Source organism: Bacillus rossius, chromosome 1, assembly GCF_032445375.1.
Source record: "Bacillus rossius redtenbacheri isolate Brsri chromosome 1, Brsri_v3, whole genome shotgun sequence".
Lineage (NCBI taxonomy): Eukaryota > Metazoa > Arthropoda > Insecta > Phasmatodea > Bacillidae > Bacillus > Bacillus rossius.
The window spans coordinates 294,058,623-294,346,980 of record NC_086330.1 but is presented as its reverse complement, the minus strand read 5'-3'; the positions used below and the strand labels follow the sequence as shown (position 1 = coordinate 294,346,980).

Below are 288,358 nucleotides of genomic sequence, written 5' to 3'. Positions count from 1 at the left end.
TCTCACTCTTTCTCTATCTATTACTCTCTCACTCCGTCCCCACTCTGGCTTTTTTTATAAATACATGTATTTTACTAAAAAAGCATACACTTATTTATTTGCATGTTATTTCCTGAGCTTTTCAATTAATTACGTTCAATGATTTAAAAAAATTAAAAAAAAAAAATTTAACTTCCCGCTAAGAAAAATTAAAAATTTTAAACAATTCGGGAAGTTATTGGTTTTAGCCCTTTTTGCGAAAATCGAGTTTTCATCACATCTCGACGTTTTAAGGTCATAGGAAGCTTCCCTGACTACCCCCGCAATGTTGTCACTATGTCTGTATAGTCACTATGTGTGTGTGTGACTATGAGAGACTCTTATAACTTTTGAATGACTAAACCGATCGGAATCTACTAAACGGCGTTCTTAAGAGTTCCCTCAAAATTAGATTTCCTGTGAATTTGAACCTATTCGGACCGATAGATTTTGAGAAATTTTGAAAAATCTCAAAAAAAAATAAGAAATTTTTTTTTGAAAGTGGTTTTTTTGGAATAACTTTTAAACGGCTTTATCGATCAACTTAAAAAACTAATCCGCCTTTGAGCTTGAAAAACCACGTCGATCGCCACCAAGCTGGTCAAAATCGGTTGATTCGTCCGAGAGATATCGTGAACGAAAGAAACCCGAAAAAGTGTTTTTTGAGGATTACTCCGAAATTTTTGGTTTGATCAATTAAAACTAGAAAATTACTTATGAGGATGATAAAACTGTGTCGAATGCCGCCAACCGCGTGAAAATTGCTTGATCCATTCAAAAGTTATTGCGGTTTGAAAATTCCAAAAATAGTGTTCTATGAAACTTCTATCAGACTTTCGAGCTGGGAGAGCTCAAATGCATAGAAATATTATTTCTTTGAACTCAGCAAGCTCAAAATATCACATAAATTATATGTTGAGCTCAAAAATGTCATAAGTACAATTTTAACAGCCCAGGAATGGAATTAACGGGAAGTTGCAGGGATGGCCTTTAGGGTAAACCGTTTTTCTAATTTTTTTTTGTCAGATCAGGCGAATCCCTCTACATAATCGTCAGATTATGAGACAGTACGTTTAGAACATAAAGATGAACCATTTATATCTTAATCTGACGCGCTTGAGTATTTCAAAATGGCGAATTTTTTTTTGCACATTATGAAAATGGCCGCGAGTTTGCGTTCCATCGAAATCGTCAGATTAGTGAATGAGAGTTTTTTTTTTTTGGTGCACTTAACACTCCCTTAGAAAATCTGACGTGCTCGATTAAATTTTTTTTTTTTTTTTCATTTTCAACCCTTACATACAACCACCCGCATCAAGCAAACGATCAGATTAACATACGTACATTATTAAAAATACGTAGGGCATTGATGCTATCAATATCTGACGCGCTCGAGGATGTCCATGCAACAGTTTTTTTTTACATATTTAAAATTCTATAGCCGCTTCCCCCACCGATGAAAAGGTATATAAAATATAACATTTTTTTCTTCTTATCATCTAAGCTTTGCAACCCAATAGGTCTCTACGACGCTCGAGTAAATCCCCATTTAGCATCGTGGGCTCCCCTACTATAGACACAATCTTTAATAAAGCTCCTGTAGCGGTCGGGTCCGCTAGATTAAAACTGTGTGCGCCGTCGCGGGCCTCCGGCACTCCGTTCCCCTCCTCCTTCTCCCTCCCTTTCCCCTTCCTAGTGATGTTCAATTTTTACTCGTTTCCCCCTCCACTTGATCGGCGCATGCGTGCGCTGCGGCGCGAGCTTATAAATTCAGCTGCAACCATGTTGAGGGCCTTCTTCTACTGGTTTACTTAGTCAGGCTCGGTTGTCAGCAGTAGCTGATCTGTTGTAATTCTACTAGCATGTAGTCCGAGAGGTTCTAGTTGAACTTCGTGCCTGTATGACCTCAGGGGAGAAATGTAAGTTGGTTTGAGTCGTCAGTGAGGCGGTGGCCCTCACTTTAATGTAGAGTCATTTATTCTTGAATTTGTTCTGTCTAAATTCCTTTTCGGCCGCCACCTTGATTTTTGGATTTTTGCATTAAATTTAACTTCATCTTCGCTTCCGTTTTTTTGTTTGTAACTGTCTCCCCCTGAGACGTCGTCGCACGTATTTGTTTGTTAAAGTTTTTTTAAAGAATAATGAAACTTCTTTCTTTCTTGTACCTGCACTTTGCAGTAGTTTTGTAATCCTACCCAAAAATGAATATAACTTCATTCGTGGCAATGCTTGTGTTTCGAGTTAACTGCGCATTGTCTCTTTTTGACTATCGTTGTTTGGATCGCTTACAGTGTAGCCAGCTTACCCATTAAAATTATAATTGTCAACTAACTCGCTTTGTCAGAAATTGTTCTCAATTTATGTATTCAGCCTTGTAGTTTTCACTTAACATTATCAGAAATGTTAACATAATTTTTTTTGAATTAATTTTGAATTTGAATAAAATGTCTGTGTACCTGAGACCATTTACCTTGCATACCTTATCTATTCCATTCACGTATACCCCAGTCCATGCCAGGTTCTGGCCTCCCTCAACACTTAGTAAGGCCACCTATTACACTCCAAATGAAAAAATTGCATGATGTTATGCCAGGTGAAAAAGAGCTCTGTCTGGACCAATCCAATGGTTCTAAAACATTTATTTCCATATAACTATACAAAAGACAGGATTTTGTGTAAATGTTCAACAGGAAGATTGATTGCTAGTTAATTACCTCACAGGAAAAAAACTACAAAGTTGCACAAATTCATGTATTAAGGTGTATGAGCTTCCCACATGCTGAGTCAACAGCTATGTGACATGAAAATATTGTTATAGGTATTTTATTTCATTATACTATATACAAGGAGATAAACTGCTTGAAGCCTTTTTTAACAAAGTTCACAGTTAGGCCTAGTTAGCAATTTTTAAACATCAGCAGTAATCTCATGCCATTCATCTGCAACATCCATTAAAATATTTGAACTGTATGTAACAGGCTCTCCAAAAAATATTTTCAAGAGCTCCCCATGTACTACTGTTTGTCAGTCTAGTTAATATGGAGTACACAATCTGTGAATGTATCTGAAGTGATTTTTTTTCTTTTAGTCTATGGCACATAAAAAAAAGCATGTTGTTTTAAAATATACCTATGTTTATAGTTTATAAATAAAATCATTTACGTGCTGTGACATGGTGCAATGAATATGTTAACACTAATTTTTTTGAGCATTAAATCTTTCACTTTCTTGTCCAATGAACTGCCCATGCATTCTAAAGATACCTATGATATAAAAAAATCAACTCTTTTGATTTTATCATTCTATTAGGTATTAACCTTAAATGTTGTTGAAATATAAAGTTAAATACATACTTTTTTCCCTTCAGAAAATATTTTTTTATTAAATCTTTCTTCATTACAATGTAACACTTAAATTGCATTGAAATAACATTTTAAGTAAATGACAAAATAATTCTTCATTGACATGGGACATGTCCTTGGAGTTCAATGTCAGCTAATGTTCTAATTTCTTCACATGCCTGCAACAGTAGCAATTTACAAATACTAAGGATATAGTTACTAGGTCTTACAAATGGCACACTGGAGAAAAACAATGTAAAAGACAGAAACTGTATTAAAATAATTTCAATGGTCAACACTACATTTCATACTGTAATTGAACATTGTTGTGAAAATAAATAAAAATAATAAACTGGTTTTTAAGTGAAAATAGTGATTAAAGTACAAGTAAGAGTGAAGTTATAAAATTTAAATATAATTTTTACTGAAAAGAAGTGGAATGGAATATATTGATAATAAATGTGTAAATAAGTATGTATACACATTAAGTAGCCTAATTAGTACGGTTGAAAAATGTAGTGTAATGAGTAGTGGTCACATGAGAATAAAAGTTTACATTTCTTTATATCCAATTACCTAATTTAAACACTGAAGAGAATGGATGTATTGTGACTATTGGTGTAATGGTTCACATTTCACGAAATGAATGAAAATTATGGTGAAATGGCTAGTTTTTAATTTGCATGTTAGGTAAAATATTATATTTTCTTTGGTTAGATATATCATGAAAATTATCGTGTAATTTAAAATTGTATGTTTTGTTTTTAGGGTAGGTTAGTTTTTCACTCAAATTAATAACAAACCACTGGGGTAGGTCAGCTATAAAAAAAAATTTTTTTAAATGTTTACATTATAATATAGTATTGATCAAGTCATCACCATGGCAGTGTTGAATTAATTAGGTGTACCTTCTTAACGTACAGTGCTGGAATATGGCTTTTTAGAATGAAGTACATTTACATACTTGTTTGGCAAAAGTTATATTTCCTGAGGAAATTACCATAATGGTACATAATCTTTAGTATTGTATTATGTTGTATACAAGTATAGGTACAGCTGAAATATACTTTAGTAGGCCAAAAGAATACAATCCTGTACGTAATATATCTAAAGTGTTTGGTCAATTAAATATGTGTACACACACACACATACGTACATAAGCGAAATACCACTCACTGACTGACTCATCACGAGATCTCTAAAACTATACACCTAATTGACTTGAAATTTTGCACATTTACGCATTTTGTGACGTAGACACTCACTAAGGGGAGTTTCGGGGGCGTAAAATATAAAAATGGTCCGTTTTTGGTAGAAAATCACAATGGCAACAGCTGTTGTTGAACAGCTTTGTTGATGTTTCATTTGTCTCTATGGCAATCACTATTTCATTGTTAGTGCAGTCCTCATCACCGTGGAAATTTTGCGGGGAATTTAGCCATTTTCTTTTAAGTATATATATCCTACTGACTTGAAACTTGACAGTAATGTTACGCAGGATGGTGTTTTTCCGAAAACCAGCTCCCGGTGGTAAGCCCGGGCAACAGTGGGTACTACGTCTCCATGGCAACAGGATTTTGCATTGTTGATGCATTCTGCGTTTCCATGACAACGGGCATCGCTTTGATATATTTTTTCTATTTGAGGCGCGGCAGTGGCGTACTCACAAGGAGGGGCATGTATAATGAGCGGCGCAAGAGTGTTCTGCCTGTAGACTGCTGTAGCACAGTACGGGTACATCAGTTGTACGTTGCATGCTCGAGAGCCGGGAAACCATCAGTGCTATTCATTTTCTTTTTGGTACAGTACAATGCATTGAAATAAATTTTGTCGAAATTAATTGCCATTTTATTTCATTTACTATTACTGTAAATGGGAGATTTTGTTTCATTTTTTTCCCATTAGTATAGCCGTGCGAAGCCATGTCGGGCATCTAGTCTATAATAGTTTAGGGCTATAATATACAATACATTACCTAATATAAGCGATGTCATGTAGCTGATATCAATAGCATACATCACAATGCAAACAAGTCCCAAAAAATACTATGTTGCAAACAATACAACTAACGAATTTGTATTAAGTCCACTTACTTGAATAATCTAGCTATGAAGTTGAAATATGAATCTATAAAATTAACAGCGACCATACCAGGAATTCTGTAGGTTGTGGTCTCATGAATCTATGCAAAATCTTTATAGCCTGAAAAGAAAATTAAAATAAGAACTTTTATATGCAAATAAATGCAAGTACTGCTGGTACAGCACACAGAAAAGGCCCACATGTTCGAGCTAAAATACATTTAGAATTTTAAAAATTACTGAATATATTAACTATTTTGAAAATCGTCAAATCATATGATCAAACCATACATGACTCCATTGCTTATTATTCCTTGATAAACTTCCTGAAAATAATCTAGTATATTACACGTAATATGACGAAACAATATCCTAGCTTCCCTTATTTGTTTATGTCCGGCGTTTTAAACAGATGTACCTTCATGTAAACAAAAGAAATCCGAAGTCACCCGAAGTCAGGTATTCGGCAATCTTCGGGCATGTCGAATACTCAGCGTGAAACGTAGGCTTCCCCTCCTCCTCTACCCTTTGTTTACATTTTTAGCCAACTTAACAAAAACAAACTTTCCATGAATTTTATTGTCTCTAACAATAGCTTTATGTTCAGCTTCGCTTTCTAGAAATCCCTGAACAATTAAATTAGCTTCCATGCTACTCAAACTTCCCTGGTAATTTTTATAGCATGTATGTGGTTTTACATTGTCTTTATCTGCGACTCTAGCACAAATGTAGCAGTATTTGTTAGCCACTGCCATGTACAGGACTTTCTTGGTCTCATAATCAACTATTGCTACTGCTCCTGACAATGCATCATACTTGGTTTTGTACGATCTTTTGCACCAGGTTCCGTCGACGACTACAGTAATCAATGGAACACCACGGTCGTCCACATCGCCTCTCTTCCTGGCCAATTCTGCTTCCTCAACAGCACTTTTCATCTGTGCTGCTGCTGCCTGCTCCCAGCCATCACATACAATATTGTGGTGTTTAGAGTAGGTCATGGGTGCCATATATGGCACACCCATATATGCGCGAAACTCCTCCAAATGTGAAAACCCTGCTCCAATGCTCATGGCTCCGGCAACAGCCCTAGAATTAATATTCATAACTGAAGGACTTTGTGGGTTGTGGGTTGGAACTGATATAGTGGCATTGCACATATTACATTTAAAGACAATAACTGAAGAAAACCCGCTCTTCACCTCCTTCAAGATTTCTAAATTAGCAAGTGTACAGCCAAAAACTGAATTATGGGAACTCGCCTGTACAATTCTGTTGATAAAGTACATTATCTCGACAAATCTAACACCTCCTAAAATTTGTGTGGCAGTGTTACAATTTCCAGATGTTTTTGAAACTTTGGTGCTGCTAAACAGTTCTGGCATTATTTCATTTTCTGCATCATTTCATGTTTCAAGGTGAATGCAAACACTGTCTTGTTGTTGAAAAGGAGAAAACGAAAACTCTTCACGGATTGGCTAAAAAAAAATTACCTTGCACTATTTTATTTGCATCACAGAGATAACTTATAGGTGTACACACAAAGAAGATGTTTTTTTAATTTATTTATTTTTACAATACTATTCCGGAGAGCATAGCTCTGTTTTGGAACTATACACATCACTTTGGCATAATATGACACATAATTTTTCATAACACAATTCATACAGATATAATAAGTTTCACAGGTAATAGCATTACAGTTGTATATTTAACACTTAAAATATTTATCATACATTTAACTATAAGATCTGGCACAAAAAAAAGTTAATTTAACACTTATTCATTATTCATTATACTTTAAAAAAATTACTATTTAATACAAACATCAATTACACTTTCTACACTTAATATAGTTCTCATACATCATTTTGGTGATGCTTTTGGTCTATATGTAAAGGAGATCAATTAGTAACTATATAACTGCACTTTTAACATTTACAATATTCCTCCCACAGATATACTTTTAGCCATTTAACAAACAAATGTTCAGGTTTCATGTCTTTATATTTTTTGGGCAAGTTATTGTAGAGTTTGGTTATGTTGACTGTGACAGTAGCAGATCCATATTTAGCTGTGCTAAAAGCATCTAGGTGGATATTTCCGGCTAGCCTTGTATCATGACTATGGATAGCATTGTTTTTTTAAAAAGAAGTATTGCCATATGTCAGGTTATTGATAATTTTGTACATATAAAATATGCTTGCAAGTTGAATCTGCATTTCGATTGGTCGTATTTTAGTTTCTAAGAAGAGAGTGTGGGACGAGGTCAAGAATGGCAGGCCATACAAAATTTTAATAGCACGTTTTTGTAATATTTCTAGTTCTTTTATTATACAATGTGACCCATGACCCCATATTGTGCACATGTATTGAAGATGAGGATGGATTAATGCATAGTACACACTTTTACGAATGCAGAGTGGAATACTTTATTTTAGGTGGTGTAATATACCTATTACAGGAACTATTTTAGCTTTTATAAAGCTTATATGGGCATCCCAGGTTAGCTTACTTTCAATTTGTAAACCTAGATACTTAACAACATTAACTCTTTGTATTGGTTTTTTGTCTATGGTGAGGTTAAAAGGGAATGTGGTGTTAGCTGAGGCTTTGGCTATGAACATGTAGCATGTTTTTGGTAAATTCATTGACAACTTGTTTTGTATGAACCGATTATTTACAATATTTAAATCATTTTGCATATTTTCAGATAATTGTATTTGCTGTGTAGAATAGGTCTGCGTCGTCAGCAAACAGGGACAGTAGACCATGAAGGGGCAGAGCCCCAAGGTCATTAATATACACCAAAAATAATAAGGGTCCCAAGACTGAGCCCTGTGGTACTCCATAGGACATTTCCAGCTCTTCACTATCCCTTCCGTTAACTGAGACATACTGCTTTCTTTTATTTAGGTAACTCGCAAACCATTGTTTGGCAATTCCTCTTACTCCAGATGCTTCTAGTTTATGTAATAAGAGGTTGTGGTGTACAGTATCAAATGCTTTCTTAAGATCTATAAATATTGCACCTGTGAAGCCATATTGGTAAGGATAGAGGAATTTATATTTTTTGTAAAAGAACTGCAGTCTAGATTTAACACATTTTTCCATTATATTTGATAAAGGTGGAAGGATGGATATTGGTCTATAGTTTCCAGGATCTGTTTTAATTCCTTGCTTATATATTGGTATTATTCTTGCAATTTTACATTAGTTTGGAAATTCTCCAAGAGAGAAGGACTGGTTGATTAGATTGACTATAGCTGAGTTAAGTGTTCCTTGTAGCTTTTTGAGTATAATGTTGGTGATTCCATCTTTAGTCTTGTTATTTTTGTTTTTCAAATTGTTTATGTGTCCATTAACCTCACTTACTGTTACTGGATTTAAAAAAATAGAGTTCACATTATTTTTAACAGGGGTACTGTAATTTGTTGGAACTGGTTGTGGTAGCTTATCTGCTAGGTTTTTGCCTACATTAGCAAAGAACACATTAAACTCATCAGGTACTGTCTTTGCTAAGACGTTCTTACCATTACTGATCAGGTTAACTGCCTCTTGGTGGTTCTCGATTGGTTTGTTATGAATAATTTCATTTATAATTTTCCATGTTTCCTTGGGGTTTTTAGCATTAACTTTGAATTTGTTGGTATAGTAATCTATTTTTAGTGTGCGTTTTAAGTTATTGACACTTAACACAGCATCTGTTATAGTCACCTTTCAAAAGTAGGTTTTGGGGATTCCGCTTTAATTTTATCCATAAAATATTTTTCCTTTTAGTTAATTTGAGGAACCCTTCACTTATCCAAACTGCTGTAATTTTTTTTTCCAGACATTTTAGTTATTCTAGTGGATTCACTGATTCCATTATTATAGTGTTCAATAAATTTAACATAAATATCATTGATGTTATTTCCTATAACTGAATATTGGTTTTCATTAAAGAATTTTATAGCTGCCCTGAAGTTAATAGGCCTGGAAAGAGTGACAGAACCAGGTGCTCTATTTGTTACACATTTCGTTTGCTCACTTACACAAAACAGGAGGGCATTGTGATCGCTAAAATCTACTGGAAAGTTAAATACTATGTGAATTGTTATTAGTTAATATATGATCAATTAGTGTAGCAGAAGTGTCTGTTATTCTTGTTGGTAGCTCTTTATTACATTGTTGTAAGCCTAGGCTGTGAATGAGGAGATTGAAGGCTTTTGCAATTTTGGTGTTCTCTAAAGTGTTAATATTAAAATCACCTATTGCAAATGTGGGTTTCCTTAAAGAATCTACCATTATTTCTACAAAGTCATCCATAAACACTTTTGCATTTTTAAGTTCTGGGTTGTACCCTATTAATTACTACATTAAATTCACTATTACCCTTTTTAATATTAACCACCATTATACTATGGAATTTCTCACATTTATGGAGTACATTACATGACCAAGATTCATGCACATAAATACCTACTCCACCCCTCTACCAGTAGCTTTTTCCGAATGCTGAAAGGAATATTCTACCATATTATAAAACTTGGCCATGCTATTGTTGATCCAAGTTTCTGATACTACAATAATGTCAATGGGGTTGAAGCTTACGTACCATAATTTACAGATCTTGCATCTTATGTTTAATACTTCTAGCATTAACATGAATACCTCTAAATGTAAAGCATGAGTCAGAGTCATTCTTCAAATCATCCAGTGGCGAGGCGTGAGGTTTACATGAGGGAAAGCAACAACTCCGTTCACCCCAAAACACAGTGGTGGGGAGGGGGGGGGGGGTCCGGGGGCGCTCCCCCGGGAAAATATGGATTTAAAGGTACAAAAGGGTGCTATTTAAGTAGTTTTCTTAACTGAACATTGACTATTCCACAGGTAGAAAAATTGACATTTTTTTAAAATTATAAACTATTTTTGAAAAATAATAATGTTTGGCATACATTATTCTGATAATAAAATACCTGCTCTACATTATTTATATACTAAGTGGGAGTGTAGTATCATCGATATCTGGTACAAAATATATAAACAGACAACACATGGCAAAGTAAGTACTTAAAATAAAGAGAAGAAGTTCATAAAAATGTACTAGAATAGTAAAAATTAAATGTTGGTATTTTTTGTACCAACACAAAATAAACTATCTTCATACGTGATCAGAAACTCTGTTAACTGGTACGTGGTTATTCACAGTCACTCCAGCGAGATTGAAACTCTCGAGCTAGGATCCCGTATCCGCCACCCGCGGGACGCGGTCGGTAGCAATTGGCACTGCTAGGCCGCCTCCCGTACGCCTACAAATCCCCCACGCACTGCCAGCCAACAGCCCGCGAGAGAGATGCGCGCTCCCCGAGAGACGACCGCCGACTGAAACGCGACCTCGCCACCTGCCCTGCCGAACTTTAGCGGACATAGCCGAAGCAGTCGGCGGAAGAATTCCACCGTCTACTTCGGCCATGTTCGCTTGAGTTCGGCAAGAAAGCGCTACCTTCGTAGCTTCTACCACGTGTTTTTACAGCCAATCCCCTCCCTGAACCTTTGTACCATGCCACCCCCCTTCCGAAAGGAAACTACTGCGGCAGCCTTCCTGCTGAAAGCGGTCCTACCAGCGCTTCTAAACCTAGCAACGCTTCTAAAACAGCATGTTTAGTGTGTCGACGAGTTCTTTTCTTATAGCGCACAGCGCACAGTATTGGGTCCCAAGAAGATAATGTAAAAAATACGTACACCTAACTGCACGAGCCAAAGTAAAATACTATTCTGAATAAAATATTTATTTAAAAAATACATTGTCTGCAAACTGCCTGGGCAAGCACTGCTTGCCTTGCTTGCCCTGACGAGACGCCACTGAAATCATCACAGCTGTCACCTTGAATTTCACTAAATTTGTGTTCAAATAGATTTGAATATTGCATAGTTATACCTGGTTTTGATATCTAGTAACTGGTATTAATATTTTCACATGATGCTATTCATTCGTACTCTTCACCTCTTCTTTCAGTATTTTTATCACTGTTTCATCTTTTATGTGGATTGCCCTGGAGGTTTCATTTTTGCGTATAAAGATATTGCCGTCCCTGACCCAAACAAACTTGAATCCATATGGTCTTAGATCTCTGGCCTGCTTATGTAGAGCCTTGTTTCTGGCTGTCAAGTGCTGGTTTATGTAGATGTTATGTCTTGGGCCATGTAATCCTATACTTTGGCTTGTCAGTTCCTTTGACTTCTTTGCCTTCACGATCTCTTCTTTCTTCCAGTGATGCACCAGTTTCACGATTATTGGTCTGGGCATTTATTTTTTGCTTGAGGGTAACCTGTGTGCTATTACAATGTCCTGAGGTGTTAGGTTAACCTCAGTAACCTTTGCAATTTCACATATTACATTAGTAACATTTTCCCTTTGTGTTTCTGGTACCCCATGAATTTCTAGATTTTCTCTTCGTTGGTACTGTTTCAGATCCTCCAGTTCTTCCTGTAGTTGTTTCACTTCAGCCTTGCCTGTGTTGTGTATTTGTTCTTTTAATAGGACCATTTCCTCATAGATTTTGTCAAAGGATTCACTCACAAAATCCACGGATTTTCTGTATTCGTCTCTTTCAGCTTTCCCTTCCTTCAAGAATGTTGCAAGCATAGTTTCTAGTGATGTCATTCTATCTTCTAAAACTTGAAGGTTAGGTTTGCTGCAGTCTTGCCTATTACATTTCCATTTCTTATTCGGATCTGATGAAAATTCTTGATATTCAGTTTTGGATAGTTTTGCACAGTGCCTGTGAAACAATCTGCTGCATTTGTTTTCACAATTTATTGCATCTTCATTGTCTTTTACTTGTTTTCCACATACAGAACAAAAATATACATGTGCCACGTCCGCCATCTTACTCCAAGTTTGATGTTGCATACATGTTAAGAAAATGTAAGTTGCGTTCCTGTTTGTTGGGTACCAGGCTAAACGGAAGTTGCATTTTTTTTTTGTTGGGTACCAGACAGAACTTAAAATTATCTGAAAATTAGCCTAGAGGTTTCTTCAGTACGACAAATTAAAGAAACACAAACAATTAGTATTATTCTCTCGTTTTTCAGAACAGCTATGGTGGAAGTATGCACTCTAAATCTGAATTAGTGAATATTCACAGATTCATACCGATAAACCGAGCAGTATCAACAAATTGAATCAGTGAATAAAACACTGTTAAATCAGGAAATATCCACAGATTTTGTTTAAGAGTGCCAATATTCTACAAGTTAATTTGTGAATATACACATAATTTTTACTCAGTCTCAATAAGTTACAAATATTATGTAGAAACAACAAAAACAATCGGTGAATATTCACTGGCTTAATAGTGATTATTTTCACAGATTCAAATTGTTGAAACTGCTTCATCCATCTTTGTGAATTAATGAATATTCACTAATTCCGATTTAGAGTGTATGCTGTCAAAATAATATTGGCGCTAAAGTAGAACTGTCAAAAATTAGGTTTTTTATTTAAACTGATACAGAGGTAATACATATCCATTTGGATGCCTGTATTCTGGCCGTCACATCTATGTCCATGCTGACAAATTGAAACTGAGATAGACGCATGTGGATATTATGTATGTTAACTTATACTATTAGATCACAATAAGAAGAAAAAACAGATATAGAACAAATGTTACACTACTGTTACAGAATGATAGTAGTGAAATGTAGGCCTATATTTACTTAACTACCTATTGAAAGTGAAGGAGGGTAAAAATGCCATAGTGAAAGTATGGAACGTGCTCAAGAAGAAAGGCAAACAAAAAAGGAAGCAAGTTAATAATATTATTTTCTGTGACCCTACAAAATTCATTACGAGAAGTTAATTTTTACTGTGCATACTCAGTCAAGTAAGGTACATAAAATTTGATTTGTATATGTAATTTAGTAAATCAGGAACATTTTTTTAAATTTTATTAAAATAGTTTCAGATATCCTAAGTCTTTTTCCAATTAACCAAGATAAAAAAGGATTGAGTTCATGATGAATTAATATGTTCGGATTTTTGTACATTTCTGATTTTTCTGCAATTACGTATGCAGCAGAAACTAGAAAATTTATGTTTCAAGTAGGCCTATCATGATTACACGGCTTATTTTAAGCTCGTATTATTATTATTATTGCATGCCTTACTTCATTATTGTGTATATATATGCACATACTAATAATTTTTTTTGTTATGGAAGTTGTATTACTTGCGTTTAATCTGAGACTACATAGTTTTACAACCTGTCAGAAGATAGCATATTTGTTATAAGAACTGGAATTATATCGTAGGTTATGAGCATGTTATAGATAGCATCAATATTATGAAATACTTTATTTTGAATTATGTCCTGAAGTTTTTGACGAGGTACAAATTCCGCGTTTTGATAGATTTCTGGCATACTAAAAACTTTTCAGGTTTTTGGTTACATCAGATTTCTGTAGAGGTTTTAGATGTACTAACGGTTCTGAGTAATAGAGGAGGTATACTGCAAGTATTTACCAGTGATAATTCCAGTTCTTTACAAAATAAAATAGCTGTCCAAAAACATTGAATTTTTTTAGTGACTGAAATTAATTGCAGAAGGTTTTAGCAAACCACATTCTAACTCGAATTATGAAGGAAGACGGTATGCACAGAAGCTTATATTTTTGCAACTTTAGTTTTTATTTGGTTTGAGAAATACTTAATAATGTGTTTTAAAACAAAAAAGAAAAAAGTTTGGCAATTATATGTAATATGCCAAGTCCACCAGGCTATGGTGGGATTCTACCCCGCCACCACATGGGGGATAATCATTGAGAGAAAATCTTACAAAAATAATGCCAATCCAAAACAGAACTAAAATGAGACGTAATATTTTCATCCTAAAATATCACGAGAAACATTTTCATAAGGCCTTGTTGTAAAAGATTTATAGGCCTACGTATCTGGTTATTTTATTGTTGCTGATAATAAATACCTCCATCGCCACGAGCACTGTTCCATTTACTGCTCCTATGCTGATACCAATCGACCATTTCGTCTTCCATAATTACATCATCAGCAACCCGCCTGCTCCAGTAGGAAATACCGTATTCAGTCTCTGACTGCATTGCTGACTGAAGTAATGTGTACGATTTTGGCATTTTCCTTTAAATGTTACACATTCCCATACTAAATTTGCAAACCTACCCATAACGAAAGATCAGCGGATATAAACACAAATTAAAAATTGTATATATAACATGTTTTCAATGTTATTTACAAATACTTGTTTTAAAAATAAGTTGCAATTTTAAGAATGTTTTATCACTCTGCCACAGTAAAGCACTGTAAGTTAAACTAGCTTCCATTTACAGTTACGTGCAATAACGTAATGTGGAAAACAATTAATCACACCTAGCAGATTATGGGAGTTAGGGCAAGCATAATTTTATTTTCTATTTAAAACCTATTCAAATAATATATCAAGGGCAGAAATTTACCATGATAATAATTGTTAGGCAATTATTCTAATAATTTGTTCCCCGAATATTTTAATACTACTCATATTTAATGCATAATCCACTCTAGTAACAAGCAGTGTTTTTAATTAATTTTTTCAAAGGTTCATTTTCAAAGAGTTCACTTTAGTCTGAACTAAACACTCAAGAGAAGTAACCATGGCATTGTCAAATCACGTCAGTAATTTAGAACTCGTTGAGAGCAATTTCTGTCAAGAAGTAAGTGGTAACAAGCAAAAATACTGTATTTATTGGTGGGAATGTTTTTTCGAAAATGTTTCTGTATTATTTTCACAAGTCAAAACAGCTGGATTGAGAAAGAAACATGGAACAAAAAACTACGGTAATAACTTACGAAACAAAGTAGTAAAAATTAATTAAAAATATAGAAACACATGTTATGCATTCGTATATCATCCAGACGCACAAGTTATTAAAAATTAATCTTTTGAATAAGACTCAATTCTTCTTACAACATGACATTAAAAACATTGTAGTGCAAAAAAAAAAAATATGGTGGTAGGTACTGCTATCAATTTTCAGTACGCAGAAGTGGGGACGTTAGGAAAAATCTCCCATGGCTGAATAAAATAAACTATTATTACTTACACTTCTTCGGTGCTCAAGCCGTGACATGAGTTCTCTATGTCGCACGTTTCATGTACTGAACAGTGAGGTGCATCATTCACTGTACCGACTTCAGAGTGCGAAACATGAGTTGCGCTGTGCACTGTACTACTGGCTTGCAGTAGAATGTCTTGCGAATTTTCCTGAAGTCTGCTGTATTTTCTGAAAGCACGAAAAATTATTATTACTAACCCATTTTATAGAGGAGCAAAATAAAAATAAGGTAAAATATTTAGTTCCCCATTTAAGTCCATGCAAAAAAATGTGACATACTTTTGTTTCTGATATTCAATCAAGGCTGTTCCTTTTCTCTTCTTCCTTCTTGCACTCATAAACAATTTGCCCGATTTTGTTTTTCTTTTGTCTACATGCGCTTCAATCTTTATATATGAAGCTGATGACTAATAACCGGAGCCTTTACTTACTTCTAATAATATATCTGCTATAGTTCTCTAATCAATTTAATATAATCACTATTAACTCATGCGTTTATATACTTTATATTCACTTTATGTTGGATGGCAATTTAGTGGAATACTAGACAAACATTACATAATTATTTAGGAGTGTTTTCCTCTACAAACGTCCACATCCTCGTGTGCGGAATGGTTTGAGGTATCTCAAACATCAAAGTACAGGATACAACAGCAGGAAACACAAGTTGCTGCTGCGAGCAGAGAAGAATCAGCTTACAGTTATCTCTCGGGGAACTGTTCAAGGTCAGAACCACCCCTCCAGCGCCACCAGGCCCTGCAGACCACGCCATCCCCTCCCTTCTAGTCCTCGCCTCGAGCTTGACGTGTCTCTCCCGCCAGGCAGCACGAGTCACACACAAAGAACACCAAAATATCCAATTTTCGTAAACGAATATTTTGAAATTCAAAGTGGTAACCCTACACTTTTATACTATCATTTTGATCATAACAATGTCGTTTTTATTTGTATTGTTTCATATTGTACAAATTTTAGATAAGTAACCGGATGTTCGGGCATAAAATTGCTTGTTTTGAGCAATTAATTTTAGTACATTACGTCACGAAATTAGAAAATGTAAAAATATGCTTCCAGAAAGACTTAATTTTACTTGTCGGATAAAAAATTTAAGAGCTGTTGCTCTAATAGTTTTATTGGAAAGTGCATAAAACCATGTACATGTTTTTGAAACCTCAAAGGCAAATAGATAGGAACCTTAAGCCTAAACATGTCATTGCGAAAACAATCAATGTTTTTAAAACATCAATGTATGTATTTCTTAATACATCGTATTAACATCAATGCAACTGATTGATGCATTACATCGGAAAAACATTGATGTATATTTTAAATATCCATCCCTAGTATCATGCAAAGATTTATGTAAAAGCGGGAATATGATGGACAGATTCATTTACATGGTATTAACCTCAAAGAGTTAACTTGTATGCAATACATTCTAACTACAAATGCATGTAGATAAGCACTTAAAATAATGCGGGTGATAGCATTAAGAAAAGTTCTAGGCCTATTTGGTTAAAATTTGGCCAATAATTTTTGAAAACTAATTTAATTTTACATTTCAACTGAGTACCTACTTCCTTTTTACATGCAAAATGGGAATCTGGATGAGATCAATTTCAGTTTTCTGGATGGATTTGTTAGTGGTTAAATTGGTTAAACTGAGATTGGATATGTTGGCTGAACTAAAATAAACAAATTCCTTATGTTGTAAAGTAATTTTCAGCAGTGAATGAAGTGTACCTATATAAGAAAATTACTGTGCTGTCTAAGGTAAATTGTTCACACATTTTGCAGGTATCTAATACTATAATACAATTGTATTATATTCTTTATACTTTCCTACACCATGTGTTCATTACCAATAACACTACGTCTATACTCATTACACCTTCTAGCAGTATTGATAAATTACCTTCATGCTCTATTTCTAATTATATTCATTTCTACAACTAATAGTAAATGCTGCAAAATTTACTTCTAACCTAGCGGCGGGTAGCATATAATAAAATTAATGGACTGCTCCTACAGTTCTCATTCATTCCTACATCCTCATCTATTATCATTCCAAAACCTTTCTTTTTTATACTCCCATATCCATTTACTGTACATAATTTTTCCTCAAAACTCTCTTCGTTTCATAAACCCAACGTTCATTAGGCCTACACCATTTCCGCTTTAACAGCCTAACATTCCTCTACCAACACTACCAACAAAACATGCTCACGTCAAACAATGACCTCTAGTTCTATCAACTCCCACACTACATTACAATATTCTGACGTCTTATCGCTACTATATGACATCACTACATCTACCCTCAGTAATTCTCAACCAATCAGAAAGCTGGATTGAATATTAGAATTGACCCAAACATTTAAATACTGTGTAGAAGGTTTGGCCTATTAGAAATGGTGAAAGCAATGCTACGTTCTCACATGAAAGGCCAAAATTCACATAAAATAAATAGTTTGCGTTGGAATTGTTTTTACAGAACACAATTGTCATTATTCTGTCATAATGCCACAGCAGAGATGAAACCATTTAACATGTAAAAGCTGGTAATAATGTTATTTTTACAGGTGTCACCAAATATAGTCATATTACCTCACAACTCTAATCAAAAAATTCCTATATTTTATAATTAACACTTACATCAATAAATATGTATGTGTTTATGTTCATTGTAGTCTAGGCCTAAGTGGTGTCACATCAGATATTTTATGGTTTTGTCCAAAAGCATTAGGCCTGATCAAGTGATCATATCACTCGGTAAAAGTTCCGTATCACGTATCCTGTACAATTGATCCTGTGGTACATGATGCTTGCTGTTTTAATTTAGTACATTGACAGATCCTGAACATAACAAAAATATCACAATACAAACAAGGTATCTCAGATGTTGAGTAATTTTATTTTTTTATTCACTTGTGATCAAAATTCATTTTTATTACAAGTTTTTTTAACATCCAGGATCTTTTGATGACCAAAATTAAAACAGCAAGCATCATGTACCACAGGATCAAGCCATCAGGATCAAGGGTTAACTTGAATACGTGATACGGAACCTTTACTAATCACTCGTACAAGATGGTATTATAGGCCTGTATAAATGTTAAAGAGTTTTAGTTCAACTCTCCTTATCATTAATGCTGTGTAAAGAAATTGTGTTTTGTGTTTTAAATACTGCCAACAATGGCAGTACTTCTTATGTAGACAGACCCAAATAGCCAATTCTGTTAGCTAAAAAGTGCATTTAGACATTTTAACTTAGTTTTTCGAAAAAAATGGCAAGCATAAAAAGCAAATTATTTAACACCCACTATTTTCAGTGCATGTAGTTGATAAATTCTAGGTACTTATGCAGAATGATTTACTAGCTGTAGAACAATAACCATTGCCAACCTTAATTAACTTTACTGTATCTCACAGTTTACTTCCTCTTTTACACAGAACAAGTTATTCTGACAGTCAAGAAGTGTACTGTAATAATTACAGTTATACAGTTATACAGATATAATTATTATATCATGTCTTTATTTTGACTGATAAGGTTCAAAGTTTATGTTGAAGGTTTCGTGTCTAACGTAACTGTTTTGTTTGTTTCAGAATACTGAAATGGCTTTCAGCTATTTCTGAATTTGCTCCAGGAGTTCCGCCTGTCACTGATGTCGACGAAGCTCTGAAATATTACACAAAGTTTGTTTGTGCAAAACACTTTGTTACTTCAGATTTTGCTCAGCTGGAGAAGACAACACTGAATCATAATGTAATGCCATCAGTTTTTGATTCCAACGCAGTGGTGTCTCCTCTCCAGAAGAAACGAGAAAGTTGGTGCAGCCATTAGCTTTCAACCAATTGACAACATTGTCTCCATCCTCGCCACATCTTCAACCTGTGAGTCTGCTGTTGCCCATTCATTTTTGAACTCTAGTAATAAACCCAGTACATTCATACCAGTCTTCTCATCTACTCCCAGGTGTGCACCAAGAGCTCGATGTAGGCTGGAAATGACTAACCCCACCTCACCACCTGCAGATACTGGTAATATGAATTTCTTTGAGCTGACTTTATAAACAGAAATGAAGGGTTCTCTATTGAATCTAAAATAATAAAATGATTTTGTAGTAAGTTTTTATTAGACTGAAATTAAAATCAAATTATGTACATATGATACTGTAAAAAAAAAAGAGAGATTTGTGGGACTAAGTTTTACATTGCCGTCTTCACTGCTCAGCATCAGTGAAAAATTTTTTTATTAATAAATATAATCTGCAACAATGCATGTATTAACAACGAGCAAATTTCCAGGATTTGCTTTCACGTAGCCATGCACACTAAATAATCAAATAATCATCAGATTTAATTTTTTCAGTGTGAAACTGTAATACAGACTAGCGACCTGCTAGTTAGCGACCAGTTAGGTCTATGTTATGGATTGCATCATAACGTGTTTTCAGTATTTATGCTGGCGTTTGAAAATCTGCCATTTTTTAAGTTGAAGAACTTGAAAATTAAAGTGAGTATGGGAAAAAAATTTTTTGTCAACTCCAATCATTTTTCACCAAATAATTCATGTACCTACCAACACAGATATTCATTCTTATAACACAGATATTCAAGTGATTCCCCACAAAACTGATTTGTTTAAAACCAGCCTTTGCTTTGCAGCTTTTGTATTAATAAACAATTTTTCACTCGTAAAACAAAACATCTTTACATATTTCAAATCACATTTAATAAAGAGTGTTTGTTATTGTTATGATTCTTCCTAACTACTTTTTATTATGCCTTGTGTAACTATTTTATTTACCAAACATTCGTGTGTAAATGCAATAGTGGAGTATTTTTGTTTCACCTCTGGTTCAGACCTCTGTATTTGCCTGATTTTCTTAAATATTTTGTGTATTCTGAGTGTTATAAATAAATAATAACTTCAGCTCTGTGTATATCTTGCTGAAATTTTTAATATAATTTGTGCTTTTTCGTAATAGGCTGTAATTCATATGGTTCTAGTGATGTGTCATTCAACATGATAATTCTCAATTGAATCATTTTGTGTTGTGTGTGTGTACTTTATGTTCAAGAAATAAAGTTTTTATATTCAACTGTTGTTTGTAGTTTTTTATCCATAGTGTGGTCAAGTATACTTTTTTAACAAGAAGGTTCAATATTCCACTTTTATTGCTATTGCAAACAGTATATTTTAAAGTGAATTGCGGTGCATTAAAAAGTTAATATTAAGATTATAAATTGTGGAACTTAATTAAATTCATTAAAAGGTAAAGGTGTGACATCTTTATAAAACATTTACATAAAAGAATGTCATATATTGATTACATTGTAGCTCCCATAATATTGTATAAAGTGTTGAATATTTATTAGTCCACGACTATCTATTGCAATAATTTTCAGTAAAATGGGTTGAGGTGAGTATCTGTATAACATTTTTGGATACGTATTTTCCTGTACAGAGTGCTTTTTTTTTTTTATCAAAAATGTTGAACATATAAAAAAAAATTGATTTTTCACATGTTTGTAAACCTTGGATATAGAAGAACTTTTATCTTTAACCTTGAATTAGGATTATAAAATGTATAGGAAAACTTGTAAAAATCAAGCATCAATAACACAGTATATGCCTTAGTTTCATCTTTAAAATATTATCTTTCAAGTCTTACATTTTCCAAAAATTAAACGTGAGGTAAAAATGTCGAAAACCGTTTATGGGAATAATATTTGCATAAAAGCAAATAATATGAGATGATACACATTTTTACTAAATAGTTTTGAAATTGTAATTTGAACAGTTAACATTAATTTATGAAAATGGATTTTATACTATTTCATGTGAATTGTTTAAGGAATTAAAAAATTCCCAATGGATGTATTAAAAATAGCATTTCAACAATAAAAAATAGACTACTAAATTCAAATTTAAATACCCCGCCACGGTAACAGTAGAACGAAGTTCGTATATCTCCCACTAGATCACACGACCAGTATGACAGTGATTTGGAAACCGGTAGATGGCAGCACAGTCGCGCAGTTCAATCGTCGAACACGATAAACCATTAACTTACCAGTCTTACTCTAATTCGTCCTTGGTCTTGGGTGACCAGAAAATGGTGAAAATCGCAAAGCGAAATGCAACAACTTAACAATAACAAAGGTGTGTTAGTTTTGCTGCTACATTTGTAGTTCAGCATTATGGAAATACGTATTAAATTTGCAGACATGTCTGAACAACTAGAGGCACGTTCAGTCGCCATTGTAATTTTATTTCGTGCTATCGTTGCGTAGCGTCTAGCTAGCGTGGGTATTTATTTTCTTTACGTTGGTAGGGGAGGCGCACTGGCATATGGATGGAACAGCGGCAAGCAGGTGGTTGATTTGTACATGGCATTGCATTGAACAGCCATTGAACAGCCTGCAGCTCTTATAGCGTGATTCTGGTTTTGTCTATTCTCATGTAAAACCTTGAAAGGATAATATACACGAATGACACAAGTTACATTATAATTATTATTTTATTCTAAAACCGTCATAGTTTACATGTAATCGGGATGCGAAAATCAGTTTTAATAACTCGTTTCATCACAAAATAAGAGATGTGCACTACGCAACCAACGTATTTTATGTACGTTAATTGGCCGTGCATGCACACTGAAGGCCATATAAAAATATATAATATACGTTCTGTGTACGTTATGAATAAATCGGCAGATAAGTAAGTACAGTACAAATAAAAATAAGTTAAAATGAGTGCGAATACAACAAAGACACCAATTTGGAATTTTTACACCAAAGAATGCAAATTATTTGCAAAATGCAACCGATGTTCCAAAAGTCTTAAGACTCAAACTGGTTTGACAACAAACCTCATCTGACACCTGGATTTACATCCACTAGAGTTGCAAGAATATAAATAACTTAAAAGTGTTAATTTGAAACCTGCAGACAACACCAAGAAGCAAGTGCAGCTACATGAATTTATAAACAAAAAACTGAAATTTAATCATGATGAACTGCGAGAAAAAAAAATTACTGCAACGATTGCCAAGATTATGGCTATTTTCAGCCATATACCGTAGTTGAAGACAGGGTGTTTAAAGATTTGTGTCATGTGTTGGAACCAAGATACCAGGTACCTTGTGCAACCACTTTTTCACGGAATGTAATTCCATCATTGTACAAACAGGAAGTGAATGCGCTGATGATTTACAGAATTGTTTAACATCATTGTCTTTCACCACAGATATGTGGACTTCGGCAGCTACACAAAGCTACATTTCTCTAACATGTCATTACATGACAGAAGACTTCCAGTTGAAAAAACATACTTTAGATACACATCATTTCCCAGGCAGCCATACAGCAGACAGGCTTAAAAACACTCTTTCTTTTCTAATTGAAAAATGGTGTCTGCCTCAAACTACCATTCCAATTTATGTGATTACGGACAATGCAAGGAACTACACCGGTGCACTCTCACAAACATCTTTCAAGCATGTTGCGTGCTTCACGCATACTTAAAAACTAGTTGTGAATGATGCTAAGAAACAGTCTGGTGTTTCTAATGTTTCGGCAAGTGCTCATAACATTGAGACCCATTTTAGTCACAGCACTCAAGCCAGGGAAGCTTTACATCTTAAACAGAAACAACTTGGTTAACCCCCAAACAAGCTTTTACAAATGGTAGACACTCATTGGGATAGTGAGTTTACAATGTTGTCACGATTGCTGGAGCAAAAGGAACCAGTAAGTGCTGTGCTCACTCAAAATGGAAGAGATACTCTGAATGCAAATGAGTGGAAATTTGTAGAAGGTTATGATCTACGTTCTTGAACCAATACATCATGCAACTCAAGAAATGTGCGGTGACAACTACCCAACACTTTCAATGAAAGTGCCCATTCTTCATGGTATTCAGAATACTTTTGAACACCATACTACAGCTGGTCAGGAGGGAACAGCAATTATTTTTACCAGAAGCCTGAAAAATGCATTGCTGTCCAGATTTCCTGCTTATTGCGAAAACAGAATGGATCGTGTAGCTATGGTTTTGGATCCAAGATTCAAATGCACACTTCTTGACAAGCACCAAAAATGTTTAACTGAACATAACATCATTCAAGAAATGAAGCTCGAGGCAGAAAGAAGTGTCAGGGAGACACCAACATGCTGATCTAGAGAAGTGGTGCTTGCTAACGATGAACCTCCATTGCATACAAATTTGTGGTCAGTGTTTGATGCAGCATGTGGTAAGAATGCAACTACTTCACAAGGTAAGGTACAATAGTTAAGTAACTAATGTGGGCCTACCTAGGTTAGTACGACTTACTTATACACTGTAGGCCTATTTGAAAATAATTTTAAAAACTTTTAATGAAAAATATCTTAAATTTTGAAACAGTATTTGTTTACCATTATTAATTCGCATACAGTAAATATTTGTGTTTTTTTTTTGCAGAACGAAGTGGTAATGAAAAATATGAAATCCAACTGCAAGTATATTTAGCTGAACCTACGATACCGAGGACACAAAATCCTTGCATTTGGTGGAAGGAAAATCGTCAGCGATTTAACTTCTTGGCACCAGTAGCTAGGCATTACCTCTCAATACCTGCCACTCAGGTAGAAAGCGAGAGACTTTTCTCCTCAGCAGGAAATACCATCTCCCGTCGAAGAGAAAACTTGCTCTCAGAGCATGCAGAACAACTAATTTTTTTGCATGACCGACTTACCAAACAGGCCTAAAGTGTTTGTGTCTTTGCAGCCATGTAAATCAAATATAAGAACCACCATAGACCATACAATTTAATAAATATGTAGGCCTATCTATTTAGTAGTCTAACAATGATAATGGTTTCTTTTTTTATTTCCATATTTTTCTCAAAAGTTCTCACATTTTATTACTCCATCACAGTAAATTTTAGTGCAATAAACTTAAAAAAAAAAACTCAAACTCGCTCGAGCTTGACTCGAAGTGAAAATCCTCTGCTCGCAGACCCCTACAGAAAAATTTTGTTACAATGCTACACAATGTCAATGCAAGTACTGGAAAACCAAAAAGTTTTTTTGGAGATTTTTGATCTTTCAGGTGGACACTCGCTGGTGCTCTCAACGAGATGCCTGTGCTTCTCTGAAAAGCAACATTAAAGCAATGCGTAAAGTGGCAGCTAGCGATGAATTAGCCAAAATTTCACCACAAGTGAAATGTCTTTTATTTGATGAATATTTTCTTTCACAAGTAAATGATACAATTGCGCTCTTAGATCCTGTAAGCCAGCTCATTAATGCTTGTCAAAAGTCAGACAGCAGTGTTGCTGATGCAGTAGAAATGTTGATGTCACTACAGTTACCTGATGGTCATAATGACAAACATCATCATCTTGAGAAGCGGAGAAAACAATCTCTAAATATATACAGCATGTCAGCAAATGTACTTCACCCACAATATCAAGGTCAGAATCTTAATGAAGAACACCACAACCAAGTGGAAGGTTTCATATTGAAAACTTTAGATGCAGAAGGTCTCTCAACTTTTCAACAGTATCGGGAAAAGGCTGGAATATTTGGTGACCTTATCAACAAAGGCATTAAATCTCCAAAAACAGTTTGGTTTTTTGCAAAGAGGCACCTTAAGCAACTAGCATATTTGGCTAACAAATTACTAAACATTCCAGCATCATCTGCGCAATTGGAGATAGTTTTTTCCAACTGGTCGTTTGTCCATAATGTCAACAGGAATCGCCTTTCATTTGAGAAATCAAAAAAACTAGTGCAGGTTTATTACTCTCTTAAAATGAAAGATCAACGCGTGTGATGATTATTGACTACCCTTAGTCAATGTAGTGAAGTGGTCGCTTCGTTAATAATTAGTGAATGTTGGAATTTTAAACATATTGTTATTACCATAAAAGAAGCTATTTTGAATTCAAGAAACTTATTACTTATCATTATTGAGTTGTGTTTACAAAAGTTAAAATAGTTTACCATCAGATGTTATTCAGAAAACAACTGTTAATTCCTGCATAGAGTGAGGTGTAGTGAGAAATTCCATATTATATCAAGGAAAGAGATTTAGCATAGCATAACATAACACAACACTGATCAAACAAGTAAAAGTTAAAGGTGGAAAAAACACCTTTTCATAAACATATTTAAAACTTATTAACATAATTTAAACAATCATGTAGTATGTGTAGATAGTGAAATATATGTCTGAAGAGTACAGTATATGTATGACTAAGTTGTGTTTGTATATGAATGACTGAATTCAATTTGCACTAAATGTGTTGTTTAGTATGTAAAACCTTAACAGAAATAATAAATGAAGTAATGTTCTTTTTTGTCTCAACCCATTAATTATAATGTTAGTTAATTACACCATGAAGAAAATTGTTTGTTACATTACGTATTTTACATGTAAATTACATGTAAAATACTTACAGGTAATTTACTCAACTAACCCTGGCTGTACCTTTAAATTGGTGTCATTTATATGGCTAGTACTGCACATTTTGGTTGTGCCCTTTTTTTTTTATTGATAGTATGTATGCTTTGGCTCCGCCACCAATGCAGGGTGGGGGAAATGAGAGGAAGTATAATATGTCTGAAATAAAGCCAACTTCAGTGATATCTACGTCTTAATGATATTGATTTCTAATAAAAACAATGTGCTATTACACTTAATAACCTAAATAATACGTGAAATATATGTATCTGTCATGTTTTTGGCAGTACCATTAGCACAAGTAGTTAAATGCTGTTTTGCATATCTAACATGCAACTGTGAACCCCACATTCTTTATAGAATTCCTCCACCATGAATAATACCCAATTAACAACCAAGAAGATCATGCAACAGAGAGAGAGCAAACTCTGAACAGATAATAATGCAGCCTCAACATCTGCACCAGCCTTGTTGATATAATGAGCTCATGATAATATTTCTGTGCTTACAACTAACAATGGTAATAAATTTTAGGTAAAATTTAAAAAGATTAACACCCTCAAAACTTTTAATTTATAGATATAAAAAAAGGGTACTATAATTTTTAATGCAATTTATTATATAATCTGTTTTGCTAGTTTTTGTTACATTGTATTAAATAAACAATTATTATCTGCATTATCTTGCGGGGAATTTATGAATTTGACCGGAATAGTAAAAATTAATCGTAAATAGCTCACCTCCCCCCTTTTTTTTTCACTTAACATAAGATTATGTTTTATGTGGTCCAAAGTGATTTGCTTGTAGATGATTTATGTTGTAATATTTCTTTACAGGTAATGTCGCAAATCCACACACGACATAGTACGAGCCATTAGCAGCCTGTGATACGGCCATGGATTTACGCTTACTGAAATATTTGCATGGCTGATGGAACAAGGCATAAGTACTTTGCATCTATGGAGGAGAACTCTTGGAGTTATGGACGATATGGTTTCGCGAAGTTCAGTGGTCGAAGGTCAACAAATGTGCTGCAATTGGTGTATCATTTTGTCAAGTGTTCAGCGAGTCCATCCCCAAGCGCCCCAAGTGGGTGCGCTCCATGGGGGCCACGGAAGGCCTATTCCACTGGGCCCACAAGAACATTCAGTTGAGGCAGGTTTGCCTGCACCACATGCTGAGGAAGAAATTTAATTTATGTCTGGTGTTTATATTTGGCTACATTCTATTTTGATACTGTATATTAAAAGTTTTTTCTTGTTAAACATTCCTTCTTTTTCTCAAGTTTTGAAACATCGAGGTGTTTTGCACTAGCTGTGGAAAATCTAAGGAAAACAGTAATTAAAAGGTTTTGGAAAATGGATTATAATTACAAGACTTATATCATGGCTCATAAGGTTTTTAATTTACAGCGCAAAACATTCATACATATTAATAATTCTTAAGAAACTGCTTCAGCTATAGGAACCTTTTTTTTTTCTTTCCTTCCAGTTTTGGGCACGGTTGTCCACTTTACCAGTAACCATTAGCCAAAGTGTTGCATCTAATGGACGTAACCTGTGTTGTACAAATAAATAAATTTTAAGAGGACAGCTCAGCTGTTGTCTGGGCTTTTTATGTGGATAGATGTTCCTTGAACAGTCGTGTGTGGGACTATAGTTCCATGAGATAAGTATTTTTTTTATAAAATGTGTGATTATATGTATTATCATCATGTATGTTATTTTAAAAACACCTGGAAAAAAAATTCTGTCCCCAATTTTACACTGTCACAGCTTGTTTGGAGCAAAATTTGTTTTACGTACAATCTTGTGTGTGTGTGCACTAAGTGGTCATCCATTAATCACGTGATGTTTTTTAGCAAATTTTGAACACCCCCCCCTCCCCTCTACCCTCTAGTGATTTGTGGTGAGGTTTTAAACTAACCCCCCCCCCCCCCCCCTCCCAATGAATCACGTGTATTTTTTTGGTACAAAATATTTTTAAAAATTTCAGAATATTATCTATAAATATAAGTATAATCTAATTTAATTCTGGAAAATTATGCACAGTGATAAAAATGTCCAGACACACATTAAGGTTGCAGGTTTATTCTCACTGGCATAAAAATAATAAAGGAAAGGCTTATATGTGATTTACACATGTATTCGGCACAGTCTTACTGGTGACTGGCAAGCCGAGCCGGGTGGTTCATGTTGCGGCGAGTGGGGATATTGTTGTCTGGCTACGGCGAGTCAAGGTCACGCGTCACTTTTCGGTTTAGTAGAAATCGGGCGAAAAAATAAATACACGTGATATCTCTCTACACCGCCCCTCCACCCCCGCCCCCTTTCGAGCCACACGTGATTAATGGACGATCCCTAACTTACACAACTCAATATAAAAGGCACATTAAATATTGCTTTTAGTGTTCTAGCATGGTTCAACTCAATGAAAATATGAAAATATTAATTTTTATTATACATTATCTGAACTATTTGCAAAAAGCAAGTATTCCATTTTGTCACATTTTCCACTTTTTCAATAATTGATACAAATCATACCATTCATTCCTCCCTGCCACATAGTGACATCACGACCCAGAGAATAGTCTCCACTCTGCCTGTGAAATATTCCACTTAGACTAGTTGGCGTCAATGACCATGTTATTCAGCAAGAGATCTAAATACAGTGTGCACGGCAGAAGCGCCGCCTGCATGCTAGTATCAGCACTCCCATCCTCTAGTTTGATGAACACACGAAGCCAACATCGACCGAGAGACTCCCGATCCGAGCATATCTGAGAACTTCCGAAAAACCTCAGTCACTCATTAACACAGGTTGTGCAAACACGGATGGATTCCAGAACAACTATGAAACATGAGGCAGTGCACACTACTTGGAACCAGGTGCCAGTTGCAAACAGACAACGAATTATTAGTGTGGGTGGTGTTTTGAATACTGGACTAACGGCTTATGGCACATGGTCTGCTTACATCCTGATGTTCGAGAAGAGTTTGGGACGTATTTTTTCACCTGTGGTGACGCGTGTCTAGCGAAACTGATGGAGCGTTAAGACCCGACTATTAACAGAATATGATACACATGACAGAGCACCAAGTTACATCACTCTGCACACCACCCGTGAACAGCACATCATTCACCCTACCACTGCTCTAATCCTCAGTGCATCCAGACACGTCAAAGCACGAGCAGTCAGATTCTAGGCATATAATCAACTGGCCGATTATATTTCTGTCTCCTGACCATGACACATCACGATACCACTTACCCAACAACCAGGTGTGCTACTGGACACTTCACGCCACTGCAACAACACAGCCAGTCGGCAGTGCTCTGCTCCTGTCATGAAGCCACCCACTTGCAGCCTATCCCCACCAGTTAATGGTACTGACATCGTACGGCCGAAGGCCACCCTAAAGCCCGACCTGCACCCGCCAGTACTCGGCTCTGCTAACGCACCCCTAGCCATGGCCCACCTGAGTCAAGTGAGCGGACCGCGTCCCAAGGTAGAGAATAGCAAACCATTTTAATTACGCATGCAACGCACTCCCCGTGCCTACAAAATTCCACACACAATAATAAAGTAATCAGAAACAAACAAAAGCCCCTAATTAATAGAGTGCGACGTAGGAGTGCCCAGGTCACTCACGTGTAGCTTTCTACTAAAACAGCTGTGAGTGCAACCCTTGCGGCCTTCAGCATAAATTCAGTAGTGAAACGTGTGACGTAACGCAAACCGCCCCAAATTATCATTATCATTCGCCACTGGAGTAGTTATCAAGAAACAGTCAGTCTCCAGCTTGACTCTAATATTCAAACTTATTTTAGACAAACTTATTAAATGTCAATTCTAAAACATATATAGAAATTAAGTTAATCATTAAGTTTTATTGTATGAATTTAGAGCCACTTGCTTTTTATTATTAATGTAATTTTTTACGAATAACGGAACTTTAGAAACTCTGGCGCGACAGGGAGCTCACCCCTCCCCTCGCGCCAGGGCCAGACGCCAGTACAGCACGACTCGCGGACCGGGACGGAGGCACGTCCCACGGGGAGCCAGCATTTCTTTGTTTCACCGAACATCCACCTGGTAATTATAGTCACAACCAAAACCTTTTTTTAAATACTCCCCGTGTGCGCCCGGTCCTTTTCCGGTGTAGGGCCTAACCCAGCCACGTAAATTTAACACGCCCCACACAAAGCATTACGTGGGGCCGTGCAGTATACGGTACGGGCCGTCTCCCGCCACCCCAGAACTTTAGTTAATCGCCCAGTGCACAGGCACAGGCTACATCCAAGCTTAAATGTGTTTTTAATTTAGTAGCGAGCCGCGGTCCACACAGGTGGGCCCGCGCGTCGCAATTTACCGATTACGAGATTAGCCGACGCTAATCGCTCTCCCTCAACTGCGACTGGCGTGAGGGCTTAATAAGTAAACACACATAGAGGCACGCAGGTGTCCCTCTCAGATAACGTGTGGAGTGTAATCGTGTACGTAAGAGCACCACAGGGTGCCGTTTTGTCAAGTGTAATTGTAATAATAGTGTAATCAAAACTTCTACGTGTTCCGACGCCTCACTGGCAGTCATGTACCGCCGAGTAGACCTCGCGCCCAATGTAATGAACCAGTGTAAATCGTGAACAATAAAACGTCCACCCCGCACCTCCCGTGCGCGGCGTGCAACCCGTAGAACAACCAGAACAGTGTATGTAAATTAACCTAAACAACCCAACCTAATCAGGAAACAAATTCCATCACCGCCGACAGTTCTAGCAGGCCACGCTGGGGCAACGAACCCACGACCATCACACGGTTAGACACCGAGCTAGCCTGGCGCCCTCCCGGAACAGAAATCTCTAAGAAAGCCAGCCACCCCGCTAGGACCTGCGCCCGACCTCGAACACGAGACCGCGGCGGACGGCAAATGGCGCCCCCTGCGTGTGGCTAAATTTTGAACAAAATACGTGAAAACCCAACAAACTGCAAGAAAACTGCCATTTTGGACGCGCGAGGGTTAGACAGGCTGACGCGCCAGGAGCAGCGGACAAAGGATCCCTCTCCCCCTCCCCCAGCGCACGACATTCCAGCAGAACGCGCGACGCAGGCGAGCGACGTCACAGCCCAGCGGCCACCCCCAACCCCTCTTCACTTACGCACCATCCCGCTTTCTCTTTCGCGTGACAGGCCGAACACTCTTCCTCCCAACTCCCCACCCCCTAGCAACTCTCCGCTTCGCGCGGCCATCGCCTCGCACGCCCATCCGCACCCCCGCCCGCGCCGCGGCCATTCTCGGCCTCCGTTTTGTGCGGCGTTCCAGGCATTTAACCCTCCCCTCCCCCCTCACCACTTCACAAACTACACCCGCGTGGCGGGATAATCACCCGACCCGACGCCACACGTGCATGCACGGCACGGACAGCGAACTACATGTCAAAATTACCGGAGTTTAGCGGAGCACCACACGAAGACCCCCTAGCATACACACATCAATGCGAAGTGCGCCTGGCGCGCAGCGGGATAACCATCGACGAGTGGCCTGAGAGGACCCGCCCACGCATGGTGGCAACGATGGGGACGGGCCGACATGGAATGGTCAGAGTTCACCGAGGCCCTCAACCACCATTTCAACGCCGGGTCTACACTGGTACAATGCACCTCACAATTTTACAGTAGCACGCAGCGAGAAGGGGAACCTGTTGAAGATTTCATAGCCCACAAGCTACAGCTATTCCGCCGGATATCGCCACTCGTAGAACCGATCAGGGCACTCCCCACGATCACACTACTACTCAGAGACGAACTCCAGCCTTTCCTACGCATAAGCCGCGCCACCTCCATCGAAGACTACGTCCAACTGGCAGTGGCCACGGAACAAAACTTCCAGAGGGCCTGGTGGAGGAACCCTCGCAGGGCAAACCGGGAGGACCACCCCCCGCCGAATGACAGGCGCCTACTAGCCATCCAAGGGGCACCACCGCCCCAACAACGCGGGGCCCCATCCCTCGACGGCCGACACCCTCCCTATGCGCCGGAGTCACCTCAAGCGGACGCTAACGCGGCCCCCCGACCACCACACTGCCGACTGGGATGCCCAAGGGGCACCTTCCACTGGCACAGTGAGTGCCCACAGAGGGGGAACGCGCAGAAGAACACACGTCAACAACCGCCGCGCGACACACAACCAGTGGGAAACGGACCAAGGGGGAACTGAAACAGAGTCCCCCAACCCACCAAATGACCATCAACCACCCCCCAGCGACAACAACAGTCGAGGGAACCACCGCACATGCGAATGCAATGCCAACAAACCACAACAACGACCCACACGGCCCCCGGGGGGCACCCCCCACCCAGACTGGGACAACTGACCCAACCACCGGACAACCTGCTTCGCATACCAGTGGAAATCAACAACCAGCCAGCCCTTGCACTCGTGGACACGGGAGCGAGCCATGTGTTCATCCACCCCTCACTGGTACCACCCGGCGCCCTTCGCCCACACTGGGGCGAGCTGCGCCTGGCCACCACCATGCACGCTGGCCAGATGGTGGGGTACGCAGACGTCCAGATAAGCCTAAGGGAGCTGATTACTAACGCGACTGCCATCGTTGTGAGCGACTTAAGTGAGGAGCTCGTGCTAGGGCAACCTTGGTTGACCGAGCACGACGCTGTACTGGAACTAGGCCCCGCCAAAGTAAACGTCGGACGGTCCGAAAGGTTCGTAGTCTACGCCATAGGGCAGGCCCCTACACCGTGCCCTCACCGACTTACGTCATAACGTCCCACCTGAGTTCGAAGACGCGGTGAACAAAATCTTGCGTGAACAACGGGACGTGTTCACAACCACTGAGCCCCTACGGCGCACAACAGTAGCCGAGCATTCCATCCCCACCACCACCGACCAACCCATCTACGAGTCACCCCGCGGATACGGGTTTCGCGAACAGCGAATAATACGTGAACAAGTGATGGAAATGCTGCACGGCGGGGTAATAGAGCCCTCCAACAGCCTATATAACGCATGCATAGTACTGGCAGCCAAGAAGGACGGCACCTTACGTTTTTGCGCAGACTTCCACGCACTAAATGCCGTGACAGTCAGTTCGCCACCCCCACAGATCAGCGTCGAGACCGCCGTCGCCGGTCTCGGTAGGGCCCGGGTATTCAGCACACTAGACCTTAAATCGGGCTATTGGCAAGTGCCCCTACGGCAGCAGGACCAAGAGAAAACGGCATTCACGCTCCCCGACGGCCGACGTTTCCAGTTCCGAGCCATGCCCTTTGGTCTAAAGTGCGCGCCGGCTACCTTCCAAGCTATGATGACCCGTGTGCTGGAGGGGTACCTCGGCCAATTTGCTCTCGTGTACTTAGATGACGTCATCGTCTTCTCGGAGACGTGGGAGGACCACTGTCGCCACCTTGCCCTAGTCCTCGAACGGCTCGCCACCTAACGGCCAACCCGGCGAAATGTCATCTGGGCACGCGAGAAGTAGAATTCCTGGGACACCTAGTCAATGCGGAAGGGAACCACCCGCAACCATCCCACCTGCAAAAAATCGCAGCGGCGTACGCGGAAACAACTACAACGATTTATAGGCCTCGTCAACTGGTTCAGAAACTACATACCAATTTTTTCCCACATAATCTCACCCCTCACGGATCTGCTGTCCCCCCAGACACGTTACCGCTGGAACACCTGGGCCCAACAGGCGTTTGAACAGGTAAAGGGCGCGTTCACCAGGTGTCATACGCTAGCACGCATTGACCCCGAACGCCCCTTAATACTCCAGACCGACGCCAGCGCACTATGAGTAGGGGCGGTACTTTTTCAGGAGGATGATCAGGGAAACAATCAGGTCATTGAGTACGCCAGCGCGAAATTTGGGTCCGCCGAGGGAAAATATCATAGCAACGAGCAAGAATGCCTAGCCGTGATATGGGCCGTCAAAAGGTACCGTCCCCACCTCGAAGGGCGGACATTCACCCTCCGCACGGACAACCGCTGCCTCACCTGGCTCCAGGCCATGCAAGGGCGTAAGGGGAAACTGATACGTTGGGCTCTCCTACTCCAGTCATTCGATTTCGTGGTCGAACACGTACCAGGAGAGGAAAACTAACTGCCAGACATGCTATCCAAGTACCCGAGTGACCAGCACGAAGTGACAGATGCCGAGGGGTGGGAGGAGATGCTACCCCCCTCCCCAAGGGACGGCTGCCACGTGCACACGCATAATCACTGATGAGGAAGGGGCCGACACACCACCTAACACCGCCGCTGACCTGGACCACAGGGTACTGGCAGCCCAACAACAGTCTCCTGAGGCCAACCGACGTCGGTGTCGTTTAGGAGAGGAACCCCATGCCAATTGGAAAGTCGAAACGAACCGAATCCTAAATCGCGCCCCAGGGGGCGCGGGGGACTGGAAGACGTACGTGTCACCCGAAGCGCGCGAGGCGGTACTCCGCTTTTTTCATGACCATGACCTTGCAGGCCACCCAGGCACAGACCAAACACAGAGAGCGGCCTCACAGCACCATCACTGGCCCGGGATGGCAAGGGACGTCAGGGAATACGTTCGGGAATGCGAGGTGTGTCAAGTACGTAAAGCGCGCCGGCGGGACGGCGAGCAACAACAACAACCCCGCCAACCGACACAAGCATTCCAGACCATCGCACTGGACGTGACGGGGCCCTACTCCCGGTCACCCAGGGGCAAACAATTTTTGCTCGTGGTAACTGACATGTTTACGCGATGGACGGAAGCGTACGCTTGTAGCAACGCGAGGGCCACCACCATCATCCACATCATGGGTTGCGAGTTCCTGCCTCGGTGGGGCTACCAGCAATCAGCGCTGACAGATAACAGCAGCCAATTTCTGGGCAAGCAGTGGCAAGATTAGTGCAACCGGATGAGCATCCAGCACCACACCACCCCAGCCTACCACCCCAAGGCCAACCCCACTGAGCGCAGGAACCAGGACTTGAAGGTTCAACTCCGCCTCAGGCTGGGCGACGACCACACCCAGTGGGACCAGCATGTCGCCGACGCATTGTTTTGCACCCGCCGCCGCGTTAACGCTGCGACCGGACGAACTCCGGCGGAGATGGTGCAGGGGAACAACCTGCCACTGCCAGGCGAGTGGGCTACCCACGGCGTCCCACACGCGGGAGAAGGAGAGAGGGAGCGTGCACGGCGCCTGACCGCAATGCACAAGACCGCCAGGCAGCGCCAGGCGAATTATACGCAACAAATCACCCCCAAGACCGCGCGGGAGCCCCCCGCGGTACGAGCAGGTGGTCACGTATACGCCCGCGTGCACCCACTGTCCGCAACACCGCGCAATTACTGCGCTGGGCTAGCACCCCGCTGGGGGGGGGGGGGGGGGCGCCTACACCGTGCAGAGACCTCAAGGGAGGACGTCGTACCTGGTTCAACTCGGAGGCAGACGAGTGCGAAAAATCCACCGCGACGACTTACGCCTCGCCTCCAACCCCGGGGAACCTCCACCAGAAGACCAAGACCATGACGAAACCCCCAGAACACGACAACCCGGAGGAGGGTCGCAGTTCAACACCCACGAGTGATAACCACGATGACGCACCACCAACACTAGAGACAAGCGCGCAAAATTCAAGAGACCGACTACCACCCGCGCCAGAAAACCCACACGAGGCAATGACGCCTCACCAACAAGGGCGAATGACAGCGTACGAGCATGCAACAATCACAGAAATGGCGACAGGGGACTTGACACCCCAACCGGACGACGTGACGGCAATCATGGAGGAGCCAGAGGACTCAGACGCTACCCACTGGGTAAGCCCAACACGCGGAGCATGGGGACACTCGGCCTCTCTCGCGGACGCCACATTCAGTATGTTCGTAGAAGAACCCAATGAGGGAACATCTGCGCCGCGCATAGGACTGGAGCCACGCCAACTGTTCGACCCCAACGACATGGAGGCCAGCGAAGCTCCAGGTATCCCGGAGCGCAGGATACAGCCCTACGCAAGCAGACCGCAAGCGGCCGACGCCATAGACCAACGACTGAGGCACAACAAACCAAACAGGCCGGCAGTCTCACGGACCCACTCACCGCCCGGAACACCGCCCACACCACCAGAACGGACGGGGAGACCCCAGAGGGACCGACGACGCCCAGAATACCTAGCCGAATACGACCTCGGGAGGCCCTCAAGGAGAAACCTCCCCACTCACAACTCCGAGTCGCCAACCCGAGACGACCCACCCGCGAGGGACAGAATCTACCGGCTGCGGCCGCGACAGTCCCCGCCAGCTCAGACGTGCTGCCACCCCTAATGTGGCAACACTCACGTCTCCATCGCCGACGCCTCCCCCTAGCCAGCCTGCTACTGCCGTGCCAGGGAGGCGCCACGACGCCACCCCTCGGCCAGCCTGCCGAGGGACGACGTCAACAGGCCAGCACCCGGACAATCGACGTGGGATGACCTGGGCCCAGGACGCAGAGCCTACCAGCTGCGGCCATCACGGACACCGCTGAAGCGGTGCTGCTGCCGAAGCTAGGGGCGCCCTCACGTGGCGGAGCCACTCGCGGCGCAAGGTCGGGCTTCTCGAGGGGGGGGCGTTTGACATTGTACGGCCGAAGGCCACCCCAAATCCCGACCTGCACCCGCCAGTACTCGGCTCCGCTAACGGAAAGCACCCCTAGCCATGGCCCACCTGAGTCAAGTGAGCGGACCGCAGCCCAAGGTAGAGAATAGCGAACCATTTTAATTACGCATGCAACGCACTCCCCGTGCCTACAAAATTCCCCACACAATAATAAAGTAATCAGAAACAAACAAAAGCCCCTAATTAATAGAGTGCGACGTAGGAGTGCCCGGGTCACTCACGTGTAGCTTTCTACTAAAACAGCTGTGAGTGCAACCCTTGCGGCTTTCAGCCTAAATTCAGTAGTGAAACATGTGATGTCCCAAATTAGCATTATCATTCGCCACTGGAGTAGTTATCAAGAAACAGTCAGTCTCCAGCTTGACTCTAATATTCAAACTTATTTTAGACAAACTTATTAAATGTCAATTCTAAAACATATATAGATATTAAGTTAATCATTAAGTTTTATGAATTTAGAGCCACTTGCTTTTTATTATTAATGTAATTTTTTTACGAATAACGGAACTTACGGAGCTCACCCCTCCCCTCGCGCCAGGGCCAGACGCCAGTACAGCGCGACTCGCGGACCGGGACGGACGCACGTCCCACGGGGAGCCAGCATTTCTTTGTTTCACCGAACATCCTCCTGGTAATTATAGTCACAACCAGGGCTAAATTTTAAGGAATATTTTAACCTGCCCAACGGACAGGTGTAATCGAAAATTTGCCTGTCCGCTGTTTTACCCAAATAAAAAAAATTTCAAAGTCGCTGAAAAAGTGAGAAAAAAGGATTTTTGCTATATTTTGCAGCTATTTTTATCACACACTTAACATCCTTATTTAATCATCATTTTCAGACGAGTCTCTGTCTGAGTCACTTCACGAATTACTTTGCTGATTCTCTCTTGAAAATCTTCGATAAGGAGGTTGAAAGGGTCGACGTTTTCTCTGAACATTATGATACCAGAGATTTATTGCTGGTGCTGGATCAAACTCACTTTCAGAAGGTGACTATTTGAACACGCATGAGGGCAGACAGTGTATCATCATTTAAACAGTTTCGCCAGTCTGTCTTTATAGACTTCAGTCTTTACAGGCTTGAGCAGCCCGTAACAAAAACTGATCCAGATGATTTTACGCTGTGACAAGATAAACTGTAAAAGATTACCTTGTCCTCTGTAAACAAGTAATGTTTATTTTTTGATGCAACAATTGACAGGCGAATTTTCAAGCAGTCGTAGACACTGCGGCCACTGTCAGCTGTATCTGGAGTACGCCGTGAAATGTTAACCACGCGAAAACGCTTTTCTGTTAACAAACAATGTTAAAGTAGAGCAAGGAATTAGTAAAGTCGCGATTTATAAAGACAATAAATTTAAAAAATTATATTTTGATAGTATACAACGGTAAATTACGTAATTGTTGGCTGCACTGCAACGAAATTAATATTAAAACATGGCAACAAAAACAAACATCATCCGTGTGAGATGTATGCATCTCTAGCATACGAATACGAATATGTTACGTGAATCATGACGTTACGCAAGATTTTAAGAATTATAATTCAGATTATGATTCAGAAGATTTCAGCACGGTTTGTACATAACCTACTTTTTTTTCCCGCGGTATACAATAGCCAGAGTCGTCCGTCACAAAAGAGCAGCCATTATTGTTTATTTATAGATATTGTCAAAGACGTTTTATTTGCGGTCGTGGTCGCATAAATGTTATTAATCACCTCTGCTGCATTAGTGCGTGCGAATAACCTCGGCGTCACAAGTTGCACCTGTCCACCGGACAGTTGCCTTTTTTATTTTGCCTGCCCGGACGAGATTTTGCCTGTCCTGGGCAGGCGGACAGGCGCTAAAATCGAGCCCTGGTCACAACCAAAACCTTTTTTTAAATACTCCCCGTGTGCGCCCGGTCCTTTTCCGGTGTAGGGCCTAACCCAGCCGCGTCAATTTAACACGCCCCACACAAAGCATTACGTGGGGCCGTGCAGTATACGGTACGGGCCGTCTCCCGCCACCCCAGAACTTTAGTTAATCGCCCAGTGCACAGGTACAGGCTACATCCAAGCTTAAACGTGTTTTTAATTTAGTAGCGAGCCGCGGTCCACACAGGTGGGCCCGCACGTCGCAATTTACCGATTACGAGATTAGCCGACGCTAATCGCTCTCCCTCAACTGCGACTGGCGTGAGGGCTTAATAAGTAAACACACATAGAGGCACGCAGGTGTCCCTCTCAGATAACGTGTGGAGTGTAATCGTGTACGTAAGAGCACCACAGGGTGCCGTTTTGTCAAGTGTAATTGTAATAATAGTGTAATCAAAACTTCTACGTGTTCCGACGCCTCACTGGCAGTCATGTACCGCCGAGTAGACCTCGCGCCCAATGTAATGAACCAGTGTAAATCGTGAACAATAAAACGTCCACCCCGCACCTCCCGTGCGCGGCGTGCAACCCGTAGAACAACCAGAACAGTGTAAATTAACCTAAACAACCCAACCTAATCAGGAAACAAATTCCATCACCGCCGACGGTTCTAGCGGGCCACGCTGGGGCAACGAACCCACGACCATCACACGGTTAGACACCGAGCTAGCCTGGCGCCCTCCCGGAACAGAAATCTCTAAGAAAGCCAGCCACCCTGCTAGGACCTGCGCCCGGCCTCCAACACGAGACCGCGGCGGACGGCAGTACTGATAGACCATAAAGACCGGTTGGACCTGTCATGCAGACAAAAATGCTGTTTCCAACTGCCTTGCAGGTGGCTTATGCGATGTTGGGCAAAATCTGCCATGCTTCACTGCACTTCTTTCTGGAGACCCAACCAGTCATCAACGCAGCCCCCGCTTTATAAGGTAAGGTACCTCCCTACATGGTACGCAATTCTGTTTTCTTTTTACGTATACTTAAACTTGGTGTTTTTGACAGATGGGTGTTCAAAATTACTAAGTTCAGAGGACTGTATTCAAAAAGACGTTTCTTGAGGTAAGGTATCTCACTAGCTATACGGTATGCAATTCAGTCTTTCTTTTATAGCTCATTATACAATATAAAACTTTTCTATTGTAGGCCCTAATTTATTTCTAGTGTAAATCAACACATTATTACTAGATATTCAGGATATAAAATTGACTCCTGCTAAATTAAAATTAATTTTTAAATATTGGGTGCTCTGCAACAAGGACAACAAAATATTTTATAGGTTATGTTTACAAGACACCATCAATATTAATGAAACTTGTCAGTGTGCCAACATCACTTAACTAGAATAGAAAAAAGTATGGTTGAATTAATATCTTAGTTTCGCACCATAGCACAGCACGGTATTTGTGTTCTAGCTTCTACCTGATGTCAGAAAGTCTGTGGCTTTGTTAATGCTTGTACAATACAAACAAGCTATTGTTTATGGTCAGAAAGTTCAATACCACGGTCAGCTAAAACCTACACAAAGCCAAGTCATGTATTTTTGTTATTATTAAATGGAAATCATTATTCTATTTCCATGTTTTATCGCATTATTGTTGCACATTTTATACTAAAATCAAAAATCAAGTTTGAAAAGTAGAAAAACAACGTTTATGCGGAAAAAAAAAAAATTTTGTTCCCATTCATGGGAAGTACGTTTATTTAAAAAGTAGAGTATATAAAAGCACGCCAAACAATTTAAATTAATGTCATGCAATGAAAACCTTTCTTCAACTTTAAATGTGAATGCGAGCCTGAACGAACGCATAACTATCGTCGTAGTACACACCATGAAAGAATGCGGGCCAACAAATGAAGTTAACTCAGCTCTCGACGGAGAGCGCGCGTTGCATGCAATCAGCGAGATATCAGTATCAATATTCGACTACGTGTGCACGTGTGCGCGCTCTATACAGGAAGCAACATAACCAAATAGCGCTGGCTACATTTTTAAAAGCGGTACACCGCGGCGATGTAGACGAACAGACGAACAGATAAAGCATGGTGGCCACTCAAGTCACCAAAAATATTCTCTGATTTTGCCCTGATTTCCCTGATATTTACAATTACAAAAAAAAAACATACTTTTGATGAAATAATATAATATTATAGAAAGAGATTACTCACATTTTTAGCAACCTGCTGTATTTTCTTTATTATAAACATATGGAAGTTCGTTAAATAACATAATAAGTTTTAAATATGTCACTTTACATTATAGCTTCCCTTTCAACGACCCGCAGTCTGTGTTTTGTTTTATGTCTATTCACACATAACAAATAAAAATTAATTAAATACACACTTGTTACAAATTGCAGCAATTGCAAATGCACACTACAGTTTTCATTTATGATAATGAAGCTCTTTCAGCTGGTAAGTGTTTTCAGTTCCTCATCTATCAGTTCTACTTCTTTTCTTGATTCATCAATTATTCTTTGTTTCTTGGCAACAAGCTCTTTTGCAGATATTGCTGCCCTCTTCTTTGCCATTTCGCTTTCGTTCTTCAATTCATAATCCTTCTTTTGTTAAGCCATAGCTTCCTTATACCGTGCATGTGAATTACGAGCAGCGTGTATTATGTCCTTGGAAATATTGGACACGAAACTGTCTAAGCCACCAGAAGCAACAATTCCGTCATACACCTGCCGTTGAGCTACTAGGGACTCCTCTTTAAAATTCTCTACTAAACACTCACGGTTGATGGAGAAACCTCGTTCTACGTTAGCATTTCCATGAGATAAAATTAATATAAGTTTTACAAAAGACAAAAGTTCCGTGGAATCCTGCACCAAGAGTAACTGTTTCATCCAGAAGCTGTCAAGTCTATCATCTTTCATAGAAAATTTTTTTGATGCAGCCTGAACATCATATTTTTTACATAGTGACCTGAACTGACAATCAATTTTGTCTGCCTTGAGACCAGATATTAGGTTTTTGTCAACAAGTATGTTTAGTGTCTGTTTAAGACGCCTTCTTTGCATAGCTGGCCGTGCTGTAACAGCGGGATCCAAACATGAAATACCTTCAGTAATGGGGTATTTCAGTGGCGAGCGCTTGAACATTTTTTCACACAACTTTTAATAGCTGTTCTTACATTCATTTTTGAAGTGTAACATTTCTAGTTGTGAAATATTCTTAGTCTTTTGTAGGGCATTCCTTGTACCATAACCTGTCAGTATGTTTAGCACTCAAGAACACATTCTTATCCAACAGATCAACAAAAGTGGCTTTGGTAGAAGACTCGAGCACATCTTTCTTCACAAATTTCGACATAATTCCGAGAACCAATGAATTTAGTGATTCTATAGTAAAGGAGCCATGGGTGCATCTGATTGAAAGTCAATCAAAAATGGCTCTATGGTTGCAGCAAGAGAATGGATAAAGTCAATTTTGCTAGCAATAATTTGTCCTTCAATGCTTCAGACACAACTGTAAAGCTACTGCACTGAGGAGATTTCATTTTGGAAATCTCATCAACATATTTTCCAATACATACTAGGTAATATTGCTACTGCCCTTTCTGCCACTTTTGTATTTTCTACCCAGCGCACTTAAATAATGACACATTTTTTTCGGCACTGCGCAAAGAGTTGTGCGACATAACTGTTGAGGCACACCAAATAATTTCGGCCCGAGTGGTGTCGTCATTTAAAAGAAATAGATTCAAGCCACGTAACTCTTTGGTTGTTCATGCATAATGTGAACTTGTGCAGGATTACTTACAGTTTCTTCAACTGTAGATGTCGAAGGCGTGCTTATGTCAGAAACTTCACTTGTTTAAAACAATTTGTTCTGACTGAAAAAAAACCTTCAGTGAAGTACCATTTGAAAGTGCTGCTATTGCCGCTTGATGTTTTTTTCCCCTTCATGTGGCTTCTATCTGCTGTTTTTCCCATATTGCTCAAAGAAAATACACTTTTACAGACACTGCACTGTGCCGTGAACGGGTTTCCACGATCTTCTTGAAGCCATTCCTTAAATTGACCATCGAGCAGCCATTCTCGCGAAAATGAACACTTTGAATATGAGCTCATTTTAATACAAATTAACGCAAATAGTCCTAGCTTTTTCACAAAATGCCTATAGGCACCGAGGCAGGGTGGCACCCAGCAGACACTCAATTCTCGAATCAAAACAAAGCAATAACGGCATTTTTCACTTGAAATTGGCAGTGACAAACACAGAACATTTTCTGGCAAACGCCATTCTCACGTTCGTTAATGAAAGACACGAAAACTGGCTGCGATATAATAGTCAAAACTGGAAAACATCCTCAATATGGCGACGAGCGACGGCAGCTACAGCTATCTCCGTTCACTCTTAGCTGAGTTTTGAAATAAACAAACACCGTCGTATCACTGCGCCGCGTCAGCAAGTGATAGGCTGAATTCATCTTGCGCGCCAAGCACTAGTTGCAACACACACACTTCAGTAACACACTTCAGTACAGTCGGTGCTAATAAAATAACGGAGAAGTAATATAACAGGAAGCACAGTAGCACTTTTTTCAGCGTAGGTGGTTCATTTGCGAAGAAAAAACAGGGTGTCTACCAACCCTGGAAAACCTGGAAAACCTGGAAATATCAGGGAATATTGTAATCAGGGAAAAATCAGGGAATTTTTTTAAAAATCAGGGAATTTTTGTTTGGTAGGTTATAGTTGGCAATACATTTTTTGTTTATTGATCAGCTTGCATTAACGTAGCATCATGTGTATCCCCTCCCATTTTTATTTTTGAATGGCAAATAACGAACAGTTCCCATGTCCATTTTCTTTTATTTACCATCGGATTTTAAAGTGGTGTCAAATCACGTGATACAAACTGGTTCAAGCTAGTCTGTTATCCTGCTGACGTGCTGCAGCAATAGCTTACCACGTTCGGATTATACCGACAGAAGCATTTAATTTTAAGTATCTATGGATGCCCTCAACATATCAACTACACTTTTGGTGAAGATTCGCCATCATTGATAGAAATTGGTAGCTGTGGGCTTCATACGGTCCATGGTGCTTTCAAAACTGGAATTTCTGCTACACAATGGGATGTTGTTAGTTTTTTGAGGCACAGTTACTATTTGTTTAAGCACGTACCTGCAAGGAGGGAAGATTACATTAGAATAACTGGATCAGAGCTTTTTCCCAAGAAATTTTGTGCAATCAGATGGAATACTGCAGTTGCTGAGCATGCCATGAAAACGTTACCCCACCTAAAGAAATTTGTTAGTGAAGTTTCTATTTCATCTCTCTCTTTCAGTGTAGTGAAAAGTGCTCTTGAAGATAATCTTCTTGAAGTAAAATTGACATTCTTCCACTTTTTGGCATCAGAGCTGGAATTGTTTCTCACAATGTTCCAAAGTGAAACACCCATGGCTAGAGACCTGAAAATGTAGGTTTTATTTTTTTAAGAAATATGTGTTATTTTTCTTGGAAATAGGTGTTATTTTCATTGAAAATAGGTGTTATTTACCTTTTTTTTTCCGTTAAGGATGAAGAGTTGATACAATAAAAAATCATTACTACATTCGAAAAACTGTTGAATTCACAAAACTAAAAACAATAAGTATAAAACAACACACACAGAGTACAGATGAAAACCCATTTCACCAGCTAAGTAAATATTGTCATTGTTTTATCTACTTGCAAACACTCAAAATTAGCTATCAAATGAAAGCATGGTAAATGTTTCTATATTCTCTTCTTTTAAATTTTGTCTCCTGTCAGTAACCACCAAATTGTAGTGACTAAGAAGGCGTTCACTGTCAACATTGTTGGTGGGCAGCCAAATGGCCTTAAGTGCTGCCTTTGTGAATACTTCATGTTCCACTCCCAAAGCCATCAGCAATTTTGCTACATCCGGTTCATTTTCATGTTTGACAGCATCCTGTACAGCTTCTTTAAGGAATTCGTAGCCTTTGTACCTAACTGAATTGTCCACACCATTAAATGCAGGGATGTTGTCAAAAACAGACAAAACACTTTTTGTTTCATTTAGCAAAATGTTTTTGGGACTAAACAGCTTGCTAATGGCTTTGAAGATGTGTGCACTTGGATCACTGTTCATCAGACTTTGAAGTTTGGTCATTGCAAGAGCTGATGAGTTTTGACATTTATGTTTCACTTGTGCTTTGTCGCTTGTCGTAAGAGATGATTCTGACATGAAAGTTTCAAAAGGGGGATCAAATACACCTTTTGATGTGCCCTCGAAGCCTTTCAGTAAATCACTCAAATACCCGTAAAGAGAATGTGCTGTCGGGTACTGCGAACCTTCAAGCTTTGTGAGAAGGCTTACAATATCAGCTGCATGAGTTTTCACAAATATGCACTGAGCAAGAACAATTGCCACATCTTTTTCTGAAACACCAGCTACATAGTGAATACCACTATTGTTGATAGCCTTTATTTTATCTAGTTAACAATGTCAACCAAATATTCTGCCAAATAAAACACTGCTCTGAACCACGAGTTCCAGCGTGTTGTTACTGGCATTGGAAACAAATTTGCAGCTTTAGTTGTATGTTTTGATAGATACTGCAAATAATGATGTTTCCTTTTCTGTGTATTAAGAAACGCAGTTTTCACCTTTACTACAGCTTCATTTACTTCTTTCAGTCCAATGGAAAAGCAATTGCCTACCAAAGCTAGTTTGTGGGCCCAGCATTGAACATGGGCAACGTGCTCTCCAAAAAGGACCTGCAACGATGTGACACATTTCGTCATGTAACGTGCTGAGTCTGTGACAATTGCTTGAATGTCCATGAAATTGACACTGTATTTATTAATACACTCAAGAATGGCCTGGGAACATGTTGTAGCATCTGCTTTCACCAGAATGTTTACTGCAGCTACCTTTACCACTGGATCTGTTAAACTGTTTGACTGAATCTTAAAAAGCACCACAAACACACATCTCCCTTTGGAATCCGTAGTCTCATCACACAGAATATCAACACATTTATGCTGTGCTAATTGTTTTATTTCATCGAAGTGTGCTTGTGCTATCACAGGAACATATGTTTCCCTAAGAGATCTAACGCAAGGCAAGTCTCCAGCCCCTAAAACAAACATGTGAAGAAAATGCAATTAAAATTCCCTATTTTCTCAATCCTTTAAAGAACTACATGCCTAGTTGTCACAAATTTGAAATTAAACTTACCTTCAATAAACTCATTCATCCATTCTCTTAAATTAGGATCATCCAGCTTTTCCAAAGGAATGTTGGCTTTTGAGAAAGACTCAGTAGTTTTAACTGCAAGATTGTCAACTGCCAATTTCCTCCTTTTTGCACTATGTAGGTTGGCAAGTACAGATGTTTGAATCATACTTTTATTTTCAGAAGAGTTTTGTTTTTTCGAAAGGTTGATGTGTTTTTGTGTTTTTGTATGTTTTATCACGGCATCTTTCTTTTCATATGAAATTACACAGTTACAAAAACGGCACATAAGAGTTTGAGAATCAGAGGCATAAAGTCCTTCACTTTTGAACTCGGCTGCTCGTTGCTGTACATGCACCGTTGGTTTCGGCATCGTGGATGCAAAAATAACACACAATGAAAACCTAGTCCTGGTACATAATATTTTGAATCTTTATTTCTAGGTCATTTTAACAGACCATGAGCTTGTTTCTAGATAGTAGAACAATTGCTACCACTGCTGTTTATAAAGAAAAAAAAATTATTTCTGTAAGTACTATCATTTTACCGTATTTGCCAACGAGTGAAAAAAGTAAACAAAACGTTTGCCCACAGAGTAGATAACATCCGCCTACAGTACAACCGTACTAACGTCTGCATTCATGCTCCAGTCCTTATGTAACAAAATACCTCAAATGGATTTATAAAAAATTTATAAAAAATATCAACTCCACAACCATCGCCACTCTGCAGTACGCATAATACAAAACTAAAACAAACACCAAACATCCAAGGAACCAAGAGCTAGTCCAGCTAGTTGGTTTGGTGTCTGTGCAGAGTGCGCACATGTTGTCTAACTTCGATAGCTGGATCGCATACACCGTGCGTACTCTGTCTCGTGTCAAAAGAACTACATTCAATAGCTCGGCACGCACGTTGCCACGTAGTGTTTGTGGCAAATGGCGATAATTACGCTTACGTGATTTGGTTCTGCTTCACGACTTTTATTTTCATTGTAATTGATACTAAGAACGGGTTGCGTAATAATACGGTACTTTAAGTAATTGCCTAATTGGTTTAATATTAAGTAAATGGCGGTCAAAGTGTACTAATGAAATTGAAATAAAAAAAATAGAACACCAAACAAAATGCCAAAATTCGCGTTTTTAGCACAAAAGACTAAAATTCGCATTATTCAAAATAAAAGGCTGAAATTCGCGTTATTTATCGCTTTATAGCAAATGCTATTATTTCAGGTCTCTACCCATGGCACCTTTTCTCTATTATTCACTGGTAGACATTTTATTAGCTTTGGCAGGAAAGTTTTTGAAACCAGAGGTACTGAAGAGCTTTAGGGAGAAACGCAATGTATCTGGATTGTATGTTGATAACCAGGAAAATCTATTGACGGCTAACAATATCAAGTTGGGTTATGCAGAATGAGTATGCCATGCCATCAAGAAAGAGAAAGTACCAGAAAAGTCTGTCCTGTTACAGAAAAATGACAGGACTTGTCTAAAGGTTATGGTAAAAAAACTTCAAGACAAAAGTCTCCTGAAGTACAATCTTACCAAGGGAATTTCCTGCTTATGTCCGTCTGTGGCTTTAAATTCGGGTGTGAGGAAACAGCGTGTGTGAAGTACAGTTTAGAATGTTGTCTTTAAAACAGGTGGCTATCAGGACAAGAAGCTGATAATATTAAGTGATCATATCAGTTGGTATGTTCCTCGCAAGATTCTGCAGCACTGTTCTCGTCTTTTTCTCGAGAAGACGGGCGCCTTGATCACTTGTGGATACTCATTCTTAAGGCACATACAGTAGCTGCCAAAACAGGCCTTCTAAAGTTTGTGAGGATGGTGTTGGTACTTTCCCATGGAAATGCATCATTGGAAAGAGGATTTTCAGTGAATTCTAATCTGCTGACTGAAAACTTGCAGGAAGAAATACTAATCGCACAAAGACAGATGTATGACTTTGTTCAACGTTCTGGAGGTGTAGAGCATGTTGATATCACCAAGTCCATGTTACAGGATGTAAGAAATGCTAGTTGTAGGCGTAAGGAAGCCCTGCAAACAAAACAAAAAGAAAAGGAAGCTACAGACAAGAGAAGGCAGAAAAAAAGAAGAGTTAAAGAGGAGATCAAGGCATTGCAGTTGAAGAAGGTTCGAGTGTTGGATTTGGCTCGTTCTGAAGTAAGTGCAATAGACGCAAAAGTTGAGTCACTGCGAAATTGATGGGAGCTTCCTTTTACTAATGTTTTTTGCAAAAGGAAGTGTGTGAAATATTTGTAGCAGCATGTTTTATTTACCATCAATTGAGTCACTTTGGTCACGTCTGGAAGAAGGTAATTTTTTTACTAATTTAAGTAAGTTGAAATACTTAAACCTGTCAATGTAATATTATGCAGTTTTTTCAGTTTCTTGGAATGTTGTAATAGTGTTAAAGAAAACCTGGAAAAATTCAGTTTTAGACCTGGAAAACCTGGAAAAATTAAGGAATTTAATCTACTAGATCTGGTAGACACCGTGAAAAAACTATGCACTTTACGACTAATAGCCATCTTCACAAAATCATCACAAGTTTTGATAACAGGATACTCAAGTTTCCTTTTCTTCCCGGGAGATGTTAATGTCCCAGTGTCCTGTAATTCTTTCCTTGCACGAAGCACACTGCTCTTCGAAACACCCATAAATTCCGCAGTTAAACTCGCGATATCGTTCACACGACAAACCGGATATTTGTCTGAAAATGTTTTAAAATATTCAACACAATAGTTTTCTGTGCACTTTTCAAAGGCTTTCCCGTTCTGTGCTTTACAAAACTCTGTCTGGCGTCAGCCATAAAAAACCGTGCGCGCGCGAATCCGAAATACAACTGTTGCGCCGGGCATCAACTGTACACTGTGCACACTGCATCTGCTAACATAATTGTAAGTAAATACTTGCTGACACATTGGATATTAATGGTGAAATGCTATAATGCTATATAAGAACAATTGTTACAAAAAAAGGCAGTGTAAAAATACTTACAAATTGTACGTAACCAAGGGACTATTTCTTGCGCATGATCAATGTGCGCGGCGGCCGGCAGCCAATGAAAATGTTTGTTTACAAGAGGCTTTATTTATTCCAAAACTCAGGTAACAGTGAACGGAGAATATGACTGCTCGGCGCGGTGTTGGCTTGATGCTACTCGGCACGGTTCGGCGCAACTTAAGGAAAGAAATTACGGACGTTCAAAGGGCCACTGCCAAAACACGCAGCTTCATTTTAATATTTACATTTCTGAGATAAACTTGTGAGTGGTAATTGATAAGTACGGTGTTATATTCTCAATGTACTGAACTGGCACGGAAATATACCACACAAAAAATTCCCAGTTATTAAAAAAATTCCCTGACATTTCTCTGATAATTCCCAATAAACGTGATTTCCCGGTGAATGGCCACCCTGTAAAGATTATAACGTTTGAAAATTTACACATTAGACAACTACGTATTTCCATTAATTAAATAAGTAAGTGGTAATGTCTGAATAATTATTAGATTTCTACTTTAAAACACATTGTTTTATACAGAAAATATACCTACACAAAGCATTCGGAATCAAATAGTGGGACCAAAAACATCATGCAATGTTTACGCGAGAGTATTTTTTTTTTATCAAAATTTCGACACCCTAAAATATAGGTGCGATGATTAGGCGATAAAACAGGGTGTGTATGCTCCAGTGAATTCTTGACTTAAAAGAACTTGAAGAACTTTTTTTTGGTTTCAATATTGTGACGTCGCCCAAGGAATCCTTTCGTTCACGTAGGCTGTTATGCCGCCTAGGCGCCTCTCTGGGGTGCGTGTGCAACAAAATGCAGTGTCCTCGGGTGCAGCGTAGTGAACGCAGGGGTCTTGCATGTGCGTGCGGCACTCCGAATGCAATCAACTGGCCCAGTGACGTCACTAATATGCCACTATATTAGTTATCATGTTCTATACGCAGGGGCTTCAAAGAAACAATTTCTATCACGGAAACGCTATTAAATTTAAGGATTATTAAATTGTGTCTTTGTGCGACCAGGCGAAAGCATGTCATGCATTATTTTTTGCACACGGCACGTTTCAGCTTGGAAGGAGGGTCTTGGAGGCAAGCGGACACCATCTTGGACAGCAGTTCGTCACCAAGCCTCAACAGGGTAAACTGCATCGCACGCCGCGGAGTCCATTAACCTTTGTTCCATTGGCCATTAACTTCAATAGAATAAATTCTATAAATCACTTTCTCTAGACTCCGCGACACCCTCCGTTCGGTTTGAGCTCGCCACCGCTTAACTTAAAATGAGTACCCTCAAAGGTGCTTTTGTTTTCAACGTAATATTTGTAATCATTTTATTAATTCAGCCCGGGAACTTTCGGAACCTGCCTTTTTGTCCGCTGCTAGTGTAAGGCTTCGTGCCCATTTTGTGTGTGTACTACCTAATTGTTAACCCCCAAGTCTTCGCTGTATAATTTCTTTGTGTTAGGGTATTTGTGTAAACCTGTACGTCCATTGGGGGAAGGCTACAGGACAAGGGTAACTTTATGTCAAGAGTATTTATTATGCCCGGAGCCAGCAGGCCTATAAAGTAGCAAGCCGCAATAGACGTTCCATGCCGAGCCAAACCTGAAATAACACAGGTTATGCTCACGAAGCGCCATGTATGAGAATAGTGTGTTAGTAAACGTTAAAAGGAACCCGCGTGTACTGATTGGAAGCCACCCTGATCACTAGTCCCAGGACACATAATCTCACCCCGCCGCCTGCTGATGCCACAAGGCAACGTCACACCCTGGGACAGACGATTGTGCTCTGCCTGCGAACGAGCCCGCAGGCGCATAAACCCCGGCCCGTTGGCACCCTAAGCAACCAAACAGGCATTCACCTAACAGCAGGAGGCGGTAGGATAGCAATTGATAGACCTCATCACTAAATTATTAAATGTCACACATCTTGCAGGAATATGAAAACATATACCATATTCACCCAATTAGAGGCAAATGTTTTTATTCTTAAAAAATGTTCACTAAAACCCAGGTTTACCTCAGATTGCTCAGCAAAAAACAACTTGAGTAAGCTTAAATGAAATAAAAATAACCTCATTAATACGAATTCACTTAGTATGAAATTCCCGTTTATGCGAAGTACTTTCACAGTCCCAGAAAATAAAGTATGCTTTCCTATGTTATTCAGTACTTTTAATCGAAATACGGTTAATATGAACTACACCACCAAAGTCTAAAGTAAATCACGTCCTCATAACCGTCATGTAAACAAACGTTTCTCCAAAGATAGAGGTATGTATCCTACAGCGCAAAATGGTCGAAAAACAAGATGAAAAGTTCAACTCTAGTGGCGATGTTAGTAACTAAACTAGAAAAGTGGCATGTTGTAAACGGAAAACGAAAAGGAAAGTACTCTATACCTTACGTAGCGCACGTAGCCGAATATCGATATCTCGCCGAGTGCATACAAGGTGCGCTCTCTATCAGGTGCTGAGTTAACTACATTTGATAGCCCGCATTCTTTTGTGTTGTGTACTACGGTAGTTACGCGTTCGTTCGGCTTGCATTTCGATCACAGATGGTTTACGGAAGTGTACATACGTAGAAGTTTAAATAATCTATGGAAAAAAGTTCTGATATTTTCCATTGTTCACGCACGTGTCTTAACCTCAATTTTGAGTGTGAGTTGTTTTGTAATATGACTGCGAAACGTCAATGCAACGACCTTACATTGCAAGTTAAAGTTAAAATTATCGAAAAAGTAGACAATGGAGAGAGAACGAAAACTGAAATTGCGAGAGAATTTAACATCCCGCAATCGTCGTTGTCGACAATACTAAAAAATTGTGAAAAGATTGAATCGGCTTTTAAGAGTTCGTGCAGATTATTAACAAGAAAAAGGATGCGAGGGCAAAAATATCAAGAAATGGAAGCTACCTTGTTGCAGTGGTTTGAAGAAATGTGTGCAGCAAACTTGCCAGGACCTATTATTCAGAAGAAGGCAGACTACCTAGCATTGAGGTTAGGAATTTCAGACTTCAAGTTCAGCAATGGTTGGCTACAACGGTTTAAGGATCGCAACAATCTTGTTGGCAAAACTATGTGTGGGGAGTCGGTAGCAGTAGATACGACCAAAGTTAAAGATTGGATACTGACTGCTCAACCAATACTTGATCAGTACGATCAAGATGATATTTTCAACATGGATGAGACAGGTGTTTTCTATAACTTGTTACCAAGCACGACTTTGGCTGTAAAGGGTGAAAAGTGCCATGGAGGGAAAAACAGAAAAGAATGTATAACTGTATTGCTGTGCTGTAACCAAAGTAGCAAAACTAAACTTTCTCCCCTTGTTGTTGTTGAATTCCAAAAACCAAAATGTTTCAAGAATATCAGCAATCTCCCATGTGATTATGAAGCCAACTCAGATGCTTGGGTAACCATCTCAATTTTCCAGAAATGTTTAATGAAACTCGAAAGACGAATGGCTTGTAAAAACAGGAAAATTTTACTGCTGTTAGACAGGTGTGCCGCTCAGTCTTCTGCAGGACTTGAGCTGTCCCACGTGACATTGATGTACCTCCCAGCCAGCACAACAAGTTTCTTTGGATCAGGGTATTATCCAAAACATTAAGAAAAACTACAGGACTCGTCTCACTTCGTACTTGATTCGTCAGACTGAGTTAAAAAATGAGGCAAAATTGAAGTGGAATGTTTTGGATGCTATGAAAAATGTTGTAATGGCATGGAATGCAGTTACACCTGTCACCATTTCGAATTGCTTCAGAAAAGCTGGTATTGGTGCCAGTGAAGTTCAGGCTCAGGAAGAAGAGAGAGAGGATTTCAATGTGAAAGAATGGGACCTACTTGAGAATCATCTTCAATTTCAGGAGCCATTTAGTGAGTTTGTGCAAGTTGATGACAATGTGACAACAAGTGCAGCACCAGTGGATGATGAGCTGATGTGTCTCGACAAGGCTCAGTCTTGTGCTGTGCAGGCAAGTGTTGGAGAAATTGAAGGTGAGGACAATGAAGATGATGAAGTGTGTTCATCCTTACCAAGTAGAAAGGATGCCAACAGTGCTTTAGCCACATTGGAAAATGTTCTCTCAATTTTGACGATGTTGGCACTGAAACACTTCAGGCCTTTGATAAGCTTTGTAATGTGGTAAACAATGCCTATATAGTTTGGTTAATACAAACCCTCGTTATTACAAAGCGCTAAAATTATGGTCCCTTCAGGTTTGTAATAATGAGGTTTGACTGTAAATATTTTGTAAATATACCTACCCTCTTTTATCGCATAATGGTTGCACGCGCATAATTGTCGCAGCCATATTTTAGGGCGTCAAAATTTGGATAAAAAAAAACCTCTCGCGTAAACGTCGCATAATGTTTTTGTCTTTTGGTCCCGCTATTAGATTCCGAGCGCTTTGTGTGGGTATTTTTTCCGTATAAAATGATGTATTTTAAAATAGAAATCTAATATATATTCGGACATTACCATTTACTTATTTAATTAACGGAAATACGAAGTTGTCTGACGTGTAAATTTTCTTTTAAAAACTTTTAAAAACTTTTTAAACGTTATAACCTTCATCCGTTCATCAGCGTTGCCGCGGTGTATACCGTACAAAACTGTAGCCAGCGCTCGTTGCAATCATTAATGTTTGGTTATGTTGCTTTCTGTATAGAGCGCGCGCACGTAGCCGAATATCAATATCTCGCCGAGTGCATACAAGGTGCGCACTCTATCAGGTGCTGAGTTAACTACATTTGATAGCCCGCATTATTTTGTGTTGTGTACTACGGTAGTTACGTGTTCGTTCGGCTTGCATTTGGATCACAGATGGTTTTCTATTTAAAGTTGAATAAAGGTTTTTGTTGTATGGCGTGCTCTTTTATACTTCCCTTTTTAAATAAATGTACTTTCCATGAATGGGTTTTGTTTTTATAAATAACTTTATCTAACAAAAAAAATTTTTTCCGCATAATCGTCGCACCCCTACTTTTCAAACTTGAATTAAGAATAAAATGTGCGACAATTATACGAGAAAACACGGTACTTGACCTACCATAACATAGAGTTAATTTAAATTCTTACGTCGATGAACCATGTCTTGAGTCACCTTAATTTTTTTTTTTTTAAATTTGCAGTAAAATCAATATCTATACACAAATAATTGTTTTCCCTTCAACAAACAGGAACAATAAAGTGTGAACAGAATATTAGTAGCCGGATTACCAATGTACGTAGAAAAGTATAAGGTGAAATGTTCCATTATCTCTAACTGCCTTAAAGTTTGCAAGAAAGGTATGTTAAAGCTCTAATTTATATAAAAAGTGGTACCTAAACATATTAATTCATTATTGGCATGCTTGTCTATGCTTCAATATATTTTTCTTCCTAAATGTAATGTTAGCCTAAATCTATGGTAGACACATTATGCTAATCAGAAATTTATATTCTTCGGTATTTTGGATGATCTTGCCAACCTGTATTGGGTGATTGTATTAAAAAACGAAGGGACACCTGCATCTCAGGTTCCAAAACAAGAAACAAATGTGTCTTTACTAATGAAAAACTCAAAGATTTACACAACACCAAACAGACGAATAACTGTGCAGAATCATGATGATACAGGTTCTGTGAGATTAAAGTGCAACAGTGAAGTATGTAGAAAAACAAGATTCAAAGTGGGTGAAAGTGATTCTGGTATGGAGGAAGAAGACAAGTTTTTTTTCCAGTGTTGGCTTGTGACAGAAGTTGTGGCACTGCAGACCCCTGCCCTACCCAACTTGCAGAGTCCTTATGACATGATGCTTTTAAGTAATGCAGGATATTAGCTTATGTTTAGTTCAAGGTCACAGTGACCTAGTTTGGTATTGGTATTTTATTGACATGAATATAGTTGTTTCTGATATTTAATAATTTTTATAAAGCATTTTTGATTTTTTTTTATTATTTTTATTTGTTCACTAGGTTAGTACTTGTGTAAAAATCATTTTCAGTATTTATTCACTATATATTGTTTCTATGCTTGTAGTATTACGTGTGTATTCATTTGGTAAATACAATTATGTTTCTGCAACATTGTGTATTGTTTCGGGATAAGGATAAAACAGCTGTGCCACAGCAGCAGAAATTTTCTGAACATTTATTCAGCTGCCGAGACATTCTGGAATTTTATGTACATATACTTATGATGGTAAAATCAGCAGATGTTCACTCCCATGGAAAGCTGTACTTTTATCACGTTTTTGCACCAGCCAATGAGCCCTGTGATTGGTCAGTGAGGTTACACTGCACCTCCTCCCTGCGTTGTGGTAGGTAGTTGCATTATATTGCCAGTTCTCTGCTCAATGCGGACAAGAAGGTTGTGTCAGTTAGTGGCTCACGCCAAATAATTATGCATTAAGTGACAAACTTTATGGCTGTGGTCAAGGCTATTTCAGACATGTTCAGTTAGAATGTTTGCGACCTCATTGAGGCCATCAGCCCATGATGGGGCTTTAGTCACCATTCTTTGACACGTTTGTCCTTGGTTGTACCATCAATGCAAAGCAACTTATTTGCAAGATGTAGTTTGTATGTGAGTGTTCAGAACATTTTAGGCATCATCAAAATTAACAAATATTCAATTTTTGAGCAGGAAAAATTTATTTTTTGGATATAGTTTTGAAAACCATGTAAAACTGTTTACATTGCTACCGAATATTTTGGATTTTCCAGATTTATTACTGATCTATGCCTGCAACTGCGGAATTAAAAAGTAGTATTTATTTATTACGGAAACAGAGAAACTTCATGACATGTCCAAAATATCTTGTGTCTATCAGCGTTTGGTACGACAAATCCTGTGCATACAGCTGGATGTGTGTTGGCTGCCTATATGACATAGTAATTTTAGTAAAATCCAATTTGGTAACACCCAGTTCAGATTACTAAGCAAGTTATCAACATTGCTGCTAAGCATTACATATTTCCCATAGTCATTACTGATTTAGACATTGAGTTATGAAAATAACAGATTTATTTATTACGGAAAAAGATAAACTTAAAATGACGTGTCGGAAACATTATGATAGTTGACTGCATGTATTGCATAGCAACTTTTATAAAATCTAGTTTTGTTGAATTGAGTTCAGCTAATTAGCAAAACTATGCACCCTGATACTTACTTGTGTGTTATTTATTTTGCAGAGTTCAGCATTCAGCGTAAATTTTATCACGTTTCCTTTTTACTGGTGTTTTATTGCATGCATAACATATTTTGTTACTAATGATTGTACCTAGTAGTTAGCAGAACTGTATTTGTGACCTTGTGAGTATTGTGTAATGGGGACACTGTTTTTGCTTTTCTGGGAGAACTAAAAATAATCTACAAGAACGTTTTACCAATCTTTTACTTTTAATAAAGACAGAGTACCTAAATTCAAACAAACATCAAAATTTAAAACATCTGTAAACATTTTCAGTGAAAACTTTCAAGTCTTTTTAAAATTATTTTTGAGAATGATCATCTTAGCTTGGCTGCCCTGTGTTGTAACAAGGTCCGCCTCTATTAAGGATAACCAAGGTATTTTCATGTGAGAAAATTTTAAACTGAGATGCTTAGAATGCTCGAAAATTTGTTCTTTCTTGTTACATATTACAAAATAATAGTCATTGATCAATTGAGCAATTGTATTTAAGACAAAAGAAAGTTTTTGCTGTACAGCGCACGAATGCCGACTGAACTGTACTACAACGGATGCAGGTTCACAGTGAGTGTCGAGGGGTGAGGAGCTACGTCATGTCGTACACTCCCGCAGCAACCAGCTGGCGGGACAGCCAGTCCAGACCGTCGCTCAGCCCTGCACCGCTCTGCGCGTCGCACGCCTGCACGTGCCAGCTGCGGCCGCAACACAGCTTGTGCAGGGCGAACAGCGCGGTCAGCTCCTCGATGGTCGCGCACCCTGGCACGTCCTGCGACACACACGACCTCCGCAATCTCAACTCCCACTGGAAATAGTGCTTTGAAAACCACAACTTTCTTTGACATAACCAGCATTGTTTGCAGTCATCCCTCCAATAGGACGTTTGTGCCCCAGGACTGACACCGTCCCTTTCTCCCATCTGGAAGAAATTTTCTTTAAAAGTTAAAAAAAATGTCTGCTGTAAATCTTAAAAATATAGACATTGTAGGTTTACATTTCTATCCTACAAAAATTAAAAAAAAAACTTAAATAAGTATTCTTATTGTAATTATTTTAAGACACTTTTGAATTAAGTTTACGAGGTAGTAGTGCAACCCCTAAATAATAATTTTACCCTTCAAAAGAATAACTCTTTGGATCATAAATGTAAGCAAAATTATTCATGCAAACCTTCCTGCATACACAAGCACAAAACAAAATTGGAAAAATGCTTGAAGTAGTGCTGGGACGGTTGGTTACTCCGTACCAGCCGCATTGTAAACAACTCTGCAGCACAGGAAAGAAGAAGACAGTTTCATAAAGTAGGTCATAACTAGCAAAACATCAATAACCAAAAACAAATTTGGGTAGTGTTTAGTATATATTGAATATTGGTCATTTCTATGGGGGGGGGGGGGGAAGAAGGGGTTAGGATTATAACCAAGTACTCAAGTTTTTTAAATAGTGAAACTCCCAACACTATTTCTGTTGTCATTTACTTTCCACATAGTAATTCTTCAGGGAAATGTTTTTTTGTTTCATTTATAGGGGAAAAACAGTGCCAGATTGGAATTGTCCATCTTTTTCTACAATTTCAATACTGAGGTTTTTATGTAAATGTTTAGAAACAGTTTAAGATATAAAACTTCTACGAAAAAAAAAAATTTAAATTGGAGCAATAGTCCAGTCCCTTAGGATAGAAAATTGAAGTCCGTATGCTCCTTCGTGAAGAAAGCAAGAGACAAATTTTTTTGTGTTCTTATATGTCCCAGGATACCGAAATGCCTTGGTGCCACTTTCACAGTGACGTCATTATAAATTGGCGGCCATTTCAAAATGGCCGCCAATTGCATTCATAAAACAAATTGTATCTCTGCTTTCCTTCATCCGATTTTCATTTTGTTTTTTTTTATTAGACAGATATTTTAACAGTGATTACATTTGTTGTCTACTAGATTTTTCATAGGTCTAACCATTTTCCCAAAATTTTGGAAAAATTGAATATTTAAGAATTTTTATTTTAAATATCTTATTACTGTGAAAAAACAAAACTGTACACGATAATAAGTGTTTCATGAAACTTAAAGGTAATTTGTTAAGCTTTAATTTGATATATTACACAATGATACTGATCTTCAGTACAGCAACATAGTTAGTGAATTAATCTGGGAAAGTGTACTTTTGTAATTGATAAAAAATGTCACAAATATTACAGCTTGTTCTATCTTATCTCTAACCTGTGATTTTAATGTAACATATTTTAATTTTATGTTGCAGGTGAACTGTTGAGTAAGCTATGATGGAGAACATAAAATCAGTTGCTAAGTTCGACCTGCCACCTTCTGCTAAGAGAAGGCGAACTTCGGAAACAACATGGACACTGTGTTTATTGTGCCAGTTAGAGACTGCAGAAAGTGTTTCGGAACCAAAACATAAAGAAAGTTATGAGAAATTATACAACTGTATCACAGAGCGAGCAACATGGAATGACTTGAACTTTGTGGAGTTGAAAATGTGCCTAGGTGAGTTGACAGCAACAGACTTTGAAGTAAACAAAGCAAAGTGGCATCGTTCTTGCTATCAAAATGCCACACATAAAGGGCATATGGAACGTGCCCACAGAATGTTCATTGAACAGTCCCGAAGTTCAATAGAGTGTCAACAAGAATGTAGCTCTTCTCTACATTTACCATACACCAGAGCAAAAACTAGTGTTTATGTGAAATCTGTTTGCATTTTTTGTGACAATGGTCCAACCAACCACAATAAACTACATTTAGTGCAAACTGATATTGCCGGGGAAAAACTGTTGAAAGCTGTAGAACTCAGTAATGACGATAGGTTACGTGTGCGAGTAAATGAAAGTTTAAATCCTGCAGATGCTCACGCCATTGATGTAATGTATCATAAAAATTGTTGGAATACAAATGTGAACAACATGTTGCGGCAAGTAAATGTTCCATATCAAAAGCAAGATAAATTTGTTGAGGCATCAGACATTGAATTTATTAATTCGCTAAGAAACTTTTTGGAACAAGGACATGTTGTTAGTATGGCAGAATTGGAAAATGTGTACAAAAATATTTGTCTAACAAATGGTGTCCCTGAAAGTGAAGTTAAGAGTAGACGGCAGATAAAGAAGTTGATTGAAGAACAACTTTTGGAGTTTGACGTGCTGTTCAGTTCTCCAAAGCGTAAAAATGAATTGGAAAGGGTGTCATTGAAAGCAGTTAAAGATGTCGCAATGGCACAAGCAGAAGACGAAAATGTTGGAGAAAACCTGAGGAATTTGTACTCTGCAGCAAAGTGTATCAGAAAACTCGCATTGGGAGCAAAAAATTGGAACTTTGAAGGGTCTCTATTACAAGACAATGTGGATGATATTGTGCCAATGGAAATGTACTATTTCTTCAAGTGGTGCCTTGTTGGCCAAGTAGATATGTCCCATGTGAATGCTAGCAAATCGTCAGAAGTAAATAACAGAGCTGTACGACTTTCGCAAAGTTTGATGTATGAATGCATGTCATCACGCCAAGTAGCAAAGAAGGATTCCCAGTTATCTCGCCACATTCACGACGTACCAGTTCCATTAGCTGTTGGAATAGCTGTTCACAAAGAAAGCAGAAGTAAGAAACTTATTAAGATTCTAAATGGGTTTGGCTGCTGTGTTGACTACCATAGGATTTTACAACTAGAAGATCAGATAGTGGGTGAAGTTTTACATAGGATGGAAAAAAATGATGGTGTTTACATTCCTCCTGACCTGACAATAGGTAGGTTCATATTTTGTGCTGCGGATAATATTGACTTTCAAGAAGATACACGTGATGGGAAGCAAACCCTGCATGGAACTGTTATGGTAGTCTACCAAGAGATGCAAGAAGATGACACAAGTGTACCCCTGGTGTTAACTGGAAAATCACATAGTGAATCTGGGAGAAAAATTAGCTATAGCAAACAAGAAGCAGTACATCTGAGGTCAAAACAATTGAAACCATCTATGCCAGTTTTAAATGCAGAATTGAACACCAACATGTATAGTAATGTATTTGAAGGAGCAGAATTAGATAACACTGCTTGGTTGATACTACAGGCAACATCTGTATCTTCCTTGACTAAGCACCCTGATAAAGAATCAAATGATTTTTTTTTGAAGACAACTCAGTGAACATCAGCTTACCTGAAGCTAACCACACATATACTTGGTCAGCATACAACTCCCTCATAGGTTCAGTCCGTCAGAGAACTCGGGTGTGTGTACTGCCACTCATTGCTGAGTCACCTATGGACAGTCAAACTCAAATTAAGTTAATGAAGACCTAAGAGAAAATCAATACTATGGTGCAATGTAGCCAAAAGAAGGTGGTAGTCACTTTGGATATGGGACTTTATAGACCAGTTAAGCGCCTTGAATTCAACCACACCGACAACCAAAACAAATGGATCCTTCGACCTGGAGAGTTGCATATTATTATGGCTCAACTAAGAACTATAGGCAAATATATCGATGGCACAGGTATCCCAGAATTGTGGGTCGAGTCCAACAAATATGGCCCTGCAACTGTGAAACAAATCTTGGAAGGTAGGCATGTACGGAGAGCACTAGAAGCTCATAAAGTCGTTCTCATATCTCTTTTTTCACTTTACCAAGAAGCATTTTTTGAGCAGTATCCAGATGTGAAGCAGATTTTAAGTTTTAAGTTGAAAGTCCTTATTAAAGACTTTACTGATGGAGATGTTAAAATGGCTCACAAAGATCTAATGTATACTTTAACCTGTGAGGATATCATCAATAAGTTTGAATGTTTCGACTCTTCAAATGAAGTTATGAACCCTACTTTCAAAGTAATGAGGCAGTACATGAAGATGGTACAGTCCATGCTAGCATTTGTAAGCTCAGTACGCATAGGGGATTGGCATTTGCATCTTTCTTCCTTACATGACTTCACAAAATATTTCTTTGCAATGGACCTCTTCAACTACTCTGGCATGATTGCTTGGTACCTGGCTGAAATGGAAACACTTAAAACTACAGATCCAGAAATTTGGGAAGAGTTTGAAAAGGGAAACTGGGTATTTAACAAAACACAAGTACCATTTTGTAGTTTGGGTGCAGATGAAGCCTTAGAGCATGAAAACAGGGCTATGAAAGTTATGGGAGGAATTGTAGGAATTACTCTTAATGAAAATGCAAGAACCCGTTTCTTTCTCACCTCTCCTGAGCTTACGCGGCTTGTAAAAGAAGCTAAGGATGTGGCTGGATTTCAGGGATCCGATAAAACCAAACATCATGAACTGTCAAAAGTTGCTTCAGGAAGGCAAAGCAAAAATGTTTCAGCACTTTTGAAAACCCTTGAAAGAGTCGGGAACCCATTCAAATACTGCAGAGATGAATTGATAAACATTAGAACAATGTGTGTTATGCCTCAGAAGACGAAGGAAGATATGTGTAACATGTCAACCATAGGACAAAAACAGTTTATTAAATTCACAACAGAGCGCATAATTACTGGTCAAGTAAACCTATGGGATCCCATAAAAAAATTAAATCTTAGCACCTGCAATCATTCAGTGAAGACAGTACAAATAAAAATGAAAGACACTGTTTTGGAACTGAAACACGACAGGGACCTCTTTGCGAGATTGCTCATAGTGGCCAGATCCCGTCCTCGGGTGGATGTGTGCGATACCATCAGTAATTATGAACTTTCTGTTGTACCACGTTCAATGTTTGCTCCTGATGGAACAATGTTGCACTGCTCTCAGAAGAGTAAGCTAATGGAACTACTCGAGTCATTACTAGACAACTTCCAGCATGAAGATAGCCACTCAGACATGGTCGAAGCAATGCAACCCAACTTAAGTGGCAGTGTTGCTATTATTGATGCCATGGCCGAGGTACAGGCGCTAGACAAACCACCTCACATTAAGACTTGTTCAGACTTGGCAGACCACTTTATAAACCGCATTACTAATAAATATCGTTCATACAAATGCATCCACTTGATATTTGACTCATACATAGAAGATTCCTTAAAGCAGTTCACTAGGGAAAGGCGCCGTGTTAATGTTGAGCCAACTCATTACCGAATTCAATCTCAAACTACTATTTATACAATTTCAAAACAGAAGCTCCTTTCCCATGAAAAGACAAAGGACGAACTGTCCAACCTTTTAGCTGAGCAGTTTCTAAAATATGCAGCACGCACAGGTCGGGATGTGGTAGTTGCTTGGCGTCAGATTGCTAAGGGCACAAATGAATGTGCATCTTTTCTGAGCAGTTCTCATGAAGAGGCAGATGCAAAGATCATTTTGCATGCCATAGAATCAAAAAAGGCTGGAGCAACACATTTAGACATCATCTCTCCTGACACTGATGTTCTTGTTCTTGCTTTGAGCAAGTATCCATCACTCCCACAAAACACAAATTTCATCACTGGAAGTAGAGACAGGAACAGAACTATACCACTTCAGCCACTGCACAGTAAATTGGGAAATCTAAAAGCTGAAGCACTTGTGGATTTACACTCAATATCAGGAGCTGATATCACTGGCTCATTTCACAAAAAAGGGAAATTAAGTTTCTGGAAGCCCTTCATGACTGCAGACAATAATGTTCTGCATGCACTGGCAAACCTTGGTAAAACTGAAGTAGTGTCTGATGATGTAATGCTGGAAATTGAGAGGTTCCTATGCAAAGTGTATGTGCCCAATACAACTATTACTACAATTGGAGAATTGAGATGGTGGCTTTTTACACAAAAGCAAGTGGTGGGTGAAAATCTCCCTCCAACGAGGTCTTCACTTAGATTGGCTATATTGAGGGCACATTTGCAGGCAATGGAATGGCATCAGTGCGACAAACGACATCCAAGTTCAGCAAATCCCACAGAGTTTGGCTGGAAATATGAAGATGGACACTTAGTCCCTGTTACTTGCAACAATATTCCAGCCCCTCAAGCAATACTTGAGCTTGTTAAGTGCAACTGTGTCAAAACAAAATGTCAAACTGTTCGCTGTAAGTGTTCAAAAAGTAACCTCCCATGCACAGAAATGTGTAATTGTGGTGGAGATGCTGACTTGTGTGGAAACAATTTGAACAGTGAAACATTCACATTCGAAAGTGACGATGAAGATGAAAATGGTGTTCATTTCATGTGAAATCAAAATGATTAAAAATATTCATGACAGCTGTATTATAATGTCTACATAATGCAATTATTATGTACCTAATTATAACTCTATTTATGAGACAATGCGACATGAGATGCTATTTGAGCAATAATTTCAGTTTATTTAATTTTTTTTTTTGTTATGCATAAGAACGCCAAAAATGAGTACATGGTTTGTTTAAAAGTTTAATTTCGCACAAAGAAATATAAGAATAAAAAAATTTCATTGGTTTGATAAGACTATTCATATTTGTGTTTTCTTTTATTGTTAACAACATGTTCTCCTTAACACAATAATAAAATAATACAGATATATTCACTTGTAGTGTAAATATTATGCATACATTGAAAACAAACTACATGAGTATTAAACAAATCATCATATAAAATAAATAAAGTTTAATAAGGAGCATTTGTCAATTACAAATATACACTTCCCAGATTAATTCGCTTACTATGTTGCTATACTGAAGAACAGAATCTTGTGTAATATATCAAATTAAAGCTTAACAAATTATCTTTAACTTTCATAAAACACTAATTATCGTTTACTGCATTTTTGTTTCACAGTAACAAAATATTTAAAATAAAAATTCTTAAATATTTAGTTTTTCCTAATTGTTTTGAAAATGGTTAGACCTATGAAAAATGTAGTAGGCAACTAACGTAATCACCATTAAAAGATCTGTCTAATAAAAAAAACAAAATGAAAATCGGATGAAGGAAAGCAGAGATACAGCTTGTTTTATGAATGCGATTGGCGGCCATTTTGAAATGGCTGCCAATTTATAATGACGTCACTGTGAAAGTGGCACCAAGGCATTTCGGTATCCTGGGACATATACGAACACAATAAAATTTGTCTCTTGCTTTCTTCATGAAGGAGCATACAAAATACCCTAACGGCCCCTACTACAACTAGCGCTGTCATAAATTAGAGATCTGAAAATTTCTTGAATAACAAGTCTTAAAAATTTTTTAACGAAAAGTCACCAAAACTTTTGGCTGTAAATGGAGAAAGTTTTGAGAAAAAATAAATTTCTTTAGTGAAAGACATGCATGCCAAACAAAAAGCCGCTTGAATTTATATAAGGTGATTAATTAAGAACTGTTTTATCACATAATGATGTTTTTGGTACCAATGTAACAGTCTCAGCATTTTGTGTTAGTAGTAAACATGACCTTGTAAAAGATCACAGGACAGTTTTCAAGTAACAGTCAGTAAAACTCATTTAAGACTTTCCCACACAATACAATTTTCCATCTAATACAATTGAACATCCCGCCATTTTCTCCGATAGATGTACATAATTTTTTCCCACATAAGGCCTATTCTACAATGGTATGGAAATTGAGATGGGTCACGTAAACGGAGATGGATCTTCCAAAATATTACACTATCGCACCTGCTACTTCCACAATGCATCAAAACATAACAAATGACAACAAATTCTGACTGTATTTAGATAATAAACAAAAATTTCTACCACCACAGCCAAGTACTTGGTCACATGGAGAAATTTGAAGGGTGAAGCTCAGCCACGGCCAAACTGATCCATGCGGGTCCGTCTCCGTGCTGTTGTAGAAACTCTGTTCTGTGAGATCTGTTTACGTGATCCATTTCCGTTTCTGTGTCATTATAGAATGGGCTTAAGACATTGCCAAAAACTTTGTTTCCAGTATCAAAATATGTGTTATTTGAGTTGAAATTCATTGTTCATTAGAACATTACAGTTTACTTATTTAATTAACAGAAAAAAGAAGATTCCAATGTATGCATGTTCTTTTAAGGACTATTTAAACGTTATAACCTTTGTTTGTTCCATTGCCACTGCGCTAGTTAGCATCATACGTGTTTGGTTACGTTGATGCCTTTAAATTGTGCACGCACTTAAGTCTAATACTGATAGCTTGCCGATTGCATGCAACGTGCACACTCTGTCTTGTGCCAAGTAAACTACATTTGATAACCCACACTTTTTTGTGGTTTGTGTGTACTACTACGATGATAGTTTTTGGTACATAACAATAGTTCTGTCTCTCATTCGGGTCACGGTATTTGTTTTGAATTAAGTTGATACCAAATATGTTTTTGTTGAATGACTAATTTTAATTTTTTAGCGTGCTTTTGTATGCTCTGTTTGTTAATTAAATATAATTTAAATGCAACAGTTCTGCTATTATGAAAAATACAACCTCAAAAAAAAATGTTTTTCTCTCATTAAAGTTGCAGCCTACTTTTCAAACTTGATTTTAGCATAAAATGTGCAACAATTATGCGATAAAAAATTGTAAAACTAGTTTACAGTTATATTTTACTTACCGTATAATGTGGCATTGCAAGACCTACTTAAAAGATTACTCTAACGACATATTGTTTTTCAGTAATGCAGTACATCAGCTGATTATGTAGATAAAGGTTAAGTTAATAGTGTATATTTAATGTATTGATGTTTTATATGGTTTGTAGAAATACTTGGGTATATTATTCTAGAAAGCCATTTTAATCCCTTTAACATGATTTTCAATCTTGTAAAACTAATTCATTTGTGCCTAAAAATTGTTTTCAACTGATTATTTTATATAAATAATGTGTTAATTTCTAGTTTTCATTGCAGTTGGTTATGTTTCTAGAACATGGGCAGTGAAAGAAAGAACAAAAATGTGTGTTGCTGAAATGACAGACAGTATTTAATGCATCCTGTGTTAGAGAGTGTGTGACAGACAGTAGCTCAGACCTTGAGAAAAACTTCCAGGTGAGAAATCACATTTCTAATTGTAAGAAAACAGAAACATCTTGCAGCCAATAAAGAAGGAATTTTACCAGGGAAGTCTCCATCTAAGCTGTTTTAAGGTTGTGAGATAATTAAGTATTGAATTTGGTAGCGATGGTGGCTGATTTTACATAACTTCGTACTGTTTTTATGATATTCATTTTTTTTTGGACATTTCTTTGGTATTTGTTTACGTTAACCTATACTACAAACAAAAAAGTATAATTTCTATGCAAGCACTATACTAATTCTGTAGAATTCGCTGCTGTAACAACTGCTTCTTAAAATAAGCTTCATATATCCTTTTACAAATGACTTATGATATATACCATGTGTTACTAAAAATAAATAAACGTACTAAATAAACATCTGCTTTACCGTCCGCCTAGCTTAAAATAAAAATTGCTCACGTAAAAACATGCAGTGAAGACAAATGAACAATAACTGATGAAAAAACATGAAGCACCATACCGCACAAACACAATAGTTACTACCATAAAAAGAACAACAGATAATGTAGAAACACCATAGTTACCACACATGTATCATAGTTACCATAAACAACCAAAATATATTGAGCAAATTAAATGTTACAGCACTACTACTTCACCCGAGCACAATCACAATATTATCGTACATACACCCTGAATATTCTTGTACTGGGCATATATTGTATAGGACAATAAAGAACTTGAATATTTAAAATAGTGATAAAATGATAGTGTTGGTGTGAAAATTTATTTTCATTTAAATGTTCCAAATTAACATGCTAAAATTAAAGTACTTACCTGCAATTCAAATGGATAAACATAATTAAGTTCTTGTGCATCATAATATAATTTGAAAGTTTATTCTAAATAATATAAAGAACACTTAATAAAACTAAAATTTACTATATTAATCTAGCAATTACTACAAGAAATTTACACACACCCTCCTTTAAAACATAGGAATAAAAAAAATAAAATGATGGTGAATATTCAAACAATTAAAATAAGATATTGTCCATCAGACTTATTGTCTAAACCAAATTCTTGTGACAAACACCAACATCTTGACCCTTTCAGGGTCTAGTCTGTTCCTCTTCACATCGCAAATGGCACCTGCAGTGCTGAAGGTACGCTCACTAGACACAGTGGTTGAAGGAATACAAAGGTACTTAAGGGCAAGTTGTTTGAGTCTGTTATGCTCAGAGTTATGCCAGTACTGACCAATTGCCTTCGGATCAGTTTCTAGGTTCAAAGTTGGTGCATGCAAATAGAGCTTCATTTCATCTTCAGCACTAGTAGATAACCGAGGTCCTGAGCTACTAGAAGCATGCAAGTGCTTGTATCTGGCCCAAATACAGTGACTACTGCCCATTTGAACATCACTTGTAAAAGATGAAGCTACTTTCTGAGGGATTACACTAGCTTCCTTGAGCATCTTCATTTCACAAATAATTGATATTCTAATTGAATTCAAAATTTCTTCATGTTTTCCATCTTGAAAAGGGTTCATCTTGAAACGGGAATCCAACAAAGTAACCTGAAAAATAATAGCACAGCATTGTTAGTATGTTGTCAACTACAGCAGTCAATTACTGCTCAGTTAAGTATCAAAATCAGTTACAAGAACTGAAAATGTAAATCAGTGGCATTACTACCGTTTCCGACTCCACAAAGTGCACTGCTAGACTTACTTCCGAGAGTGAAGGAGTTCCTTTGATCAGCTGAAAAGTCGGAGTGTCAAATATTTCCATTATCTCGATCAACTGCTCCAGTTTCTTCCACTCATCCGCAGTTAGTTCAGCAGCTATAGTTTCATCTTTTCTACTACTAGCCATGATAAAAGCATTTTTCTGCTCAGAAAGTCTCTTTGTTTACATTTGAAGAAATGGTTTTAGAATTTAAAAAATAATAAAAAATAAAGGTAAGTTTGGTTTTTAAAAATTATTGTGTGTTTTACTGTAGCTTTTGTGTAGCTTAAGTAATGTGTTGCATGAAAACATAATTTTTTAATACTTTATCAGTATAAAACTGTCCGTGTAATTTTTTACACATTAGTAGGGACATGCAAATTTCGCATTTACGATAAAACGAATTTTTACGCAAAATTCGTAAGTTTAACACGAATAACCTCACTTTTACATAATTTCTGATACAGCGAATTTTTTTTGCGAAATACGTTTGTTTACCAAGAATAAACACACTTTCCCGCCATTTGGTAACTTAAAAAAAGTAAATAAATAGCCGTTGTCACCACTGATAACACCATCAACGTAAAGACTACACATGCCAATGTTTACGTTTCATTATTTATTTGATACGACGCGTTCTTGGCGAATTGCACTCGTGCACTAAACGCTCATGTCTCGAAAGCACGTTTACAGAGTCAAAGAGTAATGTACAGTCATTTAGTTGGATATTTTGTGCGTTACAGCGCTTGTGTCGCGAAGCAAATTATAAATTACGCACAACTGTTCATCTTGCATGTACTATGGACTGTGCAAACTGTTTTCATTTTGTTCTCTTAAAGTAAACAAACTTAACAATTACGTTTTATGTTTAAGAATGATAATTTTTGTTTAAAAATGTTGTATACAGTGCAACTATTTTATAAAAACTGTAGTTTGTGATAGAAAACGTCTTCATATTTCTCAGCATAGGTTTGAAAGTGTAAAATATGCCGAAACCTCAAGCAATCACCAAACTTCGTGAGCGCGAATTTCGTGATAGTGGATTATATGCGAGGGTAAATACGTAGTTGGGCGATATGTGTTAAAAAATTTTTTTAAATCCGAAAATACTTTAATAACGAGGCTAGAAAACAGGAGCTAGCCAAATGCTCATATTTTGCATAGTGAGCTTACCAAGGTGCAGCGCAACTTTGGAAACATGAAGGAGTGCATTTTTTTGACGAAACAAAACAAGTTTTGGACCACATGAACACCACGAAAGCAGCTGCTGTGAAAATAAGTGTAGTGCAAGTGTCTACAAAATCTCTGGTGAAGCTTACCAGCTTGATGGCTACAGATCCAAGCAGACTTGACTTTGAAACACTGACTGTCTTTAATCCAAAAAATATTTTGATTACGGACATGAGCCCTATTTTGCTTGCTAAGTTGTGTAAAGTTTCTACTCTGAAAGAAATGGACCGCCAGGAGCTGATCACCAGTTTTGGAGAATTAAAACAGATAGTTGAGAAACAAATGAAGGAAAGCAGTGTGGATGTAGTGAAGGCACTTCAAGTTTTAAAACTTTCACAACCTGAATTTTCTGACAAGTGCCTGGAAGCAGTGTGGATGTTGTGTGCATACGTTGATTCGGAACGCTTCTCGTTACAATACAATAATGTTCTCACTGACAAGAGAACTAATTTGAAACAAGAAAATTGAGCTACAATGACTATTTTTTCATTTGAAAGTTAAATGTTGTGTCAAAGTACTTTGGTTCTGAAATTATTGGGTTGACTTAATTTAGAATCTGAGTTATTAAACTTGTGTCTTTTTAACCTATATTTGTGTAATTTTAATTTATAATGTTTCAATTGATAGTGCAATTATATTACAATGTTCTCTTCATATTTCTTACACTTGAAATTGTAAAAATAAAAAAAAATAATAACCCCACTTTTAGGTAAAAATAACACCGATTTTAAGGGAAAATAACACCACTTTTCATCACAAAATAAACACACCTTTTGCATGTCTCTACACATTAGGCATCAATGGAAACAATTTATACTTGAAATATTTTTTTGCTAAATTGTAATTAAGCATGTAAAATTATTTATTATGTTCAGAATTATTGATAACACATTAAATAATAAAATATACAAGAAAAATGAAAATAAGATTACCTAGTTACAAATTGTTGAGGGTATTTGAACATTTCATAATATTTTGTTAGGTTATATTTCATTATTTATTTGTTCATACACTATGTAAGTAATTATTGTAAATACTCTTTCTTAATGTTTTCATAGTTTTTTTGTGTTCATTTTTAGATGGCTGGATCTTCTAGAAGAATTGACAAGAATGCCCCAGGTAGGCAGAAGTATACAAACATATTTCCTGATTCCAGCGATGATAGTGAAATTGATGATAGTGATAATGATCCCAACTTTGACCCAAACAGTCACACTAAAACATCTGTAAACAAACTACTAAGAATTTTAGGCAAGTAATGTTATGCTTTATTATGTACTACTCCACTCCTACTACCCCTCTGCAACTTCATCCACACTCTCTACAACCTCATTCTCCAGCTTATTCCAACATGTCTGTGTTTTTGTTCCATATGATCATAAAAACAAATGAAAATATACACATCTAAAAAATTGTGTAAACTTTGCAGATGACTCTACGACCAGTGATGAGGAAGCAGATATGACTTTCACCAATGCAGAAAATATTCTAATACCCACATCCAACCAGAATTTACCCATACATTCAAGACATGATGTAAATCCATCAACTAATGTCCAACAATCATCACATTGTAAGGGTGTATTATGGTGGTGTGCCATTACTATACAGTATCTATTTAAATTTACTATTACATAATTATTATTTATTTATATGATATATACATATATTGAGTTTTATTGCGGGTCTGTCAAATATGTAAATAGTAAAGGTGATTGGTATATATTACTGTTTTGGAATGCCCAATACACAAATCATGTACATAATATAATGAACCAAACACATGTTTTAAATTATATTTTGTAGGTATACTAGCAGGAAGTTATGTGGGGTCCAGCTTTTATCAAAAGTCCAGATCTAATCGAATATTATTGTTTATGATAATTATTAAGAAACAATTTGAACTAGAAATATTCTCGTATATCAATGTTGCCTCGACGTCAGTTCGGTAGATTCAGATACTCGTAAAGTCTACAAGACTCCTGGTTTTAACACAAGTTATGGTAAGGAAAAAATATTGAATATTGATGATTCTTTCCATAGCGTCAATTTCTGTGGCCATCCAATATATTCAGTCAAACCGATATTCGGAAATAGTGAAGATAATCAGCTCACCTCAGTTCTAGTTTTATGCACCTCAATTTACTCATAATAAGCATTATATTCTTCACAAATATCATTGCAATCATTTAATTCCATCTTGATGTCTTAATTCAGTATTACATATTCTGATTGACATGATTCCAAAACTTTTTCAACAATTCAAATCATACTGGTCAAGCAAATTTTTCTATGGCCTGAGGTCATAGTTACCATCAAGCTTAAAATAAGGAGAAACACTTATAACTAAATATATACTAAATACAATGGTAATATTAAAACAGTTAACATGTGCATTGAGAAAAGAATATGAAATTGCATAGACAACTATGTGAATTAAAGTTAAAATAATAATCTTTGCAGGCTGTTTGTATTACTGCTACTATGAAATAGTCCCAAAGCTTTATAACTATGTATCACAATGTCATTGAATTAACTTATTTCAGTCTTTAACACATGTTTACATAGTTTTATACATATAAAATTATTTGTATATTATTTTTGTTTATTCTGAGAGGTCATTACCCGCTCAACATTAAAAGGTACCTTATGGTTGAAGTGTATAATGTATATTTTTTAATCACTTTTATCCACAAAGTATATTTTATATCAGTTTCTGTCAACATCTGCCATTCCTGTTGCAGATGAAGCAGTCTTTGAACATAAAGCAACTACTTCTACATCAAGACACCATCGACTAGCGAAACCTAGATGGATCAACATTAGTTCTTCAGTAAGTGAAAATGAAACTGACTTGGGAAGCCGAAGAGCATGAGCATCAAGAAGTTGATTTACTGATAGATTATTTTTTGACAAAAGTATCTTAGACAACTTAGTGTAGCAATCAAATCTGTATAGTGTTCAAAATAATCCCAACAAACCTCTGAATATTACAAAAAAATGAGTTAGAACAATTTGTTGGCATTTGTATTATAATGTCAACATTTGGATTACCAAGATCCAGAATGTATTGGGCAAAAAACACACAAGTGGAGAAAGTCAGCCAAGTGATGTCAAGAGTTCATTGGGAGGAAATAAAACAAAATCTACACTGCAATGACAATAATAAACAGCTACCTCCTGAAGACCCAAGCAGGGACAAGCTATTCAAAATAAGACCTCTAGTTGATAGTCTTCGAGACATATTTAGAAAAATTCCAAAAACCTTTTGTGTGTAGATGAGCAAATTGTCCCATTCAAGGGCAAATCAGGCTTGAAACAATATAACCCCAAGAAGCCTAACAAGTGGGGCCCCAAAATATTTGTACTCTGTGACTCAAAAGGAATAGTTCACAATTTTGAGATATACACAGGCAATATTCAACCCTTGCCTGGAGCGCCTGATCTTGGGGCCAGTTCAAATGTTGTTTTGCGCATGACTGAAGATGTACCTCACAACAAAGGATATCTGGTTTTCTTCGACAACTGGTTTTCATCTCTTGCTTTGTTTACTACTATGGAAAGTTTTGGCATCGGTGCTCTTGGAACAATAGAGCCAAACAGATTTCCTGGACTAGACTTCCCAACTGACCAGGAAATGAAGAAGAAAGGAAGGGGAACATTTGTGGAAAAAGAAGTAACGGTAGACGGCATTGAAGTGAGAGCTATAAAATGGTACGACAACCGGGTTGTATCTCTGGCCACAACTTTTGACAGTGCTGAACGTGTCTCCTAAATCAGAAGATTTGATAGAAAATTAGCTGCCCACATAGATGTACCATGCCCAAGAGCAGTGCAAACATACAACAAATTTATGGGAGATGTGGATCTCCTTGATGGGTTGGTATCATACTACAGAATAAAAATAAGATCTAAAAAGTACTTTCACAGAATGATTTTTCATTTCATCGACATGGCAGTGGTCAACAGCTGGCTAATGTACAGAGAAAGCTACAGAAAAAATAGTATAACGAAAAAAGACACCCTGGATCTGTTGGAGTTCAAGTCTGAAATCCATGAAGCTTTATGCACGCAGGGAAAGGAATTACATGTACAGAAGATAAGAGGACGTCCGTCCACAGACAGAGTCGAAGCAGAGTTTGAGAAGAAGAAATCGCAGGGTCCTGTAAAACCAATCCCTTCCTTCACTTCAAGGCGTGATGGAATTGGCCATTGGCCAATTGCAACTGGGGAACGCCAAAGGTGCATAATGCCGAAATGTAATGGTCAGACTACAGGGTCAATCCATTTCAAATCATCCAGGGGTCTACACCCCACCCCCTCAGATTTTCTTGAAATTTTTTTTACAGCACCTATGAACAAATATAACAACGCATATTTTTTATTTTGGCCAAATTCGCTTTAGTTTTTATTTTATAAGTTTTTTACAAAATGGTGCATTTTAACTGATCTGTTATTTGAGGTGCAAGATGAAAAAGGCACTTTTCAGTAAAAATCTAATTGTGATGTTATTATTTAATACTAACTAATGAATTTTACAATTCTTACTTGAAATTTCATCAGGGTTCCAAAAATCAGGTTAAAAATAACATTTGACTGATATGAAACCCTGTTTTCACTCTTTAAAGTTGGCGCTCTGTAATTTTTTTCATCTGTACAGCGATTTCCATAAATGTTCATAACTTTTTTCTGGCTGATCCAATGAGGCTGAGAAATGTCTCATTTGAAAGAGGATGAAAAGTACTATAATAATAAAAAACAAAATTCATGGGTATTTGATGTTATCATTCGATACAAAGGGAAAAACATATTATATTGCTGTAAAGATGCATGTTAGCTGTGAATCGTTATCAAATCAATAGATAAAACAATTATATTAATTTTATTATTACACAACAAATAGCTTATACACTCTAATAGGCTAATGAAACTAATCATATAGTTTTAATTTTGTAAAGCTTACTACTTAGGATTTTTAGGTAACTTTTAAGTGTCGAGTAGGTAGTTAAAGTGTGTTAAAAAATTATAGGTATTAATAAAGTTATTTAATTTTTTGGCTTACCTTTTTTGTTGATATGAAACTTAATATTTCCTTGGCCAGGCAGCATTAATGTTTTTAACAATTTTTTTAGAAAGACTGAACATCATTTGTCCAACTTGATCACTTAATTGTGGAACATCTATGGAGCAAATTATGTTTGTAAAAGGGACCCAGCACTTATCCACTCTTCCAATATTTCGGTTTTCTGGCCAAAAAAATGTCTGTGATGGCCAGTGAGGGTGCATAAAATTGATATATGCATCTTTATTGTCATCATCAAGCTCCAAAATGAGTCCAATGAAGCACTTATCTTCATACACACAGCCTATGTAGGTACCGTATATACTCGTGTATAGCGCGCCCTTTTTTCCCCTCAAGTAAAGGAAAAAAATAAGGATGCGCGCTATACACGGAAAAAAAAATTTTGGGGGGGGGGGGGAGGCGGGGAGGAGTGGAAGTCGTTAAGTGACGGGTGACGTTTCTGGCCAGCCCCCACACATACGCACAAGCAACAAGGCCTCTGTTTCACACACACACACACACACACGCGCGCAAGCTCGCACATCATGGTCTCTTGTTTATTTTTAGACCTCCCCCCTTTTCAGATAGCCAGCTCAGAAGTAGTAAAAAAAGAGAGAGAGAAAGAGAGAATGTTGTCACCAGTTCCCTCCCTCCCCCCCCCCCCCCCCCCCCCCGGTCCAGCTTCTTCGCTTCCTCCATTCCTCACCGGTGAGTCATCAAGTTCTCCGCGCCAGCTTAGCAACGTAGCGCGGCACGCCTCCCTCCCTTCCTTCCTTCCACGTACCAGTTGTGACGATATAGCGCTTCATTATCTTCCGTTTAGACAGCAGAGTTTATGTATTTTCCTGACGCATCACCACACATCAATTTAAATAATCAGGTACCACTAAATGTTAGTAAAATTTATTTATGGGGGAAAAAAAATTTCAATTTTTTTTCTTTGGAATTAGTTGCAAAAATCGTGGTGCGCGCTATACACGAGGGCGCGCTATACACGAGTAAATACGGTATTTGGTTGGAAATTTGGAAGTTCTAGTTTTTGCGATAAACTATACCTCAATGAAAAATCTTTGTCACTGCTTATCCGTTTTGCTGCTATTACAGTATTAGATAGTGATGGAAAAAATGGAAAGATCTTGTGCCGGGTACAGTTTTATGTTCACTAAAATGCTGAGTCAACTTTGGTTCTACACTATCTATATTAATGAATTGAAATATTATTTTTGAAAAGTGTTTGCTACAAAACTTAAACATTTCTTCTGGTGTGCAAATTTGGTCTTTATATGGTCTTTGGAGGTTGGCTCTTGTAACAGATAGTTTAACTGAGCCACCTGTACCATCGCAAGCACATTTTCCATGGCTTGTGGCATGAAAAGTCCAGGAAGCTTTTAGACTAAAATCTGCTTCATGAAAACAAAGATTGACTAAACTCTTGAAATTTTTGTATTGTGCAGCACAGCCATCTGTGATGTATTCTACTGTTGTTACTTTTGGTTGTTTTTCTTTCATGTAACTGCAAATTCTGCTTTGTACTTCATAAACAAAGTTTACGTCATGTTTCATGTAATCTGATAAAAAGCAAAATGATTGCTGTGAAACAGAGGAGCTATCATTGTCTCTGTAATAAACTACTACTGGATGTAGTGTGTAAGATGCATGGGACCAATGATAACTTTGAATCTCATCTTGAAGGATAAATCTGTAATTTTCAGAAAAATCCATAAAGCAAACCACTTCGTTTTGGGATACATTTTCTTTCCTCTTTTTTTATGTATTCAGATTGTTGCTTTGAAATATAAGAATGAGGTATCAAGGTTTCAAGTTTTTCATTTAAAAGTCTAATGTACTCGGACAATGGTAGGACCATTGTTCGAAGCTGGCTTTGGTCAGTATTTGTCCATTGCTTGAATATTATTTGGTCTTTATCATCATAGTCTTCCAGTGTTGTTTTAACTAAATCATCCAATTTGTCAGAATTAGGACATTTATCACACATTCTTAACATGCATTCTCTTTTTACATCTTCACACATTAACATTTTAGTTAATTCCTTCAATTTTATTTTATCCAGATTCATTGGACTTATAAGTAGTACAGGATTTTGATGAATGCAACAAACACATACTGAATGAACTCCTCTTTGATTAACTGTTACCACTTGGCCTAAGTTCACAACACTTTGATAGTCCAATTTTGGCAGTAAGGTACATTTCTTTAAAAGCTGAGTACAGTTCCTCAAGATTACAGAGCATTAAACATTCTTGAATATGGACATTTTTGCAATACTAACTTTATCTTTTGTTCCTGGCATGATCCTACTAAATTCGCCATCCTCATAAAAAGCTTTGACATTTTCTAATACATCAATATGAACTTTGTTTCCTTCTTTTGGCTCAGGCATAGACAAAATGCATCTTGTTTGACGCGACTGGTGTGCCTTTCTAACCATGTATTAAGTTACTTTAAATTCTGATGCAGTTTTCTTCCTCGACCATGATTGGGGTGTCAGAGTTAAAATTTTAATTTTTTCTCTCTAACTTTGGGTGATTATGAGCTTCTCTTTAATAGCATTGACAAGGGTTGTCAAAATCTTGGGCATTTTGTGCTATTGTGGATACAGCTTCCGTTGATGAATTTGAATCATCAGATTCTAACTCATTTTCTGGTAGAGTCAAGACATGTGCAACCTTTGATTTTATTTTACATTTAATTTCACTGACTTTTCGTTTCGCATATTTAACCTTGGATCCTGTTGAGAGTGATTTTACTTTTATCGGTGAAACTCCTAGTGTTGCCATACTTGTGTCTAAATCGTGCTTTTCTAAGGCTTTTTTGGACAGTAGATCAATTTTTTAAATATTTACTGACATTAACATGCTACTGTCAAGGGAGTTGTCACTGCAACCGTCACTTATTTCATCACTGTCATCATCGTCTGAAACAATTTTTTTCATGCAGTTGTCACAGATCTTTTTGCCAGGAACTAACACTGCTCCTTTTTTACTTTTTACTGCTTTAGCAAATTTCAGTGAAATCGGTCTTAAGCCTGCTTTAATGACTTTTTTGTGGACATTGTTTGGGTCACAACACTTTTTTTGGTAATCTTCATAATATTCTGTATTGTACAGAAAATGATGTAAGCATACATCATAACTAGATGTCAAGGTTCTTGCTAACCTCCAACTAAGGATTTCTTGTACTTGATCTGGTAAATTTTAAACTAACAGAATTTCTTTCTTATCCGTAAAATCGATACTATGACAATTAGAATCGGTGATCAGGTCCACACTACACTGTTCTTTAGGTAATAATGGCAACTCTTCATCTGAACTCATTTTTACAGTTAGTAGCCTGCATGAATTAACATTTTGCCATTTATCTTTATATCACTAAAATATCAAAAAATATTTGTTTTTAAACACTTTATCAGTTTACTTGGTCCAAAACTCACACTGTTTTCTTTTATGTATAAATTAATTTACTATAAAAAAACCATTTTACAAAACTACTTTTCATAATTTTTATACCTGTTCACAATTAACTAATGATAAAAACTGCTAGTGCTATGCTGCTCTTGTCACAACAGGGTCACACAGCTAACTGAGGTTAGAGGGCTCAACATCCCTGCTGCTGTGAGTCACTGCTCTCTCTAAAAATGATGTCAAAAAGGTGTTTGGTCTGACCCTTCTTATCTCTCACCCCCTCAGCTGTTACATTTGTCACACTTGAAACCCAAAAAGCAAGGGGGGGGGGGGGCTTAAAGCAGCCTGGTTTGTTTCAGCCTGCCCCTGTCTGCCTGGCAAACCCCCCCCCCCTCCACCCACCAACCACTTTTTTCTATGGTCATGTGACTAACTGGCAAGGGACTGAGAAGAAATAATAACTTTCCACCAAGGAAAAAAAAATTAAATACAAAAGGAAGGAGGGAGAAGGGGGCCTCTCCAGCAGATGGAGGAATACATGTGTGCGGGGAAGGGGAGGGGCGCAGTGCTGTAAGGTTTACATTCCAATAGCTGGGAAAAAATACAAAGACTTCTCTTGTGCTCAGAATTCTACTGAAGGCAAATATATGGTGCAATCCAAATTCGAGGGTTCTTAGCATGAAAAGGATTATCCAGGGTTTTTACATTGGTGGGTTCAAATTAACATGGATAATCGAGAGTTTACTGTAAATGTAAATCTCAAGTAAAAGAAGGTTAACTAATTTTAAAGTGTACACAAACTATGTGCTATGTGTAATAATAAATAAATAAAATTAATATGATTGTTCTAACTATTGATTTGATAATGATTTAGAGTTAACCTGCCTATTTTCAGCAAAATAATAATTTTTTCCCTTTTTATCAAATGATAACATCAGATACCCATAAATTTTATTTTATATTATTATAGTATTTTTCATCCTCTTTCAAATGAGACATTTCTCAGCCTCATTGGATCAGCCAGAAAAAAGTTATGACCATTTACGGAAATCGCTGTACAGATGAAAAAAATTCCCGAGTGCCAACTATAAAGAGTGAAAACAGGGTTTAATATGAGTCAAATGTTATTTTTAACCTGTGTCTATACTATACTACGTCAATATTATACTGTTGAGTCTTGCACAGCTCCACAGTTATGATGACTCTTTGCTGTATGTAGTATTTATATGTATGTGGTGTCTATACAGTATGATGTAAATACACCTACCACTATGTATATGCCTCTCGAAGTGTTGTCAATTTCCCTATGTGTGTAGTATAGCTGAATAAATAGTATTGTAGTGAATTGGGCGTCGTTGCTATACTAAACAAAGGTCTATTATATGGGTTGCGTGGAGTTGAATACGTAACTAAAAAGATGAATTAAAATAATAATAGTTAAGTGTAATGATCAGATAGAAGGTATGTGTTTTGCAATAGAAAACACAACACAGTTTAATAACCAAAGAAAAACACACAACGATAACAAATGCACTTAACAATACTAACTCTAAACAAATAAATACGTACACAAAACAATAACACTTCAATTGCAATACTCTGTGATTAACTGTTTTATTATGAGTAGGGATATATTTTGCAGGTTGATAGTGACAAAATTCTGAATTGATATTGTTTATAGTGGCTTTCCTGGTTATGTTTATCTGGTTAAAAATTCCGGATATATGTAGGCACAGATTTATAGTCAACACAAAAGTTCGTTAAATTAAAAATATCCTTTACCAAAAGTTCATGTACGAGAGACAGTTTAGTGGTCAAATTCTTCAAATTACATAAATTACCGTAGCTCAGTTTAGTTAAAAAAAATATGTGAAATAAATAAATAGTTCTTCAATAGATAATGTTTTTACCTCGGCTATAGCTAAGGGTTTGCAGGAGTTCTGCTATAGGACCACTGAGTAGAATTACACTGTAAATAACTCTGAAATAATAATTAAAATTTGCAATAATGTTCAATCATATGTTAAAATGTCCAAAGTATGTGTGACTGACTTTGAAATAATTATAATATTCAACCGTACAATCGCGTAAAAGTCCGTACTAGGGACGCTACCAAGCTCAAAAATGGCTACTTTCAGCTTATAGCATAAGCCTCCATCTAATTTGTAGATAACTTATCTCTTTGCCGCCGGATCTCGTTGCAAAACGTTCACGGTCGTAGTTACAACAATACAAATTAGTTTCAATACACTGAATTTACAGTATTTTACGAGATTATGTAAAATATAACAGTTTATATAAGGCCGGCGTCGGGATAGGCCCTGACGAAGAGACGCCTTTTCTTACTTCCTCCCTACATGACATAGTTCACGGACGCATTTCCGCCCACGGCGGTATGCTATTATCCAAGATAGCTTGCGGCTGTAAACACTGCAGCCAAGAACAGGTAAAATAATGTAGGTGATTAACAATCACATCTAAACAAAGTGTAAAACTATTAAACATAAAATATCTGTGGTGAGAAAAATACAAGAAGTAACAGAAGTGAAGTTACAACAATTATATAAATATTAAATCAGGTTAGGTTTGATGGTATTATGGTCAGTTCAATGTTTATAGATGCTAGGCTGTAGCATGACAGTTCCGTAGTTTGATGGTCACAGTATCTTATATAGAAGTGTTAAACAACATTGTAACCTTAATAATAATAAAGAAGACATAAATAATAATAACACAATTAATACATATTTTATATGTTTTTGTACGCGGTACCATGTAACCGTACACCTGATTTTTGGAACCCTGATGAAATTTCAAGTAAGAATTGTAAAATTCATTAGTTAGTATTAAATAATAACTTCACAATTTAATTTTTACTGAAAATTGCCTTTTTCATCTTGCACCTCAAATAACAGATTGGTTAAAATGCACCATTTTCTAAAAAAATTATAAAATAATAACTAAAGCGAATTTGGCCAAAATAAAAAACACGCGTTATATTTGTTCATAGATGCTGTAAAAAAAATTTCATAAGAATCGGAGAGGGTGGGGTGCAAAATTTTGTTTTCTCTGGATGATTTGATTTGGAATGACCCTACAGTCAAGTGCGGCAAATGTTGTGTCCATCTTTGCCTAACTAAAGATTGTAACTGCTTTGTAAATTTCCATGTGTAGATGCGAAAAACTCTGATTTTTGAAAACATGTAAGTTACAAATATTGTTTCAATGAGGGTTTAGACTACATTCAAGTATGACGATTGTGGTGTATGTTTTCTAACAAAATAGTCTCAATGATTTGTACACTTCAGCACAATAAAATATATGTGAAATATAAATTGTAAATATGTATAATTTCCGTGTATGGCAAAACTACAATCTAGTTTGTCAAACCTCATAAATAGTATATTATACCAGTCGATAATAATCGTCATTGCCTATTGTGTAAAAAAATTACACATACCAAAAAAAAAAAGCTTATGTATATATTGAACAAATTGAAAACCAAGTTATCCTTAGTATATACTGGTACTAAATAACAGGAAACTGTGGGCAAATAATTTTTTCCATAAGTTTTTCATAATGTAGGCATTAAGAGGTTAACCTCGAAGTCCGAAAAAGGCTCACTGAATTTAATGGATGTGTCAGAGTACTCCTGAAATTTTTCACTATCCACAGCCTGCTCATCACAAGAATCAGGTGTTTGAACACTTTCACTTCCACTACCAGATGGTTTATTAAAGTAGTTTTCGATACTTTTGGCCCTTGATGATGTGATTGGAACATTGATGGGTACAGACTTATTTCCTGAATATTTGGCATTTCCAGTTGCCAAAGAAAGTACATTTGATAAATGTTTTTTTAAGTTGGCTGTGGTTTTCAACTCGCCTCTTGAAATCAGTTTATTACACAATAAACACCTGGCGAACAGTTTGTTTGCACAGTCAACAGTAAAATCCTGCCACACTTCTGATGCCATTTCTTACACAATTTGCACTATTTTTCCAGCATAATTATAATTTACAAGTATCAACAAGCATTTTGTTTGACAAGTCAATAGTAAAATACATCTTCACAACCATGCACCACTTTGCTAAGAAAAAAACTTTAAAAACATTATTTTTTTTATCATTTGTGTGCGGGATCTTCGTCAACACTATTAACACTAAAAAGACAGTTACTACCCATTCCTCTAGATGGCTGCAACTGCAGTGAACTTATACTATACAGCACTGCATAAAACGCATAAAATTTTATAATGCCGAAAATTATTACAAAAATATTTAGAAATCAATCATCAATCCTATTAAACTAATAAAGTATGGAATTTGCACTTTTAATTGTTCTTTATACACACCAGGCACACATACTTATGTGGCAACGACTCAATCAGCTGCCTATTTTAAAAACTAGTGAAACAAATATGGTGTCTTTCTGTTCACATCTCTCTCCTAAGGCACGTTACACAGTTGCACACATTGATGTACTACATCTATGGCACCTTCAACTGTTATGTTTTGATTAGAAAAACATACTTTGTTTACAAATGTGACGAGAATATTAAATATTTTCACGTGTAATTTGTTTTATAGTTATGATGAGTATTATTACACAGAAGTCTACAAAAATAATAATTTATATGTGGAGTTGAGCCATTTTATGCTGCAGTTAAAGACTATTTTCCTAAGGGTGGTTTTGCTAAACTGCCGGTACCGGCACCGTAATACTACGGTATTTACATGTTCACTGCAACTGTTATGATGTTCATTTTTTTTTTTGTTCAGTTTCGTTTCCCAGACTTTTGGCAGTGTTTTGTTTGGCTTGATTCCCGAGCGCCAACAGCTTCGGATGTTGCCATGATGACGCATCACATAAACAACGCTCCGTTGTTTTCGAAATTCTAATTGGCCGATTGGGACAAAGACGGCTAGCATCTTTGTTTTGGATTGGTTGGCGAGTGACGACAATGCTAAATTTGAATATATGAAAAGGGGAGAGTAGGTAATCTGACGCTGTGAAGATGGTGTAATTCTGCTATTTTCAGCAGATCAGCGTCGATTGTAGCTACGAAGCTGTAGCTAAACACAAGATTTAATTACCGTTTACGTCGGTAAATGGCCGGCTGCATTAATATTTAGTGACGTTAACGTAGTATGTCCGTAATTACGTCCCAGCGAACATTCTTAAAGTCTCTCGCGTAATTAGAGAGTAACGTGTCTTCAGTAATTTTAATTGAATTTAAACGTCAATATCAACGAACTGTCACACACAGGTCCAGTGGTCTTGGAAGTCAGGGTTTCGTGCCTGACTAGCTGTAGCAAGTTAACAAACACAATTACAGAAATTGACTTTTGATGAACTTTTGTGTGCATGTGCCCACCGTAACAGAACCGAGGTTTGAAATATTTATTTTGTTGTTTTGATCTCACGACGAGAAAGCTGTTACTCAGGTCTGTGTTACACCTGTCTATTTATTATAAAATAAATATTCATTTTTATTATGACTAACGACCCATACAGCACACAATGTTTTAGTAACATGTTTGTGATATTGCAGTAACATTACTATGTTTCGAATAGATTACATTTCAACTGTCATGTTTCTGGAATATTTCATAAACATTTCATTGAACACATAGTACTCATGTCTATAAATGAAGTTTCAGTAACATTTCAGCAAGATTCGTTTGGCAATATTACATTGTGGTTGATTCTGAAATGTATCTGAGACATTATATTGAAACTTCCCATCATGCTTGTTGTCACTGAAGTTTAGAAATCTTTGTTATCTTTGTGTATTATTTTTTTGTTTTGGCGCAGTATTTTGGTACTTGGATTTTTATATGTGGTGAATAAATTGTAAGTTTGAACATTATTTATTTCATGTTAGTTTACTATTTTTTTGTTTTTACGCACTTAAGCAAGTATAAAAACAATCTTTTATGCATCTTCTAAATGTGTAAAGCTGTAGGTTAAAAGATAATAATATTGTGGAATGTCTTTTTTTGTCTTGTGTAGGCTTATGCTCAAACATTCCCGTGCCATATTTATATGTGGGCTGTTTTCAGTCTGATTTTTAATTTATGTGATGCATTAACAGGATATTCACGATTTAATAACATTGCTAAAGCATCTAACAAGTTTTCTACTTACTGTAGCTATGCCGCTATATGGTCGTTGACTGTAGAACTAATGTATGGGTTAGTCCCTTTAATGTTATCTTTAGTTAAAAATCACACAATTATAGGCTTATAGGTTTCTAAATATTTTGGTTGTAATAGCATTTGCTTAAACCAATTTATTTTATTCAGTTATTCAGACTTTTATAATATACTTAATTAAATATATTTCATAACCTATATGTAGTTAAGGGTAATTTATGTTTATTTACTGTGCACAACACATAAATTGTGTTGTGTTTATTTTAATATAAATATTGAAGTGTTTAATTTCAAATAATTTACAATTCTGCTGGTTAAGTAATTATTTTTATTATTTTCTGCACTATGTAGTACTTATTGTATGTTGTAGGCCTACGTATTACTATTAATGGAAATTTAATAAAGCCTTCTATTATATCTGGCTTGTCATAAATGTAATTTATTGTAAGTGAATGCACTAGGCCTACACATATAATTAGACAGCGGTTTCATTAATTGCCATTTCGTTTAACAAAGTTATTTCTGCAATCTGGCCTTCATGTTATTGGTGGGCTGGGATTACAGCGCAAAATAATTGAAATAAATTTTATCCTTTCCCGCAGAGAAGGTACAAGTCTTCGAGTTGTGTTGTACTAAGCATAAGCATCATTGGTATTTCTATTTAAATTAGTTTTTCTTATGCTAAATTATAGTAGTAACAAATTATGTTTGATTTGGAGAGTTTGACAAAACCTAATTCCATCCATTATATGACAATAAAGGAAACACATTTAATGATATTTATTAGATTACATGTGTATAGTTATTTAGTGGTAGCAATTTAAATAATGAAAATAAACATAAAATGTGCACTACAAAGGATAATATTGAGAATCGGCTCAAAAAATTACTAGAAATTTTAGAGTATTCTTAAAAACATGGGCTTAATTGTAATGCAACATCACAGGCACTGTTCACACAGACATTTATTAGAAAATCATTAGGATTTTAATGATAAATATAAGTTTTCTTTTAAAACTTTGCTTAAAATGTGTTATTATACAATGTCATGGGCCTCTTTGATTTAACCAGACACCATTAAATTGATTATTAGGAATGTAAATAGCATGTTAAGAAATTCCCAGTGAAGAAGTATTCCTGCTTAATAAGTTTGAAAAAAAAATTCATAGGTTGCAATACCAATTTGTCCCTTTTAAGATGCTATCAGTTTTGAAATATATCATTGGCTTCAGAAACTTTTTAATTTTCAGTTTGCATGTTAATTTAAAAATAAATAATGTAACAACTCAGTATCTACATGTTTAAAAATCTCACATACATGTCATAATGGACCTGAAACAAGTTAAAAATCATTGTTTTGTTTTTTTTTCCAGCAAAAATCTCAAGAACACCTGCATAGAGAGTCAGTTAAAAATTTCATGTATTGTATATATATATATATAATATATATAGTTTTTTTTATTAAAGTCTACTTCTCAGACTACGTTGTTATTTGTTATTGAAAATACCCCTTTGCATTTTTGCCTCTATTGTTAAGTATTGAAATGGAAAGAACCTGGTTTGAACGGGTGTGGCTTTCTGATTATGGTTATACATGGTTCTTAACTTACTTCAGGTGCATTCTTGACTAGTTTCATAACATAGATCATAGAAGTTACAATCCAAAACCCTATTGTCTGTTTGAATAAGTTTCTCTATCTCTAATGACTTCATTGCAAGTCCGGATCTGAAGATCGCGGATACGTGGGAGGTGCGGACGTTTCCATCATTTCAAAAAAAAATTAATTAAAAGAAATAACTACTATGCTGAGTACTGAATAGACGGACTAAACTACTTAAAGAATTAATAGGGATAGTATCCTTTGTCTAATTGACTACATCGTCGGTTACGACCGGACAGAAGTCTTGTAGTACGTCTCGCCGATCCGCCGATAATCTTAAACAGTCCGTCTGGAATCGCGTCACGAAGTGTCCGTGGAAGGGCCGCGTCTCGTAATTAAAAGGTATAGCTGAAACAAAAGGTGGGTGGGGGGGGGGGGGGAAGATTTGGACGTCCGGACCGAAAGGTTCTGAAGTTCTCAGTGTGGGAATCACAAAAAACTCTAAATTCTATATCTCGAAGTTGGTAGCACTGGCCGATTATAACACTACCTGTTGAGGGGTGTCTGAAACAAATAGGGATCGACTCGCCCGAGGCGTCTGCTCCTGCCTGGGGCTAATGGCGCCTAATTTCCGGCACAGTTTTTAGATGTTGTATTAACAACTTATGTAAACATAAACAAATGGGGACAGGTGGGAAAAAGTACGTAACAACACATTTCCCCATACCATTAACGTGGTAGGAAAAATACTATGTTCGAGATATCTACATTTTTTTCTGTTTTACAAAACTATGGTGTACCGCATGATTTTTTCAGAAATGGCGTCGATCAATTCATGTAAACAGCTAATTTCGGACCATACTTTGTGTTTCCACAAAAATATTTACATTTCAAAAAAAAAATAACAGGTGAATTAAGTACAGTAGAATCTCGTTATAGCGAGCACGGTAATAGCGAAAACACGGCTATAACGAGGTATTTTTGAGGAATTTACGGCGTGATCGCTTGAAGCGCGCTTTTGTTATTTGTCTGCTTTATCTCCACCCCTCTCGCTCGCCACTAGACATCTTGCCTTTGACGCCTGTCACATTCTTCAGCCTTGCAGTCGCCACCTAAGTGTGTGGCTTTAAAAATAGAATCCCATCCTTTCTTTCTTTTATGAAACTTCCATTAGTTATCTGTGCCGTGTGTAGACAAAGTTTGAGATTGGAACAGAAACAACGTAAGAAAGTATTTTTTTACAAATTAGAAATATGTATGTTTTTGTTTTTATAATCGCGTATTTTCACGTTTTTTTTTGTTGTTATCTTAAAAGAGATAATATTATAAAGCCGCTCTAATGAGGTTTAATTGTTTCTTGGTTAACAAAAACTATTAATTATCAAATATTGTTAATTGTTTATATTCTATTTATTATTATTTACGCGATGTCATACTGTACGCGTACACAAAAGTCTGGATTCGTTGCTGCAACATAACATAGCATGTTATGCGGTACTATCAGAAGTAACGAGTAACGTAACGATAGTAACGAGTACTATTTGTTATACTAACGAATACATACGGGTACGCATTTTTTCGTTACTTTTACACCTCTAGTAGGCACTACCGTATTTATTTCCGAATCGCTAGGACAGTTTTCTTGTAATTTTTGTTTCGGTCAGTTATTGGGGTATCTGTCCGGGAAAGGGGTGGTGATGGTTTGAGTTTAAACCCAAATTTATTTTCTAAAAAAGTTGACAGGTTTCTTTAAATGAAAAAAGTATAGTTTTCCAGCGACTATTTCGTTTGAGGTGTACGTGCGTTGCCGCAGCCGCACTCCTGCTTTTTCGTAAGGAATTAAATCGTCGCGCTACACTAGCACCACCTGTTAGCAACATACCGAACCAACATGGCCGCCAGCAGACAGCCCGCGTCGACAATAGTTAGCAGGACAATGCCACAGAGGACAATGCTGCATCGGCCGCGGACTGAGATGCTATACTTACGTGGCGTGGTAGGGTATTCTGGTTATTTTGACGCAATCGGTGATCGCATCCGTACTTATGGGGTATCGTTTTAAAGAGAATTCACACATCTACTCACAGAAATTAAGATTTCGTTAATATAACCTGTTATTTTCCAATTATACAGGTTTAAACACAATTTTTATGCTATTTTCGGTTAATTTTTATTTTTTGGGGGCCAAAATTTGTCCAATTCGGTTATAGCGAGGACACGGTTATAGCGAGGATCAAACCCGGAACTGTGACACCTCGCTATAACGGGACTCTAGTGTAATTTTTTTAAAGAATTTTGGGGATCCTATCAACACATGTGCTATGCACGTAATTCTCACTGTGGAGGATCCTAACAACAGGTGTGCTATGCACGTAATTCTCACTGTGGAAAGCGGAACTTGTGAGGAGACAGTTCCGTGGTCACAAGTTACTATTTAGCAAGAGAATTTGTGGTCCTAAAATTGTGAGCTTCCTTATGTAGGCCTTCATCATGAGTCTACAGTTGTGACAGTAACAACTCACCTGTTTGTTTGCCAGAATGAGGAAGGTGGCATCCTTCAGCTCCTTCTCAGACATGAGCTTTGCGAGCTCGCTGTGAGCCTCTGGCAATCGCTCCTGATCACTCGAGTCGATCACAAACACCACCGCCTGGAACATTGAACAAGCGATGTGACGTGCATGACACATATGGTTAAGGCTGTCTTGCATGCAGAGCTGCTTATTTCTTATTTTTAGAGACAAGTTTTTATGGTTTTATTTTTTATGAACTCTATTTATTCATTTTCAACAATTATAACACTTACTTGTTTAATGATACTTTACGCAAACAGTGTTATTTTGACTGATACACGATACACTTTTACAATATAATAATTTGTAATATGCATCTCTAATTACTAGGACTAATACAAATAAATCAGCAAGTATATGTGCATTTGAAAAATGTACTAATGTGGTAAAAAAAAATTCCAATCTATTTAGTACATACATTTTGGTACAATTCCATGCTAAATAATTTACAGTCATTGAATCTAGTATATTAGAAGATGATTTTTTTTTTAAATCTGAGTTGAGTTTTGACTAAATATGCTGATTAATGTAATGAATTTTTTTTGTTGCATTTCGGTGTTATTTCAGCTTTATTGCAATCCACCATATAATCTTGTCCCTACTTATTATTTAAGAGCCATTCCCGTAAATCTCTTGCACTGTCCGTTTCGTTACAATTTTTGTCACCGGATACCATATATAATGTGACTCATAATCAAAATGCTTGGGGTAAATTTCTATTAGGATTTTATGAAAAATACATGATGGATTGTTAACTGCAATTGAAGTACATAGTACTTAGAAAAAATTTAAATTATCAATTTTATTTCATTTTCTACACCCTTTCTGGTGTCACAATTAGAACGGAAAAAAAAAGTGTTTCATGGCTAGTTTAAAAGCAGTGGCTGTTTATAAAGAAAAGAATGTATTGATACACAGTGGTCTGGTCATCTGGGAGGGTGAAAGAGGAGGATGGGGTTGCCTTCCCAAGCAGCCACAGTGAAGAGAAGCAGAAAGAATGCAACGACAATTTCCATTCACACCCTCTCCCTCCTGCATCACTCATCTGTCAAGCCTGTGCAGAGGTTCAAGAAATCTTGGACTAAAGTGGCATGGTTGATGCAGTTTACAGACAGAACGTGTAGTTCTTCAATCAAGTGAAAGTTCAGGAGACGGTAATTGTACAGCTGTCTAAGGTGGTATTAGTGATGTGACACATTTAAAAGGCAGAGCCTGTAGTTTTTCAACTAAGCTTGATGATAGCTGTCGTGTCTATCCTGGTCCCTAGACCCGCTATTGCCCATAGCCGTCTGGTCTGGGCATGAGTGTAAAAATAGTGCTTTTGAGTGGTGAGCGCACCCGAGCGCGGCGGCTGGTGTGATAAATAACAGTGTAATCGGACCCGGACCGCATATGATCTCTCACGCATCTCATGCGTCCCCCTCCCCCGCTTCCCGCTCGCCATGCGATGGTACGGCGAGGCAGTTGTAGCTCGCCTGTCATCCACGACGGACGCATCTGAGCGCCGCTCCGCGCTTTGCCACTAGCGACTCGTGATTGGTTTGCCGTTTAGAAGCCAGTGCCTTAACGACATCGACAGAACTACAGACATACATAGATCGAACTAAGTGGCGTCACGAGTGGCCGACAGCTCAAGGGGTCACTGTTGTCCTGGCCCCCTGTTGTAAGCCACAAGGTGAGATAACGTTTACTCCCTGAGTTTTAGGCTGGCCGGCGCTCTCATCACGACAGGGAATCACTCGCAACAGGGGTCAGAGAGCCAGGTGTCGTAAAGCTGTTCCCGATAGCAAAACACAAGTTTACAATTATAATTCTACCCTTACTTTCAGTTTCCACAGTTTTGGTAAAAATCACAGAATTATTCTTAGGGAAATACTGTAATTACTTAACAGTACATAGGAGCTACGCAAGTTATGATAATTATTAGAACTGGCCCAATACCTATTTCCAATTAAGTAATCGGCCAATATTGTCATCTTACCGATCGTCACGATGGGAATTATGCTCGCCGATATTTCACGCTGATCAGTTACCGTATCTACCAACAGAAGGGTCATTCCTGAGCATGGGTTGTATCTATAGTTTTGGATATAAAAATCTAAAATTTTCACTGTACACCCTTGAATATGGGTGGCAATACATATATTTGTCTTCAGTACCATGTCTCAGCTTACTGGTGCATAAAAAACACTTAATTACTCAGAGAGGGGACAAGACTGCTGTTCTGTACCCACTTCTCTTCCCCTCCATTCGCAAACACGAACACCTAACAAAAAGACAACGGAAAAGAATACTATTTTTTCTACCCATGTTTTCCTTCCCGTCTGAGTTTTTTTTCTGAATGTTATCTCTAATAATTTATTTGAATAAATTTTATTTAACTTTTAAGTTTGGTTCTGTATCTCTGATGTTCAAGTTTTGTTCATAGTCATCTTTGTAATTTTCTAAATATAATATTTTTATATTATAAATTAACTAAACAAGATCAAGGTACAGTAGAACCTTCTTTTTACGTACCCGGGATTTACGAATTCCCGTGATTAACATATTTTTTTACTTGCACCGTCACGTTTCCTATAGTATTAATGCATTATTTTCCCGTTTTATGGGAAAGCATTTCCCGCAAATTACGTTGCAAAAGCGCTGCATTTAATAGCAAACTATCAGAAAAATTTCGAAGGAACAATAAAAGTTGAAAGCTAACAGCGAGTACCTACTTCGTTTATTTATTTATGTTAATTGCAAGTTTTCTTGGTCACGGCAGCTTCGTTGGCCATTGTAAACATTTTTTTTGTGCCACTAGCCCTGTTGAACCATACGGCCAGGAATATAAACTTTGGTGACGTGAACGTGAAAATTAAGTACATATTACTCTATCCCCTTTGAACTGTAATGAATAATGCATAAAAAATAAGTTGTAGGAATGGGTCTTTACATAAAAATACAGTTGATTACTATGCTTTTATTAAAAATAACTTTAAAAGCAACGTATCGATTTCTTGTAAATATGGCGTCTTCGTGCATGTTCGGCGATGTTTGTTTTACCACAACAATTATCGTGGGAACAGTTGGCAGCATTGAATTTCTATAATGGTAACAAAAATGATACGTTTTTATATTTAATAAAAATAGTTACGGTTTTAAAGTGAGTGTGTTTGTGTTAATTAATTGTTTCGTTTAAACTCGAAATTAAATTGTATGCTGACACGGGATTATTAACAATGTCCGGAAAAAGTGTTACTAGAAAAACTCTCACAATCATAGAGAAATTGGACATTTTAAGACATTATGATGCGCACGTGGGAACTCAAGTTTCTCTTGCCAACGAACTTAATATTTCATGCTCAACATTGAACACGATTTTAAAAACCGCAAGACAGTTGAAGAAAACTCAGTTAAGTGTGGGGCAACGACAGCGAATAAGAGAAAGTATGTACGAGCATCGAATTTCGAGAAGCTTGAAGAGATCTTAAAAAAATGGTTCACTGAAACCAGATCAGCAAACATCCCCATCAATGGAGTGATACTTCGTGAGAAGGCCCGGCAAATAGCTGATAGGTTAGGTATAAAAGATTTTACTGCTTACAACGGGTGGATTTGTAGGTTTAAAGAACAAAATATATAATGTTGTGTTCAATACAATCTGTGGGGAAAGTAGAAGTGTCAACACACAAACAGTTGAAACTTGGAAAACGGAGCAGCTACAACATCATCTCTCTGACTATGCACCAAAGGATGTTTTTAATGCAGACGAAACTGGCCTTTTTTATGGTGTGATGCCAAGCAAAACGCTAAGTTTTAAAGGAGAACGCTGCCATGGAGGAAAACACAGTAAGTTACGACTAACTGTTCTTCTCGCTACAAATGCAAATGGTAGTGAAAAGCTGCCACCATTTGTTATTGGCAAAAGCAAGACCCCCAGATGTTTTAGAAATGTTAAAACACTGCCTACGAAGTACTCTTTCAACTTGAAAGCTTGGATGACTGCTAGCATTTTTGAGAGTCAGCTGTGGCAATTCTGGTTTTGGTTAAATTGTTTTAGTAATCTCTCATGGTTAGCATATTTCATTAATCATTCTTAAATTAATGACTGTAGTTTGGTTGGAGGAAATGAATTAGGGGCCTAACTGTTATTTGTCTTTTACTGTAATGAACAAATTGGTTCAAGGTAAATATGCTATCTTAGAAAATTAAACTTTTTGTTATACCGCTGCTAACACAGGATCTAATAGAGGTATTTTATTGCAGGTGCTCAAGACATCCCATGTGTTAAAGTCTTAAAAGAAAAGTACCTCCCAGCAGTGAAACAAGAAAGAGAGAATACACTGAGGGAGAAAATCAAGGGGAAACAAGTAGCAATACTCTGCGATGAAACAACTGACGCTAGAGGCAGCTGCATTTTTGTTGTTCTCTTCATGATAATAGAAGGCTCAGACAAGACTGAAATTATTGTTGGAAATGTTCATACGCTTGAAACTGCCAACGCGAAAAATTGTTCGAAGGCAATTTTGGATACATTGAAAATGTACAATGTAGACTTTGACAGTATTCTAGCTCTGGTGTCAGATTCGGCAAAGTATATGGTAAAGTGTTTTGATACTTTTAAAGAAATAATGGCTGATCATGTTGTTGTTGTCCAATGTTGGGCTCAACTTAGTCATAAATGAGCTTGGCAAACATTTGCCTGAACTTCAGCAGACTGTTGCTAAAGTGAAATCATCTTTTTTGAACACGCGCAAGAGGAAGCATTTGTTTCGACAGTTTCTAGATGAGAGGCATCCAGGCCAAGGCATCCCACTTTTTCCCATGCCAGTGCTCACTACATGGTCGTCCTGGTACGTATCTGTGTGCTACCTTGCTGACAACTTTGACGCTGTTGTTGAGTTTCTAACAAGCAGTGAAATAGTCGGTGTCAACAATGCTGGTGTAGAATTCTTTGCAACAGCATCAGCAGGAGATCTTCAAAGTGTGAAGATTCAGGCAGTTTTTGTGAAAGAGACATGTAAGGATGCAACTAAACTGATAAAAAAGCTAGAGGGTTCTAATTACCCTTGTAGTCACCTGCTGGTTGGTGAACTCCGTAAAGTGGAGCAAGTTCTGCAGCTCTCTTCTACTGGAAGCTTACCACAAGAAACAAAAGTAATTTTGAACTCTTGTGAAAAAACTGTCACCAAAGCAAAAATTACATCAGCATTAGCTAGAGCTGCTTCACATTCTCATATAAAACTTATTTCATTAAAGGCAAGTGATCCAGCTCATTATTTATATGAGCAACTAAGTGTTTTCGATCCTTCAGAAATTTTGCTGACAAATGTAACACCTGATCTAAGCAAGAAATTAAAGAAACTGGTTTTGTTTGCAAACCTTAGTGAAAGTACAGTACTTCAAGGTTATAAAGAATTACAGTTTCTTGTCAAGAAAAAATTGAGTGAAAGTGCAACTGTTGACATTGTTTCTGTTCTTATGGCTGTGTCAGTTAACAACTCTGACTTTGCTCGTGCTTCCTTGCAGTCAATTTGGTGCAAATGTAGACTGTGAGAGATTCTTCTCTAACTACAAAAATATTCTCAGCCATCAACGCCACCGCTTAAAACAAGACAACTTGGAATTGTTTAGTGAAATTTATTTTGAGACCTAGTCCTCGATAATCAAGTCTAAGTTTGGAAGAAATTGTTCCTGCTAATGATTATGCTTTTGACATTAAATTTTTGTAAATAAGATATTTCATTGCTTAGCTTCTGTTTTTGTTATTAACTTTTCACTTATTTTATAGGATTATAGCAAATAGTGCTCTGATAACTTAATGTAGTGCATATAATGTTAAAATAAAGAAAAGTTTGTTTATAATCACTGGTAAAAGTCATTAAACATCTTTTTGAAAACACCGATTTTTGTGTCGGAAAGTACCAACTTTTTGATTTGAAAGCACCACTTTTTGCCTCTTGAAAACAGTGAAAAATTCCTATCCCTAACTATAGCTAACTGTTTCAAGAAAGCTGGTTTCTTTTCCTCTGGAGTGACTGGTGTTGAAGAGTTACCTGGTAATGAAAAACTTGATGAAGATGTGGCGAATCTCAAAGCTGGTGTCTCATTCGGTGACTTTGTACAAGTAGATGATGACATAGTGACGACAGAGACTGAAAACCTGAATGACATTGTGGATAACCATCTGGCAGAAAATGCTTCTGGTGAATGTCAAGACAGCGAAGAAGAAGAAGAAGAAGAAGAAGAAGAAGAAGAAGAAGAAGATTAACCAGTTCCAACGCAGGCAGAAGCAACTCGTGCAGTTTCAACACTAAAAAGATTTGTTTCTAGTTTTAGTAACACTGAAACCCTACTCCCAGCTCTGAAAAAACTTGAAGTGGACATTGAGAACTTGTGCAGACTCCATTCAAAACAGTCACAAATTTCAGATTTTTTCAAGAAACTCTAAGTATGATAATATATTTGTAATAATAGTGCAGAACATTTGGGTTGTATATACGGCTATGTGCTTACTACTTTTATCAAACTTGATAATGTTGGTTATTTGTATTGTATATAAACCTTTTTTGTATATAAAAATTTGGTTTAGGTTAATGGTCAAAATCTCTGTTTAATCATCTGAGATACTGAAGAGCTAATTATTGTGTAAAACTTTTAAATATCTGACATTTGATTTTGTTTTATGTTTACCATCTGCTTCTAATTGTTTGCATCACATTTAAATAACAATAATTTTTATTTTTTTAGCATTTCCCTCATTTTACATATTTCCGCATTTTACATATTTTTTCCTGGTCCCTTGAAATATGTAGAAACGAGGTTCTACTGTATATTGCTCACAAATGCCCTACTTTAAAGCAAAGAAAGTTTTCCACACGAAAAAACACCTGTGAACTCTGTTTTAACATTTTTTTAGAAATATTGTAAATTTTTATAGCTACTCTAATTGGCTAGTCAATTTTTAAGGAAGAATTGGGCATCCAAGCAGTATCCTTCAGTTGATGAACTAAATTAATTTCAGAATGAATTGTGCATTGTACACCAAATTGAATTTCGGTGAATATATGACATAGATTGTATACAGTCAAAATGATTTAGATTCACTAGCCAGTGAGGAAGACAGCTAATCAAGGAAGTTCAGTTACTGCAAATCATTAAATGTATCTGCACCTATTGCAGATATGTTAGAGAAAAGTCAGGATAAGGATGATGAAATTGTAGCAGGAGTTGGTATTTTATCAGTGTCATATGCGAGTGGTTTTATTGCTAGTAAACTACTAATCGGAAACCAATGTAGCAACTGCAAAAATTCTCTGTGTACAACAGAGCCTCTTGAGTACATACATTCTGCAATTAATTTTAGGGAGTATTCAGAGCATAAACGTGGTTTGACATATTCATCAGAACAGTTGGTGGAAACTGTTGCAAAAGCTGTAAATTTAGTTGATGATTTGTTGCCCATAGTTGCTCACAGAGATGACGTAAAAGAAATAGTTGTTAATATTATCAAGTAGCACATCAATTTTGTATAGCTCCAAGAAAACTGTAAGGAACATGGTGAAAAATTGTGGGACAGAATTTGTGATGGAGTTTTAAAAAAAAAACTTCCATTGTGGTGTAAAAAGAGAAACCAAGAAATTACTAGAAGTGTTAGTGATCACAATGGAAAAGCTAGGAAATTAAAAATTTTGCTACACAAGTGAGTCTTCCTAGTCACATTTGTTAGCTATAAAAACATTGCTTGCATTGCAAATTTTATTCTTGAGGATAGGAATATTTCTGTGGCTAATGTTCTGAACATCAGCATAATTCAAATATCACCATATGTTAAATTGTGTAATGTGTTTTGGTACATCTTCTGGTAATATGTTACATTAGAAAACACGTACATAATGAGCTCAGTTTGAATTAAGCACGTGCGAGAAAGACTTTTTTGAATTCGAGACGAGATCGAGAAAGCAATTTAAAAATTCTCGAGAATCGAGTCGAGATCGAGAAATCTGTACTTTAGTAACAGGAAAATATGATCCAAAAAAGTAAAACTCAATAATCTGATAAACATACATAACTATTCAATAATTTTATCAAGTATCCACAAAAGACGATGAATGAAACATTAGTTTACAAAGAAAGAACACTCTAGTGGCTAGCCTAATTTAAGGTCTAAAGCAGCTATTTAAAAACACCAGCTGTTCAACATTTTCAGCCAACAAATTGTCACGCCTAATGCTCACAGTGTTTCCAGCAGTACTAAATAGTCGTTCGCTTTCAACTTGTGTAGCTGGTATTGCCAGATACCTTCTTGCTACTTTAGCCAGAGCTGGAAAGCGTATCTTGTTGTTTTTCCACCAGGTAAGCGGGTCACCGTTCCTTGGAATTACATCTTCACGTAAATATATTTTTAGTTCTTCCTCCAGACTTGATGATTTAGTCTTAACTGATGATTGTGATGTCTTCTTCAACACTTCAAAACTTGACCACAGTGAGCAAGTCTCTTTAGCTTCACTCACCTGCTCCAGTTCTGGTTCAGGACGATAATCATTTTCAGGTTGCTGATGTGAAGTGATGTATTTCGTGCACAACAACTTTTCATGGTCTTGCAATATCACAGTCTTGAATCTAGGGTCAAGCGCCATTGAAAGAAGATCTTCTTTCACACAAGAATATGAAGGAAATCTTGATTTTAAATCTCTTTGCAGTGATTTAGCAAATTCAGTACCAGATTTGCATTGGTCTGTTTGGACATAGTTTGTAAGCATTGCTTCAATTCCATATATCAATGGGATTTTTGATGACAGTGTTGGGAACTTTGAGTAACATAACTCGGTTGTGGCCTCATCTATTGGTTGCAAAATATGTGCAATGCTAGCAGCTAGTTTCCACTCACTAGAGGTGAAGTTCTCCACTGCCATGCTCTCTCCTAAATCAGCAGAAATGGGCACCTGCTGCTCAACAAGACGTGACAGCATGGTGTATTCACTATTCCATCTGGTTGGCACCATTGGCAGTAGCTCGTGAACAGGTTTGTTTAGCTTCACTTGAAGTGCATGCAGCCTCTCACGAGCAACATTACGTTGTCGATAATGGCCAACAATAGCTCGTCCTTTTGCCAAAAGTGCTGTAATATCATGTTCATTTTTTGCATCGTGCAGTGCCAACTGTAGTGTATGTGCAAAACACTGAACATGATGAAATAAGGTTTTCCTTATGGCACATTTACGGATTTTTGCATTGTCTGTTATGGCATAAACTGGGACTTGATCAGTTGGCAAATTCCATTCTTCCATTGCCCCTACAAACTTTGCATGTACTGCATCTGCAGTATGTGAGCCTGGAAAGTGGTAATTGCCAAGAATATGGCATTTTAATTTGAACTCTTCTGTTAGGTAATGGCATGTAAGCGAAATGTAGCTTTCATGTCTCCTAGATGACCATGTATCGGTAGTGAAAGAAAGCGACTCCAGACCATTGATGGCATCTGTACTAATTTCATCAGCCAGTTTGGTTCTTTCCTCTTGATACAACTGTGGTATAACCGTCCTTGAAAATGTTGTTCGCGAAGGAATCTCGTAGCTAGGTTTTAATTCGTTGATTAGACCTCTGAAGCCATGGTCATCCACCATGCTGTAAGGTTGAAAATCACAAGCCATCATGATAGCAATTTTTTTGTCTATTTGATTTTTCCTCACATCGCTGATGCAAAGCTTCTGTTTTTTTGCAACACACTCAAACATTGAAAGTTGTCGACTAGAAGTCTTCTTTTCTTCAGCAGTTATTTTGTTGAATTCTTTTTCAGCGGCTGGATGTTGTTTCAAGTGCCGCAAAAGTCCACTTGTCGAGCATGAAGGCGTTTTAATAATGTTTTTACACAAATTACATTCGCCACCTTCTTTCTTTTTTAAATAAAAGTTCCATATTGTGGCCATTTTCCGTTCTTTTTTATCCACTGTGGCGCGAAAGTGTGTCTCTGTCTATGACTATTACAACTGTGTTTGACACAGTTAACACGTCACAGTTACTTATATTTGAGTAATTACAGATGATATTACGGTGTAGTGTATGTTAAGGGTAATGTATGTTAAATGGCTGGCAAAGTATGGTGGTTGGCTGTACTCGTGTACGATTAATACCAAAACTGTTAACATTTAATAATTAAAGCAATATCGAATGGCATTAATTGTATTGTAATATTATAATTGATATTAAAATTTCAACACATAGATATGTACAACACTTGAACTGAAAATTATTGATCTGAATAAGTTGACTAGCAAGATTAGGTTCAGATTATACTAACGTTGTACCAGCTTATAAATAACCTACCAAATACTGATAGCCAGACATGAATGGATTCGGGTCCAGTTTCGATACTACACCATCATTACTGAATTCTCAAGGTTTGCAACTACCGGTACTAGCTCAATTTGTGGTAGGGCAGGTTCTTCGGCCATTCAGGACTTCTGGGTAGATTTGTGGATGGTTGCAGGAACTTGTAGAAAGGGACGCTGCAATAGAGTTCTAATCCACTACGACTGCCGTAGGCTACGACTCGTTGGCTGGATCGGCGACACCAAAATGGTCCTGAAAAACGTGGTACAAGGAAAGTTCTCACCACGAGATGGCAGGAATCAGATGTAGAAGTCGCGATGCTGGAAGCACTCGCGAAACGCCTCGTATGTCGTGTTAAGGCGTATACCCTGTATTCTGAGGTAGATGAACTCAGAATTCTCCTATCTGAATACTCCGTTTACACTGTAGTATCTAACTATCGTAGCGGACACGATCTTCTTGTTTCCTTTGCGGGCACCAGGTTTTTGGCGACACATCGCAAGAGAAACGTCTTCTCTCGAACATGGCGTCTTGGAATCCTCTCTATTCCTTTCTTCTTCAACCTCAACTTCCCCGGATTGTTGTAGCAACCAGCGAGCTCACAACTAGCAGGAAGAAATACTCAGCAGTTGTAGTAAAATCCAATGTACGGTAATTAAACCTGTGTTTAACTCATGTAAAGCTTGCAGAAAAAGGAATAGGCGTCCAAAGAATAATTAAATGAAGACAATAAATTATTAAACTGCTGCAATTTCCAAAGACTAAACATACTGGCTGGCCTTAGCTATCCATATTAGTGTAATTGCAGGTACAACCTATAATACAAATACATATTTAAATATAATAATTAATTTACCATAAACATAAGATAATGAAATCAACCTGTAAACGGTTGACTGTTTACACCACACCACTAACACTTTCCTCCATCGCACTCAACTTTACTTGTTTTCGGTTTGCAATTACAACTTTACCTTTACACTCACTTAACAGTTTATTTGCCTACTGTCGTATGTAAACATACGTTATTGACTCCATAGTCTATACAGTTTCCTTGAGCCATGGACGGTACTTGATCATGAAAGTCTGAACATTCACCACTATCGATATGTCACTATCGATACGGACCGCAATTTAAACATCATGTTGCTTGTTATATACTGCTGGCCGTGTGTATAACCTAAGGCCATAAAACAAAATGCAATCGCGGAAGAATTCTGCAGTCATGTTTATATTTTTATTTTTTACCGTACCGTTTTACGTTGCTACTTGATATTGATTTATTTTTAACTTTAATGTTGGTTTTATTAATGGAAAATAATCATTTTCTTCTGTAATTTAATGTGATAATCACAGCACAATTCATTGTTTGTTGGTTTTTAACTTTTTAATAATATATCGTGTATACTATCGTAACAAGTATATTTTATTTTATTCGATCTACGTTATGTTGAAGATATGTTAATTATTTCAACACGCAACGCAAAATGCTGCCTCAATATATTATATTACCTAACCTATTTCTTTTTTACAAAATTCTCGAAAATTCCAAGCCAAAAAAATTATCTCGAGACGAGATCGAGAAAATTTCTGTCTCGACTCGTTCTCGATGATGCCGAGACTCGCACATCACTAGTTTGAATGTGTTCTTACTATCAAGTGAAACTACTATGAAGTGAAAGGTTGGTTAGGTTAAGTCAGCTACATTTTAAATGCTTTGGCATTGTGATAGGAAAACAATGTTGGCCAAAAATGGCATTCTTGTTTGGGTTAAAGTCTTAATTTCAAAATGCCATTTTAAAATTTTATTTATTTTTAGAAAAGCCACATTTGTAATGTTTTAGCAATTCCAAACATATATTATGTGTTGACCAAAGTTTAGTGTTGTCTAAAACAAGTACTAAATCCTTACAATCCTTTCTGCTACCACCAGCTGACAAAAACACATGGTTTACGTTAATGATATTATTTTTATTAGTTACGGTTCTCACAAAGTAATTTAGAGTTGATGGAGGTTTTGCATTTCAAGTCTTATCTTATTTTACTTTGTTATTATTTAATATTTTGAACATTATAGTACTGTATCCAATAAACTTAAACACTGTTCACAAGGATTGATATTTAATTTTTTGTGTCTCTTATATGATTATTTAAAGATGCTGAACAGCTAATGTTCCTTAAGATATTCCGAATTAGGTGTTCTCAAATTTTTAAATAGGATACTAAAGAAAGTAATAGTGGAGAGGATTATGAAGTACGAGTAAATTGTGGTGTTAAACATGCACAAATGACCGAGGCACAGAAAACTAATTATGGTAGAAAACCGATTTGGTTCTGGCCAAAATGCACGAACATCTAAGTCCCTGTATTTTATAAACTAGTCTCTTGTACACTATATTCCTAATTATGTTTGGAGAACACAGGATCATGTTACAGCAATTGTACAGAATGGCGGCGACAACAGGATCAGGACAATGCTACTTGGAAAAAGAAGTTGGCTGTGGTGCAAGAAGACGAACCTGCACTGAACCCTGAAAAGTTTTTTCTCCCAGCAAGCCACAACCATTAACACCCATGTGAGCAAATGAACAAAGTATTGCAACTGTCACTTATATGATTCAAAATCCCAAACAGCTCCGAAGATTATTATGGCAAAACCACAAACACAATATATAAAGTACAGGCAAATTACACTCTAATCACAATCTAAATGTAGGTGACGTAACGTAGCAAAACTTTCATGGTAACACTTCACAAGTTCGGCTTCAGCATAACAAAAATCTGAAAACAGTTTGTTGTTCCTTTTCATCCACTAATGTATGTGTGTAAGACCATTGCAATAACTGCAGTAGGTAATTACCTGACCAATACAAGTGTTGTTGATTGATAAGCACCATTTTTGTTGTCAGGTGTTGTGTCAGTGAATTTATCGGTTTTGTGGTTTATGTGAATGTTAAAACTTTATTCCTCTGAAGCATTGTCAAATGGGATAAGTATAATGGTGATTTAGTAGAGAATGAACGTAATTATGAGGTTTTCTGTATACGTTGCCACCTATCGGTCCCTGCCACGATGTTGCAGTCGCTGAGGGTGCCAACTAGCCAAAGTTGAGCATTTTGATAGGAAACAATATTGGCTATTCTTTGGGTCACAGTCATTATTTCTAAATGACATTTTAAAATTTCATTATTAGTTTAAATGCTTCATGTGTAAATTTTTATCCATTCTACTTCCGTCATTTAGAATTACACGGGCAAGTAAACACTGTTAAACCTATCCAAAAATGTATAATGAACAGTAAAGTATAGTTTGTACCACAGTTGGCATAATCTTAAAAAGCTTTATACAACATGTTGATATATGGACAGAAAAGTAAAACGTTATAAAGGTAAGATAATATTGGGAATTTTAAGACCCCGGATTGGAAACACAATAAGGGACATCATAAGTTACTGTGAACTCCATTTTCAGAATTTTGAATTATTACTTATTAAATTACCATTCGTGTTTAAAACTTGTAATTGTGTAATTATAGTATTTTTATTTTTATGAACTTGTAATTTTTTTATTTGTTTCTTATATTTGCATTCTCTGTACCAAATTATTAGAATAATTTCATTATTCTTAGCATTATATATTTGATGTTTGACATTGACAGTTCATTATTACTTTTCATAGTGATGTACATTTGTATGCCAGTAAAATTTGTTTCTTTTGTATTTTCTTTCCTTTAGCAAATTATAAAGATGTAAATAAATAATAAAGATTCAAAAATAGTTCTTATATTTTTTAATTTGTCCAATTTTGAAGATGCAATACATTGACAACATATTCCTGTGATTCATCTGTTTGCCTGGCATAGAAACAATGGACTTGATACTGGTATATTTATATCAGTGCTTTCATTTTGTAAAATAGTTTTCCATTTGCCTTTACCTAGTTATAACCCAGTAATACAAATTTGTTTTTCACCACAATTAATGTAAACAGGGCTAGATTTTAAGGAATATTTTAACCTGCCCAACGGACAGGTGTAATCGAAAATTTGCCTGTCCGCCATCCAATTTGCCTGTCCGCTGTTTTACCCAAATAAAAAAAATTTCAAAGTCGCTGAAAAAGTGAGAAAAAAGGATTTTTGCTATATTTTGCACCTATTTTTATCACACACTTAACATCCTTATTTAATCATCATTTTCAGACGAGTCTCTGTCTGAGTCACTGCACGAATTACTTTGCTGATTCTCTCTTGAACATCTTCGATAAGGAGGCTGAAAGGGTCGACGTTTTCTCTGAACATTATGATACCAGAGATTTATTGCTGGTGCTGGATCAAACTCACTTTCAGAAGGTGACTGTATTTGAACACGCATGAGGGCAGACAGTGTATCATCATTTAGACAGTTTCACCAGTCTGTCTTTATAGACTTCAGTCTTTACAGACTTGAGCAGCCCGTAACAAAAACTGATCCAGATGATTTTGAATGCGTTTCGCAGACTTTGCAAAACATTTGTTTTGTTTCTGTGTCGTAACGAAGCCAAAGAAACTCGGAACACCAAGACGTTAAAAAGGTACGGGACCGGGCGATTTTGTCATATTTAACATTATATTCTGACTTGTCCTCGTCCGTTTTTCTTTTCTGGTGGTATTGAAGCACCAGTAATGAATTTCCACAATGTGTAATGCAGTTAATTAAATACTTAAACAATCGCTGTGACAAGATAAACTGTAAAAGATTACCGTGTCCTCTGTAAACAAGTAGGTAATGTTTATTTTTTGATGCAACAGTTGACAGGCGAATTTTCAAGCAGTCGCAGTCACTGCGGCCACTGTCAGCTGCATCTGGAGTAGAGCTGTAGCAAACCGTATGTATTCGTTACTGAGTAACGGGTGCGGCATCTAGTAACGAGTAACGAAACGTTACACACGAATGCATTTCGTTACTCGCATTTCTGTCGTATCGGTTCGGTACCTACACTGTTTCAGTTCACGCAAGTAACGTTGATGCGTGTTTGAAACTTTGCTGATCGTATGTTTTACGCATACACGGTGAATTAAAAACGTAAGTTACAAAGAACGATGTTTGTTTATTAAAGATATATGTGTGTGGAGACAAAGTTTGAGATTGGAACAGAAACGATGTACTTAAGAAAGTATTTTTTACAAATTCGAAATACGTATGTATGTTTTTGTTTTTTATTATCGCGTATTTTCACTTTTTTTGTTCTTATCTTAAAAGAGATATTATTATAAAGCCACTCTAATGAGATTTAATTGTTTCTTGGTTAACAAAAGCTGTTAATGATCAAATATTGTTAATTGTTTATATTCGATTTAATATTATTTACACTTATTTCTTTTTATTTTACAGTTCAACTTACCTGCTACAATGGATAAGAAAAGAAGTAAACTGTGGGACTTTTTTACGCAGACTAAAGATGATAAGGCAAAATGTGATCTTTGTAATTCGTTGTATTCAGTGAAAGGCGGCTCTGCTACAAATTTGAAAAAGCATCTCATTAAAAAACACAGATCAACCTATGAAAATATCAGTCCATGCTCCGTGTCAGATGCAACAGTTCTGGAAGATCCTATACCATCAACATCAGCAAGTACAGAATCTACTAATCCTGTAATTAAAACAAATGGAACCAATTCGCAGCAGACCAAGTTAAGTGCCTTTATTAAACGTCCAGTATGTGTAGTAAGAGAAAAGAAAATTAATGATTTAATTTTTAAAATGATAGTTAAAGACCTTCAGCCTTTTTCTGTAGTTGAAGATGCGTGTTTTAAAGATCTTATTAATTATTTAGAGCCCGGTTACAAAATGCCTTCAAGGTACATATTAATCAATACTTTATTGGATGCTCAATTCTCAGAAGTCCAAAAAAAATTAAAAGAAGAATTGGAGAGTGCAAAATATGTATCGATCACCACCGATGGCTGGACTTCAAGAGCAACAACTTCTTACCAAGCTGTAACAGCCCATTATTTATTAAATTGGGAGTTGAAGTCTGCTTTATTAGGATGTTTTGAATGTCATGAGCGACACACGGCCGAATATATTAAAAATGAGCTGTATAGGTTGCTCTTCCATTGGAACATACAAAATAAAATATTTGTCTGCGTTACAGATAATGCAGCGAACATGAAGGCGGCTATACGATTAACAAATTATGAACATTTGCCATGTATCGCTCACACTCTTAATTTAGTCGTGCGTGCAGGACTCCAGGACTGTGGACTCGGGGAGCTGATAAAAAAAATAAAAGCCATTGTGGAACATTTCCACAAGAGTCCAATAGCTACCAAAAAACTAATTGCAATGCAGGAGCAGCTGAGGCCTAATCAAAAACCATTGAAGCTAAAAATGGACGTAGTGACCAGTTGGAACAGTACCCTGGACATGATTGAGAGGATTTGTTCACTTCAAGAACCTTTAGAAGCGTCTCTTGGAATCCTACACAATCCGGTAGAAAATCTATTGGAAGGCGAATGGCAGACACTGCCAGAAATAATAAAAATTCTGAAGCCATTCAAGCAACTCACTGAAGAAATGTCTTCAGAAAAAAAAGTGACTGTTTCAATGGTCCTGGCTTTGACAGAAAGTATGCTTAGAATTTTTCACAATTTGGATTCAAATATTATTACAGATACAGGAAAGAAACTGGCAAATAAAATAATAATGGAATTTAAAAGTAGATTCAAGAATTTTTTAGACACCCAGTGTTATCTAAAGCAGCACTGTTAGACCCGCGTTTTAAGAAGCTGGCATTTAGGTTTGATGAATCAAGTTATGAGTCTGCCAAAGATGCATTGAAAACTGAGCTGCAAAACAAGTTTAACTTCCATAAGCAGTCAATAGAACCTAACGAGAACGAATCGACGTTAGCTATATCTACTGGCGACACCGACGCTGATAATGACTCAATATGGAAAGATTTTGATGCTTTGGCAACGTCAGCGTCTGCTTCGAACTCTATAGTTAGCAGCAGCATAATTACCATGAGGCAATATCTAGAAGAACGCATTATTCCTCGAAACGAGTGTCCTTTGAAAAGGTGGCAGGCGCGGGCAATTCTATACCCCGAACTCTCAAACTTGGCTGAAAAATATTTATCAGTGATGGCTACCTCGGTACCATCTGAAAGGACTTTTTCCAAATCGGGCCAAATATTAAGTGAGAGGCGCAGCTCTATTCAACCAAAGTGAATGGAAAAGATTTTATTTTTAAATATGAAGCAGAGATTCCTGCCATAAAATGTTTTTATTTAATGTTTATTTTTATTATTTACTGAAATGGCTCGACAAACAAGTCGCAGATTTTAAATGTTAACACTTGCCCATAACAATTGCGGCTAGGTTCAATTTCATGCTAATAAAAAAGATTTTCTTTGATGTTTTAGTTATTTTTTAAATATGTTTTTATTTTATTATTATGTTTAATTTCATTCTAAGAACAAAATATTTTTGTTGTTTTAATTTTGTTTGAAACATGTTTTATTTCATTTTTATGTTTAATTTAATTCTAAGCAAAACTATTTTTATGTTCATTTATTGTTAGAATGTTTTTTAAATTTTATTGTCAAATAATTTTCGACACCTATTTGTTGCTTTTTCCATATAATCGACGCATAATGGATTGCGATGTTATTGTGATATAACACAAATAAATAAATCATAAGCACGGTTAAAATTTTCCAAATAGTAAATCCATTGCAAATTTAGTAGACTCCGTAGAGTAAGGAATTAGTAAAGTCGCGATTTATAAAGACAATAATTTTAAAAAATTATATTTTGAAAGTATACAACGGTAAATTACGTAATTGTTGGCTGCACTGCAACGAAATTAATATTAAAACATGGCAACAAAAACAAACATCATCGGTGTGAGACGTTTTGCATCTCTAGCATACGAATACGACTATGTTACGTGAATCATGACGTGAATGTAAGATTTTAAGAATTATGATTCAGATTTCAGCACGGTTTGTACATAACCTACTTTTTTTCCCGCGGTATACAATAGCCAGAGTCGTCCGTCACAAAAGAGCAGCCATTAATGTTTATTTATAGATATTGTCAAAGACGTTTTATTTGCGGTCGTGGTCGCATAAATGTTATTAATCACCTCTGCTGTATTAGTGCGTGCGAATAACCTCTGTGTCACAAGTTGCACCTGTCCACCGGACAGTTGCCTTTTTTATTTTGCCTGCCCGGACGAGATTTTGCCTGTCCCGGGCAGGCGGACAGGCGCTAAAATCAAGCCCTCAATGTAAAGCTTTAATTCAAAATCTTAATTTTTTATATGAGGTAAGCTAATAGTAGGTGACAATTTTTTTATTTGATATTTTTTTTCATTAGGTTTATTTACTGTAATTAAAAAGAGTATATATTATAAATGTAGAAATTTAATTAAATGTATGTGTGTATATACGTATTTTTATTTCCCACACAGACTATGTTACAAAGCAATACTTTTAGATGAAATAAAACTTTTACAGTTAAATATTCATATAAATAACTATACAAGTAGTTATACTTGTAGAATTGCTTGTTTAGTTTCCTTTGTAAAAGATATTCATCTGACAAAGTAAATATGTTAGTTGAAATAATTCCATAAAAAATTTTTATTTTAAATAGAACACACATATGTCCACATTCAAATTTCCCGCCGCCGGTTTTTTTTGTTAGTTCCGCGAGTGACAACTTGGAGCGCTAGGGTAGAACTAGTAGCATAATAAAAAGCATCGATTTTCCCATCTTTCCGTAGGTGGATAATCTTTGATATAATTAAGTGCATGTCAATTAGGCATTTTTTTAGTCATAGTTTGGGGTTAATTCCGGCTCCTCCCAGAAGCGATACACCCGTTACATTAATTAGTTTGAAATTGTTGACTTAGCAGATGACCTGCAGACCAGTCACCTGGGTGTTGAGGTAGTAGTGCTTCCACAGCGGCCGCAACTTGGGCTGGCCGCCCACGTCCCAGATGGTGAACTTGAGGTTGCGGTACTCCACCATCTCCACGTTGAAGCCGATGGTGGGGATGGCGGCCATGAACTCGTTCTGCTTCAGCTTGAAGAGGATGCTCGTCTTGCCTGCCCCGTCCAGCCCCAGCGTCACCACCCGCATCTCCATCTTCGGCCCGATGTGCACCCGGTTGTCCTACATTCAACGTGACACTATTGTATGGCTGCCAATATAAAATAAGCACATTTTTTACTCAGGGTGTCCAGCAAAACATTCAAACCCAATTCCCTGACTTATCCCGCACTTTTATAGTTTTTGAAGACTAAAACATATGCTCTACTTCCTAAGACAGCCATAGCACAATGCACTAACTGGGCCTGTGCGAATATTCGAATATGAAAAATAAACTGTATTCAATTTAAACTCAAATACTAACACTTCAAAATAACAAATATTTATCTGCTTGCAAATATTTTACATTGCATACCTCATGAATTATTTGTATACCAACGTTCATTGTTAAGTCATTTGTGCGATATAAATACAATTTTTTTATGTTTGAAACAACCAAAGAGTTTTCAAAGGTTTTTTTTTCCTTCTTCCACTATTTCACTACTGTCTCGCTACATAGTAACAGAAAAATTGTGTCCTTTCATATTTTATATATATATATATATATATATATATATATATATATATATATATATATATATATATATATATATACACACACACACACACACACACACACACACACATATATATATAAAATTTGTATTTACATTTTTTATTCATTTTGTTACATGGACCAGAAATGAAAAAAAAAAATAATTAAACATCAGCAACCATGGACTACACCACCACACAACAAGGATACTCCAATGCTAAGTCCATTAAAAAAAATAAATGCCATAGTTTCGGCTGAATATAAATCTAGTCACAACCAATCTAACATATGAGACAGTAGTAGCTTGCTGTATGTATGGGTATATATGATGAAACAGACATTGTATTTCAAAAAATATTTTAAAAATAAAAGTAAATATTGGTTTTGGATTCCAAATTAAATTATCAGAAATTGGTTTTACAATATTCCTGTACTAAAATACAATTTACCTGGCTGCCATTAATAATGAAAATGTGTGAATAAAAAGGGTTTAAATATATAAATATTAGCTCATTTAATTACTAATTTTCGAATAGGTATAGTTTTTCGTGAAATGTATTGCATTGAATTTTACTGTATTTTGTAAATCTTGAAAATTTTCTGGATTAATATGTAGAGTAGTAGGTTATGGAAAATAAGGCGAATAGGAACAGAAATGAAAGGTTGGTTTGGTTGGTTGGTTGGTTGGTTGGTTGGTTGGTTGGTTGGTTGGTTAGGTTACGTTAGGTTAGCTGCATAATTAAAAATACATTTTCTTATTCCATAAATTAAATATTTTAACAAACCTTTTACATACCGGTATTTATTAAAGCTGATAACTTAACCAACCTTTCACTTGAGTATCATTTGTCCAATTTCCCAAAAGCCAGTACTTTACACATTAAATTTTCTTTCCCAATGTATTTGTTACATGATGTGAAAAAACTAATTTATTGAGATTATAATTCACATTCTTCATATTCGTAATTGATTTGAACACAGGCCTAACACTACCACATTCTTTAATGTTGTGACAAAGGTGTTCCAACATTTCAACAGTAACAAGCAGCCGTCAAAGAATGCACAAAGTGATGTTTCTTACATCGCACATGAGGCACCTTTACAGATGGAATTTGGCTTCACTTACTAAAAACAAAAATACAGCTCTGATTAAAAATACTTGGCACACCAACATTGCAATAGGATGATCCTTTGTCTAGCCATTTCATTTACCTGACTAATCCCAAATTTTTCCATCAATTAAAAACTCCCTGTCTACAGTCAAGTCTCATTAATACAAATCTGAGGGGACCAAAAAATTTGCACTTTGTAATAACGATATTTGTACTAACCATATTTTATGCCTACGAGAAAAATTACCTAACCAGGTACGTAGCGGAAAAAAAGAACTCGCATAAATATTACGATAAGGGATTTTTTTTTTAAATTTGAGAACATATTAACATACAGCATGTAATGTTAACCATTTTTTTTACAGTAAATAAGGTTTGCTAAATCAGATTATTTCACAAAATAAACTTATTTATTTACATTATGTACATATTTGGTCATAAGTTACAGACACTTCCATTACCAAAACAAGTTAATGATGCAATTATGTACAGGCCTAAGTACTATGTACTGTGATTTAGAAAAAGCTCTTGATTTTTAGTCATCACAATATACATACATGAATTACGTAATGCTCTTACAACAGAAACAAATGGGATAAATGCTGCAATAATTATACTGAGGGTTTAAAAAAGCTGTCAATTTTTGTCTAAACAATATTTGACTTATAAGCACTTATTACAACAGAGCTTAATTTGTCAAATGCTGCCAGAGTTTCTTTACTTGCGTCAATGTTTGATAACAGATTTTCTAGTGTAGTTAATGCATTGCTGGCATTTTGTTTTGTGGGCAATACACACACGTGCTCTTCTTTTTCTTCCTCTTCAATCTCTATATTTTCTGCGACAGATTGAGAAGAACCAGCACACATTAAATCTTCATTTGTTGGCAAGGCAAATGTTGCAACATTGTCGTCTACATGGAGGAAGTCATTGAACGTCTCCTGGAACTGAAAGTGTTCTTGAAGATGATGCCATCCTTCAATACTTGCCTCATATTCTTCTCCAACTACATCACCTTCTTTTTCACCAAATCCAGCTTACCTGAAGTAATTGGAAATGGTTGTGGTGCTCACCTCATCCAATGCCATGGAGATATTGTGAATTGCATCCAACACATTCCATTTCATGTTGACATTTCTTTGAAGTTCAAGCTGTCGAACCAAATGTCTAACAAGGCGTGCTTTGTACTTTTGTTTAAAACTCTGAATAATGCCCTGATCCAGAGGCTGAAGAAAGACGGTGCAGCACACCTATCAAGCATAAGCAAAATCTTTTTGTTTGCACAGGCCATCTTTCGATCCAGTTGGATTAGCCATGCTTGAAAAAATTTTATTGTTACCCAAGCAGACGAGTTTGCTTCATAGTCACATGGCATGTGATTGATATTTTTGAAGCATCTGGGTTTGAGAAATTTACCCACAACAAGTGGGCTAAGTTTCTTGGTTCCATCTTGGTTACAGCACAAAAGTAACGTTACACACTCTTTGCTGTTTTTCCCCCCCATGACATTTCTCTCCTCTGTTGGGCAAAAGGTTATAAAACACTCCAATCTCATCAATATTATAAATGTCCTCAGGGCTGTATTGATCAAGTAATGGCTTCACAGATTCCAACCAACCTCCTGCATGTTTCTTGTCAACTGCTGCAGACTCACCACACACACTTTTGGAGACTAAGTTATTGTGGTCTTTGAAGCATTGCAACCAACCACAACTACACTTGAAGTCGTCTATTCCTAATCGTAGTGTGATGTAATTGGCTTTTTGCTTCATCATAGGCCCCGATATAGGCAGATTTGCAGCACGCATTTCATGGTCCACTCGAGAAGTTTTTCCTCCATTTCACCATATTTAGGGCCACAAACTCTTTTTCTACCCCTTAGAGCAATTGCAGCATCACGAGCACCAACAATGTTGTTCCGATTTTTTAGTATCGTCGACAACGAAGAAAGAGGAAGATCAAATTCTTTCGCGATTTCAGTTTTTGTTTTATTGCAGCTGTCCACTTCATTTATGATTTTAAAGCTTTTCCGCTAACGTTAACTCATTTCGTTTGCGTATCGTATTCATTGATACAAATAAATTCAAATCTGACAGGAAAAAAAAAAATTAGTTATTTGTGCACAGTTTCAGATAAATCACTGTATGCAACGTAATATAAACAATGGCAGCGACAATGTCATAGACGTACATATTTCGGTTATACCATAAAAAAAGAATACACAACCCAACAAAAAACAATATACGTAGAGGCAGATTTCATTCCGTAGTTCCACATTTCGCCACCAGAGGCGTGAAAATTTTAAATATCAGAAGTGTATTGACGCACAGAACCAAACATTATCCGTTGCATGTTTACACAAATCGACGCTAGAGGCGCGCCCATGATGTAAATATTTCTTTACTTCAGCTCAATCGCTAGTATTGCTGCTGACGCTGTGTTTATCTCTGATTTTTCGGAGTGTTTATTTTCATTTCTTACAATGGCAAAGGGCGATAAACTGCTACGTTCCGCAAACGTTTTGGGCATTCCGAGAGTAGTAATTAAAATTTGTATTAACCATTATAATTATATGTACAAATACACCTATCCCTCACTTAGCACATCTTCAGATTGCGCGATTTCATTTAGCGCGATGTGAATTTTACTGCCCAGTCTTGAATAGCACGTCTGTAAATTTCAGTTAGCACGAAATCTCGGCAGGCAAAGAAAAAGTCGAGCACGACGCCACAAAGTCTGTAAACAACAGATGTGCCGTGGGATACAGTTAGACAAACAAGGGAGGAAGAGATGCGCGCGCAGGTCTGCCTACGCTATCGGCTGTTGTACAAACATCAGCTATGGCAAGTTTAAGTGCGGCTATAGAGTGTAAAGGACCAAATGTTTTTACGTCCGCGCGTATGCCACCGTGCCGTACCGTTGTCGCTGGCCACAAACCGGGCCGTGAACTCAGTCTAGCCAGTGGCAGGGAATTCTCTCAAACAAAAGCAACGTCTGCCCATTCAGCTGCCGGCAACTGTACGTGCTTGCTCACTCATAATGCATCGTGTTCAGGTATTTGAGACAAAACTAGAAGTATTGCGGCGCGCAAATTGTCATTAAGGCCACTCTTATGATGGTCGCACTTTAATTTTAAGAAAGTCAACTGTGCGCACAATCGTACGAAAGAAGGACTCTTACCAAAAGTTTATGTGTCTGATGCTGTTGGTTGTACTAGCGGGAATATATATGACATTAGATACAGGAACAGAAATGAACAGATGATTCATGTAGAAAAAGTTGTTAAATGAATGTTGCAAAGAAAAATAATCATTGGCCTGAAGGGATTGATGTGAACCAGGTGGTGATACGCAAATAACAAATTAATTTTTGAAAAATTAAAATTTAATTATCTGGACAGTAATATCGGTTTCACTGCCAGTAAAGGATGGTTTGGAAAGGTACGCGACGTGAGTTTAAGGTCACGCCGGCGCGGGCAAGTCAGCCAGCTGACTGACAATAAAGTACATAACCACGTATCTCCCGTTACGCAGTGTTACATTTGTCATACAAAGAGCGTTGGGAGGCATATAAAGATAAATATTGTGACATATTTATAGTAGAGTGTTATTCAACACATTTACATTACGTAAAGTATATTTTCCTACACAATTTTGGAACACATGATATAAATTAACCTTGCTATGTATGGAAACTAATACTTCAGAATACGCGATTTAGAATAACACGAGAAATTCAAGAAATGAATTAGTCGTGCTATGTGAGGGATAGGTGTACTTCTGTATCGGACGAAAACCAACTTCGAATTACATATTAACCGTATTTCGTATAAAACGAAGTTTGTACTATTTAAAAGCCTATTCTGTTTGCCGGGACCAGAAAATTGCTTCAAATAAACGGGAACTTCATATTAAACGGGTTCGTATTAATGAGACTTGACTGTATTACGACTACAGCTGCAGTGTTGTGTTACTTCTGTGTTGACGTGCTAGTGATTCACACTTCCTGGATAGTATAGTCACTGCCAGGTAAATTTAGACTGTTTAACCATATATTAACGTATAAATATGTACATAATACATATTTGTACACTAAATTATTGTCTACAAACTGAAAGCATCACACGTTGGAAGTAAATGTTACTGGCTATCACGTGTGTCAGCGTGTGTAGTGGGAGTCGGTGTACATTCTCGGGCCGGCCGGAATTTTCCGTTTACTTGACATAGTGAAACAATAAAACTACTTATAGCATAAACATCTTTATAGTAATTCACGTCCGGCGCGAAAACCAATGGTGTATTTACGCAATGCGCTGGAAAGACTGGCTATAATTAGCTCTCTGACAGACGTGCATGCGCACGCGCCTACAAGACATGTACAGTCAGGCAAAAGCAAAAAAACCTCAGTGCGGAAATGTTTTGGAGATGTTTTGTAATGTTTTAATTTATTTTGGAAAATTAGTTCTGGATATCGGGAGTACCGTTTGTGGGAATTACGGTTGAGGGGTGCTCTACTGTACTTAATTTACATATTGATTTCTGTCATTTAAACAATAACCTATATCCATACATATACTTAGTGTAATGTGTTTGTGTTTTTTAATGTTCCAGATTAATTTTGTTTTAATGTATTATTGGTTTGCACTTTTAGTTAGAAAAATACTTGAAAGTCAGCACTGAGTATGTAACGCTTTATAGAATAAACAATGTGAAATATCTTTGACGCCATGTTTGTTCAAACACAATTTTTCAGGCTAATAAATTATAAATATTTTTTAAGTACCTAATGATTATATCTTATTTTGACTATTCAAGTTTCCGAATTGTATTCCACAATAGTTTCACTACCATTATGTTTACTTTGACACACCAATACACAAAATACATCCCCCGATATTTGCGAAACATGCACACGTGGGTCCGCCATCTTGATGACTCTGGTTCATGGGTACACCAGTTTCTGCATGCATGTGCGTTAGACTGTCAACCAGTCAGATTTCCGTTGTGTAATGTACACTTATTTGATTGCATTGTACTAAAAATTCACTCTCAACACGCCTATAGAAGTATAACCTCAAAAATCCAGTCAATCACAAATCCGATCTAGGGGGAAATGTCACAAGTTCAGCGTTGAGGCATTTACATGTGATGCATCTGGTACTCCTGTTGTTTGGCTAGCCCTGAGAAATCAATAGTACCATTATGTTAAACAGAAATTATGTTAGTGTAAGGTCTTGTGTGGACCTTGATGCGCCCCCCCTCCCCGCTTCAGAGAGATTGTCCACCGCCCCGAGCGGCCGTTTACCAGGCCGAGCGCCGGGTGGGCGCTCGACCCCTGGGCAATTCGGCGACCCGCAGCACAGGACGCTCCACCCTTGCCCGCAAGGGAGGCTTCCTCCGCCCCCCCCCCTCTCCTTCTTTCATCCGGCTATCAGGTATAAAAGGGCCCTGCGGAGAGCCCTCAGGGGTTAGTAGGGCGCTCGCCTCCTGACGAGCAGTCTCGCCCTTCGCGTGCGCGACCAAGCGACAACGAAGTCTATCGCTGCCGCCCGAGGCTGGGAACTCTCGTGTTCGTGCTGTGTTCCCGTGAATAAAAAAGCTGCTTACCAGAACATGCTGCGTTAAGATCTCGAAACCCCGTCAGTTCCGCCTCCCCTCCACAGCCTTCCTGTCCGAACCAAGGGGGGGAAAATCTCCGGACGACAGCCGTCCCCGGATTCACTCTCCACGCTACTGCGCGGGAGCTGGCCTTGGCAGGTAATTCCGCCATTCCTGGTTCCAAAGGGAGTTTGGGTCCCGGGCCGGTCAGTCTGACTGCCTCCGAGTGTCTTCGCCGAGTGAGAGGGCTGGTACTAGGCGGTTACATCGCGTATCAGACCTCTTTCCCCGGCGGAGGGGGAAACAGAACCGCCGAGCGAGCGAGTCGGGACTACGCGGTTACATCGCGTACCGATCTCCTCTCGCCTGGCGAGGAGAGACAACTCCGGTCCCCCTAACACTACGCTGGTAACTCCGCGTGTTGGGGAAGGCCAGGGGGCCTCCGTGTTTCTCCCGCACTTGGCTTTAGCCTCCCGGCCAGGAGAAGTCGGAGGGCGGTTTTAATCGCCGTCCCAGTTCCCCGAGTCGAGGAAGGACAGAGGTCGAACCAGAGCCTCTCCCCTAGCCCTGTGTTCGCGCTCAGGGACCTAGGGAAGACCCCCCACCCCACCGCCATTTAGAGGGATCGCCCCTCTCACCATCCCCTCCCCCCCTTTTTCTTGTTCAGGTGTCAGACACCAGCTGGGGGAGTAAAAACCGAAGACCATCCCTGCCTCCGCGAACAGCCTTCCTGTCCGCCTCCCCTTAAATACCGAGACACCGGGCCGGCCAAAAGAAAGCAGCGAAGGTGCTAGCGGCCAAGTTACGGGAGGAGACTGGCCCTAGAAATATCTATACGGTGCTACGAGACGAGGCCGCCCGCGCTCGTGGGGGTCGCGTCCCCGCGCCTCTTGCAGTGCATAGGGGCCCATCGACGCAGGAGCGGTACTCCCCCGGGTGCTTTCGAGTACCTGCAGTGATCACCCCACTGCCAGCCTCACCAACGAGGGCACCACCAACAGCCGCCCATGTCGCAGCCCGGGCCATCAACCAGCGACCCCCGAGCGACCTCCGAGGGGTGACCCCGCAGGCGGCCCGGCGCCAGCCGACCCGACCACAGCTGCGGCCTGCACCCCCACGGGCCCACCGCCAGATCATCGAAATCCCCCCCCGCTCGCGGCCACCTCCGAGTCGCCAAGTGGGAGCCTGTTACCCTCCAAAGGAGGCCACCTTCCCCTGCCTCTGAGGGCGAAACTCTGACAGTTCCTCCCCTCCCCCTTACCGCGAGGAACCCCCCTCCTTTTGTGTGCACTGGAGAGGGAGGACGTGCGTCAACCTAGCGGTTCGTTTGTGAAGCCCCACCCGGTAGGTCCCTGCACGCCATTGGCTGGCGACGCAAAACTGTGGCGTCGGCGAAGTGGCGGGGGAGGTGGGTCCTTGTGGAGGGAGTGTAGAGGAGTTTGGAAGGAGAGAGCCGAGAGAGGAGGACGCGCGGTGGAACCCACGGTGGCACGACACACGTGATGCTCACTGTATAGTAGTGAAGTGAATAAAGGGATTGGAAACGCACCGTCCATCTATGATTTCATTCGTTTCGGTAGTTCCAGATAACTAGCACCCCCTCCTCCCTTTCCCAGTGAAGTTGAGGGGCGGGCGGCAAACCAGGGGCGGTAGAATTGTGTTGAGGCACAGTGACCAGGACTCGACAACAGCATGGAAGATAAGCCGTTACAATCTGGTGTCAGAAGTGGGATCATTATCGCCTCGTGCTATCGGTTATCGTTGTCGGAAGTTGTGCGGGTAGAAAACACGTGGAAGGGATTTGCGCCGCACTGTATAAAGAAGATGTCCGCGTTTCGGTTCGGATACTGTTGTCGCAAGGTACTAGTGAATGCGAGTACTGTATGCGGGCGTGGACGTGGCCGTGCAAAAGCCTACGTTACCGTGCCGCGAGACAGCCGTCCCCGGCTGTCGCGCCGTGTCTGCATCCGGCCGGCCGCCGTGCAAGCTGGCTATCGCGTGTGCGCTCGGGTTGCAGCCTGCCGCGATACACGAGGCTCGCCCTGCTGCCGAGCTAGAGTCCAACCGCGCCAGGCATCCGCGAACACCATGACCAATTCATGCAGACTGGATCTCGACATCGCTGGAATGAGGTGAGGTATTCTTTCCTGATATACTCTACACTCTAGTTACCATGGCATCGACCGTGCAGCTGGAGGGTCGCGAGCTTGATCTACAAGCCGCCCTGAATTTGTTGACGTCCCACCTTGAACACCTAGAGCAAGAAAATGCGGAACTGAGGAGAAATGCCGCAAGTACACCTGTGACTGTAGGTGAAAATAATAAGGAAATGTCTCAGTCTGTCTCTGCACCGGTACGAAACTTCACACTATTGCCCACGATCCTGATGTTTAGCGGTAGGAAGGAAGATAATGTTAAGGTATTTTTCATTAAGATCGAGCAAGCTGCCAAGGTGTGTGGCTGGACGGAAAGCGAGAGGCTCGCCTTTGTGAATCTCAGACTCGCAGGCGAAGGTTTAGATTTTGTTCTTGCTGATAGTGCATGTCAGGAAGCTGCCTCTTACGAAAGGCTAAAGAAACACCTTTTAGAACGTTTTGGCAGGAAACACACGACTCGTTTTTATCGCGAACAACTGAGCCGCCTCAAAATCTACGACCAGGAATCCATTGAACAGTTTTCTGATAGGATACGCAAAATAAATGCTAACACCTATGAATTAGGTCCTAGTGATGAAAGGAACAAAGCCATTAAACATGAGGCTGACCAAAGAGCTCTGGATGCTTTCCTAAATGGTTTAAAGGGTGAGGTAGGCAAGTTTACACATATTTCTCGCCGACAAACATTTAAAGAGGCCGTGGAGTCCGCGATTAATGTGACTGAAGCAGATAAACGCCCTGGTAAAGAGCCCGAGACCAGCCGTAAGTCGGTGCTGGCTGCAAACTGAGTACGGGAAAAATGCTTCTTCTGCAACAAGGTAGGTCACAAGCTGAAAGAATGCCGCAAGAGAGTGAGAGCATGCTTTGGTTGCGGGAAGTCAGGACACCTGGTGAGGGAGTGTCCTAACAAAGGGATGATGGCCCCTAAGCCAAAACCTCCCGTGCATGAAGAGGGTAAGTTAAACACCTATAGGACTGGAGTAGCCACGAGTCCCTGTCCTCAGTGAAGTATGTACCCGCTACAGTGTCTGACAATGACTTAGATGAGTTGACAGTAGTTGTGAGTTACAGAGGTAGACCACTCAAGTTGTTAATAGATACTGGCACACAAGTATCACTTATGTGGCAACATGTTGTTGGAGACGCAGCTTCGAGGAATCTTAGGAAGCCTCAATTTTGCATTTCAGGCCTTTCGGGGCACAAGTTAAAGAACTTGGGAGTCATGACTGCTACTGTACAGTTAGGTGAACAGGCCTATGATATGACTGTGCACATCGTCCAGAACAACTGCAAACATTATGATGGGATTATCGGGCTAGTTTGCTTGACTCTATACCGAGCAACTATAGATGTTGCAAAACAGAGTCTGACGTTAGGAAACAACTTGTACTCCCTGAGTCAGTGTTTTGATGGGCAGACAGTACACGTATAGGACTGTTACTTGGGAATGATCAACCCATCTGGTCCAGAGTTACTTACGCCGTCCCCAGTACATCTAGCAGCTGCCGAGAAATTACCGCCAAGTACAGGAAAACTGGTCCGCATTATGGTCCCGATCCCTAATGTTCGTAGGGGAGATAACTGTGCTATATTAGTAGAAACTGTTCCGACTTGCGAGGTGTTGAATAATCAGCATTGCTATGTGGCTAGAAGCATTACTACAGTTAATGCCCAGGAAGGAAAAGTAGAAGCGCTAGTGAACATGGTGAACATGAGTCGTGCCGAGGTAGAAATTCCTCGAGGTACCCAGACAGCAGTAGCCGAGCTGCTAAATGAAGAAGCCGTCATGTCTTGTTCCCGTGATGCAGACGATTCCGTCGTCAGAGAAGGCATGAATCAGTCCAAGTTTCCACGAGATTGTAAGTTATGTGGTCGAGTTAACGCTCATGAAGCGGAAGTAGATTTTTCCGGTAAGTTAAGTCATTTGTCAGGTGAAAATGGAGAGATATTAAAGTGAGTATTACAGAAGTACCAACATGTATTTCGAGAGAGAGAGAATTTGCCAGCAACTCCATTGGTGCAGCACCGTATTAACACGGGGAACCACAAGCCTATTTCTTTGAAACCGTATTGTGTACCCCTTCAACAGCAACAGTTAGTGTAGGAAATAGTAGAAGAACAGTTACAGTCTGGATTTATCGTACCACAAAAAGCCATTGACCCCCCCGGCTTTCCCAATTTTTATCGTTAAGAAGAAATCGGAAACTGGCGAAGTTAAATATAGGTTCTGCATCGATTACCGTTCCCTGAACTCCCTGACGACCCCAGATTTGTACCCGTTACCCAACATAGTGGAGACCCTAAATAATTAAGGACAGTGCACAATTTTCTCAGTGGTGGATCTCACCAGTGGATATCACCAGATAGAGGTGCATCCTGATGATGGAGCCAAGACCTCTTTCATAACGACAACCGGTGTGTACAAATATGTCCGATTGCCGTATGGATTGATTAATGGCCCAGCTACATTCCAGAAGCTCATGGAAAGTGTTCAACGAGGATTGACACTTTCACAGTGCATGGTGTACATTGACAATGTCATAATCTTTAGTAAAGGCATGAAACAACACGTGGAACACCTTGACTCAGTTTTGGATAGATTATACCAAGCCAATCTGTCACTGTGCAGTTTCGCAGTAACAGAAGTTAGATATTTAGTTCATATGATAAGTTCCTCAGGGGTGAGACCGGACCCGAAACTTGTAGAAGCAGTACAGTGCTATCCCTGTCCTACCAACGTGAAGGAACTACAGAGTTTCCTAGGTTCATGTAATTATTACCGGCGATTCATTAAGAATTTCGCTGTTATAGCGAAACCTCTGGCCAGTTTGCTTAAAAAGGGTGTGAAGTTTACCTGGACACAAGAATGCGAACAGTCCTTCACAGTCCTGAAGCAGATGCTCGTATCATCCCTCGTCTTGTCTACCCTGATTTTAGTAAACCCTTCCTATTGGCCATCGATGCAAGTCAATTCGCTATTGGTAGCGTCTTGTCACAGGTGGTAGATGGAGAGGAACACCCAGTGGCCTATGCATCTTGACAGCTAAATAGAGCTGAGATGAACTACTCCGTCACTGAGAAGGAGCTGTTAGCTGTTGTCTGGAGTGTTAAGCATTTTCGTTGTTATTTGGTTGGAAGCGAATTCACAATAGTAACGGACCATGCTGCACTTACTTGGATGCTACGTCTTAAGGACCCTAGTGGCAGACTGATGAGGTGGTCTGGTTATTAATAAGTATTTAAATTCTGGATTAAATAACTCAAAAGCTACACCCATAGCATATGCAGACGATATAGCTATAGTTATTCATGCAAAGAATAGAATTGAATTAGAACAAACGTCAAATGAAGTCCTATATCAAACCAAGATATGGATGGAGGAACATAGATTACGGATAGCAGCTCAGAAAACTTTTGCCTTGCAAGTTAAAGGTAACTTATACAAGAGGCCACCGGTGATAAAGTACAACACAATTAGCATAAAGTTTGTACAGAACCATTTATATTTAGGAATGGTACTAGATCATAAATTAAGCTTTCTTCCTCATTTGAAATATATTACAGACAAAGTAAAAAGGTTGTTTGTACAACTTAGGAAAACTGTTTGGAATGTCACAAAATACAACAATAAAAATCAAAGACTAATCTATAAATCATTGTGCCAAAATATCATACAATACTCATCTACAGTATTCAGGAACAGAATTTCAAATACACATTTTTTAAGACTTCTAAGATCTACTCAAAGATTTGTACTAATAAAACTAACTAACATGTGTAAGACAAGTTCCTTTTTGACAGTTTTAACAATAAATAAAATCATTCCGATAGATTATAGCATAAATAATAGAAATTTGGTCTTTGATATTAAACAAGGCATAACAATAACACATAATGATAAGGAATTAACACCTGAAACAGTCGAAAATAAATTATATATTCATATTAATGAAGAGGAAGTGATATCATTAAAAGAACTGAAACAACAAATCGAACAGGAAAGTATCAGTATTTGGGAAGACGAATATAAGAAAACTGCTGGAAGCTATAACATAAAGAATTATATTAACAACATCAAAGAATGGTATAAAAGCAAAATTTATTTCAGTGATTATGTAGTGTCTATTTTGTCAGGACATTGTCAGACTAAATTTTATTTAAAGAATTATCTCCATAAAATACCAGATGATACTTGTCAATGTAATGAAGGTAGTCAAGATGTATACCATCTACTTTATATATGCAAATTATTTCATCAGGAAAGACTAACTCTGAAAGATGAACTTGCTAAACACAAAGAAACATGGCCACTGATGAACTATAAAATATATGACCCAGAAATCTATCAACATGTTAAAATATTTATAGAAACTTTATATAGGATTGTAAAAACACTAAATGATGATTTGGAAGACTAGGAAATAAAATTAAAACTAATGAGTGTACTGTCTGTCACCTATATATATATTTATATCTATTTATATTCATATCTTTCTATTATGTTTTATTTCTTTCTATCATTCTATTATATTTTAATGATGAGATTTTAATTGTGATTTTAAAAGAATTTTAATGTATTTCGTACTAATGTTTTAAACATATTCTATACTTATTTTAGTTTATTAATCATGTAATATTTTAATATATATATTATATAAAGTACTGTGATTATAATATATAATTTAAAACATAAGGCAAATCTGTGAACTAATTTAGCTGTTTTAAATACTTTTATAATGTATGGTTTAACAGAAGAAGAAGAAGAAGAAGAAAATGTAAACATTGAATATGAATCGCTTATTTGAATGGTTAAAAGACTAAATAAATAAGGAGAGACGATTAATAAAGGGCCATAAGTGAACTGTAACCCAGATAATATAATTTTTAATAACTGAAATCAAACCAGTAGCACTAATTGTGAGTAAATATGTATCTAGACAATATACCATAAATTGAACGATAAAATCTTGGGTGTGTAAAGGTTAGATACCTTCGAAATACTATAATTACATTGTGAATTATGGTACCACAAGCAGATATTCTGAAAACGTTGAAATATGATTGGTAGCGCTAAAAACTTGTGGTACAGTGTTAAGAAATACCATAATTGTAAGACAATTCATTAAATACTGGGATACCAAAGTTAAAGATATTTCAGAGTGGGACTAGTAAATATAAAATTAAACATAATAAATTTTTCTTTTTACTGTGGGAAATATGTTTGTAATGATTTTGTTAATAAAGAAACTGACAAAGAAACAAAAATTTCAAGCGTTTTGCCGAAAAATCAATATTTTAGAAGTTATGACTATTTAAAAGAAAAAAAACACAGAATTACTATTTTAGAATATGAAGAGTAATAGTGTTATTTATGAACCCCAAGAAAAAAAGATAACAAGAGACCATAAAGAAAAATAAGGTAAACATATTAAGGGAAACATATTATAAATTAAATTAATTATTTTATCAAATTATAAAAAGTGTTATAATATAAGTTTATTTGGGTTACAGTAATAAAGAAACATACAAAGAAAGAAAATTTCAAGCATTTCGTCCTGAAGTTAATAGTTTCTGAGATATTAACGATTTTAATATTTTTATTTAAACTGTTGGTGTTTTAACTCTTACCAGATTTTATCTAAAAGAAAGGCCTGCACATTTTTCTAGTTTATTAATCATTTAATATGTTAATATATATATTATATAGAGTATTGTGATTATAATTTATAATTTAAATACATAGGGTAAATCTGTGAATTAATGAGCTGTTTTAATACTTTCATAAAATATGGATTAACAGACTTTTATCATAAATATCATATTATATTTTATTATTATAACTATGTTTTATGATTTTAAACTGTTTTGGAGAAATAAATATAATATGTTTTAAATGTGAATAGAAATATAAATGTAAAGATGTATTAAATTCCTGATTGATAATATTGCTCTAGATCTTCTATTAAAATGATATAGTATAAAAGGGAAAACTATGCTTATATTTAATAAATCTACTGGTGTGTATGTATGTAACAGAGGCGGTTTGGGTCACCAGGCGGTAGCCTCCGCGTGGCTCCCCGCGGAAACTGTGGTCAATTGTAGAAGACACAGGCAAATTACCGCTTCCTCCTGGGGCCGATAACCTTCCGGCTGTTGGCCCCAGGGGGACCTCTATCGGGATTTCCAAGCCCATTAAAGAATAAAAGTAGGAATATGTAATATAAAATAAAAATTTTCTTTTACAATTTTTACAATATTTAACATTATTTTAAATTTTTCTTATATATAATGAGATATGATTAACCCCGGTAAGGCATTTGGCCAAGAGGGGTCAAGTTTTACTTTGAATTTATGTATGAGCCGACGAGTGCGCAATGTCGATGCTAGTGATGAAGAAAGTATGGCAGTTGAACAGCTACAAGATGAGGAGTGCCAGAGATACAGGCAGCTTCATAAATTTGTCAAACAAAACGGTCTCCTATATAGACCCGTTTGGGGTTAAGGTTAGTTGCCCCGAAGTCTCAACAAAACAAAATCTTACAAGAATGTCATAATTCCATGTACGCGGATCACCGAAGTAAGAAAGCTACCAACCGTAAAGTTGCTGAATGGTATTGGTGGAAAGATCAAAAGCAAATGGTGGACAATTATGTAACATCCTGTATAACCTGTAATCACCATACTAATCAAGGGAAGACACGTGCTAAGCTAGTCGAATTTCCGGAAACGGGAAGACCTTTCCAGAGGTTAGGTCTAGATACCTATTGTGGGACCAATGCCAAAAACCGTCAAAGGTAACCGTTACATTTTGACTATAATTTATCACTTTTCCAGATAGTATCTGGTAATGCGAGCTCTTCCTGACGAAACCGCAGAAACCATAGCGAAAGCTTTTATGTTAGACTGGATTTTAAAATTTGGTGTGCCAGATGTCATTATCACAGATCAAGGAACTAACTTCCTTTCAGATCTCATGACACAATTATGCCAGTTGCTGCATGTAAAGATGTTGAGAACAACTCCAGGGCATCTGCAAGGAAATGGGAGAACAGAACGTGTACATAGGACCATTGCTAAGATGATTAGCCATTACGTCAGTCACTGTCACAATGACTGGGATGCCTATTTGCCATATGCTTGCGCCGCATACAACAGCCAAGTGCATACCAGCACTCAGTTGAGCCCATACGAAGTAGTACATGGCATGAAGATGTCCACCCCTTACGAACACCTGACTGTACCTCCGTCAGTTGGCAACAGCCATGTCGTCGAGTTCGCAAGAAAACTGCATGATGTGTGGAAAACAGTGAAGCATTCTTCCAGCAAGCTACCCAGTATAGTAAAATACCGATATAACTAACTTCTTCACATTAACGAAAATTTCACTTTAACGAATGTTTTGAAATTCCCCTCGAATGACTGTACACATACAAGGTTAAAATATTTCAAATTTACGAAATAGATTTCCGTTACAACGAAAGCATTTTACCAGTTTTCTTCGTCAATATCATGCGCATTTACCGAATATTTCGTCTATGCATCAAAATATTTACTTACTGTCGTTCTCTTGGCATAATTTTAATGATTCAAGCATTCAACGGCTTTATTTTGTTGTCTATTTACATTGAAAACAGCATTGCAAAGTTTGATGTGCATTTGTTTTCTTCTTTTTTTTTCTACCCAAGATACCACCAACTGCTTTTACTTATGGCCATAGACTTAAAAAATACACTACTATGTAGTAGTGGGAACTGTTTGTTTGGATGTGTGCACTTCACTTATTTTATTTGTGGCGAGATATGGCCAACAGCTTTTCCGAAGCGTGCAAAATTGATGAAAAACTTACACAAAGTTAACTCACTGTAAAACTAGATGTCGCTAAAACTGGCATTATCAGCGACTCAATGGTTTCCATCTTCTGCACATATTGTTCAATCTTTGGTCTGTTTGGTTTCCGTTTCCATTATTGATTGTATACATTTTGTTGCCATCAGTGGTTTTCAGTGACCTGCTGTATTTAATTATGCATTTATTATTTTTCTAACCAAGTTTCAGTTTAATCATCATGGACGGAAAAAAAAACGGAAACAGTACCATATTTACTCTAATAATCATCGCCATCGCTTAATCGTCGCACCTATTGTTTGAGGTAATGAATTTGGTATTTAAGATTCTCCTCATAATCGTCGCACCCTAATTTATTGACTGCGACTGAGGCGCGAGGCGCGAATGGAATAGCCGTAAACACAATGGAACAGCCTGCTTTCACGTGGCGTGTGGCGCTTATCATTGATCCAACCTTGAGCGGCATGTCCTAATTGGCTGTGTGGGAGGAAGGAATGTGTGTGGAAGATAAGATACTGTGATGCCATTGTTTTATCTCGTTTGCATTGGACTGGAAAGTACCGGTAATTGCAGAGTTTGAGAAAGTTTATTTTGTGAAAATATGGGTTAATACAATTCATATACTGCCGCTTTCAAGTTGCGCGTAATCACATTTGCAGAAAAGGACGGAAATCGGGTCGCTGAAAGAAAATTTTCAGTAGGTGAAAAACTTGTTCGTGACTGGCGAAAACAAAAAGACAATTTGAATAACACGTGACGATAGCGGTGACTAAGATGACTTTGACGTCCCGGCAAATGAATCTGATGCATCAGAATCTAGTTCAGACAATGAATAGATAAACTTGGTGAGTGTTCAGACTGAATATGTTTTATAAATGTATTTTGTTAATTGATTTTTTTGCAATTTTGTGTTTATACTATATTTTTATTTTGCCAAACTTCTTGTAACCAAAAGTTGTTTTGTTTATTTTGCGCGTATTGTAAATAAATATTACGTATAGGTACCATGTACCTAGATATTAACTTCTTTAATGTAGCATTTTCAAGCGATTTACAAAAAAATGTTATTTCAAAAAAATTTGTTTTCAATTTTTCCTAACAAATGGTCGCACCTCACTTTTTTTTTTTCATAAAATTAGGTAAAATTGCTGCGACGATTATGCGAGTAAATATGGTATTCTTTAAAAGAAAAAATGGAAATCTTGAAGGAAGTAAACAAAGGCACAAAAAAATCGCACGTGGCCAAGCAGTTAGGTTTGGCACCCTCTACACTCTCTACAATACTGAAAGAACGGGGGAAGATTGTGAAGATGTATGAACAACATCGCTCAGTTCCAACCGCAAAAGACTGCAGCAAGGCACAAATAAATACCTGGAAGAGGCATTAAACAATTGGTTAACTGACACTAGGGTGCAAAACATCCCAGTTACAGGCCCAATGCTACAGGCCAAAGCCAAACAGTTTGCTTCTTTGATGGACGTTCCCAAGTTTTGGATGGCTGCATCGTTTTCAGGAACGTTACGGGATATCTTGGAATGTTGTATCAGGTGAGGAACGAGATGCAGACCAATCAGCTGCAGAAAAATGGAAACTAGAAAAACTAGATGGAATTTTGGAAGCATACTCTCCTGAAGACATCTTTAATGCAAATGAAACTGCTTACTTTTACAGACTTCTTCCCAACAAAACAATGTCGCACAAAGGAGAAAAATGCTCTGGTGGCAAACAAGCTAAAGATAGGTTATCAGTAATGTTTTGTTGTAATGCTACTGATACTACAAAGTTACGGCCCTTAATTATAGGAAAGTACAAAAATCCTAGATGTTTAAAAGGTGTGGCATCTCTTCCTGCTGACTATGTCAGTAACAGCCGTGCATGGATGTTGAAAGATGTATTTTCCAACTGGCTAATCAAAACTGACAAAGAAATGCAAAAGCAGAATAGAAAAATTATCATTTTGGTGGACAACTGTGCTGCTCACATTGTTGATGTACGGCTTGAGAACATCAAACTGGAATTTCTGCCTCCAAATTGCACATAAGTGTTGCAACCATTAGACCAAGGCATAATTCAGAATGCCAAAGTCCACTTTCGAAAACATCTTGTCGAGAGGATACTAATCAACATCAAATTGAAGCTGTCCACCAACATCGATGTCCGCCAAGCAATTCAACTGATAACTGGTGGTTGGTGGAATGTGAAGAAAGAAACCATCGTAAACTGTTGGCGGAAATCAGGAATAACACGGATGAGTGGCAGCATTACCCAGGGCGTGACAAGTGAACCAAATTTTAGTGAGAGAGCCTTCCTGCAGAACTTTGGCAAGAAGCTGCTGAAACTTTGCAGTTTGACGTTTCCTTTGAAGAGTATGTGTCCGTTGACAATGAAGTTGAAACAACACCACATTTGACTGACAGTGAAATAGTTAACCAAGTAACCCAAAAGGAGGCAGCAGACAGTGAATCTTCTGATGATGAAAATGAAGAAGAGCCAATCACCTCAAAAGAAGCTGTAGTTTCTTTTGAAAATTTGTCGAAGTTTATTTCCAAAACTGAAAGTGTACCAAATAATGTGTTGCAATCATTACATATTATGGAAAAAATTTTACATCAAAATTTATAAGTAAGAAAAGGCAGACAAAAATTTTTCAATTTTTTGACCAGTCAAAGTCTGTGTCAGAATAGTTATTTAAATTCACAGGATTTATTATTTCATTCAGTGTGAATGTTGATTCTTTAGGTACTCGTTATTTCTTATTTATTACACTAGCAATTTTTTTTAAATAAGTGATTAGATATTTCATTATACATATTTGCAAGATCATATGAATGCAGCTTATGTACAGAATGTTGTTTCAATAAATGTTGTATCATTCATATTACAGGAAAGCACCAGTACAACGAACTTCAGTTAAACGAACACTTCACTTAACCGAACTCATTGTTTGGTCCCGCCAAAAACGTATATAATAACCTTGAATTTTATTTCATCTTAACGAATTTTACGACGGTCCGTTTCTTCGTGAAACAAAAATATTCACTTGAACGAACAACCTTGAGGCACATTATGAAAAAAATTACCATCCAAAAACTTGTTCTTTATTTTTAATTTTCTTATTCAAACGTAACAGCGTGTACGTAAACAAAAACAATAACGGAACTAGTATGTGTGCGCACGTACTATCGAAATTAGTAGATTAATTCTCGTGTTTTGAAATAATATTGGAATGGTATTACGTCCGTTGTACGATACAACTAGTACATATTCTCGGATTTTTCGTTTTTTGGCTACTTACATTACGATAATTTTTGTACGGTACTTTGGCTAACCTGTGTTTTAATTTATTTTTTGAAAGTCATTTTTTTCATCACAGTCCATAGTGTTTTTGTCGTGTCTACAGGCGTGAAATTTTTTACGTTTTTCAATAGCGTTGTGTTCTTCAGTGCCGGTTGTAGAAATGAAGCGTGTGACAGAACAAAAGTGTATATGGGGGAGAAAAAAAAATAACGCAATTCATCAAAACTTTCGACCTAAGACCTAACTATTCAAAAGAATGACGATGCTTGTCGTCTTCAAATGTTTTGGAACACCATGCGTTATGTAATGTATGCACGTATGACTTTTCGATTGCACACGTTGGAAGGGATGACTTTAGAGGGCACATTGAATTAAAGAAACATGCGGAATATTTTATAGTCATGACGAGCAATAAATCCATATCGTAGTTTTTTCGCTACATCTGAAGAAACGAAAGTAACTAACGCAGAGTTATTGTTTACAAGTTCTGTTGTTTGTTTATAAGACAGTTCTTATCCAACCAGGATAAAAGAAGCAAATAAAAAGACAATTGTTCAAAAGTATAACTTTGCATACTTTGAATTGAAGGTTGAAAATTTCCTGTAAAATTATTGACATTTCTTACATATTCAGATGATTGTATTGTTCAAATAGTTTTTTTTTCCTTTGATTCATTAATTTTCATTGTATTCATATGCATAGGCCTACATTTTTCATTTTTTTTTTTTGCATATTATTGTCCTTATTTTATCTTGTGTGTGTTATTATTCCTCAGGAAAAATTTATCGTGCATGATTTACATGTACTTTTTCCATATAATTGTCATTAATGATGGGTGTGATTTGAGGTTGGCAGCTCTGCCTACAATGTGTCTCCTGACCATAGACAAAGCATCAGCAGAGAGTATGTGAACAGGTTCTTCAAGCGGCCATAGACTAATGACTGTGATACTGAACCTTAGTACACTTAAGGTGTTTCATGTGTTTATCGGTATACATATTTATAACAATGCTTATGTTTCAGTATAAAGAACTTCAGTATAACAAACTCAACTATTTTTTGGTCCCTTCATGTTCTTTATAGTGAAGCTTTCCTGTATATTCTTTTACAGAAATTGAAATTATTTAATGTTTTTCTCAAAATAAACCACTAACCCTGTAGCATAATGCAGTTCAAATAATGATGATTATAGGGTAGGTACATACATAGTTCCATTTTGTTTTGCCATTGCATTCTGTAGTATGGGAATAGTATATGTACGTTGGGATATTTCAGTTTAAAGAAATTTCAGTATAAAGAACAAAATCTCTTGCTTTATAAGACTTTGTTATAAAGAGATTTTACTGTACAGTGAAGTACAGGATTGGCGACCTAGTGTTCCTGAGAAACCCTGCACTAAAGAAAAACCAAGTGAAGAAATTTCAACAAGCATGGAAAGGCCCGTATCCAGTCATTGAGGGGTGATCACCAGTGACTCTCAAGCTGCAGCTGCCTTTCCGTTCTATCACCGTTCACGTAAATTGCGTGAAGCCGTATGCAGGTTCGGCCGTTCCTCCTTCGGCGTCAGCCGACCACGACCGTAGAGAGGAAGTCCCAGAAAACAGCCTCCAGCAGCTCCCGCAAGCAAGAAGTTACAACCTCCCGCTGCAGACCCGGTTGACGTGCCACGGCTACGCCGAGCAACAACGAAGGTGCCCGCCCGTAAGCCACCAGTCACCGGTGAGACCTCCCATCCCTTACAACTTGCAAAGACGTCAGTGAAATGTCATTGTTGCGTGCTGTGCTGCGTAACGCCTTTTGTTTTGTGTTAGCAGTGGAAATCCAAGTGCGCCAGTCTGATGTGGGTATTGTGTTCCAACGTCATAGCGATGTAATTGTATCAGGCAGTGAGTACCTAGTTGTAGTTAATTTTAATATTTACGCTTTATCGCAGGAGTGAAAGTTGTTAAGGCAACATGTTAGACTTAGTTCACGGTATACACCAAAAGGATTCCTGGAGAAATTATAGTGGTTATGACAATAATTTCCAGCTTGCGTTGTCCCAGCTGCATAGTGCCTATGGTTATTTCAAAGCAGAAGTTGATAACTTCACCTATTTGTTTACAGAGGACGACACTTTTGTCAGGAAGAAAAGAGGATTATTTGACCTAGGTGGTAAAGCTTTTAAAGCCGTGTTTGGTACTGCAACCTCTGCTGATATTGAGCATTTGAGCAAGCTCCTCGACTATGTTGATACGAGTACTAAAAGTCTAGCTTCAGATGTCTCTAATAATGTAGTTCTTCCGAGACATCTAGAAAAACGCATCGTGGATAACACTCAGATTGTTCGGAAAATTGTGACAGACTATGTAAGTCACTATTGGAGTTGGTACAAGAATGTTAGTAGCAATGTAGAAAAATTGTTCCAAAATGTATTTATTATGCATTCTAGAATAGACTTGCAGGGTATATTGTTAAGTGCTAGCAAAGCACTTACTAATGCACGTTTTGAAGCTAGCAATTTACGGCAAGCTATTGAGAACAGTGTTAATCATAAGCTTAGCAGTACGCTCATTACGCCAAGTAGATTCCTAGATATTCTGAACTTGATAAGTGATAGCCTAACTCTACCAATTCACATGATAGCAGCAGTAAAAATGGCTAATTTGCATATTTATTATGGTTTGTCAACAGTTCAAACAATGGTTCATGAGGATTTGTTGAGACTACATAGTAATTTCAATACCACTTGGGAATGAGGTAACAAATTTTGAGTTATATGAGTTACACCCTTATCCTGTATTTGTTCGTAGTGTGAGGCAACATGCCGATTTGTCACACATGATTATTTGCTATTGAGTTCCGATAGAAATTACAACAGTTTGCTTGACTGTCATAACCTAGACAACTGTCGAACCCATGGCGTTACCTTATGTAAGAGTGATTTTATGTTGTACGACCGGAGTGAGCTATCCTGTGAAACCAGTCCGTTCTTAGGCAAGAATGTAACTACTTTGTGCTCTGTCAACATTGTGAAATTGTCAAAAACGTTTTTTGAAATAGCTCACTCTACCTGGTTATTTGCAGTAACGGAGCCAGTTGACATAACTTTTGTATGTAAAAGCACTAGGAAGACCTGGCCTCCCATAAGTAAAACCATATCTGGTAATGGAATGATAGAGAATGCTTCTCACTGTGATTTGATGTCAAACCGTTTTAAAGCTCTTGCCACGATCACTGATGTAATGTATTGGAATGTCACTTATCCCGTTTTGCATATACCAGACCTCAGGCTAGAGGTCACCTCAGAAAAAAGATTTGGTTGGGTGCCACTGGATACCGCAGAGGACAAAAGCTTGCTGTCAGAAATTGACGAGTATTTACAGAATAATGATTATAGGGTACCCTACAGTCGAATCATGCAACTAGTAAGTAAGCCAGAGCCTAGAGTAGATGGTATTCTTAGTATTATCAGTGTTAGTCTAGTGGGTTTAATTAGTATTACGGCAGTTCTCCTAGTTGTGATGTTTAAAAAGTGCTACTGGGCCAAACTAGTGAAAAGCAGCCCTAAAGACTTAAAGGAAGTGACTGCTTCAGACGTGAAGGTTGTGTGGCCCCATGCCAGAGAGCCAAGATAGAGCTATTGTTACTGTGTGTAAATTGTAATGTGGGTCAAGTATTAGTATGTAGGCGTGAGTGTCGCTGTGGGCTCCACTCTTCGAAGAGGAGGGTGATTGTAAGGTCTTGTGTGGACCGAGTGGTTTGTTTGTGAAGCCCCACCCAGCATGTCCCTGCACGCCATTGGCTGGCGACGCAAAACTAAGGCGTCGGCGAAGTAGCGGGGGAGGTGGGTCCTTGTGGAGGGAGTGTAGAGGAGTTTGGAAGGAGAGAGCCGAGAGAGGAGGACGCGCGGTGGAACCCACGGTGGCACGACACACGTGATGCTCACTGTATAGTAGTGAAGTGAATAAAGGGATTGGAAACGCACCGTCCATCTAGTATTTCATTCGTTTCGGTAGCTCCCGATAACTAGCACCCCCCCCCCTCCCTTTTCCCAATGAAGTTGGGGGCGGGTGGCAAACCAGGGGCGGTAGCATTGTGTTGAGGCACAGTGACCAGGACCCGACAACGGCATGGAAGATAAGCCGTTACATTAGGTTATAAAAAGGGGGGGGAAAAGTTTTAGTTTTTTCTTAAAATGAATACGTTTTGTTTATTTATCATGCAGGCATTATTTTAAAAAATTGTTTGTATAATTTAGTGTCCGAGTTTCATAATATAGGATTTTTAGGAACATGGGAATACGTGAATTTGCTTGTTTCTGAGGTTAGATGTTAACACTGTGGTATCTACCATCTTCACAAGGCAGATAGCACAATCTCAAAACCCAAGATAATCCACAGATGATCAAACAATCTCCAAAAAATTGCCAAATATTTCAGCACGAACCTAGATTAAAGTGTTAATCTAAATTTTAAAAAAATTAAATAGAAATTTTATCAACATGCTGTGTCGAAATGGGCATTTGTGAAGTCAACTTTCGCTACCATGATTCATCAAATTTATTTTACTAAATTTTTCCTTTAAAAAAGGCATAAAAATGTAAATACTGCAAAGAATATAATTAGGCTGCAAACATCAAATTACAATTAATGACCCAAGACGCAACTATAATTTAAAATTCTGAAATAATTACAAAATAATATTATTATTAAAAATTTAAATATATTAAAATTGTTAATACAATAAATATTCCTATACAAATTTAAACTTAAACTGCTGGCAGTTGAAAAATTACTAAACAACAAGCTCACATTAATAAATCTTAACAATTAAAAATATTACTTTTAAAAAATTATACATTCCAGATTATAATTTTTATAAAGTTTATAACACAACATACTACTCAAATTGGGGGAGTGCGCGAATCAATTAGAAAAAGTATTTAAAACTTCCTTTGTTCCTTTTAAACTCAATGTCAGTTTCAAATTTTCCAAAAAGGTTTGTTTCACGACCAAGTCATTCCTGCTGCGAGCGCAAAAGAATATTCATAGTCATATAATTTATGCTTTAACTAAAAACACCAATCCTATTATGATGTCGCAAACATTCACAACAGCACCCACAAAAAATTAGATCAAAGTATTGACAGTTCTCGTCTATGTTGAACAAGGCACTCATAGCTATAGCAAAGTCATTTAAATTGATACCAATTAAAATGTTGAACTTTTCAATTATGTACGTAAGTCTTAAGTTTCCTAAACCTGTAACCCAGCAAATGTGCCCCAAGTTTTCATCGGTACACAGAGTCCACAAAACTGAGCAATTCAGTAATGCCAACTGTCGCACAACCGCCCAGTGCTAATACACTCGTTCACCACTCCTGAGTTTTATAACTTTAATAAAGGTAAACAAAAATTAAAAAAACCTAAGCTTTTTAAAAAAATGGTACATTAATAAAAACTTTTAAACAGCATAAAAAATATTCATAAAATAATAAACAACTACTTAGCAAATTAAAAAAAATTGACAACCAAATTTTTACAACAAATTGTTTAAAAGAAAAAGTAGAGGTGGGACGATACCACACTTTCGATTCTCGATTCTGTATTGTTTTTTCAGTTCGATACTTTAGATACTTTCGATACTTTCGATACTCCAGGGAAAAATATTTTCCCATTAAGTAACAATAATTATTACAAATAACATAAATTAGTTTTAAACTATATCAATTCCCTCTTTATTACAAAAATACAAACTGAAAACAACTATAAAGACTTGAGTATAAAAATCAATATAAAAAATATAAGCGAAATACCAACTATCTTCAAGAGAGTTAGCAGTTTATTTTCCAGTACACTTTTTTTTACCGCGAACAGATGATGATAAACATAGCGCTCTCTTAAATAAAATTGACGCAAACAATGATAGTTCGCGCTGGTGGCGCCAATTTACGTCACATTACGAACGCGGCAATTGAAAACATTCATAATATCGATACAAATCTCTGGTACTTACCATACACGAGAGACGAGACACGTTTTTACTCTATGATGTTGTATTACTAGGCGTGTTATTGTTATTATTGCGACGGATTGCAAGTGGAGTCAATTAAAGTGAATTTTAAGTGCTTGATATTTCTACAAATTTTTTTTTAAATTTCCTGTGAATTCAATGTCAGAAGTGTTACGTACGAAAAACGTAACTTCTTGAACACGAAACAAAAACAACTTAACCTTACTTTACCATTTGTTTACTATTGGCAAGTTGCAGTAACGACTTATATAATTATAATTTATTCTGATGTAAGCATATTGGTTATCATAATTACGGCTAATAAGCTGTTCTAGTACGTATGTGTGTTTTGTACGATGGCGACTCAAAACTTAATTCAATACAAATGAACAAGCATTCCAGTATCGAAAAAAAAATCAAACTTACAGTTTCGATACTCGATACTTTGCGATACCGTCAAGTATCGACGGTATCGAGGTATCGAAGTATCGAAAATCCCATCACTAAGAAAAAGGCTTTAAAACCAAACAGCCTTAAACAACTAGGCCCTGCCACAACACATCACTTGCAGGTACTTTATTTGTTTTATTTTATTAAAGATGTGTGTTGCCATGGTGGGAGGCGATTGATACAACCATCAACCACTGTGGGCAATTAATTATACTTGAACCATGGCTAAAAATAAAGATTTATTAACTCTTAACAAATTTTTGAATTAAACTACTGTCCGCCTTAACAAGCGGGTACAGAATACTCCATTCATTCAAGGAAAAAATTAAAACTTATTTGAATTTCAAGCATATATATATTATTTTATAATATTTCAAGGAAGCAGAGTGAAATATTGGGCCGCAGGACCCAATAAAATTGTAAAAACGTAGGCAAAAATGAGGTTTATTTATATGGATAAGTAAACACATCGAAATTTCTTGAGTAGCAAATTTAAATTCTTGGGTAATAGACAAAAAATTCGAGAAAATGTTGTGACGCCTTATTTCATTCAATACTACAATTAATATAATTAACAACCATATCAAAAGTAAGTTTAATAATAAGCCAGACGGTACAACCTTTAACTTGATAATTTCCTGGATTTACATTGGACATGGCTTAATCAAGAGTCCTTAGGTTTTTAATATTGTATGTCTGAATAATAGTAATAAATAATATATATTTATTTTACAATGTCCAGTTTTTTTCTATCTCAGGGAAAAAATGTTTGAAACTCTTTGATCTTAACCTCTGGGTGTGAGACGATTTATGTTGTGATTATTATTGTTAAAAAAAATATCAATAACTTCAATTCCTTTATGCGTCAAGAATGTGTATGCCATTAATTTACGAACTTACATTATAATTAGGGATGGGGCGACCGAATCCAATATCCGCCGAATCCGCCAAATCCTAGGGATTCGAAGGTTCGGCGGGTCTGATATAGGATTCGTCAAAGGATTCGGTTTTTTACTATTTACGGGAAAAAAATACAGTAAAACTCGCTTACGAGGTCCCGCATGGTAGGTTTTTCCGTATAAAGCGTTTAAATTTCCCGAGGTCTCATCATTTACGCCATTAAATGTGTGATAAAATGTCCGTTAAAATTTTTTCTGAAACTTCCTGTCTCAAATAATGGCCCACGTAAATATGAAGAAAAGACAAATGAACAACATACGAAGAAATATGGATGATGTACCATAACTACAGTAGAAACCCAATAGTTATTTTAAGATAATTACCATAAAAATAAATAAAGATTCTTTGTAGAATACCATAATTACTACAGAAGCATGATAGCTACCATATTTGCACTATAGTTACCGTAACAACTGAGATGTATATTTACCGTGATAGTAATGTATTATTTATTTATGACATATTAAATTAAAGAACATTGTTGGGAAAAAAAAGGATGTTAAACTTTGATATGTACGGTTGGCACATGTTGCTAAGAAATAATGCGATCTGAAAGAATGCAGTACTACTACGAAAAGTGAAAATGGTACTCGTGGATTTTTAGGTTATGGCAGTCTCTTTCGTTTTTCAGTAATATCGGCCGAAAATTAACGAGCGTACTGTATCGGAAGTCGGCAGAAATGCCGATTCAACTAAATATTGGCAAAATCGGCTTCTTCAATACAGCTCTACATTTAATTACATGAGTAAACATATTTCAGACTTCAGGATATTGAAAAAGACTTTAATTTCCATGTAGGTTTATAGTATGTATGTTTTTTTGCAAGTGTAAATTGAATGAAGTAAAATGCTTTTATTTTTATTACTTTCAATTGACTAAACTTTAATGACCAGTTACAGATATTTATGACACTAATTTTGAGGTTAAGCAATTTTACTAAAGCATTCCAGCCAAGCAGGTTGCCAGCGAGAGACGCTTCTCTTTTGCTGGAAACACTATCTCCAATCGTAGAGCTAATTTAACTCCTGAACGATCAGAACAAATTATTGTTCTGCATGATAGATTAAAGAACAGAATTTAATACTCTGTGACAATCTCTCTCAGAATTATTGTGCTGAAAAGTGGAAATGTTGAAACAACATGATTTTTGGTGCTAAGTTTGTTGAAGCTCAGTAAGGACTCCAGAAAAATTGACAAAGATGAAATTTTTCCAAAGATATGTTACATTTACACAAACATATACTTGGTTATGTTAGTTGGATGATATCAGTTACTAATTAACCAATGGAAACAGGTAAGATTCAATGGAAAAAAAATGTTATTTTTTTTATGGCAGTGCAAAATGTAAACACACTCTGTAAATAGTTACCCAAAATTAATAAGCCCACTTCATTTTAATACTTTATTCAAACATTATACTAAGTTTAAGATAAAAATAATTTTTCAAAAGTGTAACTGTACACAAAAGCTCGAGCTAGGCTCGAAGTAAAATTCTTAGGCTCGCAGACCTCTAGCTTATTTATAGAAAAAATCCTAACCGCTAATCTGTACTAAAACTGAAATTTCTCAAGAAAAAATTTTTGTCTTTATATACACTTATACCAGAAATGTACCAAACTACATGTGATAAAGTCAAGGGAATTTTAGTGCAAGCAGAATACATCTCACTTACATTAGATATGTGGACATTATCTATTAAAAGATTCGGGTTTGGGTTCGAGATTCGGCAATTCCAGTCAAGGATTTGAGTTAGGATTCGGATTCGAGGAAATAAGGATTCGCCCCATCCCTAATTATAATACCGTATTGGCCCGAATATAAGGCAACCCCGATTATAAGGCGACCTGCAGTTTCAGGAGGCCAAACAAATGTAAAAATAATTTTGGCAGAAATTAATGTGAAAATTCATTAGACATACATTTTGTGTTGATAAATTCTTTTTGCATTTATGTACAACAATTAATTTATATTTATCACATTACTTATTTTAAAAAAAGTTTGAATTGCCTACACTAAAAGTCAAAAGAAAACAATTAGAAAATATTTACATTTTAAAGTATTACACTAGAAATTTGTTCGTATGTTTATTCTAATGCAGCTGCATCATTGTCATCTTCAGAGCTGTTTATTTGTCTAGAGCTCGTTCCCCGCCGTTCCACCTATGTGTGATCGTTCATTTTTCACAGTTTACTGTATCTACGAATTTAAAATTTTTACAATGGCTATTAATCACTCTTAAAAAACAGCATTTAACTTTCCGTTTCACTTAAGATACGTATTACTATTTAGTATTGTGTGTTAGACGTAACAACGCAAACAAAGAATGCAGCTTGCCGGAACAAAACAAGTGGCTAGCTGCCATGGTGAAACTTACGGCCATGAATAACTTCGGTGACGTGATCGCGAATATTTGTCCATATTACTTTATGACAAGAGTGTCTCTGTCCTATGAATTTTAAAGAATAATCTATGATAATTATGTTGTTTTAAGGTTTTTACATAAATAAAGAGTGGATTACTGTGAAATTATTAAAATAACTTTTGAAGCAACGTACCAAATTCCTGTAAATATGGCTCTTTGTGCGTGTTCGGCAATGTTTGTTTTACAACAAAGAAATATTGTGGAAAGACAGTTGGCAGACATTACATCCGAAATGTTCATTGTAAACGTAAACAATCGTTCTGAAAATTGCTGTGATATTTTAGTACAAATATTTCCGTTAAAAATCTGAAAATAAATGACCGTAAATGTTGACACGCGATTGTACATAAAGTACAAATTGTGTAATAAAAGGTTGCCATTTTGAGATGCTTCAACATTCACATTTTTACTCAAGAACAAATATTTTAATTTTAAACTTTAAACAATTGTGAATTACTGCAATATTGGGTGGCTTTATCGTTTTCCCCGTGTGAGGTAACGAAGTTTTAGTTAATATAAAAAATCGTGAACATTTTGTAACAATGCTTCTACTGTAGCTTTCAGTTTGGAACTAATGTTTGCGGTTCTGACGTCTTGGGTGCGAAAATAAGGCGACTTCCAATTTTCGCATCTATCGTTTATGTAAAAATGGTCGCCTTATATTCGGACCAATACGGTATATAAATTTAACTCTCATTCTAATTAAAAACAAATAATATCTGTACACTTACTTAAATATCCATCAAATCGTCCTATACTGATCAAACATGATTCACAAAAACAACTTAAATCGACATGGCCTTCCAAAACTCTTTCCTTCTTTTTGAAGCCATTCTATTATTCCTTTTCCATAGAGGTACCTAGCTTACAGCACCGAAACAACGATAAAAAAAAAATTAAATGCTGAGAGAAATACGACAAAGATAAAATAAATAAATAAAATAAACACATACTGCACAGATATGCAGTAACGACTGTGATGGTGACGTCACAATGTGGAGAGAAAAATAAAGACATGCATACCATACACTGGGCCATGTTAAATTGTATTTCATGAAATTAAATTAACCATAACTAATACATTTCCACTTATTTTCTAGTTACAACACAATATTTTCAGAGAAGCTAATTTTATTATTTATTAAAAGGGCTGTGCAGGATTGGATTTTTCAGTTCGGGAAATTTTTGAGCAGGAAAGAATTATTTCATGCTGGAATCAAAACAGGACGGGTAAAAAATGTAGTGAACTAATGGTGTTCACTAATTCTGACTAATCAAGTTACTTACTGAAATGTCCTACATAACATTAACAGCATACATTTTAAGGCTTTTGTGTAGTTAGAAAAATCAAAATATGTCTTCAAGGTGTTCATTCTAAATTTTGATGCAAATGTGAAAATGTTATGCTTAGTTTGCAAGTAAAATTTTGGAGGCAGGTACAGGCTTAGAATATGTAAAGCAAATAACAGCTGTAGAGATAAGCAGTTGGCTGCAATTCACATTCCTCTATTCTTCAGAATGGTAAAACTTTTGAAGGGTGGGTTTAAATAGAATGAACTCTGAAAAGCTTTTAACAGCAGGTTAAAATGTTGTAGGTCTAAGAAGACAAAAACTTATTCATTTGTTTCTTTCTCTCTGTGAAAATTGTCTTTAAATTTATGTTATGCCTAACATTTTTTCAGGAATTAAAACACCAGTATTAGAGGTCTGCGAGCCTATGAATTTTACTTCGAGCCTACTTAAAAGTTCTCGAGCTTCGAGTTAGCTTGAGCTCGAGCTTTTGTGGTACAGTTACACTTTTGGGAAATTATTTTTAACTTAAACTTAAAATAATGTTTGAATAAAGTATTAAAATGAAGTGGGCTTATTAATTTTGGTAACTATTTACAGAGTGCATTTACATTTTGCACTGCTAAAAAAAAAAAACATTTTTGCCATTGAATCTTACCTGTTTCTATTGGTTCATTAGTAACTGATATCATCCAACTAACATAACCACAGTTTACAAGTATATGTTTGTGTAAATGTAACATATCTTTGGAATAATTTCATCCTTATTAATTTTTCTGAAGTCCTTCCTGAGCTTCAAAAAACTTAGCACCAAAAATCATGTTGTTTGAAAAGTACATTCACATTGTTTCAACATTTCCACTTTTCAGCACAAAATTTCTGAGAGAGATTGTCATAGATTATTAAATTCTGTTCTTTAATCTATCATGCAGAAAAATCATTTGTTCTGCACATTCAAGAGTTAAATTAGCTCTACGATTGGAGATGGTGTTTCCAGCAGAAGAGAAGCATCTCTCGCTGGCAACCTGTGTGGCTGGAATGCTTTAGTAAAATTGCTTAACCTCAAAATTAGTGTCATAAATATCTGTAACTTTCCATTAAAGTTTAATCAATTTAAAGTAATAAAAATAGAAGCATTTTACTTAATTCAATTTACACTTGCAAAAAAAAAAAAAATACGCATAATAAACATACATGGAAATTAAAGTCTTTTTCAATATCCTGAAGTCTGAAATATGTTTACCCATGTCATCAAATGTAGAGCTGTACTGAAGAAGCTGATTTTGCCAATATTTAGTTGAATCGGCATTTCTGCCGACTTCCGATACGCTTGTTAATTTTCGGCCGAAATTACTGAAAAACGAAAGAGACTGCCGTAAACTAAAAATCCACGAGTACCCTTTTCACTTTTCGTAGTACTACTGCATTCTTTCAGATCGCATTATTTCTTAGCAACATGTGCCAACCATACATATCAAAATTTAATATCTTTTTTTTAATAATGTTCTTTAATTTTAATATCATAAATAAATACATTACCGTCACGGTAAATATACATCTCGGTTGTTACGGTAACTATAGTGCAAATGTGGTAGCTATCATGCTTCTGTAGTAATTATGGTATCTACAAAGAATCTTTAGTTCTTTTTATGGTAATTATCTCAAGATAACTATTGGGTTTGTACTGTAGTTATGGTACATCAACCATATTTCTTCGTAAGTTGTTGTTCATTTGTCTTTTCTTCATATTTATGTGCGCCATTACTATTTGAGACAGGAACTTTCAGAAAAATTTCAAACGGGACTTTATATCACACATTTAACGGCATAAATGATGACACCCCGGACAATTTAAACGCTTTATACGGAAAAACCTACCATGCGGGACCTCGTAAGTTAATTTTACTGTATATTTTTCCGTAAATAGTAAAACACCATCACAATGGTTTCCGGCCAAATAACCTGCTGCTGTTGAAGCTCAAAATTTTCGAGCCTAACAATTTTTTTGAGCCGAGCTCGAGCTTGAAGTAAGTACTCGGCTCCAGCTCGATTTTCGAGTACTCGCAGACCTCTAACCAGTATTGTGTATAACTCTCACAAAGGCTACATTATTTATCTCTACAAAAGCTACCAAAGAAACATTAGCCACAAGTCACAGTGCTCTGAGAATGTTTGTTAGGTACTTACTTCATGAAAAATTTTTGATACAAAAAATTGTTTGTATCCAGAAAATGAAAATATGCATTATTCGTTTCAAAATTAAAATGGTGATAATGTTTTTTGATATTTATTTTGTGTGTTTTTACTGATATATTATTTTATTCCTGTATCTTGAGTTTGATTAAGATTTGAAGCACTCTTTTAAGAATTTAATTTGACATCCTGTTGACTGAAGGTGTATTCAACCTGTTGGGGAGCATCAAGCTGACCTTGGTGAAGGTGATGGGGACGCCAGGGTCTGGCTGGAGCTGCTCCGGCCCGAGCTCCGAGAACTGCTGCTGCTGCTTCTCGACGGCCTTGAGTGCCTCCTTGAGCTCCCGGGACGCGGCCAGGATCCTCACGTCGTCCTGGCGTGCCGTCTGCTCGCACTGCACGCACACCCCGGCCACCTGCGAGCATACACCTTCCTCCAGCTGTCAATAGTCCATCCCGGTCGCAGGGGTGTGTGCTACTCTCGCTAATGCTTCTACTGTAGTATCGCCTCCAGCGTAAAGGTATGGACTGCCACGCAGTCTACTTGTCCATAGGGCCACCATGAGACAGAGCAGAGACCCAAACTTTTGATAATGTGAAGATAAAGGTGTCGTATCGTGCCTGCAAGTCGATCAAAGGTTAAGTGGCAAGTTAAAATTAATTATGAAGTATAAAGTATTTTATAAAGTGTAACTATTCAATACAAATACAAAAGCATGGATTGGTTGGAAGTGTCAGCTTGCGATTGGCCAGCAACGTAACGGCGTTAGTGTTGTAGCAATCATCTTTAAATGTATTATATTTGTTATGGGAACGTTTATTGTAATGTTGCCCCAATTGTAGCACGGCCTAACACTTCCCATAAGTGAAAGTTTTCAAAAATGTTCTAATGATTGTGTGAAACTTAACCTAACCTTCGCGCCTACAAGCCTAAATTATATTCATTGTTTTTTATTGACTCGTGCAGCTAACTCGTTCGGTCCAAAATAATCATTGGAACCACCAAACTGTTTAAGCACAGAGTCGTGTTCCTTTATCGTAAATGGTACATAATCTTCAATCTTTCGGCGATTAAAATTTTGTTGCAGAATAACAGTGATTTTTTTCCCCACCACGTTAGTGTTCATTTAGGCGTACTATTACTGAGCAAACACTCACAATGTCAGGTAAAAATTCATCTTCTAAAGGTATCTTAGGATATTTAAAAACAGAAACAGAGGAAACTAAAGTACAGGAGGTTCATGAAAGCACTATCAGTCCTAGTACAAATACAGGAAGTTCAAAAATTTGGGAATTTTTTGAAAAATGTGAACAGTATTCAATATGCAAATGTTGCAAAAAACATTTGAAGACACCATCATCATCTACCACAAGCCTGATCAGACGCTTGGATTCACATTTACACTTGAAACACAAGTATGAGAAAATGTGTGTAGCTAAAAAAGAGGCTATGAATTTATTGAAACGGCCTGTTTCATGCCCTATTACACAAGCAATGAATTCAAAAGTAATGTTTTCATCTGACAGTCCAAAATCGCAAAGTATCACAAATAAAATTGGTCGCATGATTGCGCTTGATTATCAACCATTATCTGTTGTAGATGATCGTGGCTTCAGAGAATTAATTGAAACCCTTGAGCCTTGATACCATTTCCCAAGCAGGAACCATTTTTCAAGGTCTGTAGTACCAAAATTGTACAGTGACACTCGCAGGATTATGGAACAAGCGTTGAGCCATGATCTCGAAACAGTGAAATCAGTGTCTCTTACAATAGATTTGTGGACTTCACAAAAGCAGGAAGGATACATTTCTGTGACATCTCACTTTCTTACTCGTGACTTTGCAATGCAGAACCACACATTAGAATGCTCCCACTTTCCTGGTCAACATACAGGCACAGCTATATATCAGAAGTTGTGCCATTTGACATCCAACTGGGGTATTAGTCTGTCTTCAACTCAGATTCCCATTTACGTAGTGAGTGACAATGCCAGAAATTTTAGCAGTGCTCTAACTGGGAAGCCTGTAGTTCATTTGAATTGTGTTGCTCACAATTTACAGCTAGCTATTAGTGATGCTGTTGCAGAAGTTGGACTGGACAGTGTTTTGAAAACATGCAGGTCAATAGTAGGCCATTATAAGCATAGCACAAAATCAAGAGAGAGGCTACAATCAATTAAAAAAAAATTAGGTTTACCAGAGCATGCTTTGATTCAGATGATAGACACAAGATGGAACAGTACATATCTTATGCTTGAACGCCTACATGAACAAAAAGAAGCAGTGTCTGCAGATTTGCCTAACTGTGGCAAGGAAAGTTTGACAGCAAATGAATGGAACTTGATTGCAGTGTACGTGAAAATTTTGCAACCTCTCTTCTTAGCTACGAAAGAACTGTGCAAAGAAAGTGTACCAACTCTTTCAATGGTTCGTCCAATTATGTATAGCATTGAAGGATTTTTTAAGAATTATGTAACCTCAAAAACTGGAGTACAAGGAAGTGGCATTACATTGGCACGAGCATTGCAAAAATCATTGACTGCTAGATTTCAATACATAAGGGACTCTCATACACATCTGCTAAGTACTGCCTTGGATCCAAGATTCAAATGTTTCACAATGGAAAATCACGAAATTGTTCTTGCAAAACATTTGTTGACTGAAGAAATAAGAAAGAACAAAAGTTCTTTACAAGTTGGTAACAAATGTTCGAGGAAAGAAAAAGTTATGGAAGAAAAATGTGCATCATCAACATCAGCAAACCACTCTCTCTGGGGTATCTTTGATTTGAAATCAAAGCAAACACAGCCTGCAGAAGAAGATGATGATTCAGTGAAGAAAGAGGTAGGAAAAAATAAATGTTTAAGCTATAGTATAACTCCTGTGTTACCCTTTTATCAGAACAAAAATACATTAATAATATATTAGGCAGTAATTTAACATTCAGGTATCTCTTTTCAATACTAGGCCTACCTTAAATTTTTTCTCAGTATAGATGGCAATATGCAAGAACAAAATTTTGTGGCTTAATGGGGGAAAAAAAAGATGGTTCCATTTTTTTATGTATTTAAGGAGGAAGTTTAATTTTTGGAATTTGGTTTTACTGTATTTGTATTGTTTCTGTAGGACTACTGATTTTACAGTTACACCATATTTTTTTTCTTTTAGGCACATGATTTTCTTGATGGTGCAGTAATTGGTCGAGATGAAGATTCACTTGAATGGTGGAAATCGTGCAGAAATTACCCCCATCTAGCTGAGCTAGCAATGCACTATTTAGGCATTCCAGTTACTTCAGTAGCTAGTGAAAGGTTGTTCTCTAAAGCGGGACTCACCATTTCCACACGACGCCAAAACTTGTCCTCGAGCCTTGTAGAAAAACTGGTTTCTCTTCACGATGTTTTGTTATTTTTTTTATTTTTTATTTTATTTCTGCAGATAACATAGTAGATTGTATTTTAAATATTTGTGAATGTGACCTTAAAATATTACTTCTTATAGTTATACTCTTTCCATAAAAATATTTTTAAACATGTACAGCTAGGAATATATTTTCATTGTTTTGTAGGCTGATACCACAGTCTTTAATATTCTCTTTTATAGGTGGTATAAAATAATCAAAATGATTACTGTACAGTATTTTAATTTTTTACAGTTTCATTTGTGCTTATTTGAAATTGATTTCATTTAACATGTAAATAGTTAACTGCACTATTGGAACAGTTTTTGTATAACTATTAACATATTTTTCAATTTTTATAATGAGTTAATTTACTGTGATTAGTAATGTAACTAGTAGTATGATGCTCTACAGAATACCTCAATTATTGAATTGTATTATATCAGTTAAGAATTTATTCTAAATGAATATTATTTGTATTAATACTTGTATTTTAAATATATTTGATTAAGTGGACCATGATATAACAAGACAACCATCTAAGGACTCTTAGCAGTAAAGTGCAAATATTCAAGCTCGACTTAAGTGTCAAAGATTCAAATAAAAATTCAGACTCAAATTGACTCGCCTTGAATTTATGATCTACAAACTCGACTCGAATCGACTCGAACTAATTACTGTAAAATTCGACTCGACTCGACTCGGCTTAAAAATTTGCAGGTTCGTACATATCTATTTTTTAGAATCCAGTTCCTTGAAAAATGGCTTAACAGGGTTTTACTGTACAACATAATCATGATGTATACTGTGTTGAATATTCATGAGCAATCAAATATTCAATATTTCAAAGTGTTGGTATTCAAAGGCAAATTGATTACAAAAACTATTTGTATCACAAAGTTCAAAACTTCACACAGACCTTATCAATTGTACACAAAAACGAATAGTTTTATGACAAAGGCTACATACCAACAGTTAATTATAAACTATATAGCCTACCACGTGTTTTAATGCCAGGTTTGAAATTTAAATATGCCTCTAGTTTCTAAAGAAAACTGATGATACCATTTTTAAATACTAATGAGCAAATACATATAATCATAGAAGCAAAATCATCTAGGATACCATTCTCTTCAGTGAGGTTCCTCACGACTGTTAGGAGAGCTAGGAGCTACCGCAAGCCAGAGCCGAGACTCCCACCTGTGACAGCGAGGTCGACAGCTCCTCGTGCAGCTGGCGCAGAGAGCACAGTCGCTCACGCACGTGCGTATCCACCGCAGCCGCTGCGGCCGCCTCCTGCAACTGCAGCGCCTCGCGCAGCTGGCGGAAGTGACTGCGCACACGGGCGCGTGCCACGTCTGCCGTGCCAGCCTCGCTCTCCTCGTCCTCCGTGCCTGTGCTGTCACCCGGCCCCTCCAGCCGCTGCACCGCTTGCTCTGCACACGGGCGCCACCGCCACAACACCTCAGCCAGCAGCAGAGAGCCTGCCCTGCAGGATGAACACATTTCAGATCAATCCCTTGCCCCATACACCTGATTTGTGCTGTTGAACGTAACTGCCTCTTAGTGACCTTGCTGTCGACACGATGTTGTTGTTGCCTCAGGGTGCCAAGGGTAGTGGCAGATGCAGCTTTTAATTATGAAGTACAAAAAGTTTTTATTCAACATCTGGAAGGCAGTCGCATGGAAGTTAAGATTTAAAAATAAAATCATGTACAAAAAAACATTGGGTTGACTATTAACAATTATTAATTTTAATAATATTTGACCAGAGAGTTTTAGGTGCTATGGAATACTTCCAAGTTAAATGAAGTTAAAAAATTTTGAAAAATTAAATCTATTTACTGCATCACTGATGCCACTTCAACTGAAGTTAAATTATTCAGTAGCACAAAGAACTTGCATAAAAATTTCAGTAGAAGAAGAATTGGAACATAATTCAAAAGCTATCACTCTAGTTTATCCTTTTGGTTATGGGGGTTATGGGGGGTGGGACCATCACCCTTATGATTTCTCCCATAGAACCGCCAATGGCAAAGGGTGACAGTGGTCCACGCATAACACACTTATTCACCTCTACACACCAGCAGTCAGAAACAACAACAAGCCTCTGTAGGACTTTACGCGATGACCCTTTCATTTTATAGTAGAACAGTCTCCTTGCACATACCTATACTACATACAATACATTGTACCAAAATACTCATACCTGACAATTCAGTGAAATCCTTTTTTAAACATACATCACTGAATGTTCAAAAAATACTAATAAAAAAATTGCAGTTTTACGGACGATAGTTTAACGTGACGTCACAACAAAACATTGATGAAATGATTGCACACTTTTATGAATAAAATTGAATTATTTTTATTGAATTATCACTATTTTGTATGGATACAAAGAAGGAGTGAAATGAAATCTACAATTTAATTGATAAATTTACTTTTATTTGCACTCATTAATTCAAATATGTTTATTACTTTAACAAAGAAATTATTTTAACAATAACTTTTATACATGTTTGCTATTTAACTTCTTCCAATATTTTTCCAGGGTGTTTCAAGATCATCATGCAGCAGAAAGGGCTGTAGACTGGCTGGCTGAACATGTCACATCTGAGAATTGCCAAGATCCAAAGTTACCAGTTAAAGAGCCCACAGAGAAATTTAAATCAGCTCTTCAAGTTATTTGTTCACAGTTGATTGAAGATTCGCCGACAGCCTCAAAAACTGAAAATAGTTTATCAAATGAAGTTGTACAGTATCTATCAGAACATACATACCATTGAATGACAGCCCACTAGCGTTTCCGAGACTAAAATTGTTAGCCAGAATATATCTTGGCTTTCCACCTGCCTCAATTTATTCTAAAAGATTGTTTAGCTCTGCAGGTGGAATTTGTACCAAAAAACGGAATCGCCTTTGGTAATACCTAGAGGTGTATGAAATTCGCAATTGCGATAAATGCTAAATAGATGCGAAATTTTTCAATTACCGCGATTATTTGCGAAACTTCAACATTTATTAAATAATTTCAAAACATGCAACTGAAATCCCCAAAAACCGCGAACTCCATTTTAAAATTCACTCTGTCATTACTAAATACCTGTGTGTGTGGGTTTTTCCTTTTTAAAAAAAGTACAAACCTAAAGGTAAAATTTCTGGTTGTGCAGAATTGTATTTATACTTTTAATTACGTCTTCGCTGAATATTGAAACCGTAGGCCTATTCCACTTCTTTGAACATCCGTGTGTAAACGAGATGAAATATCCCTTTTATTATGGTGCAAGCACAATTCACAACAATCATAAACTCTTCAAAACCTTATTTTTGTAATGTTTAAATCACAGAGAAATACATTTTCTGTTAACTTAAGTATGTTGACAAACGTCTCTCTACCCTATGGAATGGCAGAGGAAGACTTGACAAATGAACCTCGAAGAATCTCAACAAAAAAAAGAAATTTATATCACAACACTAGATTGCAGCACGCTCATTATTTTGCATGAAGATGTTTGAAGAGTTGGTTAAACTAATATTAAGTTTACAGTTGTGGTTTTGAGAATCGAAACTCATTTTCGTAATTTTTGTAACTTTAAATGCATGCGACATGAATTTGTGAACAGGAAAAATTATTTTGATAATTCTGGTTTCAGTAGTCGCACACGATAATTTGGTTGAATTATCGAATGGACAAAGTATCGAATCAGGGCACGCGATACATACCGTCAGTGCCTAATCGAAAACGCTGCCTGTGCTTTGTTTATTTTTTCCATGACGTGTAGGTGGTTTTTCAGAGGTTAAAATTAACAATTTGTTTTGAGATGGGTAGACGTAAAATTACAATTAGGGACTGTGTAAATGACTACAAAGCGGATAAGTTTTATGTCAGTGATTCAGGGATTCTAATGTGCAGCATTTGTAATGTTAGACTGGAATGGGAAAAAAAAGATAACCTCGACAAGCACTGCCAGTCATCTGGACATAAAGGAAAAAAAAATCAATAGAATGTGATCCTGCATCTTCCAGCAAGCATCAAACCAGTTTGCTTGAGATAAATGAAAATGTAAAATAAGCAAAACAAGAAAAGGTTGAATTTGTCACTGAGACAGTCAAGACATTTCTCAAGGCAAACATCCCTTTGCACAAATTAGACCACACAGCAGTACGTGAATATTTTGCAAAGTAAGAAAGATTAATATTTTTATGTTTCAAAGCACTTTGTTTGTATTTTGTTAATATGAGATTTGTGAATTAAGAACTTCAATTCAATTGTATAAACTTGTACTAGTATTGGTCAATGAAGCACTTTAAATAAATTTACTAACTTCTTTTTCAGATATGTTAAAGGATCGGGTGACCTACCAAGCAGTCATGTTTTGCGACAAGATTATGTCCAAAAATGTGGCGACTATGAAAGACAGAAACTGTGTGAAGAATTTCAAGGTAAAGACATTGTTGTAGTTGTGGATGAAACAACAGACAGCCGTGGACGATGAGTGTTTGCCATTTTATTTAGAACTGTTAGTGGTGCAGCAACACAGAAAGTGGCTTTGGCAAGTCGTTCATTTCTTGACAAGGCCACAGGGACAACCTGCAGTCAAGCAGTAGTTGACACTCTTCAAAAGTATGGCATTGTGTACGAAAACATAGTTGGCCTAGTGTCTGATTCTGCACGCTACATGAATACATGCTTCTCTGCACTAAAAGTGTTGATAGGGGACCACTTAATACATTTTAAATGTTGGGCTCACAAAATAAGGTTGATTGGCAACGTTTTCATGATAGAACTCCCAGAGTTGAACCGACTTATTGTGAACCTCAAAATGACATTTCTTCATGGCAGAAAAATAAAGAATTCTTACTTGAACTTTCTAGTTTCAGAGTTTCCAGAGCTGCCACCTGTGTTGTTCCCTAAACCGGTCATCACTAGATGGAACTCATGGTTTAAATCTGTGTTGTATGTTAGCACCTATCTAGAAGCACTGACAGCATTTCTTTCTCAGTACGAAGAAAAAAATGCAAGTGCTGTATTGGTCAGTGAGACATTAACCACCCCAGACCTGCAGCTGGAGGTAAAAACACAAATAGTATTCATTTCCGATGTCTGCCAAGAACTTATAAATCTTATAGATACCTTTGAAGGTTTAGACTACCCATGTGCACATATCATTTGGGAAAGGCTTGACAGACTCAGTTTGTCGCTAGACAGACAAATGAAAGGATTTTTCCCAGAAGGAACAACTGCACTTTTGTCAGAGTGCAAAAATATAGCTAAGCAGGCAAAGATCACAGAGAAGATAAAGAATGCCTGTGCCAAAGCTCGCAGGAAACTTGAAGAGCACATGGGTGTGTGTGAAGCAAATAATGTTTATAAGGCAACAGGTGCTCTTTTTAATCCAGTGAAAGCTGGACAGTTGATTAAGGTATGTCAACAACATTTCTATCCATTGATATGATCATTTAAGTTGAATTTTAAATACATTTTAGTTAGATAAAGATAAGTAAGATAACTCACATTGTTACATGTTAATGAAGCAGCTGTGCATGCAAACCAAACACTGTTGTCACCATTCAAGTCTCTGGAAAAGGACAAATTTGTTGATGGATATTTAAATTTCCATCAGCAGTTAGTCAACCAACTCAAAGAAAATGTCCAAGTTGATGTTCTTCAAATTCTTCTGGCAATGCACTCAGAATTTGAAGAATTTTGCAATGCAGCAATGAAGTGTCTTTGGCTGCCAGTGAACAGTGTAGATGCCGAAAGGTTTTTTAGAAGCTACAACCTTGTCCTTACTGACAGGAGGACAAGATTGACGGAAAATAATCTGGAGACATGTGCACTGTTAAAATTTAATGATTGAAACTGTAGACTTGTCATAACTTATAAGTAGAGATGGTGATTTATAGCATTTAAAATAATAACATTTAGCATTTTTAATTTGAAATTTAGCATTTTGTAGCATTTTTAAAAACAAGATTTAGCCAATTTTCTCATTTTACATTACTGAAGAAAAGTATATTTTTAAAAAGCATTAAATAATACATATATTAATTATTAACAATCACAGAAATAAATATCTAGCACAACTACAAAGATAGCCTATCTTGGCAGGTTTCCAAACAACTTTTTAGCACTTATGAGTGCAATAAATTGAATACTTAAAATTACAATAAAAATTTTTAGCCGTGTTCATGGCCATAGTAGATGTAGAGTGCACAAATAATGTTATTGAAACTTGTTTATTCAAATTTTTTTTTTTTTCATTTTTTCAATTTTTGCCTTTTTTGGTTTTCGATCATGCCAGAAACCGTTGCTTGCCGTTTTACCGGCTTTTTTTGTCTTCATCCGATTTCTCGGTGAATCTTTTTTTTGCAGCCTGATGTCCCTCAGATTTAATTTGCTTTTCAAGTACATCTTTTTTTTTTCCACTCCAGACGGCGATTACAGAAATTGGGCATTAAAATATTCGTATCATTTTCGTAGAACTGTTCACTTTTGTATTCATTTATGCGATCGCGAATGGAAATTACGTTTCGTCCCATTTTTACCACGAGAAATAACAGTATACAACACATTCACGAGTATGCACGTATTTGTAAACACACCACCTTCCACAGACTACACAAGAACGCGGCTTTCACGTCAAATACAGCCAGAAAATGGGAATTGTTAGCGCGGCGAAGCAGAGATGTCGCAATATGGCGGCCTAAAAACTTGTACTCTGCAAGATGACGGACACTCTTCCAGCTAGTTGTTCTTTGCATTGTTTACAATTGCGAGGCACGGATGGCCATTTTTCATTCAATATTTACGAACAATAGTGTTGTGAAAGACGTGACAATAAGATACTTGTGCTGAATACGCCATAAAATGATGGTTTCTTTTGATACTGAACTGAAACGAAATACAATCTGTATATAAATTGTGTAGAGTGAAGACGAATCTAAATTTTTACCTTGATTTCGCATTTATCTCGGAATAGTCTATTTTATAGCGGAAAAAATATAATTTAGCATATTTTCGCATCTATTTCACGAAAACGAAAAATCACCATCCCTACTTATAAGTTATATAACGGTTCGTTATATACAAAAATAAAACAGTTCAACGCTGATTGCAAATTTTGATGTTTTTTATTTTATTTTTTTTTAAATATAATGCTGCACAGACGATTCCAAACACTTTCAAAAGAGGTTACTCATTCAGTCCACATACATCTGCCCGTCGAAAAACTGCTGGTAGCTCGCTTGATGAGAAATTACCTAAAATAATAGCGTAGATGAAGTCCTTCAGTAATGTTTTACTGCAAGTACACGAAGATGGTGCGACCTCGAAGAGGACCGCACCCAGCGAAAACGAATTCCGCCCCGAGCCAACTGCCGACGAAGGTGGCCGCAATTTCTAGTTAAGTTATATCCGAAACGAAAAAAAAGAAAATTAGGTTGATTTAATAATAGGCCTGGCTCCGACCACCAACGTAAAATTATCTATTAGTACATTACATTATAATTTAGCGAGAAGCCATCGAACGCGACCTACTCGTCCAGCGTTCGACAGACGACTGGTGAAATCCTGCCACACTCTCCTCCACACAGGGAGTAGACGTCACATGACCTCACCGACCAATCACACGCACTCTTCATTCACTCTACAGATATTAGCCAATCACAGAACAAGTTACAACACATGAAAAAATCTTTTACATACAGAACTCTGGACTTCCCCTAATCTGTCTCTTTTCAATTTCACCTCGAAATCGGGGACTCCCATTCTCGTTCTCTCTCCCACACCGTGAGACAGCAGTTATCACTCTGTTCCCATGCAGGGGGGAAATTACCGTCTTTATCTCGGTTGGCGGGGAAGCACTGTTCCTTTCTCACTCCCACTTACAGGCCTCTCATGCCTCTCTTTCTAACCATCACACCAGACACAGTCCCTTGTTCTAGAATCATTCCATACGTTAATGAACATTATAAACAGCAATTATAATACAAATTATTTTACAACATTAAAATCATTTAGAAATAACCTGAAAGAGTAGGCCTAAACTTGCAAAAATCTAGTACAGCGGCTCATTTGTGAATAATTACATAAAAATTACTAATGATAGAAAATGTCTAATAAAATAATAAATACCTTCTTAAAAACATAGCAAGTGAAAAATATCAACCCTAAAATATATAACAAACGGTAAAATATCATTAGAAAGACTTTTTAAGAAATATTTACATGCATAAAAATAGTTTAAAAGAAAAATTATTTAATTAAGAGGGCAGGGTTCTGCAACATTACATTTATAAGCTAAGATAAGTATTTCTGTAGGCATTAAAAACTTTATTAAGTAGCCGTTGTACATATGCTTTAATTATTTACAACAAAATCAACAAAAATAAATGTGAGTAAACAATTTTTTTAAATGCTACAAAGTGCTAAAAATCACAAAATGGAAAATGCTATAAAATGCTAAAAATCACATAATAGATGCTATGAATAAAATTTTTAAATGCTCTTTTCATACACCTTTAGTAATACCTACACCAGAATATTGCCTTATCTGGCCTTGAAAAACAATTGAATTTTTTAAGACCTTGAATTTAGAGAGCTTATTTGTAGGCCATTATGATAATTTCATTATTAGCTTTCATTTAATGAGAATTTACAATATTTTACAATTAATAAAAATAATATACATTCACATAAGTATGTTTTATTAATATTTAACATTTTTCATTATTGTCTCTAACAATACTCCAGAACAACAATTTTATAGAATCAGTGTTAGAAATGAGATTAGTCCTATTATCGGAATATCGGGTATTGAGTATCGGATCGGTAAATTTGGAAATATCGGAATCGGTATCGGTATCGGGATTTAAGATATTGGGACATCACTATTTAATATATCATTTTACCATAATCTTAATTTATAGGCTTCAGTAATTTACGTTACAAGTCCGTTGTTGCAAGCAACTGCCGCTTGGGAGCGCAACTGCCGAGGTGAGTGAAGTCACGCGCGACACTGCTGCAGTGGTTCACCGCAAGGACTAGAATCAAGGAGGATGAAACGACCTCTGGCTGGTACGACAAGAACGTGCAGGTCAGCTCCAAGAAGCATGAAAACGCAACAGAAGATAATGAAAACAGCTGCAATGCCCTTTACCATTAATACTTGATAATGGCAGCAACATTTACAAGCCTGTGCAAAGTGCGTGAATTTAACTTTGCCATGTGTACAAGTTGTACTGACAGATCTAAGTAATTCTTTTAGTACATGGTAGCGATGGTTAAATCACATAATTTTTACGCTGACTTGGTGTTTAACTACCTGTCTGGTAATGACTGGCTAGATTTTTTGAACAGCCCCAGTTAGTAAAAAAGTGAAGGTTTTACATAACCATAATGGGATGCGATTCCACGTTATTAATCACGTATTTGTTTAAAGTCGTAATTTGGGAAAGCCTTACTACGTGAGTTTGTTGCGACATTACGTATTTTATTAAACACATTTATTAGTGAAAATAATTCAAATAAAATTATAAAAAATACCAGAAAGAATCAATAAAGAATGTCAGAATACTGCTGGACCCAGTTTGTATGCGCTGCTGCATCCATTTAACTCTTTCGTACTGTGTGTTAGTACCGTACTGCAGTTTCTATGAACATAGTCATGGTTCCTGCTTATAAAGTAACTTGTGTTTATGGTAATAAATAGCTCACCTCCCTTATTAAACAACAGTATAAACTTTATATAAAGTTTTTTAGTATGATTCTGTTTAGGCTATCCACTGTGCAGTAATAAAATTTAGAAAGACTAAAAAATTATATGGAAGTATTTTATGGGACATTTTGAGTCTACATTTTCTTGATGGAATTATTTTTTTTTGTATATTTGCGGGAGTAGTCTTTATTCATATCCAGGAAGCTAATCAGATCATTTCTAAATATGTGTAATATCTTTAAAGGCACATCAAAAATTGTTTGCCTTAATCTGTAGTTTATACGGATTTTTAGCACATCCCTACTTAAGGTCTTGTGTAGTGAATGTAGTCCACGTTTTTCTCTGCTAATAATTTTAATTGGCCTTGCTCTTGGATCATGGGCGGTGTTAGGGTCGGCATTTGTTTCTACACAAAATAAAATGAGTCAATATTTTTTTAATTTTTGCCAGTTTGTTAAGATCATCCACGGATTCGGGGATGTCACTGTTCTTGCTCTGGAAGTGCAAGACGAGTTACACCATTGCCAAAAGTAAAGTGTATACAGTAAAACCTTTTTGTTGCGATCCCATTTATTGCGACCATCTCCTTATTACAACCCGATTTCGAGGAACCGTGAAAAAAATTGCCGAACATCCGAAGAAAATCGGACAGAAAATAAGTTTATTGTGGTAAGTAGCGTGTTACTGCGTTTCTCTTGCCGAGTGCTGTACTGCCGTAGGCAGCGCATATCTAAAAATTGATACCACTTCCTGTCGACCGCTGTCAGCGCTTGACAACCCCTATTCCACGTCCCCTTGCCGGCAGGGTGCAGATAAAGGTTTTTGTGGCAAGTGGCAACGTGTTTACTTTTAGCTTTTGGCGAGTGTCTAGTGTGGTACGCAGTTAAGGCAAAGCTACCTGCTGGATTTCTCTTGATTTTAATTACAATCGGTTGACAATGTTTGCTTAGTTTTTGAAGTCCGATTTGGTATATTTTCTGGCTTGAATTTGTGAACTATTGTTGATGACTTATGCAGGTTTTTTCTTTTTTTTTCTTTCGATTTTGTGTATTATGACTTAATAAATAAAATACCATTAAATATTAATTACTATTAATACAATGCAGAAAAAACCCTCCAGCCGCAGCATGTGAACATGGTAGTCAGCTCACCCTCTCCCCATACCGTGCGCTGCGGCAGATATCGGATGCTGCTTGTACTTGTTAACAATCACGTTATCTGCTTCATTTTAACGAGGAGAGTAAAAATATACTAAAACTGTCAGCAAATTGATAAAAGCTTTATGTGTCCGCAAAACAGGGCACAACACTGGCCCGCCAGTTGTTTTCATTCAAAACGTGGCTAAAGAATTTGCATGGATCAGGCTGAAAACATCCGACAATACGTGTAGGTTATAAGGAATCTTGTTATGAATTGAGATGTTTTTCGAGTAGATATACACAACTACCGACTGGATGCACGCCCGCCTCGACTTGTTTTAACTGCCGCAGCGAAGTTTATTTTGACAGCTCAAGTAATTATCTTTTCCTGTGGGTTGACAGAAAAAGGTCGCTTCACCCTGCATAAAAAAAAGGGCTACGCCACTTATTCCCCACGCAGGAAACACACTGGCTGCCGTCTATCTCCCCCGCATTTATCTTTCTTCTAACATTCCACGTCTCGCCTCTCGCGCGAGCAATAATGAAGCAACCACACATTAGGCAGTTTTATGCTTTGTTTGGTGACAGCAGCTTGATATTATTCGGTATATTCCTTTTCTTAGGACCCTTGCTATTAAAATACATTTATATTTAAGTTTGAAAGCTTGTAAATACCTTGCCAGAGATGACTGAACTCGAACTTGGTGTGAAAAGTTACATAATTTTACATACTTTTTTTTGGGCGTGTTTGGTTGGGGAGGGAGGGGTCCGAAAATATTTACAACGATCTTACCCCTCCCTCACCGCTTTAGTACTAGGGGTGTGCGAATACTCGAAATTGCAAATATTCGTGCGAATCGAATATTTGATTCGATTCACATTCGAAACCAAATTAAGTATTTGAAAATTTCAAATATTCGAAAGTTTTCGAATGTATTAAAATATTACTTTTGTTTGACAAAACGTGTGATACAATAATATGTCGAACCTAGAGAAATCATTTTCCGAGAGACTTAATGGAAGAAAAAAAAACTGTAAGCGGACCTTTACTTACATCAAATTTTAGGTTAGGTAAATGGGCATACTGAGAACAGTTAAAGCCAATGTAGCGTGAAAATTATCATAAATGCTTACGATTTTACTGCAAACTTTACGTGATGTGTAGCATAATTATTTTATTATATCCTGTTGCTAATACAAATCTAGAGAATTTTTTTTAACGATAGAAAAGTAAACACAGCGGCCATCATGGCTACAGCGTGTCCGCTTGTGGTTATGGCCACCAGAGCGGCCCATGGCCAGAGAATTGTGTTGCTAGAATTGCTCCAGCGCAATCGCTTTTTAAACTACCAAAAATTTTACGTAAATAGGTAATTAGATAAAATTAAAAAGACAAGATAAACAAAATTCCTTAAAAATTATTTTGCCTTGACACGTTTGATTCCAAAAGACTGAGAACGGAATATTGACCATGCTTACGAGCAGTTGTAAAAAACAACTCTTCGATATATTGATTGTTAATCGCTTGAATATTTACTGCGGAGAATAAACCTGATACTTCGAAGATCTGTTTACCTTCATAAACATTTTTTGCCGTTTTTAATTTTCAGAAGAAGTGAAGTTCTGGACGTAATTTTTTGATTCCTGCATTACGATATCCGTGTTTCCGCTGGTTTAAATTGAAAATACAACTGGTACAATGAATAACGACGACGAAGATGTTGATACTAATACCGCACTGACACGCAAAAGAAGTGTTATATGGTCTAATTTCTCATCAGAAGATAAGACATTTGCAAAATGCAAGTTATGTAAGAAGGACTATAAAACTCAACGAGGTAATTTCGAAATTAGTTCATAAGAGAGTGTTAGGATTGCATGATATGTGCATTTTTATTTCCCTTTGTCTCCTTTAATGAGTACAATTAAAACAGTCTTCAATCACACGTGATTTTTAGTACATATTTGTTGTTTGCATTTGGTAAAGTTTGAGAAGAATGCCTCGATGCTAATCTGTTCTAGTTATTTTAACTGATGATAGTACAATACGAAATGATTATGGAAACCCAACTTACAAAATGTGAATAATTGTCTTGCACCCTGAACCCAATAATTAACTTAACTTTTAATGAATTTTACGTTTACAAATGATATAACTCTGGTTTTCATGTAATTAAAATTTGAATGTGCTGACAATGTAATGTATATAATGTAAGTAAAAACATTATATTTTGTCATTAGGTACTACAACACCTCTTATAAACCACATCAAGTCCACCCACCCCATTGAATGGAAGACCTACTGTTCTGAAATGGCCAGCCTGCAACAGCAGGCTCCTCCTGTCAAGATCAGCAAAACTTCTCAGCTCAGTATTGATGCTGCTTTCAATAAGCAGTACAAGTGGGCAACCAACCACAGTCCAGCACAGAAAATTACAAAGCAGATTGCAAGAATGCTTGCAACAGATCTTTTACCGTACAGTTTTGTAGAAGGAGATGGCTTCAGAAATTTGATGAAGGAAGTAGCTCCTCAGTATCAAATTCCTGCTAGAACAACATTTTCCACCAACTATGTAACAAAATTGCAGCAAGAGGTAAGGTCTCAACTGAAAGCTGAATTTGTGCATGACATGACAAGTATGTCCAGTTTGTCACTTACAACTGATGCTTGGACATCCAAGGCTGGAGACAGTTATGTAAGCATCACTGCCCATTACCTCACTTCAGATTTTTCATACAAATCATTCCTGATGGACATAATCAACATGAACACATCACACACAGGTCAGAAAATTGCTGAAGAGTTGAGTTTGTCAGTGAATTCCTGGGGAATAACCGTAACAGAAACAACTATTCCAATATACTGTGTGACAGATAACAGAGCCAAATTCCAGCTTGCTTCACGACTTCTGTTTGGGAATAAAGCCCGTGTTTGCTTTGCACACTCTCTACAGTTGTCTATAGATCACACCTACCGCGAATGTCATGGAGCATCAAATCTCTTGGCAAAAGCAAGACAGGTGGTTGGTCATTATCGACGCAGCAGCAAAGCCAGGGAAAGCCTTCACAGCCAGATGGAACAAATGGGTCAACCTGTTTTGGAAATGATACAACATGTTGACACTAGGTGGTCATCAGATTATTCTATGTTAGAGAGGCTTTCAAATAAAAGCACCACTGGTTGCAGACCAAATAAACACTGATAGCACAGAAATGTTAACTAGCTCGGAATGGAAGCAGATGGCTGGAATAGTGGCCATTCTTAAGCCTCTTGCTGATGCCACTCGAGAAATAAGTGGCAATTTATATCCAACATCTTCCATGGTTATTCCTATGTTAAAATGTCTGCACAGTCACCTTAATGATTACATCGATAAAAAGGCTGATGGAGTTATTTTTGCGAAATGTCTTTCAAAACATCTTTTGGCACAATTTCCAAATTACATAGAAGACAAAGTATTTCTCGTAGCAATGATTGTTGACCCTAGGTACAAAGATGCATTTGTTAGCAAGATTGTTGCACAAGCCACACTCAAAGAGCACATCAAACACATTGCAAAATGTGAACAACATACTACACACAATCAGAAGTTGGGTGACCCCACCACCTCCACCAGTACATCAGGACTTTGGTCAGCACTTGACAAACTTCCCAACGAAGATTTACAAGACAGTGACTGTGCTCAAGAAATACAAACATATTTGGCAGAGAAACGTATACGTGACCCGTGTAAAAGGTGAGAAAACTTTGGTAAAACAAAGTTTCCAAACATAGCGAATGTTGCTTTGATGTACCTGAGTATACCTGCAACTCAGGTTGCTTCAGAACGTTGTTTTTCTGCTTCTGGGAACATTGTCACTTCCAAGAGGCAATGCCTGGATCCAGAACATGTGAAGGAATTGGTCTTTTTGCACTGCAATTTACATAATGTTGATGGCAAGGTGTAGGCTAGGCTTTTGATAAAGACATTTCTATATCACTGTGTTTTATTACTAAACCATTAGAAGAGACATAAAAATATACATGTTACTTGAGTAATAAAAATGTATATAAAGCTAAAGAACATTACTCTTTAAAAAAATAATATATAATATGACAAATTTTGAATAATTATTCAGATTTATACCTAGAACTTAATTATAAAATATTCACAAATTATTCGCTATTCGCAAATATTTGCAATTATTTGATTCACATTGAATAAGTCACATTCGCACAGCCTTATTTAGTACCCCATTCACAATAGCCAAATTTTACGGGAGAAGGGAGGGTGAAAAGAGCATTTTCTCACTGAAGGTTTTTCAAAGGGGAGCGAAGTTGGGGTGTTATAAGGGAGGACACTAGATGGTTTGTGTGTCTGGGAGGGATGAGCTAGCCTTGAAGAATGTCACCGTGGGGAGGGAAGGGTGAGCTTATGCGTCATGAAACCGTTGCCGCCAGCCAGCCGGGCGAGCTTAGTGTGCACCCACTCGCGTTGCAGAACCTACCGCTGCCATATTTTTAAAGGAAATGTTCCATTATTTTTCTGTTATTCTTACATGAACATTATTGGAAGTATTAAAGCCGACACAAAAATACGCTGTGTGTTAAAATTAACAGATTTTAATGATCTTTCATTTCTTTTTCTTTTTTTCTGATGTTCACATTTTGGTCAAAATGTACAATTTTTTGACAGTTCCCGAGAATGTATTCGTAAAATCACTGCTTCGTTAAATCCGGGGTTCATGACATCGGGGTTCTAGTGTATTTAACTACGGCAAGCAGAAAACATGCATGTAAACTAACCAGTAAAAATAAACTGTATTTTGACATATTTTCTTTAGAGGTGGCCTGTAGGGCGACGGACTTGTCATGAAGGTTGAAGTGGGTTTAAAGCAAAGCCGTCTAGCATTGTGAGTGACAGCATCCTGCCATTGTACAGCTAGTTTCTTAGCGAGTAGCAGTTTGTGTGTGTGTGTGGGGAAGCTGAAAATTTCGGAAAACATCTATTACGAACCCCCTCTATTATGACCCTATTCCTGGGAACCGTGAGGGGTCGTTTCAGAGAGGTATGACTGTATTTTTTATTCGATAATTTCTTCAACTTGACCAATATTTTAAGACTTGATATTAAAGAAATTTAAATGCTTTTAGTAAAGACTCTTAAATGCTAATATTAGTATTCACACAAATCTGTAATGAAATTTTCCTCCCTTTTCCCCAATCAAAATTTTGAATTTACCTTTTTTATTACACAAATTTACCTATTTTGCAATATCTGGAAAGAACAAAAAAATCCATCCTCCACCATTCCCATAGTTGGCCTGGATCTCTCTCTACTTTAAACCTTGCATACACCATTTTATAGTGGGTATGAATATGAACCATCTGAAAAAATGCTTTGAAGTCTGAGAGATCGCAGACTGACGAACATTCACCCCTAAAATTACCATCACTGGATAATTTCTATGACCTTTTCCAGGAATTTAAGTAAACTCTCTAGCTTTTCCCAACTGATTCCAACTTTCCTGACTTGTCCCTGATTTTCCAGAATTTGGATATCCTGTAACAGTGTCAGACACCTTTAATACATGTTGAGTGGTTTGTAAATGACATGTTGACACCCGGAGCTATACACACTGACTAGTGTCCATCTCAACCTTCAATAAAAATAATAATAATAAAAGATTCCTGTGCAGTCGCTTAGCTCACCAAGTTTGTGAATCGTCTCGCTCAGTTCCTCCATGAACTTTCTCATGTGCTGAACGGCACCGGTGATGGACGATCGCACGCACTCCGCCTCTGTCTCAATCAGGGCGTGCTGCAAGACATTCCCAAGCTCAATCACAACTCGACCAGGCAAAGTACTGTGCATCAAGCACTCACTGCTAGCACATGCTCTCTTCCACAGATCTACTGAAGTTATACTGCCGGCCAGCCACTACTCATTCTTACACCAGGATAGCTGAATTGCATTAAAAAATTTAAAAATACAGTGATTATTACAAAGCATGTATGTACATGGTATGGCAATAACAAACCCAAGTATGTATAATGGCATGTTGGAACTATGATACAAGGTATGTAAATATTACTATTTTAGACCTTCAGACCTAATAATATTTAGTAGTTTTGGAAGTTAAGATTAATATAATGGAATTTCTTTCTGGCATACAAGCAAGTAGGCTAGAGACCAATACCTGACAGCTTTATTCTTATAAATAGAGGTTATAATGCAAAAAATAACCTAGGGGCAGCAGCCTTCAGTTGAATAGTATCTTATTATAATAAAATAATAATAGTTCACTTCTACTAAGGAATATGAAGCACATGATATTTATTTTAAACATAAATTTAAATAGGTAAATATTAAAAGATTTCCATAAAGAAATTTATTTTAATTCTCATGGTGTTGGCACAATATATTTTAAACAACCTCAATGTCCACACTGGGCATACTTTCCTACACGTGACAACAATTCCAAGTTTCAAGAAGAAATATTTTAAAATATTTTACAGTAGAACCTCGATGATACGTTCCCGTTTCTTACATTTTCCCGTGTCATACGCCGATTAATTTTGGTCCCGCCAAAAGTACTATATTTACAATGGTTTACTTTCCCGTAACATACACTTATAAAATTATTAATTTCCCGTTTCATACGTTTTTATGAAACGGAAAAGTCCTAAAATTCTCAAATTTTTTGTTATATTCCTCCTGATAAACTACGTTTTAATGCTTTTATTTTGAAAAATGTTCATTGTTTACCTTTGCAAACGTAAGAAAATAACTTTATCGCACCATAGATATAGATAGTATCAGGAAGACTGTTCACTTCGCTAGTAGCATCTATGGCCAGCACCAAGCGAGACTAGTGGCGCAAACTAGCAATGATTATGAAAATGGTGCACGCGCTTTACCAAGGCACGGATCTCATATTTTGTGCATTCATTAATCTTTGAACTGAATATAACCTTTTGTTATTGTTTTCTTACGATTGGATTGTTTTGTATTTTACGTTTCTCAAGTTAAGATTTTATTGAAAATCATTCTGTCGCATAAAGTTGTTTGTAAAATGAAACCAACAGGCAAAAATTTCTGATTTTCTTTTTACAATAGCGTAATTTTTTTTATTTCTAATTTAGGCTTGGTGACTTTTCTCCCCCTCCAAGAAAGGACTTCGTAACATTTTGTAAGCCCACTGTTTCTCATGTCAGCTTTACTTGATTATGGACTGTATTTTACATTTCTGGTGGTTTTATTATATGTATATATACTGATGAAAGCATATCTTTCATTAATATAATGCATTTATTTACACATTATGTATTTAAGTTTAATCTGACATTGTGCTGGTATGCTAGATTGAAAAAAAAAAAAAAAATTATTATTGCCATTCCCTTTTCATACACTTTCCCGCATCAAACACCATTTTTGTGCCCTCCGTTGAAAAGTGTATGACAGGGGTTCTACTGTAGTTGCATGGTATTAGTCTCTATCCTACATATTTGATTCAAGCTTCATTCTTCTAGTTCAATATGGCATACCAATGTAGTGGAATATCCACCAATACACGTATGTTTTGGAAGTTTAGTGAAAATAGCTCATTGCATTGTCTTCAAATAAACGGTCTCAGTGTGAGAAGGTAAGTCAAGGACTTGAAAGACTGTTTGGCAAAACTATACATATTTTGTCTCTGAGAAAAGTGGGTTGAGCAAGGGCAGTGGCAAAATGAGGGGGAGGGGGGGGGGAAATCCTTATAGCACACATGTTAAACAATATCAACCTTCTTAATGACTTGTCTTCAAACAAAGATAAAGTCTCTGTCAGGGAACGTTAACTACAGTTAAGTTGGCAGCCATGCAAAACCACCCAACACTTCATATTCCCAGTTAATTTTTTTTTTTTTTTACTAAAATTCCATTACCTCAGTATGATAGATTCTAGGTCAAAGTAGAGGGGAGTAAGATAGTGTGTATGAGAAGGAAAATAAGAAGACATGGAAGTGTATGAGAGAAGAGAGAAAAAGTAAAGAGGTAGAGAGTAAGGGTAGAGGGTATGTATAGTGAGTAGATGCAGAGAGGGTGAGAGTAGAAGGGTACATTGAGGGTAGAGGATTAGTGAGTAAGGTGAGGCAGGTACAGTGAGGGTAGAGGGGTAGAGAGTGGGGAAAAGAGTAAGATGAGGGTAGAGACACCCACCTTGTGGCTCTTGTGGCGGCCGTAGTCCTTGCAGATGAAGCACATGAGCGCGCTGGCCTGGCAGTCGTCCTCCAGGCAGGTGAACTCTGCCACGTGGGACGGGTGTGAGGGACAACGGGGCTTCTCGCGTGGCTTGTCCGACAACGGAACGCGTCGGTGCCGTGCCAGCGTGCGTGTGGCGTGTGTGAGTGCCGCGCACTCCTCGCACAGGTGAGAGCCGCACACCGTGCAGTACACCACCGCCACGTGCTGCTCATCCTCATCGCAGCGCACCGCCAGCTGCACACACGAGCACGTACCATAGTCGCAGTGCACGTTTAGAGTGAACTAATGTTGGGGAGAAGCACCGGGTTTGAATAATCTCTTGTAAAACTTAATTACACAAAGAAACCACAAAATCTCATTCAAAAGCAGAGAATTAATCATTTACATTTGTACTGTGTGTCTACACACAAAGTCTTGAACTTTAATTAACTTTCATTCTCTCCTCTTGTATTGTGTAATATAAAAATTCTGTTTCTGAAAAATAAAAAAAGATGGATATTTGTTTCAAAAATTCATGAAATTTCTCTTCTCCATACATATTACAGTATTTTGTGTCATTTGAAGTGCCTGAAAGTTATATCTTCACTTTCAGTCCAAAACATTCAGTTGTGCAAGAGGAAGCGAGGAATAAAATTAATTTGTTTCTTCAAGAATCGATGCATAAATTTTTTATTCCAACTGATTTTTCCCACTACTCATGATCACTTACATCATCAAAGTTCATGTGTGATCATGACAGACTGGTTTGATCCTGGTTCAACCACATTTTCTGTTGCAACATTGTGTTTGAGCTGAGCAAAGATCATTGGGAACCTCAGGATAAACCAACCAAACTGGCAAACTGGCAGTTTAAAACTATGATCCCAGATCAACATAGTACAAGCTGACATGGCATGAATATGTTCAGACTTTATGTAGTTTATTATTGCAATTAGGTGAAATTGTAAGAAAAAGTTTTCAAAAATTCAGATCATATAAAGTATGCGTATGAAAAATGTTGCTTTTTTAGAATTACAAACACTTCTCACATGAAATATCGATATTGTGTTTGAAATTAAGTTTATAAAGTTTAATGCTGTAGTAAGGATTTAATTCACCAGAATTACTTTTCATAATAATGAGATGTTTTCAACAACCTATTCATATTTCAGACAGTTTTATTTTATAACAGCTTTAAATTACCAGTAATTGTGTTTTTTTAGTCATTCCAAACAATCAGCTACAAAATGAGCTGCTAGCTCGTGGAAATCGTATAAACCATATACTTTCTATGTCACAATCAATTGTAAATTCTTCAAATAATTGGAAAAGTATGGAATACAGTTCATGTGAGTAAATATTGTGTAGCCCCAGCACCTGTTAGTGCGATGTTTAGAGGAATAGAATGATGCCTAGATCTTTATTGGGCCAAGATCATCGAAATGCAGATTAAAGAGCAGACTGATGCAACTGGCCATCAATTCAGTTCAATTTTCACAATATCCCTGAGAGACAACCTGGCAAGACAGTTGCAAAGCAAATTATTAGTTTCATATCTGGAGGATTATTCAGCCCAGCCATTCTAGATTCACTTTAAATCACAAATTGCTCTTTACAATAAAGATACTGCATTAGTTTGTTTTTTAACAGAGCAAATTGCCTGCTGTTTATTTGAAGAAAAAACCAACAACTGAAACCAGTATTGTTGAACCGATAATTAAACCAAGATCCCAGATGTGAGGGAATTACCTGTTCGTCCCTTCTCAATTAGAGCAGAGTGTAGACATGCACATATTTAATAAATTAATAGTTTGAGATTTTATTCTTCTTCAAATTATAATGTATGTGATACTAATTTCTTAAATAGGAATGCATTAAGTACTTAACCACAATGTTGGCTCAAACACTGAAAATTTGGCATTAAAATCACATGAATATGTGAATGTAATATGTCAACAAACTAATTTGCATTTTTTCATCCGAATGGAATACCACGAAAATAAAATTAAATAAATTATTGATATTTGAAAGAAAAAAATTTACTACAGAGATTAAAAGACAGTTCATCAACACAACGTGTCTACAAATACCTGTTGAACTAATTTCAGGACTTTTGCATTTTTTAAAATATTGTTATGATTTACCGCGGGTTCGTAAAGGATAGCCCAACTAAAGATTTTTATCACACTACACAGTTTTATTGATGGCCACTACTTATGTCACTTACAATTAATCTTCTAAAATGGCAAATAATCAATTGCACTTAAAAAAAATAATGTTGCTTCCCCAGTCACTCGTTATCACACACCGCACACCTCGCTGGGCCGCACCTCTGGCGTAACTCTTGCTGCAGCACCCCTCGTGGATCTCAGCCACAGGACTCCGCCACGACACTCCGCCGCCGCTGACACACTTGCCTTCGCCGAAGATCCGCTCGACGCCTCGCTCGGAACTCAGCTCGGGACTCCGCCGCGCCCGCGACAATATCGCCCGGAACTGAACTCTCTGCCCTGGAACCTTCATCCAGGGACTTTGCCGCTTTATCCCCAGGAAACTCCACCGCGGGAAAACTCCCGACTCCACTGAACTGACTCACTCCCTGCCCTGGAACCTTCGTCCAAGGACTTCGCCACTCTGCCGCACCCGCGGCACTATCGCCCCAGAAACTCCGCCACGGGAAAAATCCTGGCTGAACTACGACTGTCCTGAGGCCGGCGTCCTCATCTTATATATCAGAGACGCCATTTCTACAATGCACGAGCGCGGCCGGGGCCTGTTGCGTCATTCCGCGCCGACCCGACGGCAGAAATCTGTCGAAACACGTGTCGGCAGCTGCCAGGTGGCGCGCGGGACTACGCAGCTGTGAGGTGTAAGGTGTCTATCAGCGCTGTGCGGGGAGCGGTGGGCTGGAGGGAGGGGAAGCGGCACTCCTTGTAATCTACCACGCGTCTCTTGTTGCGGCGGCCACATGTGATGTCAGCCAGCTGTGCACCTGCACGTGTCGCAGCCTTGCTCACGTTATTAACATTATAAATATCAACTATTTTTTATTTGCATGAAAGTGCTATGTTTATTTTTTAAACATAACAAACCTTTTCAGAGATATTTCCACATGAATGAACAAACAGTATCCAAATATTTATATTTACTGTGCAACTATAAACCGAAGTAAGGTACCAAGAAAGTGCAAGTTCGCAAAAAACTGCTGGAAATCAAAGTTTCATTACTTCCAGCACTATTACCATTAATTTAGAGACCTTCACTTCCGTTACTTTATGGTTTTCATGTGTTTCCTGAAGCATAGGCACCCTGTAACATATACCTCACACCAAAGAGAGGCCTACCTGCCGCTCCCTCTCCAGCAGCTCTGAGGTGAAGAAGAGAGTTGACTTCTCAGTCGTGTACTGCAGCCTCTCCAGCAACTCGAGGAGGGCAAAGTTCTTCTTCAGACCCCAGACCCCGGAGTTTCCTGCACACCCAGCACATCATGAAAACCTGGCACGCAACATCCTTAACCTTTTGCATGATTCCTTGCACGCAAACAGTATAGTCCTCATCAGCCGTGACCACAAACACGACAAGGGTCCTCAGCACACTCTATCTGGCAAGACCAGAGTCAGTACCCCGCTGTGACCTTGAACGGTGTGTCGCCTCAAAGCTCGTCTCAATGCCATGTTGGTTACGTCATTTTTATTAAATTTATAACAATAACACTCTTTTATTTCATGATTTGTCACAAAATTTGTCACTAAATATTTACCAAGTGATTACTAATAGCGAAAATAAAGGTGCACAAGTGTTCATTATAATGATTACTTAAGTAGATCACAAAATTTTGGATAAAACAAAACATGCAAAAGCACTATGAAGGTAAATTTACAGGACTATTCCCTAACATAATACTTGTGACACAGAAATGAAATAATTAAACAATGCATGAAGGGCCATCCTTAACCCTGCAGAGGTCGCGCGCGCTCAAACTCCACATATATATTTGTTTTCGATTTTCTTTTGTTATCTGCATGTTGCGGCGTCAGCCATTGGCTACCCTCCCCTACCGGGAGGGGTGGTAGAATGTGCTAGTCAGTGCGTTCTTAGCTATCGCAAGGAGCGGTCACGTGTCATGTGCAGAGTCTGAGTCCGCGCACGTACGTGCGTGTAATGTGACTGGTGGCGTCTGAGTCCACGCGCGAGCATTTGTGAGACTTGAATATTACTTTGTTGTTGAAAAATGGAGGACCCAGATTTTGAAGTAGAAGGTAGTGATGACAGCTGGGAAGATGTTCTCCAGGTAAGTCCCCATACTACAGACACGGAGCAATCAGATTGTGAAGATGATTTTCCAAGACAAGCTGCTTATCGTGGAAGAGATGGCAACACACAGTGGTACGACCGCCCAGTAAGAAGAGGTCGAACCTGCCAACAAGGGTGTCACAACATTGTGAGACATCTTCCAGGTGCTTTGGGTGATGCAAGATTTTGAGTTACTTATGAGGAAGTGTTTGATTTATATTTTACCAAGAACATGTTGGATGACATAGTGAAGTTTACAAATTTGTATATGGAGTGTTTACAGGGCAGTTATTCTAGAGAAAGTGAAAAACACACAACAAATATTCATAAAGTAAAAGCTTACTTGGGTTTACTCTTCCTTGGGGGTGTAATGAAAGCCTCACATACAAATCTCAATGACCTCTGCTGATGGAACTGGCATTGAATACTTTTGTTTGGCTATGAGTGTATCGAGATTCAAATTTCTGCTCAGAGCCTTGCGATTCGATAATAAATCAACCAGAAATGAAAGACTCGAAACTGACAAACTTGCTGCTGTCCGAACCATACTTGACAGATTTGTTGACAACTGTAAGAGACACTATTCACCATCAGAGTTTGTCACAGTTGATGAAATGCTGGAGGCCTTTCGTGGTCGCTGCCGATTTAGGCAGTATATACCTTCTAAACCTGTCAAGTATGGTATTAAAATTTTTGCATTAGTCGATGCCAAAATTACATATACAAAAAATTTAGAAATATACTGTGGCAACCAACCTGAAGGTCCTTATGCACAATCAAACTCAGGGTATGATATTGTGAAGAGAATGGTAGCGCCCATAGCAAAGAGTGGACGAAATGTGACTTGTGACAACTGGTTCACATCTGTGCCCCTAGCCATGGATTTACTAAAGAATACAAACTTGACACTAGTAGGGACAATCAAGAAAAATAAAAGAGAGCTACCACCGATAACAGTCTATGCGAAGGATAGACCAATAGGGTCCAGTCTTTTTGCTTTCAACAGAGACATTACGTTGGTGTCATACAAACCAAAAAAAAAAAAAATGTACTACTCATACCTACAATGCATGCTAGTGACGATATGGATGATGTATCTGACAAACCTGTAATAGTCACATTTTATAATTCAACAAAATCGGGAGTTGATACTGTTGATCAAATGAAATCTCTTTACAATGTAGCAAGGATAACACGACGCTGGACTTCGGTAACTTTCTTTGCATTAATGCAAAGTAATTACTAAACATTGCAGGAATAAACTCCTACATGATTCAGTGCACAAATCTTCGAGGAAAGACTTCTTGAAGTCATTATCCAAAGCTCTTCTAAAAGACCACCTACATACGAGGCTTGTATGTAAAAGTCTTCCTCAGACTATAAGTCTTCGCTTGAAGGAAGTGTTGAATGCTCCACGACAAGAGACACCTGTGAAAACCCTGAACAAAGGCGTGGGAGGTGTAAACTTTGTGACCGAACAAAAAATCGGCCAATGAAGTACATGTGTCACAATGCTGCGTGTCAGAAATGTGTGTCTCTTGAGCATGTAGGATCTGTAAATTGCCCAGATTGCTCGAATAGTGTGTCTTGCACATAAAATGGCATCGATTACAAATTCTGTGCAAATAATAGAGTTTCATGTGTTCTTTTTGTTGCATAAATTATATTATTGTTTTGCTTATTATTATAGGTATACAGATGCAGTAAGTTTGTGACCAAGATAAACGTGGTGAATCAAACTATTTTAGAAAGTTGTGCTTAGGCCTAAATTGGTAACTGGTCTTTAAAATTCATGACGACAACTTTTTTTGCACTAAAGCAGATTTACTTAGTGTTTTTGCTTCCTGATGATGTTTTATGCTAAAGTGGTAGAATATCAAGAAATGATTATTGGTAATTTCGAGAGAAATGTAGTAGGTAATGAAAAACTATTTTAGAAAGTTATGCTCAGATGCCAATTTGTTACTGGCATTGTAATAGGTAATCATGTTGACAAATTCTTTGCACTACTAACTAAAACATTTTTACTTACTTTTGCTTCCTGAATATGTTTTATTGCTAAGTGGTGAAATATCAGATAAATATTTATACAAAATTTCAAGAGAAATATAGTCATGGAAAACTATATTAGAAAATTGTTTTCAGATGTTAATTTTTAACTAGAATCGTAATAATCATGCTGACTCATTGTTTCACTACTAAAGTAGGTTTACTTTGTGTTTTTGTTTTCTTATGTTTTATGACAAAGGGGTACATTAGCGAAGAGATGTTTATAAAACTGTTGCTTTAATATTTTATTATTTTTTTAAGCTATTAGTAAAATCAAACTATAACTTCTATTGATTTTTTTTCCTTTCATTTTAGCTAACATGAAACAAAAAATTGTCAAGAATATGTGTGTAACACAGTTGCGGAGTCCTACTCCGCGCGCAACCATTAATGTTAATTTTTGCGCACGACCTCCGCAGGGTTAAGACTCTGCGTGTAACTTTGGGATGTAAATCCATATCAAACATATGAAACCTTAAACCAATGAGCTAAAGTATCACTAAGCCATTAGGTAGTCAAACTACTCATCATGAATGCAGCAATGATCTTGAACTAACGAGGTAACAATGTGTGTTTCAAAGGTAGCTCTAAAACAGTCCAGAATCACACTAATGGTCTTACCATGCACCAAACTAACAGGGTTACATCTCACCCGTTCACGCACACAGGCTCAAGACAACCAAAATGTCATAAACCCGCAGCCCAGCCTGATGCGCTAGCGTACACCACTAGCAATTACCTCTAAATTCTTTGTATATGTTCAAACCTTTGCACATTAATAAAAATTAAGGAGTTTTAAATGAGGCTTTTTTAAATTATGATCATTTCATTAATACAGTTTCAGAAAAATGTTGAAGACCAGTCCTAAACAACAGTTTAAGTGCTGTGGGTCTTAAATTATTTTCTATCATGCCATTCTGTTAATTCTCCTTAAATATGCATAAAAAATGGAATTTTTTTGTATATTTGGAGTTAATGTATTTGTAATGGTTCAATAGTTACAGATTTTTAAAGGTTTTATAAAATGACCTAATTTTAAGTAATTCTTTAACATAAAAAATTCATAGTGAAAAAAATGGGTTAAGATATGGATATGATTTTGTTTCACCAAAGTGTAAATACCAAGAAGAATTTAATGCAAATATTGAAAAAAAAATTATACACATAAAAATTTGTTGCTTTATCTTTTTGAAGTTAGGTCTAAAAATGTGTAATTTGGTTATTATTTTTTTAGTAACCTTTGAAAGTTCCTGTTTTTAATTTATGTTAATACCTTCTTAATCTATTTGAAAAGTAGAAGATTTTGGTATCAATGGAACCAATGTAGCTAAAATGATTAAGAAGTTACAGAGCTTTTTAAGTTTTATTTAATGACAAGGAATTCCAAAAGCCTTTGATTAAAAAATCATAGTTTCAAAATGGGTTAAGATACAGGCATGAGTTTGTTACACCAAAGCAAATATACCAAGGGAAAATGTATGCGAGCCTTGGAAAAAAATTTAAAAAATTATCAACTTAAAAAACACGAAGAAGAAAAAACAAAGAAAAAATTTAATTTCTGTTGTAATTTTATAGTTACCATGATGATGGCAACACACTTGTCCTTAGGTTGGCAACATATGTTCTCTTTTATGTGATGTAAAGTAGGGTGTAAGCTGGCACACCTGCTTATACAGTTCCCACCATTCAGTTGTTTTTTTCATTATTTGGAGGTTATGTTGGTTTAACAGAGTTGGAGACAAAAAGTTCATTATGGGGGAAAAGTCCGTGACCAGAGCGACCAAATGACAAATTATTGGTTTACTAAAGGTTGGAATAACGCAAGACCAATTGCAGAAGTTTTGCAAGTGTTAAAGACTTGTGCGGAACAAACAATTAAGCGATACAAAGAGTTTGGAACAGTTGTTGACAGGCCAAGGTCAGGCTGCCCGAGGAAAACATTACCTAGACAAGACCGTAAGTTATTGCAACTGTGTAGAAAAAGACAGAAATGCTAGTTGTAATGATCTTATGAGAAATACAAGGGCCTCCTGTGACAATGTTGCTATAAAAGATCGCACTGTATACAACAGATTAAATGAGGCAGGCCTAAGATCATTTTTTGCAATCAAGAAACCACTTCTCAATGACTGTCACAAAAGGAAGCGAAGCGAGTTTTGTAGACAGTGTTTGGGATAGTGCAAAGACGCTTGGGAGAGAGTAATGTTTTCTGGTGAATGCCGTTTTGAACTATTCCCCCGACGTAAGGTTCGGGTTCGCAGAACAAAAACTGAAAAATTTCTGCCAGCTTGTGTTTCCCCAGCAGTGCAAAGCGGAGGTGATGTAATCATGATCTGGGGATGCATCACCTCAGAGGGTTCTGGGAGTGGTAAGGTGGTGAAAGGTACAATGAATGGTACCAGATACTGTCAAGCTATAGAGGAAGAGATGATTCCTTCAACACAGAGGCTACTGGGTGAAAATTTCATTTATCAGCAGGATAATGCCCCATGCCACGGATCCATGCAAACTAACCGATGCACAGTGTGATATTTTTATAATCTGGCTGGCCAAAAGTAATTTTTTTTTGCCTGCATATTCCAACAAACCAGTTGCTTTTTTTTTTAATGTACACAAACCATACTTCCACGTTGTATAATTTTGCTAAGTCGCGTCGAACAATAGAAAAAAAGGTCAAAACGGCAGACTACCCGAGTTTCGCAGATCTGGTTTACCGAGCGACTCCTTCATTCGGACTACCCGAGTTTCGCAGATCGGGTTTATCGAGCGTCTCCGTCATTCGTCTGAGTTTGCTAGATGACTATGGTCGTGTCTCTACTGCTAGCAGTGAAAGTGTATTGGATAATTGTTTTTGTGAGTTTGGAGGTAAGTATGTAAACATTCTTTTTATTTTCTACGTTATTAAATTCAACCGTGAACAACATTAGAATAGATATTGTTTAAATATCACTAAAGAAATTTGTAAGTTAGCTTGTACTTGAGTTTTAGTATATTATATCTCATTATACAGGCATTGTAATGTATTATTTGGAAAGAGTTACACATCTGTTTGCGAATGATTGCGATGTTCATTTTTTTTCAGAATGACTTTATATATTTTCGTCAAAAATTTTTTGACGTTTGGTTTGCTAACGCAAAAGAAACCAGGAAGGACGCTTTATTATGCCATATATGGCAAGAGCTAGGTGACCCGTCTTTTATGGAAGATATTTTAAAGACTTTGAAAGTTAGTACTCAAAGTGTTCGTCAAAAAATTGAACAAAAGTGGTTAAAGTCCGGAAGACATTGGGAACGTTTCTTGAACGCAAATTCATTGTAGTTGGAAGAAAATATATCACTTCCTGACGTTGTCACTATCGCTATTGAAGATGTCACACATCCTTCAACGAATAATCGGACCGGAAGACCACGAAAAGACTTTGAAAGCTCCAGCAAAAGAACAAAAAGAAGGTGAATCAAACACGTTCTTGAAACATCGAGTCAGGAAGAAATATTGATGGTAACAGAAGCTCAACATCGAGGAGAACAAAAAAGAGATTCAGCAGCTATTGTTAAAGAGCACTGTCTCTCATCGCCTAAAAGAGGTAATTCCATAAAGAAATCATGTAAATGTTTTGAAAGCTCTAGAAATGTTGGCATATCAGAAGATCAAGCTCTATCATTAATAGTCGATGCAAATTTGACAACACATCAATATTATGTAATACGCCAGCAAGCAAAACATATTGCCAGCAAGCTGTATCCACCAAACACCTATCCCTCACTTAGCACGTCTTCTGATTGCACGGATTCATTTAGCCCGATGTTAATTTTACTGCCCCAGTCTTGAATAGCACGTCTGTAAATTTCAGTTAGTGCGAAATCTCCACTGGCAAAAAAAAAACGTCGGGCACAACACCACGAAGTCTGTTTCAACTTTTGTAAAAAGTGTCATCTGTTTTGTAAAAACAGATGTGGCATGGGATACAGTTAACCAAACAAGGGGTCAAGAGATGCACGCGCAGGTCTGACTATGCTATTGGCTTTTGTACAAACATCAGCTGTGGCAAGTTAAATTGCAGCTATGGAGTGTAAAGGACCAAATATTTTTACGTCCGCCCGCATGCTGCCGTGCCGTACCCTTGTCGCCTGGCCACAGACCAGGCCGTGAACTCAGTCTAGTCAGTGGCAAGGAATTCACACAAACAAAAGCAACGTCTGCCCATTCAGCTGCCGGTAACTGTACGTACTTGATCTCTCATAATGCATCTTGTTCAAGTATTTGAGACTAAACTAGAAGTATTAAAGCGCGCAGATTGACATGAAAGCCACGCTTATGTTGGTCGCACTTTAGTTTTAAGCAAGTCAACTGTGCACACAATTATCTTTTAAAGACGTTTTTAAACGTTATAAACTTTATCTGTTAGTCTGCATCGCCGCGGTGTACCGTTTATAAAAATGTAGCCAACGCTAGTTCATGTTTGACTATGTTACTTCCCGTATAGAGCGTTCACACGTAGTCGAATATCGATATTGATATCTCACCAATTGCATGCAACGCGCGCTCTCTGTCTTGTGCCGAGTTTACTACATTTGATAGCCTGCACTCTTTCGTAGTAAGTGTGTACTACAATAGTTATGCGTTAGTTCAGGCTCGCATTTGGGTCACAGATTTTGTTTTTCTATTTAAAGTTGAAGAAAGGTTTTTGTTGCATGACTTATTAATTTAAATTGTTTGGCGTGCTTTTTGGTACTCTACTTTTTAAATGAATGTTCATTCCATGAATGGGTTATATTTTTATGGATAACTTTACCTAACAACAATTGTTTTTCTCTCCTAAAAACACACAGCTACTTCTGAAACTTGATCTTATTATAAATTGTGCGACCATTATGCGATAAGACATGGTAAGCACTTTAATTTTTAAAAAATTAAAATGTAACAATCCGGACAGTAATATCGGTTTCACTGTCAGTAAAGGATGGTTTGGAAAGATACGCGACGGAGTTAAAGGTCACGCCCGAGCGGACAAGTCAACCAGCGGACTAACGATAAAGTACATAACCACGTATCTCCCATTACGCTGTGTTGTATTTGTCATACAAAGTGCGATAGGAGGCATATAAAGATAAATGGTGTGACATATTTATTGTTGAGTGTTATTCTACGCATTTATATTACGTAAAGTATATTTTACTAGACAATTTTGGAACACATTAATTAAATTAGCCTTGCTATTTATGGAAACTAATGCTTCAGAATACGCAATTTCGAATAACACGAGCATTTTTAGGAACAAATTAGTCGCGCTAAGTGAGGGATAGGTGTATTACAAAGTTAAAGCGGCAAAAGAGCTTTGCTACCCTAAGGACATTTATGTGACTAAAACATACGCCGAAATTAAGCTGCAGTCTTTAATGGACCATACTGTAACAAGATTATGCAAAGCTCAAGAAGAGACCCTGAAAACAATTACTGATTTGGGAACTTTAAATTTATTTGTAAAATGGGGTTGTGATGGAGCGGAGCAAAATCGGTACAAACAAAACTTTTAGGGAGAACAATGCAGTGATGAATATTTATTTAGCATATCAATGGTGCCTATTCAAATTGTTTCAGAAAATGACCAAGGTAATAAAAAGATTATGTGGCAGAACCCTTCGCCATCATCGACAAGATATTGTCGTCCCATCAAGTTTGTGTTTGTAAAGGAAACAGTGGATCATATTAGAAGTGATGTTGATAAAATAGAACAAGTAGCTTCACTGACACCCACCAAAATAATAATAATAATAATAATAATAATAATAATAATAATAATAATAATAATAATAAATGACACAGAAGTCTTAGTAAAGGCAACAACGATTTTGTACATGATCGATGGAAAAATTTGCAATGCCCTAGTTGCAGGTGCGTCCACACAGGCATGCTATTTATGTGGTGCCAAGCAAAGATAAATGAACAATGAAGACTCATCTTAGGTAAAACTGTAGATAGAAATTTTGTTTCTCTGGGCCTCTCATCTCTGCATGCATGGATAGGTACGATTTTTTGAAAGCATTTTGCATATTTCTTATCGTCACAATATCAAATCATGGCAGGCACGAGGAGCTGAGAATAAAAAGAAAATAGCAGAAAAGAAGAAACTAGTATAAGAAAAGTTCAGAAGTGAGTTGGGTTTACTAGTAGATATGCCTAACAACAGACACAAAAACACTAATGACGGGAAAACGGCAAGTAAATTTTTTCGGAATGCTGAAAAGTCTGCACTTCCGTGTTATTTCGGAGTGTATTAATAGCGGATTTTCCATCAACCTCAATAAATTCCAAGAATACGCGAAGGCCACAAGAGAATTGTACATTAAGGAGTATTCATGGTATTCGATGCCTGTAAGCGTTCATAAAATTCTTTTCCAAGGAAAAGACACAATTGCTTCTTGTTTTTTCTCCCAATTGGTCAATTTTCGGACGAAGCATAAGAAGCTAGAAATAAGCACAATAGAAAATTTAGAGAATTATTTACAAGGAAGACATCTAGGATTGATACAAATGCAGATTTGATTAATAAAACTTAAATATGATTAACTGTGGGGAAGGGAGAGACCAGCAAAGGAAAAACGATGCTGAAGCTGATGTTATATCCGTTTGAGTGGCCTAGCATCCACAGTACTGGATGTAAACAAAACCTTCTTAATGGTAATGGGACCAGATATTTGTTGCATTTGATTTTTGTACGCCATATTTAGTTGGAAGAAACAAGGTTAAGTTACTTTTTAATGCTTCGCTGAAATCATAATATTCCTAGGGAAACGTGCACAATGTTTGGCTTTGCATACCAATCGCATGACAAGTTGTTATTGATGCACATTGTGCATTAATGTCTACCGAAATTGCATATTATTATTTCTATCTCGTCTATCAACTATAGAAAATGTAAGCTATCAACTACCTGACTAATGAACCTCAATATGGAAATATGAGTTAAATACAGTTTTCTTAAACCTACTCAATTAAACATTGTGTTTGATTTTTTTTTTCACGTTTTCATTTATGTATTTTATTATAGATGGATGGAAAAAGTAGGGCTACTGAAAGCAAGGGCAACATGAATTTAAAATTACTAAACGTCCACTAGACCTATATACTGTTCACTTTAAAGGCAGCCGCCTGGCTGGGGCTCCGAGGCTCGCAATAGATGGGGCGATAAGGTTGATCCGGCTATGAGTACCGAGTGCACTAGCACTTTTGAGTGTTATCAATGCTCCCAACTGGCGTATATGCGGAATGACCGACACATTTTGTAATGGGACATTCAGTCGTTAACGTAAAAGGTTATTGGTGAAAAATTTGTAGCAAAATTTAACGCATACTTCAATCTAAGTTTTGCTTGTGCCCGGTTGGTATTTATGAAATATACTTCAGTGTGAAGAAGCCCTGTTTGACTATGTTGCAGTGCTCCAAAATGATATTTATAGCATGCGTGTCGTCTTCAAAGTTACATTCTGCCCTCGTCTTGAGTGCGTTTTCTTTTTGTAGGTAAACAAAATGTAGGCACGTGAAATAGTTCTGTCGAACAAAACGTGTTTTCAATTACGTTGCAATGAGTATTTGTCTTAATGCCAAGCGGCTCCTTTAAAAACAAATTATTATTATTATCGTGGAAAACAAACTTGCATACAGACAATTGTTGTTTGTAACTGCCGAAGAGAAACTTTGAACAAACAATTATGTCAGTGTGCTTATACGTAGCTCTCGTTTTGAGAAAATAGCTCAAAGAAAATACTAGGTAATCACCACACAATTGACTATCCTAATATATAGTATTACAATACAATTTTTTTGTCTCCTGAGCCGATAGAAACCAATTATATGTTTGTATAGGGCAAGGTGTTTCCCAGGAATATTTAAGGGCCAATCTAAGGGAAATTGTGAATTACATTTTAATATGGGGCTTCACGAAATATATTGTAATCATGTCAACAATAGCCATTATGTTATAAATGTTTCGGTAAAATTACGTTTACAACTTTACTGTTCATGAAACTTTACAAGCTGAATGTGATGACCCTACAAATGTAACCTTCGAGTCGAATCTGGGGGAAAATGCTGGATGGAATATGACAATGCGACTTTTCGCGAAATGTATCGTCATAAGGCCTAATTAGATATTGAAGTGGTCGGTGCGCGTCACTTGAACTTCGCGCCGCGCGGCGGGCTTCGGCGCTCCTACCCTTCCTACCTTCCCCCCCCCTCTCTGCGTCCAGTGCTGTGTTTTGTCTTCCCCTCGTGAGGTGTCCGCGCATGCGCGTGGCGCCCTCTTGCTTAATTAAAACTAGGTGTAATGCCTTGAAGGCTCTTCTTGTTCGTTAGCAGTCAGTCGGTGCTGGTCGTGAATTAAGCATGTAGTCAGATACTTGCTTTAGACAGAGTGTGTGACAGCGGGGAGAATGCACGTAAGTGTTGTAAGGTGGTGACCCTTACAGTAATGTAAACGGTACTTGGTAATAGCTCTATTATAAATTCTTATTTCGGCCGTCACCGTCTAAATTCTATTTGGCATTTATTGTTTTCCTTGATCATTTTTTGTATTAGTACCATGCATAGTTTGTTTGACGTCTCTCCCCGTCTGGTCTACAGTCTTCGTTAGGACTTGTTTTTACGTAATGTATTTAATGTATTAATTTGTGAATTTTCCTTTTATATCATGCCTTATCATGCTTTACAGTAAGCTTATACCGCCTAGTGTAGGTTAGGCCGCGGTCGCCTGCATGTTCATTTGACGTTTTTGTATTCTCTAATGAGGCATGTTAGTGTTCATTATCCTTGTGTGTAAGCGTTAATACTTAATTGTAAAATTTCTTTCAAGTATTTATCAAGTTAATATTATGTATTCAATCAAGCATTTAATCCTAAAGAAAATATATATATGCGTTCACGTATTTTGCCGTGGCATGTGTACTAGCACTATCAGTATTAAGCAAGTATTAATTATATGTGAAAGAATGATGTATTTGTATGATAACCACGTGAGGCCTTTGCCCATGATTAAACGAACTAAGTTAATGTAATTATTTGCTACTTCAACCTTTGCATCCATCCTTGGCTATAATTGTTAGATTACCTCTTTGAAAACCTTTTATTCAGCATAATTTATTCAGTATTTTTAAGGATTGTGTTACACGCAGTTGAAGGTTCACGTGAATGTACTTCACCTGTTTACACTTTCCCATGAAGCTCATGGAAGCCTTCAATATTACATTGTAAGTTTTCTCGTTGCGTTCATATCTGCGTAGCTAATCAAACTTTATAAATTAAAATTAATTTTTTAGTAATAAAATCGTTTCTTGTAAACTTTAATGCTGTTCGGCACTTCAAACATTATAACAATAACAGCCATTGAAGTAATGAACGGTAGCTGTAAAATGTAATTTATAATACTTTGACTTTATAGTTGTTAATAATTCACGTCTGCTGTGTGCACACTGTTGTACGAAACGCATTGATTGACAGCAGTAATGAGGCTCATAACCTACCTTTCTGTGATTATAATTTTTTCCTTGTTATTTGCGGGGGGAAGGTAAGAGACAGATGCTACTACGATCTTAGAAATATAAAATATAATATTAACAAAACCATCTTCCTTAACTGTGGTCAATTCGTAATATAAGCAAAGTGGAGATGTTTATGCGTTACCCAAAACAGCAAATACCCACGATATTTTTGAGTATTTTACGTAAAGCCTTCTTCTAATAAGTTATCATATAACAAAAAAAAATTTTGCGATAAAGGTAAATGAAAAAAGACTACGAAAACGTCTTTCAACGAAGCACAGTACTATTTTACCATAGCAACTGCATAGGAACGAGTTGTTTAGCTCCGAAATTGCTGTGCACTGGAATACCTCGTGCAGACGACTTCAGTAGCGTATGGTTCGCTTTACCTGTACGACGATGTCACTGATCCCTAGTCTCTGAAAATAGGAAGCGAAAGCTGCGAATTGAACTTACTTTTGTATTATACACTTGCTCTCCTTCATATGCATTTATATTATTTTGTCTAAATGGCTAGACCATCTATTATAGAATTGAAACTGCATACTTGAAACAAATGTCTACTATTATGGTGCAAATGAGACGTAGATAATTTAAAAATCCGTTAGGAGAGAAAAAACATAAAATAGAACCCGAAAGTTTTTTTTCCCTAAACTGTCTCACAGTAAAAATGTCTGTAAATATCCACTGAGAAAAATAGTCACTGAGATATCAACAAAACTGTTCTGTAATCCGTTTAAATGGTACCTGCAACAAGACTTTAGTAATATTAACAGGTTGTTTCCTACTTCATTACAATAACTATCGTTTGAAGAACAATCCAAATCTTGTAACGCGTTTTCTGTTGGAGGAACTATATTCTCTGTAGACAGAACAGACAGTTTTGTTGTTACAAATGTATAAATGATTAAAAATACTGTCTCGAAGTATTGTAAAAATTACTAAACATGTTACTGCTGAGCCAACAAACTGTTTCGCAAGCAGCACCAATCACTTTCCGTTACAGTTACAATAACTTGGTTCTAGAAACTATCTGATTTTGTTAAAAGTTTGTAAACTAGCTGGGTAACCTTAACAGTACTATATAATGCCCGCAACAAGCTTGCTTCGGTTTAAAATACTATCCTACTTGTTGTGACTACCATCTGATTCTGTTAAGTTTGCAAACGAACTTGGTAACTTTAACAATGCTATACTATGCCCGCAACATATTTGCCTCTATTTGAATTACTTTTATATTTGTTGTGCTTACCATTTGTTTCTGTTTCAAACTTTCAAAGCAGTGCCAATATTCGAACCTCCGGTCCTGAAATTAATATGCAGGCATGCTAACAGTGAACAATAATTTAAAAAAAAAAGTTTGCGTTTAGTTTATAGATGTAGTTGTGGGCATTCCCATTTTGTACATAGCTTTGTAGTTAAAATAAATATAATCTTACTTTGCATTCATACATAGCATCGTAATAGTATTTTGTGAGTGGTGATAGTAGTGTCAGTGTGGTCAGACCACTTGACACCCACAAAGGCGATTCACGTTCGATCTCCGGTGGAGTCAGCCCCCGATTTTTCGCAAGTGGGAACCGTGGTGGACGTTGCCGTTGGCGGGCTAGTTTTCTAGAGAATCTTCTGTTTCCGTCAACTCTCCGCTGTACGGCCTAATTTAATATCATCCTTCAAGGCACGTAGTTGCGTCCGGGCTCCCAGACAGAAATCTGCATTCGGTGTACAATACATGCCCTCGGGTACCCTCCCCATTTCATACATGTTTGGTAGTATCATGTGAGATGATAGAACTTTGTAATATGCACGTACACTAAATTTAAATTAAAGCAACCTTGAACAAGTTCAATGAACAATATTCACACGAGTGTGCTGGCCACGTAACTCAAGTTCAAGTTCAACACGAACCTGATTTAGGCCTGCAGCTGTGTAATCGGTTAAAATGATTTTACTACATTGGAGAGCTAATGAAAAAATTAGGCAGGGTAAGTAAATATATATTCATGAGTACACACAAAAAAAATGGACCACTTATAACATGATGCGTAGCATGTGGGCCATCACCTATGCAGCAGCTCACAGCCACAGCGATCTGAGTTCTACCAATGGGTCATGAATGAAATTTCGAGTTTTGTATTTTAGAAAGTCGGCCATAGCTAACAAGCTAGCAGAGCCATTATTTATCATAGCCAGAAGCTACCCAGCATTGCCAGCAGTAAACGTGCAAACGGACAACTGTAGTTTGCTGCATGGGAACTTAGATAAACTCGGTTCCTATTTTAGAATACTACCTGCGCGTGCACGTCCACCCACGGCTTTGCTGGCGTTAAATATTCGTAGCAATTTGTAATAATGTTTTGCCTTGGAATAATATCTTAAAATTTGATTTTAAATGCCCCACGTTTAATCGGTACGAACTTCAGACCGTAGATTAAAATGACTAGTAGTTTCACTTCCTAATACGTTGAATTTCGAAAAAAAAACTCATAAAACTAACTGATCTTATGACATTATTTGGAGTGACCAATTTAAGTTTAAATCACGTATCGATAACGCGTCAAAAATATTGAACCAGTTATTGAAAACATATTTCATCCAACTCCCATACCTTTGGAGATGAAATTTCTTATTTTTGCGTGAACAGCTTCTTCATAACTGATTAGTACTCTACTTAATGTGTAAACGCTATAGTTTCATAAACCAACACTTAAAAAAAGATTTATATGTTCATCATCTTTGCCATAATATGTTAATTTTCCGGGGGAAAACATGTCAGTTTGGAAATCTTGATTTGATACAATCTTATTCGACTATCTCTGTATGTACCACAAATGGCATATAATCATGCACTTCAAGTGCTATATGTAGTGTTAAAACTTATGCTACTCAATTAAATTATTGTGAAAGAATCAATTCACAGAAGTTGTTTATTTATCCGGTTTAGTAATATTGATATTTGTCTAGTTAAAATTATCTGTTTAAGATTTTGTTTATTACTTATAGCCTAATTACCCACTGACCAATATTAACATATTTTTGTTTGTTTATTTTAAGAATTATTAATTGATTTATTTCTTTAAAATAACGCTATTTATTTCATTTAATATTTTATTTGTTTTTCTCTATGCTAGAACATTCTCATATTACTATGCCAGTTGATTTATTACTGCTTTGTGAAATATTTCCTTACTGAGTGTCACCTATATTTTTATATCTTTGGTGCACAGTTTAAATGAGATTTTGGCTTTGTTAGCAAAAATTCCGTGCTGCTGATTCGAACCTTGTCCGATGAAGACGAGACTGAGGCGTAGTCATGTCTCAATTCATCCTAATTAATAGTTTAGAAACTTAGGGCCGTAATTATAAACGTCATTCGAATGACAACCAAACCAACTGCCCTCCAGCGCAATCGATGGTTTCGTAGATTATAGTCCTCTTCCGGAGGTCGGTTGACCGCCGGCGAACAACCGACCTCCACTCCAGGGTGGATGAGGTCTGGCGCTCTGCCAGCGGTCCTCCAGCGGACATCCGACATCTCTATTTGTAAAATGGCAACATATCTGATGAGGTTAGGTGGCATATGCAAAATGTTTTCAGCTTATACAAACAAATCGAGTAAACGGAATAATTGCTGGTACGAAAAAGATACTTTTGGGACATGGCAGACCCGTTTGATTACTGCTACGTGATAAATTTAAATAGTCGTACAGTTTGTAAATATGTGTGTATCGGTATTTGTAAACAAAACCTAACATCAGAGTGCAATCTTTAAAAGAAGATGTTAATCCTACTTTCACATAACCATATAACATGGTGTGATAATACTAAGTATCACAGAACACTGAAACTTTAGTTTAAATTGTTTATTTATATTTTTCGGTGTTTGTTTACTTTAATTCACGTAATTTTATTTATATCAAATTTATATGTCTTTCAATTGTAATAATCTCTAGAGTTTGTTTTGTTTATTGCTCAGAGCAGTAGCAATGTCTCTATGTTTTGACAAAATTTTCTAATGTTTGAAAAAGATACGTGATTAAGAGAAGGTGATTGGTCTATGGATCGGTGGACCTTTAAAATGGAAAATTTAGGCATTGTTGGAATTTTGACGATATAATTTTGGAGAGAATAATGAAGAGGAAGGTTTTGTGTGCCATTTTTGTGGCTGGTGTGTGTGGCCGCGTCGGGCATTTCCGACGCGGAATTCAGCTATATTTTCAGCAGATATTTCACTGAATAAGTGAGCTGTTGCGCCCCTGAGCCGGGGCAAATTTTACGGTAATATTTAATTACCGGGGCTACCTTTATCTATGGAAATATAAGGTACGAAAGTTTAATGTATTTAGGCCTGAAGTTTTGTGTTCCGCGAACCCCTTATATTAACTGTTTCGGCCTAGAAACTGATTGTTCCTGTTAAGGGGCCCGCCTACCTGGTCACACACACGGTGTGCAGAGCTTCAGGAAAAACAACGCGATTTCAAAACTACTCAAGATATCCGAGTGGGGTATGTTTACGAAAAGCATTTAAGAGTTCGCTGAGGCCCGAAAAGTACTTTTCATTTTGGATCATGTTTTTAAACTGTATTTCTAGAAGAGTTAAAATGGCTAAAACGCATGTTTTCAGAGTAATTTTTAGGTGTAAAACAAGTGGTACAGATTCTTGAAAGCACTTAAGGGGCTTGCATAACACCTTTATCTTCATTTCTCCGTCACCGCTCAAATTTCACAGTTATCCTGTGACGACGAGACGAATGCGCGCCAGTTCAGAGACTTGCGCTTAGAGGCTATACCGCGCTGGAAGCACCAGCGAGCGTCGCGCTTATCATCCCGCCTCACTAACACACATACACCCCTGACGAGGCGGGGCCCCTTAATGCCTCTGGTTTTCGTATGGCACAACATAATTATCTTAACTTTCACCCAGTAGTCTCGACTTAAAGATTCTTGTGTGATCCGAGGGAACTGAGTTAGTTGATTTTTAATTCACTTTAAGTATTATTATTTACCATAAATGAACTTTTGCTTTCGGTTGTGCCCAACATAACTATGTAGATAACTTATATTTTATTTTATTTTATATGAGTTATGTGTAAGCAACCTTGTTTCCCAGTGTTAATCACCTTATGTGTGTCAAACTAAGCTTTAATGTTATTGTGTTTACACTTATTCATAATTTTAATAAATAAAAGTGATAATTTTCAGTTGTATTAATATTTGAAATGGGTAACATTGGGCATAAGCTGCAATTGAAAAACCACTTATAGCAGTGGAAATATTTATGAGTAATATAGTAATATTAAAGTGTGGCGCCCGTATAAAAATAATAATAATAGTTGTCCTATTACCTATAGCAACTACAATTCATTCGTGAAATAATAGTAATTATATACAGACTAGTCATAGAAGTTATACATATATGATAGGTATAACACATGATCAGATGATTTAATTACAGAGTACAATTATAGAGTGGCTAACCCAACTTGGAGACAGTCAAACTGCGATTAATATAATTGTGGTAACGAGCAAGTAATTGTACAACGGATGTGATGTTTTCTTGGTGGTGTTTTGCAAATCAGTAGTGTTTCGCTCAGTAGGACAAAACAAAAATGGTACAAGAAGAATTATTAGGAAAGGTTAATGAATCACACTTTATTGGGAGGATCCAATCCTCTCCTAAACCATCCTACCCCGTTACTGTAACTAGGTTATTATGTACACTACCTACTGACATTATTGCTTAGTTTTGGTGCTACAGATGATAGAAAGCACATTTTTTTTTTTTAATTTTAGGTCTACTGTGCAAGATTTCCAACATGCAACCATAAGTTGAACTACAATTCTTTATGGAGTAGTTGACTTAAGTTGTGTAGTTGTTTGTGCTAATGGCACGTTCAGAGTTAACAGAGCTTTGTACTGTGAGTGGCCTATGGATAATATTTTCTGATACACTCTGAACTGACATTGCCACTATGCTTGGTTTTTGCTGGAAAAAAAAACGCAGGGTAGTAGTTTTTTGATTTTCCCTCCCCATCTTAAAGATCAGAAAATCAATTTTGTTTTAGAACAGGTAAAGATACAACTGCTGTTAGATCTCTAGTCAACATGGTTTTAAATTCATTTAACACTAACAACTTTATCCAAGCAAATATGCGTGAGTTGAGTAAGTCATTTGACTATGTACCATAATATTTTACTATCCAAACTACAATTTTATTGTATATGTGTTGTTGAATTAAATTTTTTTAGGACATATATAATAGGACGAAAGCAATTTGTAGAAATATGACAAATCCTAATGCACCCTAACCTTTTTACATGTTTAAATTTCTTAATTCAAATTGCCTCAAGTTTCTTGTATTCCGTCACGACGCGCTTATTTATATTCAAGTAAATAGCATTATTTCTTCAAAATGACAGTATGTTTAACACATACTCTAGTATTTACATTTTATAACCTTAAAACTATTTTCCGACTTTCGAGCCACCTAGCTCACAGTCAAAAACAATAACAAGCTAAATGCAAATGATTTTCGAAGGCGTTTTCCAAAATATCGAAAAAGTGTGGTTCGGAAGTATTTCAAACACAAAAATTCACAGCAACGTTGCCACATTTCAAGGTGAAGAGCCATCCAACTCTCATTCTTCGGGCGGTCAAATGGCAGATGTTTATAACTAGGAAAGGGTGGATTGCCGCCAGTAAGCCGCTGGGTGGGTGACAGCCGGCGGCTTGCCGGCAGTCATTCGAATGTCGTTTATAAATTCGGCCCTTAATCTTCTATTATCAGCATATTTTTGGCAGTAAACAAGTTTTCTACAGTTTGAGGTAAAAATACAGTGTTAATTGGTTTAAAATTCAGTTTTAAATAGTTTCTTTAGTGCACGATGTCAAGCGTCACCACAAGAGAAGCCTACGAGGGAGTCATGAAAAATTTGTTTAGTCAAATTGTCGACCCATACTTTTCGGAAGTGTATTTTGTACTAAAATATGTGAGTTTAATTCACGTCATCGCTCAAACGTTACTGGTATTCTTGAATTCGTGCTTGACGTATAATCGAATATATCTTAAAATGTACTAGCCCAGAGGTCCCGAGAAATGAATTTCAGTTGATCTATTTACTGATTTGCCCAGGGAATAATTCAAGTACTATTCACAAAAGTAAAAGTCCTAGTGAAGAATTTATTGTAAAGCTCTACAAAGCTATGCAATTTTAATGGTAATTGTGTATGTTATATGTGTGGTTTATGATAGCCAATGTTCATTCCTTGGACGTAAAGCCTTTCATTATTTTATTTTCACATTATGTGATATGGTGACAAGAACATTGTTATTGAATTTTCTTGCCACAAGACTTATTAAATTTATTATTAAATGTGTCTAGTTGCTAATTATTTCGTATTGCAGTGATTATTGTACCGTCTTAAGTTGTATTCTTAGGCTGACGCTCAGTGACGTGTACTCAAAAAATCTCACAGATAACAAATTTTCTGACATTGTTGAACTTGAACTGCAAAAAACCATGCAAAATGCACACACTTCACAATTATTCAAAAGAATTTAATATTATTGTAATATGACACACATATCGCGTCGCAAGAAAGTTACATCTTCCTACAATATACCAATGTGAACCCTAAAACTTATTAGTGCAATTCTTCAAGAAAAATTGTTGTTAAACATGTCATAGAATAATTACAAAACTTTGAATTATAGGTACACATACAAAACAGATTAAGAAAGAAAAGGACGCCAGTGTCAAATGGTAGCGTGGTGGATATAACGTCCACAATTTATTATAAATGTGTCTGTTAACACAATTTCAAGCCGTTCAGTATGGTTTTAATTTTTTGGCACAAAATAGCACTGAGTCTACAAATAACTGACCTGCCAAAATGTTTTTTTTATTTATTAAAAATAGGTTATAGATTATTTTTGTAATTAATGCACACATTCATTTAGAATCGACCTCTACCAATTATGTGAAATGTTTTGTATATTATTATTACATTTTCATAATGCTATGGCAATTCTCAACGTATTACTACTATTATTCTTTTTAGTATTTGCAACATATTTGTTGTGTTCGCCTTGCCAATTCATTATACATTTAAGTTTAATTTCTGTGGCTTTAGCTGTTATTGCCGCTGAATGAAAAGGTCGAAAATGTAGTGCTCATGGCACCATCTTCAGGTGAAATCTGAAACTACCATCCTCTACGATATCTCGTATCAATGCTGCCACCTAGGAATAAAATATGTTACTACATGAGATGCGAAGCGCACAAAACTTAAACTTTTATGCCATTGCGTATCAGAACCGTCACTCAGCCTAAATTTATTCAGCCTAAAATCGTTCAGCCTAAAAATACAATCGCTCACATACATTAACAGCCAAGATCAGAATTTCGTTCTGCCTAAAGTCATTCAGCATAAAGTAGCTCAGCCTAAAGTCACTCAGCCTAAAGTCGTACAGCCTAAAGTCATTCAGCCTAAAATAACTCAGCCTACAGTCACACAGCCTAAAATCGTTCAGCCTAAAGTCACTCAGCCTAAAGTCGTACAACCTAAAGTCATTCAGCCTAAAATACATCCAGCCTAAAGTAACATAGCCTATAGTCACTCAGCCTACAGTCACTCAGCCTAAAATACATCCAGCCTAATTTTAGGCTGAAAAATTTTAGGCTCTGTGACGTGTTAAAATAGCTTTTTTTTAAACAAAAACTTTTTATTTTGTTCATACAATCTCAAAAATGTAATATTTGGTATGCAAGTGTATTTCATAATAGAATATAGGTGTATTATAATTTATACAAAGACAGTGCCTTTAAATAACATTTTAAACAGATTTCAGCACATTTCACTCAATACTTCGCTTCAATACTTCAGGCCAGCCAGATTATGAAAATATCACACTGTGCGGTGGTTTGAAACCAAAGACATTGAGCTGCTACCCTGGCCTCCTCGTAGTCCAGATTTAAACCCTATCGAAAACTTGTGGAACAATATGGCATACCGGCTGGCAAAACAGAAACCCAAGAATGGTGCAGAATTGAGACTGGCAGTGCATTCACTATGGCAGCAAGTGACATGCGAAGAGTGTATGAAGCTAATACAATCTATACCTGACAGAATCAAAGCATGCTACAAGGCCAGAGGTGGTCCCACTAAGTTTTGAACTTTGCAGTGTTACTTGTTTTTTAGTGTATCTTTCATTTTTTTAAATGTTTTCTTAACATAATATAATACAAATGGATGAATAGTAAATTGAAATGTGTTTTATTTGGGTGGTCTTAAAAATTTTTCTGAAACTATATTATTTCTTGCCACAGTCCAAAACAATGTGTTTATAAACTACATCTAGATCTCAACCCTGGAATAAAGTGGCATAAATGTAATTTAAAATAACCACAGTACTGTTATGTTTGAAGAATAATTTGATCCAAAAATTATTAATTTTAAAAAAATGTTTTTGATTAAAGCAGTTTATTTTTTGTCACAAATATTCCCTGATGTGCTTAATTCCCAGAGCATTTTAGCTGGTGTCAGACACAAACACTCTTTGATAGTGTCTGTAGAGATCTATTCACACTGGAGTCCTTGTCAACTGACACAAAGGCTAGTGGATATCTCTAACACATAAATTTTTCTTCCTCAAATATGAAAATTTTCATACACTACTATATATTTAAATGTATTTTATGATTGCGGAGTTGACTAGCCCATCCCTGGTAATCATAAAGCAAGTAATCTTGATGAACACCCCTTGTCTGACTAATTACATTGTGGTTACTTACTAAAGATTAAGTTTCCTGTGTATCCACACCTGGTAATGCACACAATTTTACTTATACAGTCCCATTTTCACAATATTTCTTAATGAAGATCTTGAATTCAGCAGAAAACTAAAAATCCAATACTGTGAGGAACCAAAACTTTATGTAAATAACAAGTTTAAAAGAAGCACAGCTTATTTTAGTGACTTAAAACAATTAAACATTTTATATTTGTCGCTTCTTTAGGGATTTTCATGAACTTATCTACAAGTACAAATGGCAGCTACCCTGGAGTGTAGGATCGCCACAAGCAGGGGCGCGCGACTCACCGACGGGTGTGGGCTGCCGGTCGAATGGGCACTGGACAGCGTTGTCGCGTAGTGGCAGTCGCAGCAGGCAGGCGTGGCACACTGTGTGGCCACAGTACAGCAGCCGGGGCACCTTGTCCCCTTGCAGGCCAAACACGTCCTCGCACACTCTGCATTCCAGAACCTGTGGGTCGGGTGCAACGTCCCATTAGGGGCTGTGACTTTGGGAGGGTCATGACAGTGGCCTTCACTGGCCTATCTCATATTGCATCTACCCTCACAGTTCTGAGTTAATGTGTTATGTCTACGACCACCCACGTAGGGTAGGAAAGGGTAAACTTCTGGCTTGGGAGTCATCCGTTAAGATAAGTACACTACAGTTAGGTTGTTATAGTTGCCCTACGTTACAACCCTTTAGGCAGGTTTAAAAAAGGTGCCCTATGAAATACTTATGTGAGCTACACCGAAATAAGTTCCCTATTAATCAAAAGCAAATGATATTCATTTTTTCAAGTGACAACCCACCAGAAAAAAAATATTACAAAATGTTGAATTCAAGAAACTCAACTATATATACAGAGTTTTGTTCGGTATGTCACAAAACATATTATTTATTTTATATCTGCTTGCAATTGGGATTCCAACCGGTAGCAATGAGTCCTCTCCCCTTTACACTCCCACTCATTTAAGCTTTCTCCGTTGGTTATTCATACCTCTCACCTCCAACATCTTTTCCTCCAGCCCATTCCACTCCCGCCCTGTCCTCACCAGTTATGTGTGCTTTCATCTTTCTGTTCTTCACTCTGCCTATGTATCTTCAACTCATGGTCCCTCCTCTCTGCAAACTATCTCCCAGCTGCACCCAGTCCCCCTCCCGCTTGATTCCCTTGAAAGTCACATCAGCCTTTCACCCGCCTCCTTTGCTGCATTTTTCCCAACCCCAACTCCTTGATCATCTCCAATAGCTTATGCATCTCCCCTCTTGCCCTTCCCTTCTCCTCCACATACCCTCGACCCATTTCGTTACCCAGCGCTGCACCTCCTCCAGCTAGTTCGTCACCAAGTACGTGTCCCCCACCGCCGCTGCATACTTCATCATCGGCCTGATCGAACTGAAGCAGAATGACTTTTCCTTTACCTTCCTTTCTGAGCCATTTAGTGTCCAGCCAAGTAGACCCAGCACCCTCCTCCCCTGCTTCCCCCATCCCAGGTTAGGTTGTTCTTTAGCATTACCCCCAGGTACTTTATTCGTCTGCCTCCCTTATCTTCTACCCCTTCCAACAAAACACTTCCCTTACTACCATTCTCCTCATGAACCTGACCATCTTCATCTTGTCTACATTCAGCACCATTCCATTCCTCTAGCACGTTCAGATCACCTTGTAGCCTTTCCCCTTCCCCACATTCGTTCTCAAACCTCCTCAGCTTACTTCCCATTTCTTTTTGGTTATCATTTATCATGATGGTGAACCAGAAAGGCCCCGTCACAAGCCATTTGGTACTCCTGAGGTCATTTAACCAACTTCCGATCTTTCCTTAACCTATCCGTAACAAAATCTCCTACCCAATTTAACACCTTGCTGTCCCTTACCAGCATCTCTACTTTTTCCATCAACCTCCCATGTGGCACCTTGTCAAAAGCTTTCTCACCAAAGTCTATTAAGATTGCATTAACTTGCTTCTCCCCATCCACTACTTCAAACAGGTCTTCCAGTAGGTATACAGGCAATCTACATCATGCAAGAAAACTTCCTCCTAAAACCCTATTGTCTCATCCATCCACCCTAGCAACTCCCACTATCTCCATTACCTTGCCCACACTCAATGTAAAATCGACGGACCTTAGTTTGGTGGGTTTGCACTGTCCCTTCCTTCTTTGAAAGTCGGTACTACCAACCTCCGTACACAGCTTAGGTAACTTTACTTCTTCCAGTGACTGTGCAAATAGCAATTTTAGGTACCTGCCAAAATCCTTCAGCCCCCAGCTGTAGCCAATACCCCCAGCCCAGCTGACATTTATTTCCTTTTAGCCTCATAACCACTTCTAGCTACGTTTCATTGATAAGCTCTAAGTTGTACAATATAAAAAAAATTATTCAAGATTTATGAGTAATAAAAAACCTTACCTTTGCTCCACTATTACATCTGTACGACTTGGCGAGTTGGGGGCTAATAGAGAAGGACTCTAAATGGTCAATATCGCCAGCCATTATACGAAAACGTAATAAGAATATTAGAAATGTGTAATCGCTCAACAACAATGCCTAAAAGTTTTAAAAGTAAACAACGCAACGGTTCACGTTCATAATAAATATAATAACCATTTTTCATTCATATTAAATAAATAAACATCGTAGAGCAGGGCAAACAAAAGAAGTGTAAAATATGCTGTAAACTCTATGATGTAGATGGGAACCAATAGTCTTGAATAAAACAAAACAGATGTAACAAAAAAGCATTTGTGATATTAAGGGCAAATAATACCGTTTAGATCTAAATATTTAAAATTAAACTTAGCAATGTTTGACAGAGTTAAAAACTAAATTACTGACGCCAACCGCCGGTGCTCCCTCTGGTCCTCAAAGGTCGTTATGCCACAACAGCACTTGCTCCTAAGTGCATCGAACACGCCAGAGCGTGATGTCCGCCGAATGTGTGAAAGTGCGCCGCGACAAACACCAAAGCGACGTCAGCGCCCGGCCGGGTGTGGAAATGCGCCTAATTAATTATATAATTATTTTGTCAAATTAAAACAACTAAATTAATAACAATTTAAAAGAGGATTCATGTAAGGGAAATTATGTCTAATTGTTTTATAAGCATATATTGTGTAACTTGTCTTTAAGTCCAAAACTGGCCGGGACGGTTTTCCCGCGTTCCACGTGGTTAGGCGCGAGGCCGCAGGGCGGTCTCGCGCTCAGTTACCGTTGGGTGCTCGCAGGGGTCGGGCGCTCCGCGAACGTCGGGCCATCAACTTTAGCATCTCTTCAACATTTCAGCAATAGTGTAAGTTTTGTAAATCTTTTAATCAGCTCGGCGCCGACCCCAACCGAGTCGCACGATATTTCGTGCGACTCTTAACTTATTAAATTCTTCCCATTAGGAAACTTTATTTTCATACGTAATTCCATGTCCAGTTTAAGGACCATGTAGTAGTGGTACGCAATTTTCGGCTCATTAGCCAATTAATCGTCATCGTCGTAGATCCTCCGTAATAAGTGTTGAGAATAATACTGACTAACTTTCGTCTCTTAACTTTCTCCATTTTGATAGTGCAAAGTGTAACGTGTATTTTAAGTGACTAGCTTTACAATTCAAGGGACTTAGCGTGTACGTCGCCCACTGGCGTTATTACGTAAATTCAAAGTCATTAATATCCCGTCGCAGGCTAGACTGCATACCACCCTGAACACGGGTTTTCCTCTATATGTTAACGTGTCTGCAAAGGTCGTTGCAACATCAATTCCGTAACTTTCTGTTGAATCTCCCATAGGGACGAATGTCCACCGGTTCAGCCCGTTGATATAAGTTTGCAACCTATCCTGGCCCCGCGCACCGTTCGCATTCCTAGATACGCGTGTCACAGCAGTCCGACAACGGACGCGGCCAGTACCGGGACCAATCAATGTATCAATGCTGAATAAAGTGCAGTGTTTCGTAATCCGTTTACTAGTCATTTACAAGGCGTCCTGGGTGGCCTGAACAGCCCAGGGAAGTTCCGAATCATGGCGCACTCCTGCCTGCAGCCACGAGGCCGAACCCCCGTTAAAACCCCTGAGATCTTTTACAACGTTAATATTTAATTAAAAAACTAAAACAGGCAGTGGGAGTGGCATCATTACATTTTACCCAAAAGTTAAAACCCATTCACACCCAGTGTGTACGATTGTACACATTAAATATATACACACTTCTATGTAGAAAAAAAATTTTTCAACAGTTGCTACCATTGGGGAGAAACTCTAATTACCGAGACTGAAACCTAGTTTTTTTAAATAGTTATGGGCCCGTCCGCTAGAAAGTAGTTTTTATAATATATTGCTGACATAACTACATTAATTTATTAGGAGAAGTAATGTATAAGCTATAATCAGGCAAACAAATCAGTGTAAATTCACTCTATTTAGGTAGCCACTAATTTTGTGGTGTGTAATACAATGAGTTTTTGCACCTCCTACTCCTTTATTTATTACATAATGGTTTATTACAAAATAGCATTAAGTATTTTCGCATCTATTAACTTAGAGTCTGTCCCTAATCCAGACCCCTCCCAAACACACTTAGTTTTAATTTAGGTTAGGGAAAGAAAAAAAAGAGATAACAATGGCTGCCTGGGCAGATGTGGCTGGGCTGACGAGTGAAGTCGCCCGGCCCTGGTTAATATTAATCCTATAGTACCCAACACTTAAATGCGGGCCGCAAGGCCCAAGCACCCAACACCAGCATGGTTGATTTTTCAGCCACTCCAACTCTTCTTACCTGGACCCTTCTTCCCACTTGTCCAGTAGTTACCTGCTTGCATAATGCATGCTAATTGTTTCCCGCATGAACCGGCCCAAGGGTTTCCCTGTGTCTATGCAGGTTTTACCTGGGTCACATTAGCTAGATTTTAAGCTAGGCGACCAATGGGGCGTCAGTCATGGCGCCAGTTGCAGCCATGACTGGCCAGTAAACCTCAATAAGCACACGATGCACGCGCCCTTCTCCCGCATGGTTCAAAACCCGCATGGTAGAGTGTATAGGCTTCGGATTGAGACACACTTAGGTCCTCCCCTAACCTGGACCCTCCCCTACACACTTAGAATTAACTTAGGCTAGGAAAAAAAAAGGAAAAAGGAGATAACGAAAAGGCTGCTCTACTAAAACCTACAGACTTAAGCTGTGTGTAGCACTTATCAGTGCTACCCAGTGGCTTTCTTGAAAGGTAACCTGTGCACCCAGAGTGTGCAGGCAGGTAGATACAGTATGGTAATCAGGTAAAGATATTTGTATTGACGACCAATAAGCTCTGTGACACCCGGGGAGTTAGATCCCCTACAGCCTAGCATGAACCCGGCTAACTTAGCCCCGGGGGATGGTCATTGGGTGCACTAGAGTGTGAGGCACGGACTCAACATGACGGAAATGGACGACTCAACGCCCTCCCTTAAGGAGGAAACAACTGACGGCGACTGGCAGACATTCGCCACCAAGAAGGCGAAGAGGTCACACCACGAGATGGCGGCCTCTACCTCAGACCAGCAGGCGGGCCCCCCCTCCCCTCCCACAACTCAACAGCCACCTGCAGCAGCGCCCAAGGCCCCTCGCCGTAAGCCACTCTTCGTGTTCCTTGACAAGGGACACCAATACCCGCATATGTACCACGCACTGAAAAACGCTCTCACCGAGTGTTTCACATGCACGAACCGCGGGAAGGACGAACTAATGGTCCACAGTGCCACCATCGCGGATTACGCACGCGCGATCAAGGCCCTTCAGGCCATTGGGGCGCAACACTCGGTGCTACTGCAGCAGCACGAAGTCCCCAAGAAATTCGTGCTGCGAGGCATGCATCGCCACACACCCGCGGACTTTCTCCAAAAGGAGTTCGCCGCGCTGAACCTGCCTGTCCAGAACCACTGGTTCCTGGACAACAGGCGGAGGCGGGAGAAGTGTGACGCCCTCGTCATTGAGGTGTCGAAGTCATGCGACTAAGCAAACATACAGGCTCTGCACGAATTCGCTGGAATGCGGATTCGCGTGTACGAATACAGGCGACCAAAGGGTCCTGCGCAGTGCAGCAACTGCTAGCATTTTAACCATGTGGGCAAAGGCTGCAGCGCGGCACCAGTCTGCATATGGTGCAGCGGCCCGCACTATGCCACCGAATGCTCGCACGGGGGCCAGCAGGAGCACAAAAAGTGTGCTCACTGCGAGGAACTGCACTGGGCCAACTTCAAGGGGTGCAGTGCGTACAAGAAGGAGACACGAAGGCACCTTCCCCCCCAAGAGTGCAAGAAGCGGGAGCAGCAGTCCCGTCGCGACATGCGCGACAACACGCGCGCCACCGACCAGCCCCAGCCCCAACAGCGGGCACCGCAGGGACAATACGGCCCCCCAAGACGCAACCCCTGGGGCCTTCCGCCACCGAGCTTCGGCGACTACCTAGTGCAGGCCAGCGGGAGCCGGTTAGCGACCCTGCAGCAGCACTGGGAGCCCAGCCACAACGAGCTGGACTACCCAGACCTTGCCAACAACCTGTGGCAGCAGAAGAAGGGGTTCAAGAAGAATCCCACAGGCCACAAGAATGGCCAAGGAAAGCCCCCGCGCCCCACCCAGGACAGGCCCTGACAGCCCACCCAGTGGGTCGAGCATGGTTCTTTTCTCGCCACCGTCATAGCGACGACACGTCGCCGGTATGACGGCGGAGTTATGACGGCCGCGGGAAAATGCGAGCATGGAACCCATCGTCATAACTCCTCCGTCTTTGGTAAGGAGTTTTACCTATGACGGCTCGGCATTCGATAATATGCAGAGGTTGGTTGTGAATTTACAGAAAGGAGGTGTTCTATTTGGTAGTTGGTGTATCTGCTAGCAATTTACAGCCAATAGAAAACTACCTACACGAAAACAAGATTGTGGACATTCATAAAACTTAGGCATGATGTGTCTATCGAATTATATATTTTCCACGACTATATTCAATATTTATATCATTTTTCATTGTACGCCTGTTGGTTTTCCATAAATATAAGTTTTACAGACTATTTTTTGCCTAGTAAAACACCCGTCATGTCTCAGTCTCAAAATACAGGTATAATAAAATCATTTTACATAGCAAAGTCTTTTATGATAATTAAATAGTATATAAGAAAGTTAAGGAGTGCATTAGAAACTGTGAAAAATTGTAGTTTGTAATATGAAAATATTATTTAGCTATCTTGTGAAACATGTTGCCCGTTATTATTAATTTTGTTTTCAATGGTCAGGTGTTATTACTTTAAATCATATGATGAAAAAAAAAATTAAAAACACTTTTGGTAATTTTCGTCACCGTTGAAGTTAATTTGCCGATTTGAAGGTAGCGTAACAACTCGGTGTGCTATACGTCCCTTAAAGACTGTTCAAAAAACACTACTGTTAAATTTAATTACATTATCCTTAGGGCCGGTATTATGACCTCCGGCTAAATCTACAGGATAGCTAGCCTTCAGGTTAGGCTAGCCACATGTTAACGAACGAGGGGTGTATTATGACCCATACTTAGCCTGCGGTTCGCTAACCGGGACCTGACGAAGCGTGTGGTGTAATAATGGGTGTGTTGGTAATGAAATTAACCAGAATTTGGTAACTTTTGTTGCAAGACAGTTTTTTTTCAGGTAGAATGTTAGTCAGCTGTTTGTTTGTATTGTGATTCGGAATGTTTACAGATGCAGTAAAGAAATATGCCGCGAACTTTATCTTGCAACAGATATAATTAAATGAACCAAAAACTACTTCGACGTCAAACCTGCTTTGTATTAAACCATAAAATTACAATTTTAAATTCAAAACCGTGTGTTTTCAACTTGACTCTTGTATTGAAACTCATGATTTTGTTAGGTTATATATTAAGCCAAAACTTGACGCTGTCCCCGCTACCTCTGACTATTTAGATGTGAATTTTGCTCAGGTTCGTGATCTCAGGGAAGGTCCGGCCTTGTGGCTAGAGGTAGGGGTTAACGCAGTAGGGCCCCCCGAGCTGTTATGGCCACTCGGGACGCCTGAAGAATAACACAAAGTTTCTGGAAGATATTTGGTGAATTTAATACAGCACAGCCCAACACATGGTGCTGCCCATTCTGGCCGTAACAGTTTGCCCGGCGCGACTAGTCACACGCGCAACTCACTTCCTCAGTGGCGGCTCACGATTTTAATGCTCGAGAGGGGCGGACTTGTACACGTGATTCGATAGTTACAAAAATACACTCTGACATGACGAACGATATCTTGACGAACAATACACTTCACTATTACCTAACACTTAATAAACTGGGCTAGTGGCACGTAGGCCCGTGTCTCCGGCGACTCTACGTGATACCTAGATGTGTCCCAGGGACTGATTCGTTAATACATTTGGCGGCACAATGCCGTACAACAGTGATACATAAACCCTAACGTGACAGATAACACTTTGACGAGCAACTATTTCACTACTACATAACACTTAATAAACTGGGCTAGTGGCACGTAGGCCCGTGTCTCCGGCGACTCTACGTGGTACCTAGATGTGTCCCAGGGACTGATTCGTTATTACGTTCGATGGCACGTGTCGCCTGCTGGCTGCCCCGTGCGGGCCAAAACTAAGTAGCCTGTAGGCTAAGTTGGGGCGTGAAGCGCCGACGTAAATTCTCGTAAACTTCCCACAGTACTTATGTATGACGTAGAACACTCATCTTGGAGCACTGTTTTAATTAAGTTAAATACCTCATGGTAGATGGAGGCCGACTGCGGAACTGTACGTAAAAGTTTGAAAAGATATTACACTATTGAAAACTACATGTCGGTGAAAGCAAAAGTTGATGGTTCCGCGTTGCGCGCAGACTGTCGGCCTGTTCGAGCTCCGGAAGGATACTGGCTGTGTTGCCACGCGCGACCCCCCTAGCCCGCCAGCCCTCCCGCGGAAACGTGTGAATTTCGGGGGAAACTGAACCGGCCAGGTTCGGGACAAAACGCACAGAGAGACATAATTTTGACAGGACTGAACATTAATTGATGAAAAATAATGTTTAATAAAACCTGTAAAAAATACATAAATTAATTTGTTGTAGTGCGGCGGAGGGATATGCCACACCCGGCCGGATCCTTCCGCCGGCGCAGCACTCGTTGCATGGTGTTCTCCTCGTCGCTCGAACTACACTTTGCTGCGCGCACGAGCGTGTTCGGTGCACACGCTATTGCGAGACGTTGATGAGGCATAGCGGTCTATGCGACATAGTGGAGCATTGGCAGTCGGCGTCAAACTAACAAAGTAATTCCATACAAACAAATAAAAAGGGATGACATTTTTGCTAGAGAACACTTATTTCTTTCATACATTTATTTCATAATCAAATAATATAGACCCTGTTTCGGGAAAATACTTACCGATTTTCATTTCACTGGTGTAGGTTTCATTTTTGTACTAATAGTTTTGTATCACGTATCCAAATTAATCCGATCCTGATTGAATTAGTATGTGGTATAGGATGCTTGCTGTTTTAATTTAGTAGGTCGAGAGATCCTAGACATATTCACTGGTGAAATAATTATGATTGTAAAATGTATATGAAAGAAATACATTTTTTTAAGACATTGAATAATTTGTTTGTATCGCGATATGTTAGGTATTTTGAGTTATGTACAGGATTTGTCAACATCTTAAATTAAAAAAGCAAGTCTTATGTAAAACAAGATCAACATATAAAGGGTCATGCCGATAGGATCAAGGGATAAACTTGGATACGGGAAACAGAATAATTCCAGTGCTGTTTTCGTTTTGCACTTGCGTGGCAGGTAGATAATAAGTACTGACGCCGACCGCCAATGCTCCTCTGTCGCATAGACCGCTATGCCTCATCAACGTCTCGCAAAAGCGTGTGCACCGAACGCGCCCGTGCGCGCAGCAAAGTGCAGTTCGTGCGACGAGGCGAACGCCATACAACGAGTGCTACACCGGCACAAGGATCCGGCCGGGTGTGGCATATCCTTCCGCCGCACTACAACAAATCGTTATAATTATGTTTTTCCACAGGATTTTATTAAACATTATTTTTTATTAATTAATAATTAAGTCTTTGCAAAATCATGTTTCAAGGTGCGATTTGTCCCGAACCTGGCCGGTTCAGTTTCCCGCGAAATTCACACGTTTCCGCGGGAGGGCTGGCGGGGGAGGGGGGTCGTGCGCGGCGACACCGCCAGTGTCCTTTGAGAGCTCAACCAGGCCGGCAGCCTGCGCGCCACGCGGAATTTTCAACCTTTGCATTCACCGACATGTAGTTTTCCATAGTGTAATTTCTTTTCAACCTTTTGTACAGTTCCGCGGTCGGCCTAAATTTACCATGAGGTACTTAACTTAATTCAATCAGTGCTCCGAGATGAGTGTTTTACGTCATACGTAAGTACTGTGGGGAGAGTATGTGGTTTTACGTCGGCGCTTCACGCCCAACCTAGCCTACAGGCTACTTAGTTTTGGCCCGCACGGGGCAGCCAGCAGGCGACACGTGCCATCCAACTTAATAACGATTCAGTCCCTGGGACACACCTAGACACCACGTAGAGTCGCCGGAGACACGGGCCTACGTGTTGCTAGCCCAGTTTATCAAGTGTAATGTGTTAGTGGAATAGTTGTTCGCCTAAGTGTAATTCGTCATGTCAGGGCTTATGTATCACCGTCGTATGGCAGTGCGCCACCAAACTTAATAACGATTCAGTCCCTGGGACACACCTAGACACCACGTAGAGTCGCCGGAGACACGGGCCTACGTGTTGCTAGCCCAGTTTATCCAGAGCTAGGTATTAATGTAGTGTATTGTGCTTCAAAATATCGTGTGCCATGTCAGAGTGTCTTTTGTAACTTTCGCGTCACGTATACGAGTCTGCCCCTCACGCGCATAAGAATCGTGAGCCGCCACTGAGGAAGTGAGCTGCGCGTGTGACTAGTCGCGTCGGGCAAACCGTTACGGCCAGAACGGGCAGCACCATGTATTGGACTGTGCTGTATTAAATTCACCAACTATCTGAAGAGGTTTTGTGTTATTATTCAGGCGTCCCGAATGGCCTCAACAGCTCGGGGGGCCCTACTGCGTTGACCCCTACCTCTAGCCACAAGGCCGAACCTTCCCTGAGAACACGAACCGGACAAAAATTACGTTTAAATAATCAGAGGTAACGGGGACGGCGTCAGTACCTAAAGGTTTGTAAGATAGGGAAGGGATAATTGGGTAACATTTATTTTCACATTCAATTGTATTCATTGAATTAGAACCACGTCTGAAGTTGTATGAAGTGCATTTAATTCCCGGCATATGTCCACTGTATTACGAATAAAAATTCACAGATACAACTTCCACGAAAACACACATTTTATAGTTAATTATAACCCTCGTTTTGCAATTTTAAAATTCACTTATTTACACATATTCTTAAGCAGGAACATTTAAGTTTATATACATTGCATACGTTTATGTACTTCGTGATCAATTAAAGTCAAATAATAATACACGATTCCACGAGAATAGAAAAGCGTGACTACACTTTCATGTAATTTTTAATAAAACTTTGACGAATACGGCGAAGCATTTTATATTTAGTAATAAATTATTCCATCGCATCCTGCAAATATTCAATAGAATTCCTCAAATAGTCATCATCACTATCAACAACTAACCTCGCCTGATACATCGCCTTTTTTTTTCTGTCGCTTAGCCTCCGGTTAAGCAGCTAGCGGCCAGTTCATCCACCCGCTAGGTTAGCCGGACCTTTAACTTGAGGGAAGACGTTAACTCGAAGTCATAAAACCGATATAAGAGCTAGCCTGGGTTAAATTTTAGCCGGGACTTTAGCCGGAACTTTAGCCGGGGGTCATAAAACCGGCCCTTAGACTTGTTTATAGTATATTTTCTAGTGCACTGCAATTTTTATTCACACTATTTTGTACCGTAGCATATGTAGTGGGTGAATACACTGATATTATTTATTTAGCATCTTGCAAGCTTGAAACAATATAACACGAAGTCGGTATTGTTAATTAAATGCCTGAATATAATTTATTAAAAGTAAACTGTATCTGACAGTTGACGTCGTCCGACCGACGACCATCCCTAAGCCCGACCTGCACCCGCCAGTATACTCTCCCGCTAACGGAAAGCACACCTGGCCGTGGCCCACCCGAGTCGAGCGAGCCACCGAGCCGAACGGCCAAACCAGACATTATTATTATAAAGCACACTAAATCCGAGTGGACTAGAGACGAACCACACCCATTCCCCCTCAAACAATTAATTACGAATTTTGCGACCTTAAAGTCTCTTCCAGACTCAGTCATTTAGTTTTTAACGTAATGAGGTCAAGCTTGGCGCGGCAGGGGCCGACGCGCCACCGGACGCCATGCCAGTTCCGCAGTTCTACTCGACTCGCGGACCGGGACGGACCTACGTCCCACGGAGAGACCACAACCATTGTCTTCATCGCAAGTAACGTCCGGTAAATATAGTCATTTAGCATAAACCAAACCTTTTTCTATTCACCTCTCCGTGCGTCCCGGTCCGTTTTTTACGGTTCAGGACCTAATCCGACCGCGTAAACGTAAAGACGTCCCGCACCACACCTGGTGCGCAGGGTCGCTCTTCAGCATACGGCACGGGCCATCTCCCGCAAACCACAGAACTTTTCTTAAGGCCACGCGCCTTCGCGCTGACCACAAACCCGCAAGGAAAACTTCGCCAAGTTTAGTGGCGGTGCGTGTACCACCCCAGTGGGCACGGCACCAGCGTAGAAACAATCGCTTACGGGACTGGCCGACTCCAGTCGCCCACAAACTCTGTGTGCCACGTCATTTGTGCGCGCCTAATTTTCATTAAGTGTACTTTGTTGACGTAACTTTGCGCCACGTCATTTGTGCGTGCCTAATTTTCATTAAGTGTACTTGTTAACGTAACTTTGCGCCACGTCATTTGTGCGCGCCTAACTTTCATTAAGTGTACTTTGTTAACGTAACTTTGCGCCACGTCATTTGTGCGCGCCTAATTTTCATTAAGTGTACTTGTTAACGTAACTTTGCGCCACGTCATTTGTGCGCGCCTAATTTTCATTAAGTGTACTTGTTAACGTAACTTTGCGCCACGTCATTTGTGCGCGCCTAATTTTCATTAAGTGTACTTTGTCAATGTAACTTTGCGCCACGTCATCTGTGCGCGCCTCTCTTGCACCAAGTGTACTTGGCCTGCATACTGTTACCCGAGAAACCAGTGCCACGAAACATTGAACATGTACCGGCCTGCACCTCGCAACGGACAAGTAGCCCTCAGGGGCATGTCTGTGCTCAGTAATTGTATGGTGTGACGTCAATCCCTTGAATAAAGGCACGTCGCTACTACGGCAATCCCACGCATTCTTCTTTAACGTAAATTCCCAGGCAATACCGCCGACGGTTCTAGCGGACCACGCTGGGGCAACGAACCACGAACCCCCATTGGTTAGACACCGAGCTAGCCTGGCGCCCTCCCGGAACATAAAACGTTAATCAGACCAGCCACCCCGCTAGAACTCGCGCCCGGACTCGAACACGAGACCGCGGACGACGGCACAGTATTGTGTCTGCATTTTATAACTACTAGAAGAGTAGAGGAACTAAAAATCCCCTTTAATGGAATTAATTACTTTCTTTTCACACAAGCCGCTCCTCTTACAAATTACAATTTTCGTATGAACTATAAACACAAAACCTCTCAACTCTACGTGAAACACTATTATTCCTACATTGTTACCATTTTATCATACTGAAAGTATTTGAGCGAATCTTATGTGAATAAATTACGTTTCAATATGCGATACAGCAGAAGCAAACCTAGCCACCAGCGAGGGTGGGGAGTAGGCCTAACCTAAAAGTCACTAAATCTTTGGAGGAAATGCTTTCTGTTAAAAATGCGATAAAACGAAGGTTTTAAATAACCATCAGACTACTATGTATTTATCAGCGGCTTTCTTTTGTATTTTCAACAATATCAATGCATGTATTTTAATTTTACAAGCGATTTTTTTATTACACGTATGAAAGCTGAAGGGGAAATTAGTTGTTTTTAGAAGTTTAATAAGCCACACACCTAAAGGTGTTTTACACTATACGTTTATACAGAATAATTAACTAATGTGATGTTATCTTCTATCTAGTTGAAATATTACGTTATTTTGTCCTGACCTTTATTTTTTTATTAAGTGATATGACAAAAGTAGGCACATTGGCAGTTTTTGTAGTATGATATATATTGGTAAACTGAGTATTGTGCAGTTAAAAATAACGAGAAAATAGAATCAATGTGTCTTATTCACACGAAACATAGAAGCTATTTATATATGCGGCGTGATTATTATCGGAAACAAGTTGTTTCGAAGTTTGTTCAGAGAAAAACATAACTTTTTTTTTAGATACATCGTATATTTCACATATGTAATTTTTGAGTAAATAGAAGTGAGGCAAAACCTTAAATTTCACGAAAATATATTATTTAACTCATTTGAAAGAATTATTTCCCAGTAATAAATGAAAGTTACACACGTAGTCGGCTGTATGACGGGGATATGACGGCTTTGACGGGTCTACGACTGACAAGCCATTGCGCCTTACGTATGACGGGCATGTCGTAGCTAAGGCGTCTTCCAGAAGGCGAAAAAAGATTCATGTTCGCTTTTAGTAGCAAAGCGTCATAGGGATGACGCGACATCCCTATGACGGGCGAAAAAGAGAACCATGCTCACCCGGCAGGATAAGCTGGCAGCCACCAAGCCAGCACCAACACCGGCGAAGAGAACGCCAGCCCCCACCCAGCCGCAGGCCGCACCCATGGCAGCAATGGCAGTTGATGCAGCACCAGAGCTGCCAACTGCCCTGCCAACACCGACCACCAGCGCACAGGCAAAGCAGCTCGCGGACATCCAGGTGGTCATCCACACCCACAAGGCCATCAGAGGCAACGCCCGACTGCAGATTGCCATCGGCCCTCTCTGCCAGCTTCTAGTCATCTGGCTAGACACGTCCAAATCCATGGTCGACAAAATACGTGCCACCATGGATTGCGTGTGTGCGCTTGCTGGAGTCGTTAATGACCAACAATAATACGGCCCCGAATTGCAGCAAAAACGAAGCCACTAGTAATATGTTACATTCCCTCCTTTTCTGGAATGCACGCAGCATTAAAAATAAATTACCGGAATTTATCAACCACCTGAATAAATATAAAATAAAAATAACTGCGATAAACAAAACACATCTGACTCCGACCGACAGGTTGACAATACTAAATTATGTCATTTATAGGCGCGATCGAGACGCACGAGGCGGCAGAGTAGCCCTTGCTGTCCACCATAGTGTAAAATATTCAGCTTGCCAGCTCCCTGATTTTCAGCACCTTGAGGCTATAGGTATTAATCTGAACATAAATAGACAGCAGATTAAACTAATCTCCATGTATGCTCCTCCAGGTAGGTCCCTCGGCGAGGCAAACCTGGATGCTCTGTATGGGACGGCCCCGAGCTTCCTCGCTGTAGGCGACATAAATGCCAAGCACATAGAGTGGAACAACAGGCGCGCTACAGCGAACGGCAGACAACTTTAAACACATCAACTTGACGTTGTACCGACGCTACCTTCAGCTGGTTCTCACCCGATCAGTGACCCTCCCGTTCGGCGCGCGCCCCAGCCACATCCGGAACGAGTCAAGTGAGGGATTCGCTACCTGACCTACGTAACAATTAAAACATAAGATGCTAATTACCAGGATATTTGTCAGTGCCAGAATCTCATTAGTGTTAATGCTTGTAAACAACAGTCTTCCATGTGACTATATTTTCAAACAGTTAATTATTAGTGATAGAAATATTAAGCCCTCAGCAAACAGTTTCCAGGTACTAATTTTTAATTAAGTACCTGGAAGGATGTATTATATAAAATTATAACTTTAAGATAAAATAAAGGTGTTGGCGCGCGGCACGGGGGGGGGGGCGGGTCGAGTCCTCCCACCCCCGCGTGGCGGCCATCTTCGGCAGTCTCCGAACACTCGCGGCCGGGTCGGACGTGTGTCCCGTGAGTAGCTTACATTTTAAGTGCACCGATAAGTCTTTATGTTCAGTAAGTAAATATATCACAACCTCGCTTTACCGCTGCTCACGTGTCCCCGGACCATTTTCGGCAGAGCCGGGCCTATCCCGACCACCTTAACAAACACCCCGCGCAACCACGTCACGGGTTAACTCACGGTACTGGCCGCCTCCGGTAACCATACCGACCCGCGAGACTGCCGCGGAGATCAGGGTAGTTGAGTAACGGAATCATGTAGTGCTATGTAGTGACATGTCATAAACGTGTACCAGTGCTGTGTGTCAAGCGTGCATAACGGCGCATTATTAAAATAATTCAGTCCAACTCGTGTGTAATTTCAGTGTCACATGTATAGGTATGCAGTCTCCTACACTGCCTAGGGCGCATCCTGTATCCACTCAGTAAGCCAATCACCACCATAAGCCGACGTACCTAGCGGGGCACGCTGGGGCAGCGAACCCATGAACCTCCTCACGGTCTAGTTCTTCCAAGCTAGCCTGGCGCCCACCGGACAACGAATCTAAAGCTACGCCCTTAGCCCGCTAGGCATTACCCGTAACTATTCCATAGGGACGGGTGGCGGCAAATGGCATCCCTGCGTGTGGCGTAACAAGCAAAATCAAAATCAGAAAAATCGTAGAAGAAACAGGAAAGGATGAAGGTGAACAGCCATCTTGGACGCGCAGGGTCTAGACTTACTGGCGCGATGAAGAAGGCCGACAAAGGTTTTCCCCCCCTCCACCGCGGCGACCCACTTGCGACGCGGGCGGGCGATGTCACGACCCGGTAGCCCCCCTACTCAGTGGCCGTTTACGCTCTCCGTTTTGTGCGGCCGTCACGGGCATTCCTTCTGCCCACCGTTCGCCCCCTCTCTTCACTTCGCGCACCAGTCTCGGCGACCCCCTCTACCCAAGACATGGATCGGCGCGCGCAGCACAAACACCGCCATTCTCGGCCTCCGCTGTGTGCGGCTGTCCGGGCAACCTCTCCACCCGGCTGTCTGAATCAGCGCGCGCAGCAAACTTCGCCGAAGCGGAAAAACATGGCCACGTGCGCGCGGATGTAAACAAACACCGCAAGTGTGCGCGGACGTAAACAAACACCGCAACTCTGTGCAGTGAGATGGCCTATCAACGGAAGACCAGCACGTGTGAGATCTGCTTCTGGCCTCAGGGCAGGGACCTGTTAACCGGGGGGAGACCACCACTACGTACGTGCAAGTGTGCACCGGGAGGCGGAGAAACGCAGGTGAAAACTGAGCCCTCCCGAAATCAATGGGACACCGACGCGGGACAGGCCCGACCCGCAGAGCCGAGAAGGGAGAAACCTACAGCAACCCGCCTGACAGCTGACACGCCATGAACGACACCTGCTGTCGGAGCGGGGCATCGTACCGAAGGCTCGTCGCACGCGCCGGAGACAACCTCATACGGGACCTACCACCCCGCAGGGAGAACCTGCCAGAGTTCACTGGGGCCCCGCACGAGGATCCGCACATGTTCCTAGAGCTATGCGAAGAATGCCTGGCACAGTGCCACAACCATCAGTCAGAGTGGGCGGAGCGGGCCAGTGAGCAGATGCGCGGAGATGCGCGGAGACGCGCGAGCGTGGTGGAGCATGTGGGGGAGGTTCGCCATGCCCTGGGATGAGTTCGCCGACGAATTCATGCGTCGGGGTCGCCTCTATTCGACTGTTTGGCGCAATTCTATGGAGCTCGCCAGCGAGAAGGAGAAGCAGTAGAGCCATTCATCGCCAACAAGCTCCAGCTGTTCCGCCGCATCGCACCAGGAGTGGAACCCACCCAGGCACTGCCTACCATAACGAGCCTAGTGAAGGATGAACTTCATTTCTTCCTGCGTAACTGCCACCCCACTAATGTCTCAGAATTCGTGCGGGTGGCCCGGGACACTGAACGGAATTTCCACCGCGCATGTCGGCGCGAACCGCCCCCGGCAGCATGGGGCAGATCCAGTCCCCCGGGAAACCGACTGGTTGTCGCACCACAAATGCCACATCTAACCAGTGGAAGCAGGGCCAGCGAAGAGGCAACCCCACGCTGGAGAGCAGACCGACAGTCGAGAGGCACGGCCAACACCGGACAACCGCCCCAGGGTCAGCGAGTTTGCCCGCAGGGAGTGTTCCACTGGAACAACGAGTGCCCGAGATGGTCGCGGCAGTCGCCATCGGACCCACCGCCGCCCCCATCGAGGACGCCACCGCAACACCAGCAGCCACACGCCAACCCAACTCTGGCAGGAAACGGCCAGCGGGGGGACCGGAACTAAATGGCCCGCCCCCGAACAACCGGATCTGCACCATGCCCGACAACAGAACCCCTCCCGACCTTGGGGCAGCTTGGGCACCCACTCGACCGGCTGTTCCGTATGCCCGTGGAGGTCAACGGATGGCCCGCTGATGCCCTGATCAACACAGGAGCCAGCGCAGTCATCGTGCGGCCTGACCTCGTACCACCCGGCGCGCTACACCCGGATGATGGCGAGCTGCGCCTGGCCACAACCGCCTACGCCGGGCAGATGCTAGGACGCGCGGACGTTGAGGTAAGCCTGCGAGAACTAACGACTAGCGTATCCGCCATTGTTGTGCATGATTTGTGTGAGGAAATAGTGTTGGGGCTGCCCTGGCTCGCGTAACATAATGCAGTACTGGAGTTAGCCCCCCCTCGACTAAATATCGGGACGGTGGAGAGGTACGTGGTGTACGCCATAGGCCAGACCCCCACCTTGGGACACACCATCTTAACCTTGGAGGATATGCATCACAATGTCCCACCTGCTTACCAGGCAAGAATAAATGCAGTCCTGGTGGAACGACCCGAGGTCCTCACAGTAGACGGGCCATTGATAATAACCACAGTGGCGGAACACCACATTCCCACCACCACTGACGAGCCTGTGTATGAACCACCCCGTAGCTACGGGTTCTGGGAGCAGCGGGTTATCCGGGGGCAGTTTGACGACATGCTCCAGAGCGGGGTCATCGAGCCGTCACAAAGTTGCTACAATGCTTGCATCGTGCTGGCATCCAAGAAGGATGGCACGAGCCGCTTTTGCGTGGACTTCCGGCCGCTGAATGCTGTGACTGTCAGCGCCCCTCCCCCTCAAATTAGCGTCGAGGCCGCCGTAGCCAGCCTAGGTAGGGCATGCGTGTTCAGCACCCTGGATCTGAAGTCCGGCTACTGGTAGGTGCCCATAAGAAGCGGGGACCGGAAGAAGACAGATTTCACGGTACCGGACGGGCGGAGGTTTATCCCTCCACTAAGTTCGTGGTCTCTGCAGGCAATGTTCTGTAGAGTTAAAATAAATGGTTTGCGATGTCACAAGTCACGCGAGGGTCGCTCTTTCAAGAGTGCGATCCTCTTGATGAAATATCGAATAGGCTGCTTGTCACTTAGAATTTTTTATTCGTCAGTTTTCCACCGGAATATAGTCCAAAAAATTGGTTGTCTGTAAAGTCTGTAAAGTTTAACGTGACAACTTCATACCAAAACATTGATGAAATGATTGCATACTTTTATGCCACCTTCCAGTCAATGATGACCAGAGTCCTGGAGGGATACATTGGGAGATTCACCCTGGCATACTTAGACGATGTCATCGTCTATTCGGAGAGTTGGGAGGACCACTGCCGGCACCTGGCGCTGGTCATGGAAAGGTTGGCCACCAATCACCTAACTGCCAACCCTGCCAAGTGTCACCTCGGGATGACCGAGGTCAAATTCTTGGGCCACGTGGTGAATGCTGAGAGCAACCAGGCCCAGATCAGCCACCTACGACAGATTGCCATGGCGGAAGTTCCTCGCACCCGGAAGCAACTTCAATGCTTCGTCGGGTTCATCAATTAGCTGCGGAGTTATATCCCTAACTTCTCACAGACCATCATGCCCCTAACCGATCTGCTGTCACCGCAAATCCGCTACCGCTGGGGCGAACCCGCCCAAGCAGCCTTCAACACTATTCAGGAAGCCTTCACACAGTGCCACACACTGGCCCGCATCGACCCTGACCGACCGCTCGTCTTGCAGACGGACGCGAGCGCTCTGGGTACCGGGGCAGTGTTATACCAGGTGGACGGCGCAGGCGACCGGCAGGTGGTCGATTATGCCAGCGCGAAGTTCGGGCGGTCATGTGGGCCGTGAAGAAATACCGCCCACACCTGGAGGGCAGGCCGTTCACTCTCCGCACCGACAACCGCTGCCTCACCTGGCTCCACACCATGCAGGGGAGGAAGGGGAAGCTGATCTGCTGGGCACTATTCCTACAGTCATTCGACTTCACGGTTGAGCATGTGCCCGGGGCAGAGAACCAGCTCCCCGACCTACTCTCCCGTGATCCAGACGGCAGCCAGAAGGTGTTGGACGACGACGAATGGGATGACATCCTGCCACCCGCCCGCGCCAGCTCAAATGGCGCCGCCGGACATGCGTGCGCTCACATCACAGTCAACGGAGAAGGGGCCGAAGCACCCCCGAATACCAAGGCCGACGTGTAGCACCGTGTGCTCACTGCGCAGCACCGGTCCCCAGATGTGGACAGACGACGAGAGCGTGCCAGCGATGACGGTCACCCAACCTGGCGGATCCAGGACGGCAGAGTCATGAAACGACCACCCGGAGTAACTGAGGCCTGGAGGACATATGTCCCCCAGAGGCCCGTGAGACAGTGCTCGTGTTCTACCACGATCATGACCTTCGCAGGACACCCGGGTACCGATTCAACCAGCCGAGCAGTAGGACAGTACTACCACTGACCCGGGATGAGCCGGGATGTCCGCAACTACGTCAGGGAGTGCGAGACCTGCCAGCGACGCAAGGCCCGCAGGGGGGACGGCGTGCAACAACAGCAGCCCCGGCTGCCGACGACCCCGTTCCAGACAATCGCCTTAGATGTGATGGGGCCCTACCCACGTTAACCGCGGGGTAAACGGTTCCTCGTGGTAGCCACGGACATGTTCACCCGCTGGACCGAGGCCTACCCCTGCGGCAACGTGAGGGCCACCACTATCATTGAAGTCATGACCCGCGAATTTATGGCCAGGTTCGGCTACCCGGAAACATTTTGACTGACAACGGCAGCCAGTTTCTGGGGGCTCGATGGAAGGTCTGGTGACAGGAGGCCCACATGGAACACCACACCACACCTGCTTACCACCCACGGTTAAATCACACCGAGTGCCGCAACCAGGAGTTGAAGGTCCAACTGCGCCTGTGGCTGGGCGATGACCATACTCAGTGGGATCTCCACGTCGCCGATGCCCTATTCTGTGTCCGCCGAAGAGTAAATGCGGCCACCGGGAGGACCCCGGCCGAGATGGTCCAGGGCCGCAACCTTCCGCTGCCGGGGGAGATGGCCATCCATGGAGTGCCGCACCAGGCAGAATGCAGAGGAGATAGCTACCAGCGACGCTCGGACGACCAAGAGGCGGCGCGCACGCGACAGGCTCACTACACCCAAGTCATCACACCCCGGACGACGAGGCCCCCAGCCACCTTCCGGGCCGGTGACCAAGTGTATGCACGAGTACACCCCCTGTCGGCGGCCCGGCGTAACTACTGCGCCGGACTCGCGCCACGGTGGAGGGTGGGGGGCACTACCCAGTGCAACGGCGCCTGGGGGCGACGACCTACATGGTGAATGTAGGGGGCCGCCGCACCAAGAAGATCCACTGAGACGACCTGCGGCTAGCAGCAGCGCACGGGGACCCCCCGCCCGACGAACCCGAACACGACGACATCGCGGGCAGCCCAGCAACTAAGCCCGACGTACTCAGTCCCGAGGTAAGCCACGGAGCCGCGGCGTCCAATGAACCTAAACACACCGATGCCGCTAGCCACCCGGCCGCTGGGCAATATGCGCTCAGCCCCAACATGCCACCGCCATGTAACGAGGGCTCCGGACGCGAGCACTCCTCGCCCCAAGCGGGCTCAACAGCCGATGACGCTACACCACAAAGACAGAGGAGAAACCGGCAAGGGTTACCCAGACTTCGAATCACGGAGGTGACGTCCCCAGAGCTCGGGGACCCCAGCGAAGGGCCGCCGGACGCAGCCCCTATAGTCAAAGAACCAGACAAACCCCAGAGTGAGGGCACGAGCAGGCCCCGACGGAGGCGACGTCGGCCGGGCCCCGGCACACCTGGCCGACTACGTCCTGGGCATCCTCATAGCACCATGCACCGCGGCGCCACCTCCCGGCCCAGCTGCCCCCGCATCGGCCGAGGCAGCGTCCACCAGTGCCACCGCGCCATGTGCCAAGGCGCCGCCCACCGGCCCAGCTACCCCCGCAGCGGCCGAGGCGGCGTCCGCCTGCGCCACCGCACCATGCGCCGCGGCGCCGCCCACCGGCCCAGCTGCCCCCGCAGCGGCCGAGGCGGTGCCCGCCCGCTCCATCGCACCATGCGCCGCGGCACCGCCCACCGGCCCAGCTGCCCCCGCAGCGGCCGAGGCGGCGCCCGCCCGCGCCATCGCACCATGCGCCGCGGCGCCGCCTTCCGGCACAGCTGCCCTGCAGCAGCCAGGCAGAGTCCGCCCGCGCCACCGCGCCAAGCGCCGCGGCACCGCCCACCAGCCCAGCTGCCCCCTCAGCGGCCGAGGTGGCGTCCATCCCGCGCCACCACGCCATGCGCCGCAGCGCCGCCCACCGGCCCAGCTGCCCCCGCAGCGGTAGAGGTGGCGTCCACCTGCGCCACCGCGCATGCGCCGCGGTGCCGCCCAACGGCCCAGCTGCCCCGGCAGCGGCCGAGGCGGCGCCCGCCCGCTCCACCGCGCCATTACACCATGTATTTAGGTGCTGTATCTACCTAACATTACCACCTGGCATCGGGGACTGCCAGGGCAGAACCGGGCTTCTCTGGGGGGGGGGGGGGCATTTGACATCGTACCGACCCTACCTTCAGCCGGTTCTCACCCAATCAGTGACCCTCCCGTTCGGAGCACGCCCCAGCCACATCCGGAACAAGTCAAGCGAGGGAATCGCTACCTGACCTACGTAACAATTAAAACATAAGATGCTAATTACCAGGATATTTATCAGTGCCAGGATCTCATTAGTGTTAATGCTTGTAAACAACAATCTTCCATGTGACTATATTTTCAAACAGTTAATTATTAGTGATAGAAATATTAAGCCCTCAGCAAACAGTTTCCAGGTACTAATTTTTAATTAAGTACCTGGAAGGATGTATTATATAAAATTATAACTTTAAGATAAAATAAAGGTGTTGGCGCGCGGCACGGGGGGGATGGGGGTCGAGTCCAACTCACCCCCGCGTGGCGGCCATCTTCGGCAGTCTCCGAACACTCGCGGCCGGGTTGGACGTGTGTCCCGTGAGTAGCTTACATTTTAAGTGCACCGATAAGTCTTTATGTTCAGTAAGTAAATATATCACAACCTCGCTTTACCGCTGCTCACGTGTCCCCGGACCATTTTCGGCAGAGCCGGGCCTATCCCGACCACCTTAACAAACACCCCGCGCAACCGCGTCACGGGTTAACTCACGGTACTGGCCGCCTCCGGTAACCATACCGACCCGCGAGACTGCCGCGGAGATTAGGGTAGTTGAGTAACGGAATCATGTAGTGCTATGTAGTGATATGTCATAAACGTGTACCAGTGCTGTGTGTCAAGCATGCATAACGGCGCATTATTAAAATAATTCAGTCCAACTCGTGTGTAATTTCAGTGTCACATGTATAGGTATGCAGTCTCCTACACTGCCTAGGGCGCATCCTGTATCCACTCAGTAAGCCAATCACCACCGTAAGCCGACGTACCTAGCGGGGCACGCTGGGGCAGCGAACCCACGAACCTCCTCACGGTCTAGTTCTTCCAAGCTAGCCTGGCGCCCACCGGACAACGAATCTAAAGCTACGCCCTTAGCCCGCTAGGCATTACCCGTAACTATTCCATAGGGACGGGTGGTGGCAAACTTAACAAAAACTACCATTTACATGCTACCTCCGAGTCCACACATGACTCTGGCAGACCGAATGACATGCCTGATATTTTAGATATCGCCCTGAACAAATGTGTCAACACAGGATTCGAACTCGAGGTTGTACACGACATACCATCGGTTTATTTTCCAGTCCACTTGATCTTCGATGATGCATATGTTGACACTAACCCACCACGAAAAATCAGGGACTACAGAAATGTGGACTGGCAACGATTTAAAAACTATTTATCAATAAATCTCCCTGATGCGACTGAAATAAACATTGAAAACAGCGATAACTTAACTTCCGCGATTATAGAATTAACGGAGAAAATCCAGGATGGTATTAGCCAGTGCATCCCAGAAAAGGGAGTTAGGTTAGCACACAACGAACTGCCAGAATACATCAGCAGCTTGATTACACAAAAAATCGACTGCGGCGCAAATACACACGGCGTCACACACAACAGACGAAACGCCGAATAAACGAATTACAGACAGTAATATCCGACGAAATTTCACTCTGGCGAAGCAGCCAGTGGGAAACTAAAATCGCAAGACTCGACACCCAGGACGGAAGCGCCTGGACAATGACGAAGCGTATTTTCAACAAATCAGGCAAAATCCCGCCCCTGGAAACAAACAATGCTGTAGATTTTCAGCCCCGTGACAAGGCACAAGCTTTCGCTGACACACTGGAAACAGCATTCCAGCCCAACATGCAGCCCTGCGATAGGCTATTCACAGCGCAAATTTACCGCGAACTCCGCGTTAAACTGCGACTACCCACAATCTCTGTGCCACTGCTTACACAGGCACAAGAAATAAAGTGTGCTATCAAAAAAATGAAGCCGCGAAAAGCTCCCCTGAATGACTGCATACAGGCTGTTGTTCTCAAACAACTCCCGAACGAAACACTAGAATATCTAGCCAAGTGCATGAATGCAATGTTTAGGTTAACTATTTTCCCCTCGCAGTGGAAAGATGCTAGAGTTATAGTCTTCCACAAGCCAGGCAAAAACTAAACACTGCCTCAGAATTACAGACCTATCAGTCTGCTAAGCACTGTGGTCACAGTTGTGGAGAGTTTTATACTACACAGACTTAATGTACACATTCATGAGAATAACATACTGCCGAATGAACAGTTCGGCTTTCGCAGTACACATTCGACAGTGCACCAGCTATTGCGCCTGACTGAGGAAATCACAAGCGCATTTAACGTACAGGACTACGTAGTCGCTACGATTATAGACGTAGAGAAAGGTTTTGACAGAGTATTTCATACGGGGCTTGATGCCGACCGCCAATGCTCCTCTATGTCGCATAGACTGCTATGCCTCATCAACGTCTCGCAAAGGCGTGTGCACTGAACGCGCTCGTGCTCGCACCGGAGTGTAGAAAGTGCAAGGAGGCGAACGCCAGGCAACAAGTGCTACGTCGGCGGAAGGATCCGGCTGGGTGTGGCATATCCGTCCGCCGAACTACAAAAAATGTAATTATGTATATTTTTCCACAGGTTTTTATTAGACATTATTTCATCATTTAATATTTCAGTCCTCTCAAAAATTATGTTTCACTGTGTGCCTTGTCCCGAACCTGGCCGGTTCAGTTTCCCGCGAAAATCACACGTTTCCGCGGGAGGCCTGGCGGGCGAGGGTATCGCACGCGGTGAGAGCGGCAGTGTCCTTCAGGAGCTTGGAGAGGCCGGCATCTTCCGCGCAACACGGAACCAGCAACTTTTGTTAACACCGACATGTAGTTTCAATAGTCTTAATCTTTCTCAATTTTTTCGTACAGTTTCGTGGTCGGCCTCAATTTACAATGGGGTATTTCACTTAAATTAATCAGTGCTCCAAGACGAGTGTTCAGCATAATACATAAGTACTGTGGGGAGTCTACGAGAAGTTTCGTCGGCACTTCACACAACAACCTAGCCGACCGGCTAAATAGTTTCAGCCCGCACGGGGCAGCCAGTAGGCGATACGTGCCACCAAACTTATTAACGAGTCAATATCTGGGACAAGTCTAAGAGTCAGGTAGAGTCGCCGGAGTTACGGGCCAACATGTCATTAGCCCAGTGTAACACGTAAAGTGTAATAGTGAAGTGTTTTATTCGTCAGGGTATAATATGTCATGTTAGGGTTTATTCTGTAACCGCCGCATCATGTGCAAGAGTAGGTCCTTCACGCGTAGTAAAATCATGAGCCGCCACTGAGGAAGTGGCTGCGCGTGTGACTATTCAATTTGGGACAACCGTTACGGCCAGGACGGGCAGCACTATGTATAGGGCTATGCTGTAATAAATTCATCAGGCATCAATCAGTAACTTTGTGTTCTTCTTCAGGCGTTCCGAGTGGCCATAACAGCTCGGGGGGCCCTACTGCATTAACCCCTACCTCTAGCCACAAGGCCGAACCTTCCCTGAGAAAAAGAACCATATAAAATCACGTAAAAATCAATGGAGGTAGAGGGGACGGCGTCAGGCTAATCTACAAACTTTACCAAACAGGATTCCCGGACTGTTATATTAAACTAGTCGCATACTTTTTAGCAGACAGAACCTTTAGAGTATTTACTGAAGGAGCTCTATCCGACACAAAACAAATAAGAGCAGGTGTTCCATTTTAGGCCCTGTACTCTTTAATATATATGTCAGTGACATGCCACACCCCGCACACCGGCTAGTAAAGCTGGGCTGTTATGTAGATTGTAGCATTTAGGTCCGCTACTTTTGGAACTGCGCGCATCATCGCGGGCTTCCGGCACTCCGCTCCCCTCATCCTTCTCCCTCCTCTTCCCCCCTCCTAGTGTTTGTTCAATTTGTACTCGTTCCCCCACCCTTTCAATATGCGCATGCGCGCGCTGCGGTGCGAGTTTATAAATTCAGCTGCAGCCATGTTGAGGGCCTTCTTCTACTGGTTGACTTTGTCAGGTTTGGTTGTCAGCAGTAGCTGACCTGTTGTTAATTTACTAGCATGTAGTCCGAGAGCTTCTAGATAATCTTCGTGCGTGTGCGACCTCAGGGGAGAAATGTAAGTTGGTTCCAGTCGTCAGTGAGGCGGTGGCCCTCACCCTAATGTAGAATCATTATGTTTGAATTTGTTCTGTCTAAATTCCTTTTCGGCCGCCACCATCAAAAATTGTTTGGATTATTGCTTTAAATTTAACTTAACCTTCGCTACCGTTTTTCTGTTTGTAACTGTCTCCCCCTGAGACGTCGTCGCTTTTATTTGTTTGTTAAAGTTTTTTAAAGAATAATGTAACTTCTTTCTTTCTTGTACCTGCACTTTGCAGTAGTTTGGTAAATTCAATTTTTGTAATATAACTTCATTCGTAGAAATTATGTCCCTTTTTGACGATCGTTGATTGGATCGTTTACTGTGTAGCCGGCTTACCCATTAATATTATAATTGTCAACTAACTCGCTTTGTCAGAAATTGTTCTCACTTTATGTATTCAACCTTGCATTGTTTAAGCTTAACATTATCAGAAATGTTAACGTAATATTAATTTTGAATTAATATTGAATTTGTTCTTGCTTTATGTATTCAACCTTGCATTGTTTAAGCTTAACATTATCAGGAATGTTAACGTAATATTAATCTTGATTTAATATTGAATTTGAATAAAATGTCTGTGTACCTGAAACCATTTACCTTGCTTACCTAACTGCTCCAATCACGTAAACCCCAGTCCTAGCCAGGTTCTGGTCTCCCTCCAACCCTAATAGGCCCCCACCTATTACAAGATGACACAGTGCTGTATAGCAGGTCCCACAACCTCCGACTAGCTACAAATAGATTGCAAGTCGCGCTCACTGAGTTCGAACGATGGTGCACGACTTGGCATATAAAAGTAAACACAACTAAATCAGAGGCTATTGTGTTTACCCGTAAATATCTCCCGCCTGCAGAACACAGGCCGCAAATATGTTTGTTTGACGAACAAATACTGCATAAGGATGTAGTGAAGTATCTAGGCGCACACATGGATAGGAAACTACTCTGGCGCAATCACATTGACACTTAGCGAGCGCAAGCACAGGCTAGGATTAGTGCACTATATCCAATAATGAGTAGGCGATGCGGCAGCAAGGTTAAAACTGGCCTGCTGCTGTACAAAGCACTAATTCGCCCCATAATCACATACGCAGCCCCTGTCTGGGCGAAGGCTACCCCTACACACCTAATAAAACTACAGCGAATTCAGAATAGGTGCATTCGAATCGCCACAGACGCCCCACGATACTGCCCTGTTGAAGCTTTGCATCGTGAAACCAAGTCGGAAACTTTGCAAGACTTTTACACTCGTACAACACAAACTTTCTACGATAAATACGTAAATAGTTTAAATCCGCATGTTTCTTCACTCGGAAATTACGATCCTGATGAAACACAAAAATACAAACGCCCGAAATCCATCCTGGCGCACCGACCACCGTAGTGGCCCGTGATTGGCTGGAAGCTCCGGCCAATCACAGCACACCTGCGCTCAGCCGAGGCCCGACCCCAACACTGCGGTTGCGGACTGGCGAGAAAATTCTGCCTAAGAATCGCGAAGATCGACACTTGTATTTCTGGCAGCTACAGACTTAGTATTTAGCATTATACTTTTAAAGTTATAATTTTAAGTTATAATATTAAGCATTAATTAATAGGATTCTGAACTTGTGCCTGACCACGTCCTGCGGTGCAAATAAGCAACATTGGACTAGCCAATGATTGACATGCCCAGGCTGGCAGCATAATGTGACAGAATAAAGGCCTCCCGCCCTCCCAAGTACACTGACACAGCAGCGAGTTGGCCCAGTGGGGCTCTAATGAATTTTTGGCCCAGTGGGGCTCTAATGAATACACAAACACTTCCAGTCTGCCTTCGGCTACAAAATTTACCCATTATTACAGTTACTTATTTTTTAATTATTAAGTGAGTAGACTCACTATCGATTAATAGGTGTCCGACCAAGTGCCTGACCACGTCCTGCGGTGCAAATAAGCAACATTGGACTAACCAATGATTGGCATGCCCAGGCTGGCAGCACAATATGTCAGGCATACATGGCCGTGGTAGCTCGGGCAACCTGGGTGCTGCGGCCATATAATTATAATTGTAATTGTACTTTCTCTTTCAGCTAACCTGGCTGGCTGGCAGCCTGGCGGGAAATGACGAAAGTCGCCCCCTAAAAACCAGTCATGCCCAAAACCTTCAATGCGAACAGAAATGTCCAATTGCCCGCCCTTGCTTAGTAGATATTTTCTACTCTTCCAACTCTTCTTCCTGAGCCATCCTTCTACTCCCGTAGCCAACCCACCTGTAATTAATGCATGAATTTTTGCATCAGCATGTAAGTGCCCAGGGTTTTCCCCGTGTCTATGCAGGTTTTACCTGGGCCCAACTTATCTAGTTTTAAATCTAGAATAGTCAGTGAGGGGAGTTATTCATGGCGCCAATCGCTGCCATTGCTGGCCAATCCCCTCCTAGCACACGATGCATGCACCCTCTCCTGCATGGCTAACCCCTGCATAATTAAAGCGTAAAGGCTTCGGCCTGAGTCGCACTTAGAGTCTGTCCTTAATCCAGAACCCTCCCAAAAACACTTAGTTTTAATTTAGGTAAGGACAAAAAAAAAATAAAGGAGATAACTTAATATGACCAAAAAAACATATTAACTAAAAAAAAATGTATGAGAACCTCTATTCCTACTTTTTATTTGCTGGTAGTTATGGGCCCGCCTAACAGATAGCGATACATGTCGCGTGAAACACGGTTTCAGTTTCCACTGTTAGAGTCGCACGTCTTTATTTCCCTCCTTGTTCTGTGGTTGCTACCAAAGAGTAGGAAGTAGACGTCCTACCAGCGCTCCCGCAAGCTAAGAGTTGAAGCATTTTCCATGCCGTGCCACGTCCACATTGAGACCTAAAACATTGCATTGGTGCTGTGTGTTTTGGTACGAACGACATGTTTTGAATTAATAGGAATACATGTATGCATTGTCGTCGTCCATCCGAAGGCCATAAAGCCCGGCCTCCACCCGCCAGTATTAAACCCCGCTAACGGAATGCAACCCTAGCCCATGTCACGTGAGTCAAGCGAGCCGTCGACGTCGCTGGGTGTTTTCACATATTACGCCCATATGTCAACTCCGCGAAACAGTTCTTATACATTATTAATTACTGGGTGTAATTAAGTGATTTTTAAATAACAAAACAACCCTTAAGAGTGAAAGTGCATCATAGGGGTGCAGCGGTTTTCCCCGTGGGAAACCGCAATTAATAAACGTTCGGAACATCCCTTGCGGCCTTCCGCCAAAAATTAACCACAGCATAAATCAACCTAATTCACCTCTCTGTTTTCACCTGCAAATAGCCACTGGAGTAGTCAACAACTGACAGACTGTCTCCAGCTTGACTTTCTCTTTCAAATATTATTAATCTCAATTTTATTATGTATTATTATTATAGGCCTTCCGCCAACTAATTCAGACAGATGTCATTAAGTTACGAGGGTTCTAGAAATAATAACGTCTAATTATAATTATAATTTAGAATAACGGCACATTAGAAAGTTCGGCGCGTCATGACGCTTCCTCCCCTCCCAAGCCGGCACAAAGCGGCAGTAGAGTTTTACTCACGGGCCGGGACGGACGTGTGATCCCGCGGGGAGACTTCAACTTTTGTGCTCCTGATTCTTGATACTGGTAAATATCATAATTCATTAAAACCTCTTTTTCCTCTCCACGTGTTCCTTGTGCCCTTTTCCGGTGCAGGGCTTAACCCGGCCGCGTTAATTATTGCTCATCGCGCAACAACGATTCGCGACGCAGTCACTTTACGGTCCGGGCCGACTCCCGCGAACAGAACTTAATATAATTCTTCGAGCAGACGCCTGCCGACTACAAACTTAAAGACTTGTCTCTTAATATTACCTTCGTGGGCCCGCGACTCACACAGGTGAGCCCTAACACGAAGCTAGTTCCAGTTCATCACTGGAGAGGCCGTTAACCCACTCAAACTCTTCGACGACCCTCAAACCCATGTAGGGATCTTATTTGCAAGTGCCTCAATGTAACACGTAATTAATTACTCAGTGCGAGTGTGTGTAATGTCAGCATATTTTTCAAGTGTAATCGTGTAACTTGTGCCCATCCACACTTTGTGAGATACGGGATTAAAAACCAGCACCTAAATAATGTTCTCTTTATTTCGTAGACGCCCCCTGAACAGTTAGGAAACAGTCCTCTACACTGTTTGTGCCAGTGCGTATTAAAAGCAGGGACTCCCTTCCACCATCAGGAGCCGCCGATCCTAGTGGAACATGCAGGGGCAAAAACCCACGACCACCTCGGTTAATACTCAAATTAACCTGGCGCCCGCCTGAGATTTAATTAAGAGTCACTAAAATCACTAGGACCGCCCCAAGTCTCGATCACGAGACCGCTGGTGACGGCATTATATATGATGTAATATTCGGTGAATATTATCACTTACACTTCAATAAATATGTTTTCAATGTTCCCTTGGTTTATTTAAACATTTTATAGACGTACGGTGTGTTATAGCGTACAGTGCAAGGTGGTGATAGGGTTTTTTGATGTATAGTAAGAATTATTTTTGACATTTTTTTTATTTTTGTCACGTGAACACTGTTAAATAAACCTTTTTAGGCAGTAACTCTAAACTTGCAAAAAACTTAATTTATAATCTTACCGAGATTATTAACCTTAACTCAGTGTCAGCATAATAAAGTTTTAACATTACAGTTCTACGATTGCGTCTTTCAGCATGCTGAGCTGGAATGCAATTTATTAAGTTGCTAAAAGAGAAACACATTGATTATTGTTTTGTTCAAATATGCTCCACTGGCGTATCAATAAACTCGAAATTGGGTAAGTCATAAAAGCTACCAGGGAAAATGGTAGGCCAAAATACAATAAAAATGTTTAACTATAAATAAATACTTAAAATCACTAGAATGAAATACTTATTATCATGAAAGAGTAATAGATATATACTAATGCAATGTTGATATTTCTAGTACAGGTAGACGGGAGTAAGTAAATTGATGCACATAGCAGACTCAGAGAAGGGGGGCATTTGCTGCCGACCGCCAATGCTCCTCTATGTCGCATAGACCGCTATGTCTTATCAACGTCTCGCGATGGCATGTGCACCAAACCCGCTCGTGTGCGCATCGGAGTGTAGAAAGTGAAACGGGGCGAACGCCAGGTAAAAAGTGCTACGTCGGCAGAAGGATCCGGCCGGGTGTGGCATATCCCTCCGCCGAACTACAATAAATGTAATGTTTGCAATTTTTTCCACAGGATATTATTAGACATTATTCTCATTATTTAATACTTTATTATCTCCAAAATTATGTTTCACTGTGCGACTTGTCCCGAACCTGGCCGGTTCAGTTTCCCGCGAAAATCACATGTTTCCGGGGGAGGGTTGGCGGGGGAGGAGGCTTGCGCACAGTGAGAGCGGCAGTATCCTCCCGGAGCTCATTGATCCCGGCAGCCTCCACGCAACACGGGACCAGCAATTCTTACTTTCACTGATATGTAGTTTCAATAGTTCTAATTTTTCGCAAACCTTTTTCTTTCAGTTCCGTGGTCGGCCTCGACTTACCAAGTGGTATTTAACTTAATTATTCTGTGCTCCAAGACGAGCGTTCGTTGTAATAAGTAAGTACTATGTGTGAACTACGAGATGTTACTTCGGCGCCTACGCGATAATCTAGCCAACCGGATAACTAGTTTCAGTCCGCACGGTGCAGCCAGTAGGCAACACATACATTTAAACTTACTAACGCATCAATTTCTGGTACAGGCCTAAGAGTCAGGTAGCATCGCAGGAGTTACGGGCCTACGTGTTCTTAGCCCAGTGTACTAAGTAATTTGTAATTGTGCAGTGTAATTTTTAATCAGGATTGTAGTATGTCATGTTAGGGTATGTTCTGTAATCACCGCATCGGGTCCAAGTGTATGACCTTACCGGGGAATAAAATCGTGAGTCGCCACTGAGAGAGTGGTCGCACATGTGATAATTCAATTCGGGACAACCTTTATGGCCAGGACGGGCAGCACTATGTATAGGGCTGTGATGTAATAAATCAATAAGATATTAGTTGGTCTTTCCTTGATATTTTCAGGCGTCCCGAGTGGCCTAAACATTTCGGGGGGCCCTACTGTGTCCAACCACTACCTCTAGCCTCAAGGCCGAACCTACCCTGATATTTCGAACAATACTAAAACCACGTAACTTTTAATAGAGGTAGCGGGGTTCGCGTCAAAATGGCTCTCAACTAGTGTGGCTTTTAGTAATTTACTTTCAATTTTTTTCCATCTTAACTTCAGTGTAATAAAAATTAATAAAGCAACAAGGGCTCGTGTAGGGACATAGGAATTGCGCGGGAACAAGGGAGTGGGCGCTGGCGATAGGCTCGCGTCTAGTTATGCGCAAGGCGCGATAAAGGCGTACATCAAGTTACACGCCAGGTGCGATAACGGCTTGCCGGTAAACCATGCAGCGACAGGGACATTCGCCATCTGTACCTGCGACACGGAAAGGAAGCCCAAAACACACTTTGACGACGGTAAACCGGGTCAACGTCGACACTTAAATGCGGTGCGGTAGGTTGCCATAGGCGGCCTGATGAGGTGGCGTTCTGTCACCAATGCGGTACCACGAGGTACTGCTCATGCACAGAGGCACGCAAATTTCTCAACTTTAGAGATGGACTGTTTATGTGCCGCGCGTGCGAGCTAGCCCTAGACAGACAGCCAGTAGTACCTGCGCCCCCTATCACACCACGTCCCGGCGGCACTCTCAAGCTACCGGATTTCACTGGACAGGAGGACAAGGACCCCGTAAAATTCATATGGACATGCCGGGGCAGACTGGCCCGATACTCGGTTCCCCCAGACGAGTGGACGGAGAAGGTGTGCGACCAGCTGAAAGGGTGTGCCCTGGACTGGTGGGCCATTGCCGGTGAATACGTGATGGAGTGGGGCGACTTCGCTGATAGACTAGAGGAACAATTCAACGACGCCCGTGCCCGGGCACGGTGCCAGCAATCTCTGTTCTGCCGGCCTCAGGAGGCGGGGGAAAGTGCGGAAGCCTTCATCAGATCCAAGGCACAGCTCCACCGATGGCTGGGAGAAGGCGAGGACGACAGCAGCATGTTAAGGGTGGTTGTCCAGTTCATGCTGCCCGAATTGCAGCCATTCCTCAGAGCTGCCACTGACAAGGGCATGGAGACGTTCGTGCGGTTAGCGAACGAGGTGGTGCGCGACGTGCAGATCGTTCGCCGCGGCAGCGAACCGCCTACCCGACGGAAAGGGGCGTCACCACCAGCGTTAACAGCACACGATGACTCCAGGGCCCTGATACCGTATGTGACCCCAGCACCAAGGCAACAAGGGGAGCGACCGTCCCCGCACGCCGCACCTGGGGTAAGTACCGACGCACCTAACCAGAGAGCCCCGCGATGCAGGTACTGCCGCGAGGAAAAATACCACTGGCAAGTCATCTGCTCCATGCGGGCAGCGGTCTGGCAAGCCCGCGGGATGGGCGGGGCCACGTCGGGAAATTCTCGCTAGGGGGTGGTGCCCTGGCTGGCCACTGTCCCTGGAACCCTAGCCCGGCCTTTACTGACGACTAGTGCGCCCCATCAGGATGGACAGGCGTCGCTCACCCGGCCCATCAGCGGCCATACCGGGTCGTCGGCGAGCCATCTGGACACCAGCGGCGACACTGGCGGACCACTGGATTGCAGCGGCAGCGCACCTGGAGCGTTGCGGTGAGTCATACCGATTATGTCAATTGGGACCGGGGGCTGGCCAGTGACTGAGGATTCCCGTCAGGATGAATGGACAACTAGTACATGCCCTTGTTGACACGGCCACGAGCCATACGTATGTGTCAGCTCAGTGCACGAGCTTACGGGACATCGGCCCATGTGCGGAGGAGGTACATTTAGCAACAGAAGGGGCAACAGCTCATATTGTCGGTCGTGCGAGAATCACCCTCTCCATCAGGGATCATGTCAGCCACACAGGGGCATTAGTCATTGAGGGGCTACGGGAGACACTAATCCTGGGACTGCCTTGGCTAGCACAGGAGGACGCCACTGTGGTGGTCAGGGAGGGGAGACTGCACGTTGGCCATCATGAGCGGCGTACGTTGTACAGCCTGGGCTATCAGCCACCTGCCGAACAGGGACTACCTATCACACTCGCGGACCTGAGAAATGGTGTACAAGCTGCCCACGTAGCGCTAATAAATAGTGTCCTGTCCCAACAGCCTCAAGTTTTTGCAGCTATGGACATGCTCCGCCATACCACAACCACAGAACACGCCATCCCCACCCAACCTCACCAACCCCAGTTCGTGAAGCCGTACGGGTTCGGACCAACTGAGAGGCGTGTCATTCGGACCCAAATCACAGAAATGCTATGCAATGCAGTCATCGAACCCAGTGAATCACCTTTCACCTTACAACTGTCAGATTGTCATGGCGAACAAAAAAGATGGCTCCATGCGCTTCTGCGTTAATTTCAAACCCGTAAATTCCGTAACCATAACTGCCCTACCACTGCTTATCAATATTACTGACGCTTTGGCAGGACTGAGCGACGCCTGCATTTTCACGTCCCTAGACCTCAAGTCCGGGTACTGGCAGGTGCCCATACGTCCGGAAGACCGTCCGAAGACCGCATTTACTGCACCTGACGGCCGACATTTTCAGTTCTGTGCCATGCCGTTCGGGCTGATAGACACCCCCGCGACCATCCAGGCCATGATGGTACGTGTGTTAGACAGGTACGCTGGCGAGTTCGCCGCCGCATACCTGGACGAGGTCATCATTTGGTCGCAGTCGTGGGAGGACCACGCCCGGCACCTCGGCCTGGTCCTTGAGCGGCTGGCCAGACACGGCCTCACGTGCGCCCCACAGAAGTGCCATGTGGGCACGGTCGAGCTGGAGTATTTGGGGCACATAGTGGACGCCGAGGGTTGCCGGCCCCTGCGAAAACACCTGGATCTGATAGAGTTGAAACCAGCCCCACGAACCCGCAAGCAGCTGCAGAAGTTGATGGGCCTATTCAACTGGCTGTGCTTATTCATTCCTCATTTCACAAGTATCACAGCGCCGATGACAGACTTGCTGTCACCCAAGCTCCGGTTCTAGTGGACCAGCGGGGCGGATGCCGCACTGGCCGCGGTAAAGCAGCAGTTCTGCGAGTGCCACCTACTCGCCCGTCTGCATCCTGACATTCCCCTGTACCTTCAGATGGATGTCAGTCAGGAGGGGATGGGGCCGTCCTGTACCAGGTGGGGAACCAGGGCGTGCGCTGGGTGGAGTACGCCAGTGCCAATTTCGGCCCGCCCGAATGGCGGTACCATGTGAATGAGCAGGAGTGCATGGCCATCATTTGGGCTATGCGCCGCTACTGCCACTACCTGGACGGCCGCCGGTTCACGCTGCAGACGGACAGCCAGTGTCTCCGCTGGCTGGACTCCGCCCAGGGCCGCAAGTCAAAGTTCACGAGGTGGGCGCTGATGCTCCAGAAATTTGACTTCGTGGTCGAGCATGTCCCCGGACGGGACAACAAGTTCGCCAACGAACTGTCGCGCCATCCCGACCCGCATGTCACCTTTCAGGACGACCAGGATTGGGAAGGGCTGTTGCCGCTAGAAAAAGTCGCGCCGCCAGTCACTCCGGGGGAGGCTTCCACAACCTTGTTCCACATTCCAAGGAGCCCCGCCGCCTTGCCTGTGGGGACACTGAGCGACTTAGTTGAGTTCGTGAAACAGGCCCAGCGGACCGACGACCCCACACAGGCCGGGGTGCGGTCATGTGGGGAGAAGTCTCATCCTTACCACTGGTGCCTAGACGGGGTGTTGGAGACCTGAATACGTGGGGATATGGACACCTGGCGCCTCCATTTGCCGCTCGGTGGCTGTGAACAGGTCATGGGATTCCAACACACCCACGAACTGGCGGGCCACCCGGGCGCACACCAGACACAACTGGGCATTTGTAAAACCTTCCATTAGCCGGGGGTGACGCGGGACATACAGGACCTGGTGCGGCACTGCCAGCAGTGCCAGCAGAGGAAGACAAGGCGGTCTGACGGAGTGGAACAGTAGCGTCCCCGCCGGCCCTGCGACCCGTTTCACACCCTGGCCCTGGACACAATGAAGCCCTACCTGCGGACCACTCGGGGAAAGAGATACCTGGTCGTCATCACTGACATTTTCACCCGGTGGGTCGAGGCCTTCCCGGTGTCCAAAGTGCGTGCCGGAACTTAAGCCGTCCTGCTGGACGACGAAAACTTCCCGCGGTTTGGTTTCGTGCGCGTGTTGTTGACGGACAATGGCTGTCAGTTCAGCGGGAGGCGCTGGCGAACTGACTGTCGCCGATGGGGTCTCGACCACCTCACCACTCCCATTTACCATCCACAGGCCAACCCCACTAAAAGGAGAAACCAGGAGGTCAAGGCGGAGCTGCGGCTAAGGTTGGGAGACGACCACACCAAGTGGGGCGTCCACCTGCCAAAGCTGCTCTATTGTCTCCAATGCAGCACAAACGCCATCACTGGTCATAACCCCCCCTGAGCTCCTGTACTGGAAAAACTTGGCGTTGGCCAGGGAGAGCAGGGTGGCCGACGTCGCCATGGAACCGGTGGTGCATCCCACTCGTGAGAAGGGGAAGGAACATGCTAGACAACATTAGGCCCAATTCCTGGTGGCCCACACACCCCTGAGTAGCCACCCCCCAACTCCGATCCAGCAAGTTCAGCTGGTGTACATCAGGCAGCACCATTTGTCATCCGGGGCACGAAACTTTTGTGCAGGGCTAGCCCCCCGATGGTCGGAGCCGCGGGAGGTCCTGTGGAAGACGGGCCCCACGTCTTATGCGGTTCGGACGCCAAGGGGGCGACCCGCTAAAGTACATCGCTTAGTCGCACACGGAGTCAGAGTTGACCCTATGGCCCCTTATACCCTGCCCCCCTCACCAAAGGATACTACAGGGACAACGCTGGAAGAAGCAGGACCAGAAATCGCCACCCAGGCGGCCCAGACGGGGGTAACCACGATCAGACACCCCAAAGCAACAAACCCGACCTCCGGGAAACCCCGATTAAGTCCCTGGTGCAACTGGTCACAGTTCCGTATGTCCCCACGAAGGTAGGGGGTCCAATAGTCTGGTTCCCTGAATAGGAGGGGGGAGAGGTTTCTGAGGACGAGGACGACGAGCCACTGTGGCCGCTGGACCTGAGCCTGGCGGACGCCACGTTCCTGGTGTCTGTGGACGAGCCCGAGGACGGAGAGGAGGAACCGGACAGGAGGGGCAAGCGCCCCACATGCAGACGCCGGGCCCCGGTCAGGGCGTGCTGCGCGGATGACAGTGAGCAGGTAGAGTTCACCCCAATCCCCGCAGATGAGACGAGTTTCCTGACCACCCAACCGGGCACGAGTGAGCCTACCACACTTTGCCCAGTCGAGACACACACCATCACAGTCCCTGCCACACGACCACAGAGGATCCGCCGACCCCCGGCCTAACTGGCAGAGTACGAGTGGTCCAGGTCCCCGTCGAGCTACTCCACTCGGGAGCTGCCTGTAGGGGGCGTTCCAGTGGCTCCAACACATGGGGCCGGACTCATATACTCCCACCCATCAGTGTCGCCTATTCCACCACCACGCTACACCCCAACCCCACTGACCCCTCCACCCACATGTCACCAGGTTGTGCTAGAGGGAGTGCACGGACTGGCCGCCCCTTACCAAGTGGAAAATGGACACGGGTCAGGGTGTCTCCCCTTGTCATTCATCGAGTGGGAAAGGCATTGCGGGCAGGATCATTACCTCACCACACACCACAACTCCACCGCTCAGTGTAGGGCTCACAGTGTGGCAGTCGACTGAAATGCTCAGCGTGTGAAGCGAGGCGTTGATGCACATGGCGGTCTCAGAGAAGGGGGGGCATTTGACGCCGACCGCCAATGCTCCTCTATGTCGCATAGACCGCTATGCCTCATCGTCTCGCGACGGCGTGTGCACCGAACCCGCTCGTGCTCGCACCGGAGTGTAGAAAGTGCAACGGGGCGAATGCCAGGTAACAAGAGCTACGTCAGCGGAAGGATCCGGCCGGGTGTGGCAAACCCCTCTGCCGAACTACAATAAATATAATGTTTGTAATTTTTTCCACAGGATATTATTAGACATTATTTTCATTATTCAATACTTTATTTTCTCCAAAATTATGTTTCCCCATGCGACTCGTCCCGAACCTGGCCAGTTCATTTTCCCGCGAAAATCACACGTTTCCGTGGGTGGGCTGGCGGGGGAGGGGTGTCACGCGCAGTGAGAGCGGCAGTATCCTTCCGGAGCTCATTGAGGCCGGCAGCCTCCACGCAACACGGGACCGGTATATCTTACTTTCACTGATATGTAGTTTCAATAGTTCTAATTTTTCGCAAACCTTTTTCTTTCAGTTCCGTGGTCGGCCTCGACTTACCAAGTGGTATTTAACTTAATTATTCTGTGCTCCAAGACGAGCGTTCGTTGTAATACGTAAGTACTGTGTGTGAACTACGAGATGTTACTTCGGCGCCTACACGATAATTTAGCCAACCTGATAACTAGATTCAGCCCGCACGGGGCAGCCAGTAGGCAACACATACATTTAAACTTACTAACGCATCAATTTCTGGTACAGGCTTAAGAGTCAGGTAGCATCGCCGGAGTTACGGGCCTACGTGTTCTTAGCCCAGTGTACTAAGTAATTTGTAATTGTGCAGTGTAATTTTTAATCAGGATTGTAGTATGTCACGTTAGGGTATGTTTTGTAATCATTGCATCGTGCCCAAGTGTATGACCTTACCGGGGAATAAAATCGTGAGTCGCCACTGAGAGAGTGGTCGCGCGTGTGACAATTCAATTCGGGACAACCTTTATGGCCAGGACGGGCAGCACTATGCATAGGGCTGTGCCATAATAAATTAATGAGACATCAGTTGGTCTTTCCTTGATATTTTCAGGCATCCCGAGTGGCCTAAACAGCTCGGGGGGCCCTACTGTGTTGAACCACTACCTCTAGCCACAAGGCCGAACCTACCCTGAGATTTCGAATAATACTAAAACCACGTAACTTTTAATAGAGGTAATGGGGTTCGCGTCAAAATGTCAAGAATATCGGCTCGTGGGAAATATTAATGTCTTACATGATACACGAAATAAGCACTGATACAACTGGTATGCATAAAACCTTCTTTATTTCCAAAATTAAATAAAATTTACAGAGTATAGAATTTTAAAAAGGCAACTTAATTTTATGTTAGTGAAGGAATACGTACATTACAACCTTATTTAATCACCAATCCCACCTTATTCATAAATAATAGCTATTGATATTTGAAAAGAGTTATATTTACAATTTTGGCATAATTTTTAATAACAAAGAATATAGGTGTATTTTGAATTTTATCACATTATAATTAATTGCTTCCAATAGAGTGAGGAGTGATAAGTAGAGGCAAAGTTAAGTGGTGAAAAAAAGGATAACAGCTTAATTGAAGTTGATGCACTGGCAAACATAGAAATGGAAATCAAAACACACCACAACACCGAAACGTAAGGATTAAACACCAAATGCAATGAAAATCACCTCAATTATTTAATTTATCTATTAAAATATACATTTTAAATTCAGTTCATAATTTTCATCTAAGTCATTAATTTAAAACATATGTTGTTATTTAGCCTTCAAGTGTCCTGGAAACGCAGGAAAAACCGTAGGAACTGCGTTCTCCTTTGGTCTGATTTGCTTCATAGTTCTGTCAATCAAATTGGGTTCAATATGAACAGCCTGCTAGCTGATGTTAGTTTCCAGTTCTCCCTCCGAACTGCTTGTACCCATTGTCTTTTTAAAGTTTCATCCATAGGAAACATGTAAAAATATTGAATAAAGGTTAAATACATACTAACAAAATCACGAATAATTAAATTATGCAGTCAACTCCCGGCTTGGATTCGGATTCGTCTCAAACCTTAGCAATTATACGAGTTCAAATTATTAATACACTATCTTTAAACATTACAAATTAAACCACATAACTGGGGTGTTTTACATATTTGATTAACAACAACCCTGCATCAATACATTTTACATCTCAAATAAGCAACATAAACAAGACAATAAAACAAATAAAAAAATAGTACTTGTGAAATGTTATCCCCTCCAAGAGCTTGGATGACCTATTAGCACATCCATACGCTACACACGATGGCATGATGTACTTCAAATCCGCAAAATACCACAAAACATTTTTCAGCTCTCATAATAACAAGCACGCCATTGCTGCTGTTTTGGGTCACAATGGGGGCGTGGCACATACTTCACAAATTCACCGTCAGGGCGCCTCCTCCCTACTCATTGGTTTGTGTACGATCGTACACATTCTGAACTTTACATAGCATTGTTTGATGTTATCTATAACTAATATCAGGGTTGCCAGACGTACGACTATAGTCGTACATGTACGACTATTTCGTAGTTCGGTACGACGTACGTCTGAACATAGGGTCGTACACCTATTTGTACGACTATTTTGAAATTTTGGTGGTTAAGATGTTATGGTTAAATATTTTGGTCTCATAAACACAATATATGCAGTTCTAAAGGCCCTGTCACACTGTCAAATTTTAGCTTCCAACACCTTCCAATATATTGGATCCAATATCTTTGAGGGTTGTGACGTCACGTTAAACGTCACTATCGCAGCCATGTTTATTTGAGAGATTGAATGTCTAGAGTTTCCTTCAAATATTTTACGTATAGGACTGGTTCTAAAATATGTTGGATGTTCGATGGGATCAGCCAATCAGAGTTATCTAAAATAAAGCGGCCGCTTTTGTTTCCGTTTCCGAAGTGTAATAGTTTATATATCAGCAATGGCGAATGGGAAATAAATGCAGTAATTGAATTAATACTATTTTATTTCCTGCTGGAATAATTGTTATTGTATATTTTCCTCCAATTGAATCTGTATGTACGGAAGTGCAGGTTAATATATTTGACTAAAAGAAGTTACTGTAGTTTTGGAATATTATGGTCCTTAAACCAGAAAACATCTATTCAACTTACGATCATTATTTGATTGCTATACCAGTTGTGCTTATGTTCAGGTATTGTTGATACACTTAATTAAAACAGCAAGCATTGCGTACAAAATGTGCCATCAGGAATGAGGTATCAAAACTAGGATATGCATTTCGGAACTTTTACCTACAAATCCAAAATGAATAACACCTAAAGTAAATTTTAAAATATTTCAATTCAGAGACTTAATGTAACTAAAATTATTTTGGCTTACCCAATCAATCTTTCTTATAAGTCATTGTTCTCCTTATTTCACAATAGCTGCTACTCTGTAAGTATATTGTCTGGAATTTTCTGGAATATAGACTCATAATTTCCTGACAATAGATGGTACTGACTTATGTTAAAGCAGCATCTCTGAGTAAGCAAGTAGCTCTGGTGATTTGCAAGAAAGGCCTAGAAATATTAAAATTCTGCCTACGTGTTCAATTATTATTATTTAAGTTTTGAAAGTAATACCATTTTTCGTGAATGTAAATATTTGTGTAGCAGATCCTTGTCAGTAAGCCTATACTTCCAAGGCTATACGAAACAAGCATACCTGGTCTAATATCTCGTTAAAAAATTATTTTAAAGAGATAATGTGACTGAGGTGAAGTTAGCTTAAAGGCTCAGGTTGAGGTTTGTAACAGTAAATACACTTAATTCAAAATAAAACAAAATTGCCAATTTCTAAACACAGCAAAAAATAACACATTCACTTTAAAGTATACGAACAATTTTGATGAAATACAAGTGAAAGTGTCCATACAACAGCAGCTAGTTGGGTGAGAAAATAAGCAGGAATGAGAAGGGATATGCCTACTTGCAGATTTACATTTAATTATATGTTTTATTCTTACTAAACATACCTTTAAATATTGTTTTTGAAGAGCACTATAAATTGCACTACAAATTTCAGGTACAAATTTTGAGATGGTGTTGTGTGGAATACTTGTAGAGAACATAAGGGACTTAAATGATTCCCCTGTCGCCAAAAATCTTAATGTAACTGCCAGCCTCTGCTTTGCTGGTATATACTGGCACAAATGAGTATCCTTCTTTGCAAATCGAGACTCTACAATTGAAAGAAGAAGATCAAAACTTTCAAAATCCATTATTAAATAGTTCGGAAATGAATCGGCATCTTCGTATCGAAGTTCATGACAAAAAGGGGTAAAACACCTTTTGTTTGCCGGGAAAGTATCCACTGTCTCGTTCACCATCTGCGTTTCCTTTTCTTAGATTTCTCTTCTAGTTTACTGAGACTTGCTACAATTGCAATTACAGCTACAGCTTTTGAAACACTTTGATGCTCTTAATGCAAGCATTGCAAACACCTGGAAAACGTAAATTTTAAACTGTGTATGATCACAATATACCTAAATTGGAATATAACCTACTTAAAAAAGCCTGTGTTCCTTGACCCAAAATTTGTTTTTGATTCTAAATACTGTCATTTACAGTTCTCTACAGAATGTTTGGTAAAACGAGCTCACTCAAAGAAAATTGATAGTGTGAAATGACTTCAAATATATTTTACATTGCTTATCAAATAATATTGAATACAATATATTTGAAGACGTATTTCATCCAAAATCACCATTCAAATTTTGTTGTCCAATTTATTGGATACAATATATTTGACAGTGTGACAGGGCCTTAAAGAAGCCAAAATCGAAAATTGTAATGAAATCGATCTGAATGTTAATCCAATTCAAGAAACAATCGATAGCTTCATTATAATAGTTGAGAGGAATGACAACTGAATGCACATAAATCAATATCATATTGGATACATTATTAAAATATGTGTGATATTCTGTAAGTACCTATCATCTTGGGAACAGTACGAACAATTTAAGAATTTAACAGTTGTTTACATTGTTTGGTAAATATGAGTGACGCAGAAGATGGGCTAAGTTCGCCACCAAAAAAGGTGTGTATTCAGCAAAGTGCAGGTAAACACAGGGCTCAAAAATTTAGAAAAGAGTGGTTGTCTGAAACAGAATTTAAAGAGTGGCTGTTACCTGTACATGGAGACGAATACAAGGCTAAGTGTAAATTTTGTGGGATAACACTTGTTACCGAAATAAGTAACTTAAAGCGGCATGCAACCGGTGGGAAACATACAGCACTTAGAATGTCTGCTACTGTTAGACAAACATCGATTTCTAGATTTATTGCAGCACCTAAAGTTGATTTAGACAAAGAAGTTGCATCTGCTGAAATAAAACTTTCGGCATTCATTGCGGAGCACAATGTTGCTTTTTCTGTTGCAGACCATCTCACAGCTGTCATAAAAGATATCTTTTCTGACCATAAAATTGCACAGAAATTGACTCTTAAACGAACAAAAACATGCAGTATTGTAAATAATGTAATAGCTGCCGATCATAAGGAGAAGTTGGCGAATAAATTAAAGAACACCAAATTCAGCATCCTTACAGATGAATCAACAGACATAGGGACAATAAAAATGTCGTGCATAGTGGTAAGGTACCATGATTTCCAGTCTGGAAGGATAGAGAGCAAATTCTGGGAACTAAGAGAAATTTTTGACTCTTCAAATAAAGTTGTGTGCGCCAGTGCAGAAAACCTGTTTCGTGGCTTGGTTGCTTCAATCACAGAGTTTGGAATTCCGTTGGAAAATGTGATCGGATTTGGAGCAGATGGATGTAATGTGATGATGGGTGAACATAATTCAGTATCATCTCGTCTCAAAGAAGCTTGTCCTGGGATCGTGGTGGTTAAGTGCATTTGTCATTCGGCACATCTGTGTGCTAGTGAAGCATGTAAAGTGCTTCCTCGGTCTTGTGAAGATATGGCTCGTGAAATATACAATTTCTTGAAGAGCAGTGCTAAACGACAGAGTGAGCTGAAAGAGTTTCAAACATTTCTTGACATGGAACCTTTGAAAATGCTTCATCCCTCGCAGACCAGGTGGTTGTCTTTGGTGGCAGTTGTTCAACGCATTTTGGAGCAGTGGGATGCTTTGAAATTGTATTTTACAGACTGTTGGTTGTCACAGAGACTCTTAAGTGCAGAAAACATCTTCAATGCACTTCACGATCCTTTTTTGAAACTGTATTTCATGTTCCTTTCATGGGTTCTTCCGAAATTCACAAAATTCAACGAATTTTTCCAGACGAAGAATGTTGTTATTACAGAACTACATACCCAATTAAGAGATCTCTATACTGACATTCTCCTTAGTTTCATGAAAAGGGACTATGTCATGAAAACACCACTCGAGGAAGTCAATCCTGCCCTGGAGAAGTATCATCTTCCAGACACTGAGATGTATTTAGGAGTTAAAGTCCTGCAGCACATTGATAAACCAGAAATCACTTCCAAGCCCGATATTCGCTGTCATTTCTTTCACAGGTGTAGAACTTTCCTCACGGTGAGTTGAATCACTTGCAAGCCTCATTGTTATTTAATTTTAATTTTTGTAACTGAAATAATGATAAATGTTTGTCATAATTTTTCAGGTTGCTGCGCAAGAAATAAGAAAAAGATATAATATGAATGATCCGGTTCTGTCGAAACTTGGCTACCTGCAACCTAAAGCAGCTCTTTCACCAGTATTCAGGGTTAACTGCCCTTCCCTTCTTCCACTAGTAAAAGTAGTCCCAAGAATTGTTTCTTGTGATGATGATGCAATTTTACAGCGTCTTGATGATCAGTGGAGGGAGCTTCCATTTTCAAGGGCAAGGCTTCCAGAAGATATTGATGATGTAAACAGTCCTGACATTTTCTGGAATATGCTTCTGAAACCAAGCTGTGACACACAAGAAGCTCATTTCAAAGAATTGGCTACATTTGCACTTCATGTGCTTAGTCTCCCGCACTCTAATGCAGACTGTGAAAGAGTCTTCAGTCAGGTATGAAAATATATGCATCATAAATAACTATTTTGTTACCTGCTGTTCTTATTTTAAAATTTGAGTTTTTGTTAACTGCAATATTGTTAGAAAAATATAGCATGTGTATTTACTTTACAGGTAAATCTAGTGAAAACCAAAGTACGAAATCGCCTCCTTCCAAAAACAGTGAACGGAGCTTTGCTTGCTTCCGAGTGTGTGAAGGAAAGTGGTACCTGTGCATTGTTTCGCCCTACAGCTGAAATGTTATCGCGCATGACATCAGCAAACTTGTATGCATCCAGTGCACCAGAAAACGATATTGTGGATATTCTCTTCGAAAAGGATGACTGAGTTGTTAAGAAAATTGTTTTTTTTTTTTTAACTTAAGTAACATGTGTTAATTTTGGTGTAGTTTTTTTCCTTAGTGTAATTGTTTCCATGTAATTTTTTTCCTTCACGATTGTGTCATGCCAATAAAATACTACCAAAATGAATAGCAAAAAAATCGCCGGATAAAATAAAAGTTGGTACTCATTAACGTTTTATTTTAAAAATTATAGTATGTACGACTATTTGCTCCAATGTACGACTATTTCTAGTCTTCGGTACGACTTTTGGAATGTTGCAATCTGGCAACACTGACTAATATATTAGTAAGAAAAAAAACTTGAAAGTTGTGTTTTTGGGTTGTGTGTGTGTGTTGTAGACATTGGTGATTTTGGATGCAATTATTTGGTAGAATTTCAGATTTTACACATCTGAAAATATATTCTTTAGTTTTGTACTATAAAGTAGGAGTCTGTAAGGGGCTTATTTTCAATTATTTAACTATTATAGTTGTTTACCATTGAAAAACACTTGTGTGTACAATCGTACACAAATGGATGTTGTTGATCTGATAGTGAGGAAAATACATAACCTATAAATATGTACTTGTGACATTCGTTATTTTAGTTACTTATTATTTTCTAGTATTTATGTTGTGTTATTTTGTAAAATTAGTTGAAAATAAGTGAAATCATGGATCCAGGGGCACAGTGTTCGAAAACTGCTGGTAGTATATTGGACATGTTGGAAAGTGGAGAACTCTCTGACTCATGGGTGTCAGATGATGATGGTATGGATGATGTTATTCCTGCGACAGATACCTACTATGAGGAATTTACGAGTAGGAGCTGATAGAGTGGGAGTGAATTGTGTGATAAATTACAACAGTTCGAAAAGTGAAGATGAGATAGGCAACGACAGTCGAACACCTGTCTGTAATGCAACAGCAACAGACTTCGTCATGCCCAAGAAAAGTGACATCAGATGGCATCACAACCCATTGTCAGTTTTGGTACAACCGTACCCAGATCTTGATGATAATACTTGTGGAACTGAATTGAACCCCTTTTCTTATTTCTGCAAGTATTTACCTGAATCCCTGTTTGAAGAGATGGCAGAGATGACTAACTTATATGCAGTTCAGAACAATAAACCTAGGTTCAAAAAAACTACATCAACAGAACTTAAGGTCCTTTTCGGCCTTCATATTGGGATAGGAACACTAAGGTTTCCAAGGGTCAGCCTTTTTTGGGATAAATCTGTTGGTGTGCACATGTTTCGAGATAATATGACGTGGGACAGATTCTTTGAGCTGCGGTGGAACTTGCATCTCATAAACAATTTGGAAATCCCTGCACACTGCCAAGATAAGGTTTTCAAAATTAGACCTATTTATAATGCAGTTCGGTCAAGATGTCTGGAGTTGCAAGTAGAAGAGCATATTTGCACTGATGAGCAAATTGTTACTTTTACTGGCAAGCTTAGTGTAAAGCAGTGCGTAAAAGGAGAGCAGTGTCCTTGGGGCGTTAAAATATTTTATTTGTGTGGCAGATCTGGCCTCGCCTATGATTTCCTTATTTATTAAGGTAACATGGAGGAAATTAACCAGAAGTAACTAAAACTATATGGTTTAGGGCCAACTGTGGTACTTCACCTTGTGAAATTAATTGGCGATGCCAAAGGTCATAAACTCTATTTTGACAATTTCTTCTCTGCATACCATCTCTTCCAAATTTTACAAAGTAAAGGGATCTATGCAGCTGGAACAGTTCGGGTCAATAGGTTTGGCAATACTCCATTTTCTTCCGACAAAGATGCATTGATAAAAGAACGCGGTTACTCAGAGGAAATTACAAATATTGATGAAAACGTGACCTTAGTGAAATGGGTAGACAATTAGTATGTCATGATGGGCTCTAACTTTATTGGGAAGGGTGAGACTGATACAGTTGATCGCTGGTCAAAGAAAGACAAACGTTACATAAGTGTTGAACGCCCAGAGGTTGTAAGGTTGTACAACAATGGAATGGGTGGCGTTGATCTCTTTGACCAAATGGTTAGTTATTACCGGACCTTTATTAAGTAAAAAAAATGGACGCTACGTATGATTTTTCATGCCGTAGACATGGCCTTGGTGCAGTCTTGGTTTGAGTATAGGAGAGATGCTGCAGCTTTTGGCATTCTGCATAAAAAACAGATGATCTTCTGCATTTTAGAATGTGCATCACTGACTCTCTCCTGCATGCAGGAAAAATGGTTCCCTCAAAGAAACGTGGGCGTCCTTCCCTGGAACAGAGCACATTGTCTGAACCTGTTATACAGAGAAGAAGAGGAGAAGTGAGACCATCGCTCGAAGTGCAATTCGATGCAGTGGACCATTTGCCATTGCACGATAGTGACAAGTTAGGTACGCGATGTAAAATGCTGAAGTGCTCGGGAAGGTCGCGTATTTTCTGCCAGAAATGTAAAGTGCATTTGTGCCTTACTAAAGATAAAAACTGTTTCCTTGCGTACCATACTAAGTGAACTACGATGAATTGCAGATCACAAGAGTTGTGTGATTTTTTTAAATTTCTACATAAGTTGTTTGAATTGTATCTGTGATAAGGCCTATAATGTTTGTGTGTATTATTTTCTAAAATTTTTCTTGTGTTATACCTATATTTGTAAATCCTAATGTGTGTTTGTGAATATTTTTTGAGTTTGACTACGTTGTGGACTATGATGACATTTCAGAGGGACTTCAGACAACAGAATCTATTTGTGTACAACTATACACATATTTTTTTATTATAAAAAAATAAAATTTATGAAAAATATTTTTTGGATTAATCTTAGAAAAATATATAGGTCCTAAATAGGTATGTTTTTCAAATTTTATTTCAGAATTCTGAAAATTCAGGATTGAAAGGGTTAATCAAGTTTAATATAGATACTAAAGGCTAGCTTACAAATGATTTAGCACAGAAAATAGCACACGCACAGAAAATAGAAACAAAGTTTTTGAATTGCGCCGCATACGCACGGGAAAATAGCACAGGATCGACGCACAGAAAGTCGACTAACTTTTAATATTCTCTGTGCGTGTGCGCTGTGCGCTGTGCGCTGCTCGCTGACCTAACCAATGAAAACTGGCTTACCACCGAGGTCATGCGCAATTGTAAAGGTTAAATGTGTACGTAATTTGACTAGACTTGTACATTATTGTTTTGATATTAGGCACTGGAAGTTAAATAGTCTCCTTCAATTTCAACATGAGTAAAGAGACTAATTTCGACATAAGTTTAGTTTGCCTGGTTGAAAGCAAACCAATTTTATTTGATGAAACCCTGGCAGGGTTCAAAAATGAAGAAGCCAAGAAAAATGTGTGGCAGGCGATCGTTGAGTGGCAGGCGATCGTTGATGCCTTGTGTGAACAAGGATATCATATCAACTGTTAGTATTCTGTAAATGAATAGAATTACCTTGCAAGGCATCATATATTTTAATTCTGTATTATCTTTGAATGATTTGTGCAATGGGAGTGCATGACTTAATCTAAGCTTTTGGACATACGCCATTGCTAAGCACATGTATGTCTGTAGAAGAAAACTACAAAAAAAACAAATAAAGCAAAAAATTGCTGTTGTCTTTGTTTTGATGACCATATTCCTGTTGTGGAGTATTGTGTGGTGTTTATATCCTGACAACAGCAATTTTTTGCTTTATTTGTGTTTTTGTCATTTGTGTTTTTTGTAGTTTTCTTCCACAGACATACATGTGCTTAGCAATGGTGTATGTCCAAAAGCTTATATTAAGTCATTTTAATTCAGTGTTTCACATTTTTTATACCAGTTTACCTTAATGGCGCCAAAACGACATATTTTCTTTTAGTGTTGTTTACATTTTTTTAGTTATATTGTTACGATTTTTATAGCATTTTAGAACTACAGATTGGAAGTTCCTGTGCAGAAAAGAAAGTGTTAAATACGTAAACATGCCATACAATGTGTTAGTATTTTTCTCTTGTCAGATAATCACACCAGAGACGAATAAAGAAAAGAAAAACGATCATTATTTCTAGATACAAAACCGCATCTCTGCTAATTTAATTCAGTCTGATATACATCCATTCCTTACTTCATTGTCACAACAATTAACCTACTCAATGTTGATTTCATAGATAAAATACATTCTTATGAAAAATAGAAAAATACAAAGACATTCCAACACACCCCCTTATTTTTCTATTCTATTACAAAAAATGATAATGCAACACAAAGAAAGAATTACACAAGTCCAACCAAACTACAAAATTTTTGAACTTTGTTGCTTGCGAGATTCTTTGTAAAAAGATCTGCTACATTGTTCTCTGATGCTACATATGAAAAATTAACTAGTTGCTTCTCGACAAGTTCCCTACAAACATGAAACATTATGTCAATATGCTTTGATCTTTCACTAACATTATCATGTTTACTCAATTTAATTGCTGCTGCATTGTCAGTATATATCTTACATGGAGTGTCTATGAGTGTTTCCATTCCTAATTCTGAAAGTAAGTCTTTTACCCATATCACTTCTCGAGAAACTTCAGCCATAGCCATATATTCCGCCTCCATTGTTGACCTGGCTATGCAACTCTGCGTTTTACTATACCATGACATCGCTCCCCCTGCAACAATGGTTATGTAGCCACTGACTGATTTTCTTGATTCAGTGTCAGCTCCCCAATCTGCATCACAGAACACCTGCACAAACTTATCATGACCTTTAAAACATAACTGTAAATCCTTTGTCTCACTCAGGTACCTTATTATGTGCTTTATCTCTTTCCAATCTCTGACTTTAGGATTCTGACAATATTGACTAACCTTACTTACTGCAAATGCTAGATCGGGTCTTGTGTTATTTGACAAATGTAACAAACTTCCAACTGCACTTCGATAAGTAGTGGAATCAAAACTTTGCTCATCATTTTCAGCTGATGTATACCCCGATGGTAAAATTATTTTACTAGGTTTACAGTCACTCATACCAAAACCATTAATTACTTTCTCAATGTACAATTTTTAACTCAACATAACCTTTCCTTCTGTCTGTATTATCTTAATGGATAACACATTTGTGGCTTTCCCCAAATCTTTGATTTCCAATTCATCTGATAATCTATCTTTTACTGACTTCACTGTTTTTACTGACCCTGTCACAATATCATCTACATACAGCCCTATGATACAATTACCCTTTACATACACACATGGCTCTTTTATACATTTCTTGAAATCAAGCTTTCTCAGTACAGTATCAACACAAATATTCCAATCCTTACTTGAGTTTGGGAGACCATAGATACTTTTTTTTTAATTTACAAACAAAATTCTGTGGATCCCCTTCTTCAAATAATTCTGGTTGTTCCATGTACACAGTGCAGTTAATGTGACTGTTCAAGTAAGCATTGATAACATCAAGATGTTCCACTATCCAATTTTTCTCTACTGCTATAGCTATGATTAGTCTCAATGATTTTTATGACAGGACTGAATGTCTCATCATAACTGAAATTCATCTGTTTCTTAAATCCCTGAGCAACCAACCTTGCCTTATATTTCTGAACGTATATTCACTGTCATACTTGAAAGAAAATATTCCTTTTGAACCTATTACCCGTACATGTTCTGGTCGTTCAACAATTTCCCAAACCTCTTTCTTTTTCATCTCACTCATTTCAACATTCATGGCTTTCATCCACTTATCATGCTCTGTACTTGACATGGCTTCATCAATCGTTATAGGTTCTATCAATCTTTTGTGTTTCATTTTATCAACAGTATTTACTACATGACAACATGCACAAGTCTTTTCTGTCCTATGTCTAACTAATCTCCTTAGATTGGGTACTGGTTCCTCAACATGATTCAATTTGAGACTGTAACTGTCTATTAGTGATTCTACCCCTAATGTCTCATCTTTCTCGTTGTCTAATTCCTCCAATCCCAACCCCACTTCTATTTCTGGACCTTCTATTTGTGTTATGTCAAAGTATGCCCCTTCTCTTATTGACTTAAATCTAGGTGTTCCTGTTAACTCATTAGCTATGACCATTTTCTTGAATGGGAATTTCCCCTTCCTCAAATACTACACTTTGACGCACAATTATTTGTTTTCTTTCAAGACTCCATAGTATATACCCATCTTTTGTACCCAGTTCATACCCAACCATAACACATGATTCAGCCCTAGAATCTAACTTCCTTTTTCTTGCTCTTAATGCCCATGCTTGGCACCCAAATACTCTTAACCTATTAATCTCCTCCTCATCCATCTTCTTGTCATACCACAACTCATATGGTACCTGAAAATTTATTGCAGATGATGGACACCTATGTCTAACATAAACTGCTGTCATTACTGCCTCCCCCCAAAACTCTCTTGGTAAACCAGATTGAATTAATAGGCATCTAACTGTATCAAACATGGTTTTGTTTTGCCTCTCTGCAATCCCATTTTGCTGTGGAGTGTACGGTACAGTCTCCCTGTGAGTAATTCCTGATTTTTCTAATTGTTTTTGAAAATCGCTACAAGTGTACTCCATACCATTGTCAGACTGTATCACTTTTATACCAACACCTTGCAATTTTTCTGCATTTGCCTGATATTTACAGAATACATTCAGCACCTCATCTTTGGTCTTTACACAAATAGCCACATTATACCTGGAATATTCATCAATCATCGTCACAACATATTGAGCTTGCCCTAAAGAAGGTGGACTAATTTTTCCAATTACATCTGTATGTACCACATCAAGTGGTCTTTCTGCCTTACGTTCACAATATTTAGGAACCCCTTTGTTACACAATTTCCCTTGGATACAAACAGAACATGTTTCTAACTTACTATCTCTCTGTAACTTTAACACATGTAACTTAAATAAAGCTTCATTATGTGCATGACCATACCTCTCATGCCACAACTTAACCTCTACGACACACTTGTATGCAATGTTACTGCTGTTTGCACTAAATTTTTGCACTCTTACATCATTACATTTAGACTTGACATTTGCATAATTTTGTCTATACTCTGTTTGCACAATATAAACATCATTTTTTCTGTTGTCATTGAATAATATTTCCTTACCTTTCTGATCTAGTACCACAGCGGTCTCGCCTGAAAATTCTACCCTAAACCCTTTGCTTGTTAACTTTCCCACAGAGATCAAATTTGTTCCTAGGTTAGGCACATACAACACATCTGTAAATGTTATCACCCAACCTGATGCCATTCTTACTGTTACCTTACCTATACCTTTAACCTCTAACTTACTGTTGTCTCCAATTTCTACACTACCAGTTACATTTCTTAATATATCTACAAACATTTCCTCTGAAGGACACATATGATGTGATGCACATGAATCAAATAACCAATCCCCATTGTCTCCACTTCCTACAGACACTTTCATACTCATGGCTTTGTCTACAATATGTAGGATTTCCGTATTTACCACTCTGCCACTAGCATTTACTGGTTTTCTCTCTTGTGAAGATTCATTTGTTCGTGGTTCTCTGCATACCTTGGAAATATGTCCAGACTTACTACAGTTGAAGCACTTTGATGTATTGCGACAGTATTTTGACACGTGTCCTGATTTCCCACAATTGTAGCAGCTGTACTGTCTACCATCTGTCTTGACAGGGGGTTGCCAGCTATCTTCTTTCTTGTCACGATGTCTCACTATCATTGCCTGAACTTCATCCTCATGACATTTTGAAGAGTTAACTTTGATTTCACTTAACCTAAGTTCCTTCCTTCTTTCTTCTGTTAGAAGTCGTGCTTTCACCTTACATAGTGACAAACTCGTCATTTCAGCTTCCAAAGAAGGTATACACCCTAAGAATTCTTCTGGAAGATTTCCAATAATCATTCCCGCAACTTGTCGCTCAGTGAATTCATATCCTGTCTTAGTCGTCCTTTTCCATAGTTGGTTAACCTTTGCAAAATATTCTTGTACACTCATGTCCTTAGGCTTGACAAAATGAGTTAGCTGTTTCAAGTTCATGGCACCATTGATAAGCCCTCCATCATTGCACAACTCGTCCAGTTTCTTCCATGCCTTTTTCGCTGAATCAATCTCTGCTATGTCACATTCGAAGTTCTCGCCAACATATTTAAAAATAATTGCCAATGCTATCACATTATTTCGTGCTCGTCGTCTTGTTTCTTGTTGTGTCAATATAAATCCTGGCACATCTTCATAGCCGATGACTGCTTCCCATACATCTTTCAACAACAATTCTTGTTTAACCTTTAGTGCCAATGAAAAATAATTGTCCGTAATAAGTTTAGCTACAGTTCTATTTACCGTTTCTTCTCCATTTGAATACGCCATTTTTCTCATAAGACGATGCCACCATTTAATGTCACTCGTTTACCTCGTCTCTAGTCATTTTTCTTCTCTTCTTATAAAAGCCTCTGGGCCCATAACCTGTTAGTATTTTTCTCTTGTCAGACAATCACACCAGAGCCACGAATAAAGAAAAGAAAAACGATCATTATTTCTAGATACAAAACCGCATCTCTGCTAATTTAATTCAGTCTGATATACATCCATTCCTTACTTCATTGTCACAACAATTAACCTACTCAATGTTGATTTCATAGATAAAATACATTCTTATGAAAAATAGAAAAATACAAAGACATTCCAACACAATGTAAAGGTCTGCAACATTGTACCCTTTCGAAGGATACTCTGTTTAAGGTTAGAAGTGTACAATTTTTCAGAGACCTGGAGGGAAATTGTGATTTTTGCTACCTTAAACCACAGCTGTAGTATTTATGTTTTGCTGATTTCAGGTGAAACAGCACAGCAGAACTGGCTACGAATCCGCCAGCGCTACTCTAGAGAAAGGAACAAAATAACACCATCAGGTTCTGCTGGAGGCGTTGAGAGGGAGTGGGAGGTTTTCCCATACCTTTCGTTTTTGGACAGGCATGTCAAGCACAGAAAGTTAGTGATAAAGTAATAACTGTATGCAGGTAATAAAAAGTGATAGGTGTCTTAAAAGCGATAGTGGTTTATGCAGGTTGACATAATTTGATGCATTGGCCTTAATCATTCGGATGGGAATGGAATCCAGTACTGTACTTTATAAAAGTAAAGAACTTGTATTTTTTATTAATGTTCATTTGTTAGCTACTTATTTACTACAACAGCACTTGTTGATAAATTTTAGTTATGCTAAACAAAATAAAAACTATTATTCAAGTTATATGGTAGGTACATGGTCCTAGAAAATTCCTTGTTATATGTTCACTATAAGGGGGAGCTGAATTGTTGCCCCTTGGAAGGGCTGCCCTTCAGGATTTTTCTGGCAATGGTTTGTTTGTACAGAATACATACATTTTAAGATACTGGAAGGACTGCCCTTCCAGTCACTTTACAAACACACCACTGTCAGAAAAATATTGATGGGCTGCCCTTCCAAGGGCCAACAATTCAGTCGCCCCCATTACAAGCTGCATTCAACCTTTGTAAAATAGATACAAAATTGTGTAACTATGAAAGTTACCATTCTTGAATGTTTTATAATAACGTATTTGGTGTTCCTGTATTGCAACTACATTTAATTTCCATGATCTGTAATTCTTTTGTTTTTGATTGATGATTTCCAAACGTATTTGTTTCCAAACATACTAAACATCAGTGTTTCTTTTTTTTTACTAGGACAGTGAGTAACATTACGAGGAAATCAAACCCCATTTCCTCAGCCAGTAGTTCTGATTCAGCATGGGGTGTGCCACTGACTGAGGATTCAAATGACTCTGCTCAGTCAGGTTTCAACTCACCAATGCAAGAACTGTCAACTCCGCTGAGTGGTTCCCTGTGGCCTGGCTCTGGTGAATGTGTAGTTCCTCCAGCAGATAAATATTTTAAAAAAAGAAAGCTCCAGGCTGATTTAACAAAATCTGCGATCGCCTCTTCACTGGAGAAAGTGGTCAGTGTAACAAACAAAATATGCACACGCCTTGACCAACCAGGGGAAGTAGATGAAGACAAAGCAAGTTTAAATTCATTTACCGAGTCATTGCTTCCATTTTGGAAGCGTATTGCATTGGAAAAGAACCTTTTTGTTCAAGAATGTTCTTTTGATTAATGTATATATTGTAACGTTGCAAGATCCCTGCCCTCCTAACTAAATATTTTCTTTTAAACTTCTTTTCTGTATATGTAAGTAGCAATAAGTGAATGTTTTTTGAGTGGTGTGTAGGTTATGAAACAGTATGATCAGACATTATGAATATTAATATATGTTATTTGCACGTGCTATGTGTTTTAAGAATGTACCTTGTATTTTAAGAGACGTTTTCATTCATTACTATTTTTTATGTAATTATTCACAAAGAAGTTGCTGTACTAGATTTGCCTGTATAGGCCTACTTTTTCAGGGTTTTTCTAAATAAGTTGAATTTTGTCAAGTAATTTGTGTTGGATTGCTGTTCTTAATTTTAATTAACGTGTGGAATGATTCTAGAACACGGGACTGTGTCTGATGTGATGATTAAAAAGAGAGGCATGAGAGGCCTGTAAGTGTGAGTGAGAAAGAAACGGTGCTTACCCGCTAACTGAGATAAAAGCTGGGATTCCCCACTGGTCGTGGGAAATGTGTGATAACTGCTGTCTCACGGTGTGGGAGAGAGAAAGAGAATGTAAAGTCCCTGGCTCTATGGAGAGAAAACTATTTTCAATATGTGTTCTGTGTTCCTATTGGCTTGTATCTGTGTGAATGAAGCGTGCGTGTGATTGGTCGGTGAGGTCATGTGACTTCTCCTCCCTGCGTGGAGGAGACAGTGGCAAGAGTTCACCAGTCGTCTGCCGATTGCTGCACCAGTAGGTCGCGTTCGGTGGCTTCTCGCCAAATTATGTAGAATTTGTGAAGAGATAACTTAACGTTGGTGGTCAGAGCCAGGCCGAGTATTAAGTTAACCTAATTTTTTTTTATATTTCATTCGGACAGTATCAAATTAGAAATTGTGATCACCTTCGTCGGCGTTTGGCTCGGGGCGAAATTCGGTTTCGCTGGGTGCGGCCCGTTTCGAGGTCCCACTAGTTTCGTGTACTTACAGTAAAATATTACTGAAGGACGTTATTTTTCGTTAATTCACATCGAGCAAGCTGTGAGCATTTTTCGACAGGCAGATGTACGTGTTGAACGAGTGAGTAAAACTGTGAAAAATGATTGGATTTGTCTGTGCATTCTAGTTTGAAAAAATAAAACAAACACTAAAAAATTGGCGCACTTTTTTTTATTTTGTATGTAACGAACCGTTACAACATTTTGTGTATTTCTTAAGTAATGATATTTTATGTATATGTTATTCACATAAGCATATTTTTCACAATGTGAGATTATGTTGACTTAATTTAAAATGTTTTGTTACAAGCATATTTTATGACAAGTACAATACTAAATGTGCAACACAACTTGTAACTGTTGAATTGTGTGAATATTATAAATTATGTAATGTAGAAATTTTCTAGTATTTTAATTTCCACAGTAAGCAACTCAGATAAGATATTCTAATTTAATGCACATTTTTTTTTCACAAATAATTAAATTGTCATATTTTTGGTTACTCTTCAACATGTTAGTGTCTTGTGATGCTTATTATGCATGAAGAGATTAAAATAAAGTCCTTGAAAGTACCAGCAATTTGAGGTCCATTTATACTCACTGTGTAGCATTAACATAAGCAATAAGTTTATAATCATGTTTTCTGTTGACCTTACCTTCATTACTTAACCATTTCAACATTGTTCGGGATATTTCTTGTCAAATTATTAGTTGATTGTAATTGTTAAGCTTATACTGTTGACATTTAAAGAAACATTTTTGCACAGGCGATAACATTGTAAAACAATACAGACTTGTTTACAGCTTTTGCTGTTGATACAGACCTCATTATTAGCAACTGCAAACATGTAGGTCCCTTGAGGTTTGTGTTAATAAAGTTGCATTGTATAAGGAAAATATATTTCAAATTCAAAATGGTCCTACATCATACCCTTACATTTTTTCATATATGTAGAAAGCCGTTTGTGTTTGCTTGTATACTACATGTAGGCTACACGGTACCCTGTAACCCTTGTTTATTGAGTGCCACTGCCATGGTACTGAACCAATTTCAGATTCAAAGAAATCCCGTAGTGTGTTTGTTTGGATCAGCTTGTTACGTTGTATGTGTGGCCCGGCTAAGCACACAGAGAAACGTAACAAAACAAAGACAAACAATGTTCTTTAGGAATTTTTCATTACCATGGTTGCGTTCTTCGTTATTTGGAAATAAAAGAGTTTATTAAATTACCTTCGTTTATTTCTGTCAAAAAAAAAAAATGTTTTTTCTCATCGTTACATGGCCTCAGTACACAATTTTACAAATGAATTTAGTCAGAAAACTTCGTTACTTGCACAGATTTTTGTGTTTTCTTATACAAATTTTTACGATGTCTTTGAATTTTGATAGGATGAGGTCCAAATACATACCACAACACCATACATCTTGCCGTTGACGGTCGAGGAGTCTTGTCACTAACAAAAAAAAATATATTTTAGTAATGTCCATTGGTTAACTACATAACTCAAGGTACTGTCGATCGCGGACCGTAATCACACAAAGTCGGGCGATGCCGACGCTTAGGGCCTAAATTTCTAATTAATTAGTACGAAAAAATAAAGAACTTAAGTTAAAAAAATACGGACTGGCCCCAGCCCCTAGGCGTTAAATTGTCCCTTAGTGACTTTCCATTCTGTGTTGTGACTTGCCGATGAGATTACCTTCCCTTGTAAAGGTGAAAACAAGGGAGGCAACCCCGTGAGCCAACTGACCAATCAGAGTACAGAATTCAGAAACATGACCATATAAGGAAATTCGGACGGGCGCATCATTCCATGCCAGGGCTCGCCTTGATTGGCTGGCTAGTGTTAGCCTCTAGAGAACTTACCAGACGGTTGCTACAGCTGTGCGTACAACGTGACGCGTAAATCCCAAACACGCATTTACAAAGTGAAAAATAACTTTCTGGCGCCAGAGTGTCGCGCCTGTCCGCTGTTCCTTCTGTACCTTCCAGACTATTCTCAAAATATTACACTAGCAATATCCAATAGAATTCAACCTTTCCCAAAAAATTCAAATACAATGTTCAAAATTTAGTAAACAAAGTTGAAATTCATACCATATTAAAAACTTTTGTTTAAAAATGATGTCCTGTAAAATTATAATCTATACTGCTTTAAACAAAACAATTACTGACATTATCAAACATCAAAATTAATTATTATGAACTGGAGTTAACCCTCAAATTAATAATTAAGTATCTCAAGGAAATAAGTATTTTAAGGCTTTCCATGAAATTTAACCAAAGTAATTAACAATTCTTAACAGATCTGAACAATCCTTATCTACATATTAAATAATTATTATCTTTCATATCAAAGTTATTCTTAATCAATATTCTTATTACCCAAAAAGATATATGTATATAACAAATCCTCATTGTGCAATGCTACATAACCCCCCTACTTGTTGATTGAATTTATAAAAAATTAAATCAAAAAGTACACAAGTGTCAATTGAATACAAAAGAAATACCATAACAAATCAACAATGTGTAAACAATTGCAACAAATTAACCTGACCATGAGTATTGCAAGATCCTTTTAACACAATAGCAACATACCATTACTGTTCATATGATTATAACTGCTTAAAACAAATTTACAAAATTATAACCCAAACATTGAAAAATTACATACACAAAATTATTTCAATTCTCCATACCAAATTAAAAAGTGACAAATCAATCTTTAACAAAAAACACAATTAACACTTGATTATAGAGCAAACATAACCTTCAACAGGTTATACTGACACTACAAAACATTTCATTGGAATTTCATGTTCATTTGTCATTTAAAAAATATGAAAAATGTTCACTATAGTTAAGTGTCTTTAGTCCAACATGATAAAATTCTTGATGACATTAATTTGTTTACAATATCAACATAAACATACTTTACACAATAATCAAATATCTTACACAGTTGATTGTCCAAATTAATGTTTCATTGAATCATACTAAAAAAGTACCTACATAACTTGCTTAACTTTTACTTTTTTTTTTTTGTACACTGAATTAATTTTCCATGGTCTGAGTAAAGAGATGTGCCAATTAGCATCGTTTACTCTGTAAACATTGTGGCCTACAACTGCCTTTATTTCATATGGCCCATCATATAATTTGAAAAACTTGGATATCTTACTATCTATAAGGGATGACAACTTGTGTGAAGCAATTAAGACTGCATCCCATTCCTTAAAAGTCGTTTGTTTGTCGGTTCTGTCATATCTGGCTTTCCTTGAATTAACTTTATGCATTAGTTTTTCTTTTGCCTTATCTAACTTTTCTTTCAGATCTACAATATCGTTTTTTGGAAAGTTAATTGTATTTTGGAGTTTTGTGGTTGGTAACCTTTGTAGCATCAACTCAATAGGTGTGAACCCTGTACTCTCATGCCAACAATTGTTGATCAATTTCTCTACCTGGCCTACAATGCTGGCCCATGTGTTATGTTTCTCATTACAGTAAACCCTAAACAAACGCCCCAATTCTCTCATTACTCTTTCAGCAGGGTTGGCTGCTGGGTGATATACAGCAGTGTATCCTAGTTCGATACCTAAAATACTAGATAAGGTTTTCCAAACTTCACTCCGAAATTGGGGACCATTATCAGAGATTATTTTGTTAGGGAGACCTTTTTAATTGGATACAGTTTAACATACTTAGAAAAAATGTTTAAAAGTACCAGTATGTTTTTGGTACCACCCCTTCCACTTGGTAAAGGTCCAAACAGGTCAACACACACAATTTCTAAAGGCTTGGTAGCTAAAACATTTCCCATGTATTCTTGGCATTTCCGATTCATTACTTTGGTTTGTGCACATAGTAAACATGATTTGATATTAACAGCTACCATCCTGTACATATATTTAAAAACACAAAACCCTTGAATGTATTTGATAGTTTTGGTAACTCCAAAGTGCCCACATTCTATATGCATCAAAGTACGTATGTACCTCTCAAAGTATTGGGAACGCACAGTACCCATTTTGGGACCCTGCCGGATACATTTTGGAATAAGTATTCACCCTCCATTACAAAAGTTTCTCTTATCACATCCCTACAATTTGGGGATCCTAATTCGTGTATCACTTTCTGTAGTCTGGGATCTTTACTTATTTCTTCTGCCAATTTCTTAGAAAACTCCTCTATTCCCTCTTCTACCTCTTGCATTTGTTTTACTAAACTACGAATTTGGAATTCCTTCGTTTGGGCCGATTGTGAATCTGTTACAACTCTAGACAGTGCATCTGCAACAACCTGTTCTTTTCCTGGTACATATTGGATATCTAAACTGTACTCTTGTAAGGATAAAATCCATCTAGTGATTCTGCCATGTAATAGTTTACACGAATCCATGTGGCATAAGGCCTTATGATCTGTTTGCACCGTGGTTTTCTTACCATAAATGTAAATTCGAAATTTTGAGCAAGCAAATACAATACTTAGCAATTCTTTCTCTGTAGTAGTGAAGTTTATTTCGGCAGAATTTAGAGCTCTACTGGCAAAACTAATTGGAATTTGATCCCCTTCCCGATTCACTTGGAAAAGCATGGCACCAACTGCCTCACCTGATGCATCACAAGTGATATAAAACTCCTGATATAATTTTGGGTGGTGCAATAAAATTTCCATTTCTAATTCTTGTTTTAGTAGTTCCACTGCTCGTTCCTGTTCGTGTCTCCATTTCCAACACTGATTTTTTTGTAACAATTTTCTTAATGAACTACAAATACTGCTAAAATTTGGAATATATTTCCGAAAAAAGTTGAAAAAACCTATCAGCCTTTCTAATTGTTTTCTGTTTGTAGGTGATGGGTATTCCCTAACTGCTTTTAATTTTTCAGGATCGATACAAATTCCCCTAGCATTTACAATAGTATTACCCAAAAAATTAATTACATCTTTCAAAAACTCAGATTTCTTTAAATTTGCAGTCATGCCTCCTTCTTGTAATTTTCTCAACACTAACTGTACAATTTTACAATGTTCCTCAAAAGTTTTAGTTGCAATCAGAATATCGTCTACATATATACAGTTACCAAATTTAATACTTCAGGTCCCAAAACCTGTTCAAGCCCTATAATGAAATGGCTCACTGACACATTTAAACCGAAAGGCATCCTTTTGAAACAATATGTTTTTCCTTCATATGAAAAAGCAGTGCAAGGTCTAGATTCCACATTTAAAGGGATCTGCCAATAAGAAGCTACTAGATCAATTTTTGAAAAATAGGCGCAGCCTTCAAATTTCTGTAAAAGCTCATCCATAGGTTCCGTTGATTCTCTCTCTATCAGGAACAATTAACTGATTTAATTTCCTAGCATCTAAACATAACCTTACCCCCCCCCCCCCCCCCCATTTTTCTTGTTAACCACAACGATTGGGTTCAAATATTCGGAACTGAGCCTTTCAATTATGTCCCCATCAATCATATTCTGTATTTCATTTTCAACTGCTGGCCTCAAACTATATGCAACTGGGTAAGGTTTCTGTACAAAAGGTTGGTGTTCTTTCAGCTTTAAGCGACATTCGTATTTATTATTGAACCCAGGGAAATTGGCAAACGCTTTGCATTCCCTTTGCAAAATTTGTTTAAACTCAGACTGCTGTTCTGTGTTACCACTATGCAATATTATTTGTTCTACTTCAGTTTCCAATACACGTTCCCTTTCTAAAAAATTACATTCTACTTCGAAACCCATTTCAAAATCATTTCCCATTATAATTCGTAAATTAAATGAATTGTTTCTGGCATCAGTTTCAGCAAAAGTAATTTGTGTCCCTGCTACATGTACATACTGCTTTGAATAATCAATGATAACCTCATTTGATTGCAACCAATCAACTCCCAATAGTCCATCAACATTAAGTCCTTTAACTATTAGAAAAACAACCCACATAATTACTTCACCTATTTTGATTTCCATTAAAACTTGTTTTTTCACATTTTTATTTCTTACTCCAGTTGCTCCTATGATCGTGATATTTGAAACTGGTAGCACTGCAACTGCTTCCATTTCTTTACTTCCTAGTGAATTAAAATATTCTTCAGACATTGCAGTTACTTCACTCCCTGAATCAATTAATAATTTGACTTTTGTTTCGGTACCGACAATTTCACCCTGTATTACTGGACACAACCCCAACTTGCCTTGAATGAATTTTTAGGATTTGTTGAAATTTTGCGAAAGATCCTTCCCTTCGTGTGTAGTAGTGGGTTCATTACAGCCCTGTTTTTTCAACACCTTGCATGACCCTCCTGCCTCTGCGAAATGAATAGGGAAAGTATCCGAGGCTAGATCTTCCCTATCTAAGAGTTTAAACTCCTTGCATTCCCTTGTTCGTCATGTCTCTGCCTATCCTGTCTTTCCCTGACCCTCTCTTCCCTTGGATGTTCCTGCTGAGGTCTCTGTCCCTCCCATTGTGGTCGCACGTTACCTTGCAACTCTTGTCGATGGGGTTGCTGAACCTGTTCCCTCGGCATGCCCTCTGGAGGATGAAATCTCTCCCTGGGTGGTCCTCGCTGCCTTCCTTGGAGCTCTGGTTCCCTTCCCCTCAGTCCTTCCTCTCGCTCGTTCCTCCTGTCCAATGTTTCAAGCAATGCAATGACCTCTTCAACACTCTTAGTCCTAGCCCCCAAAATTCAGTTTTGTACTTGTTGGTAAAAATGGTGTACAATGTGGGAAATAAATCTTTCATCAGTAATCGGATTATTCAAAAACTTTGACTGTAAATACAACCTTTGTACATAAGGGGCCATGGGGCCGTCCCTTGCTCTGTGTTTTCCTGAAAATAAATATGGTAGGAAATCATCTTGAACATATATACCCCAATATTTGTTCAAAAATGCTACCTTTGCCTCTTTAAATGTTTTCCATTCATTCTCCTTATGCATTGCTCATTGCAATGCAATACCATCCAATTAAGTGATAAACAATTCTGCCTGTTGCTCATCTGAACCCCTAAGATAGCTAAATACTTTCTCACATTTGGTTATAAATTGTATTGGAGTAGCCCCTCATCCGCAAAAAATTTAGGCACTGTTTTTTCAAAAGTGTTTACTTCATCTACAGTCAAAACTGAACTTTTAATGTTACCCTGTCCATCCCCTCTAATGTTACTCAGCTTTTCCTCCATTTTTTGCAAACATTCTTGACCCACATTATCTCTGAAATTCTCTAACTGGTTACTTATTTTTGAATTTTCTGTAAATATCCTTTCAACATTAGCCTCAAAATTCTCCTTGACTTACTGAATTTTCTTTTCATTGTAATATATATTTTGGGAATTCTCATTTACTTTTAACTGCAAATATGTGATATCCCCTTGATTTTTTGTGATTTTGTTTTGTACACCTTCATTATGTTATACGAGTTCGGAAATTTTATTACTATGTTCCTGAACTGTTTTACCTGTTTGTGTTAAATTTTCCTGAACTTGGCTCACTATTTTTTCACATGTGTTTAACCTAGACTGTACCTCCTCCATCTGCACTACACAATTATTTACTTTGCAGACACAGGAAGAGATTTGTTCATTAAGATCATTCTTAAGTGCATTAAATCGGCTCTCAACTGTATTTGTTAGTTCTTGTCTTACTTGTGTAATTTCTTGTGTAATTTCCTGTTTAAGTTCCTGTTTAGTGGCATCTAATTTTTGTTCCATTATATACCTGAATTCAGTCTGACCTTGTGACATGTTATGCATCATTATCATTAATTTTTCTAACATTTGATTAGACATATCTGACCCCCCATAACCTCTACTGGACTACCATTTGCAGGCTGTTCCATGTTTTCTGACTGCTCCTGTACCAATTCAATATTCAAATTAGGATCGTAAATTCCTGAAGTTTCAGGAAAACCCGTAAGGTCATCCTGACTGTCTGTACTCTTATTTTTTTACTATTATAAATTACCAGAAAATGTACACAACCCTTTAAAACACATAAAAAACAAAATTTGAAACAATGACAATTATAAATACAAAAATTTAGACCATAAGAATGTAAGTTTTTTTCCCGTTTAGACTTGCTGTTTCCGGCGATTCATCCCTCGTTGTCCCGCGAAGTACCGATTCATCCCTCGTTGTCCTGCGAAGTACCGAGATGATTTATGTTGCTGGAATCGTGTCCCACAATGTTCTGCGAAGCGCTGTTCTTCGATGTTCTACTATGTAGTTCTCGTCGCATTCCTTTCCCACGACGTCCCGTACTGTTCTTACACGGTGAATGCTGGCTTCTCACGCTCGTCTTCGTCTGTCAATGTTTACAAGTACGACGCAGATCACATGATCCACCCACGAATCACTCGTTCACAAGGTTAATTTAGACATGATTGGCTTTTACTTGATAAGTTTTTACTGAAGTTAACTTTTTCCGAATGTTTATTTTATTATCATCAGGCAGTGTCTAAATTCGTGCCCCACGGCTGGGCAGCCATTTTGTTACGTTGTATGTGTAGCCCGGCTAAGCACACAGAAAAACGTAACAAAACAAAGACAAACAATGTTCTTTAGGAATTTTTCATTACGATGGTTGCGTTCTACGTTATTTGGAAATAAAAGAGTTTATTAAATTACCTTTGTTTATTTCTGTCAAAAAAAAAATTTTTTCTCATCGTTACATGGCCTCAGTACACAATTTTACAAATGAATTTAGTCAGACAACTTCGTTACTTGCACAGTTTTTTGTGTTTTCTTATACAAATTTTTACGATGTCTTTGAATTTTGATAGGATGAGGTCCAAATACATACCACAACACCATACATCTTGCCGTTGACGGTCGAGGAGTCTTGTCACTAGCCAAAAAAAATATATACTTTAGTAATGTCCATTGGTTAACTACATAACTCAAGGTACCGTCGATCGCGGATCGTAATCACACGAAGTTGGGCCGATGCCGACGCCTAGGGCTTAAATTTCTAATTAATTATCCAAAAAAAAAAAGAACTCAAGTTAAAAAAATACGGTCTGGCCCCAGCCCCTAGGCGTTAAATTGTCCCTTAGTGACTTTCCATTCTGTGTCGTGACATGCCGACGACGCGACCGAGTTCGGCGACGATCGAGCAACAAGTGACTTGGTCGACGAGATTACCTTCCCTTGTAAAGGTGAAAACAAGAGAGGAAACCCCGTGGGCCAACTTACCAATCAGAGTACAGAATTCAGAAACATGACCATATATTGTAAGGAAATTCGGACATGCGCATCACTCCATGACAGGGCTCGCCCTGATTGGCTGGCTAGTGGTAGCCTCCAGAGACCCTTCCAGACGGTCGCTACAGCTGTGCGTCCATGTGACGCGTAAATCCCAAACTCGCATTTACAAGGTGAAAAATTACTTTCTGGCGCCAGGGTGTCGCGCCTGTCCGCTCTTCCTTCTGTACCTTTCAGACTATTCTCGAAATATTACACTAGCAATATCCAATAGAATTTAAAATTACCCAACAAATTTAAATACAATGTTTAAAATTTAGTAATCAAAGTTGAAATTCATACCGTATTACAAATTTTAGTTTAAAATGATGTCTTGTAAAATTATAGTCTACACTGCTTTAAACAAAACAATTACTGAAATTAATTATCAAATATCAGAATTAATTATTATGAACTGACATTTACCCTTAAATTAATAATTAAGTATCTCAAGGAAATAAGTATTTTAAGGCTTTCCGTGAAATTTAACCAAAGTAATTAATAACAATTCTTAACAGATCCGAACAATTATCCTTATCTACATATTAAATAATTATTATCCTTCATATCAAAGTTATTCTTAATCAATATTCTTATGACCCAAAAAAATATATGTATATAATAAATTCTCATTGTGCAATGCTACAAGCTGCGCTCTTGCTGCATTGTTAGTTGCCTGTCTACCAATGTTAGGTAAGACATTAGTGACCCTTTCTTGCCATTCTCGTTCATCAGCAAGTGCATGCTGTTCTTCTTCGTTACGAATGAACACTCGAGGCATATACCTGCACAGAGAAAACAATCTTGCTTAGAATTATTTGAAATAATTTTTGCAACAATTAATTTTTCGAAAGAAGGTATCATGGAATACATTAGCTTATTTTTCAGTTATACTAACCTCTCTGGGTTTGTCTTCATAATGAAGTTATGGAGTACTGTGGTTGCTTGTACTATCTTGGTCACAGTGCACACAGACCCTCGAATGGCTTGATTGTAAATTTTCCAACGACTAGTTAAGATTCCGAATGCATTTTCCACCATTCTGCGGGCCCTACTCAGACGATAATTGAATATTTTTTCAGATATGGTTTTAATATCACTTCCTTGAGAGGAAATGCAGCATCAGCTACAAATGCAAACGGAAGTGAAACATTAGTACCTGGCAATGCTTGGGGCTGTGGGAAATCAATACCATTTTGCAGGACTAATTTTCCAAATGTTAAATTGGCAAATATACTACCATCACTGTGGTGTCCGTAGTCCCCAATGTCAACCCATATAAATTCATAGTTGGCATTAACTGCTGCCATGAGAACAATTGAAAAGTACTTTTTGTAATTAAAGTACAGGGACCCGGATTTCGGTGGTGCATGACAGCGCACATGCTTTCCATCAATCGCCCCAAGACAATTTGGAAAGTTCCAATACTCCAATCACTCTGTAATGGCTCTGTCATTACTTCTGGCCCTAATACTGTCCAAAGAACATTACAAACCTCCGGGATTATTTTTTGCACAGTTGAAACACCAACACGAAAGTCCCATGCAATAGACTGGCAAGTGCCACCATGGGCCAGATATTTTAGTGTCAGTGCCAGCTTCATGGGAGGAGACAAGGGCGTGTGCCTGGTGTTCTTTTTTGTCAAGGAAGGGGTTACTAATTTTAGCAGCTTTTCAAACTGGCACCACTTCATTCGCGTAAATTTAAAAAACTGTTCGTGATCTTCATTACTAAGGTATGTAAACAACTGTTGAAAACAACCTTTTTCCTGACGACATTTGTTTAGAGGACGCACCCACCACCGACACCGTCGTTCATTACGAACATTTTGATCAATATAGCACGAAATTATTTCCAACAAATGTAAACAATGTAGAAGTGAATCGAGTATCAAATTCTTTCCTTTTCATCCATCCTCACATAGCGGGCGCAACAAATAAACACATATATCAGCTGTTTTCCTCTGACAAGGCTACCAATACATGTACACAATTTTTCATTCGCTGCACTTCCTTTAATTTTTGTAAATATTTTGTATAAACTTCCGATTTCTCTGTGCGTGTGTTTTAATTGTAGGTTGAAGTTCTGTGCTGTGCGTGTGCCCTGTGTGAGTGCATGTGCTATTTTCTGTGCTAAATCATTTGTAGGCTAGCCTTAAGCTTTACTCGTCTAATTTTGGCGTTTACCTAAAAATGGCAGCACAATAATTATGTTAATCTTCGAGCATACATTTGCGATAAAAACCACTCACGAAAATAACCTTAATTTTTAAAATTAAAAAAAGAATAACGACATTTATTAGTGAAATTATAATATTTAATGTTTATTTTCAATTAAATAAAGAATGTGATAGAAAAAAAAGTACTGTTTGACATTGTACACCCTCGCCCTGGTTTAAGGGCTGGTTTTATGACCCCCGGCTAAAATTTAACCGCAGGCTAGCTCTTATTTTGGTTTTATGACTCCCTGTTAACTTCTACCTTCCAATTAAAGTCCCGGCTAAACTAGCGGTGGATGAACCGGCCGCTAGCTGCTTAGCCGGAGGCTAAGCGACAGAAAATAAAATGGCAATGTATCAGGCGAGGTTAGTTGTTGATAGTGATGATGACTATTTGAGGAATTCTATTGAATATTTGCAGGATGCGGTGGAATAATTTATTACTAAATATAAAATGCTTCACCGTATTCGTCAAAGTTTTATTAAAAATTACATGAAAGTGTAGTCACGCTTTTCGATTCTCATCGAGTCGTATATTATTATTTGACTTTAATTGATCACGAAGTACATAAACTTAAATGTTCCTGCTTAAGAATATGTGTAAATTAGTGCATTTTAAAATTGCAAAACGAGGGTTATTATTACCTATAAAATGTGTGTTTTTGTGAAAGTTGTATCTGTGAATTTTTATTCGTAATACAGTGGACATATGCCGGGAATTAAATGCACTTCATACGACTTCAGACGTGGTTCTAATTCAATGAATACAATTGAATGTGAAAATAAATGTTACCCAATTATCCCTTCCCTATCTTACAAACTTTTAGGTACTTATTATCTGCCTGCCACGCAAGCGCAAAACGAAAACAGCACTGGAATTATTCTGTTTCCCATATCCAAGTTTATCCCTTGATCCTATCGGAATGACCCTTTATATCGATGGCTAAGGGCCGGTTTCACCAAGCAGGTTTAATTTTATTACAAAACGAGATTTCCAAAACTCGATTTATAAATGCCTTCCACATAAAAACACCCATTACCTTGCGAATATACCCGAATATCTGTCGGAGATACCCGAATATGTATTTTTTTTTCCTCTTGTAGATTTAGCTTTTGGCCGAGCGTAATTTATGGTGGCCGCATCAACCTAAAAAAAACTTGTTTTTATTTTTTTGAAAAATTAGTAATACCATGGAAATTGTCAAATCGCATATAAACATGATTAGCAATGGTGCAGTTTCAGCTGCAATTAAAGAAAAGCGACAAAGAAGTCAAAATTTTTTGCCACATAAGAAGACAGTTTTGTTAGATCAGGTAACGGAACACTTCTCTGTGATTAAAAATCGTCGTACAGATGCTGTCACACAATAGCAGAAGGCGAAATAATGGGAGATTATTGCGGCCAATCTCAATTTGATTTGCAATCAATACCACCGAATGCCAGACCAGCTGAAATCGTCGTGGGAGAACATGAAGAAACTGACGAGAAAGATACATGCCGACAACCGAATTGAAACGTTATGCACAGGTAAGGTATTTTATGGCATTCATGCTGATTGTTTTGGTTGCAGTGGCCTTTTTTTTTGGCTAGATTTTTGTGTGTAACATGCTGTAACTTGCTACATCATACATGTAGTTTGTATATATAACAAAATATATCGAAACTTTTTAAACTGGTTCATCCATTGCTGTTGCATGGAACCCCTTCCCCCTCAAAACACACTTCTATAGGCTTTGTGTTGGTTGCATAGGTCGATTCCGTCTTGTCATAACCTACATTTTGGTATTATTTAACTTTGGGATACCATCGACTGACCTACGGATATGTAACTATGAATTGCAAATTGCTTTGCTCTTGTCAGAGTATCCTAGCCTAATGCAACCTATATTTGACTGTAGACGGCCATCATTTGCTATTTGTGTTTAGTGGATATTTGAGTAATATACTAATCTTTGTATTAGGCTCACGGTTAAAGTATTTATTTTGTTTTTTCTAATCTATAAAGCTCATAATGTTTTTTCAAGTTCAGCAAGTACAAGTCATCTTTCTCGTACACGAAAGTGAAATATTTCTAGCCCACTTCTACTTGTAGCAAACTTGTATTGCGAGCATTGCTGAACTAGTGACTAGTATATAATATGTCTACTAGTGACATTAGAAAGCTTAAATCTTTTATGTTTTCTTTGTATGGGAAATGTAAATCTTTGACGTTTAATCTATTAGCATTCAAAAACTTTAAATAAAAATTTAAAATTTGTACCTTTTTCACTAACTACAACTGTATGTATGCATCACAATTATTGTAGTTATTCGGGTTAGCATAATGCAGTACCTTAGTTGACTATCTTGTACAGACTATGATGAGAGCATATGATGTCATGTAGGCGTATTCTTTATCATTAGTGAGTTTACTATTTTTTTATTTTATATTTTTTTTCAGGTGGAGGCCCACCAAAAAAAACAAAAAAACAATATTAAAGATGATCCACTGTTTGTTCGAATTTATGAGCTGATTAGGCCCACAGTGGAAGGCATTTGATACAGGTTCGATTGCAGCACATCTGGGTAAGTGATAAATGATTTATATTTTATTATGCTACCACAGGCTCCTGAACTGCCACACTACAAAAAGATTGTTGATTAATTGTCAAGTAAATTACCTGCATGTAATTTCATTTAAAAATGTACAAATACCACACATAGACCATACATATAGTTAGTTAACTATGATGTCTGGATTTACTTATAGAAAGTCTTGATTTGGGCCTAAGATCTATTATCAAGGTATGTGTATTGTCATTGAAGTAGGCCCCTACCTATGTAAACCAAAATGGGGATCATTAGCGTGTAAGTATAAATTAAATTTTAAATATGATGGTGATGACAGTATTTCGTCCTGCATTTGTAAGGGACAGTCATTGGAAAGTGGTGGCTTTGGGCAGGGTTACAATTAAAAGTACATAGATGGAAATGGATACTGTGTATAAAATTAACAACATTTTTCACAAAATGTACTAAAAATGGGAAGGGGGAGAGTGTAATACCAAATGAGACCAATAAAACCAAACAATGTGGTGCGAACAACATAAATACAATGAGAAAATTTTTCATATTTACATTAGCTTATATGACATAATTAATTTGTATTTGATGTATTGATCTTCAGCAGGAGTTCAGAACTGAACCTTTTCAGGCCTCACATTGAGGTAATTTTCTGGGGGCAAGGGTGACTGTGTTACTTAAAATATTGCTGAAAGTCCTGCCACTTTTTGCCAACTGTGTCTATTTGTCTCTCAATATAATAAGTGTTTATGTTGAAAATTGTGTCCTTATTTCAGACATGTCTTCAGCTGGAAACACTGTGCATGCAGACTGTGGACAAGAATCACAAATAGAAACATGCTCGAAAAATGAAGACATTGGAACTGTTGTTGATGTTACTTATGTGGAGTCAAGCGAAGATGTAAGTTCAGGTGTTGGTACAGTTCAATCAATTAGGAAGTATGTACCTGGAACATTTTTCGATCATTTAAAATCAAGGTAGTTTTATTGAACATAAGTTTTTACATTATGTATATTGTACATTTTGTTATATTATTTTGTTACTACTTTTATATATTTGGTATAATTATAATTAATACATTATGTTAAATGTTTGGTGTGTGAAAGCATATAGAATTCATTCCTGTGAATTATTTTTATCAGTTTAGCATTTTACATATTTTTTTGCAATTCTTAAGGGGGTAGTTGGCAATTTGAAAGCTAATTAGTTAAGCATAAAAGTAAATCATGTAATACTTACTGAAGACATTGGTGTACATCCATCCACATATATAAAGTTGGTATTTATATAAAAGATTACTGCAGAAAATAATTTTATGAAAAATATATAATCAAACTTACTGAAACACAGACAATTTTTCCTATCATGTATATTATAAGTTATCATTGTGAAAACAGAAACGTCAACAGTAGCTACAAATAAAGTACAGTCCATGTGTACATTAGAAAACATAAACTTGATTATTGGTAAGACAAAGGCCACCAGGCAACTAACTACACAGTTACTTATATACGTATTAGTAGATGACACATTATATCTGTGAACACGCGGTTGCGCGACATTCTGCAGGCTTTGCGAAACATCTTGCAATCATGTTTTCGTGGATATGAATAGTCAATTTTGAATATGTATGCCTATCTACAAGTACTAGCCCATGAGTACTCATGCATCTATCCTAGTAATTGTGTAATGAAACTAGATTATTGAACTTTTTGTGATAAACTGCAACTTATTGTACATGTATTATTAATTATTTTTGTGTGTAGGCTCTCCTCAATGGAAACTGGACACATTATTCGCCAGCCATGCTGAGGAAAACAAAGTTCTCGCTACTGAGGACTCCAGTGAGCACTCCTAAAAGAACGCTGGAGGAACCAATGCCACAAACAGTGTGTCCAATGGGAAACGACAAAGCTGAAGATGAACCAGCTGCAGTGCCCTATAGAAATGAAAATGTTAGTGTAAATTCTGTACCTGTCAGTGGAACATCTGTACATACCCCTGCTTCATCTTGGACAAGCAGACCTCGTCCATCCTTGCATACGCAGAAGATTGGGGATATAAGTGACCTTCATGCCGCTAAAATAGAACTCATTGAGGTGACAAAAAAAACATTCTGTAGAGGAATCAAAAATGCAAAAGGAATGGTTTGACATAAAAATGTTACAGGAACAGGAAATTTTGAAACAAGAGAAATTGAAAACTGCCATTTTATCATTCCAAGTGGTAGAAACCGCTCATAAAAATTTAACAGCCCCAAAAAAGACTGTAGCTCCTTCCTTGTTGTCGGTTTTGGGGCCCCATGTATTGCTCCCACTTTCTCGCTTGTCAGGTGTATCCCTTGGCTGTCTACCATGTACCCCAAGAACTTCACTGCTGTGGCTGCAAACATGCATTTTGATTTGTTAAGACGTAAACCGGCTACCTCAATTTTTCTTAGCACTTGATGCACCCGTACCCAATGTTGCTCTTCTGTTGCTCCTGTAATCAATATGTCATCCAAGAGCACCACTACACCTTGTATCCTGGACAATAAGGTTACCATTAACCGCTGAAATATCGCCGGGGCAGCACATATTCCAAAAGGCAACCGTTTGACCTTGAACAGTCCTTTCATCGTGTTCACCGTGAGACGTTCTGCCGTCACCTCATCCACTGAAACTTGCAAATATGTTTCAGCTAGGTCTAACTTCGTGAAAAATCTCCCACCTGCCAGGTTCGAGAATGCCTCATTTGTGGTTGGAAGGTGGTAATAATTTTTCTTGCATACCGTATTGACGGTACATTTGTAGTCGCCGCAGAGTCGAACTGATCAGTCTGTTTTCCGTACCAGCACTAAAGGCGTAGCCCATGTTGAATATGTCACGGGTTCCAGTACCCCTCGTTCCACCAACCGGTCAATCTCTTCACTGACCTTCTCTGCCAACGCAAATCCCACTGGCCGGCTTTTACGAAATATTGGCTTCGCCCCTACCTCAAGCTCTATGGTCACTGGTGGTCCGGTATAACGTCCTAGCTCCATATCTCCAAATACCCCTGGGTATTCCTGGATCACTCTTGTAACTTGTTCCTGATGAATATAATGGATCCCCTTAACGTTAATTCCTAAAGGCTCCAACCAGCTACGTCCTAGCAAGCTTGGACCTTCCCCCCTTGCCACCAACAGGATGCTGTTTTCATTTGCACTTGTACATTCATATATCCCAAAACTCCCAACCGTTCTTGCGACCAAGTATGCATTACCATATTTGCCGCTTGTAGCTCCGGTTGCTCTGGCCACAACTGTTTGTATGTATCACTGCTAATAATAGTGTGGCCAGCCCCCGTGTCGACTTCCATCTCCAACTGACGCCCATCTAACCACACGTCCACTTTGATCGGTGGGCGGCTTTTCAAGGGGTTACTGTTAACATTGTATAAGCTGTATGTTGCGGTGTCTTCATCTGATGACTGCTTGTCTCCAGTTACCCTGTAATTGTCACTCTCGTTTGTGCTTTACCCTGATGGCTATTTATTTTTGTTATACATGACCTTTCTAAATGCCCTAACTTGGAGCAAAAATTACACACAGTGCCCTGATGTCTACATGAGACCCAACACATCTCCAGCATGACGGCTGCCTTTCTGATGGATCACTCCTAGTTGGTGTCTTGACAAACTTTTTGTCTCCCGGCGTCTGTTTGTCTACTTTGATACCACCCATTGCACCAACCACTTCACTCCCCACTGCTCCCCGGATATCACGTTAATTTCGACTTGCCGTCTCTGCCGCTAGCGCCAAGTCCACTGCCGCCTTGAATGTGAGCTTGTCCTTAGATAACATCGCATGTTGCACCGTTTTATCGTGAACCCCGCACACTAGAAGATCGCGTAGCATCCTTTCGAGGTCGGTAAAATTGCAGTGTGCCGCCAGCCGCCGCAAAGCCGCTACATACTCGGCAATATTTTCACCTTGTTGGTCTCGCTTGTGAAACTTGGTCTAGGTTCGAAATGTGTCGACAGTAAGTCCAAAATCTCGGATATCGCCACCTCGCTCGTAGCCTTTGGAGACACCAGTGACGAAACTAGGTTATAAAGTTCCGTGCCACACACCGTGAAAAATATAGCCTTCTGCTCTTCTTTGTCAGTGACCTTGTTGGCCACCAGGTAATAGTTCCACCGTTCTGCATACGTCTTCCAGGCATCTTTCCCTGGCACAAACTCTCCAAATGAGCTAAAACGCGCCATCGGTGTTTACTGTTTACTGTATTACCATTCACGCCACCAGCCGGCAACACATGCACGAATGGATCCCATCCTCGTCGCCACTTTTGTGTACTCTTTATTTCATACCGTTACATACAATTAGTTACTTATCAGTCCATATATTTCTCTACAACTCGTGCACGCAAACCTCCATTACTAACTACAACAACATCATTGCCACCAACCTGCCCCGCGGCCCACAATACACAACAAAAATATAGCAGCCATGTGGAAATGTCCTGTTTGCAGGTGGCCGATAAATTTAACTTTGTGGGAGTTTGATGAAGTGTTAATTTATTGTGAATGAACTATATGGTGATTTCAAAATAAAAATTAGCAATTGTGAATAGTAAATGGATTACGAACTTAATATTTGTTAATGAATGGTAAATGTGTAATTTGTTAACCTTACAATTGTTCCTGACATAAAATATTACTTTTGGTAAGTACAGACAACAACTCTATATGTTGAAACTAACAGGCCTACAATGTAACATTTCAAAAGTAACACAAAATCCAGAACATCGTAACATGAATGGTAATATTTAGGATACCTTTTGAAGTAGTTGTCAATCAAAGTACGCCTCTTAGCATCATTTCTTGCATGTCTTGCATTGTTGTTGACATTTTGTGCATCATTCCCTTATTCTAATAATTCATCCCACGGTTTGGGTAAATTAACATCAGGTCATCTGGTGGTAAATCTTCCCCAGCTTGCCGCAAGAGATTATGTATTACAGCTGTTGCCACTATTATGGGAAATGTGTTTTCCAGTTGTATTTGAAAACCCAATGCTAAAACGGGGAACCTTCGTTTCCAACACCCAAACAACCTCTCCACAGGATTTCGTGTTCTAATCTGAGATTCGTTGTACAGATGTTCCTGTGGACTATCTGGGCTCTCAAGTTGGGTCATCATGTATGATTTGCAGACATATCCTGAATTTACGAGCAATACACAATCATTGTATCTGCCATTTTCAAACATAGCCTTCCTGTAGCAATTGCTGAAAATTGTGCTATCATGTGTTGAGCCAGGCCATCTTGCAACAATGTCTGTAAACTGAAGTTTTGCGTCGCATATTGCTTGAACATTCAAGGAGAAGTAGCCTTTCCTGTTTCGAAACATTTCTGCATTGTCTCCTGCAACGCAGATAATTAGGCTATCATTACTATTCATTAATGTTGACATGACATTTTTTGCTAAATAACATATTTGATGTAAAATCAGCTGCACTCAATCCTTTAACCGACTCAGATGAAAGTAACTTTGCACAGAATTTTGTGTGTTTCATAATTCAAGTTTGTCGAATATGCATATTATGTGTTCTTGCCTACTTGAGTATTACGAAGAGGTGAATGTTGAATGGTACCTATACGGTGTTTACATAAAAGTTTGTGTATGCATTTTGGTGTGTAAAATAATTATATTATATATTCTTATACTCTATTGTATTGTATTCTTGATGTCTGCATGTACATGTGACTTGTTCTATATTCCGGAGCACTCGCCTCCATATGGGATCCACAGATCCAAAGATAAATAAATTATTATTATTAATAAACTTACCTGGGGTCTGTAATCACACATGAGTGCAATCCATTGCACTAATTACTTCGGGAAAGTGTGCAATATTATAGAAGTCCATCTGAGCAATGTGAACTTCTTGTGGTGTTTCTGGAAAATGTATGAAGTTTGGACGAAGCGAAGCTACAGCACAGCTAACTCTGTGGATAATTCTGTGTGCTGTGCTTTTGCTGAAACCAGGATAATCTCCAGTACTTAGCTGATGGCAGCCTGTTGCGTAGTATCTCAATGTAGCTAGCAACTGCTGCATAGGTGATACAGACATGTTACTAAAGAGCAAATGACCACAACCTATTGCTTCAACTGTAGTTATTCATATTCCAAGTTTTTACAACAAAAAAAAGAATGTAGGAAATATTTTTAATGCTAAGTTACATCTAGTAAGGGTAATGTAGAACAAGGAGGCCAAACATCTGTATTAAATAATAACTAAAGCCAGCAAAGTGAAGCTAGAAAGTACAGTGTAGGATAAAACAAGTGTTGAGTTTCATCAGTCAACAACAGCTAGAGCATAGGTAAAGCCCACAGACCTTGGCCAACATAATTTTTCAAATATACATAGTAAATTTCAACAGTGGCAGTTTGTAATATAAGCCTATAAAATACTTTTACTGCACGTTATTAACACACCATTATCAAAACCATTTCTAAAGATTAAAATGAATGTAACCAAACTTTTTTTTGGTTAGGTTAGGTCTACATAAAAGGGAATAGACATATAATGGTTTGATGTAATTTTTTCTAACCCTACCTGTCAGATGGATATTCCATATGAGCCTCAATCATTTCCAGAAGTCTATGTGCAGACTGTTTCGACAGACGGAAATGGGTTCTGAAGTCCACTTCATCATAGCTTTCAAAATAATTACTCCTTTCGCGAATTGTACGAGGTCGATGCAAGGGAATAAAATCATCTCCATCCGAATCTTCTTCGAATATAACATTGTAAGCTGCTCAAGCCATTTGTTTACATACGTTAAGCGTGATTAGCTGTGCAAACTGGATGAACTTGGCCAGTTAATATAAAATCTCGCTTTACTCTGGAAAATCGAGATTACGCATGTGGTGAAACGCACAATCGACTAAACGAGTTTATATTGAAACTAATCGAGATTAATTTCCTTAAACTACGTTGGTGAAACCGGCCCTAAGAGCACAAAGGTTGTATGTCCAAAAATTTCAAAATTGAGTTATGGGTACTGACTGATTCTCCTTGGTGTACACTTTCTTCTGGACAAAGGTGTTATGTCCTTTCTTCAACGTAGTGCTTAAAATTTCTTTTTTTCACTTGCAGTATGTCCAGTGTATTACCAAACATTACGAGGACAATGGTGGATGTCCCACATACTACCTTTTCATTTATAATGAAGGAGTTGTTTACGAGCACAAAAGTAGTACGTACAGTGTGTAAGTTTTTCTGTGTACAAAAGTAGTATGTCCGATATGTAATACCTTTGTGCTGGAAAGAATCCAACTGTGTCCAAGGATGTTATATGTCCACTAATACTACCTTTGTGCTGAAAATAAAGCAACTGTGTCCGACGCTGCTGTAGACAAATGTTATGTCTTCTAATAATATTATAACCTTTGTGTTCGCAAAACCGGGCATTGTTTTCTTTTTATGTAATTCATGAAAATCATTTTCTTTTTTTATTATAATAATATTCTTAACCAATTATAGTGAAATAATAAATAATATTTCTTGCAGGGAAAAAAATGTTTTGTTTGACTGTAACTCTTCATTGGTATTCCTTCTTCTATGGAATAAGCTAACATTTATTTGCATGTGGTGTTTACTCGTGTTGTCTCTTTACTTTCATATTCCTGCAGTAGTGAAGTGATAATAAAATGTCTAGAAGTAAAAAGATGTTGGAATGGTGTCGTGTGAATTTAAAGGAATTAAATGAAAACCAAAATACAACAGAAAATAATGACACTGTTCATAATATTCCAGGTGAGAATAATTTACACAATAGAAACTAGTAGCGTTGTCTTTGTAGAGGTTAAATCTTATTTTCCAAGGCACTGGAATATAAATCCGAATGATTCTTGACAACGGGTCTATGTTAATTATTACTTACCTACATTATTAATTAAAAATAATAATCTAAAATTAAAAATTGAAAATTTACAACACTATTAAGTTTCTGTTTCCTCATTGTTATGAATCATAGAATGATATTCTCTCCTTATAAAATCCTAATCCTAATTAATAACTTAATTATACCTTACCAGTTTTTTTTATATATAATTATAGTCTTAAAATTATTTGAACTTTTCGTGCAAATTAGTATACATTCGATTTTAGGCTGTTCATGGCAAGTTCAGCAAATCTTTACCCGCCCATCTTAGCAATTAAACATTGTTAGACCTTTTTAAGCTTATTATTTAAGAACCAAAATATATGCTTTCTAATTATTACTTCCAAAACTGCTTATCTAAAGATAACACGAAATGTTCATTGGTGTTCAGAAAAGTCATGCATTTTTTGTCTCTTTTTTTTCTAGAACCTGCATTGCATTTTGTGGCAAAATAAAATTTTTGCATCTTGGATGAAGCAGTTCTTGAGGAGGGAGAATTCATAGTTGTGAACACCGCAGATAAAGGTGGTGCTGTCCTTGTCAAACAGCAGGAGCTATGCGTGCTTCACAAGCTTTAAAAAGGTTTGAGGTGGAAGTGAGTGAAACTGAACTAAATTATGGTGGCGAAGGGCAGGCAAATCAGGAAGAGCAGGAAGAAGATGACAACAGAGATATCAGTACAGCAGATCTTGCAGAAGTAATGCCAGTTAAGGAGTCTGCTAATATACTAAATGGCAAACATGACCCTTCCTTAGATGCAGTTTCTGAATGACCTAAATATTGCAGAAAGCGGAAGGGAGAACCAGCAACTTGGAAGGCGAACACACGGAAAAAAATGTGCATGTCTGGAAAGTCATACGTTGATAGGAACGGAAAGGTTGTGCCAGAAAAACAGCTTCCAGATTTAATATGCAAGTGCAGATTTAAATGTTCTGACCACATCCCTAGTGAAAAACAGCAAACTCTTTTCTCAGAGTATTGGGCTTTGGAAGATACTGTCCTTCAGAAAGCTTATATTACTTCCCTGGTAGAAGAAAGAAATGTAGAGCAGTAGTAGACGTAGAAGTAGACGAAGGGATGTAATAAGACCAAAGGAAAAGTCTCACTTTTACTACCTCAGAAACAACGAACTACAGAAAGTAAGAGTAAGTTTGAAATTCTTTTGTTGCATTTTCCAAATAAGTTTTAAAGTAGTAAACCATGATTTAGCCAATAAAAATGCAAGTGGAGCATTTTCTGGGAAAGATGGCAGAAAAGGAAGGAAAGCTGTTAATAGAACATCAGAGGAAAATGTTCTTCATGTAAAGAAGCATATAAATAGTTTCCCTCGCCTAGAATCACATTATTGTCGGGGTGATTCTAAAAGGCTTTACCTGTCCCCAGAACTAAGTTTTGCTGAGCTCTATAGACTTTACTGTACAAATTACTGTCCAAACGAAAACATAATACCTGTTAAGAAAAATGTATTTCGGTGAATCTTTCATTCTTATGACCCACAATTATCAACATATGTGCCCAAAAAAGACAGATGTACTACATGTAAAATTTATTATGAGGCTTCAGATAAGACCAAAATGGCAGAAAAGTGGATAATCCATGACAGAAGGAAAAAAAAAAGCCTTGTCAATGAAGGAAAGAAAAGGACTGCAACATTTGACCTTCAAGCGACTCTCTACATTCCCCATGCCGGAGACTGTCAGATTTACTACAGTAGGAAATTGTTGATTTTTAATTTCATAATATTTGACTCAAATGATGATGGTTACTGCTATGTCTGGGACGAAACTGAAGAGAAAAAAGGGTCCTCAGAAATTTGGTCCTGTATTTTGAACTACCTGCAGATGCTGCCTGATTCTGTTGACCATGTGACTTTTTATTCGGACACAGCTGGTGGACAGAATCGCAACCAGTTCATCACAGCAGCCATGACCACCTCAAGATATGTGACATGAAATATTTGGAGTCAGGTCATTCTTATCTTGAAGTTGACTCCATGCATGCCACAATTGAGCGTGCCTGGAAGTACATTAACATCTATTCACCCAGAGAATATCAAGTTGTAATGGAAATGGCCAGAAAAAAAAAGAAGTCCATACAAAGTAAAAAATATGAGTTTCAAAGATGTAAAAGATATGAAGAATCTAGGAATGAGGGTTCTATCAAACACCAAAGAAGATACCAACGGGAACAAGATATAGTGGCTTCGGTTTCAGAAAGAACTTTCATACTCTGTCCAGTTCAAGTACAATCTGAGTGATGAGACCTTCTTAGAGTTTTCTGTTCTTGGGCGTAGGGCAAAGAAATTTAAATGGAGCACCATCACTCTGAGTTCTGAGTACAGTAAGAGGATACCCATATCAGTCCAGAAAAAGCAAGATCTGTTAAAACTGCTGGATAAAGGTGTCATTCCAGAAACATACGCTGCTTGGTTCAAAGCTCTTCCTTGTGAAAAGGGGAGAAAAGATGGTGTTCCCTACAACACTAGAGAAAGTGAATCTGAAGAAGTATGAACACAACAAAAGACGTAAACAAGAAAATAGAAGGAATTTTGTTTTCAGACAGGTGATGAAATTTAATTTTTTTTGTGTAGATGAGTTTCACAAGCAATTTCATTGCAAATTTCCCCTTAAGTTTATATATTATGAACTGCATAGTGAACAAGAGGCAAAATAAATATAATTAGTTCTCTTTATGTGAATTGAATTCTTCACTGATGTGTTTTGTATTATTATAACCATTTTTATATTGTATTTCATTAGAATTCTGAATTGTAGAAATTAGTTCAACATAAACAATTTTGTAAGGAATAGTTTTGAAGGGACACTATCATTCTGTACAAAGGTTTTATGTCCCACCATCACATAATAAAGACCTTATTTAAAAATAATTTGTAGGGAACTTAGTGAGTCACTGACAATGTAAACAGTACATGGATACTGTCAGATCTATGCTAAAACTAAATGAATTCAACATACTGTATATATAATTCACAACAACAGTAAAGTAAAACTCTTTAGGTGACTTGTCACAAAACATTCTTTTGCTGTTTCTTCCATTGTTCTGTTTTTGGACATATAACCTTTGTGCTCTTAGCCATCAATATGTTGGTCTTGTTTTACATTATACTTGCTGTTTTAATTTAGAATGTTGAAAAATCCTGTACATAACACAAAATACCTAACATATCACGATACAAACAAATTATGTCATGTCTTATAAAAATGTATTTCTTTCGTATACATTTTACAATCATAATTATTTACCCAGTGAATATGTCTAGGATCTCTCGACCTACTAAATTAAAACAGCAAGCATCCTATACCACAAACTAATTCCATCAGGATCGGATTAATTTGGATACGTGATACGAAACTATTAGTACAAAAATGAAACCTACACCAGTGAAATGAAAATCGACAAGTTTTTTTTGCGAAACAGGGTCTATATTATTTGATTATGAAATAAATTTATGAAAGAAATAAGTGTTCTCTAGCAAAAATGTCTTATCCCTATTTATTTGTTTGTATAAAATTACTTCGTTAGTTTTGGCTTAATATATATCCTAACAAAATCATGAGTTAAAATACAAGAGTAAAGTTGAAAACACGCAGGTTTGACGTCAAAGTAGTTTTTGGTTAATTTAAGTATATCTGTTGCAAGATAAAGCTCGCGGCATATTTCTTTACTGCAGCTGTAACCATTACGATTCACAATACAAACAAACAGCTGACTAACATTCTACCAGGAAAAAAAACTCGCAAATAAAGTTACCAAATTCTGGTTTATTTTATTACCAACACAGCCATTATTACAACACAGGCTTCATCCGGTTCCGGTGAGCCAACTTCAGGCTAAGTATGGGACATAATATACCCCTCGTTCGTTAACCTGAGGGCTAGCTAACCTTTAGATTTAGCCGGGGGTCGTAAAACCGACCCTAAGAAGAGGAGGTCTGGAAACAAGCATCGTGAAAACATGGCCTAAGTATTGTTACGATCGCGCTTGGCTGCAGTGCTTGGCATCGCTGTGCTCGTTCGGCCTGTCTGCGCGCCCCTTCCACCCGCATCCTCTCCCTGGTATCTCATGTCATACTGTCTCGCAACATCCTGACCGTCGCAGCGCGCACCTGCCTCAGATCGAGTTACTTAAAAGAGGCCGCACTGCAGAATAAAAGGACTTAGACATGTTTATCGGCGCGTTTTGTGGGAACCCGATGCTTGTTGAGTTTATCGGCGTTCTTTGAGCAGCCGCCGCGTCCTTCGAGGACTCACGAGGCGTTTCTGGGCATTTCGACGGCGAAGGTCGCGCGATATCTCGGAGACATGCCCGATTGTTCTGGACGGGAACCCAAGGGCTATATAAGGAGGTTGGGCCGACCTTCAGGAGGAGTTCAGTGGGGAGTTCTCCCGCAGCGGAGTTTCCGGGCGATAGTGCCGCGGGTGCGGCAGAGTGGCGAAGTCCTTGGACGAAGGTTCCAGGGCAGAGAGTCTGAGTGAGTGAGTGGAGTCGGGAGTTCTCCTGCAGCGGAGTTTCCGGGCGATAGTGCCGCGGGTGCGGCAGAGTGGCGAAGTCCTTGGACGAAGGTTCCAGGGCAGGGAGAGTGAGTTCAGTGGAGTCGGGAGTTTCCGGGCGATAGAGTCGCGGGCGCGGCGGAGTCCCGAGTGAAGTTGCGAGCGAGTCGTCGTGTGGGATCTCGGCGAAAGGTGTGACGGCGGCGGCGACCCACGAGGGGTGCTGCGGCGAGAGTTGCGCCAGAGGTGCGGCCCAGCGAGGTGTGTGGAACGAGAGACTGGAGAATAGACATTTCTTTAAGTGTAGTTAATTATTTGCCATCTTAGAAGATTAATTGTAAGTGACAAGTAGTGGTAATAAATAAAACTGTGTGTGTGAAATAAAATCTATTAATTGGGCTATCCTTTACGAACCCGCAGGGAAATCGTAACATTTTGGTGTCAGAAGTGGGATAGCCCTAATTAATAGTTTTAGGATTCAGTTACATTATTAGAATAAAAGTTGAGGATAGAATTTAGTTTTTGAGAATATAGTTAGTGTTTAGAACTTTAGTGAATTTGGATTTTTCTAGAGTTTGAGTATACTGTAGTCAGTGTTAGTTTTGAATGTAATAGAGTTATTGTTAGTTTAATTAGAAGGTTCGGCTAGGTCATTTAAAATTAAGATCAGTATTAGAAAAAAAATATCTAGGTTGTTTAATTAGTAAATCCTTTAGAGAGAAATGGCTGCTGAAGAGTTAAGTGTAGAAGATATCGGGAAGATAATGGTTGCCCTAGAAGAGATCAATAATAAAATGGAAAAAATGGTGGCCAGTGTGAAGAAATATAACAAAGAAATGTTAGCGAGTATGAAGAACTTTACAGAAAAAATGAAGAGTGAAAGGAAGGAGAGTAAGAACCACCATGAAGAAAAGAAGAGTGAGTCAAATAATAGCCTAGAGGAAATAAAGAAGGGTCAGGAGGAAATAAAGGGTCAGGATGAAATGAATGGCCAGGAAGAAGTAAATAATGAAATGAAGACCGAAGTGAAGATAAGCCTAGAAGAGAATAACAGAGAAGAGAAGAACAGAGAAGAGAAGAATAGAGAAGAGAAGAACAGCGAAGAGAAGAACAGCGAAGAAAAGAACAGCGAAGAAAAGAACAGCGAAGATAAGACCAGCGAAGAGAATTCCAGCCAAGAGGAGACCAGCCAAGAGGAGACCAGCCAAGGGAAGACCACCCAAGAGAAGACTAGCCAAGAGGAGACTAGCCTAGAGGGGACTAGCCAAGAAGAGAACAGCAAGGAAAACAACCAGGACATGAATATGAAAGAAGAGATGAAGAAAAGCACAGAAGTAGTGAAGATGAGTTACAAAGTAAGGAACATTGAAAAAGAAGAAATGAAGATAAACGAAAGAGAGGAAAATGCCAAGAAAAGCTGAAGAAAAGCCGAGAAGAGAGTCAAGAAGAGATAGAGAAGTGCAAAGAAGAAACGAAGAAAAACCAAGAACAGGGGAAGAAAGACCGAGAAGAGAAAATGAGAACACAAGGAGTCATGAAGAGGGTACAAGGAGAAACTAAGTGCAGTCCAGGTGAGACACAGAAGAACCAAGATGGCACGAGTAAACAAGAAGAGACGAAGAAGAGCCGGGAAGAAATGCTGTACGAACAAGTAGCTGCGAGAGAATAAATGGAGAGAAAAAGGGAAGGAACAAGGAAACTGTTGGAAGGCAATAAGCAATGCACTCAAGAGTATCGGGTCCGTCCAAGGCATCGGTCAGCCCGTCTCGGGCAGCTGGCTGAACGACATGGGGCATCTGCGACGCAGAAGTGTCGCCGGGTGACAAGAGAAGCTACATCTAATGAGAGAGAGGGTTATCTGGTGAGACTGTACAGCCCGCGATGGAGGAAAGGCAGGAGGCCTAAACTTCGAGTAGCATGGGGACCTCCAGGAGGAGATGCATTACCTGTTCGGGACGAACAGGTTTAAGGAGGGGGCAATGTTACGATCGCGCTTGGCTGCAGTGCTTGGCAGACAATAATGGCGCGCGATTAGCGCGTAATGAAAATAAAAATACAAAAGGAAAGAACAAAATATTATAGTTTCCCCAAAAATGAGGATTTAGCCAAAATTTGGGTACATGCATGTAAACGCAAAGATAAAATAAATTTGAAAAATGGTAAACGACAGTACATGTTACTTATATAAAGAGAAACAGTATTGCAGCCAACTTTTATAATTTAACACAAATATTTTCTATTAAAGATAAAGCTTTTATATAAAGTTGTATTGTAAACTAGTTTAAATATAATAGCCTCTATCATCAGTTAAAATGTAGAAAGTATAAGCCTAACCAATCTTTATGTTTATTGATGTTTATAATGTATTTCTTACAATAGTGCTGCAATTTTTAGGTTATAATCGTCCAATCCCCAAATTTAATGTTTCACAATTGCAATATTTTCAAGACATGCAAAAATTAAAATATCAGGATTAATAATTTGGCATGTATTGGGTACAGAAACTGTTGGGGAAAAAACTTTCTTTTACACATCTAAGTTTGTAACAGATAATTGCTGATTTTTCAGGGACAAATAAGTGGATTTATATAAAGGATGGATTAAGTAAGGACACTTTCAGAAACAAATTTCTGCTTAATATGTTAGCATCTCTGCCTGTGAATAAAAATAACTGGAGCACAGCTACTAAAATGACTCACTCTAAACAAGTATTTGCAATAAGCTAAATTATGCCTTAATGCAAGACTTTGTTGACAGCATTTACAATGACTGATCGATCCAAATGATATTTTTAAGTGTAATTAATGTCAATTAATACTTCTCTATGATCCTAAGGGGATCCTCAGTGGCAGTGCCCACAAATATATCACATTTACTGGGCGAAAGCCAGTTTTGTAAACCCCCCCCCCCCCCCCGGAATTACCCAATTTCTGGGAATTCAGTACCTACCAAATGTCCTGGTGGTTCAGAGCTCACTATTTTCTTTGTAGTGTTTACTTTAAGCCTCTTCACAAACCAAGTTAACTCCTACTTTTACATTCTTCAGTAGATGAGACTCCCCCTTAATAACATTAAGTGTAAGCTGAAATGTTGGCATATGGGAGTCAATTACAATCACTCAATTCATCATGATGAGCACAGCTAAGCCCTATCTCAGTTGTAACATAGCCACTTTCAAATTAATAACATAGTATGTGATATACAAAGTCAAAGATAGTTTGGGACTTCTTACTGGGTACTTATGCCTATTGCTTCAACTGATATAAATCCATTTTGGAAGAGAGAAAAAAAACCACAAACTAATAGCATTTAATGATGAGAGAAGTTTAGCAGAAAATATAAGGCATCAAAACCTTATTCGTTAAGCTCAGTGAGCTCAAGAGAGCTAGTTTGTTTTCAGATTTAGCATGTATGCTCTTTTTGTTTATTAATGATGCATCCAGTAGATCTTTATTTACATTTTAGGGACAGAGATTGGGAGAGTCTTAAATATTAGGTAAAAAAATATAATAAAAAACATTTGCAAAATTAAGACATGTACAAAGCAAACCTGTTTTCACCTCAATGATCAGCAATTAAAGCTCAGTATCAAACATGGTGACATCATGCAGTGGCATGGTGAGGAAGTCTCAGACCACTCAGTTTTCTGATGGCACATTAATTCTGCCATGGTTTACCTTTACCTTCCACATAATGGACAACATGACTCAGTCCTTAACACCGGAAGGCAATTTCCCATTACATATTGAAAATTTTTAACTTCTAGGTCTTTGTTAAAAGGCAAAAAGTTTAGATGAGATGAGAATGAATGACTGATTAAATTAATGCGTGTAGGACGCATGATAACGTTCGCCGCGGTTCTTACTGCACTTTGAACAGCAAGTAATCTGATTGCTTTACCATGGCCTCCACTACGTAATGCCAGTCTATTTATCTTACATATTACATAGGCTTTCAAATGTGCAAAATTTTTATAACTGCTGAAGATTTCTTAGTAGTCTCTTAACTAAAATCATTCCATAAAATCTTGAAGGATAATTTATTTATAATTAAGTGGTGCAAACTTGTGTTTTAAAAATAAGTGTTCACTATGTAAGCTTCTAATCAATAAATATCATAATTACCATGGGGGCACACATTTAATTTTTTATGTGTCTTGAAATGATAGTCACCACTTGAAGCTCTTTTGTTGCATGCAACACTATGTATGGGACTACAATAATTCCCTACCTTACATGAAGAGACAGGCCACTAGAGGTGTAAGCTTCTTGCACTCTTGATGCTTCCTTACTTCTGTAATAAATAACTTATGTAAGCAGCCTCTCCTACAAGAATTAAGGGTTGTCAGTAGAGAAAGATTATATGGTGAATAGCGATAAAACCCAAAATAACAGAGAAATTAAAGTCAATACACTGCCAAACATCGAAATGGAAGAAAATTCACAGCTTGAAATTCAAAAGGAAAAAATATATATATAATACAGTGAAATTCACCTCAATTACCTCATATTGTCTAATAAAATATAGAACTTCATTAATTTTTAGTTATGGCTTTTATTCAAAACCCTAAAATATTATGTATGTATGTATGTATGTGTGTGTGTATATATATATATATATATATATATATATATATATATATATATATACACACACACATATACATACATACATACATACATACATACATACATATATTTATATACGTTTCCAAACACAGTTTTTTCAAAGCTGACACCCTACAGACAATGCCAAAGGCCTAGAGAAAAATCTCACAAGGAAAGAAGTAAACATGATTAGGGGCTTTTAACATTGAAGTATATAGATTTTTTTATTCATATGAATAAATAATAATAGTGACAAAAAAAATAAAATTTGCAAATATTTTGGTATCCGAAATAAACTTGGATCCACATGATCACTTAAAATTTATGTATATTTAGTGGTTGCAAAAGCACAATTTCTTGTTTTGATATATACAAAAAAAAATAATAATATCTTGACTCTTGACATGGCATTTTATGAAAATGTTTGGCTGTACTTTATGATATAACTTTTTTATTGAGCTAAAAAACATTACAGAATAATACTGAATGTATTATATAGTTGCTTTTTCTTTACTCTCAACAATAAATGAAGTATGATCTTATGTACATATTTTATTATCCTACGATGAATTGTTGAAGCAGTTATTCAATGTAATTTTGCATGATCTATACTAATTACATATTTTTTAATTTTTAATGACCAAGAAAAAATCCACAATTTGCAATGACAAATTTTCCTTTTTTTTAACACCACAAAATCTCTGCTCTAGTTATCAGTTATATTTCAAATTTATACCTACCTGACATGTAACTTTTTCATGTTCTGCACACAATGCACATCCCATTTGCATATTTTATGAAACAAATACTTCATTTAAATGCATTTTTTGTTTTATTAAGCTTAAAATAAAATTAGTATTATTTGGCAAAGTTATTTCTTAAAATATATAGATTATTACTAAACTGCTCCTCAGTCAGAGAAGATAGATATTTTTGTAAGGGTGTCTTACTGAATGTCAAGGGAGCTATGTCTAGTGTATTCAACCAAAGTACATAGAAATTTTCTGTGCGATGATTTATTTCAAGGATTGAGTGCTAAACCTGTGTAGCTATATTCTTCATTGATCACTAATTATCAACTTAACCCGTCATGGGTCCTGCTTTGATCATTTATCTGACATATGGCTTTATTTTTGAAGACAAGTCTAAGTACTATTGTATTTTTATTTAGCTGAGTTTTCAACTTTCAATGGGCAACACCCAAACTGGTTGCAACGAATGATGCATTGTTGTCCTTGTGACAGGTCTCTGTTAACTGGTGTGCATAGTATGTGGGAACTTTTCTCATTGCGCAGCCAGTCACGTTTATGAAACCGGAGAAGACGGTTATTAATATTATCGCTATAACACTGCATATTGAGTTTATGTTATGTTTTCTGCAGTGGTATTGAAACATATTTCCTTAAGTTATATATGTTCATTGTGTGAGGCACCCATCTGCCCAACCTGCGAACATAAAAATTCTGCGGGGTTTAAAAAAATTAACATATAATTATACTTTACTATCTTGTATAATCTAATTTTTTCATGTGCTTAAATCATTACTTGGGTATAATCATGAAAATTTAAAAGTAAACCAACTTCTTTTTTAATAGTTTTTGTTGTATTTAAACACTTATGTTTATGTATTAAAAATAATTTTAATGCACAAAATAATTACAGTATAAATAACAAGTAGTCAATATGTATTATTTTATTCACTCAAATATGTTCTTATTATGAAAGAAGCTAATGTGAGAAAAAATTTCATGCACGACTTACAGAGTAACATTGTAACACGTGACCAATGACGAGTTAATGCAAGGACTTTTGAGTTAAGTCATTAATGCATGTTTAGTCCCGCAACCATATGAGCATAACCAGTAAATACTTGGCCACCAAAGACAAACTTTGAAATATTATGTTGAAACACACCCTTAAGCAATTAATATTCTGAATTGTTTAAAATGCTTTTAGGACACACAAGGTTTCCACCCTATTCTTGTTCTAGGCAAACTATGGCATTGAAGAACATGAGATAATAAAAAATAAGAATTTATTTTTTTAAGTTTTGTTCTGTGGATCCAATATGTAGTCAAATGTTCCAAGACATAGAATGTTTAATATATACATATAAACATACACACAATAATAAATAATTACAATTAACTTAAATTTCAAACAAAAAAATTTTGAAAAATTTGTCTGTTATTAAAATACATTACCATTTATATAAATCATTAATTTATATTATATATATATGAAAAACACAAAACAATATGCACATAAAAAAAGTATGAATTAAGTCTAGGTCACATAAATGTACATAATAATTACCAATCTGATTAAATCTGAATTAATGAATTTTGTTTATGCCATTATCTTCGTTCACATTTTAAATATAACGCAACCAGTATTCCAGCTATTAGTTGAATCTTTACTATGTATATACAGTAAAATATGATTCTGAGGTAATTATTTTAGTGTGATTATGATTTAATTTCAGCTCGAATATGTTCAGTTTATTTCCGAGAGAGATGTATCAAATTCCAATGCAACAACGACTCTTGAATTACACACCAAGAAATGCAAGAAATTTAAAACCAGATGCCATCACAACTGAAAATTTGTATAACTGTCATACAAAATAAATAAGTCTTCTGATATGGAAAGGTCAAGTAGAGTCGAAAGACGGAACCGCAAACTGAACTGAAGTCAAAACTCTCATCATGGAAAGGCTAACACCTGAAACTGATTACATGCCTGACACTTGAAACATGTCTGTAAGTCTTGATATTATAGCAAGAGACATGTCTGACAATAGTAACACCTCTGAAAGTATTCATGTTACTGAGCCTGAGCCCAAAATTACAAGTTTAGAATCAGTAATAACATATGAAAATAAAATCCAGGACTTGAACAAGAAAATCTCCATTTTGGAAAAGGAAAATTGTGACTTGAAATTGAGGGTTAAGGCTGCCCGTGACAAGGGCAACGCGCCCATCTAGCTCAACATTTTTATATTTCCCTGCCTGATCGTTAAACCCTTCTTCCACTCCGAGTTCAAGGGCAACAAATGTGAGACACAATATGCGCTAAGATTGTGTTGCCGATATGTAACTGTTTCCTCTCTCAAACTGTTTTTCGAAGGTGTAGCGCAGACATTCTGGGCTAGTTGAACATAACAGTACATTTTTTTCATGTGCAATGTCGCAGAAAAAAAGTTGGCGGTTCTCAAAACAAAATACAAGTCTACGTGTAAGACGATGTATAAGAAGAGCGTCAAGAAAAAAATTTTCTCGTGCTTGGTGGAAGAAAAGAAAGCAACAGCTAGTTCAGTAAGTAAAAATCTTACAGGATTTAATTTCAAAACACACATTTTGTATTAATTATCATATGTAATTTAGCAAGGGTATGAAGAGAGTGAATGAGTGAGTGAATAAGTTATTTTGGTATACACGATTCAAGGCCCTAAGCGAATGCAGCATGCATCAGACAGCTCGGACTGCCTGAAAATTTTGCTAAATAGCTGTACGTATCTGAAACAACCCATGGCTTGCTTCGGTTCTTACTTCTTGTTTACAATAAGAGTGGCTTATGAGTGTATAGTGTTTTATTTAATAAATAATAAGGGGATGAAATGATTACATAATAAATGCTGTGTCGTCCGTTTACATGATGTAAAGGTTAACTAAAGCAATAGAAAAGTATGCAATAGAAAAGTATCCTATATATATATTCTTAAAGTGTACAAACAGTTGAAAAATGATGTTCATTGTAAGACCTTGATAGCAAGTGTTATAGTTCTTGCAGAAATAATTTTTTTAAGAGAAACATTTTGCTTTTTATTTTTAAAGGATTTATACAATGGGCGGCAAGTTACTAATTAAATAACTATTTTTTTTACATCGCCATTGCAGTGCATACGCACTGTCTTGAGTTTCTTCAATGCATTTCGGTACGAAGTACTTGAATAATTTGCATCAGTATTTTAAAAGCTCCCGTTCATGGCCTTAAACATGGACGGTAATATGAATTTTAATTTGATAACGTAACCATGTCCACAAAATGTCTACATCATGAGCCAGTGGGTTGAAATCATGGCAGAGAATACAGACATATAGTGTATATGTATATATATTTTAACAATACAAATACACTACCATTATACGCTTCATTCACAAAATTTCACAAAAAATCTTTGTATGAAATATAACAGGAACGTTATATTTTACTTTCAGGAGCAATGCTAATGACTTGGCATCAGCTACGCTCTCACCCATGCCAGGCCAAAATAATAGAGGCTCGTGTTGTAATGAAAGCTGTATTGTGGATGATATATTAAGAAAAATTTATTTCAGGTAACCACAATATTGAGCACTACAAGAAATATTTAGGGGCATCCATTAAGTGTTCTATTTACATCCACACTGCCAACTTGTTTATGGGGTGTGTGCAATATTATGAAAGTGTCTTCACTAAACTTTTGAAGCCAAAATGCAATTATTTGTAAAAATAATTACATCACAAAAATATTTTGTCAGGGTCAGCTATATTTCAAACATATTATCAGTGTACAAAATATAACGGAGTTAATAAGGGAAATTGTTTTACAATTACATGTACATTTTTTTTGTTCTAGGAATGTACACAAAAATATTCATCGACCAGCAACAATGAGCAAGACAAAGAAGGAAACATCAACGGTTGCACAATCCCAAGATACAAATGAAAGCGAAAAAATACTTATACTGCAGATGAGCACTATGTTTGGTACAGACAAAAGAAGCTCAACCAGATATTACGATTACAGCATCAGAGCTTGAGGAAAAGAAAAGAAGTTTCGTTGCTAGTCTCGTGTGGACCGAAGAAGAGCGAAATGAGCTACAGAAAACGACTTTGTTGCAATACAGATGCCACTTGTGGAATACAGAGAGGAGGAAGTTACTAACTGCTTCCCATTTCGGCAGGGTTTGTAAAATGAGGGCTACAACATCTTGTAGAAACTTAGTTCATTCTATATTGTATGGAAACTTCAGCACGAAAGGTACACAGTATGGTATTGCCAACGAACCTGTAGACAAGTGTAAAATGGCCGAAGATCATGGAATAGTGGCAACAGAGTGTGGCTTATTCATAGAGCCTGAATATCCTTTTCTTTGTGCAACTCCAGGTACATTTAAAATATGCAATTATATATATATATATTTTAAATTTTGATCATGTAATTTCTGTTTTACGATTAAGTCATACAGAAGTCATGTAAACTTCTGTTGCAGATGGTTTGGTGCGTGAAGAAGCCATTATGGAAATTAAGTGCCCTCTTTCAGCAGATAAGTACCAAAGTCCGAAAGAATCTATCGATAATGGACAGGTTATCATATTCAGCTATATATGTGTTCCTTTTAGATTTTTAGTATTGCTAAATACAATGACCACTTATTGAAAATGAACTTTTAGATTCATTTTGTACAATATTTGTGGCATAAAACATATCAGACGTGATTCAAACAATTTTTATCAAGTGCTTGGGCAGATGCACATAACGGGAAGAAAATATTGTTACTTTGTGCTTTACACTTCCCACTGGATGACTTGAAATTATCGAAAAAGACGACACTTTCTGGTGCGAAAAAGTGGAAGCATTTTTGTGCAGGTATTTTTCTTATTATTTTACATACAATTATTGAGTAGAGTAGTAAAATGTGTAGTTAATACAGCGGTGCTAAATGAAGTCTACATTTATATGCCTCTATGGTTCTTTTTTGTAACACATCTTTCACAGTAAGGTTTTTATACCACTGATATCCATTTACAACATATACATTGCATTACTGGTAGTTTTTTCGTAAGCTATTTTGGTACACACACACACACATTTACGACTCAAATATGTCTTCTTATCAATAGCTTAACATATACAGAGAACTTGCAGTGTTAAAATAAAAATATAATTAATGTTTATGTTACACACATACAACATACCTAAGCAAATTTATAATTATGTTTGTTTCAGATTCGACAAGGAATGTCTGCTGCAGGAAATAGTAATTAATATAATTTCAAAAATAAATATATTTTTCAATCACACAAAACGTTTAAAAGAAATTTCTTGTGCATCCCAATATTTAAAATCAAGCATAAAAATTTAAAAAAAAACCAAAGTTAAAACAGTATTCCAGATTCATACAATGAGCTGATATTGGGAATGTTGAGGTTGTGTTTCAAGAACTGTTTTGTGCTTACGAAAATTAACTCTCAAGTGATATGTAAAATTTGATGTTTTCAATTGCGAAAGTAACAGTTTAAAGGGACGGAAGTGTGTTTTTATTTCTGGAATTTGAGTTCTCTTGAGTTTAATGATTTTTTCCTGAAAGGCTTTCTTACTAACGTATTGAAGGAGGTATTTGAGAAAAAAGCCTTTTTTGATTACTTTTATTGTATAACTTATTCGCAATGTTCAATAACAGCAGGAGCCGCGGAGATCAACTGGTAGAGATCCTCCCACCACGGCGATACGGGTTCGAACCCCGGTGGGTTCCATCCCCAGACCTTTGCATGTGGGAATCGTGCCAGATGATGTCGCTAGTCTGCGGGTTTTCTCGCTCTGCATCATAACACGCTTCAATAAAAGTATCCTCAAAACGAAATGTTTCAAATATAATCTTGCAATGAAAAAATTTTGAAAAGGAAACAAGCTATTTGTGCTACTGTTTACGAACCAAGAGGCCATTGCCGATAATCCGTCTTGGTTTCAGGAAACGTGAGTCGCCACTAACTTATCACTCGCATGGCTGCTCCGCATTCACTCAAGGTGTTGGGGATAGAAGCAACATATCTCCACAAATAGATGTCCTGTTTTCATGAGAGAAAATATTTAAATTATTTAATTTGGATTACTAGTTTTACGGGCTGATTATTATTCAAATAATGTTCAAGTTGCAAATTACTATAGAACATGGTAAGGTGCAAGTCGAAGACATAAATTTTGTGGTATTTATGCTGCATTCCTTCACTGCAATCAAGAAAATAATGTTAAAAATTGCTTTTTTCCACAGTTATTTATTCAAAAAATTTAAATATTTTTAAAAATATAAAAAGTCTCAGACAATTATACAACATTATATTACTTACTTCCAAAATGTTTATACCATTAACTTCATTCATTCACCTTAAAAAGATAAACAGCAGTACACATGTTTCCCATTATTTAGCCCACTGTACCCAGCAGCCTTAAACAGCTTTCACAAGAAAAATCAGAATTATCACAAAAACTCTTAAAAGCAAACAACACTGAAGAGCAACTTCAAAATATTTTAAGTAGAGTTTTTACACCTGGTCAAATAAACATGCTGCAAAATCCAACAAAAAGTAAAGTGAAATGGAATTCAGATGATATTACATCTGCTATTTCCTTAAGAAGTTTAAGTCCAAAAGCATATTGTTATTTAAGAGCAAATAATTTCCCTCTGCCAGGACTTTCAACAGTACGAGCATGGGCTACAACTTTGGAGTTGAGTCCTGGGCCTCTGAATGAAGTCATCCATCTCATGAAAAGTAAATCACTTGGAGCAAACATTTTACAGCGTTTGACCATTTCAACTTTTGATGAGGTCTATCTATATTCAAACAAGATTTGCATTGACAAAAAAAAAATTAAAAAATGTTAGGACCCCATAAATGCTGCCAAACAGTAATGGTTCGCGGATTAATTGGACAATGGAGACAACCAATTTATTATCAGTTTGACCAACCAATGAATGAGAACATTATTTCAGACTTGACATCAAAATTGTATGATGTAGTTTATGTATTAGTTGGCATAAATGTGACATGGGGGTAGGAAATATGAGTTTGTGGTCACAACTTGGTATTAAACATATCAGCAAGTGATATATGTGCTCCGCGAGTTATGACGTCCGCAGCCACGCACAGGCTTATGTATCGACTCGCAGTCTTCGACTGTTTAAAGTACTCATGTATCTATGTCGACGAATGAGATTTTCGGTGGAAGACTTTTCGCGGTGCGACGGGAAGCGTGTGTTTCCGTTACTGCGGGACAGGTGCGGTCAGGGCTAAGGCGGACTAGCCGCAGAATAAATCAGTGTGCGAACAATTAGCGGACGTTTCCTAATTTTTGACCCGATATCCAACTCCTCCAGTCTGTCCGAACCTCATTTCGTCCGCTCCCGGTTCCGGCCACAGTAGGCCAGAACCCCAATGCTCTCGCTGGATTAGCAGAGCAATTCGTAATAATCCAAATTTCAGACATAAATCGGAGACCGGGAAGAGGCTAAGAGCCCTGTGGACGTCAATTTCTTCCAAGAGGTTAAGTGAAGGCCACACCTGTCTACCTGTAGCATTTTATCTGTTATTTAAACTTATCTAGTAAAAAAAAAAAATTTATTTTGTGTATTTAGTTCATGTATAATTTCAAAAAAAAAAATGTTATTGTTGATTTTTGTATCTCACTCTGGTAAAAATAGCAAGCTGATAACAACAAAATATTTTGTTGTTGCATCATATAGCCTACTTTGCATTGTGTACTCATTATTGTGATTCCAGAAAAATTGTCACAAATTTTTTTATTACTTTTTGCCATGCCTATTACGAGCATTAAGCCTTAGAAATAGGCACAATACAATAAATAATAGGTATATAATGACATTACATCAAGAGATGATACCTCCACCAAAATACACACATAAACAACATTCCTAACAATAAACAACATTTTTATAACATTTACAGAGACAACAACAAGACTAGACAAAAAAAAAGAACTATACACATTTTGTGATTAAGGTCATGCTTTTGATCCCAAAAACCTCTGCATGATAATTATTTTTTGAACAAAACTGGTACAGAACTATGGACTAAAAACCTTACTTGTACTTAAAACCTAGAGTCCACCATATCTCCCTTTATTTCTTTTTCACACCCCACAATGGAGCATGGAGGTGCAATAGTAAGACACTAGACTCCCTGTTGTATATATTTACTGTTGTTACTTTTGTTGTAACAGTGGTTAGGTGTCAGGACTCCGTGTGTGCTCCCCTAGAGTGGTGCAACGCACAAGCGCTAAGCAATGAACACATTACTGGTAGATGGAAGTTGGCTCTGGGTTTGCTCTGCTCACATTGAAGGATTTTTTTATTACTAACAGAAAATTTAAAATGTGAATTAGCATAGAGAACAGTTATTTTTAAATTTTTATAACATATGTTTTAACCTCTTAAATGCAGATATGTCGCTGCTCTCTTTCTCCCATCACTTTTCTGGCAATAGTGGACCACACGGCGTGGTCTGGCCATCATGCCAGTCACTTGCAAAGCAGAGCCTTTTAACCATCACATTATATATATATATATATATATATATATATATATATATATATATATATATATATATATATATATATATATATATATATATATATATATATATATATATATATATATATATATATATATATATATATATATATATATATATATATATATATATATATAGTAACAAAGTGTGCTAATAAATATGTTCTTCCGAAACAATGTGTATTTTTTTTTGTGTGATCAGGAGCTGAGTACGTGAAGGAGTAAGGCGTGTGGGATGCCTGAAGAGCCCAAGTGTAAATCACTTCAGTAACATCGAAAGCGTGCCTGTTGCTAAGATCTGGCTGCTACAAAGGGGTTCAAGTCTCGTTCCTTACACGGGCGACTGTATCTCAGTAGGGTCTGTGTGCCCTTCCACACAGTTGCTTGTGCGAAGAACACTATCAAAATAGAACCTGATACACCAAGTACATGTCAGATGGCTCCCTGATGGGGCAAAAGTTAACACAAGTATACCCTGCATACATCAAAGATTTCCTGCAGAAAATGAAGTGTGGTTGCTGAGATTACAGGTGCAGTGAGAAGAAAAAACTATTTACATTGTGAATTTTAATTTGTGCTCCATTTTTGTATTTCTTTTCCTAGAGTCAAATTATATTCTCTGTGTGTGACAAATTTTGTGAGTATTTAATTAATGCAACCAGTTTTACATAGCTTAGATAGTTTAACACTTTGAGTGCTATGGACGTAATTTTACGTCCGATTTCTTTTGAGAAATGCGACGGACGTACTGGTACGTCCATGATCTAAAAATACTTTTCTTTGGCTAGTCGTAGTATTACGTCCGCCGTTTTACCAGTAAAAGTATTTGTTCATTTTAGTTTTGAATTCCATCGCTAGATCGCATTGAATCGAAAATGTTGGCCGATAGAATCGATTTTTTGCTTCGGCCAACGTGGCAGTGTAGTTCTCAACTGCGCGACGTTGATGAAATAAACACATTTGTTACAGCTTTGCGTACTTTACATACTGGCTTACACATACACGATAGTTTAGTGCTGTACACAAACAAAACGGTACAGTTTTCTGATAGTAGGCTCTTATGTTTGTAAGGATTGTTTTTGATATGAGAGAAGGAAAAATTCAAAACTTTTTTTTTTAATTTTTAATATTACTATCTAAGTAAGTTTTATTTTTTTATTTATTATTTTGAATGGAGCATCTTTTGTATTTATAAGCACTAACATGTAAATGTTGGAATTATTTTGGGCGCTTTCCCTGTTTCTCTACCTGTAATCTGTGGGTTTGAAAAGTCCAAGGGGGCTTCCCTATCTTCAGTGTTCCCAAATATAGTAGGTGTTACATTTATTAGGGATTTCTGTGTGTGAATAAATAAATATTGTGGTAAATAAACATAAATAAGGTACCAAA

The 288,358-nt window shown here is 38.7% G+C and overlaps 4 protein-coding genes and 1 long non-coding RNA gene across 10 annotated transcripts; 3 read left to right on the top strand and 2 right to left on the bottom strand.

Annotated features, from left to right (window-relative positions):
• Nucleotides 1–56,180: 56,180 nt before the first annotated feature.
• LOC134527760 (E3 ubiquitin-protein ligase TRIM23-like) lies at nucleotides 56,181–191,711 on the bottom strand. Its single transcript, XM_063360693.1, has 10 exons — nucleotides 191,458–191,711; nucleotides 189,353–189,515; nucleotides 166,718–166,842; nucleotides 163,350–163,628; nucleotides 160,860–160,968; nucleotides 145,507–145,742; nucleotides 141,142–141,321; nucleotides 106,876–107,115; nucleotides 87,590–87,715; nucleotides 56,181–56,760 (listed from the first exon to the last, which is right to left on the bottom strand). Exons 1-10 carry the CDS (start codon nucleotides 191,539–191,541, stop codon nucleotides 56,581–56,583), a joined length of 1,722 nt encoding a protein of 573 aa, XP_063216763.1. The 5' UTR covers nucleotides 191,542–191,711; the 3' UTR covers nucleotides 56,181–56,580.
• LOC134527761 (zinc finger BED domain-containing protein 4-like) lies at nucleotides 141,233–144,489 on the top strand. Its single transcript, XM_063360694.1, has 2 exons — nucleotides 141,233–143,750; nucleotides 144,075–144,489. The coding sequence occupies exons 1-2, from the start codon at nucleotides 142,623–142,625 to the stop codon at nucleotides 144,351–144,353; spliced, it is 1,407 nt and encodes a 468-aa protein (XP_063216764.1). The 5' UTR covers nucleotides 141,233–142,622; the 3' UTR covers nucleotides 144,354–144,489.
• A 19,591-nt stretch (nucleotides 191,712–211,302) lies between the features above and the next one.
• On the bottom strand, nucleotides 211,303–212,438 carry LOC134527702 (loricrin-like). The gene is made up of 3 exons (XM_063360611.1): nucleotides 212,422–212,438; nucleotides 211,505–211,838; nucleotides 211,303–211,464 (listed from the first exon to the last, which is right to left on the bottom strand). Exons 1-3 carry the CDS (start codon nucleotides 212,436–212,438, stop codon nucleotides 211,303–211,305), a joined length of 513 nt encoding a protein of 170 aa, XP_063216681.1.
• Nucleotides 212,439–230,623: 18,185 nt separating this feature from the next.
• LOC134527759 (uncharacterized) lies at nucleotides 230,624–246,722 on the top strand. 6 transcript variants are annotated; one of them, XM_063360689.1, is made up of 3 exons: nucleotides 230,624–235,132; nucleotides 235,253–238,876; nucleotides 244,283–246,722. In XM_063360689.1, the coding sequence occupies exon 1, from the start codon at nucleotides 233,143–233,145 to the stop codon at nucleotides 234,658–234,660; it is 1,518 nt and encodes a 505-aa protein (XP_063216759.1). In that variant the 5' UTR covers nucleotides 230,624–233,142; the 3' UTR covers nucleotides 234,661–235,132; nucleotides 235,253–238,876; nucleotides 244,283–246,722. The 6 variants fall into 6 exon arrangements, with proteins under 6 accessions (XP_063216759.1, XP_063216760.1, XP_063216762.1 ...); XM_063360690.1 differs by having other exon boundaries at nucleotides 230,624–238,876; nucleotides 244,283–244,436; nucleotides 245,154–246,722; XM_063360692.1 differs by having other exon boundaries at nucleotides 230,624–238,876; nucleotides 244,283–244,448; nucleotides 245,154–246,722.
• Nucleotides 246,723–255,144: 8,422 nt separating this feature from the next.
• On the top strand, nucleotides 255,145–273,974 carry LOC134527758 (uncharacterized). The gene is made up of 3 exons (XR_010074265.1): nucleotides 255,145–260,587; nucleotides 261,361–261,485; nucleotides 262,352–273,974. It is a non-coding gene; the product is annotated as an uncharacterized LOC134527758 (long non-coding RNA).
• The last annotated feature ends 14,384 nt before the right edge of the window (nucleotides 273,975–288,358 follow it).

Excerpts from the sequence above, each read along its gene's own strand:
- LOC134527702 (XM_063360611.1), bottom strand. Across the intron at positions 211,465-211,504 it reads GCCGCTGCGGGGGCAGCTGG|GCGGACGCCGCCTCGGCCGC; the intron begins GCCGGTGGGCGG and ends GCGGTGGCGCAG.
- LOC134527760 (XM_063360693.1), bottom strand. The coding sequence starts at position 191,541 with ATGGCTGGCGATATTGACCATTTAGAGTCCTTCTCTATTAGCCCCCAA. Across the intron at positions 189,516-191,457 it reads GATGTAATAGTGGAGCAAAG|GTTCTGGAATGCAGAGTGTG; the intron begins GTAAGGTTTTTT and ends CCCGACCCACAG. Across the intron at positions 145,743-160,859 it reads CGAGACGATTCACAAACTTG|AGCAAGCGGTGCAGCGGCTG; the intron begins GTGAGCTAAGCG and ends GCCCGTGTGCAG.
- LOC134527761 (XM_063360694.1), top strand. The coding sequence starts at position 142,623 with ATGGAACAAGCGTTGAGCCATGATCTCGAAACAGTGAAATCAGTGTCT. Across the intron at positions 143,751-144,074 it reads ATGATTCAGTGAAGAAAGAG|GCACATGATTTTCTTGATGG; the intron begins GTAGGAAAAAAT and ends TTTTTCTTTTAG.
- LOC134527759 (XM_063360691.1), top strand. The coding sequence starts at position 233,143 with ATGAGTGACGCAGAAGATGGGCTAAGTTCGCCACCAAAAAAGGTGTGT.